This window comes from Ursus arctos, unplaced genomic scaffold (assembly GCF_023065955.2).
Source record: "Ursus arctos isolate Adak ecotype North America unplaced genomic scaffold, UrsArc2.0 scaffold_4, whole genome shotgun sequence".
Classification (NCBI taxonomy): Eukaryota; Metazoa; Chordata; class Mammalia; order Carnivora; family Ursidae; genus Ursus; species Ursus arctos.
Window position 1 is genome coordinate 21877521 of NW_026623056.1, and position 288358 is coordinate 22165878.

Sequence of the window (288358 nt, forward strand, 5' to 3'; positions counted from 1 at the left end):
CTATATCTGCTCAACAAAATACTAAGCAGTTGTTTAAAAAGGTGTGACAGGGGTATCTGGCTGGCTCAATCAGTACAGCATGCGACTCTTGGTCTCAGGGTTGTGAATTCAAGCCCCACATTGGATGTAGAACTTACTTAAAATACATAGACAGATATCTAGATAGATAGATGGATAGGTAGGTAGGTAGAGAGAGAGAGAGATGATAGAAAGAAAGGTGGGGCAGGTTGCAGATACTGACAAGAAAAGGCCTCTAAGAATTATCAAGTATAAGAAACAAATTGTGGGACACTGTATACATCCTGCTAGCTTTTATGTAATAATTAGGGAAATATAGCCATAGTGTCTTCCCTCTCTGTGAAACATACACACATATACTCATATACACATAGACTGTCTCTGCTTAAAACTATTAACAGTGAGTGTCTCTGTATAAGGGAAATGAGAGTCTGAAGAAACAAGAAGAGGAAGGAAATTTACTTTTCACAGTTTCCTGTATGTTTGGTTTTATTTTTAATTCTGTCGTCTGATCATTTTATACATACATACATTTCTAAGGGTCAATTTTGAAGCCAATCACCCAGAATCCAGGACAAGCATGTGGTATAGTTTAAGTCCCAGGAGAGTTCACCACATCCAATACGAAGGGTACTACGTGAATTAATTTACGACGGCATGCCTAGATTGCACGAGAATCAAAGCAGCAGTGCTCGTTATCTAAACTACCGCTCTGAACTGGCTAGTGAGGGATGTGGATTAGTTGAGCTGCTTCTGGACAGGCTAGGCGGGCCGCGTGGTGGCCTCAGTCTGTTTAGTATGCAGCCACAGACACAACCATGAATTACAAAGCAGAGGAAGGGCTTGGTGCCAGTGCCAACAGGAGATAAGTAAACCAAGCCCACAGTATTATTTGTCCCTAGGACACCCTCCATTCTAGTGTCTCTGAAGCCTGTAATTAAACGGAAGGAAAAATAGGCTCTTCACTTGTGAACTTATTTATGAGGCGGTCGGAAGCCTGACTTCTGTCAGTGGACTGAATGATCTTAAGAAATCCTGGGAAGGGAAAGGAAAGCCAGAGGACTAGAAAAGAGATGAAGTGGAAACAAGGACAACATGTTTGATTTAGCTTTGGAGACTGGAACTATGACCAGCCGGATACTAGATTAAATAATTCTTGTGAAAAAAAAAATGCATGATTCCGCAGCAGGTGGCTGGCTGGGAGTGTGGCAGCTGATTGGAGGTGTAATCTGTACTAACAATACTACTGCAAACACCACGACTCTATTTGGTGCTAAAATAAAAATTCATATTCATTGCCACCTCTCTTTTCCCGGATTGCTATTTATCGTTAGCTTCTGTGACTTTTTTACACCACTTCCAAAGGCCAGCATGGTAGATTCTGCCAAAGACAGCAGTTTCTCTTGTGCCTTCCCTTTGCAGCATTATGACAGTTTGAAGGTCTTAGAAAAAGAAGTCTGCCCATGAATGTCCTTTTACCTGTATACATTTTCAGTTTTTTATTTTGAGATAACTGTAGATTCACGTGCAGTTTTAAGAAGTAAAACAGAGGTCTTAAATACCCTTTACCCAGTTTTCTCCAATGGTAACGGCTTGCCCTATACAATATCACAACCAGAAAACTGATACCGATACTGATACAATCCACTGCCTCGTTTTTGTAATTCATGTTTTATCATTTAAAAGTTGTGACTAATCCAATACTTTTTTTTCCAAATGCATGCTTATGTATGTGAATGGTAGTGAGTTGACATCACAAGAAGTCAAGTTGAAGATGGATGTCTGCTACTAGTAACATGGTCTCTTAAGTCCTTAAAATTCTATGGACTTCTTATGTTTGAACGTAAGGGTGGAAGGAAAACTCTTGGAAAGAATCAGGAAAAAGGAGAAAGAGTATCTTGTATGAGATTATACTCACAATATTTACTGAGTACTTGGGTATTGAACTCTATAATCATTATCTTTGTAACAAGAGAATGGACAGATGTATGTTCAATGGTACAGTGCTGGTCATTTACCCAGCCTTTCTCCCGTGCTGGAGGTAGAAGAAAGTAAGTCCTGCAGAAAAGGATGGTCATGAGGTGATGTGAAACTACTATCTGGATTTGCAGCCTGGCAGAAGTCCAAATTCCCTGAAGCTCTAAAGTTCTATTGATATTTGTCCTTAAAGGTCATGGCATGCAGGTGTTCAAAAACAAAAATCTAAGGACCCAAATTCAAGGGATTTAATAAGAAGAAACAGAAGTTACAAAAAGAAGCGGACAATGCATAAAGGAAGGTCCAAAGAAAAAGGAAGGAGGCATCAATCACTCTTTATAGAAATTAACGGAGCAGGATAAAGTTCTACAAGTCAGAAGGCCTGGACTGAAGTCACCACTTCGCACTAACCAGAAGTGTAACAATAAAACATTTATCTTCTCTTAAAACTGTATTTCCTGCAAAACAATGATAATAATATAAATGTGTCTCTTGCACATAATTTTTTTAAAAGATCAACTTGAAAATACCAAGATGAAATCAGACCAGGCATAGACATAAGGAATTGAGTATTGGAGCATCATAGAATAAAATAAATTACAAAGTCAATTCAGTTCATGGAAACTATGGGATCCAGGGTTATGTAAGGAGGACCTCAAAGGAGGCGGTATGTCTGGCTGTCCGATTGCATCATTTGCTTCTTCTCCCCACTGAGAAGAAATACTGATCAGATTGCTCAACCAATGGTCCATTTTCAGTCTTTATCTTACTTGACCTAATTGGCAGCATTTGACATAAGCAATCACTTCTTCCATAAACACTTTCTTCACCTGGCTTCCAGAACAATACGTTTCCTGATTTTCTTCCCATTTTATTAACTGTCTCTCTCCATCTCCTTTGCTGATTATCCCTCATCTATCCAGACTTGACATGTTTGAGATGCCCTAAGGCTAAGCCTCAGACCTCTTTTTTTTCTATTTACCTGCATTTTCAGGAATCTCATTGAGTTTCAGAGATTGTCCTCCACAAACTGAAGACTCCAAAACTCATCTCTCCAATCCAGATCTCTTCGCTGAACTTGTATAACCAACTGCCAATTCCATATCACCATTAGGATGTCTACTAGACTTCTGCAAGTAAACTTGCCCCAAATCTAGATTTTCCCCACCTCTCCTCTCCTCTTTCATTCCCACCCATCTTTCCTATATCAGTACATTACAAATGTTTCCTTTTGGTTGTTCAGACTAAAAAGACTTGAAAACACTTTTTAGTTCTCTCTTTCATACCATCTCCAGTCAATCACCAAATCCTGTAGTCTCTGCTTTCAAGGTATATACAGACCCCTACCACTTTCATTACCTCCTCCAGCAACTTTTCACCTGAATTTCTATCACCTGCCACCTGAATTACTTCAATGGCTTCCTAGTAGATTTTTGCTTCCTTCTGTTTTTACACTTGCCTGCCTACTGTCTACTCTTGATACAGCAACCACAGTGATGCTCTTAACTGTAAGTTGGATCCTGTCACTCTTCTGCACAAAACTCTTGAGTGGCTTCTTATTTCCCTCAAAGTGAAAAAAAGAAATCCTTGCAATTGTTTACAAAACCTCACAGGGCCTGTTCTCTCTTCTCTTTCTGGCCTCATATTCTACTGGTCTCCTCTTGACTCACTCTGTTCCCAGCACACCGGACTTCATGCTTTTCCTTGAACTCCCCAGGCATTCTCCTGCCTCAGGGCCTTTGCATTTGTCCTTCCCTCAATCTTGAAGGCACCTCTCTCATTTACCCATATGGTTTACTTCTTCACCTCCCTAAGCCCTTGGCTCAAATGCCACATTTTCACTGAGGCTTTCCCCTACCACTATATTTGATATTATGAGAACCTCGTCCCCAGCCAACACTCCCTATCTACTCTTTCTGTAATTTGTGTGTCCCAAAGAATTTTTGGAAAGGCCTACTTGTCATGCTGTTGTTTCTGTCCCCCCTCTGAAGTGAAACTGTCATGAGCAAATGTAAGGGAACTAACATGATGTGGCTTCTTGGTGAGTTACAGGTAGAGACTACACCAGGTGAGTTGTCACACAAAGGAAACTTGATTTGCAGCAAAAAAGGAGATCATGAGGATACTTTCAAAGCCACATCTTTATGAGTAGGGTGAGTGGGTTTCGTTGATTTAGGGTTAGGATAGATATTCAGAAAGTAGAGCTCTGTTATCACACGTAAAGTCAGGCATAAGATTGTGCAGGCTTGCTTAGAAAACATGCCTATACCTGCAACCTGGGTTATGTTAATGAAGTGTGTGCTCCTCCTCGGCCTGAGACTGTAACATTATAATGAAGCAGAGGTTAACTGTGGACAGAGGAAGGTCTATGGCTATGCTCCGAGAGCCAGTACAAACTGCATGGGGCCCTGGGCTCCTTATGTCTGGTAAGGAATACAGGGACTTGCTTGCTTTTCAAGCAGCCCTGGGAGTTTTTACCACTGATTTATTGTCTCTGTTTTGGTGAGGGTAGAGACTTGTTAGTTTGTGCATTTCCTTTGTTCCTTTAAAATCCTTAACTATGGACGTTTTTGCATTTCTTTGTAATTTGGACACTTCCTAAGAAGTTCTGCAGGAAGTGTGCTTGGGCAAGGAGAGCTGGTAGAGCCTGGATTACAGAGAATACTGGGGGTTGGGGTGGGGAGGAAAAAATAACATCCCTTGTGTCAAGAAAGCTATCTCGTGTCTTTCTTTTACTGGGGATCCAGAACTCTTTCTGCTTTCAGGAAGGAAATGTGCCTACTGCTGTTTTGTTCACTGTGTACCTCCAGTACCTGCAACAATGCCTTTCACATAGTAAGCACACAATAAATATGTATTGAATAAATGAGCTAAATAATCGATTAAGTAATGAGCGAATGAGCTAAATAATTGATTAAGTAATGAGTGAATGAGCTGACCTGAGAGCCAGCTGCTTGCAGGAGGAGAGGGCCAGACGTTCTTCTACTGTGAAGGCACCCTCCAGATTATATGAGGGGGGGGAAAATAAGCACTAATTAAAGGTCACTTTTGCTGGAATGTAACTGACCAACCTAATGTCACATGAATATGAAAAGGTATTAACCAGGAAAAAAATTCGGGGGGGAAAAAGAGACTCAGAATTTCCACAAATGCACCGTAGTCAGATGGACCTAAGCTCAGCTTGGGGAGATAGTGTCTCTACAGCTTTTTGGACGGAAAAAACTTGACATTGGTTTGTTCTACATTCATTATTAGATTGTACCAGCAACTAAGAGGCCATGTCTGAAATGGACCATTAAATATAGTCCTTTGCAGATTTAACACAAATTATATCACTCTGAAAAGGGCTTTTGACATAGCTTGGAGTTAAACATTTGCTGTAAGTGCCTCTGCTTATGGTAATAATTGACAAACCGTGCTTAGGTTAGAAGTGAGTAAGAGTTGTTTTATTAACTGGTAACATTACTGAATTCTTGAAAATTGCAAATTCTCGTCGTGTTTTAAAAACAATTGGATAAACATTGCAGTTGCTAAATAGCTGAGTTTATTGCTTTGTAAATGTAACGCGACAGATATTAAACTCTACTTCGCAGTTTCTTTCACCAACTTCAGTGGAATTTTTTTTCCTTGTCAGATATTAAAAGTTTAGGATTCTAACTTCCAAATTTGATTTTTAAAAGACATTGCTCAAAACTTGGTGAACGCATGAGGGAGAGTCTTCGTTTTCCTTTCATATTGTAACCGAACCGTCAGTTTGCTCCTTGGTGAGTCACGGATCCCAGGTGGAGTCGTCACACAAAATAAACTTTATTTGCATAAAATAAGGAATAGCTTCCAAAGCTGGGACTCCCGAAGAGGGTGAACGGGCACCTTTTGTTTAGGGTTTTGAATATTTAGATAGGGTAGCCTTGTCATCCTCTGCAGAGGCGAGCATAAGGTCACGCATGCGCCTTAGGGAGCGTGCCGGCACTACATTGTATGTTATATAAATGAGGCAACCGCTCCTCCATGGGTGGAGATTTTGTTTTAGTATTATAATGAGGTAGAGGCAATTGCTGGTTCTTCCAGGGGGTCACCTTACGGCCTATGTGCAGATGGAAGTCAGGGGTTTAGCTCAGATGATCTGGGTGGTCTGGGCTGGCGGGATGTCTTGTCAGGGCAGTCATCATCAGCTGAGCCTGGTTGTGGGGTTTCGTTTGCCTGAGGTAAGAGGTAAGCCAGAAAGAAGAGCTTAAGAAAAAATGTAAGACAAAGGTTAGTGAGTACAAGCAGGTGGGCAGTAAAGGTCCCGTCTTGGGGTCCAACCCCGTAACAGTATCTCATATTACTTACGTCTCTACCTTTATTTTGGGGCGCTGGGTTTTCTCTCTTTTCACATAAAGATTAGAGTCAATATTTCTTTCAAAAGAATTATCAGAAAATACTTTCGAGCTGTTGTGTTATTTTAAATCCACAAAAGGTAATGGGAAAATTCAGAGTTTATCAGTTTTGCTGACTTTGTTGCCATGACAGTTGGTAAAGGGAAATTGGTCTTGCTAGCCCCATTTACCTATACGGAAATTGGCTTGATTTGGTTCATAGAAAGGAAACTTAACTTTATTTCCATACCCTGCACTGACCAAAATAGCCATAACTTTGTGATCCATGGAGGTTCCTAACTGTAGCTACTAATTACTAAGTCTCTGTCACTGGGCTAAGCAATTTACAAACATTAATTCACTTAAAAAATTAAGTATTTTCATGTAAAGTCGTTCCATCTTACACATGGAAAAAGTAAAGCTATGGAGCTTATGTAACTTGCCAAAGTTCACACAGCTAAGAAGTAGCACAGATAAAATTGGGAACAGACAACTGTAACCACCAGCAGAATTTATACACAAATACTCTTCTTTTAACCTCTAGTTATTGCCTTTCAAACATGGGGTACAGAGTCATCAATCTGTTATTGAGGAATACCAGCAATGGTCACTTAAATAAGATTTACTTCCAAAGAACTTTATTGGTACCCAATGTGTGCCAGATATTGGGATAAAGAGATGAAATTTCTAGTCTATTTCTCTTCTGTAACACAGGCTATTGAAATAGGTGTTCTTTGATAACTGTCTAAAGAAAATGCTATTAGAATTTATAGACATAGCAATTATTTTCACATTGGAAAGAGTTGAAAACAATGACTGTCTACCCAAAATCTTTGCCTCCCTTCTTATATCACTGGCTTTATTGAACTTTTCATTCTTCTCACATCCCCATGGATGGTTGGACCCTTTGCTATATCCATTCATTTACCTTATTAATGATTAGTATGTGACCCAGCTATAGACATTGAGACATGGAAAGGCAATATGCTGTAGGGGACATGGAGTATAGGAAATACTTCTCCACACATAAAATATTAATCAGAGGATGATAAAACCTTTCTGACTTGGATATTTTGTGTTTAAAAAATTATGTCTAATTCATAACAGATTTCATGGAAGAGACAATATTGGAGATGGATTGGGAAGGAATGTATAGTGATAAATAGTACAAGGGCATCTCAGTGGAAATAACAGAGTAAACAGAAGTACATATTCAAGATTGTGTAAGATACAGTTGGGGACTGGCAACCAGAGTCTCCAATGTGGCTAGAACCAGGGATATGAGGCCAGATCATAGAGGCCTTAAATATCAGAATAAAGAGACTGGTCAAATTTTTACCTACAGGAAACAAAACTACTTAGAAGACTTTTGAGCAAGACAACCCCATGCTCAGTATCTCATCTAGACTAACCATGGCTGGAGAAGATGTCAACTGAAGTGCTTGTGGTTATTAACATCTAGATCGATAAAATGACCACATGTATTTCAGCATATTATTAATAATTAATCATGTGTTTAATTAGCTTTTATTCAGAAGCTAGGCAGGCTAATAATTAATCAGATTCCTAACAGGATGAAAATAATTTAGACTATAAATGTACAAAATGTACCAAAATGTCAAAGAAGCAAAATATTCATTTTCCTATCATGTAATTTTGCCAGAAAATCTCTAGAATGAGGAATGTGAAAGAAAATGAAAGATTGACTACTGCATGCTCTAGGGAACAATTTATGCTCCATGGAGTCTGCATTCCACTGTGGCAGAGGAAAGGAGCACTTTGTCTTTATAATTTAGACTATAATTTGGGTTGTGATAGGGTGACACTAAGTGGCTGAAAAGGGAAAGGCTTAGTCAATAGAAATCAAAATAAGAACAAAAACTTGCACTTGTGGTGACATTTATGACTCCCAAGCAACAACCCGAGGAAATTATACTCGTAGTAACTTGGAATCATTAAAAAAAAAAAATCAACAACTAGCAATTTCTTTCCTTCTGAGTAGCTTAAAATCCTTACAAGTGGATGATAAAAGCCAACAGAAATTGAATCATATAAGCTGAATTGTTAAATAAGATATTTTCTTTCAAAATAAAAAAAAATTAATTCTCTATTAAATTTCTTGATTCAGAGGTATATTTTTGAATGCCTTTTTTTTTCTTTTCTGGTGTTATCAATAACAATAATAACAACAATAATAAAATAATTTTTTTGCTGTTCAGTCTATAAAATGGACTTTCAATGCAATATTTCTGAGTAAATTTACTCAAAATTGTTCAAATAAATACTTAACTAAAATACTGCTTTTGGAATCCTTTAGGAAATAGCTACATGATGGTGGAAGGAAATATATTTCCTTCTGGCACACTCTATAGTCAATTTGTGTTATTTCCAGGAAATACTTAGTGTTTTTAGAACTGATTTTTAAAAAGCATCTACATTTTTACTCACTGAAAATTAAAAGGACTCCCTAGTCCAATATTCATTCATTATTTATTTATTCAATAATTTTCATCCAGTAAATACTAGATTGAACCAAATAAAATTATAATCTTTATTGGTTAAAAATGACTAAACATTAGCAATTACATGTCATTCCACCCACTGTTTAGTAAGTACTTCTGGATAATGGTGATAGATATATGGTATCTTTCTACGTGGACCCCTGATCCTCTGACATGTGACCCATCAGTCTAGTACTAACAACCCCACCGGGGCAGCCCATTTTATGTTTGGATAATTCTAGCAAAATGACGAATTTTTTTTTTCCTAAATTGAGCTGAGTTCTTTGTTTCTGAACCTCTGCACATTGGCTCTAGTTCTGGCTTTTGAACCCCCTATGCACATAAAAAGCTACTCGGTTTCATGTATCGTTAGTCTGCAGATATCAGAAAACCGACTCTGCTTTTATTTCCGCTTCTGTCTTGTGGTTTTATCTTCTCTGGATGAAACATTTTAGTTGCTTCGCCTGAAATGTGGTGATCCCAAACTGGCATTGGAAAATGGCCAGGGCATCTTCCTGTTGTGTTTCTTCTCTGAGCTTCTGTAATATCCCTCTCTTCTGGCTTTCTTCTTGCCTCTCAGAATCTCTTTACTTTGCTCTGGATTCTTTTTTTCTTTTTAATACTAACCCCTTCAACGTCAGTGTTCCCAGGACCCCATCCTCAGCCTTTTCCCTTGTTCACTAAATGGACCCTGGATACAGTATCCTGTCTTTGGGCTTCAAGTATCATCTGCATGCTAAATGTTTCCAGCTCTAGCAGAAAACTTTCTGAACTGCAGACCTTTATATTCAACTGTCTCATAGGTATCTCTACCTATATCTATCCTTCCAGCCGGACATATCCACACTTACTATATCCACAATACACCATCTTCTACCAAGCTGTGATTTATTCTGTATTGTCTGTTTTTTCTCCACCCATTCTGCTACTAGAGGCAGAAACAGATGTCCTCAGATACCATAATTCTCATTCCTTGGTTATCTCCCTCTCTCCCCTCTCCCACACACAAGAGGTGACAAAGTTATAGTAAAACTATTCTTCTTACTCTCTTCGATGCATCTACTCTTGGATTTTTTGCTACACGAGAGCTGGAACCTATCCGCCAGACTCCTATGCTCCCACAAAGGTATTCTCATCTGTGGGTGGCTGTTAAAATTGGTGTTTCTGTGGGACTTTGAGGACTGGAATCTCCTGTTTTGCCAATTTGCTGATGTCACTCTGTTGTTTGATTTTTGAATGTTATATCAACCTTACTTTTCTAGGATAATCCCTAATTGGTCTTAACATATTATCTGTTTTGGTTTGGGTTTTGGTTTTGGTAGCAGCTTTATGGAGATATAACTCACATATCATATGTCATCATTTAAAGTGTAAAATTCAATAGTTTTTAATATATTAACAGAGCTGTGCAACTATCATCACGACCAATTTCAGGATATTTTTATTACTCCCAAAAGAAACCCTGTACTCTGTAGCTATCATTCCCTAACCCTCCAACTCCTCTATTCTGGGAAACCACAATCTGCTCTCTGTCCCCATAGATTTCTCTATTCTGAACATATAATATATATGGAATCATAGCATATGTAGTCCTTGTGATTGGCTTCTTTGACTTCACATAATGTTTTCAAGGTTTATGAATATGGTAGCAATATTATCACTTCACTCCTTTTTATGGCCACATAATACTCCATTGTAGAGTTATGCCTTATTGTGTTTATTCATTCATCAGTTGATGGACATTTGGATTGTTTCCACCTTTTGGCCCTTATGAATAATGCTGCAATGAACATTCATATACAGATTCTTCCGTGGACATATGTTTTAATTTCTGTTGGGTATATACATAGGATGGAATTCTTGGATCAAATGGTAACTCTATATTTAAGTTTTTGAGAAAATGTCACACTGTTTTCTAAAGCAGCTGTACTGTTTTACATTCTCATCAGTAGTGAACAAGGGTTTTGACTTTTTCGTATACTTGCCAACATTTATTATTAGCTTACTTTTTGATTCTAACCATTCTACTGGGTGTGAAGTGGTATTGCTTTGTGGTTTTGATTAACACTTTCCTAATGACCAATGACTTTTAACATCTTTTCTTGTGCTTATTGGTCATTTGTGTATCTTCTTGGGAAAAACATCTACTTGAATCCTTTGTCCATTTTTAAAATTTAGTTGCATTTTACTATATGAGCCCTTTATATATTCTGGCTACTTAGTCCCATATGAGATACACAATTTGCTAGCAAATTCCTCCACTGTGTTGGTTGCCTTTTCATTTTTTTGATAGTGTTTTTTAAAGTAGAAAAAAAATTTTATTGGGTGCCTGGCTGGCTCAGTCAGAGGAGCATGAGACTCTTGATCTCAGGGTTGTGTGTTTGAGCCCCATGTTGGGTGTAGAGACTACGTAAAAATAAAATCTTTAAAAAAATTAAGTACAAAATTTTTTAAATTTTAATGAAGCCCAATTTACCTTTTTTCCTACGGTTAGTTGTGTTTTAATTGTCATCCCTGAAAAAAAACAGTGCCTAATTCAAAGATACAAAGTTTACACATTTTTTTTTTTTTCTGAGAGTTTTATAGTTTTAGCTCCTGCACTTTGGTGCAATTCATTTTAAGTTAATTCATCCATATGGTACCAAGAAAGCTGCAGAAATTTAAATTGTTATCTTATATGTAATGTGTCATTTTTCTCCGCTTCCAAGATATTCTCACTATCTTTGCTTGTTAGTTTGATTATAATTTTTATTCACACGGGTTTCTTTGGGTTTGTCTTACGTGGGAGGTATGGACCTTTTTGAGTCCATAAATGAATATTCCTTATCCAAAATGTTAAGGGCTTTGGTCATTTTTTTTTAATCTTTTTTTTTTTCCTGTCCTTACTCCTCTTTTCCTTCTGGGCACCAATTATGCATATGTTAAGCCATTTTAGATTGTCCCAAAGGTCTCTGAGAACTTGTTCATTTGTTTCAATCTTATTTTTTCTTTTCTTCAGATTGGTAATTTATACTGATCTATGTTCAAGTTCACTGACATTTTCCTCTCTCACCTCCATTCTGCTGAAATTTCTTTGTTGTTTTCTGTTTCTTTACTGAGATTTCCTATTTTTTCTAATATATGATCTTTTCCCCATGAAGCACACTATAATAGCTACTTTAAAGTCCTAACAGGTCATTTCAACATCTGTGTCATTTTAGCTTGACATCTGTTGATTGCCTTTTTCTTAGAATAGCTCACAATTCCTATTCTGTGTATGTCAGTTAATTTCGGATCATGTCAGGAAAATTGTGAATGCTTTATTTTTATACTGTGGATTCTGCTATAATTCTTTGGAAAATATTTTTATTCTCCTCTTAGCAGTCAATCAATCCAATTATTTTTAGATTATAAATTCTGTCTCCTTTTCTGAGGATGGTGGCTCAAGTCTCAGATCAATTTCTTAAAACGTTACTCCATTGTTTGAGTCAGTCCTGTTCTTAGTTGGGCTGAGACTTATGAGAATTCATTCCCAGAATTAACAATTCTTTCCCTAGCTCTTTGCCATCTACGCACATCCCCAGCCCACCTATTTTCCTTTTTTTGTTTCCTGTGGCCAGAAAAAAGTTGGAACTTCCACACCATATCAACCTGAAGTTGTGGTTTACCTTCAAATACTTCTAAAAGAAAACAAATAAACAAACCTTGGAAACTCCCCCATAGTGTTGCTTCTCCATACCAACACTCCTTTCCATAGTCTAGAGTTGTTTTTCTTTGTTTGTTTGTTTGTTTTGCGTAGATGTTATAGCTCTTATCAACAGTAGGGTTGGGCTATTGGAAGTTCAAATAACTATACCAGAACTGAAACTCACGTTGTTTGGTTTTGTTTTTTGTTTTGTTTTTTTGTGGGTTTTTTTTTTTTTTTGTGTGTGTGTTTTTTTTTTGGTAAAGTATTCTGCCCCCATTTTTTTTTTTTTTGATCCTATATTCCAGAGAGAATTACATATAGTTCTGATTAGAAGGAAGGAGAAATGGTGTGACAAAAGAAACAGTATTCAATTACTAATCCTACACCTTTGGTATATGAAGAAGCTCATGGTATAGAGGAAAGAAAATCTGAGTTTTATTCTTATTTGTAATTTCAAAAAATAATTAATTACTAATTGTTTGTGCTTGGGAAAGTCATTTTGCTTTTCAGAGCATCAATTTTCCTAGGAATGTATTATCAGACCTTTTTGCAGAAATCCTTTATAAACTCCATATTTCCATAGAAAATAAGGGGTTATTATATTCAGAATCCTGACCTAGCTTTCTTAATAAATAATTTTGTTTGGTATGTTTGATTATCAAGAAGCATTTTAGCATTTTGCCAAAGTCAAAGAGAAACCTAAGAAGCATGCAGAGACTGGGTTTTGATCTGTGACTTAGTCTACATTGTTGCCGCCCCATTAGTTGAGGCTGAAATAATCACCGTCTGAGGATCCATCATGCCCTCTGAGCATATTTTTCTTTGCTTAGTTTTCAGGCGGGCCTGGAATTAGGGATCTAAATTAGAAATTATCCTATCTGCTTATTAACTTAGAGATCAGTTTCATTTTTTAGAGAAAGCAATTAGGAATATGATGAGCCTGCAGTAAGAGAGGCTGTCTGAAAGCTCTTTATGGTTCTCATCACTTAGAAGAATAGCTAAGCAATAAAACACATCTGAAATTTATGGATTTAAGACTTAAACCATGGTGACTATAATTTTTTATTTTAATAAGCTTTTTACTCCTCAGTAAATGAATAAGGAGTAATTTTTAAATTACATTTGCTCCGTCATGCAGTTACTTTATTTCTGCTTCCTTACAACATACCCATTTGTTTGTTAGAATTTGTATTCACATATTACTTGTAACTGGCATATAGGTAAAAAGCTATGACAAAAATAATTCATTTGGGATTTCAAGCCTTAAGTTTCACTTAATTTTAGGAAGGAAAGGAAAGAGAGGAAACAAATGACTTTTAAAAAGATAAAAGTATTTTTTATCCTATTATAAACTATTGATAGAGTTTTAGACTGGAATTTGAAATTACTTGATAATACCTGGCACTTTATATGAAGCGTTATCTGATCAATTTCTTTGGCAAAACCATTTAGCAATGAAAACTGAAATATATTCTGCTTTAAGGTATTTTATCAACGAATTCCTGCATATTGTATTTGAAATTTCATGTTTGGGTGGTACATATGAATGCAGCATGATAAATACCAAAAATTATTCTTATTGAGAACCTCAGAATTTCAATGGCTATGAATAATTTATTTTCCTTTTTATTTCAGAGTTTCAAAGAACCTGTCAATAACTCTAGCTTTAATATAATTTCACCATCTTTATGTTTTACTAGTAATTCTTTTCTTAGTAACATCTCTAGAACCACAGTGTGTGATTTGTTACATTATTATGACCCAGATATTCATCTTTGCTCTTTGAAATAGGAAGGTCCTAGAAGTGAAGTTAGAAGAAGTGTCTGGGTTTCTGTTGTAAGGTTAGCTGAATGCTTTTAATAAACCAAGTAACCTGCTTTCCTACCACTTGAAAATGGAGAAATCCTGTTGCCATTACCATCAACAGAAGTCTGAATTAAAAGCTCTTTGAAAACATTAGTGTACTTTCCTATGATGTCTTGTGCATAATGAGCATTCCTTATACAAATTATTAGAATTGATTTAGCCCTAAGAGAATTGAAACCTCAGTGAAAATGGTGGGCTAAAGTAGTATAAAAGTCCTCCCACTATGAACAACTAGAGATGCTGGATTTAATACAACAATATATGAAATGTGTGGCTGAACTAAGAAAATGGAATAAAAACCCCCAGGTGGTAGAAATGAAAAGTGGTCAGTTCATGGGCTGAATCTCTGGAAACCATAGGGCACAAAAAATAGAAGCATTGAGTATCAGACTCAGTGTATGTAGCACTTGGAATTTCATGACCAACTTTAGTTCATTTATATAAGAAGTTGGAAAAAAGATAGCTACATATAGCTGGAGCCCTAAGAGAATTGAAACCTCAGTGAAAAGGTAAACTAGAATAAAATCTATACACTGACACAGGAAACAGATAGACAGCAATGAAGCTTCTCCCTGGCTAAATTCTGGATGGGGAGAAAAAAAAAAAGAAAGAAAAAGAATTTGGAAACCTGAACTCAAGTCTTTGAATATTAGAGTCTAAGTTACTAACAACTACAAGATAGAGAAATTCACATCTCAATAATAAAGATAAAAATTCGTTCCAAATCTGTGAGTACCTAACAAAGCAAATATGAAAACATTTTAAAGAGACATTCCACCATCAGATCACAAGAAGATCCGACAGAAGGAGGTCTATTGAAATATCACAATAAAATAGGGGAAGATTATTAAGAACTGAAGAGTGAATCATAGAATTGAGAGATAAATTGGAGAAAATCTGCAGCAGACAGTGAGATAGAAACATGGAAAAGTTCAGAGACGGGGAGAATAGATTGAATGAATGCCCAACACACGTTTGATAGGAGTTCCAGGAGACAATATGGAAAGTAACAACATAGTTGTTAGAACACAACATAGTTGAGACTTTTCAGAATTAAAATTCTTCATTTTTTAAGAAGCATAAGCTCCAGAAAGAACACATAATTCCACACTTAGACATAATTGATTAAAACTTCAGAACGTTAAATCAAAGAGAATATGTAAAATACAACTGAAATAGAGAAGATGTTACATAAAAAGAACAGTTAATTAGACTGACTATAGATAGCTCAACAAAAACAATAGGGGTCAAGATTATGGAATAATATCTTTACAGTGTGGAAAGAGAGTAACTGTGAACCTATAATTCTCTGTCCAGCTAATCTCTCAAGAATGAGGGTTATATGAAGAAAATTTCAGATAAACAAAGGCTGAGAGAATTTTCCCCTGACAGTCTCTTCCTTTAGGAAGAAGGATTTAAGTCCTGGGAGAAATGGGATGCAAGAAAATTTTGGGAAATATGTGAGTAAATAATCTTATAAGCTTTGTATTGTTTGTGTGGAAAGCAAAGCTATTGATTAAACTTTAAGTAAACTTTAGAAGTTAAAATAACCACAGAAGACTATAAATGCTACTGTAAAACTGAAATCAGTAGGGACAAGAACAAGACATGAGTTGTATTACACTAAGATTAATCCAGTGGAAGAACAGGAAAGAGAAGAAGCGTAAAGAAGGCATAGTATGGAGAGAATAATACTACGTGTACAAATAAAGTCATCGAGTGAATATAGTAAAGTTAAGCAGCATTATAAGTGTATTAGATGTGTGGTCACATTTAATTCTTACAATGTCAGGCAACAAGCATCATAAACATGTCATTTTATAGATTATGAAACTGGCAATGCAAATGATTTAAATAATTTGCTCAAATTCACATAGCTAGAACTCAGAGGGTCTGGGTCTGGAGCCCATTCTGTTACCACCATAGTTTCTCTATATACAAAATTCAGCTGGTGAAATAAATCTAGTTATCACTAATTAATACGTAAATGGTTTAAGAGAGTAAAGTATAAATGATATAATATTGCCTATTAAAAGACTCTCAGAACAGATTAAAAGAACAAAAACATCAAAATATGTTATTTACAAAAGAAAAGCCTTACATAATAAATAATAAAATAATTAATAATGAAATTATGAAGGTGGGAAAAGATATCAAACAATGTCTAACTAAAGAAATGCTTACTTTATATTAATAACAAAATAGATAGTAAAGCAAAGAAAAGTCTTACAAGGAGTTAAGATGATCATTATATGATGAAACAGGAATAATTTATCAAGAAAATAGACAATACTATTAAATTGCATTTTCAAGATGAAAGCAAAAAACCTGCAAATCTAAAGAGTTACTTGGAGAATATACAAACAATCAGCTTCCTTCCTTTCTCTCTTCCAGCTATTTTGGCAGCTGCTCTTGGTTGGGGCCATCCTGCACCTAAGGCAGGATGATGGTGCCTGCAAAGAAGACAAAAAAGTTCCTGGTATCGATCAACTCTAGGCTCCACCTTGTTATGAAAAGTGGAAAGTATGTGCTGGGGTACAAGCCGACCCTGAAAATGATCAGATATGGCTAAGCCAAACTGGTCATCCTTGCCATCAACTGCCTAGCCTTGAGGAAATCTGAAATAGAATACCACGTCACATTGGCCCAAACTAGTGTCTATCACCACAGTGGCAGTAATATTGAATGGAGCACAGTATGTGGGAAATACTAGAGTATGAGATTGGCTACCATTGATCCGGGTGATTCTGATAACGTTAGAAGCCTGCCAGAACAGACTTGTAAAAAGTAAATCACGCAAAATTTTTCTTTAATAAAATTGACCACAGCTTGTTTTAAACACACATCCATACATAATCAGCTAAAGAATAGCGTTATCTCCTCGATATTTATATATCAGAAAATAGTCATAGCATAATCTTCCTCTAGTTTTATCAATACCCTTTGCTAACACTCATGCTCAAAATTAACAAATCAAACTTGTTCAGAGTGCAAGGGATGAACACTTTAGCCAAAATTTCAAACATGCCTTGGACATAGTTCTAATGATGTCTCAATGTAAACAACTTATTTATGAAAACTTTCCTGATTTTTCCAACTAGGTACATCTCTCCTTATTTTGAATCTCCAAAGTTCTTTGCTTATATTACTTTATTGAATATGTCTTACATTAACTTGGTGGTTCTCAACCAGGGGCATTTTTCTCCACCAGGGGACATTTGGCAATGCCTGGTGACATTTTTGGCTCTCATGATTGTGGGGAATCTTGTGGTGGGTAGAGGCCAGAAACAATGCTAAGCATTCTAAAATGCGCAAGGCAGTTCCCCACAATAAGAAATTCTTTGGCCCAAAATATCAACAGTGCTGAGGTTGAGAAGGAGAAACCCAGTTTTCGTTTGTAGCTTGCTAATTTTCTTTTTCATCTTCTTCACTTTCAGTTACATTGAAAGTATCATGGGCACACCTGGGTGGCTCAGTCGGTTGAGCGTCTGCCTTTGGCTCCGGTCATGATCCAGGGTCTGGGATGGAGCCCTGCATTGGGCTCCCTGCCCAGTGGGGAGTCTGCTTCTCCCTCTTCCTCTGCCCTTCCCCTTGCTTGTGCTTGCTCTCTTGCTTTCTCTCTCTCTCTTTAAAAAAAAAAAAGTCTTAAAAAAAAAGAGAAGGTGTCATGGACTGGGTCTCACCTGGGATTCCATAGAATATGCAGTGTCGTGCCTGCTACGAGGTACGTTAACATCTGTGAAACTGAATTTTCATTCAACGTCAGTCCTTAGTGTCCACTACATGTGGGGTGTTCTCTTCAGAATGTGTGTGAAAGTGTCTAAGCAAGTAGTCTTTGTCCTCTTGGAATTCCCAGATTAATAGTGAAAAAGAGGGTTAAATAGATACTTCATAATTCAATACACTGTACTTGAACAAGAATATGAGGGGAAAGTATGCAGTGTGACGCCAAAGTCAGAACTAAGGAGATTTCAATAGAGTAGATCGAAAACAAAGCAGAACCTATTTGGTCTACAATGATACTGAAAAGTTGCTTTACCTATTTCAGTGGTAAGCTAGGATTAGAAACCAGGGGCGCCTGGGTAGCGCAGTGGTTAAGCGTCTGCCTTCGGCTCAGGGAGTGATCCTCGAGACGCAGGATCGAGTCCCACATTGGGCTCCTCCCCTGGGAGCCTGCTTCTTCCTCTCCCACTCCCCCTGCTTGTGTTCCCTCTCTCGCTGGCTGTCTCTCTGCCACATAAATAAATAAAATCTTTAAAAAAAAAAAAAGCAAAATGCAAGATATAAAGATGTAACACCAACAAAATCCCTTCCTTCCAAAATAAAGAATGTTATTAGGTTTGCATAAAAAAGGGAGACTTCCTTGAAGTCACCTTTCAATGCTGTTCTTGAACTGGTTAACTGAACAGATATTTTAAATTCCAAGAACTCTTCCTTGTACTTATTTGTCCCTTTTCCGTGGCATTCTGTTTTTGTTTTATTTATGAAATATTTTTTCTAATCTCTCTAAGGCCTCTGATTAGTGTTGTTTTTATATGAAGTTTTCCTGGAATTATCTGTGTTAGTTCCAGTGATATCTTTTCTCTTTTATGCTTATTTTGTTCTACTCTTTCATTTTGAAAGATTTATTTTATGTTTGATCATTGTTTGTGTATTCACATTTAAGACTGCAACATTATAATTCAGTAAAAGTCCTATGCACAGAACTTATATAAAAATAACTATTCCTCTTATATTCAGACAAGATCTATGTGAAGATGAGTTTAAAATTATTGAGCAACTCAAATAAGACTTGAAATAATGAAAAAGAATTCCAGTTTCTTCAAGTGAACTATTACAAAATTTAAATCTATATAAATTAGAATAACAGAGAAATTAATTAACAACATGAATGGAACTCTCACTTTATAATTAGATTAGCTATTTCTAATATTCATGTGGAAAACTAGACAAGAAAAATATCCTGGATATTTTTGAAAAAGTAGAGAAATGAACATCATCATATATAATTTATATTATGACAATATAATAATTAAAAATGTATGATAGAAAATAAAATTAAAAGTGACTACCTGCCTCCACTACAGTAAATGACAGGTAATTCACAGACTGAAATGTGAAAATTAAGCTATAAAAGAAGCAAGGAGAAACTCTGAAAGTATTACACACACACACACACACACATAAACACACACCCATAAATAGAGTGAGGCTGTCCATTTGCGTATAAAAGACAATTCAAAAGCCAAGAGAAAAAAAAGATTATTGAATTTAATTATGTAAATATATTTTTAAGAATCTACATGGCAAAGTAATATAAACAGTGAAAAGAAGAGGGAAGACACATGAAATATATATGGCAGATAATTGATTTGATTTCCTTAATACAGTGCTTGCATAAATCAGTAAGCAAAAGATGAAGAATATAACTGAAAAAGTACAATAATTATGAACAGAAATATCAGTATGTATGTATTATTCAACATTCTTCAGATATAAAGAACCAGTAGGACACATAGGTAGGTAGATAGGTAAGTAGATAGGTAGGTAAGTAGATAGATAGATAGAAAGATAGAGAGATAGATCTAGATAAGAGGAGATTTATTATAGGAATTGGCTTACACAGTTTTAGAGGCCAAACAGTCCCATAATTTGCCATCTGCAAGCAGGAGAATCCAGAAAGCTGGTGGTGTAATTCAGTCTGAGTCTTCAGGCCAGAGAAGCAGTGGGCCAATGGTGTTAAGTACTGGTCTGAGCTTGAAAGCCTGAGAACCAGGAGCTTCAGTGTCTGAGGGCAGAAGATGGATGTCTCAGCTCAAGAGGAGAGGGAACTCACTCTTCTTCCATCTCTTTGTTCCATTCAGGCTGTCAGTGGATTGGATGATGCCTACCAGCGTTGGTGAGGGAGATCGTCTTTATTCAGTCTACCGATGCTAATTGAAGTCACTTCCAGAGACACCCTCACAGACACACCCAGTAAAGTCTGGCCAGCTACTTGGGTATTCCTTAGCTCAGTCAAGTTGACACATAAAATTAACCGTTACAATGCAGCATTTTTAAACACATGAAAGTAGGCCCAACTGCCATCAGAAGAGGAGCAAAGCAAACACACTGAAATACAATTTTTCTCATATCAGAATGGCAAGTGTTTTTTATAAGGATTATATGCAACATTGGTGAGAATTTGTGGAAATAGATAAGCTTATGAATTCTTGGTTAGTGAATATCAGATCAACCTTAGGGGAAGATATTTGACAAAATCTATCAACATAAAAATTCACATACATTTTTACTCACAATCGTAACTCTAGGAATTTATGCTTTGGTAAGTTCCTACATGCCTCAAAGAGAGACAACGTACTGTGGAGGTAAACAGCATAAATGCTGGAGTCACACCATTTGGGTTTGAATCCTGGTTCTGCATTTACTAAGTGTGGTATTGGGGAAAGTATTTGATATTCCTTACGTCAGGGGTTTCTAATTTGTATAATGGGGATAATAATAGCAAGTACCTCATGGGGCCGCCATGATTATAAAATTTAGTAACATATGTCAAATGCTTGCCCCATGGTAGGTGCTATGGAAGTGGAGAGATGATGTATCCAGTGTGACTGGGGTATAGTCCTGGCTTAGACTTGTTTTGTCCCAGCACAATCACAACCATCCCTACCCTTTCAGTCTCAAAGATGTCCTCATTGGATGATATATTATATACACATCTTATAGGTAAGCGTGAGAGTAATTGTTCGTAAGTATATTAATTGCGGATCTGTGAATAATAGTAAAGATTAGAAATAATGTCCATCGATTGATTACTTGTTAAATGTGTATGCTTATAATATGTGTTTCATCCTTTCAGAGGAATACTCCACAGCTATCAAAAAGAAAATTAACCACAGCAATTGTTTAGAACCGTGATTTTCAAGCCTTTTGGTCTCAGGATTTCTGAAATTATTAAGAATCATTTGAGAGGTGAAACATGTTTTACTTTTGTAGATGATATCTAGTGATATTTACCATATTAGAAATTAGAATGGAAAACATTTACATATGTATTTATAACTTATTTAAAAATAACAATAAAAATATTACATGGCAACAGAGTATTTTTAATGAAAAGCTACATTAAAATTAGCTTGGAAGTACATTGCTTTGCATTTTGGTTGGTGTTAAACACTCCTATTTGCTTCATCCTCCAGTAGGTTGTACTATCACATTACAGCTTCTGGAAACTTCACTGTACACTCAAGAGAGAATAGGAGAGAAAAAGGCAAATGATATTTTAGTGTTATTATAAAAATAGTTTTGACTTCACAGGCTCCCCAAAAGGATCTCTAGTTATTTCCAGTGGTCTTAGGTCAAAGTATACTTTGAGAACCATTGGTTTAGAACTTGGACCAAAAAAGAATGTTTTCAAGGAGAAGTATTTTATTACTGGCATTTTTTAGAAGTGCCTGCACATGATGATAATAAAAATCAAAGTGAATTATTGTCCATTTTATTATTGTTTATAAATCCTCTACCAATAATGCACTGTCTTACTGCCTGCACCTGGGGTAGACACTGTCACCCCACCATTTATCTACCACCGTGTGGCAGAAACCAAACTAGACCAAATCCATCTGATGCCAGAGAGTTTGGGATCTTAACTGTCCCAGTATGTTAAAAAATATTTTAATGCTTGGTTCTAAAAATGGATCCATTCACTGATGGTCATTTAAATTGAAAGAAGCATAAACAATAACAACAACAAAAAACTAGTTCTACAGAAGTGATTCCCATCATAGACCATCAGAGCAAGTGGGGAATGAGTGCAAAAATCCTGGGAAGGAAGAAAAAAACAAGTTTTCAATCATTCTCTAGAATCCAAGCAGAAAATCCAAACACACTCATACTAAAACAGATACAGTTAGAGCAAAGTGGGAGGCCTTTAAATCTCTGAAAACTTGAAGAAAATAGTTAATTATCATTCTGAGATAATTACGGCTGTAAATTCAGTCATTCGGCCTCTGTTTTTACAACTTGGCATTTTCCACTGAGGAGAGGAATCTGCCCTTCTCAAGAATTTTATTTTCCAGGCTCTTTCAAGGGTTCTGCCAGCACAGCCCTGACTCACCAGCTGGGGCTCCCTGAGGAGAGAGGCGGGAGGGGAGAGATTCCTAGTGTGTGTGCTCCAGCCAGCTTCTGGAGGTCCCTGTGCATTTTGTCGTGACAATTAGATTGTGTACTTACACAAAATATCCTAAACATCTTAATTAAGTTAGATTGAAGGAAACTAAACTAAAAAGGATCTGAGGTGTGGAGGATTTCTTCCAATGTAGCTTGAAATGGAAGATAATAGGGTCAGTTTGAAAGTCCCATTATAAACCTAAGAAAGGTGAAGAGAAAGTAGACTTCGACTAATGCACAGGTCATGAATTTGGAAGTCTCTGTTATATTTTTAGAGATGAGGAATAAGAAAAAGTGCAAAAAGTATTTTCATGGACGGGGAAATAAAGGGAGAAGAATGATGGGGAAGATCATTGATATTGATTGATACTGAATGATATAGGTAATGATACATGAAGCGCCTAAGATTATAGGATGTCAGAACTGAGAGGTATTTTAGAGACCATCTAGACCATCCAGACAATCCAGACAAACCCCTTTATTTTATAAATGGGAAAATAAGACCCAGAGTAGCTAAGTAATAAAGCTTGATTTTTACAATGTTAATTGACTTATCAAATAAACTATAAGACATATAATTGACTTATCAAATAAACTATAAGACATATAATACCTCTTTGAATCTCCATGTTTTTGAAGGAACATACATCACAGGCATTGTTTTTGTTACTCATTCTTTTCAAATAATATTATTAAAGTATTTATTAACATTATATATCTGAAACTATGACAGGACAGTGAATTTTAAGTCATAATCAAAGCCCAAAATAATGATTTGAACTTTATGATTTCGGATTAGCCACATTATTAAATAAAATTCAAAAACACTGTTTTGATGCTGAATGCTTATAAGCATTGAGCTTAACTCTGCAAAGGAACCATCAATGAATACAAGATACAAAGTTCCTGATCTCCAGAGGCTCACACTTATCCAATGAAATTAATTATAGGCAACATATATAGGCCTTAAGCCAAAAAAAAAAAAAAAAGCATTTTAGAGGGGTATAGGGAAAATAGATCATGAAGAGTTTAATTCTTCTTAGAGAGTTCGGGCAACCTCCATGAAATTAAATTGAGAAAGGACCTTGAAGAAATAGTAAGATTTCAGTAGATGACCATTGGAAAATTAGGTCATTTCAGATAGAAAGGATTATACACACAAAAACAGAGTCTCATGTGGTTTTTAGGAAAGACACTGTATGTATTTGGGGTAAGGAAGAGAGGGTGCAGCGCTTGACCATATGCAGCTTCTTCTTTGAGGCCGCCCATTATCCAGCCATCACTCAGGACTTTCTCTTAGGTAGCCGTGATCATGCCACCTTGTCTCCAAATGCCTCTCACTGAAGTGGAGGTAAGCTACTCCACAGGTTTGTTACAAACCTATATGTTGGCTTGGCCAAAAGATGAATGAGGCCTTCTATGATTATTTGAACTTAGAAACACAAAGTCTCGGTGGAAGATAAAGCTAGAAGAGAAGAAAGAGAAAAACTATAAGGTAGAATCAAGGTCATGGCAAATTAAAATTTTGAGGGGCTAGAAGCCTCATGAAGAGAAACCATGGGGTTCATGTAAGAGTCAGAGAGTGGTTTGTCCCTAGGCTAACTTCAGTTCTTAATGTGTCCTTCTTATAAACCTAACCTGGAAGGAGTCTCAGGTTCTCAAATCAAAAGAACCTGGTTAATCCAGAGCCTAAGAAAACTAGTGAGAAATTAGGCCACATTTTAGAGAACGTCTTGGGGTAAGCTGGGGATTTTACACTCTACTATATATGCTAATAGTTGATGGATTAAGAATTACCAACAGGGCTTGTTGGAAAGGTACACAGATTCTGACTCACTAGCTTGGGGAGGAGACTAGGAATCTACTTTGCTTGTAAACAATCCTTAATCAAAGAGTTCAAGGATCAACTCAAAAGGATCAACTCAAAAAAAAACCTTTGATGTAGATTTTTTTTAATAGGGAATTTCTAAGGTAAAATTTTATTTTATTTTATTTTGTGAAGGACTGAAACCAGGAAGCAAGCTATTAGAATATTGTAGGTGAGAGCTAAGTAATTATGGGGGAAAAAGTGATACATAAATAATCTTTCATAAAATTCTTTTATTATAATTTAGAACTATATATACCATCGTATATCCTCATCTGTGTTTCCTTTACCTAACTCTGTTATTTTCTATGTCTTGTCTATTCCAGGGAAATTGAGCACAGTTCTCTATAAATGGATGTAGGGATTAGTACATCTGATCCCTGGATCTAGTGATCTAACCAAAGTTAGTTCAGCAGATGACTAAGAAAACCCCTAGAAGACAATAGGTTTGGCCCGAATGAAGATCTGATATTATGAAGAATTACATCTTGGAGCGCCTGGGTGGTTCAGCTGGTTAAGAACCGAACTCTTTTTTTTTTTTTTAATGATTTTTTATTATATTGTGTTAGTCACCATACAGTACAAGAACCCAACTCTTGATTTTGGCTCAGGTCATGATCTCAGGGCCGTGAGAACGAGCCCCACATGGGGCTCTGCACTGAGTGCAGAGTCTGCTTGAGATTCTCTCTTTCTCCCTCTCCGTCCACCCCTCCCCCCACTCTCACATGTTCTCTCTATATAGAAATAAATAAAATCTTAAAAAAAAAAAAGAATTACATCTCACTGCTGAGAAATCATTTCAAAAACTAAGGGTTTCTTAAAAGCTTTTTAAGATAGAGAATAGAAAAGGAGGGGGAAAATGGAGGTGGTAATAAAATATTTTTTTTAAATATGAAAGGTAAAAACAAGGCACAAAGAGTTTACTCTGAGTAATAAATGTTTACTTAGAGTAGAGACTTCTTGGTTTTAGATCGTAGTGAACTCATACAAGATTTTGGTGATTGGCGAGAAATGGGAAGTTGAAAATAGTCATCTACAATGAGCAAAGCTCCGAGTCCAGTATTTCTGTTGTATTCCTACTTACATGGGTTTTTCCAGGTGGGGCCTTTAATACAGGAAAAGGATTTTACTGATGAAAGGATGACAGAAAGCCATCTTTGAATTATTATTATGCCTTACTTTGGGGTTTTAATTTTTAAGAACACAGTTTCCCTGTGCCTCTGTAGGTGTCCAAAGACATAAGCTTCCAGGTTGTGAATCAATACTGATCTGAAGAGAAGAAAGGGAACTAGAGAGGTAAGAAGACCTGATAAAGTTTGAGAAGATGTTAGTCCTTCAATTAAAACGTTAATGATAAAATAGAAGACACAGAGGAACCCCTCAAAGCATTTTTGGCTTGAATTAGCAATATAACCCCTGAGCTCCCCACTTTTCTTTATCTGTGTTGCAGATAAGAAGCTGAGAAACTGGGCTCAGATGTGCTTTGAAGGTTCCATATAACAATCAATCTGCACAGACTTCTAATTGCCTTAACTTGAAAAGAAAGTACATTATTTTATTTTTTTTAAAGAACGTAACTCCCTGCAAAACCAAACTGATAGCACTGCAGAATAATTACAGCTTCTTCTGGTTGCTATGACACCTCTTATACCTACATCTTCCTGTATCATAACTGTTCTGAATACTAGTAAAAGAAGATAGGATAGTGACATAGGATTAAAGGTATGAGGGGGAAAAGATCTACTCACTGAAGGTGACATTAAGAAATAACTTAATGTCGGGGCACCTGGGTGGCTCAGTCAGTTAAGCAGCATCCAACTCTTGATCTCAGGTCAGGTCTTGATCTCAGGGTTATGAGTTCAAGCCCTGTATTGGGCTCCATGCTGGGTGTGGAGCTTACTTAAAAAAAAAAAAAAGAAAGAAAGAAAAAGAAATAATTTAATGTCAGTATTTTAGTTAATGGAAACATAATTATCTTCCTAACAAATATTACCACATATGTCTTCTGATGCATTGACTGTAACAGCTTGTACTTGGCGGGACGGGTTGAGCAAGAGTTTTAGTTTAAAAGCTTCTTACAAATGTAAAAATAAAATAAATCCAGCCATGACAAAACCAGGAGAATATTTGAGCTTTTCTTAACTAACCCCTAAGTGGTCTCGAATAACTTAAGGATAACATAAAATGGCCCTGTTTTAGGGGGTGCCTAGATGGCTCAGTCCATTAGGCATCTGACTCTTGATCTCAGGGTTGTGAGTTCAAGTCCTGTGTTGGGCCCCATGTTGTGTGTGGAGCCCACTTACACTGGCCCTGTGTTAGGGGGAGGATGCATTAGTGGAGTTCTCAGCACTGAAGAGTCTTTTATCCACAGCCAAACCACCTTCCTAGTACAGGATGCCAGGGCAAGGCTTCACCCTCTTGGTGTGAAAAAGCAGACTGGCCCTTGTGGAGGGAGAGAGAAAGGAAGAGATTAGGAAGAGGAAGGCAGTGTGGACAGAATGAATGGTAATGAGTTCAGAGGAGACGCTTAATCATTTGCCTACCATGGGCTTCTATCTGGATGGGACCAAAAGGGCTTCATTTAATGAGAAGATTTATCTTTGGCGTCTATGAAGCGAGAGTTGATCTGACATTGTTTAAACAGACAACATGAGAATGCAAGCGTTTAAAGCTGGTGTATTACTGAAATGCTCAAGAAATCTCATCACAAATACATTCAAAATACACAATCTAAATCCTTTTTAAAGGGCACCTCACATTAATCCCTCAGCTGGGGTTCCTCATTTTTATAGCATCATTTATCACTTTAATGTAACGTTAGTTTAGCGGCTAAAAGCCATGGCAGAAACCTGCTCCGAATGTTGGAACATTAATGACTTACGCAAAAAGGAAACACTTGAAAGACCAGCCGGTGCTCTAGTTCTTTCCCCCAGGTTATAATCACAGATGCAGGAAGCAATTGCTGTTATATAAATAATACTGCAGTGTGGTTAATGTTGGCAAGACCAGACTTATTTGTGACACGAAAGGGTAAATAACAAAAGGTTTGACAAACTGACTCAAGGGAGAAATGTGTGTTTAAGTGTGTAGAGAGGGAGTGGTAAGAGGGAGAGAGATGAGCTCGAACACTTCTTTGCTTCCAGTGCGTATTTTTCTAGACAGAAAATCTAGGGGTGGAGATGAGATGCAGGGGGCGGAGGGTGGAAATACCAGGGCATCCTAGCAGCACAGCTGGCATGGGGACTCATGCCTCCCACTACACCTGAGGCTGTGGAGGCTGGAGAATGCGCGGGCATGTGGGTGTGGGGAGGGCTGGGGGAGGCACTCCATTTAGGCGGGGAGAATCCCAGTATTTGTGAAACCAAATTCCCCACATTGCTTCAGCAACTCCTTTTTTTGCTTACCTAAAACATACATCTGACATATATCTGATTCTCTCCCTAGTGAAGCATGATCTTGGAAAAGACACGTACCTTTTCTTGAATCACATTGTCCACATTTGTGAGATGGGGATGGTGAGGGTGGGGCTGTCTAGATGGACACATGGAGTCCTTCCAGCACCAACCTCTTATGGATTTACTTTGCTATTATTAATATAGCCGAGGACTCTTTTTTATGGTATCTTTGGTGCTCTGATTATATCATATCAAAGGACTAAATGTGAGCATATTTTCCAGGCTTCAGAATTTCCCAAAGGCGGAGCCATTTAGGAACTTCCCAGAACCTTCAATGTCACAGTATTTAGTGACAAAGATTTTCTCCTGACCAGAATCTAGCCAGGCTCCTCTGAGCCTTCCTCTTAACTAGGCCTCAACCTTGGCCTACAAAGACTCGAACAAAATGCTATCATAGTTTCTAACAGCTTAAGGCTCTATCCCTAGGATGACCATAGGTCCTCTTAAAATACCTGCTTAGGGAAACTCAAGGCTGCCAAAAGAATTTACTGCTTGTTCCAGGCCCAACCTGAAATAGGGCCCCTGTCTCCCAGCCTGTATTGGAAACCAAGAACCAAGTCTGATGAACACCAGTTAAGACAATTATCATACAGTTTCTCTCATCTACGGAACATAAGAACTAGGAAGATCGGTAGGAGGAGAAAGGGATAAAGAAAGGGGGGGTAATCAGAAGGGGGAATGAAGCATGAGAGACTATGGACTCTGAGAAACAAACTGCGGGCTTCAGAGGGGAGGGGGATGGGGGAATGGGATAGACCGGTGATGGGTAGTAAGGAGGGCACGTATTGCATGGTGCACTGGGTGTTATACGCAACTAATGAATCATCGAACTTTACATCAAAAACCAGGGACATACTGTATGATGACTAACATAATATAATAAAAAAATATTAAAAAAAAAAAGAAAGAAATCCAGATGGGTTTCCCAGGGACCAGTCCCCCATTCCTGCTTTTTGTCATTTTTACTTTCCTGACTCTGCTGAGCCCCTGCTCACTTCTTTCCTTATTCCCTCATTCTCCTTTCAAATGTCCAGTCACTTCTGTGCACAGCAAAGTTGAATTCAGTTCACGCTGGACTTTCCCCCCTCATTGCAATAGTATATTGCGGATTAAAATCTGTCCTTGCCACTTTAACTATTATCTAACTTCATTTTTGACATTGGACGGCTGGCCACCTCATCTCAAGGTGAATACTTCCCTAACACCCTTTTGGTTCAAAGGGTAAAATACAGGTTTCTTATCATGCATTTTATATAGTCCATGGTAGGCATTTCCTATCCATCCACCTCTTCTGTCTTTGGGGCCCATCTGGCTTTTGTTTCAATCTCAAACACAGCAGATGACATTCTCTGCCAGTGAATCCTATTTTCAGCTCTCTTGGGGTAGCAACAGAAGCTGAGCTATGCTCCCAAATTTACTGCCAGGGTTAAAACAATAAAAATCTCATACTTATTATTTCCCCCTGACCTAGGGCAGGATGTAAAATGACTGACTCCAGTTCCTCTGCAAAGATATGAAAGCCTGTTTAGAAAGTATTTATATACCAAATGACTACTTCGGAATGGCCCTGCATGGCTGGGGGTGGGGGTTCTCACAGGAGCGCTTTCCTGATGAATTGAGACTCTTCCCCACCACAATTGTCAGCAAACAGCCTGAGGAGGTGGGTCAGGCTTAGCCTTGTGTTGAGCTCTTTCATTCTACATAGCAGAGGCTGAGTGATCCCCACATACTAGTTTGGACTTTGGAGTTTTCAGGAGGGATCCTCACCTAAGACAGCTCTAGGGCCCTTGGCAGCTAATCTGTCCTGACTCTGTTTTGCTTTAGAGCTTTGCCACTCAACAGAGAACCGTCATCATGCACAATACGTGAGAGCTTGTTAGAGATGCAGGATCTCAGGTCCTACCCCAGACCTATTTAATCAGAATCAGCATTTTTGAAAAGACCTCCAGGTGATTTGAATGCACCTGAAAGTTTGAGAGGCATTGCCATTTGTAACACTCTGACTCCCACTTTGTCCCAGAGTCTTTATTACAACTCTGAACCCTTGTCTTCCTAATATGCCCAAGGGGCTGTAGATATAGAATTTCCCTTACTCTTTGTAGATGCTTCCTACATAGACTACAGGTCTGCTCAGGAGCCTGCCCCACCCTATGGAGTTGCCTCTGTACTTGCCCAATGGGACTCTGGAGCATCTCCCATTGATGTCCCATTTCCCTCCTAAAATACTGGGCTTGCACCTGCAGGCTGATCACTTCCTAGCCCCACTGCCATGCTCAAACTCTGCCTCGTTCTTGGTTAACACACCTGGTTCTAGCTCAGCCTGTCCTCATGAGCCCCATACTTTTTGTGCCCAGAGCTGCCCAGAGCTGCCCAGAACACCAAGATCAGATGAACCACAGTGCTAATTGGGAATTCTAGAACATGGACCTAGAGACACAAAACACGGGATTTAGCTCCATCGACTTGAACGATAATGTGTGCAGAAGCACTTGGTAAAGCCAAGCACTAAAACACTATTTGACCAAGAGGTAATTGTGGGATCGAACTGCAATGTTCCACATTGCATCCCTCTGACAGATAAATTTTAGAAAATATTTAGGGACTATAATAAATGATGGACAAGAACTTAAGGGAAAAAATTCTCGTTTAAGATGGGATTTTGATTGAATATTGTTTCTTTAATTTTATTTTTTGTTCAGGTTGTTATATGACTTTAACACATTTTGAAACTTCTTCTCAAAAAGGAACAAGGAGGGGAAAAGAGCTTAGTAGACACTCTCTATTTTGGCATTCCAGAGCCTCTATGATGTGACCACAACATACCTACCTTTCCTCATTTCTCACTTCATTTCTCCCTTTACCTTCACCTATCCCACCCCACATAATTATTCCTTTACCTATTTACTTTCCTTGAACACACTTTGAGTTGTTGCCTTTTCTCTCAACCTAGAATTCTTCCTTCTACTTCCATCTATACTTGTGAAAAGATAGGGTTTTTGTTTGTTTGTATGCCAAAAAACCTCACATTTCTTTCAGAAAAACTGAAAGGCAATGTTATCTCAGTCACTGTTTTTAGATGGGCAGCTGGGTCACCTCCTTCTTTCAGGATCATGCAGGAATCTGGGGGGGGGGGGCGGTTATGGAGTCCAGAAAACTTGGACAATAATTTCTATACCTTAATCATGCATATCTGTTTCTACCACAGTTGGGGAGACAGAAAATGCCATGTTTACTTTTATGCAAAATTTCTGGATTTTTAAAGGTTGGCAAAATTTTAAGTGTCTAAAAACCCTTTATGGACCAGTTAAAAGATATTAAAAGATATCTGTGACCAAATTTTGCCCACAGGCTGGAGGTTGGTGACCTCAGTCTTAGACCTTAGGATACAAAGTCTTACCTATCCACCTAGAATGGTGAAAAGAGAGAAATTTTCAACTGACTTTTCATTTTTGTAAATTTCTGACAACTCTGAGAATAAGACAGAATTTGAAGTTGATCCCATTGCACATATTGAAACTCTATGAAGTCTTCTTCCAAGCTTAGCTCAGATGCCTTCCATGACTTTCCAGGGACAAGGTGTACTTTATGTGTTGGAATCAATTAACATCTCTTCTGTACTGGATAGCATTTGTATCTTTCCCTTGATCCCTTCTTCTCTTCCTCCCTCCATTCTTCCTTCTTGCCTTCCTCTGACTAGGTTGGTATCTGGGATTCGAACCCAGTGGGCAGTGTAATTCAAAGACTGGGCTCTTAGTGATAGAACTTATAATATAGTGAATACACTGGTTAATTATCCAAGCCAATCCTCTTCTAAAGAAATTTCTTGTGGACTGAAACATGGCTGCCTTGTATTAAAATAGTTTATAGTTGTATACTTTCCCTCTACTATACCTTATATAATTCTTTTGAAGGGAAGATTTATATCTGATCGATTTTTTGATCTCCTGTAGCCCCTGGCAGAGTAACTGTCCCACAGTAAACATAAAAATATCTATTGAACTACTTATCCATATCTGAACATTACCAACTCCTTAGGCTCTGATTTAAATTCATTAAACAATTGCCTCTCTTCCCTTGCTCCCACCTTTGTCCTATCCTACTCTGCATATAGGCAGATTCAGAAAAACATTCTGTAGCATCAAGGAGAATCTGATGTCCCTTATGAGCTTTGTGTGATGGAAAATGTAACAGACAAGGAGTCAGGAGACATAGACTCGAGTTCTGATTCTGTGAGTCCATGTCATACACATCATTTTTACTCTCAGAAATATTTCTCCCACAAAATGAGGTGTGGAACCAAGGATCTCCAGGCTCCCTTCAACCCTGCAGTGCAGAAAAGTGGCTTTAGAGTCAGGCACAGTAAGGTGCAAATCCAACATCTGTATGTTACTTAATCTCTAAGACAAGTAGAGTGCTTACCATAATACTTGGAAAATAGAGTGCTGTCAGTAATTATTAGCTATTTTAATTATTATACTATACTCTATTATTATAAACCCTTTAGGATGACTTTATCTAAGGCGCATATATATGGTAGCTCATTTTTGGTTATGGGCTAATGTCTTCTCATAGCTTCCATTAATACACCTTAAATTGTCTGTGGTTACATATACTGCACGAGACACTAATATGGACATGGAAACTGAAAACCTGAATCATGCAAGGAGGTGTTTTATAACTGACATCTCCTTGATTTATTTCCCACTCATTTCACTTGCTTTTCTTTTCAACCTGAATTGACCAGATTTATGGTTTTGTGTAGGCACAACCCACGTCTGGTCCGTAGGAACTGATAAAAGAAAAGAAGATCAAGACAGTGAATTCTTTATATTTATGAATCTTTCTGAAAATTCATCAAAGGTTCCACTTTTGCCAAGAGCAATCAGCAGAGACAGGCAATACCCATGATTTCTTATTGAGAAAATAGTAAAATCCCTCTCCTTTGGGGAGAGTCATAAAATTTTAGGAACTTGTCTTAAACTATGAATCTACCGAAGACCCAGCTTTCATTTAGCATATTGTTAGTGCGTTTAGCCTCAACTCCACACAGATCCAAATTTGTGGTTCTTTGTTCTCTCCCTGTACATCTATTGTTCCTCATAGGATCTGTTATTTCCAAGTTTAACAAATCTTCCCTCTTCGTTTTTAATCCAGTAGCAGAAACATTGAACCAAATTGGATACAAGATGGATTTCTGTGTCATTCCACCAGAATCTTCTCTCCAGTTGAGATAATTTACAAGTTCCTAAAAGATAGAAATAACAAGATAGAAACTTCCCAAGGATGATAAGAAGTCAACTTTACTCTCAATTGTATTAAAACTTCTTGCCCTTCTTTTTCATTACAAAATGGTTTCACAAATTTAAAAGTAGGGAGAGAAGGGACAGATTTTTGGAACCAAATTGAATATGCATTTTTCAATGACCCAAGTTGCTCCTCAGACTTTCCTTAGGGTTGGTTGCTAGACCTGTCTTTGACAATCTTCTCTCTTTACTCTATTCATTCCATTCGTATGAGCCTGAGATCAGTATTTATTGAAAGTTATCTTTCACTAAACTGATATGCTCCAAGATGCTATATTTTTTTAAAATAATTTAGAGCTTCATCATCTCTCCAATAAATACAATCCTCTGCCAAAATGTATCACAACTTTAATTCCACTGGTGTAGCAGTCTGGGTCCAGTCAAGAGATAAATAGAAACCACTTAGATTCAACAGGGGAAGTTGAATACAAAAAATAATCACTATAAGGGAGTAACTGCAAGATATAAGGAAACTCTATATGGTACCCTGGGGCTGATGGGGTGCCAAGAAAGCACATACTTGGAAGAATTTCAGACCTCACTAAAGAAGGTATGGTTCAGCTACGGGATAACAGAGATAGCCGGAACTGGGCTGGAGATGCAGGGCAAACAATGGATAATCCTCTGATTACAGGTGAGCTGCAGAAGGTCAGCAGTCTGTGGTGTAGGCGCGCAGTGGGACTGCTGGCACCGCCAGAGCAGAAGGGCTTCAGAGCCAGGCCATGCTAAGGAGGGGAAGGGCCTTACAGATGAAACCACTGCTAGGTGTGTGACCTTCTGAGACTCAGGAGGTTAGCACTCACCCGGAGGCTGGGCAGGTGGCTACGAGAGGGTTATCATCAGACAGAGGCTGCAGGATCCTAGAGAGACTGTCTTCTGGGCCCATGGCTCAGGGAGGCTCCACCAGATGTTTTCACACTTGCTTGGCAGACCTCCAGTCTGCAGAGGAAACCACTTCCTTCTCCAATGTCCCACTAGCGCCCTCTACTGAGGAATCTTGGTGCTTGCTTTTAAGGAGAACCGATTACAAACATTCCAGTATTGGGGCACCTGAGTGGCTCAGTTGGTTAAGTGCCTGCCTTTGGCTTAGGTCATGATCTCAGAGTCCTGGGAGTGAGTCCCATGTCGGATTCCCTGCTCAGTGGGAAGCCTGCTTCTCCCGCTCCCTCTGCTGCTCTCCCCTGCTTGTGCTTTCTCTCTCCCTCTCTCTGTTAAAAAAAAAAATCTTAAAAAAAAAAAAATTACAGAGTTGATCAGAGTTTTAAAGGATACATCTGGAGCAGAAAGACAATAAATTCCTAACTTAGTTTTCTAATTTTACTGTAACTTAGCGGTAATATGGGAGTAAGTTCTCTATACTTAAGAATCAAACAATCGGGATTAAAATATTAGTTTTACTTATAGATATTAGGTGTGTATAGTTTAAGGCTATACATTTTGCTTTCCCAAGTTTTCTTGTCTGTAAATTATGCATTCTACCTTCCTCAAAAGATTGTTGGGATAATTAAATGAGATTAGGTGAGAGTGCCTGGTACTGAAAATGTAGATATATTTTATATATTCTATGTCTCTTGAAATCATTACTTTTTTTTTTTTAAATAAATTGCATGCTAATAGTTGCTTCTGGAAGCTAGGTTGTTAACAAAAATAAGATTAATTCCATCACTTACTTTTAGGCGTCAAAGAGCCTTTGGCGTCCCTGAATCACCTCCCTTGACAGTTGAGGAAAATGGGTCTCAGAGTGACTTACCCAAGTTTATACGGAGATGAAGTGGCAGGAATAAAATTGAGACTTGGATATACCAGCTGCCTGATTAGAATTAATAATCAAACCCAAAGCAAAAGCCCCAAATAAGCAAAGCTCAGTTTTTAATTTGGTTTTAACTTTATCTCCATGGTCGGTGGGTGTGTGGGAATGAGAGCAATGAATCAAGTTAAACAGAAGGGTAAGGGAAGATTTGTGTGCCATGGTCCTATTGTGGTTTACGTGAAGAACCTTTTGTAATCTGACCCGAGTGTATTCCCTAATTTAGATGATGCAAAGGTTTACTGTAAAAAGGGGTCTTTTCATCATTGGCATGTCAGGTTCATGTTTTTTCTGGAGCAACTGTTTCGGAACCTTTTCTCAAAAGCACTCTTCCCTAATTGTTTAATATACTTACTAGTTGCTAAATCCCCTCGCTGTTTTAGCCCTAGCATTACTCTGCCTTCCTCGAAGAGAGAGCTCAGTATGAAATGCTGGTTGCTAAGCAGTGCCTATTTTTACTCCACTTGAGCAGAATAGAGAGGCCCACTCAATGAGATCCTATCACTGACGCTAGCTGCAAAGTGGCTTCTGCAGGTTAAGCATTCATGGGTGTTTCTGTACCAAGTCTATGGACTCCACAGTGTGGCACCCAGGATGAAGGTGTAAAACTGAGGCCAAAAACCTGCCCAAGGAATGTGTTAATAAAATAATAGGAAAACCTCAAAATATATCAATTCATCAAATATATACTGAGCTCCTACTATGGCTTATGGCTATTTGGCATTTGGAATAAATTATTGGCCAGATCTCTGGCCCCCGATTATATAGTTTATAGATTAGATGGGAAAAGAGACAGACAAACAGAAGCACCAGAATGACAAATTGTGATAGGAAATAAACATGTAGCTTAGACAGAATAACACGGAGAGGGGGTGTGCGTTTTAAATAAGAACAAAGAGAAGACCTTTCTGAGGCCAAGGTACAACCACCAAGAAGGTGTCACTTGTGTGAAATGTATTCCAGGCAGGAGGAACTGCTGGTGCAAATGTTCTGGGGGATGCAGGGCAGGTGAGAAGTGGAGAACAGGGCAGGAGGGAGGGAAGGAAAGAGCTTGCCATGGAGGAGCTGAGAAAAGACCAATATGAACTGGCCTGTAGTGAGTTAAGGATGTGAGGTTGTAGTTACAGATAGAAATTTGGATTTAAGCTACAGAGAGTGAAAGGAAATCACTTGGACGGCAGTGAGACATTGGATCCATTTACATTTTTATTTTTCATACTTTTTAAAAAGATTTATTTATTTATTTATTCGATTGAGAGCGAGCAGTGCGGGGAGGGGCAGACAGAGAGGGAAAAAGAGACTCTCTAGCAGACACCCGCTGAGCAGGGAGCCCGGGGTGCTTGGGGCTCTATCTCAAGCCCCCAGAGGTTGTGACCTGAGCCAAAATCAAGAGTTGGAAGCTTAACTGACTGAGGCACGTAAGTGCCCCGATCCATTTACATTTTTAAAAGATCATATTCATTTCCAGGAAGGAAACTGGTAGGAAGAGGATAAGAATGAAGCAGGAACTCCAGTTAGGGGGCCATGGCAAAGGTCCAGGAGAAAAAGCAATGGGTATTTGATAAGGCAGGTGGCAGTGGAGACAGCAGAAAGGCAAATCTGAAATATATTTAGGAGGTAGAAGAAAAGACATTTGCTGATGAACTTCTGGTCTTCCACCACCAGCCTGCTCCTTTTACAGTCTTTCCCTTTGAGGTAAGGGCCAGCCATCCTTGTTCCACATTGTCTTTCGCTCACACCCTTCTTTCCAACAGTTAGCACTCTATTGGCTTTACATAAAAAATGTATCTAGAATCAACCACCTCTCACCACCTCTTCCTCTAAATCCCTAGCTGAAACCGCTGTCATTTCTTATCTAGATCATTGCAATAGCCTTGCCTGCTTCTGCTGTTTTCCCTGCAGTCTGTGATCAGGGCGACACTCAGAAATGTCCCATCCCCTTGAAAAATAGGTGAGATCATGCCGATCCTCTGCTCAGAATCCACCAGCAGCTTGAGGATCTTGAGAGTTTTCAAGCATATATTGTAGGAGGACACAAAATATCCTCTTCGGGAAATTTTCTGATGTTATTCTCATGATTAGACTGTTGTTATGAATTTTGGAGAGGGTCACAGAAGTAAAGTGCCATTTTCATCTCACTCTGAATGACAGATGAATACCTTATACTGTGTTACGTGATATGGTGCGGCCAACCATTGTATGTCTAACTTCCACTGTATTACAGCCACACCGGTGTCCTTGCTACTCCTCACACATGACAAGCTTGCTCCTACCTCAGAGCCTTTGCCCTTTCTAGTCCATCTTCTTGGAATCTCTTTCTCCAGTTATCTATGCTATCCCTGCCTCACCCTTTAAGTCCTTGTCCAAATGTTACCTTCTCCAGCAGACCTTCTCTGACGACTCTGGATAAAATTATACTACTCCCAGCATTCTCTACTCCTTTCCTTCTTTCTTCTTTTCTCAGAATTTTTTTCATCTGACATACTGTATATTTTACATTTTATTTTGTGTAAGTTATTATAAGCTCCATTAAGTGGTGAAAATTTTTAAATATACTTTGATTTTTAGAACAACTTTGTATTTTCAAAAAAATTGAGAAGACAGCGGAGAATTCCCATATGCCTGGCACCCAGTTTATCTTATTATTAACATGTCCCTTTACTATGGTGCATTTGTCATAATTAATGAACCAATTTTGAAACATTATTAACTAAAGCCTGTAGTGTAGTCAGATTTCCTTAATTTTTCTGTAATGCCCCTTTTCTTTTTTTTTTTTAAGATTTTATTTATTTATTTGACAGAGAGAGAGCACAAGTAGTGGGAGCAGCAGGCAAAGGGAGAGGGAGAAGCAGGCTCCTTGCTGAGCAGAGAGCCTGATGAGGGGCTTGATCTCAGGACCCATGATCCCCAGATCATGGCCTGAGCCAATGGCAGCCACTTAACTGCCTGAGCTACCCAGGGGCCCCTGTAATGCCCTTTTTCTAATCCAGGATCCCACCCAGGACATGATGTTGTTACATTGAATTACCATGTGTCTTTCGGCTCCCCTTGCCTTGGACAGTTTCTAGGACTTTCCTTGTTTTTGAGGATCTTGAGAGTTTTAAAGCATACTGTTCACATATATTGTAGGAGGACACAAAATATCCTCTTCGAGAAGTTTTCTGATGTTATTCTCATGATTAGACTGTTGTTATGAATTTTGGAGAGGAAGGTCACAGAAGTAAAGTGCCGTTTTCATTACATATAGAGTGCATGCTATCACCATGATTTATGACTGATGGTGTTGACCTTCATCACCTGGCTCATGTAGTGTTTGTCAGGCTTCTCCAGTGTCCTGTTACTTCCCTCCTACCCAGTCTTCCATATTGTAATCTTTGGAAGGAAGTCACTGTATTCAGTCCACGTTTAAGGACGGGCAGTTATGTTCCAACTCCTAGGAGGCAAAGTGTCTTCTAAATTATTTGGAATTCTTCTGCAGGGGAGATTTGTCTCTTTTCACCAATGTAATAGATTATTTAATCATTTATTTTTATTAGTATAAACTTGAGGGTATTCTATTTTATACTTTAGGTTATATTCCAATACTACTTTATTTTGTTGTTCAAATTGTCCCAGCTTTGACCAGCGAGAAATCTTTCAGTCACTCCTGTGCCCATTTGACATACTACCACCATTTTTTTATTTTAGCGCTTTCTTACTTTCTGGCATTAAGAGATGCTCCAGGCTCGTCTTGAATACTTCCTGCCCCAGTCCTAGAATCAGCCATTTCTCCAAGGAGCAGTGGTGAATCTTTGTCAGTTCAATTATTTCTATAGCCCTAACACCCAGACAGTGCCTGGCACAGAGGAGTTCCTTCATAAAAATTTTTTGAATGAATGAATGAATAAATCAAGGAATGAATTGAAAGCATGACTGATGGATAGGGCTGTTTGGGTCACAATCCCCTCCGCATATCTAATTTGTTTCTCATCAGGGCAGGTGGGATCTAGCAGTTGGCAGAAAACCTTCCATGAGCAGGACTGCAGCCTGCATTCACATCATTCTCAAATAGTATTATTTTTTAAGCAAACAGTTCTGTTGAGCAGGGTGTATGGAAATTTACAATTCATTTATTTTTAATTACTAAGCATTGCTTCCTTTAGTCAGAATTAATCACTCTCCCCTCAAAACTCCCTACCTTCTCATGCCCTAATTAGAGAACTTATTTATTCTCCCTCACTTGTCTTGTCTCTCTTTCTGTCTCTCGGCTGGCAACAGGGACCATGTCTTATTTTGTGCAGTGCCCATAGCACCGAGGCAGCTGACGTACAGGAAGCTCCCAGCAAGCAGTCAAAGAGGATAGGTTGCCTAAAGAGAGACTGTGAGAATAAGATTAACTGTCATTGTTTGAAGCAATAATTCAAATTACAAAGCAAGTATAATCAAAGATCTACATTTGTAGCTATGGAGAGTTGGCTGAAAAATTTAACACTTGTGAGACAGAGGAAATAAAAAAAAAAAGGGAATCCATTCCCTGATGAGGTCAAGTAACTCTCCTTTTCCCCCCACTTCTATTTCTGTCATTTTTTATGAATTCAAATAAACAAGAATCTTTTTCTGCATGCACAATCACCAAACTCAGGATAACCCTGAGATACGGTGTAACTACCCCATTTTAAAGATAGAGGGATTGTGGCCCAGAGGATGGAGAAATGATTTGTCCATGGTCACAGTCCCTGCAGTCTTGCCCTCACTCTCCTAACTGCCTTGACATGTCGTTAGTGCCTAACCCGGAGGGCTCCCAAGATTAGCATACTTGGGTAAAAGTGGACGTGTCACAGTTACCTTTTCCACTGGGAGATACATGCTTGCTGCATAACATAATGGACAGTATAACTGATTATGCAGAACATAATGGATACTATAACTAATTCAAAGGTCTAATATTTTTAAGCATTTAATTTTCTTCTAAGTGGGAGAGGGAGTGCACTTTTAAATGCCAGGGAAGACAAAGCTCTTACTTCCAAATATTGCAGAGCTGGATCTTAGAAGAGGAGAAAGCATGTGACAAGTAGCAGGTTCTTAGCAGGTACAAGTCACCTGTACATGTTATTTAGTTTGCTGTCTCATGCTTCAACAGGCAAGTGCTATTATGAGATGTTAAATAAATCGTCCTCGGTCACACAGCTCTTTAGTAGCAGAGCTGAGACGCACACCCAGACTCTGTGACTTCCGTGTCCGGATATGCCCTCTTTACTGCATCGTAATACTTCCACACCCCAGGACTTGAACTATCCTGATTATAGTTTTAAGCCAAGTCTCATTGGGCCTGTGTGACCCATCATATCAGAGTTGCATTGTTTGATTCATTAGTTGTGTTTTTCACCATTCAATGCAGTTTAGTTCAGACAATATTTACTAACCGCTGACTGTGTTTTGGGACACCATATACCATGTGTGGGGTAGAAATAAAGATATGGATTCACCTGATCTTAAATCGGAAACACATGTGCACATTTAACTCTATTGAAGGGAATGTATGGCAACTTCTTAAACAGATGGACAAAGTGTTATATAGACCATTGTACATGTGTGTTTGTATGTACACATACATATATATAGTAAGAGTACTGCCTGGGGTGTGTAGGCTGTGTGTGTGGGCACTGGTGTATATATGCAGAGGAAAAAACAGCACTATAAATTTATAGTTGCCCTATATGCATATCATGTATATGTAAATAGATACATATAAATACTATTATTTAACTTTAGTAGGTTCCGTAAACACCCCCCCCCAGGCTTAAAGCTTAAAATGGAAGTTATTGTTTATGTGCTAGCTTGTACACAACTCAGAAAAAATGCACGCCCACTTTTAATGTATTTTTTCCATGATGATGACAGTGGTGATGATCTGATTATGGCTTAAGACTTCAGAGACACAATAAAAACAAGAATAACAACAACAACAACAACAACAACAACAACAACAACTGAAGGGGGAAACCAGAGTGGGAAATGAACCGTGAGAGACTATGGACTCCAGGAAACAATCAGAGGATTACAGAGCGGAGGGGGTGAGGGATGGGGTAGCCTGGTGATGGGTATTAAGGAGGGCTGGTGTTGCAATGAGCACTGGGTGTTATAGGCAAACAATGAATCATGGAACACTACATCAAAAACTAAGGATTTACTGTACGGTGACTAACATAACATAATAAAAAAGAATAACAACAAAAAGATAAAAGAAAAAAATAGAGAAAGGACTGACTGGCAAAAAAAAATTTTAAGAAAAGAGACTTCTTCACAAGGATTTGGGATTCTCTCATAAGTTCATTTTTTATTTCAGTCTTGGCACATTGTATAAGCATGCCTTATTTGTCAAATTCCAAATTTATAACTCTCCTTCCTATTCTCTAGTCTCAAATTAATTTCCTCTGTCATACCTCAAAGAAATTCAGGAAAAAAAATGCTCTTAGGCTGCTGCATTTGTCCTGACATACATAAATGGTGAGTTTATAATAGTCATTTTATCCAGCTAATCTCTTCAGAACATTTGTTCTTTAGTCACTGTGAAATTCACATATAAGAGCAGGTCACTCGCAGTCTGACCTTTAGAATTTTCAGTAGTAGGATGCACGTCCTGCTGTCATATGTTGTCTCTCCCTCACTGTCCTTCGTAAGAGATGGTCCCAAGTCGGAAGTCATGTGCTTGAGTCCAGACAACTGCACGACCCCTCTTTCCTATCTCCTTTGAAATTTTAGCTATATGGATGCCAAGACTTCTACTACCAGAAAATAAAACATAATATTTAAAACCACTTAATGAGCAGAACTAATCTGTTTCTTGCTAAAACCAAGAGTAGGCATAGCAAGGGCAAAAAGAGACCTTAATTTTTTGGATGGCGATTAATCTTAGAAAGAACCAACATAGGGTACAAAGTGAGAGTGTGGGATCTTAGGTTTTAACAAAATTGTTTAAAACCAAGGGATATACATGGAGAAGACAATTTGCCAGATGGAAGCAATTGGGATGACTGCTTTAATTTTTATTTTTTCTGAACTCCTTTGCACCCTGTAACTGTCTATAGCTCCCATCTTTTTTCTGTGATATCGACTTTTTTTTAAAAGATTTTAATTATTTATTTGTTAGAGAGAGAGCAAGTGGGAGTAAAGCAGGGGGAGCAGCAGGCAGAGGGAGAAGCAGGAGTCCAATGCAGGACTCGATCCCGGAACCCTGATCATGACACTTCACCGACTGAACCACTCAAGTGTCCCTGTTTGTCTACTCTTACCTCCTCCGAGATTCTAAAATTTTGTTGAGAGCAGAGAATGGGTCAGATTTAGAATATTCTTCCCCATAACCCTTGCACAGTACTTTGTACGTAATAGGGGCACGGTAAACAATGATTGGTTGGCTGCAGTCATGAGAAGGCATGCAAGTCTAATATGAAGGACACATATATTACAGCATGTGGTTTCTGTATTCCTGAATTGGGCTGTCAATCAGCTCCAATTTTTGTCCCATGTCTTAGATTAAGACATGCCAATGCGATTATAAAGGCAGCCACATGATTTAATGTTCCCTAATACACCACAGTTTCTTAAGTGACAAGATATCAGGTTGTTATATCAGCAAGACTGGCTTGTGAAGCCAAATCACATGGCACTCGTGCTCATGACAGACAGCTGCCATCAACAGTGCCTGGAAAGGATGCTGGCCGTCTCCCTCCCGAGATACTAACTTCACTTAATTAGTTTGCAGGCTAGACAGTTTTACCCTCTCATTTTACGCTAAGATTCTATTCAAAGCCTTAGCTCTGAGTTGTGGGTCTTCAAAGGTAAGGTAAAAAATTTCCAAAGTGATGATTACTGAATATGAATAGAGTATGAAAAGCATTGGTGCAGAGCCCATATGAAATAATGATGATTACAGTAATTTTAATAAAAATCATCTTTTTGTGTGTGTTTCTCCAGGGGCAGTCAACTTGTCTCAATAAACCACAATACAATATTAGGTGTGGACTCAGAGCTAAACACTCTGAAGCCAGGTCATGAAGAAACTGAGTAGTTCTGTGTCACATGGAGATAGACAAATTATAACGTCAGGTCTGCAAGGCTGCATGAGGGCTTGTGTTGTCTTGTTCTGTGTAAACCAAAGCAGGATTGTAACGAGAGCATAGTGTGGCAGACCTGGATTCAGGTCCCTTTGCTGACATTTACTATATATTTGCAAGTCACATCACCCAATTTGAGCCTCATGCTAAAATGGGAATAATAATTACTGCTTCTTAACTTTCTTACATATTATTTTGAGGATCAGGTTATAGAGAATAATGCCTTGTAAGGTATATTGAAGGGCATAAACATAAAGAATTGTAAATATTACAGCAATTCTAGTAAGGATCTTTCCCTCTTCTTAAATAATAAGGTAGAAGCTGGCTCCCCAGTTACTCTTTGTTTGGTACTTTGGACTTCTCATAATAAATCAGGAAAGCATTTTTAAACCATATATTTCCTGCTGTAATGTTGATCAAGCAAAAAGTGTTTATTGAGTGTTTGTGTTAATCAATAAATGTATATCAAGTACCTATCACATGTAAAGAATTGTGTTGGACTTTGGGGAGAATAAGAATTAGTATCAGCCATGGTTCCCTTATGGTACCTGTGGTTCCTTGGGAACAAAAGACAAATTAGAAATTCATTTTAAGTCAAGGAGTGGGGGCAGGAATTTCCATTTTCTGTTCACATGTAATGTGCTAGGCACTCTGGTAGGCAATTTAAATGCATTCTCCCTTTTCATCCTCACCAGTAACTTACCTTTTGAGTTAAAGGTTTTTTAATCTCCAGGCATAGGGAAGTCAGATATCATGCAAGAATCCATCACCAAACAGTCAGAAATCCACCCACCAAACAAGATGGGTCTTGGGCAAATAGGAAGGGCCGGTCAAGTATGGTAGGGCCTGTTGTGAGTGTCCCTTACCCTCTTGTTTTCGGTGGTCCCACTTTCATTTGCACACAGAATCACATTTTGGGGACATGTAGCTCTGTGCTATCTCTCTTTCTATCTCTTTTTCTCTAGGGGTCTGCTTCATAACGAACTCTTCATTTAAATCTTAATTGTTTTGTGTATGGTGGTTTCATAGGATTTCACTTATGCTCACATAATATTTGATTACCACAAAGGGGATGAGGGAGCTTACTTAGTTTTTTCAGTTAGAAAAAAAAAATGTGGCATGTTAAATAACATCTAGAAACATCTGACATGTTTGTGAATTTTAAATATCAGTTATAAATTATTTTGTGAAGGAAAAATATATATTTATTGAGTGAACAAATACTTAAAGCTAACATTGGCATCCTTTAAAAACTACTTATTATAAAGAATATTTACCAAATCATATTTTTCTGTCGATGTGCGTTACAAAATTGAAGATATAGTTCATTAGCAAATTGGTTTTGCAGCATTAGACGTGAACAAATACAAAGTAAGCTTACTAATCTCATAATACCATACATCGAAAAAGAAAAAAATTCAATAAAACAATAATAATAATATTAAAAATGAATCACAAATTAGATCTGCTAAAACATAAAATGCTCAGTAATACTCTCAGTTTCTTTGTACCCTTGTGATTTTCTGTAGTTCATGGTTCAAATTCCAGTTTATTTCCTTGCTCTTATCTCAAACTGAATACATCCTTTGATTTCTCTTCTAAAAGGGCTTCTCTATGTACGAGTTACTTATGTGTGCACTTTTCCATGGGGAGGAAGAACATTTGTTTCTATAGGTGAAGGGAATTAAGAGTACACTTATCATTTTTTTGAAAAGATTTTCTTTATGTATTTGAGAGAGAGAGAGAGGCACTGAAGGAGAGACAGAAGAGGAAGAAGCAGACTCCCTGCTGAGCAGGGAGCCCAATGCAGGACTCAGTCGCAAGACCCCAGGATCACGACCTGAACCGAAGGCAGCCGCTTAACCAACTGAGCCACCCAGACACCCCGAGAGTACACTTATCGTGATGAGCACTGAGTGATGTATAGAATCATTGAATCACTGTATCCTACACCTGTATGCTAACTACATTGCAATTAAAATTTAAAAAACTTAATAAAGAAAAGAACATTTATTTCTGATTCTTTCCCATAAAAGATATTAAAACCCTCTTTTTGTAGAAGAGTAGTACCAATTTTGTTTCTTTCACAAATATTGTAGAATAATATAAATAAAACATCACAAAATTTATACATATACAGTGCTACACATCTTAACGCTTCACTTATTTTTTTATATTTGATTGCATGTCTATAAGTATGAGTTTTGAATTGTTTTAAAATTTAAATATCATAAGATTTCTTATAGTATGTGTAATTATAATCTAATGGTTGTTTCATACTCTACCACATGACCTGTCAATATTGACTGTAATTTTTCTACTTCTTAAATATCAGATTGCCATTTTTTTAAACTTGTGCTAAAATACACATAGCATTGAATTTACCATTTTATCCATTTTTAAATATACAGTTTAGTAGTGGTAAGTACATTCATGTTCTTACGCAACCAACATCCAGAAACCTTTTCTTTCTATTGCGAGACCAAAAATCTATACTCATTTAATAATAACTCCCCATTCCCCATGCCCTTAACCCTTGGTAACCACCATTCTACTTTCTATCTCTATGAATTTGACAATTCCGGGTACCTCATATAAGTGGGATCATACAGCCTTTGTCTTTTTGTGAATGGCTTATTTCACTTAGCATAATGTCTTCAAGATTCATTCACATTGTAGCACACGTCAGAATGTCCTTCTATTTTCAGGGTGAATAATATTTGATTGAATCTATATACCACCTTTAGTTTATCCATTTGTCAGTCGATGAACACTTGGGTTGCTTCCACATTTTGACTATTGTGAATAATGCTTCTGTGAACAGAGGTTTACAAATATCGCTCCAAGAACTTGCTTTCAATCTTTTGGGGTATATACCCAGAAATGGAATTGTGGGATCATATAGTAATTCTATTTTTTTTTTAATTTTGGGGGGGAATTTTACTGTTTTCCATAGAAGCTGCACCATTTTACATTCCAAGAGTGCGCAAGGGCTCCAATTTTTCCACATCCTCGCTAACATGTTATTTTCTTTTTCCCCCCATTTTTGTTTTATTTTGTTTTTGTATGAGGCGGTATTTCATTGTGGCTTTGATTTGTATTTACCTACTGATGAGTGATGTTGAGCATATTCTCATGTGATTGCTGGCCATTTATATATCTTCTTCGAAGAAAAGTCTATTCGAGTCCTTTACCCATTTTTTAGTTGGGCTATTTGTTTTTTGTTATTGAGTTGCAGAGATCCTTTGTCTATTCGGGGTATTAACCTTAGCTTATTATTGCATTTTGTAATCAATGTCTATGTGGATACAGTTTCCTCTTTGAATTATTTCTTTAGGTTAATTTCCAGCATTGAAATTTCTGGTTTGAAGAACATAACATTTTTAAGATCTTGATTTTAGTTGCCAAATTATTTCTTCGAAAAGTTGTGTCTATGAACTTTAGCATCATGAAAAGTAGCAGTGTACCGGTAATCCCAGAATTTCATTAGCAAAATTAGCTTTAAGCCTTTTTCAATAGTAAGTGTGAAGATGTTCTTTATTGTTTACATTAGCATTCCTCTGAAAACTAGTGAAGTTCAATACTGTTCCAAATATTTTTGGAACTACGTTTCCTTGTTTATTAATAATTTGATCACATATTTGCCTATTTAACCATTAGAGTGTGATGTTTGTCACCTAACTTTTCAATATTCTGCAATATTTTCTCTATACATATATTTCAATCTTAGTTGTGCTCTAGTTTTCATTGTAAAAAGTTATGTATGTGTATGCATAATAATTAAACCTCCTTGATTTCTAAAATGTGATACTAGATTCTACTTTCTGGTGTATTTTCTACAATTGTATATTTTCTATGATTTTTTTTTAAAGCAAGGTCAACCTGTACAAAATTTTTTCAAGGTACCTCACAATTGACATGCAGAGCTGCGAAATTTACACAATCTGCTGCTCTCCTGAGTGGTGACCAAAATGTCAGCCTATGCTATTACGTGGCCAGCTGAACATATTGGTGGAAGGAAATGCATCTTTTAGAAACATAGCACCAATAAATAAAATGGCCTTCAGGGGCAATGAAAGTGTCTTGGTGTCAGCAGCCGCAATCAAAGCCATATTGGAAGCACTGTGGCCAAGAAAAGAAAGTAAAGAGTCCTGGTTTGGGGGTGGGAGGAAGGGGGAGAAATGTTATCCCATGAATTTTACAGGAACAATAAAATTAAGGTCTCTGACCACAGAGGGTCTTTACAAGGACCCAGGATGAGTGGTGATATTAAATCCCGAGACCTTGGCCAAATTCCAACTTGGGTAATTGCATTCGGTCAATTTTAAATTCCCTCTTCAGTTTCTAATGCAATGCCCTTCTGTGCTTCCTGATGCCAACAAGCATGTTGCTTCCTGATGCCAACAAGCTACTGATCTGCATTGATAAGTAACTGGTGCCCTCTACCCTGGAGAAGGCCTTGAAGGTAGCAGGGGAAAAGTCGTAAATGTCATTTTGTCTTTCACTTTCGTGGAACCTACTTCCTAACACTTACACTGTTATAGAAAAGTCTTCGGGTCTTTAAGTGCGGTGTATTTGGCCTGAGTATTCTCCCACGACCCTACCAACCCCTCTCCAGTAGTTGGAGACAATGAGAATGATCTTCTGACTTCAGCTCAGACAATCTGAATTCCAGTTGGCCCCTCTAACTCCTATCACCTGTGTGACCTGAAGCCACTCACTCCCTTACTCATCAACTTTGAAGGGCTTCCCATGGTTTCTGAAGACAATGCTTTAATACAGCCAAGCCTGCCATGACTAGTTTCCAACTAGTCTTTCTTACCTTCTCTTTACCTATTCCCAGGGATAGAGACTACAGTCAAGAAACGTCCACCATTTCTTTTCTCCTTGCTGTTCATGTCTGTGCCACCATGCGTCTGTCCCTGCTTGTGTCTACTGCCTAAGTAGCCCCGCCTCCCTCCCTTCTTGAAAATCCAATCCATCTTTTAAGACTGATCTCAAATATCCTCTCCATAAAACTTTCCTGAGTTCCCAGCTGGAAGTCATCTTGTATTCTATAGAATCAGTGAGAGTGTATGTGGTTGCTCAGCTTTCATACTTGAAATCTATCTTTTTAAGTTTACTGTGCATTTTCTGTGGAATGCAATACGGGATTTTACATTTACTAATTGTTTTAATCTTTGAATTGTTTTCATCTTTATTTTCACATGATAACCTTTCTAAATATCAAACCAGATCTTAAACAAACAATATGATAGTTCATTTGAGATTAAGAAGCATACGCAAAAACAATAAAATGATCTCTTAATTGTTCTTCCTTCCTGTGGACTTTATGTGATATTCAACGATGACAAATGTGCAAATTTTACTAAATGTATTTTACATTTAATTATCTCTTGTGATAAAAACCCTAGGGCCATTCTCTCAGATAAATACATTTTAAATATACAGCCTTTGGAGTCAGATTAAGTGACTATTTGTGAACTTTTTCAAATTTATGTTCAAACTAATATATGATCTAATATATGAACTAATATATGACCAGCAAGTCCAGTCATTCTCTAATCAAATTTCAATTATTAGAATCACTTCTGAGTGAGGTGATTAATCTCACGCTATGCCCACAACCCACTGGTCAGCATAAGGACTGGGCGTCTCTAATTATTCAACACAAAATGAACGGTCCAAAAAACCCTAAAACAAAATTAAAAAGCCACAGGTGATTTAGCTGCTTCGTAAGGGCTGATGACCACTGTTCTAGTACAATGTTGCAAGTTCATGACCATTTTAAAGGTGAAGAACCAGAAGGTCAGAGAGCAGACATGACTGTGTCAGGTGGCACAGAGAAGTAGTCACACCCAGACCTCAACCCAGGTCACCTTGCCCCAGTTAAGTGTACCATTATGTCTCTTTCTTCTTGAAACATCCACTCTTCCTTTTCTTTTGCAGGATTTCTCCATATCTGACCTAACTTTCTGACAGCTATAACTTTCATGGGTTATAATTGTAGGAACACAACAAACCAGCATGCTAATTATAAATAATTTTTCAATAAATTAGATAGAGAAGTCTCATTGCTGCTTCCCTTTTTGCCACTTGGCATTTAGACGTGGTCAGATTTGCCCCAGGCCCAGTGATCTCAAGGCATGCCGGTGGTGCTGTGCCTAATAAAGGCAACCTCTGACTTTAGGGAACACACATGCTCCCTAAAAAGGAGCTACAGTTTACGGACTAACTCCTTTTCCAGTCAGGTTATCGCTCAATAACTCAGGAGTTCCCATGAGTGGTATGTGCATGAGTAAAGACTTACAGGGGGAGAATTTTACTGCAACAGAAATGAAGACACTGACTATCATATAAAGTCACCTGTGGTAATGGGATTTTCTTGATCTGGATACGAGTTACGTGGGTGGGTTTACTTCATGAAAATGCATCATGCTCTACACATATGATTAGCATACATTTACATATTCATGTGACACTTCCATAAAATGTTTACTGACAATAATAACAAAAGCGCTAACAAGACAGCACTGCCTCAGCCTGGCATTTTGAGCAGTACAGAGAGAGAGAAAATGACAAGTTCTAGAGTCAAAGTTTAAATCTCAGCTTTATATCTTCTTAGCTCTGTGATGTCGAGCAAGCCATATTACGTCACTGAGCCTCAGAATTCTTCATGTGTCTCGAATGGAAAAAAATAAATACCTATCTCACGGAGATGGTGTGGTGATGACATAAGGTTTGTAAGAAGCGGCAGGAGTAGAGAGCACCTGGCCCTCAGCAGGCATCAGTAACTCATGCATTTGTTCAAACATTTTTCATGTCAAGCGCCGTTCTGGGATATAAAGGCCAGTAAGTTACAGTTCCTGCTCTCTGATGGGTCATTTCAATAGGATTTCCCCCTTTCTTCCAATATCAAATTAAAGTACAGCTTTCCAGCCCTTTCTCCCACTACTTCACACATGTTCTCCAGCCAGTGAGTGGATTCACCCCACTCTCCTTTCCCACCTCTCGGAGCCATGTGCAAACCCCTCCCCTCTGGGCTTACAGGAGCATGGTGCTGTCTCTTTCCAGAAGCACTTGCCACCTCACGTTGCAGGTTTTTTATTTATGTATGGAATAGTGGTTGGATGGATGAATAAATGCATGCTGCTCTCTGTCCTGTAGCTGCTCAGTCCTTACGTCTTTGTCATCACAAACCTTAATTCTACCTGTCTTTCCAGTCCCCCTACTGGCACCTTCCCAGTTTCTTTCCTTGATCCCCCCCAAACAGAAGCAATTTTCCTTCCTCCATACTCCAAAGGTACTTATTTGAACTTTCTCATGGACCTTAGTGTAGCATGGAGAAGTCTGGTCTTCAGAAGGTGTTAAATCTGGGGTTTGCCACTGGGTTCAGCTCTAACTAGCCGTGTGGCCTTAGGCAAGTAAGCTTCTATGACTTTATTTTCTCAACACTAAAAGTAGGGAAAACTAGGTCTACCTTTCAAAACTGTTGTAAGTTTTAGAAATAATGCATGTTTGAGGGGCATGCCATGTAATAGTTGTTCACTGAAAAAGAGATACTATCTCAGCCCCGCTTTGTAGAATCTAAGTAGACACTGTATCTTCTTCTATGATGTAAGATCCATGTCTACCCTACCACAGCATCACCCACAGTACCTGTATAGAGCAAATGTTCAACACATGCTTCAAGAAAGGAATGAATAAAAGATAAAACAAATTTCTTAATGCTGGTGGCAGAGAAAAAAAAAATCCCATACAAAGTCTCTGAATCCCAGATGACTATTTGAAAACCCTTCTCTGGAGATGAATAATATACGTGCCTGCCTGCTAGGAGATCATTCATTTTTCCTTCTGCTGCACAGAAAAAAAAAAAAAAAAGGAGGCTAAATGGCACAGCCCTCTTATAGTGCTGTAGGAACAAGCAAATATTAGCATGATTTTACCTGGCACTGATTGGTTGTTATTCACCAGATGGTGAACGACTGAGATTGAGTCTGCTCTAAAGAATATTGCCGTGGTTTGGCTTATGGGATAATATAGGTGATGATATCTCTATAAAGAGCATGCCTTCAATTTGGATTAGATTTTAGAGGCTGGAAGCTGGTAAATGTGTTGTTAACTACTTACAAGGCCAAGTGAGAACCATAAAGGTAAGTTTCTCCTTTCTGCATGCAAAGTTCCTGTCTCTACATTTCCTGCTGTAGTGAAGTGTCAACATTGCATAATAACCATCCTCCAAGACTTTATTAAAATCCTGACCTTTACTTCAAAGCTTCTGTTTGGAAGGAGAAAAGCAGGGAGAGAAAATTAGGCCTTTTCTAACAGTCTCCAGGAGCTTTAGGCCATAGGCCAAGAAGACTCAGGCTGTCTTTCGGAAAACATGTCTTTGCCCGTCACCCTGTCACTCACCTAGATACGCTCCTGTGACGTTGCAGGAGGAGCCTGACAGTGCACACAAGCACTTCAAGGGAGGTGAAGCCAGTTTTAAAGGAGAAGCAACTGGGAGAATGGGGTTTCTGATTCTCCGACGACGTATGGTATCTAGTAAAAGAATCTAGTGGCCTCTGAACACTACGGAATTCTTAGCACATAGCAACTTCATTCAAACCCCTGTGCTAAGAGACTAGGCCAAACTCTAGAGTGGTTTTTAGCAGCATAAGTCTGTGCTCCTGTGATGACCCCAGCCTCCATTAAAATGCCTGCTTGAGAAAGCTCAACGCTGCCAGGAAAATTTGCTATCTGTTCAAGCCAACATTTGATGATAGGCCTCTGACCTTCTTTTCTTTTCTTAGAGCATTTACTAAAAAGGGCTCGCGATTGTGACTATGTATCTCAACACAGAAGGATCTTTCTCAAGGACCTGAGAGCTACTCCTTTGAACTGGAATCGTCAGGAAGGCCAGTGGCTGTGGGAGGATAGGATCTTAACTTCAATAATGCCAACCAGCAGATACAGCTGGCCTAATCATATTTACATTGACCAATCTCTTGTAATTTTTGTTCTTGACTCTCCTGAACCCCTCTCCTCCCCACTCCTTCATTCTCTTTTGAAATACCCGAATTTCCTCTGCACAAATCAGAATGAATCTTAGTGGGGGTTTTTTGTTTGTTTTTCTTTTTGTTTTTTGTTTTTTACCTACATTTGAAGCATTTCTGGGTTTCAAGCTGTCAGTAGTCACAGAATAAAATCCCATTTTCATTGGATTTAACTAATGTCCAGCTGTGTTGAACTTTGACACCTCCATGCAGAACCACCTATTCCTGGGGCTCACCTCCACCCCTATGCAAAGAGAATTCTGGAAGGGATCCAAGAGTTCCCCCTTTCACCTCTCTTCTTCCAGGGCTGCACATCAAACAGCCTGCTAGGTTGAGGGATAGGAATGAAGAAAGTCTGTCTCTGCACAGCCAAATTTCCTCTTCCAAACCACTTGACTTTCAATAGTGTTTGGGCACCTGAGCACATAACACTGGTGAGATAGGGCTGAGCTCTTAGCAGTCTCCATCTTAACACGACTATGTTCAACCTGCTTGTTTACCTACACCTAGGCGAACCAAACTGAGGGGAGAGAGGCTTTTATCAGGGACAGAGACTCTAAGGAGCAAGAAGGAAAACTGACTTGGAAAACAGGGCACTGCGGGGGCAATGGGAAAAGGCATGGTTGAGCCCAGCAAAGGGACAGCCAGAGAGCAGCTACCAGGCTCGGGTGGGGATGGAAGGGGAAAAGGGCTAAGAAATATAAAAAGGGAGAACATAAAAGGACAGGGAGGGTGACATCATTACTTGTTTCCTTGTTCACATTTTTTGTTTTGGCTCAGTCCTGCTCTTCACCTTCCATCCAAAAACTTAAAGTAAAATGTCTCTGTACTGTACTTTCTTTCCTCTGCTCCCAGCCAAGAAAAGCTACTTATTGTTTTATTTCTTCTCTTCCAATTATTCTGCCCTTGCAAAAAATGTAAAGCTTCCAGTCTTGGTCTGGGCAAAGAATTGGTCACTTAATATCTTTGGGTCTCAGTTGAATCATGAGAATTTTGGATTGGATTCACAGTTCAGCAAGTGTTTATTAAATGAGTACTATGTCCAGACTACTGTCTGTTCGCTAGGGAAACATCAGACCTCCCTCCTGGAGCTTACATTGCAGTGAAGGCAATATTCAAAAGGCAAATAACAAAATTAAGATAGAGAATAAAAGAAGTAGTATTTGATATGGTGGTCAGGAAAGGGTTTCATGAGAAGGTAACGATTGAGCAAGGACATGAATGAAGTAAGGGAACAAGCCAGGGGGAAGAGAATTCCAGGCAGAGAGAACAGCAGGTGCAAAGGGCCCACCATGAGAACGTGTTAACATGGGCAGGTGGCAGTAAGGAGCACACAGTGAAAGATGTGGAGAAGTAATTCAGTGCCGAATCATGTAGGACCTTGTAGGCTACTGTAAGCACTCTGGAAATTTCTCTAATCATGATGAGAATTCACTGAATATTTGAGAGCAGAGGATGACAGTTTATTAGTAGTAAAAATAATAACTAATATGTATATAGGGCTTTCTGTGTGTCAGTCTTGTCTCCAATGAACTCATTTAATTTTACAACAACCTTCTGATGTAGACATTATATTATTGATTAATTAATTTTGCAGAGGATGAAGCTGAGGCACAAAGAAGTTAAGTAACTTGACCTGTTGTATTAATATGTTACAGAATTTGACCTTGAACCCAGGTGGTCTGGCTTCAAGGTCTTTGCCCTCAACCCCTAACCTGTATTTATTCTGATTTCCACCGATAACTCCCTTGGAAGTATGAGAAAAGATCCTGGAGGCAAGAGCTTAAGTAGAGGGCCAATGAAGGGAGAGAGGACAGTGAATGTGGGCTGTGGTGGTTGTGGTGGAGAAGAGAAGTAATGGTCAGATTTGAGATGCATTTTGAATGTAGAGGAAATAGAAAATCTGCTGTTGGATTGCAGATGAGCTATGAGAAAAAACCAGAGATCAATGGTGAATCCAACTTTTTGGCCTAAGCAACTGGGTAGAGGATGGTGTTGCTTACAAAACTGGAAAAACTGGGAGCTGGGGTGGTTTGGTGAGGGGTGGAAATAGTTTTGTTTTTTTTTTTATACGTAAAATTTGAAATATATATGAAACACCTAAGAAGATTTATAAAGGAAGCAATAGGGTAAATAGAGTCTGGGTTTCAGACTGTTGATTTAAATTTGCTGGTCATTGTCACACAAATGTTTGAGAATGCTATGTGCCTGGTTGTGATCTCCTAGGGACGGAACATAAGCACACCAAGGATAAGGTCTGGGCCATTCTAACCTTCAGAGATGATGAAGAGGTGCAGGATCCAACAAAAAAAATCTGGAAAGGAGCAGCAGATGAATCAATGGAAAATGAGAAGTCGGGTAAGAAGGAGTTTGAAGGAGAAACTGATCAACTGTAGCTAACGCTGCTGATAGGTCACGTAAGGTGAAGACTGAGAATTAACCATTGAATTTGGCTAAAAGGAGGTCATTTGATACCTTGACTCTGAAGTGTTAGGGTCAAGACTCTGATTGGATTGGTTTCAAGGGACTAGCAATATTCTGAGGCATATGAGTAAAGATAATCTGAAAAAAGAGGTGGGGGATAGTAGCAGAGGAAAGGAGAGGGTAATGCATTTCCAAATACTTCAATCAACTTCGCAATATTTTATCAAGCATCTTCTACGCACCCAGCACTCTTAGGCGCTGACACCAGCGAGTTCGTAGCCTCAGTCATTCATTCATTTAGGGAACAACTGTTCATTGAATGCCCAGTACATGAGTTCTAGAACATTTTTTCTTAATTGTTACAATAACATTTTGACATTAAAGCAAATTTAAAAATTATGCCTATACTCTCATAATCCCAACACATTAACACCTGTCCACATTTCTTTCAATTACTGGATGTATGTTTCCATACATACAAACTTTTACACACAAAGTTATTAATTATATCGTCAGCCTTTTTCCTTTGTAAACATATTTTCATAATATGTTAATTTGACAGCAGATATTCTATTTATATGAATATACAGCTTTAGTTATTTCCTTATTTTCATTCCCAACCATTTGTGTTATCTTCAAACTACAATATATAATACAATGATTATTTTTCTATAAGTCTGTCATCCTCATTAAGCTATGAGTAGTCCCTCAAAGTCCAGGACTACATGTGGTTCAATTTTGAATCACCAGCATGTGCCTGGCACACAGTCTTGACTTCTAAGAAGCACATGAGACTGTATAGTGGAATGGCTAATAACAGGAAGACTCATTGCCTTGGTTCTCATCTTGCATTCTCCACTTGCGGCCTTGTAGCCATGGGTTAGATAGAACTTCTCTGTATCTCATTGATAAATTACAGATAATAATCGTACCCTATTGGTCATGAGAATTAAATGAGCTGATATATGCAACCTGCCCACTACACTGTAAGCACTTATAAAGTGCTTGATAAGTATATTATAGAAGAACAAAAGTCCATGCCCTGAATATGTTCAATGAATGAATAATAAATCAAAGGACAGTTTTATTTTTGTTTCATACAGGTAATTTTAAAAGTTCTTTTGGGTTATTTGCTTTTGGGTTCAGTAACAATGTTGTGAGCATGTGCTACGTGTCAGGTAGCCAGAGACAAATAATCATTTCTCGGGTCGAATTTTCACAAGTGATAGCAGTAAGTGCAAGAACATGAACTTTGCATAAGGTCTGGGCCATTCTAACCTTCAGAGATGATGAAGAGGTGCAGGATCCAACAAAAAAATCTGGAAAGGAGCAGCAGATGAATCAATGGAAAATGAGAAGTCGGGTAAGAAGGAGTTTGAAGGAGAAACTGATCAACTGTAGCTTGATCAAGAAGCTTGAAAAGAATATGAACTTTTCTACAGCTTGGATTATCCTGTTATTTTGCCTTGGGGAGTTAAGCTCCTTGAAGGCAGGGGCACTGTCTGAGTTTAGCTGTGCTGGCCATCTTTGGTAGAGACTGCCACCTGCCAGTTCCACCTGCTAGTTCGTTCAGCGCCTATTCTTCTCTCATGTCTTTTGTTCTCCTTTGCCTTAATTGCTTTCTCTGGATCTCGCTTTCTTGGATAAATTCATAAGATTCAATTAGGTAACTCTAAGAAAAAAAATCAAGGAGGCCGTGGTGGGCAAGGTATGTGTGAAGAGACAAGCTAACGTGGTAAACGGCCTTTGTCAGGAAGTGTCAAAAATGGGGACAGATGACGAAGGGGCCCTGCCAGTCAGGAAGAAATCACGAGGGACTACCAACAGAAGGTTCTTGAACAAAGAACAATGAAAGTCATTATAAATCTTGTTTAGGGTGATTATACAGACGACCATCTAGAATGGGAGAGAGCACTTGAGGTCTCTGGCAGAAATCTAGAGAAATGGGAATGAATAAAAGGGAAGTAATATATTTTGAGATTATTTCCTTCTATAACGATTATTTCTTTCATTCATTCATTCATTCATTCATTCATTCAATACACATGTATTGGGGCCTACTTTGTGCCAGGCACTGTGCCAGGCTCTGTGCTAGGCACTCATATCTACCCGTGGAAAATACAGATTCAGTCCTGCTGTCATGACCATTTGTTTGTCCCACGACTGTCACTTGTGGCGGAGCAAGAGCTCCGGAACACCGAAATTAAGTCTGTTTCTTCCTGTGGCACTCTGTGCTTGGCACATGGTGGGCGCGCGCACATCCTGTAGTCTGAATTGATTCACGGCTTTGGTGCAGCAGGGCAGTTAAGTACACAGAGCCGGGGAGAAAAGGCAGGGTGGCATCGATCTCGCCTGTAAGACCAGGATCTTGCAATGGACGCATGTGTGCATCTCTGTGTCTAGTGGGGGCGTATCTTCCCAGCGCGCCTGGCAGCGGGCCAATCTCCGCGACCCACCCTCTCCTCTGCGGGCGCGCTCGAGCCAGCACAGGCCGTGGCGGGGCGAAGCCGGGGCCAGGCGCAGCCTCGCCGCCGTCCGCACGCCGGCCCGGCGCGGCTCCTCCTCGCCGCGGGCGGGGCTGCCCTCGGTGCCGCCCCGCGGCCGCGGCTCCGCGAAGCTAGGAGCGCCGGGGGCTGGCGAGCCAGGGCGGCGGGTGGAGCCGGAGCAGTCAGGCGGCGGCCAATCGCGCCGCGCCGGGGGAGGAGCCCCAAAGGGGGAAAAAGAAAGTGCGGCGGAAAGTAAGAGGCTCATTGGGGGAAGACTGGCCGGATCAGGGTCCCCCGGCTCCGCTTTGGCCAGACTCACCGAAAGAAGCAGTGCTGAGCGACCCTGCACCCATTCCCACCGGTTCGCTGCGCCCGCTCTGCTTCCCCAGAAAGGTGAGTCTCTCGCTGTCTTGAAGGCTCGGAGGAATCACCTCCCCACAGAAATCTCAGGGTGGAAGGACTCCTGAAAATCGTCTCGCTCAACCCTCTTATTTTCCAGAAGGACAAACTGAGGCACAGAGCACGGCAGCGACTGGGATAGATCACACAGCTAGTTAGTGCTGTGGTCGGGACTCGAACCCAACTGTCCAGAGCCCCATCTTTGCTTTGTGGAGATTTAGGTACCGCAGTTTGGGGACGACTGCGCGTTGCTGCACCCCACTTCCACCCCTCTGAGGGATCTACCCTGGTGTACCCCTGCCTGGGTTTCTCCAGGGCGCTGCTGTGGGCGGTGAGGATAGAAGAGGGCAGTGTGTCCCAGCGTGTTTCGTGCCGCTCCCAGCCAGGAGCTGTGACAGCCTGGGGAAAGGCTGCTTGCAGCTTCGCTCCGTCCTCCCCTGACCTGCTTTCTCAGAAAGATGCCCCTGCCGAGGGTGTCTGGCTGGTTCCTGGGGAGGCAGTGGCGAGGGGAGGGACGTCGGGGCGCCGCTGACTTGGGTTGGTACTCACATCTGTCTCCCAGCGCGGGGAGGAGGCTGGTGGTCCTGGAGGGGATGGGATGCCCCTGGGTCAGAAATAGCTGGCTTCACGGAGCCATGGCCCCTGGCACTTCTGAGTGCTGGCAGGGAACGAGGAAGCTGAGTTGAAGAGAAAAATCACCAACAGAAAAGCAAACTTCTGCCGTTTCCTTTAAGAACCAGTACCCAGTCTGTCTTCCCTCCACCTCCGGTGGGGAAATTGAGATCCACCGCGCCTCTGGAAGCGCTTTTGCGGCTCTGTTCACCGATCTGGGTTAGCCACCGGCTGAGAAAGAGGATTTACCTGGTTTTGATTCCAGCTCTGCCGAGTATTAACTGTGTGAACTTGGTCGGGCAAGTTATCCAATCTTTCTGGTACTCAGTTTCCCTCCCGGGCGCAACATGGAGATTCTAAAGATCACAATGAGCCCTGAGGGTAGTTGGGAGGATGAGATGGGATAATTCAAACAGTATAGTGTGTTAGTGCAGTGCCTGGCCTGGCATCCGGTGAATTGGAGATTGATGGCCACTGTTGTAAATATTGTTATACACAGTGGATTTTCAGAAAGGTGATTTCATACTACCTTAAAGTGACCTTTTTTTTTTTTTTTAAATCTGGAATGCTGTGGAGTTTTCTTGTTTGGAGTTTGAACATCTTTTATAGGAAGTGTTTTCTGAGTGCTTTCTGCATGTGACTTTGATCATGGATGCTTGAGTTGGAATATAAAACGAATGTTTCTCAGTGATGCCAAGCCCCCTAGGTTTTAGGTCTATGAAGCTCTGGTCTGAGGCATCCTTTATTGGCAAAGAGGGTCTTGAATTTGATGAAAAGTAGGAAGACAACAGAATTTGGAAGTTCCTTCTATGTTACAGACTGTGCTAAACCTTGTATTCCTGCTGTCTTAGGTCAGACAAGCAATTTATGTTTTCTTTAGTAGAGGAAAACAGCAACACAATTCTCATGTATTTCTTTGGGATTATGCCGTGATGTTGCTAAATTCAGTCCCTCCGGACACAGACTTACCTCATTTAAACACAAATGCTACACATGTCTACTCTACTCTTCCTTAATTATTGTTATTTTTAAATGAAATAGCTCCCCGCATATGTCCCCACCAGGCTCATGAAAATTGATTTTATTCTGATTGACTTCATGCAGTTATTTACTACTGTCTCCTGCCTATGCCGTAAGTCCCCGAATTGAGTGTTCAGCATTTATAGTTGGCTGCCTGCTTCCCAGTCCCTCCCATTTGCGTGGGGAATTGATGAGTGCATGGGGGGGGGGGATGTGATACATCTTGAGGGAAGGGAAGAACTTCGTGGTGCCTCTGTAGGTACCTCCCGCACCCAGTGTTTGCAGGGGAGGGGATCACTTGCTTCGGTCAGCCTGTTCCGTGTGCATGCATTGTGGTGAGCTGGCCAGGATACATCTGAACGTGTGCCTGAGAAATAGGGGACTTGTGGGCAAAAAGAAAATGTTAACAATAAGGTCAGAACAAGGGGATGGAAGGGAGATTGGAAGGTAATTTTTTTTGGTTCTGGTTCTTTAAAGAAAGAATACCCAGTTACACCTTTCCTCCTTATCCGGATTATTTGTTACAAAATTCATACATACATAATATAGAAACTTCAAAATTTCCAAAACATATTCCATGTATATTATCTTTTTTGCTACTTGTGATAACCCTGAGAGAAGGACATGGCAGGCATATTAGTGGTGGAAGGAGCTTAGGTTTTGTGGTCAAATTCAAATTTCAGCCCTAATTCCTCTGCAGCTAGGTCATACTGAGCGATTTATTTCACCATTTAGAGCTTTTGTTTTATCCAATTCTAAAATGGAAAAGAAAACGCTTACCCCAAGGGTTTGCGTGAGGATTAAATTCAGTGGAATAATGTAAAGTATATGTAGTGAGTAGGTGCTCATTAAATGATACCTCTTCTTAGCTGGTCTCAATTTATGGAGAAAGAGACTGAGTGAGACTCAGAGAAAGGAGAGGTTGCTAAGAGTCACATGGTTATTATGTTTCGGCCCTGGAAGTACAGTTCACACCTTGTAACTTGTAGTTAAGGGCTTTGCCCCGTCACACCCTGTCACCTCTCCAGTGAGTTCTTTAACAATTTACCTCAGTTAAGTTGACTTTATTGGGCTGGTGATTGCAGGGTATCCTTTCTGTCCCAAAGAGGAAATTTTCTTGCTGAGGGAACAATCTGGAAACATGCAGCTCTGGGGAGAGGAAGTTCAAAAGCCCTGGTCTCTAAGGCAACCTTCCTACTTTCCTGTGTTCTTTGTAATGCACCTTCCATTCCTAAGAGGAGGAGGACTGTGAAGACATAAAGTTCAGACTTATATTACGTATTTCTTCCTGTTGTGAGTGGTTTCTTCTGTCTTTCACCCTTGTGCTAAATCATAGGGTAGTAAGAAGATGGAGGAACAAGTGTCATGAGCGACCATAGTGTTCTTCACTTCTTTCACTACCGCTGTGGGTACAGGATGGAATGGAGAGCAGTAGGCAGAGGCAGCATTTGCAGAAAAGACCACTCGCTGCTTGCTGGCGGTGCTGATCACTGGTCTGGAGCCTCAATGCTCCCTGTGGAAACTGATGGCTGCAGGCTTATGTAGGAAAACGAACAGATCTGTTTCTGGCCCAGGCAATGGGGCCATTTATCCGTTGAGACTCCCCACAGGCCATCAGGTTTCTCTGCTTTGCAGCAAGCAGACAGGCTTGCAAATGTAGTTCTAGGAGAAACGTTTTGCTTCTTGGTTTTGGCATTTGGAAGCATATGTTTGCTTTTGCCAAAAGGTATCCAGTGAGCGTCCTCTTACCTGGCACTGTTAGAAAAGCAGAATGTGGCTGGAGGAAATCAGAGGAGGAGGCAGAAGAGGAAAAAAAAATAATAAAGGTTATCTCCAGCACACACACAGTTTCATTTGTTGCTCAACTTTGTCAGGGCTTCTGCTGGTGACACAGATGTAGGATCTGGTGAGTCACTGTCGCCTTGCCCGTGAAATATTAAAGAGAGCCACCTACTGTGCTCTTTGCCCATTTTGGAAATTGTTCTGTGGGAGAAATAAAAACCCCAAAGGATGCAAAAGTTACAGAACATTTGGCATCTGATATTTTGGAAGATTAATTCAGGTTAGCTACTCATTGGCTCAGGTTTGGATTTTTTTCTTTTTTCTTTTTTCTTTTTTCTTTTTTTCTGTTTTAGAAAGTGAGAATGCACTGAGGGGGTCGTGGCACTGATGGGAAGACCTCCTGGTAGCCTGACTTGATTCTGCCCAGCTCTGGCACCTGGGGCAGTGTGGAGTTGTAGAAGCCGACAGGGGCCTGAGGCAAGTCAGTGTACAGCAGTCAGCCTCCTGTCTCCTCAGCCAGGAAACAAGACCGCTCATGCCTGCCCGGAAACCGGAGTCCCTATCCCAGCACCTTATTCATGGGAGGCGTTTGATAAACGTGAATTCTTTCTTCTGCTACTAGTTCTTTCAATTTATTAGTCTGTTAAATTGTGAAAATCAAAATTTAATAGCTATTCTCTACTGAACTCCATTGTGGATTGTAGGGAGTGCTTTACAAGTATCACCTCATTTAATCCTTGCAGTGACTCTGTGTATTTTTGGAGACAACTGAGGCTCAGAGAGGTTAAGTAGGCGAGAAAGACCTGAGATTGCATGGCCTCTGGACTAGAACTGAGGGCCTGGGCTAGGACTGATGATGGCCCACCCATCCTCATCCTGCCATTCTGAGCCTGGTTTTATCTTGTCTGTGACTGAGAAGTCTCTAGCTCTGGGCCTCAAATGGGAGGTTCTTCTGCTACAATACATTGTTATTTTTCTTTAAGATTCTCTTCAACTCTGAAATCCTGTCCCCATATCTCTTTGTAAAAGTTGAGGCTAGAAGGAGAAAGGGGAATAAAGAGAAAATACCCTTATGTTTTATACCAAGAGATCTATTTTCCGGGCAAACAGAGGAGGGCAAAGGAAATCAGCATTCATTGGTGCGTGCACTTCTGTCATTTCACTTAAGCATAAAAATAACTCTCAGATATATATTATTGTCTGCCTTTTACAGATGAAAGAACGAAGGCTCAGGGAGACTTACAGACTTACTCAAGGTTAGTCAATTAGTAAGAACTAGAACTGGCGTGTGCCTGAGTGCAAAAGGCATCTGGTCTACTATGCCGTGTTTGCTAGACACCACACCATCAAACTGGAAGACTTGTAGAGCTAGATTCAGGAATGTCCCCTCTCTGTGTCCTCACACCATACTGCCGCAGCAGCCATGTCCTCTCCTCCTCTCCCTTCCTACGCCTGCTGCTGGAATCCTTTCCTGAGCCTGCCCATGCTTATACCATCATCTTTCTATCTCTACTGTGATTTTCAAAACTTACTTGTTTGTTTTCACTCTGGGCCAGTAATTTGTCCTGTTGTGTTCTTGTCCAAGTCCCTGATTAGCGCCTAAGCAGCTGAAGCACTTATATGTAAAAAGTGCAGAGTGAAGGGAACGATGACTTCATACTGTGTCAGGTTGGCCCAGTGTTGGCTTTCTCGTTGTCTCACACTTTTTTATATTATTAATTATCTCAAAGGCTGTCTCTACAGACTTGGAAGGTAACTTTCATTTCCTCTGATGTTATATTTACAAAATCAGAAAAATGCTAACGAGTCACAGACTCTAAGAAGGTTGGACATCACTGGCTCAATGATGGAAAAAAAGACATTTTTATCCTAATAAAAAAGGGTGTTTTGCAGCAAACACAGGGAAGGAAGGGCTTGCTTGCATATATTGACAGCAAGGCCAGTGTCAAGTGTCATAAATTAATTACCTGAAAGAAAGTAGGAAGTTTCCAGGGAGGTGGGAAGCTGCAATGAACTTCGATCTCAAGGTTGCTAAAAGCAATGAAGAATGAGCGTCCATCCATCTATTATTTGATATAATTGGAATAAAGACAGGTGACCTTTTATATCTAGCTTCTACCCAGGAGAAGCGTGTGGTTTCTACCTGTCTGGCACATAAGTCCTTATGATTACACTGGCTTCTTTGTTTGCCAATCAATGCTAAAGGCAACAGAAAAGAGAACCAGTCATTTTATAAACTCTGATATCTGAAAGTGTTCTTTTCATAGATAACAGTTCCTTAAGCCAGTTATGGTTAGATGCTATGGTAACCTACAACTGTGGCTATATAACATTCGTGAGCTTTAGCATGAGACCAACTTCCCTGCATGTGACTTTTCACAAGTTGTCCGTCTCTGCTTTCTTTTTCTTTTCTTTTCTTTTTTTCCCTTTCTTTTCCTTTCCTTTCCTTTCTTTTTTTTTAAAAAAAGATTTTATTTATTTATTTGAGAGAGAGAGAGATAATAAGAGAGAGAGAGCACCAGCAGTGGGGAGGGGGAAAGTCAGCTCCCCGCTGAACAGGGAGCCTAGACACATGGGGCTTGATCCCAGGACCCTGGGATCATGACCTGAGCCGAAGGCAGATGCTTAACTAAGCCACCCAGGTGCCCTCTGTTTTATTTTCATCATCTGTGAAGGGGATAGTGAAACCCATTTCATCAGGCTTTTGATAGGTGTCAGTCACATGCCATAACATTTGATAAGGGTCTGGTGCCTGGGAATTTTAACCTTTATTATGATTAACAGCTGCAATGATATTCAATTGCATGCCCAGACTGATATTGGAATAGGAAGTGCAAGACTTAGGTTCAAATAATAAGTTTTAGTTTATGTAGTACTTTAACCACTCAAAATGACTGTTATTATATACATACGCACACACATTTTTTTTTAAATAATCGGAGGTAATTAAGGCACGTGTTGCTAACATTTATATCCTGAGTCTGAGAGGCTAAATATTGCTGAGACTACACAGCTAGCAAATAGTGGAGCTGGGACTTGGGTCCCAGCTTTCTAACTCCAAGTTAAGTGTTTTTTCCCCCTTAATGATTCAGTCCAAAAGCCCCACTACTGGTTAATTGCTTTTCCTTCTCAGAGTCCTTTTTCTCACTTCTAAAATGAGAAATTTGGACAAGGTGCTCTCTGAGGTATGGTGTTCTATGAATTTGTGCCTGTAGAGTAATGACGTGGGAGATATCATGAAAAGCTAAGAGAAGAACTGCTTTTTTCTTTCCACAGAGGTACCCATACAGAATGGCATGTGGGGTGTCCTAAGTCCCAGACTTAGGCTCCTTGTCCTCAGTGAGACTCACAACTGAGCACTGCACTGGGAGTTAGATCCGTAAAGACACCTTCCATGTCCTTCAGGATGTGATTCTGCCACATTCCTATGACCTGTAAACTGTTTTCCCCCTCGGTATCTAGGTTTGGGGGTGGGAAGAGAAAATAGATGGCTGGGTTATGCACACTGACATTTATTGTTTGGGAAATGAAAAGAGAGCCTTTTTATATAAAGCAAGCTCTGTATCACCATTAATCACCATAATCTTCTACAAAGAAATAAAGAGATAAAATATTTGGCTTTCATTTGAATTTTAGCATTATGAGTGCATATTTTCTGCTTTCTTCTTTTGAGCTAATTTAGTGCCCATGGAAGAGGCTTGGCTCTCATTGAATAAATATAGGAGTTCTTTCCACTTACAGAAATGATGGATGCTGGAGAGTGGAAATACACACGAAATAGCACTTTTCTGGAAGATTAGACTTCGGTTTCCAATTACAGAATGAAACAATGGCAGGGGTTGGGGATTGAATGGTTAGAGTGGGTAGTGAAAAGTTGGCTGGCTTTAAAGTCATTGAATCCTAGATATCTGCTTGCTTAGCCTGTGCAGACTTAGTTTCCTCATCTGAGAAATGGTAATTAGCGTACTCTAGCTCTAACCTAGACAGACACACATCTACCTGTATCTATATACTTATGTACATTGCCAAGGTTAAAGTCATAAAATGTTTTAAGTCCCTAGCACTTATTACCTGGCACCCAAAGGGCCCTCAATAAATATTCATTCCTCTTCTCATTCAGCACTGTTGTTTACCCCAAAGCCTCAGCCAGATGATGAAATTCACATGAAACACAGATGGAGAGGGGGTGTGTATTGAGTAGATGCTTCCACTGGTCTAAGGACATTTTTCCCATTTTGACAAACAATGGGGATGGTAAGGATAGGAAGTGAGTGTGATATTTACCTTAAAATATCTGGAAAGTTTTCATGTGGAGGAGGAATTAGACTGGTGAAAAATTGTGGTGCGTGGACCATCTGCATCTGAATCGTCTGGACAGCTTGTTAAGGAAGCAGGTAGTTAGGGCCTCTGCACTGAAGCCTCAGAATCACTGGATCAGAATTTTCTAGACCAAGAGGCAGTATATTGGAGGGGACTGGAGTCTTGTTACATAGATTCATATTCTGGCTCCATTTGTATAATTCTGGGCAAGTTACTTAAGTTCTTCATGTGAAACGAGGTAAACACAATATGTAATTCATTTGATCGTTAGTGATGACTAAGTCAGTTAATACAAATGAAGTTTCCAGAACAGTGACTGGTACAAGGAACCACACGTTATTTCGCTCAGTGTGTGAGCCGGTCTTTAAAATACCTTGTAAGGCTGTGTATGGTTTGCATTCTGTTTCCTCTCTGCCCGTCTCTCAGATAACCAAGAAGCTAACTCCTTCACCTCTTTGGAAGCTTTTGCTCCAATATCTTCTCAGCAAAGGCTATTCGGCTGCTTTATATAAAATTACCCCCTTCCTGCTTCCCATCTCCACCTATGCCCGTGCTCATCTCACTGACCCACTCTGCTTTTCCTTTTTCTATAGCAATTGTCACCTTTATCAGCTTCCACATATTTAGTCTGTTCATTGTTTATTGTCTAGTTCAGCCCCCACTAGAACGTAACACCCACAGGGCCAAAGACCCCACTCCCTGCTATATCCCCTGAACAGGGCCTAGCCAATAGCAGCTGCTTAATCATGAGGAAAGGATGAATAAATAAATGGATAGCTAGGTGGTAGTATAATTATTTGTCCTCAAGAGGTAGAAAGAAAGGATGGAACTGGACAAGAAAATAAATTACATATGTAATATTGAAATTAAAAAAAAAAACTTGTTTTATGCACGTACGTACACACACATATATTATGCTAATACACATATATATGCATATTGCCTTGAGAAGATGACATTTGAATTAAGGGAAGAGCCTGTGAAGGAGCCAGGCTGGTCTGAGATCATGGTTGAGATGGCAGGGACCAGGTGAGAGGGGAAAAAGGACTGGGAATAAGGTCCTAAGATAAACTGGGGCCACATCAGGTTTTCTTTTTTACATATATATATTACTATGTTATGTTAGTCACCATACAGTATATCCTTAGTTTTTGATGTAGTGTTCCATGCTTCATTGTTTGCAAATAACACCCAGTGCTCCGTGCAATACGTGCCCTCCTTAGTACCCATCACTGGGCTAACCCGTCCCCCTACCCTCCTCCCCTCTAAAACCCTCAGTTTGTTTCCCGGAGTCCATAGTCTCTTGTGGTTCATCTCCCCCCTTAAGTTCCCCCCCTTCATTTTTCCCTTCCTTCTCCTAATGTCTTCCCTACTATTCCTTATGTTCCACAAATAACTGAAACCATACGATAGTTGTCTTTCTCCGCTTCACTTATTTCACTTTGCATAATCTCCTCCAGTTCCATCTATGTTAATGTAAATGGTGGGTATTCATCCTTTCTGATGGCTGAGTAATATTCCATTGCATGTATGAACCACATCTTCTTTATGCATTCATCTGTTGAAGGGCATCTCGGCTCCTTCCACAGTTTGGCTCTTGTGGACATTGCACATCAGGCTTTCTTGTAGACTGTGGGAAGGAGTTGGGATTTTATGCAAAATGCAGCAGGAGGTCACCGAAAGGATTGAAGTAGGGTGGTGACCAGGTTTGATGTATTTGGAGCCTCAAACAGTGAAAGGAAACAGAAGAATTTATGTATAAGATGAAGAGTTAAACTGCTTTGATGTCATATAAGGTCCTATGAACAGAGGAGAAAGACAGTTCAGTTTCACTGATGTGTCATTCATAGACTTTCCCATTAGCATGTCTCAAAACACACACACACACACACACACACACACACACACACACAAATAGGCAAAATAGGCAAAACCAGATTCCTTTGCTTTTTCTGAAATATCATTCTTGTTTCCACATGTACTAAGTAATGGATGAAAATGTATGCACCGTGGCTCAATTCAATTCAGCTGGAAATTTTACAGTTCTTGTGTAGGTGTTTTATGTAATCAGTCCCCCAAAACACTGGACCCAGAGCTATTCCCTTATAAGATTTTCAGTACCAGTTTCTGAAATCCGATGTATTGAGGACTAAGCATATGAAAGGCAAATTTAATTCCATGTAAGATCAGTTTCTTCTTTCTGGCTCTACAAAGCTAAATGGTGCCTAACTCTTCAAGAAATAGAACTGCGCCATGAAGTCTTTATTGAGATATGCATATGTAATCTCATATATGCCTTTACTGATACAAGCGAAAAACAGCTTGATAACATGTGCCAGGCATCTTTCAAGTGCTTTACAAATATCCGCTTGTTGAAACCAAAGAATAACTTTATCCTGTTATTTCTCTTTGTAGAACAGAAAAGTGAGGCTCAAAGTCACACAGTCAGTTAGTGGTAGAGCCAGTATTTGAACTTGGGGCAAGTGTAACCACTTTACCATTCTGCCTTCTGATTGTAAGTGACCCTGAATATTTTATTCATCTCTATTTGCCCCACTTCATGGTGACTCATATGAAGGAATAGTTCAATAAATGTCTTGAATCAGTGAATGAATACGTGACCTATTCTTTCAAGTCTTATCATTTCATTAGCAAGTAGTGGTAAAAACATGGGTTTTAGACTGAGACAATCTGTGTAAGGTAGTGCGACTCACTACCTCTGGGATGTGGTAAATTTACTTAACATCTTTAAACCTGTGTCCTCATGGCACAAGAATAGAAGCGTTGTTAGGATTAAGTGTGTATATAAAGTGCTTAGCACAGTGCCTGGAACATAATTAGTGCTCAGTCCATTTGAGCTATTTTTATTATTTTTTGTACTAAAATAACCTCCTCAAACATGCATATACTTACATACTCAGGCAGTTTTTCAGTTGTGCTTATTTTATTAACTTCCCTTAAAACTCAGAGCCAAAGATCTAATCACATAATCAGTGATACTAATTTTGGGGGCGCCTGGGTGGCACAGCGGTTAAGCGTCTGCCTTCAGCTCAGGGCGTGATCCCGGCGTTCTGGGATCGAGCCCCACATCAGGCTCCTCCGCTATGAGCCTGCTTCTTCCTCTCCTGCTTGTGTTCCCTCTCTCGCTGGCCGTCTCTATCTCTGTCAAATAAATAAATAAAATCTTTAAAAAAAAAAAGTGATACTAATTTTGTTCCAGGACTGATTCTGATCCCTTAACCTCAGCAGAGAACTCCTGCGGGTAGAAGGGCCAGTCCTGGGGAGCGATGTGGGAGCAACAATGCTGTAGGACTGCCCTGTCTGTTTCTCTTCCAGATATCTGACATACCTGCAGACAGTACTTCTCACCCTGCCCATTCTTCTCCCCAGCCAGACCTGGCTTTTGGGAAAGTTATTTTGTATTCCAGTGATGGCTCCAGAACATTCTGGGTGGCAAAGGGAAAACAGAAGAAGACTCAGATTTTACCCTAGATATCACTGAATGAGGTTCATTTATAGAATGTGCTGAAAGTTTCAGACCTCTTGCTAATTCATAATCACTCATACTGATCCAGGGCTTCTTGTGTGCCAAGAGCTGTGCTGAAGGCTTTATTTTTATTATCTTATTCAATCCTATTGTATCCTTACCTAAAGTTTAAATTTTAGTTTTAAACCTTGGGGGGGGGGAATTAGAGTGTTATATTTGCCTCCATACGTGTATCGGGGAGGCTGTGATGATAAAACCAAATATTTCTTGCCTCTGTTTTGCCCCAGTTCTCTTCCAAAGCAAACTGTGCAGGGTTGCAGCACCATTGGAGTCTCCGGGGACCTTCCCTGCAGTGAAGAGATGTTTGGCAGAGAAATGAGGCAAAGGTTGTGTGGGGAAGGCAAGAAGCTTCATTCTAGTTGACAGTTTATTTTGCCCTGGAAGAAACTAGTAACAATGAACTCAGTCCTCTTTTGTTGATTGCATTTGTTCGCTTCTTTGTAAGAAACCAATATGGTGCTGACTTTACCATGACCTTTTTTGTTTTTTCTTTGTGAGATACTTAAAAGGTGTAACTTTCATCGTCCCACCTCTCCCAAGTTTGATGATTTCCTTGGAGGAAAGGTCTACACACACAGCACACATACACACACACACACACACAAACATGAGGACAGTGCCCGAGTCATAGCTGACACTCTATATATTTGCTGAATGAATGCGTGACAAAATTAAAAACAAACAAACAAACAACTCCCCCCCCCCGAGAATGGGAGGGGCTATGGAATTTTTTAAAAAATGGTGAGAATTCGGTATGTAAGTTTCTTTCAAAATTTTTGTTTTAAAAATAATTTCAGAAGGAGATTATTCTAAGATATGTGGTGTTACTTAATCTTGGTGATTCAGGACAGCTTATTGGAGTGGACTGTAATTCCTTTAAAATTTATTGAGATGAGATCATTTACCTGTGTACTAAGTGGCCCTAGACCGATATACTTTTAAATTTGTGTAATCTGATTTTCATAAATTTTCTGGCCTCTCTCTCTTTCATTGTCTGCTATTTTTTTCTTGCTTTCAGCATGTCTTGCTGTAGCAGCTTTCTCTCCATTCCCCATATAATTAGCTGTTTCCGCTTTACTATAGACTAGGGAGCGGACTGATCAGTTTTGTTAGAACTGTGTGTATGATAAAAATAAACCGAGTTGGATTCGTATTAGACAGGCTCTTCTTTAAGGCAAGGGAATGGAAAGGTAACGTGGCTACTTGAACAGTCTCCATACAAGTGAGGCCATGCCATATACAGTAGCACTGCATTTTCGTTACCTGTGATATTAAAAAGGGACTGGTAGCATCGATAATTCATTTACTCTTTTCAGCCATAAGCATTTGCTGAGAACCTTTTGTAGGCAAGACGCTAGTGAGATAGGGAGGTTAACCTATAGTCACACAAGCCCTGAAGAATTAGAATTTATAGATCATTTTGAAAGATAAGATATTCACAGGGGTTTGCAATCAACTTGTATAATAGTTGGGAGAGTGTAAGAGTAGATAACATAACTTTAAAAGATATATGGAAAAACATGTTTGCATTTTAAAAGAGACACCTCTGTCACTCTGGAAGGGGTTTCTAAGGAACTGATGACTGAAGTGAGTCTTGAATTGATGGACAGGTTTTGGACATAGGCTAGAGGGGAAGAGCAGTGTATGAGTTAGGGTCCAGCCAAGGAGCATGAATGAAATGGGTAGATGACATGGAATATGGGATTTATCATAGGGATTGGACCTATAGTTAGGGGAAAAGCTGGACCATTAAAGCCCCAAAAGGGGAAAATGGGAGATGAGAAAAAGTCACTAACTCAGGACCCTGAGGAGGAGGTGGTCAAGAAGTCTGTGGAAGACTCCCTCTACCTATGGTAGTCAGGCAGTTAGGAAGAAAAGCCAGATGTGAAGGGGAAGAAAGCAACCTGGAAACCATGAAGACGAACTGCAGCCCTTAACTATCTCTCACCGTACCTAACCTCGATGATGTGGGTGGCCTGCAGAAGGAGCTGGTGGGCTTAGCTTCAGAGCTCCACACCTGCCTGGCCTCAGACTTGGAGAGGTTGAAGGGAGAGATCTGTGAGGCCCTGAAGGCATAAAGGGCATGGCTGCGGCCCCCTCTTAGGAGGTCAGCCACCAGATCAGCAATTATGTATGTGAGAGGAGTAAGTAGTACCCAGGGGCCTAGACAGGCCCTCAAAAAGCAATGGATGCTGCTACACTTCTCCCATCCGAATTTCATGTACGATTCCCTGTGGTTACCCCTAAGAACCATACAGAGAATGGGATTCTGGAAAACATAGTTCCGGTTGAACTAAACTGACACAGTTAAAAACCACGAGTGATACTCCAGATACAGGGAAAAGGATGAAAACATAAAGTGAAGAAAGGAAACTGATGACTTGCTTCCAGTTTGACTGGAAGATGGTATTCAAGCACCAGGGTCATTGAAGATCGTACTTAAAAAAGCTGAGCCAAAGCCATATTGTTGAGGACCTTAAATACTCTCTTAAGAAATTTGCACCTAAACCTGTAAGGCAAAGAGAAGCACTGAATATTCTTGAGCAAGGAGGCGGGGCATTATCAGATCTGTGTATTAGACAGATCTGATATTTGGTGTCATAGCATTGGAGCTTAGGAAAGGAATAAGGGGTGCAATTAATGAGCTTCTATATAATAATCCAGGCAAGAAAATTTGCATTCTTCCATTTTCACCTGGGAAAGTGACTCAGAATCATCATAAGTGATTGTTCAGGGCCATCCTAGGAATTAAAAATATTAGCGTACAATTGCAAGCCAAGGTGATCTGACCTATGGCTAATATGTTTCCTGTAAGATCCTTATGGCATACCTTGATAACTGTTCCTTAAAATTCCCTGATGATTCTGAGTCCAGTATGTGAAAAGCAAGAAAAAGTGTATGTGTAATTGGAACATTGACCAAAATGAAATTGGCTTATGCAACCATGTCAATATCATTTTGAGAGGAAGAACCTATAAAAATAAACATCACTTATTTAATTTAGTAAAATCATGCTTTTTGGCTTCACCGAGTATTAATAAGAGTATTCCATTCTGTTTGTCCAAGTGCTTAACGATTTGCTAGTCACTTACATGTCCCTTATCTCGTTTGATTTGACAACGAATCTGCAAGGTCAGTTTGGTCTGAATTGGCCTAAGTGGCAAAACTGAAGCTAGAGATTGTGATAACCACCAAGTGACCACTTAGCCCTTGATTCAAGAGCACTTACTGCACTCGTATAGATTCAGTGGACACCTCGCTATGGCTCTTCCCTCCATTTCACACTATGCACCACTGCCTGATAATCTTCCTGGGGCACATTCCTGGATCTTCCGTGTCCCTGTTCTAAATCTGCCCGTAGTTTTTGGACTTCATTACCTCTAAGGTCTTTTTCCCCCCAGAGCACAGGCTCTTTGTAACCCCAGTGTTACAGTTCCAGCTGTCTAATTCCCTAACCCCTTGCAGGATTTTTACTTCTTCCCACCAAAGCACAGAACACCAAACACAGGATGAAGAAAAAGGACTTCTTTACCAAAGCATACCTGAATGGGTGCCTTAACACCCGCAGGAGATCCACACATCTTTGAATTAGGTCCTTCTGTAGGTCTTTCCTATCAACGTTTCCAAGCACATACTCCCAAATGTTTATAAAACATATCTCCTGGCTTCCTACTTGTTGAAACACACCAGGGCTCATTCATTTGTCTTGACTTATTTAAAATACACACACCTACTGCTCTATCTGCTGAGATTGCAAACGGCCAACAGCAAGTGAATACAAAACCTATAACCTCTATTCACTGCACCCCTGAAGAGTTTTGTCCTCTTAGAGAGGTCCTTAAGGCATATCAAATTGGGGTGACAACTTCAGGCTGTGGGCTTTGGGCTGTGTAGGATTTTTGCAGCTACCGATATAGAGACATGGTTCAGGGGAGGAAGAGGAGGTATATAGAAATCAAGGCTTCCTAGCTGTCTTTACACAGAGTACTTGTAATGGTTCTCTGAGAATACTAGAAAGTTCGGATCAAAAGTCTCAGCCCCTGGCTCTGCCAATACAACAGAGAGGGATGTGTCTTGTTTAGTTAGCCAAAACTCTGTAATTGGTCTTCTAATTTCTGGTACAGTGTACTTTCCACTGTAACATGCTGCTTCTCCTGCTTTTGTTCTCCCACGTGAGAGCTGACCTCATTTCACCCTGCCAGATATATGGGTTTTCTGCTTCCTGCATTGCTATGCTATGTAGGGAAAAGTTCCGGAGAATTGAAGGCTGGACTTCCGCTTATAATAATAAAAAATAATAGCTGAGAAATCTGAGTATTTACTGTGTGCCAAGTTCTTTATAATATTATCCCACATAACCCTCATACCTGATTCCGTGAGATGCTTTACTGACCCATCCACCAATAAGGCAACGGAGAGTCCATGTGGTTAGGAAGCTTACATAGCTCCAGGGGATTTGAGTCCTGGCTGTGTGAGTCCGAAGCCCATGCTGAACTTTGCTGTCTGCTTCACTGTGCTGAGGTGCGCCCTTTGTCCCGTGGCCCCATCCAGTTTGCCCACGGGTATGTGGGCATCTGTGACAGATGGTCGGTTACTGGTACACTGATCAGTCTGACCATTCCCTAGAAACCCTGCTTGGGTGAGCTAACCCACTAGGCAAATTGCTTCCTCAGCTCCTGTTTCAACTTCCTTTTAAGCCAAGACAGCATAGGAAGTTCCTTAATCAATTGACACCAGTTCTTCCTGTTTTAATGATCTTTTCATTGTCTTAGTATCCTTTTCTTACTTTTGAGGTTTAGAGAAGCAAGGAAGGGGACAAGTGCTTTGCCAAAGCCCTAGGCTCCCATTTTGGAAAGTGGGGTCTATGGAGATATGGCAATGCTGCTTTCAAACACCAGAACCCCTGGGTTGAATGCCCTTTGGTGTCTGTGAAAGAGAAAAGAAGGCTTCTGAGATGGCGCCAGAGACCTGAACCAGGACAAGTAGGTACAAATTCCAGGGGATTGGAGTCCAGCTCAACGTAAGGAGACGGAACTGTTACAGTTCAGGCCATGTGAAAACTAACTGGGTAATGATTTCGCCATCATTGGAGATATTTAAAGAAGGACTACACATCCACTTGGCAAGGATGTTACAGGGATATTTGAATTTTGGAAAATGTTTGAATCAAAATGATATTTGAGGGCCTTTCCGGCCTTGAGCTTCTGTGGTGAATTCACTTAGAAACTTCATATTGGGAATAAAGGTTTCCCCTTGTTATAATTAACACCAACTAGTGATGTCGCCTCCTCCCTCCCCCCTGTGCTTTCCCCTTGGAACAACTGCTCGATTTAAGAAGGGGCCTTCGGATGAGGAAGGATGTGGTTCTTCCCCGCTTGGCAGCACTCCGTGTCAGAATGGAGGACTTGTGTCTGGGCCTGGCACTGATCCGTCGGGGCCTCTCACCAGCCCAGTGGTGCCTGTGACTGGAGCACGTGGGAGGGGCACATCCGCGGAGGAAAACCTCCCACTGGCTGCCAGCTCGGGAGTTTAAAATTTTTTTGAATTACTAATGAATGCAGTCTTGCCCAGGGCAGGCCTCTTGGAGGAATGGAGACACACCCCGAAACAAGTCCTAGTCAGCCCAGACAAGCATCCCCTGAGAACTAACCCCTCCGCAGCTGGCAGCATATGAGAAAGTGTCTTTGAGAGCAGTTCCTTCTTGCCGTTTCAAAGGAGAGCCGCTTGCAGGCCGGGATATCAGGAGGGCAAAGCTCCTTTTTTTCCCGATTTTCTTTTTTTTTTTCTTTTTTTCTTTTTTAATTGGCTTACTACTAATCTGAAAGCTGGGCTGTTCAAAAATGATAATCCTTTGATTGAATGTCAGAATTGAGACTCTGCCTCGGTTCTCGAAGGAAGGAGTGGTACAATGATAGAAAGTGTCCAGAAGTTGATTAACAGCTTTAATTTAAAAGAATAAAAAGAGGCAAAACTAACAGCAGGTCATACCAACCAGTGCTGTGTGTAAGAATAGACTGTGCTTTTCCACTAAATCCAGTGATCTTTCCCCACAGGATTTACAAAGACTTTACCAATCTCCAACCTACGTCAACTTTTTTTTTTTTTAAGTGAAACATTATAGCTAAGTCTGTTTTGCTCAAATCTTTCATGTGTGGATTATCTCAAAGCGTGAAGTGTTTATTCCGTACAGGGAAGCTTCAGGAACTCACAGCTGTCTCGTCCCCAGCAGATAAACATGTTAAAAACTTCATAGCTGCAAGGACTCCTTTAGGGATCTGGTCCAACACTGCCTGGAGGTAGTTTGGCCAAGATTCCCCATGTACACCATAAATCTTCACAGAGTCGTGGGAAGAGAACAGCGGCGTTAGCTTGGCTAGCAGCTGACTCGCTGCTCCTGGGCCCGGGTAGCTGTCTTCTTTTGACACAGGATCATTGCTGGTTTAGACACGACTCTTCCCTGGGATATAAGTGGTGTGTTATTTTTAGGGGACGGTTATATTTCCTAGTAGTTTTTCAGAGTTGGAAGGCAGCATGGCTTTATCAGAAGTCTGAACTGGGAATCAAAAACAATCCCACATTTTTACAAGCAAGCTCTTGACCTCATGAAAGTCACTGATCCTTCCTGGGTTCCTGTTTCCTAAATAGTGTCCAAATAACATTATTTGACTTCTAAGGCCCTTTCTGATTTTCTAGAGGTCATCTTGATAAGAAGATGAAAAGAGAGGGAGAGGATTAAAAAACAACCAAGTAGAATACAGGGCTTAGGAAAAGAAGTTCTCTCTTTTAAATAAGGCTCCGAAAGCCTTTGTTGCAACAAGTCTTTGTTGCAAATATGTGAAACTTTGTCTGTATTGCAAAGTACACGGTATTAGGTATTCGGATTTCCCCTATTTGTCTCACTTCTATTTGCTAAGACCTAACTAGAAACATGAATCATAGCCCTGAAGAAACGTCGAGATCTTCAGATTCAGTTCACTCACTTTACCCGTAACAATCCCAAGACCCTTGTCTAGAGTTATACAGAGCCTTAAATGGACATCTCCTTCCTCCTTGGGCAATTCTCCTTCAAATACATCGCCTGTTCAGTTTATTTAGCAATGGTGAGTATTTAGAGAAAGAATCAGGCTAGATTCTCAAAGTTGAATGATCCTCAACAATACTTTGGTGACCAGAAATACATGCTAGCAAGGACACACACACACACACGCGCGTGCGCACGCGTGCGCCTTGTTTTTCCCATGCTAAATGTGTTGGACATAAGTTCCCTTTTGTGCAGCCCTCTTCCTTGCCAATAAACACTGCCTTGCTTTCTCCTGGGTTTAGAACATCTACTTCTCCAAGGAAAACTATGCCTTATCGCTCTCTGTTCTCTAGCTGGACCACTCACTTTCACATCTCTGATCACAGGATTGCTTGAAGGTAAAACCTCAGCTCTCTGAAAAGACTCCCTGATGGCTAGTTTCTGGTTTGTAGAATGTTATGAAAAGTCAAGGCTGCAATTCCTCATTGACAATTCTGTAATCGTGAGGTAGCCACAAACAGGGTGGCAGGAAAGTCACCTCTCCTGGATCATAGCTCTGATTATTTCCAACAACCAACTGACCTTGGATCAATCATGTTATCTTTGTGCTTTTGTTTTTCTGTCAAGTGAGGTGGTTAGCTCAAGGCCTTCCCCAAGTCTTCTATGATCAAGGATCTTCTTGTAACTGGTTTAATAGCATGTCTTTCTAAAGTGTATTCCATACCACACAGCTGTCTTACAGCGAGTATCCTGAGAAATTATACCTTTAATTAATAATTCAGGGCCATGATTTTGAACATCAGTTATTTTATACTGTGCATAATGATGTCCTCAGGGCCTGTTGAAATATGTAAGACTCTACCACTAAATGGCCCCAGACTCCATATCACCTGTTTATTATTGTTTTGGTTGGTTTTTTAGTTTTCTTTAAATAGCTCAACTTTCTCACTGACATCAACATGCCTACTTATAAAAGCCTTTTGCCTTCCATCCAAATTTGCTTTTCTTGTGTGCGCTGGCATAAGGACTCAGATAAGCAAGTTACTAGAATGAGGATCTGAGGGTACTCAAAGTGAAGTTAGTCAATTTTTTTAAGTTGGTGCAGAACTCATTCTGGTGAGTATTCAGAGCACTAGTTTGCTTAGGTGTTAGCTACTTGGTATTTGCTTGATAACTGACACTGCCTACTAACTGAGTTACCCACTATTGAGGTATAACCATAAGCCTTTGATTCTGTGTATTTTACTTTCATCCCCTTTTAGCTGTTATGCTTCTTAGCCACTAGAAACACTCCAGATTTGTACTGTGGTCTTCTGGGTAGATGCCAGGGACCTATGGATTTTTGTCTATTAATACTAGAACTACCACAAGCCTAAATGTAGTTTGAAAAGAGCAAATTTCTAAAAATAGTCAAAATGCCATCAATAGGAAAATGGTTAAATACACTATGGGACAGCTGGATAATGGAATCATATTTAGCCATTAAAAGGAGTGAAATATAATTATATGGATCTGGATACACGTGAATGATATATATTATATAAGAGAAGCAACTGGTAGATCCATACATGATTCAATTTTTTAAAAAAGAAAAATAAGGAAAAAATTATATGCAAACATGTAAAAATCTAAATCTAGCAGTTACATGGGATTACGTTGGGCGTGAGATTAAGGAATGCTGAAAAGAGCAGAGAGGGGGACATGATGTTTTCACTTCCTACCTACTATAATTTTTATAAGGGGGATAATAGGATTGATACTAGGATTATTGGTAACTTTCCTCTAACATTTTATTATGTAAATTTAAAAGCATGCAGCAGAGTTGAAAATCTGTTACAGTGAGCACCCGTATAACCAATACCTTGATTCTACTATTAGTGTTATTTAATACCTGCTTTATCACATCCCTATTCATTTATGTATCTATGGGTAATTTTTATTTTTATTTTTTATTTTTTAAAGATTTTATTTATTTATTTGACAGAGAGAGACAGCCAGCGAGAGAAGGAACACAAGCAGGGGGAGTGGGAGAAGAAGTAGACTCTCAGCAGAGGAGCCTGATGGGCTTGATCCCGGAACTCCAGGATCACGCCCTGAGCCAAAGGCAGACGCTTAATGACTGTGCCACCCAGGTGCCCTTATGGGTGATTTTTAATGTTTTTATGTTTTGACTACTTCCAGACTTATTTAAGGAATCAACATGGAGTCTCTTTCTAAGTGAGACACATATCATGTCCCAAAGAGCCATAATGACATTTACATATTCTACCGATTTGGACAGACACAGAAACAAATACCGATAGAGGATTTATTGGACATCTTTACCTTAGGTACCTTAGATATCTTTTCATTTTTTTATTATTGATGATGTTGGCAGAGGAGGCAATGAACTTGTCCCTGAGGGGTTAGGCAGCTTACTTGAACTTCATAGGCATCCTGTGAGCTCCCCTGTCCTGTGCTACCATGCACTGACTGTGCTATGCCTTTCCGTGTTGGCTGCTCTGCAAATCCTATATACTCTTTTTTTAATTTAAATTCAATGATATAATAAAAAATATTATTATAAAAATAAATAAATAAAAAATACCAATTTTCACCTAGCCTTTAAGACAAAAAAAATTTAAATTCAATGAATTAATATATAGTGTATTATTAGTTTCAGAGGTAGAGTTCAGTGATTCATCAGTCTTATGTAGTACCCAGTATAAGCCTCATTTAGCTTCCTTTTCCAGGATATTACATTATGAAATGTTTCTGGATATTATCAGGTCTTGAGAATAAGTACAAATGCTTTATGATTCCACTGAGCCACTGCTTGAGGTTAGGGTTGCCAATGGCAGACGCTGTAAAAGCTTGGAACAGACCATATTTGGTTTCAGCCATGTATAGTCTTGTTTGAAGATAGGTTATTTGGCTGAGGGTAGGCTATTATTGGCAGAAAGGCAATTATATTGAAGAACAATGATGGTTTTGGGTACTTAGGTAAAAGGTCCAAATGTGGAATATGAATAACTTTAGACCAGATCGACGTCCTAGGAGGTTTTATTCTGCTTTATTTATTTTAACAGCTGGACTTTGCTTCCCTTTTTGGTGATCAGACGTTCTGTCCTCTCCCCAGAAAAAGTCATATCCATATGATCCCCATCATTTCTTCCTTACTGATCATTCCAGACCTATTTCCCATAAGTTCTTGTAGCCCCCCTTTGCAGATTACACTCTAGTCTTACCAGGTATCTTGCTTTTTTTCTTAATAGTTTATGCATTTTTCTGCTTTCAGAACTTTGCTCAACTTATTTTCTCTTTTTTCAATTCTTTCTCCTCTTTCCTTGCCTCCTCTCCTCTACCCCCCCCCCCCCCCGGTGTGGTCTTTCCGCTCTTCACCTACCTTTGCAGACACACAACATCTCTTATGTCACCATCTCTGCCTCTTTACATGCAGAATCTACTCTGCGGGGGCGCCTGGGTGGCACAGCGGTTAAGCGTCTGCCTTCGGCTCAGGGCGTGATCCCGGCGTTACGGGATCGAGCCCCACATCAGGCTCCTCTGCTATGAGCCTGCTTCTTCCTCTCCCACTCCCCCTGCTTGTGTTCCCTCTCTCGCTGGCTGTCTCTATCTCTGTCAAATGAATAAATAAAATCTTTAAAAAAAAAAAAAAAAGAATCTTCTCTGTGGAACCTATCTGAACCTATCAGCCAGAAGGAATCACTTCTAGCTTAGCATTTCCTTAGCTCTTGGCTTGTACCTTAGCGTTTAGACTGTTGCTTCTCAGTCTGTGGTTTGTGATGCAACAGTCACAGCCTCGGGGGGGTGAGTAGAAATGCAGAATCTTGAGTCTTGTCCTACACGTAGTGAATCAGAATCTTCGTTTTATCAAGATCTCCAGGTCATCCTTACGCACATTACTATTGAAGAAGCGCTGTCTTAGAACGGATATCTAACTTTCTTTCATTTGATTGCTTTTGTGTCAGTGGATTCTTTTTTTTTTTTTTTTGAAGATTTTTACTTATTTATTTGACAGAGAGAGAGACAGCCAGAGAGAGAGAAGGAACACACGCAGGGGGAGTGGGAGAGGAAGAAGCAGGCTCCCAGCGGAGAAGCCTGATGTGGGGCTTGATCCCAGAGCACCGGGGTCACGCCCTGAGCCGAAGGCAGACGCCCAATGACTGTGCCACCCAGGCGCCCCTGTGTCAGTGGATTCTGATAGTGTCTTGTGATCAGAGACTGTGTCTCCCTCACCTTTCATCTGCAGGGCAGGGTGGACAGCTTTGCACATAGTAGAAGCTCTTCAGTGTGTGTTGTGGAATGAAAGCCTCTGCTTTCAATGAGCTTGGATATGTGAGGGAAATCTATGAATAAAAGGCATTTTCATGATTCTTGTCAGCAAGATCTCTTTCAAATGGTCTCACTCCTGCCATTGCTGTGGTCAGGTTTTACCCCGATATCAAATCTGTTTTCTCCTCTCACTTCTTTGAAAAGTACCTCAATGATGTGGAGTATTTGAGCTTTCAGGAGCTCATGGGAACTCTCTGTCCAAAGGATTATATATAAGGCACAGAAAAACATTTCGTATCGATATCTTATTAGTAGGGTTATAAAAATCTGTACAACTGGCATGGTTGTATATTTGTTTTAAGACACAAGGTCAGAGTAAGGCCCAGAGTCAGATTTTGGTGCATATGATCTCAGGAAAATAACATTGTTTTAGTTGATTATATTTGCTTTTTGAAAACTTGGAAAGGGAGGAGCTTCATAATTTCAAAAAGACTTCCTTTATCTCCCCTTAGAGATTCCCTTCAGATTCTTTCCCCCAACATCTCCGTCTTGACTACTGTCTCTGGCATTATTGTTTTTCTTATTGTTTGGCACTTCTGTCTTCTAGTCTCTACATCTTTGTTTCATAGTTTTCTTATTCATTTCACTCATTTTTCCCATAAGCAAACTTCTGTTTTGTGTAATTCTGATGATGGTCCTCACCCTTCATAAAACTGCTGAGTGTAATTAGTAAAATTACAATAAATATAAATAAAAATAAATATAATAAATAAACATATAAGATAAAACAAATGATTAAACAAAATAAAAATATCAGCAAACATGCTAACAAATCAAGTAAAAAAAATAAATATAATCATATAAATCATATAATTATAACACAATAAAATAAAATAAAATAAAAATAGAGTAAAAAAATAACCAAGCAGGTGATTATTTGGCCTATATAAATAACAAACCCAGTGAACACCTGCTATTTTTTCCTGTTATTAAAAACAAATCTTGACTATGTAATGCCTGTTTCATCCATTTGGGGGGATTATTAAGATTATGAAAATTGTTTGACTATTTCTTTCTACTTATATTCATTAATTTATTTAGGAGATAGTTTCTAGTGTTGTGCTCTCCATGTGACATTGTAATGGATGTAAATGAGAATTATAAAAAAAGTACAATTTGTTTTGCCTTCAAGCCCTTAAGGTGTTCACAATGGAATAGAAGAGAGGAGACATATGCAGGAATGGCTACAGTACAAGGTAGAAAAGGATAAATACTAACAACAATGTGTAAAGTTGTCAGAGTTTTTGTTTAGAGAAATCCAGGATGTGCAGAGGAGGAAGGAAGTTCATCAGAAACTGAAAGAGAAGTTTCTACGAACTCTGATTACTGTATTTACATCCATATTTTCTCTCTTTCTCTCTCCCTCTGTTCCTCCCTCCTTCTCAAGTTTTGTTTGCCTTTCTTCCCTTTTGTCTTTCCATTTTTTGTCTTTGCTGAAGGCATAGAATTCTCTTTTGGGGAGTAATTTTACAAAACTTTTTCATGAGCCTGTCTGTAGGGAAATTTCTTCCTGTCCTGGATGTACCACTCACCATTCATTGGCTTTCATAACTCTCAATACTCATTATTTTAAAATTCGTTTTTCCTTTTCTTCCACAAGCTCGGTTGCCCCTTCCTTTCCGTTTTCCTGCCAGTTTGTAAAAACGAGAGTTAACCTTTTCTCTCACATGTGTCTGTGTTTTAGTTTTTTTCTCACTAAAATTAATTTTGGTGAAAATTATAGGTTTCATAGTATAGGTGTTATCGTTTTATATAGAGTTGGGGAAATATAATTAAGAATGAAATCTCTCAGCCCAGAAATCCTCCCCAAAAACGTAAGAGAGAAAGAAAACACTTTTATTATTAAGTAAGCATTAATCCAGAGTAAGAAGCACATCACAGGTAACCCACTAAGAGATGGCAAAAACAGAAATCTTACCAAGCAGCTCGTTTTCAAGATAAACTAACAACTTGTATTCAAGTAGGAAGACTTGGTATCATCATGTGTCATGCATAGTTCATCCTTTACTTGGTAATTGTTAGTTCATTGGCTTTATCCAAATGAAAAACTTCTCATGTCTTTAGTTTTTTTAAATTGTGTTTTATTGTGGTAAGAATACTTAACATAAGATCTACACTTTTAACCAATTTGTGTGTGTACAACACATTATTGTTGACTATGGGTACAATGTGATACAGCAGATCTCTAGAATTCATCTTTCTTAACTGAAACCTTATGCCCATTGATTAGTAGCTCACATGTTCCTCTCCCTGCAGCCCCTGGCAACCGCTATTCCACTCTGATTCTATGAAGTTGAATATTATAGAAACCTCTTTTAAGTAGAATCATGCTGTACTTGTCTTCCTGTGATTTGGGTTATTTCACTTAGCATAATGTCCTCAAAGTTCATCCATGTTGTCCCATATTTCTTTCTTTTCTGTGATCCCAGAATTTCCTCCTTTTAAAGGCTGAGTAGTATTACATTGTGTTTATATACCACATTTTCTTTATCCATTCATTTGTGGTTGGGCATTTAGGTTTTCTCCATGTCTTGGCTATGGTGAACAGTGCTGCAACGAATATGGGAGTAAAGATACCTCTTTGAGATTCTGATTTTAGTTGGTTTTGGATAAACACCCAGGAGTGGGATTGCTGGATCTGACAGGAAGTAGTTTTGCAATTTAGAACAAGGCGCCCCATCAAAGTTAAGCATCTGTTCTCCAACAGAAGCTAGAGGCGCCTCTATTTTGATGTTTATGTTTCCAAGAGATGGCCCCCATGTCTTTGAGAAAGACATTTCTGTGTCAAAAAGGTGACAAGAGTCCTGTCCAGTCTTCAAAAGGATTTATATACGTAAAGAGAGGGGAAAGTACCTAATAATTGCTAGTTTTCTAAAGTAAATGCTGTGACAAAAAGCGATAATGGGGGTAGGCGGGGGTGGGAATCTCTTCCCTTATTTTCAAGGAGAATTAAGCCTCTTTTTAAAATTTGTATTTGTTTTTACAGAGGCTAGGACACATTTTACTATGTTTAACTAATGCAGTTCAGAAGTAAAGTCATTTTTTTCTAAGTTCGTGATCAACCAGAGATTCAACTGAAGTTTGCCTTAGAGCTTGCATAACAAATTCTCTACCTTCATGATGGAATCTGATTTGAGAATTCGTTAGCATTTTTTAATTTTTATTTTTTATCGTGTTCAAGTATATATAAAATTTACCATCTTAACCATTTTTAAGTGCACATTTCTGTGGCAGTAAGTACATTCACGCTGTGGTGCAACCGTTACCACCATCCATCTCCAGAACTTTCTCATCATTCCAAGTTTCAACAGAAAGAGTACCCTGTAAACACTAACTTCCTACAACCCCCGCCCTCCAGCCCTTGGCAACCACCATCATTAGCATTTTAACCTACCTATTAAAAACTGCCCGTGAAATTTCAATATACTGCTTATAGCAGTAAGTAGCGCTCTGTTTGCCCAGGATTTGAAACACAAAGGTGTTTTCTTGGGAAACTGACTAGGGAAAAACGACTCTAAAACCTTTGAATGTGGTGCCCCCATTTACCCAAGTGATGCTACACTAATTACAAATAATCTAAGTCTGTGCAGTTCCCAGAAACACCTCATTTGTGCCACTCCATTACTTGCAAAGTAATAAAAAACGCTTTCCGAGTGAAATATTTTTTGCTTAAAATTCAGGGATTTTACCAATGTCGTCTGGCATTTTCCGTGACCTTTGCTCCAGTGCATCTTTATTGTTTTTAATTGATCTTTTGGGTGGTTCTGTGAAACACAGCAGGCTAAATATTGAACACTTCCTTCACATGCATAGCTCATAGGCTACCATGGGCGTTGGAGAGAATGATGTAGAAGAATCGGTCAGCAATCTGCTGCAGTCAGAACCTGATTTCAAACCAACTCTGCTATTCGATTGCCGTGAGAGCTTGAGTAGGACACTTCACCTTTTTGCCCCGAATCTCTTCATCTGTAAAACAGGAAAATTATTTTTCTTTCTGAATCAGTGCCATGAATATCAAATAAAATAAGACATAAAAAGAAACACCATGCATATGGTGAAAGCATGACATGTTGCAGTTGACTAAGGTACCTGGTATGTAGTAGGGGTCTGGAAAGTAGTCATTGAATGAACAGATAATTGTCCTCAAAGTTAAATTTCCTGGGGTTCTCTCCTCTCTGCACCTAGTCCTGGCTTGTCTTATTACCTCTTTACTCTCTGTTTCCCTCTGGTTCCTGCTCATACCCCTCTCCCCTGACCCAAATCATGCTTCAGGTAAAAACTCCAGAGTTCAGGGTTTGGGGAGTGATAAGAAGGGGCCAAAAGAATGTCTGTCATTCCTCCTCTCAGTTCTTCCTTCCTAACCTAGATGCCTCCTCAGAGCTTCTGAGATGGCCGTTAGAAATATAGTCATCCACTGGACCGTGTATAGTTAGGAGGAAGGGAATTTCTTTTTGCCCAGCAGCAGGCTCGGGGGATTTCACCCTGTCCAAAAAAATAATGAGCTGCACTAATGTCGAATCAGACATTGCGAATCCAAATTAAATAATATTCCGGGGCTGGTTTCCTGTGTGGACACTCAGGCAGGAGCTCACTGGGGTCTCACTTGTTCGGCGCCATCATGCACAGGATAAATGCAAATGTGTGTAGTAGAAGGTTAAGCAGATGACAGTTGCAGGGCTTTCTGTATGACAGATTTTAGTGAGAAAACAACTCCCTAAAGATGACCTAGAGAAAGAAATGAGTGTTGAGAGACTGAGGTGTAGAAAACAAGAGACAGAGTTATAGTATTTTCCTAGACTGAAAAACAGCACGTAGAATCCCAGTGTTCAGGAGACCACAGTCATTCAGTCCCAGGGCAGTGAGCACATTCTGTGTGCGAGGCCCTGCAAGACACGCATTCATCAGAGGTAGACCCTGTTCTCAAGGATCTCAGGAGCGAAAACACACACGCTTAATAGTCGTACAAAGTAGAGAATTCCATTACGGGGACCATAAGGCAAAGTTGTAGGGAGAAGGGAATAAATCGTATAGGGCTAAGAGAGGCAGGGACATTTCATGAAGGAAATGCTTTTGCAAATAGATCGTGAAGGATGGGCAGCGTTTGTGCATGTGAAGAGGAGAATGCAGGTCATTCCAGACAGAAGGAATGATTAAAAGGGAAGGGAGGCACAGCAGTGATTTGTAGCACCATCTGTGTGAGCCTGTGGCTGCAGTCTGGGTTCTGTGAGGAGGGTTTTGAGGAGGGTTGGGTGAGAAGTTGTGGCACCAGATCCTGGAGGATCCAGAATGTCATCTGAAGGACATCAGGGAAATAGAATTTAGTTGTGCTGTGTGGGAAAATTGATTTGGTCCTTGTCATCAGTCAGCCGTTAGAGGTATCCTCATGGCACTCAAAACTTACCTAAGGCTTCTGTTCTACTGCCTTCTTGTCTGTGATGTGGTAAGTTTTGTGTCTTTTGCCTTCGGAAAGCAAGATTTTGGTCTGTTTTTCAAGGATCAGGGGCTAGAAAGAAGTATTTACATGAAACAACAACAACAACAACAACAACAACAAAATACTGGTTTTTAGGTCAGTCTAATGAATACATGCATTTTTCTCATCTTTCTCTTTTTCGGAGAAAGGCAGACCAATTAAAAATAATAACACTTTTAATTTGTCTAGCATATATGAAGGTTACAGAGGTGAAAGGGTTATTTGCCAGGTCCTTTTATGTGTTGACCCTTTTCTAATTGGAGAAATAAGAGCTCCCCGCTGTCTTCTGACTCTTTATCTGTGGTGTCTTATGTTCTGATTTGACAACGGTCTTTAAGCAACCAAAATGCTAGAAGAAGTGAAATCATAATCAACTCCAATTAGCTATACTGGCCGAGCATAGCATTGCCGTACTTATATTCACCAGCATGCCTTATGTCTCATTATAGCTAGTCATTATGCTATTGCTTCTCCATCAAATTGCCATGGGGATGGCTTAGTAAATTAGGAAATTGATTTGAATTTCCCACTTTCTTCCCCAATTAAGAATTCATGACCCATACCTCACTAGGAGTTCTTAATAATATGTCCTATGAGAGAATTTACAGGAATTTCTCAAAGCTTGGTCTGTTGCCGGGTGCCTTATACAGATGAAATCCCTTTTTTTCTGAAAGAACTTCAGTCTGCATTTCTAAACTGTGCCAAGAGTACTATCCTAATACTTGGAGATATTCTAAACAAAAAAATTTTTTTAAAGATTTTATTTATTTATTGGAGAGAGAGAGAGAGAGAGAGAGAGAGAGAGAACGAACGCAAGCAGGGGGAGCTTCAGGCAGGGGCAGAGGGAGAAGCAGACTCTCCACTGAACAGGGAGCCCAATGCAGGGCTTAATCCCAGGACCCTGGGATCATGACCTGAGCTGGAGACAGATGCTTCACTGACTGAGCCACCCAGGCGCCCCTTAAACAAAAATTTTTAAAGTCACTTAAGGTAGAGGAGCACAGTAAATGATTCCTAAGTAATTTAGTTCGGTGTGCTTTATTAGCATTCTAAAGGCTCTGAGAAGTCCTGTTTAAAAAAAAAAAAAAGATAACTTCGTAACTTAACTTTTCATCAAATATTAATCAACTAATATTTCTCTAAAATGAGGACATAGTACCAAAATGTGATTTCTTGAAATCATTCTCTAGAAGCCCTAGCTGGACAATATGGATCAATATGTGGCCTTTGGAGGGTCTGGCTGAATCCTAGAATAAAATAAAAATATCAAGAGCCTTGACTTTAGGAGGTGTATTAGGACTATGTATTGAATTCATTCTCTACCTACCAGGATTTATGTGAGGATTTTTTTGTAACTTGGTGATCCTTTAAAACCTTGTCTGTGTCAACAGAGCTACTCCATCTGATATTATTTTCCTGAATCTGAAGAAACACCGAAGGGGACTGAAATAATAGGACATTAATTTCTGCTGCAGAATGCCAATCTTGTTGACCCTGCGGGGTTATTGCAGAGTGAGATTAATTAGGCGGATGTGCCACCCTAGGCTCTGGAGTTGAAGTACCCTGTTGTAATTCACTGCAGGATCATTCACGTAGCCGGCATATCGATATGATTATTATTCCACCAAGGTTTTATCCGCCCCTAGACAATTACAGAACCATTTACCAGCATCTCTCATTGACTTCTTATTTAAAATTCCCAGGGCCGCAGCAGGCATTCAGGTCCTTTTGTTGGAGACAGCTACGGATCAATGGCATGAAGCAACATGGGGTTTCCTCTAGGACGTGACAAATGCTGAGATTGTTTGCTAAGCAGAAGATAGACATGGAGACCCCAGTAGAAAATAGTATTTCTCGCCCCATGTCTCTGACACAAACATTTAAAATAATGGCAGCAAGAGAAGGAGTGTATAGCAGAAAGATCATGAGATTGGGGGTCAAGGTATCTGACTTTGAATGCTGGTGTCGCCATTTATTATCTGTCGACCTTTGGGGAAATCACTACTTTTTCTGTAAAATGGAATTGATATTAAATATCAAACTCCTGGCAGTCTTCACAGGTTTAAGTGAATATATATATATATATATATATATATATTTAATAAGTGAATAGTGTATATATATAATAGTATATATATATAATAGTAAATATTTATAAATTAAATATTATTTTCTAGATTTAATTTAATATAATTAATAAAATATAATTTAATATATTAAATATTAAATATATGTATGTAAGTGAATATATATATTTATATATCAATAAATAAGCTTTGTGGATGGCAAAGTGTTTTAGAAATATTTGTGTGTGTGCTAATGAGAACACCTTCCGTTCTTGAACTGGCAGTGTTGGCATAATCGAACATGCATTTACGGCTCCATTGCTTGGGTAATGTCCTATTAACTCCTATAATCACCAGTACTGCTACCTAGGGTAGAATGCGGTAACCATGCGTTGATATGATTAGCAGCTCCAAGGAGTGTATGCCCTTGAAATGATGTACAGAACAAAGGTTTTCTTTCTTTCCCTTTCTTTCTTTTTTTTTTTTTAAAGATTTTATTTATTTATTCGACAGAGAGAGAGAGAGCCAGCGAGAGAGGGAACACAAGCAGCGGGAGTGGGAGAGAAAGAAGCAGGCTCATAGCGGAGGAGCCTGATGTGGGGCTCGATCCCATAACGCTGGGATCATGCCCTGAGCCGAAGGCAGACGCTTAACCGCTCTGCCACCCAGGCGCCCCCTTTCTTTCTTTTTTTAAGATTTTATCTATTTATTTGCCAGAGAGAGAGAGAGAGTGAGAGCACAAGCAGAGGGAGCAGCAGAGGGAGAGGGAGAAGCAGGCTCCCCACTGAGCAGAGGGCCCAATGCAGGGATCCATTCCAGGACTCTGGGATCATGACCTGAGCTGAAGGCAGATGCTTAACCAGCTGAGCCACCAAGGCGCCCCAAAGTTTTTATTTCTAATAGTTGTTCTTAGCCTGTGGTTCTAGGGACTTCATGACTATAAGATGATATTCATCTAATTAGAATTTTCAACAAGTTTTCCTTCCTGTTCTCTGCTCAGTGGTCAAAAGTAAGGCTCGTTTCATTTTAATTTTGCCCTAAATGCCTTTATTCCTTTGCATGGATGTATTTCAGAGTGTTACCTGTCTCCAGGGTCCAGCTGTAATACCATCTCATTCAAGGAGTCTCTCACTCCACCCAATCCCTCTCTCCCCCTCCCCAATTAAAATGCAAGGAATTCCTTCTTCAGAGCATGTTGCTTGGACTGATTTATATACTTGATAATAGTATGAGCAAACACAGCTAAACTGCTTTGTACAGTTAAAGAAATAATAATAGCAAATATTTCTTTAGGTATTTTGTATATGTTAACTCATATAATTCTGTCATAAAACACATGAAGTTATGTACTGTTATTTTCCCCCATTTTACAGTTGAGGAAACTAAGGCACAGATGGATTAAGTAAACTGTACCAATATTCTACCAATATTAAGAGGCAAAACCAGGGACTGGAACATTTAACTAAAAAAACAGACTTATCTATGGGGTTTTAATTAGCACCATGCATGTGAGAGATCCCTATTAGGTTGTGAGTTCTTGGACGTTCAAATCCATTTCATCCTTTAGCATTTAATATAGCCTAGTAGGTGCTCAGTTATCATTTATTAGCTTTGCACTGGAAAAGCTAGTGGTGCAGCCACAAAATCCCTGCTTGTATCTGTATATAGAATGTGTATGCATATACATATATACAGGTATATGTTCTGCCCTCCTGCTCAATTTTCTTGTCAAGCATTTTAAAACCTCATATTAAGCACTGCTTGAGCACCTCTCTGTGAGGGCACTGTTTTTTTCTAAGTAGCATATTTGTTGAAAATAGGGTCACTTGAGTTTTTAGTGGTTTATGGATCAGTAGATAATAGCACTATAAAACTCCAGCTCGTTCTCATTCCGATGAAAGGGGGATTGCACGTTCTTACTTTATTTGCAGTAAAGTCACTAAATGTCAAATGCATATGGTAAGAACTGTGGCCAGAGCCCCCCACCCCTTCTCTCCATTCAGAGTGATCTGGTAGACTGAGGTCACATCCCAGACTATGGGACTGGTGGGTGTACATTGCCATCTGTCAGGATGATCCTGGTGTCCAAAAATCCGTGAAAGAAGCCATAGAATTTTCTCAACAGGGATACAGACCCACACAGACTCACACAGTGTTAGTTCATGAGGGGATTTTCTTTAACACTTTAGATCCAGAGAGATGATATTTTCTTTAAGACTCTCTAATTTTGGCTTATGTGGGTTCCCAGAAAGACTTGGAATATTATCTTGGCATTTCAGCGACAAGACTGGGGGTAGGGATGGAGAGGATGCCTAATGGTTTGTGTTCTCCAACAGGCAGAATGGCTGAAAGCAGAGGCTGCCTTGAAGGCCCTGTGCTTTCTCACAATTAGCAGTATCAGCCTGGAACGTGGTAAGTCTTCTGTGAAAGTTCTAAATTTACTGGTGACTTTAACTCTTCTTAATAAAACTAATTGTGGAAACTAAGTCACCTGGAGAATAAAGTTTTTAGGCAAAGTCACACTGCTCATTAATGCAAGAGTTAAGACCAGGACCCAGGACCCATCCCTCTTGTTTCTCTGCGTAATTGACAATGAGGAGCCCCTAGGTGCTACAGGGTCTGTTTGAGTCACTTAAGCTACTGAAGCTTCTAGGTCCCTAAACATGAGAGCAGGCGAAGCTCTGGTCTGATGGATGGTGGCCAGCCAGTCATTTTTTCTGACGGAAGTAGAGATGACACGGGAAAGTGGTCTTGTGAAAGGACAGCTGACTGTGTTGTGAGACCAAGGGTGGCTGAGACCCATTCAAGTCTAATTTCTGAAGACAGATTCACTTTTTAGGCAGGGGATCTTGAGGAGAGCCATAAGACTCACAGTGACATCTGTTTAGACCCAGCCCCAGATGAGAGAGCATCCTCTGAGTAGCCTTGAGCCTTGCTGAAGAATGGAGTTTCCACGTGAATACGTGTGTAAAATAAAAGCATCAACATCTCCTATTTGCATCCCATGTCCCTGTTATGAAGCTCTTCCATAAATAGTATCTAATTTGATCCTTACAGCAGCCTATGAAGTAAATATCTGTAATCCTATCTTATCGATAAGGATACCAGAGTCGATAGTAAATTAGCCAAGGGGCACACAGTTAAAGAGTGACCAACAGCAAACTAGAACAGAGGCTGCCTGTGTCCTAGGGGGATGTTCTTTCTACTTCCCAGCAGTTGTGCTATGCATATATGTGTTTATTTTGTAACAGCATTGGACTGTGGACATGAGCTTGGAGTCCTGGTCCAAACGGGAGACAAAAAGAAAAAAACCTAAATAAAACAGATTGGGACAGAAATTTCTCAGGGCTCTGCAGGAGGTATGGATACCTGCTTAGAGTTATTAGAACAGGCATAGTTTTAGCCATAGTTTTACTTTTAGCCAGTGACAAGATGAGAGATTACCAGGAAAGTCTGCAGAGTGGGAGTGAAGATGCGAGAAAGTTTGGATTCACTTCCTTTCCCTGGTAGCCAGTTTAGTCCCAAGTTGGGTGACTTTGAGAAGCATCTGGATCTTATGGATTAAGGATTGATCTGCCAATTAGGGTTTGGGCTCTCCCTCCCCTGATTAGATTTTTTTCTATCTATAGAGGTATTTCCGATGAAATCCTAAGAGGTATAATGCATAAAAAAAGGGGTTTATGCTCAAATAACTTCAGTTAATGCTGCATTGAAACAAGTCAACCAAAATATTTACTTGGCAGATGACCAGAGTCTTTAAAATGCTAATGTGTATTGTGAATCTCCAAGAAAGAGCTTTGTGACATGTCACTTTTCAAAATCATTTGGCCACATGGTCCTTTGGCAGAATGCTCACTATGGGATATGATAGTTTGATAGTTTTCATCATGTGCTTTGGTGTGATTGTACTATACATGACCATATCCTCTGGGTTTTTTTGTCTTTTTATTTTGTGCTTGTAAGTCTGACTTTGCTCCCAAACTGTGAGATCCATGATTATTAGAACTGTATGTTTGTTTCTCTATACTGCACAGTTTCTATTGAAGTCTATGAAATAGGAGCTCAATAAATCTTGATTTGAACAAAATTTAATTCTGTCAATGCAGAAGCTAGAACATACAGTCTTTATGGAGAAATCAATGGAAACTTGGCCATGGTTTCATTACCTGTGGCCTAACAGTGTGTAGATGGTGTCTTTGTCTTGACAGCCTCACAGGCAGCGTCCTGATCTTCAGACCATCCCTCTGAATTACAGGTTATTGGTGGCAGAGTTCTTATATGAAATTTAAGGGGAGAGAACCTCAGATAGCAAAGTTGTTTTATGCTGGGAAAAGTGATGAATTCCCTAACCTGGAGGTTACTGCATCTGAACCTATAAGGTGATATGACTGTTTTGTGTCTGTGATATTTATAATTTCACCTAATTCCCTACTTGAACTTCAAAAGAGAGGCATTTTTTTTTAAAGATTTTATTTATTTATTCGACAGAGATAGAGACAGCCAGGGAGAGAGGGAACACAAGCAGGGGGAGTGGGAGAGGAAGAAGCAGGCTCATAGCGGAAGAGCCTGATGTGGGGCTCGATCCCAGAACACCGGGATCACGCCCGGAGCCGAAGGCAGACGCTTAACCGCTGTGCCACCCAGGCGCCCCCCTACTTGAACTTCAGATGGCATCATATTTCCCCAGGGAGCTGCTCCTTCCTCTCTCACATGTTGTGAAATGTCTCCCGTTGTAGCACTGTTCTCTAGGTTCTGGCGGTTTCTATGTTTCAGGACTGTAAGCTCCAGGAGGACGGGGCATTTTCCTTTCCTCTTCTGCCTTCAGACTATGTCCAGAGCTTGATAAATATCTGTTGAGTGAATTAGAAGGAATCTTAAGTACATTCCTCATAAATATTCTTACCCTCCAGCCTTAAAACTCCCTGAAATGATTCTCCATCATAGTCTGTGTTGGATTTTAAGCCACTTTCTTGATTTAAAACTTTATTGTGTTACCCTGTACTTTTCTCTAACCTCTCCCTGTTGTTTATTTTTTTATTTTATCTTTTTAAAGATTTATTTATTTATTTGAAGGAGAAATAGAGAGAGAGAGAAGCGGGGAGGGGCAGAGAGAATCTTAAGCAGACTCTGAGCTGAGCACAGAGCCCAACACGGAACTCAATCTGACTACCCTGAGATCACAACCATGAGCTGACCTGAGATTATGACCTGAGGTCACAACCTGAGCTTAAACCAAGAGTCAGATGCTTAACCGGCTGCACCACCCAGGTGCCCCTCTCTCCCTGTTGTTTAAACCACTCTTGAGGGGCGCCTGGGTGGCACAGCGGTTAAGCGTCTGCCTTCGGCTCAGGGCGTGATCCCGGCATTACAGGATCGAGCCCCACGTCAGGCTCCTCCGGTATGAGCCTGCTTCTTCCTCTCCCACTCCCCCTGCTTGTGTTCCCTCTCTCGCTGGCTGTCTCTATCTCTGTCAAATAAATAAATAAAATCTTTAAAAAAAAAAAAAATAAACCACTCTTTAACTTCAGTCAAGGAAAATTTTTTTCTGTAATATTTTAAAGAAGCATAAATATTCACAGTAAAATAGATAAATTCTCAGTGTACAGATTGGTGACTTGTTATAAATGCATCATCATGTAACTATCACCTGACTAAAAAATAGAATATTATCAGATCTTAGAAGACTTATTCTTGCCCCTCTCTGTCAGTATTGCCCAAGGCAATCGAGGTTCTGATTTGAATTAAGCAATAATTAATTGCTGTAAGTTCATAACAAAACCCAACATCATAACATGTTATATTAGTATAGCCCCATATAATTACAAAACCTCTGTCTGTGTGTCGCATCGTTTGGTCCTCTGCGACCATCTCATGAGGTAGTCATGGCAGAGGCTTTTACTTATATTGAATAAAAGGGGGCATTGAAAGACTAGAGAAGGAAAACCTCCTGGACCATAATTTCTCCAAGTCAAATTTAATTGTAGAGTATATCATAACAATCTTGGCTTTTCCTTGAGTTACAGAGGCTGGATTTACAACCGCTTTCAGTCAGAAGACTGTCTTCTCTGAAATAGGGAATAGGGCAATAAATTTGGACCTGGTACATGGAAAGGGTAGGACATGGCAAGTTTTGCCCAATGGTCAATGGTCAACTTGAACCAAGTAACCTGGGCTCTTCTTTTTTTTTTTTTTTTTAAAGATTTTATTTATTTATGTGACAGAGAGACAGCCAGCGAGAGAGGGAACACAGCAGGGGGAGTGGGAGAGGAAGAAGCAGGATCATAGCGGAAGAGCCTGATGTGGGACTCGATCCCAGATCACCAGGATCACGCCCTGAGCCAAAGGCAGACGCTTTAACGACTGCGCTACCCAGGCGCCCCCTGGGCTCTTCTTTGTACATAACATTAATGGTAGCTCACCTTGGTCTGTTGCTCCACAGTTTCTCAAGTTTTTCACATTTATTATCTGATTTCATAAGAGCTAATATATTTAATAAGAGCATTTGCTGAGAGCTTCTTTTGTGCCTGGACAGTACTAATTACCAAGTATACTCATCCCAAAAAACTGATAAGGTGGGCGTTAGTTTCTGTCACCCCTACCATGCAAAACCCCTACCTCAGTCTCTGTAAGTACAGAATACTTAACCATCAGATTGTCCACCCACTAGGAAAAGGGTACAATGGAACACTCTTCCTGTCCCCATTAAGAAGTATCCACGAACACCTAGCATGTCAGTCTTAAATTAGTGATCAAGGCAGTGACCAGCTTATAGCTCTTAAGTGGTTGTTGTGAGTCTTTCCCCCCTCCCCTCTCAGGCTGTTCAAGATCAAACAGTCAAACATGAACTCCAAGTGAAGTCCTCTCCTTAAGGTTTCTTTCACCTTCATCTTACTGAAAACCTAGTTCTAGTTCTCTCTTATGAAGGATGAGACTTGAGCATATTTCTTCCCTCACCCCACAGAGCGTGTTGCTATTCAAAATATTAAAGAACAAAAGGAAATCAATCTGCTCACATTCTATTCCAAGCTTCTAAAGATGGCAGGTGGTATATTATATATGTTCTCTCAGAGTTCCAAACATTTTGAAGCTATTTAGTAACGAACGGTAAGGCAATATCTAAGAGGAGTGCGCTAACGTTTTCTGGAGCGAACTTTGACTCTGCTGTTGTATCAAGGTTAACGACACTGGCTTCATATGCTGAAAGTTGGGACATTTCATTGATCTTTCTGTGTGCCTCTACTGCTGGACTTTTCTGGAACATTTAGTACGTAACAACAGGGCAGTGTTATTTTCAAAGTATATGTTGAAAATAGAAACCATATTTAGGTTAAAACAGCTTTCATTTATTTAAACTGTCTGAAAGGTTCACAAATCATTTTTGGAGCTTTTAAAAAGGAAGACTCATGCCACTTAAAAAAATAAATTTTTAATTAACATACAATAAAATTGACTTTTTAAAAAAGTACAGCTCTATGAATAATAACTCATGTATAGACTCATTTAATCACTGACCCAGTCAGAATATGGAACTCTTCTATCCCTCAAAGGATACTTTTGTGCTATCCCTTTCCAGTTAACACCTGCCCACTCACTACCTCTAGCCCCTGATCTGTTCTCTGTCACTCTGGTTTTGTCTTTCTGGGAATGCCACTTAAATGGAATTAGATAGTTGGTAATCCATTGAGACTGGCCTTTTTCACTTAACATAATGCCTTTGAGATTCATCCAAGCTGTTGTTATGGACAACTCATTGCTTTGTATGGCTGAACACCAGTCTGTTTTTCAGATGTACCAGAGTTTGTTCATCCATTTGCCTGTTGAAGGACATTTGAGTTGTTTCTAGTTTTTGACAATTAATAACAGAGCTGCGGTAAATATCCCTATAGGATTTTGTGTGAACCTAAGTTTCCAGTTCTCTTGGGTAAATGCCAGGAGTGGGAATGCTAGATCCTATGGCAAGTGCATGTTTAACTTTATAAGAAGCTGCCAGGTTGTTTCCAGAGAGGATGTGCCATTTTGTAGTCCCAGCAGTAGGATGGTTTCAGCAGCTCTGTATTCTCTTTAGCACTCCGCATTGCCAGTATTTCTTATTTTAGTGATTCTGAAAGGTGTGTAGTGGTATCTAATTTTGTTCTTCTAAATTTTCATTTCCCTTTTGGCTGATGATGTTGAACATCTTTCCTGTGTTAATTTACCTTCTGAATATCCTTTTCAGTAAAATGTCTCTTTAAGACTTTTGACATTTTAGGGGCACCTGGGTGGCTCAGTCGGTTAAGTGTCTGACTTTCGCTCAGGTCATGATCTCAGGGTCCTGGGGTCTAGCCCCATCTTAGGCTCCCTGCTGAGGAGGGAGCCTGCTTCTCCCTCTCCCTCTGCCTGCCCCTCCCCCTGCCTGTGCTCTCTCTCTGTCAAATAAATAAATAAAAAATCTTAAAAAAAAAAAAGACTTTTGACATTTTAAAATTGGGTTGTTTAGATGGATAAAGAAGAGGTAGAATTTATTCACACAACCATACATGGAATGAAGTTTAGCATTCATGACAACATGGATGGACCTAGAGGTATTATGCTAAGTGATATAAGTCAGACAAAAAAAGGCAGATACCATATGACTTCACTTATATTTGGAATCTAAAAAACAAACAAAAAACAAAAATAGATTTATAAATACAGAGAACAAACTGATGGTTATTAGAGGGGTTGGGGGAGTGGGTGAGGGTGATTAAGAGGCACAAACTTCCAGTTATAAAATAAATAAGTCACAGGGCTGAAAAGTACAATATAAGGAATATAGTCAATATTGTAATAATTTTGTATGGTGACAGATGGGAACTACACTTATCAGGGCAAACATTTGGCAGTGTATATAATTGTCAAATCACCATGTTGTGTACCTGACACTAATAATAGTATTCTGTCAACTATACTTCAATTTAAAAAAAAAAAGTTGGGTTGTTTATAGTGTGATTCATACAACTTTATTATTCTTTTTCCCAAAATGTTTTTCAATATTTAAGGTATTTCTCTTTCCATATAAGTTTTAAAATCAGCTTGTCTATATCTATAAACAAATCTTGCTAAGATTTTTTATTGGAATTTTATTAAGTCTGTCAATTAGTTTGGGGGGAGAATTGACATCTTTTCTACGTGGAGTCCTTCAGTCCATGAATATTGTATGTCTTCTGAATTATTTTCTATTACCACTATAATAAATTACTAGAAACTTAGTGACTTAAAGCAACATTCATTTATTATATCACAGTTTCTGTGAGCCAGAAGTTCAGGTACAATGTTTTCTGCCTGGGGTCTTACAAGGTTAAAATTAAAGCGTTCAGCCAGTCTATGTTACTTTCTGGAGGCTCTGGGGAAGAATACAGTTCCAAAGTTAGGCAGAATTTTTTTGAAAAATTTTTTAAAAATTCCAGTTAGTTAACATACAGTGTAATATTAGTTTCAGGTGTGTAATATAGTGATTCAACAATTCCATACATCACTGGGTGCTCATCACGACAAGTGTACTCCTTAATCCCTATAACCTACTTAACTCATTTCCCCACCCACCTCTCTTCTGGTAACCACCAGTCTGTTCTCTATCGTTGAGTCTCTTTCTTGGTCTGCCTCTCTCTCTCTCTTTTCCTTTTCTTCGCTCATTTATTTTGTTTCTTAAACTCCACATGTGAGTGAAATCATATGGTATTTGCCTTTCTCTGACTGAATTATTTCACTTAGCATAATACTGTCTAGCTCCATCCATGTTGTTGCAAGTGGCAAGATTTCATTCTTTTTTATGGCTGAATAATATTGATATATATACATACATATATATACACACATATATAATATAAATATAAATATGTATGTGTGTATATATATATATATACACACACACATATATCTGTGTGTGTGTGTGTGTGTGTGTATACACACACATATCCCCCACATCTTCTTTATCCATTCATCACATTCACCAATTGATGGACACTTGGGCCATTTCCATAATTTGGCTATTGTAAATAATGCTGCTGTAAACATTGGGGTGCATGTATCCCTTTGAATAGTATTGCTGTACTTTTTGGATAAATACCTTGTAGTGAGACTGCAGGATCATAGGATAGGTTGATTTTTAACTCTCTGAGGAATCTCAATACTATTTTCCGCAGTGGCTGCACCAGTTTGCATTCCCACTGACAGTGTGAGAGGGTTCCTCTTTCACCCCATCCTCCAGTTGTTGGCAGCATTTTATTTCCTATGTCGTAGGCCATAGGTACCTGTTCTCTTACTGGCTATCAGGTTGTCAGCTGAAGGTCTCTCTCAGCTCCTGAAGGTCACCTGCATTCCTTGACAGTTTGCTACATTTATCTTTAACATCAAAGTCCTATCAGGTGCTTTTCCTGTTTCACATTTCTTTGATTTATCTGTCTGATGCATCTCTGTGACTTTAACCAGAGAAACTTCTTTGCTTTTAAGGGTTGATGTGATTAGATTGAGCCCATGTGGATAATCTAGTATGATCTTCATATTTTGAGGTCCATAACCTTGATTATATTTGCACAGTTCTTTTGGCTAAGTAAGGTAACAAAACAGGTTCCAGGGATTTAGGGCATGGGGCTGTTTTGCCAACCACATATATCTATTTATTTAGGTCATCTTTGATTTCTTTAACTAACATTTTGTATATTTCAGCATACAAACCTTCTACATGTTGGTTAGACTTTAGCTAAGCATTTTTTTTTTTTTAGTTATTGTAATGAGTCTTTTAAAAAAGTTTTGTTTTCCGTTGTTATTGCTAGTATATAGTAATATATTTAATTTTTGTGTGTTAACTATGTAATGTTGTGACTTTACTTATTTAGTTCTATTTTTATAATAGATTCTTTAGGATTTTCTATCTTGGAAATTGCATCATCTGTGAATAGCCTTATTGTACTAGTTCAGACTTCCAGTGTGATGTTGAATAGTAATACGAATGAACATCCTTGCTTTGTTCCTGATCTGAGTGGAAAAGTATTCAGTTTTCAACATTAGATGTGATGTTAGATGTAGGTTTTTTATAGATTCTCTTTATTGGTTTGAGGAGGATCCCTTCTATTCTTAGTTTGCTAAAGCTTATATCATCAATGGATACTGAATTTTGTCAAATGTTCTTCTTGCATCAAATGATATAATCTTGTGGTTTTGCTTCTTTAGATTTTTCAAATACTGAATCCAGACTTGCATATCTGGGATAAACTCTGGTTTTGAGATATCTATACATTTCTTTTCTTGCACTATCTGTGTCAGAGTTTGGAATCAGAGTAATGTTGTATCATAAAATGAATTGGTAACTTTTTAATCTTTTATTTTCTGAAAGAGATTATGTAGAATTGATGTTATTTATTCTTTAAATGTTTGCTAGAATTCACAACTGAGATCATTTGGAGCTTGGGAATTTCTTTTTTGTAAGGTTTCTAACTGCAAATTTAATTTTTAAAAATAATTATAGGATCAATAAGATTGTCCATTTCATTTTGAATGAGCTTTGGTAGTTTGTGGGTTTTGAGATATTGGTACATTTCATCTAAATTGTGTAGTTTATGTGCCTAAAGAATTTAGTACTCCCTTATTACCATCTTAATGCCCGTGCGATCAGTAGCGATGTACCACCTTTCATTTCTGATATTAGTGATATGTCTCTCTCTCTTTTTTTTTCTTCTTGGTTCACCTGGCTAGAGGTTTAGCAATTTTTTTGTTGTTGTTGTTCTTTTCAAGAACTAACTTTTGTCTTCATTTTTTTTCTCTTTTAGAATTTATGATATCTATTCTTTATTTCCTTCATTTTGCTTGTTTGTTTTATTTTTCTCTTCTTATTCTAGGTTCTTAAAGTAGAAGATTAGATTATTGACTTGAAACTTTTCTTCTTTTCTAATATAAACCATGTAATACTACAAATTATCCTCTAAGCACTATTTTAACTGCATCCCACACATTCTGGTATGTTGTATTTTCATTTTTGTTCAGTTTAAAATATTTTCTAATAGTCATCTGTTTTGACCCATGAATTAGAGAAGTAAGTTAGGAACAGTTACTAATTTTATCAATAAGTTAGGGCCTAGATAAGTCAGGACTCAAGGAAGTGATTTGGCTTCAGGGCTGACCTGACATGGAGATGACCATCTAGGGTTTGTGGCTTGGTGTTAATGGCCAGGTTTTCAGTGGACAGGTCATAGCAAAGGACATCTGTCAACTAGGAATGAAGCAGGTGATAACAGCTTTGTGGTTGCAGGAGGCTTATCCAGCTTGGAGCAAGACCTTATAAAATTCAGGGGACAAAATTCAGTCTTCTGGAAGAGTGCTGAAAAGCACCAGGTTGAAGGTCGAAGCCCTAGCTAGGTTGGTGGGCTTCAGAGAGTGGCTGGGATCTGGGTACAGGCTATATGTGGAATCAGGAAACTGAGGGAGAAATCCAGCCCTGTGGCCTGGTGAAATGTGCAGAAGGAAGGCAAATGTGATTCACAGATAACACCAGCCTTGGGGCAGCAGACCTAGTTTCAGCCTGTGACCTGTTGGACCAGTGAGAGAATCATTGATCAGAACTGACGCAGAGGTAAGGAGATCCTGAAGCTTATTAAACCTAGAGAATGCAGGCAATGGAATGATTCTTACGCAGGGGTTGCTGTTGAACTAGTGACCACATGTTAACAATCATCATTAATGTTGTTGTGGATTACATAGAAATGAGTGTGTATTTGAAACTCTTTGCCAAGTAGTATAGACATCCAAGTTGATATACCAGGAAAAGATGGAATTAAATATGAGAGAAGTACTCAGACCTAAGAGGAGACGTATGAAAATGATTATACAGTAGGTGAGGTGGATAGTGCGGAAAAGGCTGACTCGGAATTTATTTTTGTAAGTTGTAGTCATCTGAAGCAAGGGCAGAGTCTGTTAAACACCATTGCAGTAATCTAAAGCTAGGTTGTAATTCAGACCCTGAGAAACCATGTGTTATTAGGCAGGTCCCTTTGCTTTCTGACAGCTTCTCCATCTCTGAAACTATCCAGCACCCTCTCTCCCCAAGAAGCAAGAACCAAAAATGTATGACTAGTCACAATAATAAAATTCTGAGGGAGAATGCAAGACGATGTTAAATGAACCAGCCAACCTCCTCCCACTAACCTTGGTACCTTTAGTCTGTCAAAATCAGCCTGCACAATCACATTTCCTTTTCAGTCTCCTTTATTCTAATCCATCACAGGACAGGACTGACCCTGGATTTGGGTTTGCACACAGGTTATCTTAGGTTGGCTTTACCTTGATGACCTGACTCCTTGCTGCCTGTGGCATAATCCAGTTACTCAGAGGAATATCAATTAAGGCCCTCAATCACACTAATTAGAATGTCTTCTAAGTGTTGCCCTAGCAATTCAGCAGCTTATACACAGGCAAATTGGGAAAATCTAGAGGTGTGAGTTTTGTTTTGTTTTCATAGCCAAAAGCAATTTGGGAGGTAGAGTGCTTTAGCATAACTGAGTATTGGAGCTGAAGTTACTGTGCCCTGAATCTGCAATGAAATATCTAGTTGTTCTCCACTGACAATGATTAATGCAGAATTATTAATTACTTTTATTAATGAGTTGGATGAGGACATAGGTGGCATGCTGATCAAGTTTATAGATGACACAAAGCTAGGAGTTAAACAATTATTTTGATGACAAGCTCAGGAGACAAAATGATTTCAAGACAGAATCTAGTGGCAGTCTATCCGATACATGCCCAGAAGAAACGATCTCCAGAAGGCACAATTCGATGATCACATCAGTCTTCTGATCAGAAACCTTCAGTGGTTCCCTATTTTCTGTTTAAATTAAATCCGAAGTCCTTTGCTATTCGGGGCCTTACCATATTCTGATCCTAATACTCCCTGCCTTCCAACAAAGTCTTCTGTAGTTCTTTTACTAATACCCTGTGCTTGAGCCAAACTGAATTATTTACAGACTATTTCCTTTTTATGTTCCACGCTTTGCCTATCTCTGAACATTATTCCCCACGGAGTTTCTTTTCCCCACTTTCCTTCTGCTTCAATTCAGTTCTTGCTCAGTCAGAAGCTACCTCTTGTAGTCTTCTTTGATTGCCTTGGCTGGAATAATCTGTTTCTTTTGCTAATCTTCGATAACACTTATCTGTTCCTCTTCCTCTCTGTATTTGTCATTGTTGACTTTGTATCGTCATTATTTTTGTACCCATTTTAAGTCTCTGCTAGACCTGCTTAGTGCTAGAACTTCTGTCTGAGAAATCTTTGCATATCTTATGTTGCCTCTGCATGTGTCTTGTTCATAGTTGACGAAGATGAAGTGGTTTATCTCCTCTCCTGGGGAGAATTGCCTTTAGAGGACGCACGACCTCTTGCTCACCAGAGGCCCCTGCAGTTGTATCAAAGAGACTTGGAAACAGAAAGTGCTTCACACATGTTTCATTGAATAAATGAATGACTGATAGAAGAGTTCCTTAAGTTAATGGTGTAAGAATTGGAAGAGAGTGGTGCTGGTAAGAAAGAAACCTTTCATCTCTGAGATAAAAATTGTTGTTTAGGGTATAATAAACTCACTTGTAACTTTTGAATAGTCATGCTAAAGAAGGAAGCACAATATGAACTAGAGATTTGTGGTGATGTGTGGTCAAGAGGGATGACTGCTGTTGGAAATTTGCACTGTCCTTTAAAGTGACCACACCCTCTGGATGGCTTAGGTGGTACCAGTTTATACTTTTTGTCTCAGTGTCATCCTCTTACAGGTGTCTAATTTTAAGTGCTATTATCTGGCCACCCTATTTATCAAATACCTCTTTGACATTTTCAAGATGGTGGGTCCCTTTGGTGGTGAAACTTGTGCCATAGGCTCCTGTTGGCCAGAGGTGGGTATAAATCCCATCTCTGGCACTTACTAGAAACGTGATCTGGACAAGTGACCAAGAACCCCATAAGCACTCTTATGTGGCTACTGTGTTCAAAACAGTGACAGTCTTGAATATGGAATTTTTCAGTAATATCCAGGTTTCAGTATTTATAACCCGATCAAGATTTTATCGGGGGAAGATATGTCTAGGGTAGTAGGGAAATAAGTATTTCCCAGAGTTGTTAAATCTCTAGGTCTTTCGCATTAGAGATCACACAGCCAAATATTAAGGGCACAGTTCTTCTAGTCTCCCTAGTTGGCTGCTTCTCCTGGTTATCAATAGAAAGGCTAAAGGTCACAAAAATTGGACTCCAACTTCATCATTTGTCTCTTCCAGGGAGAAGAGGAGAGCAGGCACAGCAGAGTACGAGATTTAGATATTTCCCTTCCTAAATTCAGAGTGTGATGGACTATAGACCAAGTCTGCATCCAGGATTTCTAGACTTCTATTAATCATTAAGAAGGAGAAGTGTCTGGATTATAAAATATTTCCAATTGGGAACAGACCACAAGAATGCTAAAGAGGGGAAGAAGATCAAATTTATCTGCCAGAAATGTGATTCCTGGTGAAAAAAAATTAAAAGGGATATTTTTCTTAAGTAGGCAGTTGTCGTTGAATGATTAAGAGTGAGTTCTGGAGCCAGACTGTTGGAGCTTCCTCATTATTCTCCCAGTTTCTAAGCAAAAGATATTGGTTACATTATTTAAACTTGTCTCACTTTCCTTATCTGTAATATGGGTTTAAAAAAAAAATATCTTATTGGTTGGTTCCTGCAATTAAGTTTGTTAATATTATAAACATGTTAGAACGGTTTCTTATCCATCGTTAGCTTGGGTATGAGTAATTATTACTGAGGCTCTTGAGCGTGTTAAGTACTCTCCCTTAATTTTGTATTTATGTTGACAGGATGGGACTTCTGTGGTGTGTGATGAGTCTCTACTTCTATGGGATCCTGCAGAGTGATGCCTCAGGTAAGCGAATAGCTTTTAACAATCTATTAAAATACGAATTATCTATAGGGTAATGTGTCAACTCTTTCTGAAAAATGAGTTAAAACTACATAATGTTTATATCCATTGTCTTCTGTGGTACCATAGAATCATAGATGTGACAGAATCATAGAATTTTGGTGATGATATGTCTAGTCTTCAGGGGACACAGGGTACTTGGGGGCAGTGGTCTAATATGTATAAATATAGGAATTTTCCATCACGTTCTCACCCAAACCAACTAGAATCCTGCTTCTCTCCCTTTACCTCAGGTCTAATGAGAAAAGAAATGACAGTGATGGTAGCATGACTCTGTTTTCCAGACTTTGGCTACTGGTGGAGGAGGCATTGAGGCTAACAGTCCATTAAGACCTTTTAAGAACAAATGAATAATGATGGGTTTCTGTCATACTGCTTCTGTCTAGGAAAGAAAGGACCTACCATTAGGCTCATTTTTTTCTTTGGATGTTGCTTCTTAAAAGAAACCAGCCAAAGCTTGAGTTTGAATAACCAACCTCAGTCATCATGGATCTGGATCATATGAAATCAGAGTCATGAGGGATTTGAAAATCCATCTTTTCAGGGCTCCTCTCATCTCCAGAATTACTGCTTAGGACCAGTCTGTGGTAACTCTAACTAGTGATCATCTCATTGCAGTCCATGTCTTTGGGCTGACCAAGTTCTTAGAAAGTTCTTAGTATATATAATTGAAATTTATTTCTGTCATTTCCACATTTCTGTGGTTCAACTGCTTGATTTTAGTAGAAAATACTCAGTCCAGTGGTTCTCTAATTTTAATTCAGGGAACCTAGATATCTTCATTTGAAAAAGCTTCTCATGTATAATTCCCCTGAAGACCACAGATACTATGACTTTCATTACTTTAATTCCTCTTCTGTGTGAGAGGTCTTCAGAAATGTTAAAATAGTGATCATATAGCCATGACGGTGTTTTCCAATATATACCTTCAATTGTTCTTCACATGGCATGGATTGGAGCCCTTCTCATCCTGATTATCTTTTCTGGGTATGTTTCAGTTTTTCTATACCACTTAAAGCATTTTATTGGAAACCAAAAATAGCACTAAAGGAGGACAAGAGTACAGCTCACAGCTGAGAGAAGTGGAGATAACTTCCATCTTTGTTGGCCCTTTTCACGAGGAAAGTGTATCTCCTAACCTGGGTGGGTATTCAGTGGGGGAGGCACTAGTACGCAGGTCTGCTGGCTGTTTAGACCAGCGTCTGTCCTGCTTGATTGAGTGTCCCATTTGCCTGGTCAGTGATGGTGATGTCCTGATTTTAAATATGTTAAATATAACCCCTGCTTATTATCAGTTCTTATTTGATTTAGTTCAATGCTTGAATAATATCTGCTTACAGAGGTCTTACTTAACCACCTCAGCTAAAATAGCCCTCCCAATCACACATCTCTGTATCTATCTCTGGTTTCCTTCCTGACACGCATCATTTCTTGACATTATATTAACTTTCTCTTGTCTCTCCCTCCCTCACTTTTCCTTCTTTCTCTTCTTTTTCCTTCCTGTCCTCCTCCTCTCCTTTCTTTCTCTCTTTCCCTCCTTCCCTCCCTGTTTCACTGCTTGTGAACTTAGCCTCTTTGTTACCCAAATACTTGGAATATTTATTGGCACGTAGACACATAGTAAGTGTGCGTGCGTGCTCTCTCTCTCTGTCTGTGTGTATGTATGTGTGTGTGTATATATATGTATATACATACATATATATATACATATATATATATATACACACACACATAGATATATATATATATATATAATGGATGGAAAAAAAAGTCCCTTCACTTCCCTTTTTGCCAAAACTGGCCAATTTTATAATGGGAATTGTTTGGATTCATACCAGTAGTCCATCAATGTAGTTTTATGTCCTGCCTTACCTTGAAGGAAAAAGGAGAGGTGACCATGTTATTTTTGTTGAGTGACATCCCAGAAGGTTCTGGGTGCTGGTGTCTCCCCAGCAGTCCTGGCAGTGTTGCTTTTCTGAATGACCTTTACTGTAATCCATCCAAGGAGGTGCCCTACCCCCACCCCAAGCTATTGGAAAGTAAGCTTTCTACCCAGGAACTGTGACTCATAATTCTGCCAGGGAAGCTGACTTCTTGAATAAGATAAGTTCTCATACCAGCCCATTGAGTCACCATGGGAGCAGGAAACATGTTGTAATCCCCTCAGCCCATCTGGCACATACTCATTTGCCTTCCTTATGAAAAGGTATATTGTGTCTGTGTCAGTGATGCACTTCCTAGTTGGAGGAAGAGGAACAAAAAGGAAGTGTTGACAAAAATAAAAGGGACGACTAACTCTGGGCTACTGAGGGACAAAAGGGACCATTGCACATTTTGAGGGAATCAATGAACCTCTCGTGCATCAAGGTATCACTTCTTACAATGATGTAGATGCTGGCAGACTTGTTGGCCTTTCGTGAGGTTCTCCCTGTGTTTCAGATGCCCATCTTAATGGAATCACAGATTGATGTGAAGAACAAAGGACAAATAGTCAGAAAACCCTAAAGTAATGTACATGCATATGATATTAGTAGGAGTTTTGTCTGGTTGTTCTGGACCTTTCTACGTGGACCCTTCTCTTAAGGGAAGCCCCACACACAAAAAAAAGAAGTCATATGAACATAAGAGCTTTAATTCCATGCAGTTTTTTTTAATTTAATTTTTTTTTTTTTTTTGAGAGAGAGGGAGGGAGAAGGCACATGTGCATGAGTGAGGGGTGGGGAGGGGGTTGGGGGGGGCAAGGATAGAGGGAGAGGGAGAGAGAGAGAATCAAGCAGACTCACAATGGAGTGCAGAGCCCAATGCGGGGCTCCATCTCCTGACCCTGAGATCATGACCTGAGCCAAAATCAAGTCAGCCACTCAACCAACTGAGCCACCCAGGCACCCCTCATGCAGTGTGTTTTAAGCGCAGTGAACTGGACTTTAAGGCCCAGAATTCTGATTCTGATTGTAGCAGTACTGTGATCTCCTTATTCATTCAGGAAAGTGGGAGCACCATTTTCATCTCAGGTGGCCATAAAAGCAAATGCTTAAAAACAAGCATTTACTTTTAGGGAATTAAAGCTTGGATAATTATAATGGTGGTAATGTAATTATAATGTGGTAGTTATAATGGTAATAATAAAGCTTCTTTCGCTGAAAAAGTGCTTTGCATTTTGCATTTTTTATGTCATTTGCTTCTCACACCCAAACTGTGGAGTAATCAGGTTCTTGTAACCCCATTTTTGGGAAAAGAAAATTAGGATCAGAGTGGTTAAGTGAATTACCCAAAGTCACACAGCGAATATGTAACATAACTGTGACTTCAACTAGTTCCTCTGTTCTCAAGATGCATGTTATTTTAGCTAAATATACTCCCCTTGGACTCCACTAAAATATACACAATTTTTTTAAAAAAAGATTAAGGTCCAAGGGGTCACAGGTTTTGCTAACTGTTAAAGAACCATTCAGTAATAGATTTCTGTGCTTTTTAGGTAAGAAGTATCTTTCCTCCCAACTCCCCTCCTTAGGTGATTTCTTCAGGAGGAAAATCACTGTAATGTAAGCTCAAAATTCAATATTCCCATTTTTGCTTGTTACAATATTGAACATTTCCAATACTAAACTCAAAGAAGTTCTGCTTTGCAAGAATTCTGAAAGCAAACTTAACTTGTCACACATTTCTCCTGTGGTGTGTTCCATTGGCAGCATGCTAGAAAGTTGAACTGTTAAAACTGCCTTTAGCATAGAAAGAAATATTTGCAACTTGTGATTCCAAGTTGGAGAGAGGCTGAGAATGGCACCCCATATAATATGGTGAATTAAAAAAATATTACCATATCAAAATTATTTGTTACAGAGACCACGTTAAAAAAGAGCAATGCATTTTCTTTCCCAAGTGCACACACACGCGCGCACTCACACCGATCTTTGAATATAGCTTTTTATTTCAAAGTCAACAAACAGTTGACAGTGTGCCAGGTGCAGGGCTAGATTTCACACACATTATCATTAATGTCACAGAAGATGCTGGGGGTTGGGGGCACAGGAGGGGTGTAGAGAGAGTCTTACACACATTTTATAGTTCAGGAAAAGAAGAGCCAGGGAAGTGACCTAAGTCAACAGTGTTCATGGTGGCATGTCTGATAGAGCTAGGTTTTGAAGGCTGCCTCAACTCTAAAAGCAGAGCTCTTTCCTTGAAACTACATTGCCTTCTTTTAGGACTTTGTTCTGCTATAATAGTGGTAAGATCCCACGATTTCATTTTCATTAATTTTGAGGAATTTGCAGAGGGTGGAAATAATCTTTTGGCTTATTAGGGTGAATGACACTATGCAAAACAAATAAATAAGTAAAAACACTGGCTTACCAAGAATCAAGAGTCATTGCTGGAAGTTCTGACTGTTTCACTTTATGGGTGTTTAATGACATTAAAGAAGTCATTTAATCACTCGTTGGTCACTGTAACCTTACCTATAAACCCAACCAACCAACAACAGCAAAGCTCTGGCCAATTCTGCTTTCTTGCTTCTTTATTAAAGAGCATTATGGTCATTACGATATATCGTGGACATACACGGCATACACTCTTCCTGTTATTTGAATAAGTGATTTCTAATGGCAAGTGTTTGTCTTACATTGATTTTACTTTAGTCTAGAGATCGTGTCTTTGACAGTTTTGTATTACAGAATCCAGGGTAAATAAGGGAAGGCTCCTATGAAAGCATCTTCCAGTCAAGTCTGACAGAAAGAAGAGAAAATAAATACCAAACAATGACATGATAGAGCAGAGAACGTCACTGGCTTTGTAGGGAGGTATTGGAGGACACATGTCAATCAAAGAACAATTGCTCTTTTCTAGGAGAAAATGCATCTCTTGTTTGGGAATGGAACAGTACAGTGTGACTAAGGGATAGCGTGAGGGTATTTAGAACCAAGCTGGGAGGGTAGGTTGGGGACAGTTTGTGGAAGATAGGAATCCCTCCAGGTGAAGAGGATATTTGTGTTTAATATATTTTAGATATAGTTGGCTAGTTCTTTTTTTCTTTTTTTCTTTTGTCTTAACTTTTGTTAAGGGCTTATAATATTTCTGATGCTATGTTTTGGTTCTTTGGTTAGGATTCAATTTGTTGCCAGCCCTAGTGGCCTCATATTATTTGAATATACATTTTGAAAAACTCCATACTGGGATGTACTTGTGACATTCAGTCCTGTCTCTGTTGCCCATGGCTGGTCATCCTGAACACGCTTCGTTTCTATGCAATTTAGTCCAAACATTTTGAGAATGTCTGAGGAATACAGTTTCATTTTATTCTTAGACCTTAAAGGTCATTGAAGTTACAACATTTCACCCTAGTGTCCTTTAAATCTGCCTCTTGGGAGCAGATATCTTCACTCTCTTTTTTTTTTCTTTGTATTTTAAAACACACTGTGGGTTATTTTTTAAATCATTTATGCTTCCCAAGAGTGGATATTCTGTAGCCTGATTGAAAAGAGGTTTGAGTACCACGATTTGTTGGCCTGATGCTGACTTTGCAAATATAAACTTTCCTGAACAGCTTCTTGTATCACAGTGATACTTCTATGTTTAGAAAAATGACCTGATTCTTCCTTCACATTGCTACGTTAGTTAAGAGAAACCAGGATGTGTGCAGGGGATTCATTTCGTGTATAGGGTTATAGGTGACAATGTCTGGTTTTTGAGAATTCGTTCAGGTTTAAATCACCTTTGTTTCTGCGTTCTCTCCACCCCAGAACATTTGTTTCTGCCTTATTGAGATGAGCTTTATAAAATCAGATCACTGTCTTGATGATCAGTGACTTATTTCTGGGCCAATTCTCACCCATTTTTATTCCACTTAAAATGTCTTTTCTCCTTAGCTGGTTAACTTCTTTAGAAAATACTATATATATCCCTCCTCAAGATAAAAATACGATTGCTTTATTTTTAAATCCACTAAGGGCTAGTGTCACTCATTATTTATTTTTGAGAGACAAAGAGAAAATGGATCCATTTTACAAATAATCTGGGAACTTCAGTCAATAACTTCAAGTACCTGGTACTGGAACCTATAAAAGCCGATATATAGAGAATTGCCTCCTTTTGTCTTTCTCTCTTTAGAGGCAGTATGAACAATGATAATACAAGATGGCTGAGAAGATGAGAAAAAACAGATCAAACAATCACACCCTCAATAATCTAGACTTGGCTGAGCTGTGTTGTTTTCATGAATTTTGTTTCTCTTTCTGCCATCAAAATCAAAATTTTTGGTATAGCTGTACATTATTGAGAAAGAAATAGCACTTTCCTACAGTGTTGGTAGCGTCTGGACTAATAATACTTTAAGGCTCTTTGTTCAGCAGCCCATTGTTTTGTTTTGTTTTGTTTTCTTTCGAGATACTTTCATTTTTCTAAACTGCTCCTTGAAGTCGGCAGGAGTGTGCACTTTGAAATGTGTATCAAGGTACCGATGTTTGCATTTTTGCCTAACTTATATAACAGAATGTTGTGGTCCCTTTAAAGTTTGGGCTTGCCATTGCCGCAAGAGGAATACCTGAGAAGTATTTGCCAACTATGCATCCCAATGGAACTTGTGGGGCCTGCACCATAAATGTAGATACTCTAAAGAAAGGAATGGAAAGAGAGTGCATCCTTCGGTCCCTGATGGCTTTTTTATGTAAATATAATTCTTTTTTAATATTATATTGTGAGTTTTGATTTTCTAATTACTTAAGCTTACATACAAGTACAACCATAGTTGAAATATAGGACTATATTATTGTTAAAGCAAACACAGATACACAAATTGGTGTTCCCAAGTGGATCTCAACCATTATTAACCATTATTTACTATAGCTTTGTTTGTCCTTTTTTACTTTGGGGAGAAACCTTTAATCGTTCGCCATGGACTTGTTTGCTGTTTAAACACATTATTCCTAATAGCTTAAATTGAAGTGCCTGAGTTAACTTTGTTCTCTAGATCCTTTGGGAGTTCAGACTGCCCCCAAAAGTTGCTTGATGAACTAATTTTTGCTTTTCAGAGAGAAAGCATTAATTTTATCCTCATATTTTCTAATTTGCTTTGGACTTTTTGATCTGTCTGGTCCCCTAGGGAAAATTGAATTTCTCTCATGCAAGACTTTTTGACATCTATGGTTTGATTCTAAACGCCTCTTCAGCACTTTTACTGTCCACTCAAGGTAAAGGATGATGAAGAGAAGGAGCAGGGAGGGGAGAGAAAAGGAAGGGAAGGAGAGAGAGAGAATAGATACAGATAGAGATACAGATAGAGACAGAAAGACTGAGAGAAAGGAGAGAGAGGGAAGGGGAGAGAGGGAGAGAGGGGGAGAGGGAGGAGAAAGAGAAAGAGTTAGAGATACAAAGAGAGAGAGATAAAGAGTTAGGCTTCCCACAGAGGGGCTCGCTGGATTTGATACAAACCTAGGTATATATACATATATATTTTTTCAGATTATTAAAAAAAAACAACATTTCTTTAGTACCACACTTAAGTACTCCCTCTCCCTGACCCAAGCTTAATATTGGACAGTATTCTTTTTGAATGTTTCATTTTTTTTCTAGATTTTCACATTTTAAAAATTATTTCACATTCTAACTCTTTCTCTCCTTCCTAGTGTGTTAAAATGATGAGAGCAAATAGAAGCCTTAAATGTTATAGAGATGTCCTTAAATCTAGTCCCCTCAGCCATGAGAGCCATCAACATGTCCAGGGATAATGTTTTGTCAACCAAATATTTTGCACGATACTTTAATTCTGAAGGAAGTATACAGCAGACATGGTGGAAGCAAAGAGCTGTACATGGCCTTCACAGTAATGAAGAGGAGACAGCAGGCAAGAATGTCCCAGCCTGTATCCCCCTTTGCAGTCTGCATTCATAAAGTCGGAGGCAGAAACAATCTGCTGTTGTCTGCAATCGACACTGAGCTGTAACACGTCTTTCTCATAGCAGCATATTGCTTGAGGCTCGGTAGCAACCCAGTTTGTATTCAGGTTTAGGAGGAAGAGGTAGCTTTGGAGAATAATGAAATCATGTAAATTGTGAATAGAACAGTTAGTAAGTGAAAGCGTTGGAGGAGTCGCTCCCACTGCGTGCAGTGTTCTTAGTGAGATGCTTAGTGAGGGGTATTTCAGGAAGAACATGAAGCAGGATCTTTGCTCCTGTTTGCTTTATTAGAGCAAACTCTTAGATATCTCACCTTTATTACTCTAAATATCCTGTTATTAAAAGGGTTCTTTCTCTCATCTACAATGCAGTGATAATTGATGACTGTAATAATAGTCATGAAGCATTACACACTATTGAATTTTTTTAATCACTGAAGGAAGATCATGTTAAGCTAAGCATGGTTTTAAACTCTTTTATTCTAATTCTCTGTAAATTGGTAATAACTATATAGTAGAGAGTGTGTCTGTAATAGAAGAGAAGGAAGGTGAGGGAAATAACATTAATTGAACCAGGGAATGAGTATATATATATATATATATATCATAAATCTTTGAATAGCCCCATTAGATAGAGATAGGCATTTTCATTTATTTACCAGCAAGGAACTCCAGATCCAGAAAAGTGAATTTAAAAAGTTAAATTAACTTAATAACTTACTATAACTATGAAGTGGGACAACTTGTATACCTGTTTGACTTTAAAATGCACGCATGCTATTTGCGCTATACCATATTGCCACTGAATTCTTTACAGTTAAAACTCTTGGCTTTCGAAATATGCCAACCACAGCTGTCTGTCACTAATTGATGATATGGAACACACACATTTGAAAAGACACATTCAACCAACTAAAAAAATAAATAAATAAATGAACATAGGATGTGATTTTTCATGTTGCAGGAACTATTTTAAATTGATTTGCTCCAAGCTTCCTGAAACACACACAGTGTACTTCCATTGCATATGTTCAGATTATATAGATGTTCCCAAAACTACAAAAATTTTTCTAAAGGAAAGAGCAGTTCTAAGCAAGATTACGGATGGACAAAGGAATGGTGGTTCAGTGCAGGTGCAGTGGGTTTGAGTGGAGAGGGAAGCCATTACCTTTAGTATGCTGCAAGATTGCTTTGGCATTATTCATTTGGCTTCCCATGTGGCTAACTCAGAGATACTAACTGCAGCTCCCTATCTTTTCCTTCTTGCCCAACTACAGTAGGCTCTGTCCTTACTCCTAAGGGACTTAGTAAATGATGTTTGCACGTGGCTCCAAGAGTTTTTTGGTACCCAGCTGCATAAAGCTCTAGAAAGTTCTTTTCAGTCTAAAAATACTGGATTTTTTTTTCTGCTAGACTTTGGCAGTGATTGGGTGTGAATTTTGAAATTTGATGATGGTTTCACTCCAAGTTCCATTTTATTCCTGATGGAGCTGGAATGTTTTATCTTTTTCAGAAACTGTCACTTTTGTGTGTGTGTGTATGTTTGTATGCATGTGTGTGGGGGGGGGCAACAAAACAGCGACAGTAATTGCCACCTGGATTCAGCAAATGCACAGAAGATTGGACTGGGGGAATTATTACCAGTCCATACAGAGATATGTTATTTCACTTACTGTAAACTCTCCAGAATTGAATGCCTGAATTTTTTTTTCAGGTTTAATGCACAAATACTTTTCAGTTTCAGGGAAATCAATATTTTTCATAGCTTAGTTATCCATATGAAAAAATGCAATACTTGAATCACAGAAGGATGGCAAGCTATTCCCCTCTTATTTTGAGAATGTGCCTTTGTGATTTAAAAGGAGCAAGTAACAGGTCTATATAACCCCCCTATTTAGGAAAGCTGGTTTTTCATGATTAGATGTGAAACCCAGCACAGTAGATATTTCCTGGGCACTTGTTATGTGCAGAGCTTTGTACCACAGGGAATGTAAAGATGAGTAAGACACTTCACATTCATTCATTCATAGTGTATGGATATGTGCTTGCCTATATTTATTTGTAAATAAAACAGAAATGATCTCTGCTCTCATGGAGTTTATAGTCTTGGGGAGAGTGGGGGGGCAAAAGAAAATAAGTAAATAAACACATTTAAAGAACACTTCTGTGAAGATTATCTGTAGGGCATTACATTGAAGGAAAGTAATAGGATGGTGCTCCCTTTGTTAGGTGGTGAGGGAATATCCACTTGAGCGGAAGATGTTCTCTTGAGAATTGAAGGATGAGAAAGAACCACTTTGCAAAGCAAAGAGAAGGCAGTGCGATGGCAGGTGTGAAGACCCTGAGCTCTGAGGATCATGACACCAGTTGTTGCTGCAGTGGCAAGAACTAGGGAGAAATGTACATAAGCTGAAGAGGAAAGGGTAGGCAGGATCCAGTGCATATTAAGGGTGCTGTTACATTTTCCTTGGCTGCAACAAAAAGTTGAAAGGAGTTCAGCTGGTTCCTGATAATATCTAGTTTTTACATGTTCATGCTAGCTGCTTTGTGGGAAATAAATTGGAGATTTCAGTTTCTCGCAGTATGGTGGACAAGGTCTCCTAAACAACCCTTATGCTGTAAAGCAACTAGAAATGCTGCATTTAAAAATAAATGTCTTTTAAATTGAATTGCTGAGTTGGTAAGAAATCCTCAGAGGACAAAATTGAAGTGAAACCGGGAATCCAGAAAAGAAAGGAAGCCAGCTCTGCAGCTGGCAGCTGCCCAAGGTAGCATCCAGAGTTACTGGGAAAAGATATATTTAAATGCTAGAACATTTGGATAATTTCTTTAAAAATAAAGTTACATTCTTATCTTTTGCCTGACCCCCAAACAAATCTCAGTTGAATGAAATATTTAAATGTGAAAAATAAATTAAATCCTAAAAGTACTAGAAGAAAATATATGCAAACTTTTTCATAATGTTGAAGTAGAGAATGACTTTCCAGGTATATCATCAAAGGTAGGGGCCGTTAAAGAAAGTTTGATATATTTGACTACATAAAGATTGACACAATTAGTGTAGCATTAAAATATTATAAGTTAAAGAACGAATGAAGAATTGGAAAATATGGGATATGGCAAAGGGTTAATGTCATTATGGAGCTTTTGCACACACACCAAAAAAATCCTTCCAATATAAAGTAGACTATGAAAAATGAGCAAAGATTGTTAATTTGCAGTTCAGGCAGTTCAAAAAAGGTAAAAGCAAATTGATCATAGTAAAAAGAAGCTCAAGATCATGAGTAAGAAGACAGATGTAAATTAAATTAACAATTAGATATCGTTTTTCACCCGTTACCTTGGCAACAATTGAAGAGAACAAATCCCACCTAGCACTGGTCAGGACATGGTTTTATAATGACCAGATGTGGTATTTATATACCCTGTGGACGAGAGTGTACTCGGAACAGGCATTGTGGAGGGCACCGTGGTTATTTGTTCCAAAGACACCAAAGTGCTTCCCTTTGACTTTGTAATAAGCCTTCCACACATATATCCTAAGGAAATAATCAGAGAACTGCATCAAGATGTATTCACAACTCTGTTTTTCATACAGTTATTAAAGGGGGTCATATTGGAAACACTGTAAAAATATCCATTCGTAGAGGATGCTTAAATAATTTGTTCTGTCAGTAACATGGGAAAACGATTGAAACATTAAAAGTATAATTTTATATTTATTGATATGGAAGTTAGTTTATAATAGATATTTTCTGCTTAAAAACAGGTACCATACAGCGGGACTCATCTGCAAACTTTAAAAACTGTGGCACTTGTTTCTTGGAGCAGGACCTCACCAGTCGGCTCATGAGAGCCACCTGTTCAGTTATCAGAAATTTTGTGAGCCTGTTGGTAAATTGTTGGTAGTTTGAAATTGAGCACGGTGAGAGTATTTGCCCCATGGAAGTTGATAAAGAGACTGTACAAAGCAGGTCCCTCCCACACTCCAGCTGTTTTATCACTCACCACCATGGGCGTGTGTGTATGTATGTGTGTGCATATGTGTAGAAAACCTTCAGTAGAATATACCCAAATCTTAACAGTGATTACCTTTAAAAAGTGGACTTATGTTTGAATTTATTAACACCCTTTCAAAATAATTTTATGTATTACCTGAATATATTACAATCTGATTATATTTATAATTAGGAATAAAAAGTAACTTAATTTTGGGAAGAAAGCATGAAGACCTAAACCATTGGAGTTCTCGGGATGGTAACTAAGGAACAATTGCAAGGTACTGTTGGTTAATTAGCTCTTTGTTTCTATCTGTACATTGGGTTGTTAATAACTTTACTAACACAGTAATGATTTCAATATTCATGAAATGACCTTGGTAGACTACTAAGTTTGGAAGATTGGTAAGGGGAAAGAGATAATACTATTGAATTTCTACATTATAACCATGGCTGATATTTGTGCTAGGTATGTAATTTCAAGAAAGTAAACATTTAGCCACCCAAATTGTTGGAAATTGAAATCAGTTGAGTCCCCATGTCTTTGCTTCAAAGTTTGCTTATGCTAGATACTCAGCCCCCCAAAATACCTATGTACATTACTTCTTGTTGAGTTCATCAGCTCATTTAAACATTTCTGTTGATTACAGGCAGTTGTCTGTTTTTGTTTTTTTAAGATATTGGTGCTATAGAGTGTACTCAGCCAGGTGTTAATATTTCAGCATCTGTGGGCATGATTGTACATGTGTAAAACAAATGAGTGTGTCTTCCTTCACCGTTCAGCTGTCCTTCATTTCTCCATGCACTAAACATATGTAGTTTTAGGCTTACAGTATGTGCCAGGTACTGTTCACATTGTATCAACTAAGTGTGATAGTGGTGAATGCAATTATATAGTGTTTTATAGTTTTAAAGTGCTTGCATTATTGATCATCAGAATAGCAATAAAGTGTATCATATTTCCATTTCACAGATAAGGAAGCAGAGACTTGGAGAAGTTAGGAGACTTAGCCATAGCTATGCAGACGGTAGACAGAAGAACCAGGACTCCAGCTCTTGGCTTCTAGTCCCAAACCTATTATTCTTTTCCCTGGCAGACATAGGAAATCCCAAACCTTTCACTGCTAAGGACATCATTTATTTCATATTTTTCCTAAAGACTCCACATTTTGAAAGCAATAGAAACCAGTGCTGTTAGCCTTGCCATCACTACATCTTAAGCCTAAATTAAGAACATATCCATCACCCAAGAAAGAAACTCTGTATCCATTAGCTGCCAATCCCCATCCTTTCTCCCCATTTCCCCTCAGCCTCAGGCAACCACTAGTCTCCTTTCTGTCTCTGTAGATCTGCCTACTCTGGGCATTTCATAGAAATGGAATTATATTATATGTGGTTTTTTGCAACTGGCTTAGCATAATGTTTTCACTTAAGTTTTCAAAATACATCCATGTTGCAGCCTGTATCAGTGCTCCTTACTTTTCACTGATTAGTAATATTCCATTGTTTATCTATTTGTCATTGATGGGCATTTAGATAGTTTTCGTTTTTTGTCTATTATAAATAATGCTGTGAGCATTTGTGCACAAGCTTTTGTATGAGTATGTGTTTTCATTTCTCTTGAGTATATACCTAGAAGGGGAATTGCTGAGTCATATGGTAATTCTATGTTTAACATTTTGAAATACTGCCAAACTATCTTCCATTGTAAAAGCTTTTTTGTTTTGTTTTGTTTTGTTTTTTTAATTAAAAAATACTTTATTGCTAAAAATGCTAACCATCATCCGAGATTTCAGTGAGTCACAATCACTGATCACCAATCATCATAACAGATATAATAATAATGAAAAAGTTTGAAATATTGTGAGAATTACCAAAATGTAACACAGAGACACAAAATGAGCAAATGCTATTAGAAAAGTAGCTCCTATGGACTTGCTTGACACAGGATTGCCACAAACCTTCAATTTATAATAAAAAATCACTATAGCTGTGGCTCCCAATAATGTGAACTGTAGTATAATGAGGTATGTCTGTATATAGCAAGCAGTAATCGAGACACGTCATACGCATACTTTCATTTTGTCTCACATAAATCCTGGTGTTCCCATTCCCATTGCTCAGTGAGGAAAAGACTCATAGAGATTAATTATCAATGGTCGCACCTCTACAGAGGGTTTACAAAGTTGGAATTCAAGTAGATGTGTCTGATTTTAAACGCTTTCCACTTACCACATTATCCCTATCCCTTATGAAGTATGGCTCATTGTCACACAGGCTTGAAGGCTATGGTCAAATCATATTCCTTGATATAGATAATTATATATAATAAAAACATGTCCAAAAAATGTGAAGTGGCTAATCTATGAAATGAGCATTCATACTGTCCCATCTCAATGGCATTTTGAAGAAGTTATAATGTGTTTAGCAAACTGCATCAAATCCAAGAAATAAGGTATAATTATGAGTTTTCACACCGACTAAAAGATAATTCAGGTCACTCACATTTGGAAAGATGAAAAACCACTGATTGTGAAAAAGAGAAAGAATATATATCGATTATGCTATCTTTACTAATACAATGGAGTCTTATACTACTTGGGACCCCGTATCATGGGAACCCTTATAGGTAAATACCTTATAATGAAGTTGTCTTGAACCTCTAATTTCTAAACTCTTTTTTTATTATTTTTTTTAATAATGATTTTTTATTATATTATGTTAGTCACCATACAGTACATCCCCGGTTTTCGATGTAAGGCTCGGTGATTCATTAGTTGTGTATAACACCCAGTGCACCATGCAATACGTGCCCTCCTTACTACCCATCACCGGTCTATCCCATTCCCCCACCCCCCTCCCCTCTGTAGCCCTCAGTTTGTTTCTCATAGTCCATAGTCTCTCATGTTTCATTCCCCCTTCTGATTACCCCCCCTTTCTTTATCCCTTTCTTCCCCTACTGATCATTCTAGTTCTTATGTTCCATAGATGAGAGAAATCATATGATAGTTGTCTTTCTCTGCTTGACTTATTTCACTAAGCATTATCTCCTCCAGTGCCGTCCATGTTGTAGCAAATGTTGAGAACTCATTCTTTCTGATTGCTGAGTAAGCTTTTTTGAAGTTTTGAATAGCAGATGAGTCTCAGGTTAGGTGCAATACTTCAGCCACTTTTAGAATGGCTCCTTAAGATAAAACACATTACATCAAAAAAGAGCATAGTGAATTCAGAGGTCTTCCCAATGCTCAGCCCATTACTCTCTGATCCAGGAGAGGAGCATCTGAGTATTTTCTTTTTTGTCAGTATAATGAACTTAAATTTCATTGCTATGGGATTTCAGAAAATGTCCTGGGTCAGAAAATGCCCTGAATAATTCACAATATATGATGCAGAGAAAAAAAAAATTCTGGACTCAAGTAAAATCTTGGCTTCATGTAATTCTCTGTCCTTATCTATAAAATGAATATGATAATATCACAAAGTTATTATGGAGATACAGTGAGATAACATATTTCAAAGCTTTTTTTGTAATCAGCAAAAGTAAGTAAGTAAGCAGAAAGTCAGTTGATGAGCTTTAAAACTGACAACGCTTGGCATATGGGTAAGCACCAATTGCTTCTCTGTATTAAGAGATTAGGACTGAGATTTTTACATTCAAAGGTGGGTGTTTGCCCACAAGAATATGCATTTCCAAATGCAATTAAACCCTTGCCCAGAAGGGTTTTCATTTTCTCCAGATGTTATTTACTTATCAATCTTCTAAGAATGCAAAGGCAAGTAGTAGCATATCCTTCAAAACCAATTGCTTGAAAATTAGTCTGTGGTCCCATGATTCTCTGCCACTTATTTTGGCTTTGATGACTCTAGATCAGTTGAGATTTGTATTGTTTTTCTAGATTGTATTGTATTTTTCAATATAATTGCAAAAGAAAATGTATTCATTTATTGAGCAGGGATTTATTGAGATACTTTGATGAGCCAGGCATTTGCTAAGCATTAGGATACAATGGTGAACAAAGTAGGTCCTGTTCCTATCTTTATGCTATTTACAATCCCCTGTGTCTTAGTCTAAATGTCTTAGGGTCTCTGTTATTGACCATGACCTGTGGATGGCACCATCACTGTGCTTGCTTTTAAAAATGAAGAATAATATACTCTGGTTTCTCTTCAGAATAAAGCAGAGGTTGAATTTGAACTTTAAAAAGTGTAAATAAGAAATAACACAAGGGACATAATATAACTTGATATTGTGGTTTAGCTCTGTTGCTACTTTGCTGGGTGACCTTGGATAAGTTAACCTTTCTGAATCTGTGTTTCCTCATCTGTAAAATTGTCTAGCTCCTTCTGAGCCTAACCTTCTAGGATTCCATAATTGATATTGTGAATTTGAGGTTCAAGAGCTTATGAACCAAGTTGCTTTTTTCTTTCTTTCTTTCTTTCTTTCTTTCTTTCTTTCTTTCTTTCTTTTTTTTTTTTTTTTTTTTGCACTTCTCATCAATCTGTCTTAGGTCTTCTTTCCTGTGGCTTTGTCCACTTCTCTCTAACTATCATCCTAGTCCAAGCCTTGGCTTTTCTGCAGTAGCTTCATAACTGGCTGTTCATCCTCTACTCTTGCTCCGTATAACTCATTCTTCTCACGGCAGCCAGTGTGATCTATTTAAAATGTTAAATTGAATAATCTGTCTCCTCTGATGGAAATCTTGGAAGTGTTTCTCATTATTCTGAGAATAAAATTTCCATTCCTTATGGTGGCCTGTAGCTCTATATGTTTGGGTCTGTACCTATTGATTCAACCTCCTTGTGTTCCATTTTCTTGATCCTGGCAATGAAGCTTTCTGAAATACTTTCAGACATTCACATAGAGCATTCCCTTTCTACTCTAAGGCTATCACACTCTCCCCTCAACTTTGTCTCTCACATTCTACAGCACTCAGTGCAAAAGTCAGTTCTTCAAATATCTATCTATCTATCTATCTATCATCTATCTATCTATCTATCTATCTATCTATCTATCTATCTATATCCCTGTTGTATATTTCATATTACCCTGTACTTCTTTTTCATTGTACCTGTTATGATAGCATCTAAGTTACTGTGTAATTATTTACTTAATTACTTAGTTAATTAGTTACTTAATTTTTGTCATCTTCCCTGAAACGAAAGCTCCATGGGGACAGGCACAATTTTATTCACCTCTGTATCTTTAGTGCCTGGACGAAGGCTTTGCACTTACTAGGTGCTCAGTAAATACTCAGTGAATGAATGAATAGATGTAATAATTGGCTAAAATTTTAGTCTTTACATCAGCTATGAGATTATTTGTATGAGAGATCATAAGGTGTATATCAGGAAGTTCTGAGGAAGTGTAGACTTTAATCTCTATGCAGTTATTGATCTCTGCTTTTACAGTGATATTCCTCATTGCACCCAATTTGAAAGAACTAGCCACCAAACTGTGAGTGCTGGACACTGTGTTGGGTAGTCAGGATCCAAGCCCTGTCTTTGAGCTCACAATCTAGCAGGAGATCGGCTGTAACTCCAGATAACAACTATACAAGGTAGGAAGTAGTTAGAGTCACTAGAGAGAGTCAGCCATATCTAGAGGGGTAGTGACCAAGTGGGTCTTGGAGGGTCTGTGTGATTTAACTTCTTGGAAAGGGTTGGGAAAAGGCAGTGTAGAATGAGTCCATAAGCAAATGCTTGCCTCCCACCAGTCCTTGCAAGTAAAGCCAAATCTCTAATCAAGAGGCTTGAATTATTTAGATCCATTTTTATTCTACACAACTCTTGACTTTTTAGAATTTATTTTTTAAAATTTACTCTTTTATTTACATACAGTAATTCAGTTTTTGGTGTATGGAGTCTCTGAATTTGGGCAAATGCATATAGCAGCATAAAAGATGCTGTACTTAAGATAGAAATTTCCGCTATGCCCCAAATTTCTCTCATGCTTTTACCATACAGTCAAACTTCCCTGACCTCAAGCCCTAGCAATCACTAATCTGTTTTATGTTCCTGTAATTATGCTTTATCCAGAATGTCATTTATTTTATTTTTTTAAGATTTTATTTGTTTATTAGAGAGAGAAAGTGTGCGCACATGAGTGGGGGGAGTGGAAGGGGCAGAGGGAGAGGGAGAGTTGGAGAAGCAGACTCCCCTTTAATCAAGGAGCCCAATGCCGGGCTCAACTCCAGGCCCTGAGATCATGACCTGAGTCAAAGGCAGATGCTTAACGGACTGAGCCACCCAGCTGATCCCAGAATGTCATTTAAATGGAATTGTATGGTACTAGACTTTTTTTTTCTACTTAGCATAATGTTTTTGAGATGAGTTCGTATTATCAAGTTTATCAGAAGTTCATTTCTGGTCACTAAGTAGTATTCCGAAATTCCACAGTTTGTTTATTCATTCACTAGCTGAAGTTCATTTGGCTGCTTCAAGGTTTTGACAATTATGATTAAGTCTGCTATAAACATCTGTGTATGGGCTTTTGTCTGGACATGAGTTTTCATTTCTCTTGGGTAAATATCTAGAGCTAATATTGGTAGGTCGTACTATAAGTGCATGTTAAATGTTAAGCTGGTTTTCAAAGTGACTTTACTTCATTGTGCCTTCATTGCCCATCAGCAATGAGTGAAAGTTTCAGCTGCTACATGTCCTCACCAAAACTTGGCGTTTTCCGTTTTTAAAATAGTAGCCATTCTAGTAAGTATGAAGTAGTATTTTGTTTGATTTTTATTTGCAACCGATGACTAATGATTTGGGGTATGTTTTTATAGGCTTACTTGCTATCTGTATATCCTTCCTTGATAAAATATCTATTGAAATCTTTTGTCCCTTTTTAAATTGTTTTCTTATTGAATTTTGAGAGTTCTTTATTTAACCTGGATATAAGTCCCTTATCAGATATGTAATTACAAAATATTTTCTTCTTCTCTGTGGCTTATCTTTGCTAACCTTTAATTTTTCAAGTAACTTAAAAAACCAGTTTCCAATCCCATCATCGGATCTACCACGATTCTCTTCTCTGCTTAGAATGTTTACAGAGCTTTTTGGCCTTTTCAGGCACATTGGGGCTATGATGATGAAATGGAGAATTGTCTTGTTAACAAGGAGCCCTTCGGTTGTTGGAAGGAGAATCTAGGCATCGAAACATCTATAACCATGGAATGGTGTTCCACGTGCCATAAGGGATGTGTAGATAGTGTGCCTCACTACAGAGCACTGCCATTCATTCATTCATTCATTCATTTCTGACTATTAAGATACTTTGAGGACAGGCTCAAGAGAGAAACAAAGGTTCTGGATAATTAAATTTTAGGAACTCTAATAAAGTAGCTGCCCCCTCCTAGCCCCATGTGTTATCAGTGGTGGTGATGGGGGTTGGGAGATGGAGAGGGCACAGCAATGCCTTTCTCACCTTGATAAATAACAGTCCTCCACTCCAGCAACTGCAGAGCTAAAGGACCACCTTGGAAGCGATTAGCTTCACTGCCTTCCCACTCCCTCCTGCCCAGGTTTTTTAATGGTCTCTTTTGTCTTCATTTGTGATTTGTACAAGGAAAGGCGGAGATAACAAGTAGATAGAGAAATTCTATTCTTGACTGATGTGGAATTGCACACATGTCTGACCCATCAGACAACCTCAGGGCACAAATATATTTTCCAATGGAAATATCCCTGCCATAGTTGTAATTAATATGTGTCACTTCATTCTTCCAGGACGACCAGTGACTCCCAGTTGCTACCAAGATAAAGTAGGAACTCCTTCCCCAGTATAATCCTAGTCTCTCATTCGCAGGCTCTGCTCCAATGCCGCACACCCTGTAACCCAGGCCCAGCTGACTGACCTGCCCCTCACAGCTCCTGCGCCCTCTTTGCTTTGCTTATGATGTTCCATCAGCTTGGACTCCTCCCATTGCACTTGTCAGCACATATTCTATTCATTTTTCAGGCTTAAGTCAGATGTCATTTTTTCTATGAAGGTTTCATTGAACTTCCCACCTCTCATAGTCAGAAATAAGAACTCCTTCTGCCTTCTTATGACATGCTACATCTTTTTCTTTATAGCATTTACTTCATTTTCTTTGCATTGTGATTGTCTGTGCACCCTCCCCAGATAGTGAGATCTCTGAGATGAGAGACCATGCCTTCCTGTGTCTTTAGGTCCCCAGCGGAAACTGCAGTATAAGCTCTTGCATGTAGTAGGTTCTCACTGAGGGCTTATTGATTGAAGGACATGCCATAACCCACAGTTCACCTTTCTTTGTGACCCAGACAGAAGAGGTGCCTGAGTGGCTGATAGTTGTAACTGGAGGTGACAGGGCGATCTTATGTGCTCTAATCGAATGCAGTTTTGTTTCCCTATTGGCTGTGATTATGCTCTCCCGTCTAGGATATGAAAAGGATGATTTGATTTTGAGTAATAAGCAATGCAGCTCTAATTGTGTACCTTAAATGCCTTCCATATTTCTGCTTAAGGTGATTTTCTACCAGCGTGAAATGTTCTCCTTCGCAGACAGTTGATGGAAGAGCTGAGTCATGCCTGACTATACTTAATAAGACAGAGGCAGCTAATGCCAGAGGGAGCTGCCTTCGAGGACAAGCTGACATTTCTGACTTCTCTGCTTTTTAAAAGTGGGTGTTGTGAGAGAAAGTTGAGCATTGAAGATAGCTTCGGAGTCTCCATTGGAAACATGACTAGATAATGACACTTTAATTCAGACAGATATGATCTGCCCCATGGCCTCTTGGCTGTGACGTGTGCCTTCTGATGCTGGGAACTGCTAATCGAGGATTTTCTGCTTCTCATTAAAGAGACCTGGTTTGTTCTACTTTTTATTAACTAGTGCCTGGCCACCCACCCCAACCCCACGCTTTTCCCTGAAAAACTGGCTAGATTTTACAATTTTAAGATTCAGGCTAGGAAACACTCTTGAAGTTCACATTGATTCTACACCCATCATACTCTAGAGATGGAAACGGTTAGAGATCATCTGGTTTTACCTTCTTACATATCACTCATGAAAAAGCTGAATGCAAGAAAAGGAAATTACTCGGCCACAGCCAGGGTTCAATTTTAGACTCGGGAATGACGCAGATCGGTGTTAGAATCCTCTCTCCCATACTTCCTATGGTTAAGAGATAAACTGAGGCATATTAAAAATTTTAAGAGTTTATTTGAGCAAATATCAGTTCGAAGTAGGAAGCACCAAACTGGAAGTGCTTGGAAGCACTCCACCAATGGGAGCTAGGGGCAAGACTTTTTTTTTTTTTTTTAAGATTTTATTTATTTATTTGACAGAGAGCAGTAGAGAGACAGAACAAGCACAAGTTGGGGGGCAAAGGGAGAGGGAGAAGCAGGCTCCCTGCTGAGCAGAGTGCCTGATGCAGGGCTCGATCCTAGGACCCTGAGATCATGACTTGAGCCCAAGGCAGGCACTTAACTGACTGAGCCCCCCCAGGTACCCCTGGGGGCAAGACTTGTATAGAGAAGAGTCAGAAGCAGTGTAAGAAAATTGTTTGACTACAGCTTAAAGTCTGGTTGGCTGTTTGTGTTCAGTTTCCTGGCGTTTTGATTTGTTGACCTTGAGGCATTACAGTCTTAGGCTTTGGTTTGCTTAGGTAGGCTGCTAAAGCATTAGAATCACCTCAGTCTAATGGCCTCCTTGTTTAATTAATTTAACTCTGTGCAATTGTGTGGATATTCTTTCCCTTACCTAAGACGCATGCTCCTCACTTATTAAATGGGGGCAATGATTAAACTATCTGAAAGAGTGGTTATGGGAATTGAAAGAGATCATAAAAGTACATCACTTAATACCCGACATATGGGAAGCATTCACTATTAGGTGGTGGTGGTGGTACTTAAAATAATAATAATGGTGGTCACAGTGACAGGATTAGGACAAGAAATCAGGTCTCCTGACCCTATTCTCAAAGTGTACCCCAGGAACTGTATTTAGTGTCAAGGAATTTTAAAGATATCTGTCTGAAATTGCATCCCTCTATTCGAAGAAAGACTCAGTAGCTAGTTTGGTATAAGACAGAAGGAAAGAACATGGTTTGAGATGTTTGTTAACACAAAGAATCAATGTGAGTGGGAAGAATTGAGGGAAGAGATTATATATAAAGTCTCTAAACTGGAAACCAAAGGACTGAGAATGATACCAGAGAGCCTGAGAGGGTTAATGGAGAAAGGACTGGCTCTGGGAAGGTTACCGGTTCTGGATTCAGAAAGCTCTACAGCCCACTAGCACCATAACTTTCCCAGATCATTCCTGAGCCTCTCTTTCCAAACTCCAAAATGGGGCAACAATGGCTCCTTCTGTGATCAAAGAACATTATGTGTCTGAAACTGCCAGGTAAAATATAAATTATTATGGATCCTGTTAACAGTTATGGATTTATAATCTTGGATGGGATATGGTGGGGGTAAGAAGGCAGTGATTCTTAAATGATTAGTTTGGAACATTTTCCTGCCTCTAGGAGTATGGAAGCAACAAGCTGTGTTTCTAATCAATGACCTTCATTATTGGTCCCTCCACGAGGCAGGGAACTATAGCATTGGGAGGCTGAATATACCAGGGCTGAGCATTCCGGACTGAACAGTTTTGCCTGAGGATTTATACCTGGATAGACACATTCCCCCAGAGACGGAGACCTAGACAGCTTCACTTGTACCATGAAGCTCCTAACAGCCCTCGTGTCAATGACAGCAGACCCTTTTCCTGATCTTGCACCAATTTCTCTTATTGTCATTTTTCTACTTTATAGTAATTATTTTGCTTTTTTTCAATGGAAGACCATTGGTGAATAGCCCCTGGCGAGTGTGTATGGAGAGGGAACATGTGTGCCATGAGAAAGAGGGCTCACAATTGGAAGGATAGTATAGAAGACACTCTACATTTTTATTTTCTTAGAGTGAAACTGCTTTTACTTCATGTATGAAAATTTCCTCCTCCTGTTTTGCCTCCTAAGTTGTAAGAGCTCTGGAGTTCAGAAAAGTTGATCTGTAGTTTCCCCTTTCTCTTCAGCACTACACACAGTAGAGGCAAATGTCCTCAACTGTAAGACTGTAGTGAGTCAAGAAGCTGAATGTAGGGGCGCCTGGGTGGCTCAGTTGGTTAAGTGTTTACTTTTGGCTCAGGTCATGATTCCAGGATCCTGGGATCGAGCCCCACATCCATCTCTCTGCTCAGTGGGGAGCCTGCTTCTCCCTCTGCCTGCTGCTCCCCCTGCTTGCGTGAGCTCTCTCCCTCTCTCTCTCTCTCTCTGCCAAACAAAATAAATAAAATCTTAAAAAAAAAAAAAAGAAGAAGCTGAGTGTATTATCATAGCATTGGATGGGGGACAGATGGTGGTTACACTTGTGGTGAGCAGAGCGTAATGATTGAATCACTGTTGTACACCTGAAACTAATGTAACATTGTGTATCAACTATACTTAAAAACAAACAAACAGAATGTAAATATAGGTAAAAAAAAATTCAACCTCTGACACACTGGGGAAAAATAAAAGCAAAGACTGACTGATGTCAGTGTAGTGAAACTCTTTCATAGTTGGTTTTACAGGCAAAAGTTACATGTGATACAGGGCAAATAACTAGGAATCTGGAAGGTTTCATTCTGCCTCTGCTACTAACCAGTCTTTCCCTCAGGCACTCTGTCACCCCTCTGGGCTCAGAGACTAATCTGTATAATGTATCATGTTGCTGGGTGATTCAGAAGGCCTCCTTCCAGTTCCAACATGTAGCAGTTTTCTAAGATGAAAAGGGGATTATAGGTGACTTAAATATTTAGAAATGTGGACCATGATGGTATCTTGGCATTTGTCTTCCCAAGATCTGTTCCTCCCCTTGGGAGCTGACACTGTTCTTAAGCTGTGGGGCCCCTGAAAACCCAGCCACTCAGAACTCCTCCCTTGTGAATTCTTCCAAAAACTCCCTCATCATTCACAGCCAGACGTCTCCTCAAACCCCATTGCTTATGCTCTCAGCTTCTGATGTTTGCTTCCCCTGATTTTCTCTCAAATTCTTTTGTCTTCTGCTTGTCACTACCAGCCTTCTAGAAAAATCTACATGCTTGACACATTATTAAAATTGAATGAGACTGCACTGGCATTTCACAGGTGATGCCTCTCTTAAATGCAGTGGCAGGATTGTGGCCTGTGTCTCTTCCTGGCAGGTGATGAAGATCTCAAACGCCCTTTTACACCAAGCAATTTACTGAGAATTTCTGGGGAGGTTGCTGGCAAGGCTCACAAGATGCTCCTTCCTTTGGCTTTGTAGTTGTCTGTAGAACATGGCTGCAAGTCTTGAGGCGGAGGACTCGTATAGCTCCTAATTGAATGCATCCCTGATGTGTTTTCACTGAGCAAGCCTCCCTGAACCTCCAGTTGAGAAGTCAGACATGGGGATGGAGGGCACAAAGACCCGTTGAGTCTTTACATTTCCATCACGCCGTTGAGTGGAAAAGTGATTGCTTGAGCTATCTTCGCTAATTACGAAGTCAGTCCATGTTTTGCCTGCCTTCTACATTTTAGGACTCAAATCTTAATTTTGTGTTTTCTGTCCCTGGCTCTGGCAAAATGCAATAAAAACTCACAGACAAATACACACAATAATTCATTTCCCCTGCGATCTCTCTAGGTCTTAATTCCCTTATTGGCAAAAATCAACATAATAGTTGTAGCTAAAATTTATTAAGTTCATACGGTGTACCCGAGCATGTGGTATTTTTGTTTATGATCTTTTTTACCCCTGTCAACAATCCTATGTGTTAGGTACTTTTATTGGCTTTGGGTTTTGCTTCCTGCACTATTACATACGAGGAAACAAGATCCTTCTTTCCAGGTGCCACAATATGGTCCACACTACACCTACTTTGCTCTCAGCCTTAAAGACAAGATCCACATATTAGTGTCTTCACCTGTAGAATGAGAGGAAGGAAGAGAGTAATCGTGTGGCTTAATCATACAGAATCATACAGAATGCATGCAAAGTTATCTTCTATGGCCCACTATTAATGTTATTTGTTCCAATATCCTGAGGTTTGGGGTTTTGTTTTCGTTTTTCCCATTTCATCCTCTGTTTCGAAGAGGAATATAATATTGTACTATTTACATTCCTGATACCAACTGGGAAAGTTTCTGCAGATATGTATTTGGAATATATATTTTACCCAGATGATGTAATAGAAAGGACTTGACATTTGGATCAAAAAGAAGTGATTCTGTGCTTGCCACGCGTGAGCTCAACGTCATTTATCAAGTTAGCTCTCTGGGCTTAGTTGCCCCATTTGTAAAATGAAAGAGTTGTTCTAAATGTTTTTAAAATTGCCTCGTAGTCAAATGCCCTCAAACACTTTGTTAGAGGTAAGCCCCCATAGGCTAAATGTTAACAATATTTATTGGGCCACTTTCAGTTTGAAATTGGCCATACTCAGTTTGGAATTAAGAGAGGAATGTAATATTAACAACAGTAAGGACCACTGAAGAGCTCTTGCTAAATACTTTAAAAGCACTGTCTCATTTAATCTTCAAATCAGGCTTCTTTGACACATGGGAACTTTAATTTACTTGCATGTACTCACGTGGCTAGGAAGTGACAGGACAAGGGCTTAAATTGAGTTTGTCAGACGCCAGAGACTAGCTACTGTGTACGCCATCAGGGAAGTCATTTCGGGATATAAGAGACTTGGTTTGGTTCCTCCTCATCTCTATCCTAGATGGTTGGCCCATGTCTCAGACCTGTTTTATTCTCTTAGCTTCCTTCACTCCTCTGTGGTATGGGGTATTACACCTATTCTACTGCCACTGGGGGCTACGACCCGATCTAAGACCCGTGTGTTCTGGGATTCTATGATAAAGTGTGAAATACCTTTACTTCCAATGCTGACGATCTGTTTCTTGAGTGGAAATCCGAAGGCAGAGAGCATGTTTTTCCCTACATTTTGTTTACAGCCGCCAGCACTCATAGGACCCTGAATAAATATTATGTAATAATGAAAATAGAGAGCAAAAGGCTGCTTGATTATTACATGAGAATAGTAATTGGATCTTTACATCTTAATCATGGATTAGAAAAGATTACTTGGGGGGGGGGGGCGGGTCATAAAAACCAGCCAATGACTGCTTCGAGTTTCCCCGTGTACTGTGCCACACTTGACATTAGCCAGTTTATTTATTGTCACAACAGCCCTGCAAAGAAAATCATTCCCTTCAGCTGCATCAGGATGCTCATTACAGTGATTTTTTTTTTAAGAACATAGTGGCACCATGGTACAGAGACAGCACACCCAGAATCCATTCTTTAGCCTGCTAACCCCTGCTGCAACTTTGATGAGAGAAACAGAGCCGTTTGTAGGTGGCTATTGGATGATGCTATTCCATGTTCTTCCTCATCGTGTACAACAGCAGGAAGGGGGGCTGCTGGACCCTCCTTGGACATGAACACATGATCATTAAGGGGTCCTTTTGTTGGAGCTCCGAAAACCCGTTGTGGACTGACTTCATGGAGACTAGAAAAAGCCTGCAGACCTTCCGCAGCTCCTCTAGACCTAGGGCCTGGAAAACTCTCTGGAGACCTCAGGGTTTTTCCTCACATCCTCTGCCGTGAGGGAAACTTTGCAGGACATGACACTTATGTTCATGAATGCCACCTGAGAGATCAACTGAAAATCAAACTGTTCAGAGCTCCTGGTGTACTGGTCCTGAAATGATAATTCGGTTCTGAAATACCCCAACCCTCAGACATCCTTTAGATAATTTGATTTTGTACCTTTAAGTATCACCTACAATGGTATATATTCTGAATTTAAACTTCATAGATTTGGTTGTTTTCATCTGTGAGGGTTCATTTTCCTTTTTTACCTCTTCCTTTTTATTATTTTCTTTGTTTTCACATTTGCCTGGTAATTATTTTCTCCACATTTTTTTTTAAAACTGGCCAGACTCACCTTTTTTTCTTTTTTAAGATTTTATTTATGTATTTGAGAGAAAGCGTGAGAGAGAGAGCAAGAGCAGGGGGCAGTGGCAGGCAGAGGGAGAGAGAGAAGCAGGCTCCCCACTGAGCAAGGAGCCCGATGCAGGACTCGATCCCAGGACTCTGAGATCATGACCTGAGCCAAAAGCAGACGCTCAAACAACTGAGCCACCCAGGTGCTTCCAGACTCACCCCTTCTAACTGGTATAAAATCGCAGTCTTTAGGTCAGTGTAAAGATGAATGGCACACAGTCGGGAATAAAACTTGTTCTAGGAACAAACTCTAATGACACCAGCAAAATTGAAGCAGTCGCCCGTGGATCCCCCACCCCGGCCCCTGTCAACCAGCTTTCTGAATTTGGCGTTCTTTCCTTATCTGGCAAATCTTATCATCTGCTCAGGGCTATTTCTTATTTTCTTCAAATTACTCAATCAAGAAAACTCCCTTTTTTTGGTGGGAGTAAGGTATGTCTAATTATCTGGTCCAGGAAAACCATCTGCCGAGTTATTAGCACAGTGGTGTTGAACAGCACAAGCGACATGAGGACGTCTGATGGATGCTCACAGGCGCTCCGTTTCTTCCGCCCCCACCCCTAACTTCTCTCTCTTCTTTTGATAGTTTAGTCGATAACCACAGAACTTGAGAAACATATTCTAGACCTTTACTTGAGTGGCTCTCCCCTGAATAAAAAATATCAATTTTAATGGTATTTTTTCTACTTACATCTTACTCTAGGAAATGTAGTTTGTAGTTTTTTGTTTTTTGGGGTTTTTTGAAAACTGGTTGTTTACTATAAAACATTGCTAGAAAAATATCCTGGAATTTTTAAGGATTTTTTCCATTGAGGGACAAAAAAAGTATATATATGTTTTAAATGTAATTGATCAAAGAGACAGACTTAGAGGGTAGAGATAATCTCACAAATTGTGCAACCACCTGCCGACTTGAGCAGATGAAATAAGACATTATTATCCTTTAGTATGATGACTAGCTGTGAAGAAGGAGACACAAAATAAAAGTGGTTTCAGCTAATACACGGCCAGTGTTAATGGGTTTAGGAATAATCTGAGGATCTTGTTAAACTGCAGATTCTGATTCAGTTAGTCTGGGTGGGGCAGAAGATCTGCAGTTCTGACAGTCTCTCAAGACGCGGATGATGCTGGTTGGGGTTGTGGGCCACACTTGGAGTAGCAAGGATATACAGAAGTTTATTTGTCATGTAAACTCTAGAGCTAGAAAGCTCAGGACTGGTAAGGCAGCGCCTTATGTTACTCCTTTCACTTTCCCATTCCACCATTTTTTGGGTGTGGCCTTCATTCTCATGGTCCATGATGTAGCATCCATGTTCCAAGCAGCAGGATGGGAGAAATGGGATGGTAGCAGGAGCACAGGAAACATAGGGAGATGCCAGCACCTCTCAAGAATGGTGTTTAGAATCTACCACATGAAATTTCAAACATATTCCATTGGTCAGAACTTTGTCACCCGAGCACTTCTCCATGAGAGGAAAGCTTGGGAAATGTAACCTTGATTCTGAATAGCTATGTGCCCAGATGAAAATTCCCATACTTTCGAAGAAGGGGAGTATGCGGACATGGTAAATGGGACATGTCTGGCAGTCTCTTTCATAGACTGGAGTGAGGAAAGTGTTTTCCATAGAAAATGGCAGTCCACAGGCTAATTGTAGGTAATATGACTATAGAACTTCGCAGTGGCCATGTGTAGTACTTTATGTCTTAGGCTCATTCAGTTTTCATAACTACTCTACAGAGTAGAGTACATTCAAGTAAATTCAAGTCTGAGCTTGAGTTTCTGGTTTGGGAAGCCGAGGTTCATAATGGCTGAGGGACTTACCATGACTACCCTCTTTAAGGTTGCACGCTCCTCCTTCTTCCCTTTTCCCCCTCCCTCATTCCCGATCCCTCTTACCAGATTTTATGTGTTTCTTTGTTCCATTGACTTACCTTCCAGCATGCTCTGTACATTTCTTATGTAGTGTGCTAACTGTTTATTGTCAGCCTCCCTGTGTTAGAAGGTGAGCTCCGTGCTCCCTTTGTTTTGTCCCCAGTGCATCCTGAGCACCTGCTTTAGCATTTGCCCCAGGACAGGATGCCACAGGATCAGTATGTAGTTTTTAAATGAATTAAGAAAGCCAGAAGGTGTCAAAGCCTGCTTTTGAATCGTGTCTGTTACCCTCCATAGTAATGCTCTGCGCTCTGTGCCACACGCCTCTTCTGTCAGGGCTCCTGCTAGTGTTTCAGTGTCTGGCACCCCTAGGTCTTGCCTTGGAAACTCACCCACACTTAACTCGTTGACTGACTCTTTGTCATCATGCCACTCCTGCTACATCGATCACACCTTGGATTCTCCCCGGATCACAGTCCCAGGCTCAGATTTCCCGAGAAGCCACGCATACCACTAGAAAAAGAAAATTTAGCAAAACTATGAGAATGGATTGTGAAACCAGCCTTTCCATTATACTTAGTCTCTGCCCTCAGGCCTAGATAAGATTCCTAGAATGTACCGACGGGACAGTTTTTTAAGCACACTGAGTTCCGGTTGAGGATGCAAAAAGGGACCGTTTCTGATCACAATCTAATCTCAGAACTACCATTGCCACCCCCGGCCTAACGTAATATAATATAATCATATAATAGCTGTTCTCCTATTTAGAAGCCTGTTATAATAGTTGGTTCATTCCACCAGGTATTTTCATTTAGTCTTTCTTTTTTCCAAGATTGGGTAAGGACCTATTCAGATTTTTTATGCGAACTTAGCCTAATACGTACTGAGCTCCTCCCTTCATTCTACCAGGCGCTTTAGTCCTCTTTCAACACCATAAGGCGGGCATGGGACACATGCAGAAACTGAGTCTGAGAGGGGAAGCATTTTGTCCAAGGCGATACGCCAAATAAGGGCAAATAATTACATATGGAATGTAATTCCACCGTAGGTCTTCCAATATTAAAATCTTTTCCTCTTTCTTTCCTATATCTAAGCTTCCTGGGTTTTTAAGTCTACACATCTCTCTACCCCAGCACCCAGCACAGTGCCTTGCTCCCAGCAGGTTCTGAATGAATATTTAATAAATACAAATATATGACTAGCTTTCCTGTGGGAAATATCTTGCTTTGAATGTGTGAGCACAGATTTGGGACAAGCATCCGAGATCTACGTTCAGGCAGCTTTTATTTGTGCTACCACTCAGGCAAAAGTAAGTCAATTAATCTCTCTGTCTCCGTTTCCTGGCATGTAATGTGGGAATGGGCATGAAAGCCCAAGAGGGTGTTGTGAGATTAATTAGTTAAAATGTATACCCTGCTATATAAATGCTAATTGCTGTCAGGAGCGTGGGTTGGATTTTCCAGTGACTTGGCTTTGGGAGGCTTTGCACATTCCATTAGTCCTCTGTGCCACCAAGCCTCAGCCTTAAGAAATCCTTTGGCTGAAGGAAATGATGACTTTGTGGCTCCCCATGTTAAGGGCCGATTTAGAGGGGACTTCCACTGTGGAGTCCACTGGGTAAGAAGGGACATGCTCAACAAAAAGGTAATTCTCTGTGCCAATAATTTGCTAAATTCCCTTTGCTGTTATTAGAGACAAATCTATTTGCACAACAGCCTTTTCCCCAGTCTTTTCTTCTGCTGGTGCCTGCAGTGAATCATATAATTAATTTGGTATTACATGACACTCCAGCCTGCTGCCATAGATTGTATTTTTATTTGTTCATTGAATAATTTAAAAAGCTCTGACAAAATACCGTCAGGTGGCTGGCAAGGGAAACTTAAAAACTCACAGAACATATTTCAAATGGGCAAATACCCCAAAGAAAACCTCCATAATAATACTTTTTTTTGGCTAACATTTAGGAATACCGGCATGTGTGTTTTCAGTCCCTATAGTAAAGGAGGCTGATTCACTTTATGGGTATGTTCGTTTGGCTCAGGGAACATTCTGTAAGGGAGATACCTAGCAGGTGTAATGATCTCTTTTCCACTTTAAGATGAATCGCATTTAAATTGATTGAAAAGATATTAAGTGTCAGGAATCAGCCCAAAATCTTGGTGATTGATCTGTATTTGAATTTTTAATATGTAAGGGCCTTTAACAAATGCTATTTAAAAATGTGTCTGTGCTTGACTTATTGAGTTATGGTATAAAAGGAAAATTCTGCCTTCTTTTAGTAGTCAAGATAGGAAAAGCTAGTCACTGTGACAACAAGCCCCCCAAATCTCAGTGATTTAACACAATAGAAGTTGATTTTTCACTCAGCCACAGCCCCTTGAAAGAGCAATGGCATCTCCGTGGAGCTCTGCTACAAGCATAGGCAGGGATCCAGGCTCCTTCCATCTTGTGAGGCTACCCTATTCAAACTTTTCCGACCCTCAGGGTCTCCACGTGAGGGCAGGAAAAAGTGTCAGAGATTATGCTGGGAGTTTCAAGTTACACCATTTCTGGCCTCATTCATTGGCCAGAACCAAATCAAATGGCCCCAATTCAGCTGCGAAGGGTATCTGTGTAGTCTCCATAGGGGCCAAGGGAAACCAGGGTTCATGAACACTTAGCCAGTCTCTGCCACATCTGTGTGGTCACCAGAATTCCATTTTGTACTTCCTAAGTTGGTGAGATGTCACACTAGCTTGTGGTTGAGATGTCACACCAGCTCTCTGTTCGTCTCCCTTTCCACAGTGTGCATTCTCCTACTTTTACAAAAGAAAAATTGACCTGTCACTTATCATCTATCTTACTATTAATCATTCCCAGGACTGTAAAGACCTCCAGGGACCAAACAAAGTGACAATTTGTAATATTGGTGTCAGGAAGTCTCCTTTAATCAAAGTACCATTAACCCTCGGAAGGGCTTCCTCTTTCTCCCCAGTTTGCCAGCGCTCCTGTTAAGAGAGTCATTGGCGTGAGACTGCTGTCTACTGGCCCAAGTTGGGGCAATCTGAATTGAGATGTATTAGAGAGTGGGGTTTCAGGAAAGAGAATCATTTTCATTTAACCGCCTTGCTTCTACCATCATCCAGATTTGGACAAATAGTGCAGAGCTCTTGGGAGAGGTGCCTTTAGGAACAGCTTAAAGAATATTTTTATGCAATACAGAAAGTGGCAGCATCTTTGTCATTCAGATAACAAACAATATGGTGAAGTTCCAGACACCGTCAGCTGCCCAACTGCCTGCCTCGTTCTCTTTTTCTTTTAAACTATCACCTTATAATTCAAAAGTGAAATGACTGTCGTGCCAAAGCATATTGATAAAAATTTTGGAGTTAAAAAATGAAATTAAGCCTTTTTTCTTTTTTCCGAACAGAGTAAATACGATTAGGATGGTTAAACACTGAGAATGGCTTTGCCATTTGTGTTGTATAATGGATATGCTCTCCCTCCCTTCCTACCTTCCTTTTTTTTTCTTTTCGTAATTATTATTTTAATGATGTTCAAAGCAAATCATTCATGGAGATTTTTTTTAAGGTCAATATATTAAAAGGCTTATACAAAAAAAATTGTACTCTTTTTGCCTTAACTTCCCTCACATCTGTTAGCTCTCTTCTTTAGAAGCCACCACTTTTAAGTATTTTATTTATTTCTTCTGACATTTCCTATCTATATTTTGCTAATCAATTTGTGTATATTGTTATTTTTCGTTTAGTCAACCCGGGGCATTATTTTGTTCACTTTTTAATTATGGTAAATGAGATTATTTTTCTCTCTTAAATGGCCATCCCCTCTCCTTTCCTTACCCATTGCTCTCTATATACTAATATTACAATATTTGGTTAAATCAATAATCATTTAATTAATATGCCTTTATATATTAATGAACTATGATTATGTTTACTTCCTTATTTTTGGAAGTTATTAATTGCCTTGCCTTCATATGCTTACTTTATTATTTTTTTTTAATAATGATTTTTTATTATATTATGTTAGTCACCATACAGTACATCCCCGGTTTTCGATGTAAGGCTCGATGATTCATTAGTTGTGTATAACACCCAGTGCACCATGCAATATGTGCCCTCCTTACTACCCATCTCATATGCTTACTTTAATTTGCACCTTTTGGGTAACTGTTTTCATACTTTACAATTGCCTTTTAGCATAATTTTCCACAGTGTTAATTTCATCAAATAATTTATTAGTTACAATTATTTTTTTTTTATTTGGAGATTTCCATTACCTTCTACTTACACTGCTTCATGCCCAACCCTGCTGCATAGCTGTTAACCTGGGGTCTCCTTCATTGTTATTCTGGGGATTCCCTACCCCTCTCTGTTGAATTGGATCCCCTCTTCCTGGATCCCATAATTTGCTCTTTTTCCCCCCTCTCATTTTGGTAACAACAAATCCCTCAGAAGCCTCCTGATAAAGAGCATATGGGAAGGAAAATTACTGAGTCTTGATGTGTCTGAAAATGCCACCTTCGCAGTTGATTGTTTCCCTGGGTTTAGATTCAAGATTGGAAATAATTTCCCTTCACCTATATTGCTTCATTATCTTCTAGTTTCTAGTCTTGTTTTTGAAATTTCCACAGCCATTCCAATTTCTACCTTTTGTATAGAATCAATTTTTGTCTCCTTTCTTACTCTCTGGTAGTTTTTAGAATCTTCTCTTTTTCCACAATTTTAGAAGATATTTTTGTGGGGTAAGTCTATTTTCATCAACTTATTTAATTGATGGTTCTCTTCTGTTTTGTTTTGTTTTCTTCTTTTGCTGTATGTCACCTACATCAAGGGACCCAAGTTAAAGGAGGTTTAGTCTCTTTGCGTTTATATTTGCCAGGGCAGAAGAAAAGGAGCATGTTAAAATATGCTCTAACCCTTAAAATAATCAACACAACTGACACTCACTACATCATATTGGCCGAAGTGAGTCACATGGCCTCTCCAGAGGGGCAGAAAACTAGATTCTTACATATGCCTAGGAAGAGAACCCAGAGATTGCCATTGGGCGAATGGCAATAGTGGTTCCTTATCTTGGGGCTGGCAGTTCCTTCTGGGTCTTCCCAGTATTCTGAATTACACATTGGTGTGCTCCCCTGCTTTCCCCTCCTGGTTTAGGCTTTATCTATTTAAATGGGCTGAACTGGGTACAGCTTGTCAATTTCGATGTCATTGCTTTTTTTTCTCTTGTTCTTGCTGTTACTTGAGGTTATGTCTTGAAAAATTATTTTAGTTGTAGTGGAGTTTCAGAAAGGAGTGAAAATTGTTGCATATATTCAATCTGACATATGTATCTGAAAATCTGTGGTTGTAATTTCCTATAAACCAAATGAGCTGATTCTGCAACTTTGTAGCTTTAATGAAAATGTATTTGAAGAACCTGGTAAGATAGATGTTTTATTAAAAAAATTACTATCGCACTTGTATTGGTGTGAACAACATTTTGATTTTTCCAATTCTTTCTTTGTATATTGGATTTTAAAACATGTCTCTAAATAAAAGCATAGCAATTATAAATAATAGTAATTTGTTGAGTCTTGGAAAAGCCAGTTTGTTAAATTCTCAGAGGTCTATTGCTTACTTAGGGATTTATTGCTTACAAATCCCTCTGCAAGTCATAAAGCTTCAAATACTTTGCTTTTATCAAAATTAAAGTAGCCACAAATCTAGTTGTTCTCTCATTTATCTGCTGTCACAAAAACGTTGCCTTAACAAACAACCATAAACGTTAGTAACAAACCTCATTTTATTTATTACACATATAGTTTTGTTCCTGAGTCCATGATGTAGATATCTTTGCCTGGGCACATCTAGCTCCCAAATCAGGAGACCTGGGAAGAACTGAGAGTCTTGGAGGGTTGTCTTTTCAGTTACAATTTTCTCCTTAGAATCTCCTCTGTCTCCGGAGGGTGATAGAGCACGTGACTTCTTTTTTAGGTGAAATTCTACCCTATATCTTATAGGGTAGGACAGGATCAAGTTATCTGATCAAATCATCCAAGAGGTAATGAAAAGATGATAGAGGAAGGTGGAAAAATCATTTCTGCCTACCACAGGTTCCTATTCCATGCAATTATTATAGAGAGGCTACTGAACATCACCAGACAAGGGGGTTCCTAGAGAAGATTGGGTGTCCTGAGAAGGTGTGTTCTCTCCAGGCTTTTAACATGAGATGACTCACTGGCCTTTTCTTTCTTTTCGATCGTTCCAGAACGCTGTGATGACTGGGGACTAGATACCATGAGGCAGATCCAAGTGTTTGAAGATGAGCCAGCTCGCATCAAGTGCCCACTCTTTGAACACTTCTTGAAATACAACTACAGCACAGCCCATTCATCTGGCCTCACTCTGATCTGGTATTGGACGAGGCAGGACCGGGACCTAGAGGAGCCCATTAACTTCCGCCTCCCTGACAACCGCATTAGTAAAGAGAAAGACGTGCTGTGGTTCCGACCCACACTCCTCAATGACACAGGCAACTACACCTGCATGTTAAGGTAGCCTGATTCTTGGTGGCGACTTTCTCTTTTCGCTTTAGTTCCTGGGCTTTGTGCATCTGCTATGAAGCTGGGGAAGAGTTACACCTGGAAAGAGTTACACTCACCTCGGTGGATTAGCAGAGGTTGCCTAAGAGGTGTGCAGAGACAATGGTTGTACTCCCGAGAACTTTCTCCATGAGGGGTTCCTTTTCAAACTCTGACATATATCAAGATTATCGAATGGTGGAGCCTTGTTTATTGGTTCCTTTTCCCTGATATTAAAATCTGCCTGCATTTCTGCCCCACCTGGAAGCATCTATTTCCTAGACAATGAGCAGGGTGGAGAGCAAAAGCCATTCATTTCTGTTATTCTTGGCATCTTTCAATGTCCCTGACACAAAAGAAAGCCTTATGATGCCTTATGGAAGAAAGAATATTTGGGAGGTATCAAATGTATTTAGAAAAATGCCTTTCAAACTTTTTGATCAAAATTTCCCTATAAAGCAAATAAACACCATGTCACTGGGAATGTAAGAATATAATCCAAAGTACCCCACCGATACTGCAAAATTTCTTTCAAATCCATTTTGTTTAATCTTGAAAATTCATGTAGATTTTGCATTTTACTCTGTAAGATACCTATTCTTCCATTACCACAGATTAATACTATTTTTATTCAGAAAAATAAAGCTTTAAAAAACTAAAGCTCGTCTGAAGAATAATCATTTTAAGGCTTAGGTCTTTGGCTATTTTTTCCCCAAGGTCCCCTTTTAGCTTCCAGGCCTTACTTTGCTTATGGATTATGGTTTTGTTTTTGTTTTTGTTTTTCACACAGTTTCCTACTGTTTAATAGGTGCAATGGTTTGCTAGGGTTACCAAAACAAAATACCGCAGACTGGTGGCTTAAATACCAGAAACGTGTGTTCTCACAGTTCTGAAGTCTAGAATTCCAAAATCAAGGTGTCAGTAGGGTTGGTCTCATTTCTCTTTCCTTGGTTTGTGGATGGCCATCTTCTTCCCATGTCTTCACATGGTCTCCCCCCTGCGTCATCTCTGTCCTAATCTCCTCTTCTTATAAGCACATCGGTCATATTGGATTACAGCCCACCATACTCATTTTACCTTAATTACCTCTTTCAAGGCTTGTCTCCAAATATGGTCACGTTCTGAATGACTGGATGTAATTAGTAACATAACATTCAGCAAACATAACAATAGGGCTGAATGATACAACAATGCAACAACATAGAATAACATAACAATAGATAATTCCACACCATCTTCTGAATGCCCCTTGTCTTTTCATGGATATTAACTGGTCTCTGATGGAGAAATGTGACTACGTTTTGATATATTTAAGCTGTGTTACGATTAAGTGAAAAAGGACCTCTTTTCTCACAGAAAACATTTTCATCACTGTGGCCTTGAGAGTCCCTTCGAACCTCTGAAGGCCCTTTTGAGGTTTTCATCCAACTCTTTAGTTTTATTGGAGTGGACTCTAGACTGATATGTAGGCTTCCAAAGAACCTTGTTCACTGTTTATGTCCCAAGACATGTTTGTAGGAGAGGTTAGGACAGATTATACTGGAAAGAGTATGGAATGAAAAGACACAGAAACCAGGCCATCATCCCAGCCCTGATGCTACTCACAGGTGACTCTCGGCACATCAGAGTGTATCTGAGAGCTTTGGCATCTGTATCCACCCAATGAGAAAATCAGCCTCAATGCTCCGGGGGCTCCTTTCCATCTTTAGTAATTGTTAATCCGTTAACATCCCACCGTGGACATCAGGAAATAGCTGGGAAGGCACCCTCAGTAGCTTTCTGGATGACCTTGCTCTCTACTCTGCATTTTAGTGTTTCACTATCTCTGTTTCTGTTTCCTACTTGTCTAGAGCTCTTCCTCACACTTTTCTAACCTTCTTTTATATTAGAGGAGCAGCATAGCTGTTAAGGCCTGAGTATTCCTTTAATGTGATTTATCAATCTCCAGATGGCCATCTCTTCAGTTTACCTGTCTGCTCATCTTCTGTGTCCCTAAAGAAAATCTAGAAGTGAACTTGTCTGGTGGGGACACCAGAAGCTCCCCGCAGCCCTGAGGCAATTCCTAAGTGGAAAATGACCTTAAACTGAACCATGTAAAATCAAAGGCCCGATGTCCTTAAGGCCATAAATTAAGATTCATCCTCCAAGACTGTACCACTTGTATTCTTGCTTCAATACCCCTCTGAGGATAACATCCAGATTTTATTTTTGAAGCCAGAAAAATTAGTCCCGCCACTGTTCATTATTTTTTTAAGTCAGAGAATATATCTTATGAAGCTGAAAATTACCCTCTATAATTTCCACCTGTAGAATACTTCTACCTGGTAGACCTTTTGCTATTTTTAGGTGGTGATTATAGCTGCCACTCTCCCTTCTCACCTTATTACCATTGTCATAAGTCATCTTTAAACATCCCCTCTTCCTATCTTTGGGAGGAAAATGCATCCCCCCATTTCATTGCATATAGTCTCAATTAATTAGTTAATGAGTATCTAATATGTATTTGGCACCTTAAATAGAAATCACAAAAATGGGTAGACAGTGAATGACCCATTTACCCATCATCCTAAGAAGTCAGTTTTGTTTTGTTTTTATTATTTGTGTTTCCTTTATTGTTTTCCTATGTGTAGACACACGCTTTATATCCATTCCATTCATTTAAGAAACATTTATTCAGTGCCTACTGGAAGTTTAGGCACTGTACTACAAGCAAGGACCAAAAAAAGACACATGGTCATGCTCTTGTTTAAACTATGATAAATTCAATCAAGGAAATGTCTGAGGTGCTCAGAGAATAAAAGGCCTAATTTAGAAATGGGGTGTGTGGAGGATGACATGGGAAGCCTCCATGTGAAAGGTGGGCTAATGGGAGGAGAAGAGCCCCAGGCAGACTACATGACCTGTGTGGATACTCAAACGTAAATGCAATTCCCCAGTCATCTTAAAATGTAAATATTTTAGTGTATCAACAGTAGTTAATTTTGTCTCTTTTTATTTTGTGACGTCAAATTGGTAGAGGAAATACCTCCATAACACATTTAATTCCTATGTGAACTGACACGTAAATTAAGTCTCAATATGCAGCATATTTCACTTAGCTCATTTTAATGTGATTGTTGCATCAAATCAAATGCAAAGGAGATTGCCCATTTATTGCCTATTTCTCTTTTCAGGAACACCACATACTGCAGCAAAGTTGCATTTCCTCTGGAAGTGGTTCAAAAAGACAGCTGCTTCAATTCCTCCATGAAACTCCCGCTGCATAAACTGTATATAGAGTATGGTGTTCAGAAGATCACGTGTCCAAATGTAGATGGGTTCTTTCCTTCCACTGTCAAACCAACCATCACTTGGTACATGGTAAGCAAACTCGAGAGCATCTTACCCTCTCTAAAATGGCTGTCCCTGATGGTAAAGTTAATGTTGAAACTGAGATTTTTCTCCTCAGATTTTTGATTTCTTCCTTAATAACTTTATACAGATCTTTCACCATTTTTTCGCTTTGTGCCATTTTTTAAATTTATTTGTTTAGTTATTTACTTATTTATTTATTTCACGTGCCATTTTAAGGAAGTGGTAGAGAATGCTTTTCCTCAACTCACCATTTCCTAAATTACATTCACCGGACAACTAGAACTACCATATTTCTATTAACTTTATATGAGATACCATTTGAGAAATGCTTGCACGCTTCTATTCACTGCTGAGTAAGGACAGAAGCTGCTAGCTCATAGGGTAAATGTCAGCTTCTTGATTAGTCAAATTATTCTATTATTTGTATGTGTTCTCATGTTTATCCTCATTTGTGGCCACAGTCTATCTGTGGTCTCTTCCACATCGGAGAGACTTGGAAAGTGTTTCATCAAAAATGAAAGTGTTGGAAGGTGGCACCTGTGATCGCAACCTTATTTTTTTCATCTCCTCAAATACCCACATATGCCAAAGCTAAAAAGTACTGGACAACATTTAGAACAAACTCAGTGAAGAGTTATCCACAAGAATCACTTTCAATGACGTGAGTGAAACAAACTACATATAGAATCAGTGTCTAGGGAAGGGGGCAGGTGGAAGTAATGTGGTATCTGGCAGACTTGAAAACGAGGAACCAGTGGTACTCACTATAAAGTATGGTGGGCCAATCTTGAGAACAGCAGATGAAGTTGGGAAGAGCTTTGCTCTCTCACAGAGGCTGAGTCCAAGAGACCCATAGTAAGAAATTCTGAAGGGACTGAAATTGTTCTAGTGCCTCAGAACTCTGAAAAACTGCCACCCACACTGAGGACAAGCAGCTGGGAGTGTAATAAAATGTAAACAGGCTCAGGACAATATAGAGGAAGGAAAGAGAAGGACCAGCTAAAAACAGAGAAGCAGCAGGCTCAGGAAATCTCAAGATCATAGTTTGGAAGAAGGATCTCTGTGAAGTTAGAAAATCCAGCCAAATTCAAAAGCTCAGGAAAAAAAAAAAGTTCTACAAAGAAATGAACAACAAAAAGAGCCACATTGGGGGCACCTGCGTGGCTCAGTCAGTTAAGCATCTGACCCTTGATTGTGGCTCAGGTCATGATCTCAGGGTTCTGAGATCGAGCCCCACATCGAGCTCCACGCTCAGTGTAGAATCTGCTTGGAATTCTCTCTCTCTGCTTCTCCCCCTCCCCCCTGCTCACATGTGCTCTCTCTAAATAAATAAATAAAATAACCCCCCCCCCAAAAAAAAAGAACCATGGTAAAATCCCATTCAAACTTATAAGAAAAAGAAGAAGCAGAATAACATTTCTACCAAAAAAGAGAGAGCATGCTAGAAGAACATAATGTGACTTACTATTTAAAAAATGAGCTAAAAGACATTAAGAAATGAGATGAGAAAAAATAACATAGATCAATAAGAATTAGAAAAGTCCAGAAATGAGAAAGTTAGGAAGAAGGAAATAAGTCATTTCAGAAAGGAAGCTAAAACCTAAGAGGAATGTAACAGCAAATGAACATGATAGATAATGCCTTAAGATGAACAGAAAGTGGAAGGGAGAAAGAATTTAAAATTGAAAATAAATGGTGAATAAAAATAAGAAGGTTAAAATGGATATACCAGTAACACATAAAGTAGAGTGGAGACAATGAGTATTGCCAGAGATAAAGAGGACTTTTCAGAATAATAAAAGGGTCAATTCATCAGGAAGTCGTAAAAATAGTACAAGTATATGTGCCTCACAGCAGTGTGTCTGAATGCATGAAGCAAGGTTGACAGATTTAAAAGAAGAAATAGGCAATTTATAATCATAGTTTAAAATGTTAGCATCTAACGGTTTAAGTCATTAATGAAATGATTTAGGAGCCAACTTTAAGAGTTTTCTACTGGCCAATAATGGAACAATTTGAACTTCAGTGAGGTTATTAATCACAATGGGTTGAATCTTATGAATTAAATTTAAATCCATAAGTTCATAATGATATCTCAAAATAATTGGTCACATTTAGTGGATGATAGGAAATCAATCCGTTATCTTGAAAATTGGTAAAAGGGAAAAAAATCAGGTATTTATTCTGCCTTTCCTATAAGAAATGTGCACTGAGTAATGAAATAGTGCAGAGAAGTGTGTTTTTATAAAAGTATATAATCGTTTTGCAGTCCCTAATGAATTAATAAATCTAAGCATGAAGCATCAATGACTGATACCATCATAAGAAAGGAAACAGCTAGACATATTCCTTCTCACGAAAGAATAAAATATCACTTATAATTGTGCCAAATGGATTAAACCTGAGTCTGGAAAAAAAACCCTTTGGATCCTGCTGCCATTTTGCCGGATACATAGAGAACAGAGGAATGTATTGATCTACACCATGAGTTTGTGGTCAGCAAAATCCAGACTGGAAAATTCTATAGGCCAAACGTCCTGGCTTATTCAACAAATAAATTGCAAGAAAAAGAAAGGCACGATATGGGAATGTGTAGGTTAAGAGAAACATGTAAGACACGTTTAACAATGGATGAGACTGTAGTGTCAAAGGATGTACATGTAGGTGATAAGATTATAAATGAAAATAAGAAATTGATTTTACCATGAAAGTGTAGATAGTGGCTACTTTGGGGGGGGGTAGTAATAGAGCTGAGATTGACATGGGGCATGTGGAAGGCCTTCAGGGGTGACTAGTAACATTCTATTCCAGACCTGAGCAGTGCTTATGAAGGTATTTGCTTTATAATATTGACTTTATATAATATAATATTGACTTTATATAAAAATATATATATATTGACTATATAAAGTCAATATATATATTGACTTTATATAATATAATATTGACTTTATATAATATAATAATATTGACTTTATATATATATATATAAAATATAAATACATAATATAATTATATAATATATAAATATATAATATATATAATATATGAATATATAATATATAAATATATAATATACATATTAACTTTATAAAATACAATAACATTATTATTTACAATAATACGATAACTCATACATACTTTGTTTTTTGTATATGTTTTATGCCATAATAAAGTGATTAAGAGAAAGGGAGGGAAGGAGGTGAGAAAGAAAATGAGAGAGAGAGAGAGAAAGACTGATTTAAGATATATAACAACTAATTGCAATGTATGGACCTTAATTAGATTGTGTTGTATTCAGACAAACTATAAAACAAGTTATGAGAAATTCTGAACACAGACTATTAATAACACAATGAGCTATTAGTTTTTAAATTGTGATAATAGTACTATAGTTATGCTTGCAGAAGATAAGGGTCTTGTCATTTGGAGATACACGTAGAAATCTTTACAAGTAAAATTATATAATGTCTGTGATTTGCTTCACAATAATCTTGGGGTGCAGTGAGTGGGTGTAGATGAAATAAGACATATCCTGAATTTACACTTTTGAGGCTAGGTACAGGTGATCATTGTATATTCTATGATCATGGCGTTCCATAGTAGACAGCATAAAAAATGATTAAAGGAATAATATTAACAATTTTACATCAATAAGTGTAATGCATTTTCCAATTTAAAAAATGTATTCTTCTATTTACCTGCAATTGAGTTCTCTCATCTCTAATCCTGCTCACTTTTTCTATACTTTGAATCCTCCGTGGTCTGAAAAAAAATTAATTTTATTTCTTTATATATTCTATGGTTTTTTTTCCTTTTTCTTGATGCATTACCTACTGGAATGTCCCCCTTTCTTTCTTTAGAACAGTTCAAATTCTACCACCTTCATGAAATGTTCTCTCTTCTCTCCAGCTAGAAATATTTTTTACCTAATATAATCCCACAGCTACTTATTTATGCCTATCTCCATGTCACTTTTCACATCCTTTATTGTTTTACTATCTTCCATATATACATTCAACAGCTGTTGAAGATCAATTGTATTTAATGCAATATGTCAGGGGTATGGGAGAACACAGTGATGAATGAGATATATGTTCTACCCTACATAGTTTCAAAAAGATCCCATAGTTTAATTCAGACAAGTTTATAAATAAGAATTCTTATTCTTATCAAAAAGCAGAATTCTAAGTTCCACAAGAGTGCCGAAGAGAATTAATTGTTGGTTCTAAGAAGAAGGAAAAATGTACACGCCTGTACCCTATGAGACTGACTATTTCTTGAGGATAACGTTATGGCATACCCATCTATGTATCCTCAAAGACTTCCAGATTTTTGGTTTTCCTGGTTGGATGAATGTTGGTGCTATTAACCAAGATATGAAACAGCAGGGAAGGAGCAGGTTTGGGGGCAAGTAATGGGTTTTGATAATGTCATATGGAGTTAGAGATGTCTGTGAGATATCTAGGTAGCAGTGACCTGTAGGTCATGGCTACATGTGTTTGGGTGTGGGGTTCAGAAGAAAAGTCAAAACTGGAGATCAGAGAATTGGATGCATCTGTATAATAGTTGAATCCCTTTAGAAGAAGACAAAGTACAAAATAAAATGATAAAGAAGGAGAGCTAAAGTCAAAATCTGGAGAGAATATTCATGGACTGAATGAAAGCAAGAAACATAGAAAGAAGATCAAGAAAAAAAGTCATAGCAGTGAAACCCAACAATGTGCAGGTGACTATGGCAGATACTCAACAACGTGCGTGTGACTAAAAGGACAGCCAGTAACCAGACATCCTTTCTATTCTGTGATTCTGAAAAGGTTGCTATAGATGTGTGTTATGCTGCCTTTTATTTCTCCATCTTTGAGTAGTTGACTGACACCTTTAATCCTGAGTTCTGCAATCTTGGAAACAAAATCAGAGTTCTTGGCAGGGGGATTCTCCCATCACTGTATAGCAATGTTGACATTGCTTTCTATTTCCTACGTTCTGCAGTCACCCCCTGCATCTGCCTGGGTATATTGGCCCTCCTACAGTAGTTGTCTTTCCACTGTTATCAGCTGAATTCCGTACCTTGACATTGGAGAAATAGTTTCTTTTAGTAATAACTGCGAGAGTGAAGACACATTAATCAGTTCCAGCAAATTTGTTTTCCTCTTGGCAGAAGGTGAATATGGATGAATTGAAAGAGGGAAGAGGAAACTAATATTCCTTGCATTTTTCTAGTAAAATACCTTGTACTGGGTACTTTATATGTTATATGTAATACTCACCACATCCTTCGGTGTCAATATCATTAGGAACCAGAGGCTGAGAGAGGTTAGCAATAATAGCTGATGTTTACTGAGCACAGGAATTTTTCTAAATATTTTGATTATTTTAATTCTCTCAACATGAAATAGGGTCTATCATTTTCTCCATTTTATCGTTAAGAAAACCCAAGTACAGAGTGGCTGAGAGATTTTGCCTGAGTCCCAGAGCTGGGGGCCAAGATTTAACCCTATACAATCTATGTCAAGAGCCCATAGTTTTACATTATTTTATATAATTTACTGGAAACAATCCAGCCAGTAACGGGAGAATCTGGGATTTCAAGCCACTTTCATTGGACTCCAAAGCTTATATTCTTCAGAAATGACACAGCGAGGGTGCTCCAGTCTTTATTTCTGGAGCATGAGGCCCTTTGAAGGGCAGAGCCATCTTTGGACACAGATTAGGTCACAAGGGAGACTGTGAGCCACAAGGAGACCAGTGGATAGCTCACCCTGGGAAGTCAGAAGGGGCTCAGAAAACTGAGATTGGTGGGAACAGAAAATCAGAAGTTTCTCTTTCAGAATTGCAGGAGAAATAGGGCAGGCTTGAATTTTTCGTCTGCATGTCTTCTCTCCTGCTCTCTTCTGGATGGCAGAGTGTTCTTCAATCTGGGCCCAGAATTCATAGTTCTCTAATTCAACAATCCTGTGAATTAAATTGATGTTCAGTAAATGTTTGTCAAATGAGCCAGGTTTTGTTACTAGCCTGGAAAGCAAACCATGGTTCGGAAGTGATTTACTGAATTTCAAATAGCCAGCTTATAAAAGAACTTCTGGAACACAACACGTGTATAAATTGGAGGCTGCCTGTTTTTTCACATAGGGACTTCTGAGTGCATAGGTGTAAAGACACAGGTTAAGTGTGATCTCGTTGTTATTGTTACCATCATTATTGGATTTACTCAGAGACCGAAGCTTTACAATATGGCGAGCCATCTAACTTTCATACTACTCGATCGTTCCTTGTTCTTATTGTTGTAACTGGGTATTTGAATATTTTTCTCCGGAGGCACTTGTAAAAACAAAGGCAATTTTTCCCTTCTTACTGAGGATCAGAGGAACCACTTTAGTGGGTGTTTTGGATATTACCTTTATAGCAGCTGCTGAAATGCTCTGAGCTGCTATTTAGCAGGATAGATATCATTCCGGATCTCAATTTGCAAAATGCTGGTTTTCCTTGTACTCAGTGTGATCATTAAAATTGGAATATTACCTCCACCTCTAATTTTCAGCGTGACGTTAATCAGAATTGGCCAGGTATTGTTTATAAATCTCTCAGGAAATTGAAAACCTTTGCTTTTCCTGACAGAATGTCATCAGGAAATCATTTCTGAAAGAAGGCCAGGCTTGGCCTTCTTTTTGGCATGGCACGTGTTGTTAAGTTAGTCCAAGGTCTATGTAATGGACTTTATTTTAAGGTGCTTGTTTCAATCTGAGCTGACATCTTAGTTTGGTTATCTCTTTCCTTTCTCTATAGTCCCAATGTAGTGATTTTTAACCTTCGGTATAAAGGAAGTATGTATCATATTTTATTTCCAAGCCATATACATTGAATTCTATATATGTGTATATACACACAGCATTTTACATATAGTTTCAGGGCTTCTGAGGAGTTAAGGTACGTCCTTTAAACTTAAACCCCATTCAAGTATCTGTGAAGCCTTGAAGCTGGCTTAGGCTGAATGAATCACCCACTCTGTATTTTGATAGCACTTAAATTATACCTCGTTACTGTAATGTTTGCATTTCTCTCTCCTGTACTGGGTAGTGACCACTCTCTTTCTAACCTTGAATAACAAGCACACAGCACAAAACGGAGCCAATATACTTTGTATTTAGGAATTGATTCAATAATTGAATGAATTGGACTGGACTGATAAATTCCATGGGAATAAGGGCCATTTCTGTTTTTATTGTCTACTGTATGCCCAGCTCCTAACACAGTACCTGTCACATGGGAGGGATTTTGTAAGTATTTGTTGCGTAAACATTGGATGATGTAGTTCTGAAGTTCATTGGAAGTGACTGGTGCATAGAACTCTTATAAGACTTTGTAAACAAGTGAGATGCATTTCATAGCAACTTAATCTTAGATGCAAAAATGTCGATAGATATTCGTAACTATTCTAATGTTATATCTCAAACTCTTTGTATCCTCACTCAGTTTCCCTGCTCATCCTATAATTCCCCCATTCCAGGTGTTACCATTCTTGTATTCATCTTCTTGTTATCATGTGCAATGTGCATACCACTTGAACTTTCAACTCCATGTCTTGTGTCTTTCCTTCTCTCATTCATATTTCTGACCTACAACACAAAGTGTTGAGCATTTCCCATGTGCCAATTATTGGGCAAGTTGCTGCCCATGTGGATAACAGTACTCATTTGCCCCTCGCTTGCCCCTGGCAGTAAGTTTTCTAGAGAAGAAAGAAGCATGAAAAGAGATCACTATAATAAAGTTGGTTAAGGACTAACACAGAGGGCAAAAAGCTATAACAGCGTAGAGAATTTTTTTTTTAAGATTTTATTTATTTGTTTATTTTATTTATTTTTTTATTTACTTATTTACCTATTTATTTATTTACTTGTCAGAGAGTGAGAGAGCACAAGCAGGGGGAGCTACAGGCAGAGGGAGAAGCAGGCTCCCCACTGAGTGAGGAGCCCAAAGCAGGATTCGATCCCAAGACCCTGGGTTCATGACCTGAGCCGAAGGCAGACGCTTAAGCAACTGAGCCACCCAGGTGTCCCACGTAGGGGATTTTTTTCACATTTTTCCCTGTGCCGAGAGTGCCAGTCTCCCACATCTCCCTTCCTCCCACATAGTTGGTAATATTCTACTTGCCCTTTAACAATCTAGCCCACATCTTTCTTCTCCAGGAAGTTTTTCTAAATGTTTTCTGTTTAATCTTTTCCCCCACTCCCCTCTCCCCAATATGCTTCTCATAGTATTTGTTGCAGTTCTCCACTAGACAGCATACCTCTAGGTCAAGAACTATACCATTTCCATTCTTGTGCCCTCATACAGTTCTTTAAAAGTTGTAGGTTTATCAAATGGAAATATTTGTCCTTTTTCAGTCACAACATCTCCCCACTCACACCCCACACTTCAGCACATGATTTATTTCCTCCCAGAGATCTCAAAATCATTTCTTGGGCTGTTCTTTACCTATATATTGTGGTAGGTTGCCATGGCTACCACTATGTGTTAGAAAATGTTCTCCTGTCGAACTTCTCTCTTTTGAATTCAAAATGAGGAACTGATTGGTCAACGAAGTGGATGACTCGTTTTCTAGTCAGACAAGTGTTTACTTCACAGCGGAAATCAACTTACCATTAACCATTTCTCATATTTGGACACATTTTTTTTCCTTTGGCTATCTAGATTTTTATTCATATCTTTTTTTTTTCTGGATTCCAAAGAAATAATTTTGAGATCTCCAGTATTTATTTTTAAGAATACTTCATTGCGTTTAAAAAACATACTGTGTGTCTCAGGCACATGTGCCAAAGGGTCTAGAGATGCACCTGCTTTTAAGAAAAAGAGTTTATCACACATGGTAGGCTAAAGTCAATGGTTATTTAGAATTCACCAACGCCCCGGAGCCACCCCTACCCTGCACATGCACACTTAGAATGTCAAGTATTTCTTTCATATCCTTTTCCAATATGCTATAGGTCTAATAACTTTGAAATGGCTTTTTATTCCTTTTCTTATTACTTCTTTTAGTTAAAACTAGTTAATTTAAATTTTTTGAAGGGTCAGCTTTTTCTGAATAGTCGATTAGAGCGGAAACTTTCCCATTGATTTTTGTGGAATATTCCTTAATTTGAAATATTTTTTTCTAGACAAAGCAGCTCCAAGAAAAACCTGTCCCTGGCCTACATTTTTGTCCTTTATGGAAAGAAGAGAAAATCTCACAAGAAAGCATACTTATACCATTGACGCACAGGACCACTGAATACCCTTAAGCATATCCAGCCCAAATTTCAAGTTAATGCTCATGGGTTTGGTTAAAACGAAGAAAAAGGGGCGCCTGGGTGGCACAGCGGTTAAGCGTCTGCCTTCGGCTCAGGGCGTGATCCCGGCGTTCTGGGATCGAGCCCCACATCAGGCTCCTCTGCTATGAGCCTGCTTCTTCCTCTCCCACTCCCCCTGCTTGTGTTCCCTCTCTTGCTGGCTGACTCTATCTCTGTTGAATAAATAAATAAAATCTTTTAAAAATAAATAAATAAATAAATAAAACGAAGAAAAAGAGAGAGCTAGCAAGAGATCAACACACACCTATTTTGTACCATTTTCCTTGCTATTTAGACGTGTCTGATTCTATTTCTCTGTTCATGATAAGTCCATAAGAGTTAACCCTTCGTTTTATTCAATGCTATATTCTCAGAACCTCAAACAATGGCTGACACGTGGTTTATGATTAATACTCAAGGGTGAACGAACTAATGAGTGAATGAATGCAAAGGTTTGAGTTACTTCATATTTGTAGCACATACTCTGAATCCTAAAACAAATGTGTTTTAAATAATTTTTTACATAAATGATACTTGATAAATCAAAACAATAACTTTCCTTTAGTACCTTCTTGAGAAGTGCTCTTGACAAGTGCAGTACTAATTGTTAACTTCTTATCCTGAACAGTATGCTTTTCCAGTTTATCACTAATTGTGGGAATCCACCTCATAGAAGCGATAGAGCCATAGCACACTATTAACACTGGGACTGGCCCAGGTGTGCCATATGACAGGACCACAGGACAGGGTAGGGAGACAGTGTCAGGTGGGATTAAAAGTAAAGGCCTCAAAGCAGGTAGATCTAGATTTAATTTTAGCTCCGACACTACCTAGCTCCATGACGTTGGCAATCACTTAATCTTTTTAGGCCTTTATATCTTCATCTATAAAATGGGCATAAAAACATTCCAAACTTAGTAAGTTTGGAATAAGGGTCAGATGGGATAATGGAGTACATGTAAATACGTGTGTCCATGCAATTTTTCCAGTCCAACCAACTCCCAAGGAGAGGTGTTCATTCTTAGTTAAGAAGCTAATGAAAAACCTTTGTTCATCGGTCTGGAAAACTGAGTTTTAGCTTTGCTCTGTGTTATCTACAATACCTCTTTATCTGTCTGTCTCATTATTATTTTTTTTCCACCTATAAAACTAGAGCATATTTAGTCCGATCTGTCTACTTCATGGGGATTTAAGAACAGCTAAGCTAACAAATGAGAGAAGAAAATAGCTTTGAACTGTTTAAATGAAAGGTGCCACAAAAATCAAATAGAGTTCTATAGATAGTCTAAACTCAATTTAAACCAAATCTGACATAAATTCATTATAAGAGTACAGGTCTCTGTGGCCTTATACTTTGTGATAACCTAAGAGCATTGGAATATTTTGCTGATGTGACAAGTGTCTAGAAACACTGCTTACCAGAACAGGATAAATTGCATTCAGAAAGTAACTGAGCATATAACAGCTTCCTCTTGGTGCTCATTTCCATGAATCAAAAGCGTAGTAATATTCTTAAAAGACATAGTTCCTATGACAAAGAATTGCAAAATACGCCACTCAGTGTAACTGTCATATTTCAAAACACATGCTCCAGGAATTGAAGTAAGAAAAACTTACGTATTCAAGAATCAAAGTTAAATATGTAAATACAGGAAATCTAAAGTACAAGCCAATAATCATCTCCCTGAATTTTCAAGATCTAAAAGACCTTAGACATAACCCAGTCCGTTTTTGTCGCAGATTAATTATTTAATTTTTTTAAAGAAAAACAGAAGTTTTTCTAAAAGTAAATGTTCCACATACAATTTTGTCAGAGTTGATGTATTTTTTTCTTTGAGAGAAAAAATAAATAAAACAACATAAGCCCATTAGTGGGGCTCAGAGAGCCAGAAGAGGATTGCAGCTATGTTGAATGAGATACTTCAATCTCCAAATTTTACAAAGCAGCAGAAGTATATAAAAATATAATTTGGAGTAGAAAGAAATGTAACTCTTGGTAAGATTCATAAAATATCTTTTAGTTTTAGAGTCTGAAGTCTGTAATATTTGATTATTAAAAAAAAATGGGATAAGTAGAAGGAAAACCCAAAAATGTTCGGGAGTGACAGAATGATTCAACAGAGCCAAGGAGAACGCTGAAACCAGGGGCTCCTCGGTGGCTCAACCAGTTAAGTGTCTGCCTTCGGCTCAGGTCAGGATCCCAGGGTCCTGGGATTGAGCCCTTTGGCTCCCTGTTCAGTGGGGAGCCTGCTTCTCCTTCTGACCCTCCCCCACCCCCCTGCTCCATTGTGTGCTCTCTCTCAAATATGTAAATAAAATCTCAAAAAAAAAAAAAAAAAGAGGGGGAAAAAAAAACCCCCAAACATAACAACAACAGCACTGAAACCGGACACCTAACAGGAGACCTTAATTGTCAGAGTGGCTGGCTTCCCAAATTAATATAATCACTAAATAAATGTGGAAAAATGAAAAATAAGCATTTCTTAAATAGCACGTGAACTTTCTTAAATTGTCTTAGTTGTTTTTCAAAACTTTAACCTTGTTTAACTATTAACATGAGATTTCCAAAATTCAAATACGGGATCCTGAGACAGGAAGCCTGTGCTTTTGAATCTATATCGCATTCAGAAGTCCTATTTTCCTTTTGCAGAAAGTATAATGAAACTTCACATTCATTCTTTGCAGAAACATCGTCAAATATTTGACAAAAATAGTTTGTCAAAGGTACAGCCAGCATAGATATTTGTATGTTCTGTGCAAAATTAGATGTGTGTGTATATGCATTTGTATATTTTCTGTGCCTGTATCTAAATACTGAACACCTTTGCTTTTACTTCTTCTAGGGCTGTCAGAAAATACAGAACTTTAACAATGTGATACCCGAAGGCTTGAACTTGAGTTTTCTCATAGCCTTGGTTTCGAACAATGGAGATTACACTTGCGTTGTTACATATCCAGAAAATGGGCGTACCTTCCATCTCACTAGGACTCTGACTGTAAAGGTGGTAGGTAAGCATGATTTTTAAATGCACACAACAAAAATGCATTAACTCTGTTTTGGCTCTTGATAGTTTATTACAAACAAGTGTGTCCATTCTATGAGAAAAGAGGTTTAACTTTTTATGTTCATTGCACTATCCCGAGAGCCATAGCAGTTCCACATACAGAATAGGGATTCGATAACTATTGGTCTACTGAATGAATGCATGAATGAATGAATATGTGAATGAATGAAGGCAGTTTGGGGAGTGAAAAGAGTGCCAGAGGAATCTGTGTTCAGCTTGTACCCTTGCCATTTATTAGCAATATGACTTTGGTCAGCGTCTGAGTCTCCTTATCTGTACTCTGGGACTAAGAGTACCTAACATTCAGTATAGCTGAGAACATTAGAAGTAATACACATGCTAGTCAAGTTCCAGGCAAACAGAGAAACTCAATGAATTAAGTAGTTAATATTATTGTCAAAAAAAGCATATTTGAACTAAAAAGTGGAAAGGGCAATGTCCAGGCAGCGTCAAAAGACTTCTATCAAACCCAAAAATCAAGAGAACCAGTGTCAGCATTTAGGGGAGAGCCCTAAATACCACTGTGCCCATGATACTAAAAATGACAGCATATCAGAGTGAGAATTTTTCATGCCCCATCTTTTCACAGATGGAAACATCGAGACTCAATAACACAGAGTAACCTGTTTAGAGATGCTCTTTGAGTTAGTGTAAGAAGTGATTCCAAATCTCAGGTTTCTGATTCTTGGTTCAGGGCTTTCTCTCCTAGTCTGATACCAGATGCAGCATTTTTAAGGGCTCTAACATAACAGTGGAAATAAAATTCAAATTGAAAAATTTTGTAATTACCTCTCCTCTTCCTCTGCCTACTTTTGGAATAATGCTGAGCTGGGAACTAATTCAGAAGAAAAATCAGACTAAATTTAGAACTTAACATGAATGGACTTTAAAAGCCAAATGAATAATCTAACCTTAAATTCAACTTGGCAATTGTTTCTGATACAGATACTTAAATATACCCCTTTTTGGGAAGCTGAGAACAGACATGCTTGGTCACCTTAATTTACAGATAGAGAAGTTGATAGACACTGATGTGGGGTAGGGTTCTTATTCCAACTTTAAGCAACACAAGTTTGTTTTTAAAGCTGTGAAGTACTGAGTACTTATTATATACCAGTAGGATGCTTTAATATGCATTACTTCATTTAATATGCATGACTTAATTTAATCCTTCTAATGAACCTGTGTGGTGAGTTTAATTATTCTCATTTCAGAGGTGAGGAAAATTAGCTTTCCAAAGATTAAGCAAAAAACCAGAGTCATATGGTTAGTATATGACCAGGTAAGGATAAGAGCCTGGTTGTTAAATCTTTGAAGCTTCTACTCTTGAACGCTACCCTATAAAACCCCTTCAGGGTATTTTTCTTTCAATTTAGAAATACAGAATGTTATAAAGAGCAGCAATCCTATGAACGAGCGGTCAACTGCCACAGGCATCGGATAGACTGATGTCCTGGCCTCACAATTGTGGTTTCGAATTTTCCATTCACTAATTCATTGATTTAATATTTACTTCTTTAACCAGGTCCCATAGTAGACACCCTGGGCATGTTCTCGAGAAATATGTAGAAAAGAAACAATTGAGGAAGACATGAAAACCATTTATTTTATCGTATGAGAAGGGTATTTCCTGTAAGCTTTGGGAAGCAAAAGCACTGGTTAAATCTCCTATCCTGAAATGTGGAGGGTACTTAGTACGTTATGTTTGTCTCTTTGCTTGTTTGAAAATGAATGAAACATTGTACATGACTCTACATTGAGCTGTGGGCCCTTGCGGGAAGAATTGACAAACTATGCCAGGAAGTTGGGCAAAACTTTACAAAAGAGCAGCTCTTAGAAATGGGTTATGAGAGATGAGGGCTACAGGATTTAACATCATCTCCCTTTTGTTTCTTCCTCTCTAAAACAGGCTCTCCAAAAGACGCATTGCCTCCTCAAATCTATTCACCCAATGATCTTGTGGTCTACGAGAAAGAACCGGGTAATTATAGCTGTGCCTCTTCATTTCAGTTCAATTCTCTTAATGACAAGGAATAAAATGTCATTTAAGTTAATGCACGCAAATAGAGGGCTTTTGTAAGGAAACACATGAATCGAAACTGAAATATCCTCAGAAACCAAGGCAGCTCTGGGGGTTAGCTAGTCTGTCATGGATCTCTATGCATCTCTGGGATTCTCGGCTTCTCTCTCCACAGCTGCTCCCTTCTTCCCCTGCAGTGGCTCCCCTCTCCTGATTAGTGATTTCTGTCTGATGTACACGTTAGCTTGCACGCAGTTTGGGTTTGCCAAGGCTGTGATATGAGCACAAGACATCCTTTAAGCTTCTGCTCCTCTGCGGAGGGACAGGGGTTGGAGCTCGGAGGCGAGACTGAATTTAATGGGTTAACTGGTAGAACTAGTACACCCTGATCAGAACACTATGGAATGTTTCCTATGGCTGTCTGGGTCTCCTTTTAGTTTTTTTTAGTTTTCATAATTTTCCATTCTGTACAAAATTCATTTGCGACTGACCGAATAAGGCATCGTTTGCTATTCTTCTTGCTCAAAACCTCCCACAGTTAAACTGAAAACAGAGAAAATCTTACCATTTTCTGTATTGTCTCCTTTACAATAAGCTCTCTCCAAACCCAATGAAAGGTGTAAAAGAACATATTTTTAAAATGTACTGCAGATAACAGAGGTCGTGATCAAATGTAGGGAGAGCACAGTGATGCCCTCCCCAAACTAAGATAAGGTTTGAAATAGCAAGCTGCCTGAGAAGACAAAGAACACACAAACGGGTCTAATGGACCAAATATCCTGGAATTCGTAGTGGCTTTGTATAGTAATATGAACATTTGTCTGGCTATCGGGGTAAACCCTTACTAATGCTCTAGTATGTTTCATCTCCCTATCCTATGGTTACAGAATCTACGTACAGGTTACCTTGCTGTGTATTAATATAGAAACTGAAAGGGAAATTGCAGGAATCATGCATTAGAAGAGGGGATGGGGTAGGACCACTCAGTGAGACAAACTTGCTTTCACATTTGGATGACAGTATAATTTGTCATCTCAACCCGCACACTTTTTGAGAGTGAAAGCAGTTGATATCAATAACTAACTAAGGAAAGCAAGCTTAGAACAGAGCTGTCCTGGGCAAACTGGAATGAAAGTCAGTCTGGGTCAACTTCTGGTCTGCCGCTTATTAACAATTTCATCTAGGAATGGCATTTAACATCTTTAAGCCTTAGTTTTCACATCTAGAAAACATGAATTTAAAAAATACCTCATAGTATTTTGTTAAAATTAAGTAAACTCACTAGTAAGTATGAAACCTTAGCACAATGAATTATATAAATTTCTTAGTGAGGGTGTTGTTCTTCTCCTTGTTATTACCATTTTCCGCCTGGAGATCCTCCTGACCTCATGTTCCATCTCAGGAAGATAACATAGATTTGTTATTCATAAATATTAGTATTTATAAACATATAAATATTTCCATTATATGTATATAGGTAAATTGTCTTTAAACTTATTGATTATACCCTAATAACCTGAGCATTTCAAGATCTAGCCTGTCCCTCAGTCTCAGCACTGCCCCATCTTTTCTAGGCCAAGCACCAAAGGTCTAGAGAAACTCTCCTTAGTCACTGTTCGTGAGGGAAATAACAAAGGGTAAGAGTAGTAAGAGTAGTCCATGGAAGTTTAGGGCTAAAAAGGACATTTTCAGAGCCTCTTTGAACAAGGACTGCCATGGAACAGCATATATGGATTGTATAAAAAGATGGTCATTCTGGAAATTTTGTATAAAACTGCTGTACTTCTTTTCTTGGTTTGTTTCTTTTGCAGTGAAGTATGGTACATTACTATGGTCAGCCACTTAAAAATTACGCAGAAGTAGAGTTTGAAGTACTTTTGTAGCTTCTGATTAGTCACAGGGTGAAACCAGTGTAGCCATGTGAAGGTTGCACACTGATGGGCTAACTTGTTTTTTTAGGAGAGGAGCTACTCATCCCCTGTACAGTCTATTTTACTTTCCTGAAGGACGCTCGCAATGAAGTTTGGTGGACCATTGATGGAAAAAAGCCAGACGACACCAATATTGATGTAACTGTTAATGAAAGGTACCATTGGCTCAGACAAGGGGTGATCAATGCTTGTCCCTCAGTTGAATGCCCGCTGGTGTATACTAATCATTGAAAGTAAAAACTCTGACTTTGGCCCATCAGTACCAAAATTCTGCAAGATTTTCAAGTCTTTAGTGGCTGCATCCCAAAGCAGGATTACTGGACTTGCTATTCAAGACCCAGATACCTTCTGATGATCACACGTTCATGATTCCCACTTGAAAGTAGATGGGATGCATACCCCACATGAATGAGAGGCCATAGTATAGGGCTCTGAATCCATGAAAGCTGGTCAGTGTGGCCCTGTTCTTTTCTTTCTCAAGTCTGAATTCTAGACCTCCGTATATTTCCTATCTTCCTCCTCATTCTTAACTCACATAGCATGCATGTCACATTTATAACTGATAATTATTATTTTTTAAAATATTGACTAAATACATTCACATTCTTTAAATTTTATTTTTAACGTGGATGAGGTGGTAATATAGCCCACTCTTAAAATAACAAGCTGGGTCATTTTATTTCTAAATAAATATAACTTTTTGTGAAGGGGGGTTGGGTTGATAAGGAAGAAAATATGGGTCTTTGAAGACAAAAGATCCTTTTGTAAATGAAGCACACAAGTGCAAGACAACAATTGGTTCACGGAAACAATAGATAAAAATTAGCAGCTGACCAACTACATGACAAAGTGGTTCTAAGACCGTAAGCCTTAGCGTGATGTGCAAATAGATCTCTGGCTACATGAACTTCTAGGATTCAAAAGATATATCATTCCTCATGGTAAACTCAGACTTTGTGCAGAAGTTATAAGATGTCTACTTTACATCAAGTGCTATGCAAGGTACTGTGTCCCTAACTGAGTAGATTTTATCGGAGTAAGAGTGATAGAGCAGAAATTTCAGTATATTGTGATAAATGCAGTGACTGGAGAGTATTGGATGTTATCGGAAGCTTTGGTTGAGAATTCCAGTCAGTTTTAGGGGATTAGGCAGTGCTTCTCAGATGGCACAGTACCTAAATAAAGATTTGAAGGATGAGTAGAAATAAACTAGGTGAAGAAATAGAAAGAATGTTCCTGGTAAAAGGAACACCATGTGCAATGGCTGAAATTTAGAGAAGCAGCAAATATTTAAACGTACAGAAGGAGCCTCCTGAAATTGGAGCAGTGTTTACAGAAGGTATAGATTAAAGATGTGGCTGGAGGCACAAAGGGGGAGTTATTGATCACTTCAGGAACTCTGAACAGCGTGGTTCCTATCCTCATAAGAGTATCGAATGAATGATAATGAAAGTCACGCTGTCTGTCCTCACTGCTCCTCCAGAGTGGAGCCGTGCAGTTCAGTTCAGGCTAAACCCATCCCAACCCTTGACCAACTTCTCATGACTGACAGTCAGCCTCATTAGAAGGAGAGCCTGGATGTCAGCTATAGGAGAGAGATTTTGTTTTCTCTTTGGAGCAAGTAGTTCCAAGGGATTTTAAATCTTGGTCTTGGACCCAAAACACTTGATGTCTGACATGCTGAGATTTGGATGTATTTATTTTCATAAAGATGACTTGCTTTGAGACGTCTCTTCTTTTTATATGTTAGGATTTAACCTAGGGAGTTTCGGGCTTTTTATTGAAATTTTCTACTTGTGTTCAAAATCCAAGCTTTGGGAATCCCTGAAATGCATGGACTATTGCTGAGGATGGTAATAATAGCCCATGTGAATATTTATTAAGCATTGTTCTAAGACTTACCCATTGACATTCACAATGCTCAGAGTTCTTGAATAAGTCAATACATGTAATGCACTGTGTAGGCATTGCTACTTACGTCTCTTTCAAAGGAGGAACTTGAGATTTGGAAAGATTAGATATTGTGCCCAAAGTATCTAGCCAGTAAGTGGCAAAGCTTGGATCAAAACCCAGATGGATCTGGCCTCAGAAACTTATCTCTACACTGATACAGAATACTGTCTCAGAAGTTTGTGGGAAGGAGAACTTTTGCCCTGAAAAGAGATCTGCTGTACGTTGCCAGCAATGGGATTTGATCTAGAACTGGGATTGTGTGTGGTATAGAAGGTAAAGAATGGCGCTGACATCTGGAAGCTATCCTCCCTTTGTAACCATTGGATCTCAGGCAACACACCTCATGCACCTTCTGGCCGCCCACACCTGGGGGCTCTGTGGTTGTCTCCTTGTCTGATTCACACGCAGCACATGACCCTGCGGTCTCACTCACGCTTTGATTTTCTTTCCCCTCTTTCAGTGTAAGTTTGACTGCAACCGAAGATGAAACGAGAACTCAGATTTTGAACATCAAAAAAGTTACTGCTGACGATCTCAAGCGCAACTATGTCTGTCATGCTAGAAATGCCAAAGGGGAGGTTGACAAAGCGGCCAAGGTGAAACAGAAAGGTAATGGATGCGCTCAGCAGATGAGTCCGTGAACTCCAATTGTAACAATGTGGTGAATAAGGAAAATGAGGAGACAGTGCTCCAGCACCTAGCACATCTGGCACATAGTAATGAATCAAAGGTGAATTGAAAAATCTTGAGGGAAAGTTTCCATCTATGTGAAGACACTTGAAATACTGTTTCTTATACTTTTAGTAACTTAGTGCCCAAATGTGGCCCCAAAATCCATATGATTATAAAAATGAGGCATAATTTTATATCAGTATAGTCATGGAAAATGAAAAATAAAGAAAATATTTAAAGCTTCCAAAGATATAATAAAACTGGTGGAGTCACATATAATTGGTGGATTGTAAAGACCCTGTTAGAAATCATTGATGGCAGAGTTCAAGGGACATAAAAATGACCATACCATATGACTTAATACTTTTGGAATTTTTCCTGAACAAATAACAGAAAGAGAATTATGTACCCATCACTATTCTTAGAAGCATTATCTATAGTAATGAAACATTATAAATAGCAACCATTTAATTATATTCAAGTAGTTAAGTAAAATATAAAATATTTCTTCTCGAAAATGTAATTTTAAAATGATCATTTTAAATACTATGTATCAGTATTCAAACAGATTTATAACATACCGCTAGCCACAATTGCTAAAATGGAAATTATTTAAACTATGACTTAAAGTAATGTAAGAGGATTTCTATGTTGATATTACTAATTTTTTCCACAATAAATAAAAGTGATAAAGCTCTCTTGTGTGAGCTGTTGCTACTGAAACAGACTGTGTCTAAAATTATCTTTGGGTCTCTCACCTAACACAGAACCCCAGACAATTAATCCCTTCAAGAGTGTGTTTCAGTGACCTAGAGAAAGATAATGATGATTTATCACACGTGCAGTCACGTCATTCAGAATCATCATGGATCCTTGTGTCAGATAGAGCCTATAATATTTATGCCAAAAGTTAAAAAGAAGAAATCAATTCATAGCTATTACATTTTGCAGTGGGATTTAAACCCTTTTTTCAATGTGGATGCAAAAACAGCCTTCACCTTAACATTTCATTATAATTTAGAAAGTAAACAGCAAGTCCTGAAGTCTATATGCCACTTAAGTCTTAGTGGATTGGTTCTCATCGCTTCTGCTCCTCAGAAGCCAGTGTAAAGCAGCAAGACTGAACCAAATAATATAAGGCAGTTTCCCAAAGTTGGTTCCTCAGAACACTACTAGGACTCTTTATAGTACTGCAATTCATTATTTGTGCTCTAGACTCAGATGAACTGTGTCGGAATCCTGGTTTCTGTGCATCCTAACTCTGTGATCTTGAAAAAATCACTTAACCTCTCTGAGCTTCAATTTCTTTATATTTAAGGTAGGCAAATGCTACCACTGTCTCATAAGATTCTTTTACAGTACTCAGCACAATTACTGGCCTATATACATATATACTAAGTGCTCAACAAATATTAAGTCTGCTCATTATTTCCACAAAATTTTCACAGGCGTTATTCGACAAAGGCTTTTGCAGGAAATAAAGTATCATTAAAGGCTAGGTTAAACAAAATCAATCAAGTTATTTTAGTCAAGGGCCCCTTAGAGTCTTTCACATCATTAACACTTGGTATGAATATCTGAGGGGAATTGGAATATAGGAGGCAGGGTTTTTTTCAAATGTATTTGATTCCTGAAGTATGGAGCATTTTCTGGGGCTCATTTTTTGAAGCCTGTGTTTTGGGAAACAGTTATGGAGGATGACATAAATTAATTACCTACTGTCAGATAGGTACTATTAAACAATCAATTAAAATCATGTTTAGGGGCGCCTGGGTGGCGCAGTCGTTTAGCATCTGCCTTAGGCTCAGGGCGTGATCCCGGCGGTTGGGGATCGAGCCCCACATCAGGCTCCTCTGCTGGGAGCCTGCTTCTTCCTCTCCCACTCCCCCTGCTTGTATTCCCCCTCTCGCTGGCTGTCTCTCTCTGTCAAATAAATAAATAAAATCTTAAAAAAAAAATCATGTTTAGTCTAGGAGAGATGCGGAAGTCGGCCTGCCCAGGCTACGCAAGTAGCTCCCTTTCACAGAAGGCCATGCTCTGAATGGTTGGGTATGAATGGCATCTGGAATGTGAAATGACAGATGATCTATGCTGAAATTCCATCAGTATTACATAGAATCCAGTCTGGGCTGTGTAAAACGTTCTGTGGTACCAGAGGTGCTATGGGTTTGTTACTTGGCTTGTATTCTGGGCCAGGTAATGCTGAGATTCAGAGGTGATATCTCTGTTCACATTCATAAATTATATGTGTGAGTCCTTCTCTGGGTTCATTGACAACGCATTTTATGTCTTCCTTAAAAAGATGACAGGATGGGCTCAAAATAAGAATTCACTGACAGCGCAATTTCATCTAGTCGGTTAAAGCAAAGTATTAAAGGAGAGGCAGCTAATGTAAGTGTATTAAACACACAGTTGTTTTATAATAGGAGAGAGGTAGGGACTGAGGCAAGGCGTGTGGTGAACTTTATGCGAATCTGTCAAACCTATTTCCGAAGAGGTTGTACCATTTTATACTTCCTCTAGTAATGTATATAAATTCCAGGTGCTCTATTTCCTTACCAACTTTTGGAGTTGTCCTACTTTTCAATTTTAGCCATTGTAGTAAGTGGGTACTAGTATCACACTATATTTTTTTAATTTGCATTTTCAGATACTAATGATGTTGAGTGCTTTTTTATGGACTTACTGACCATTAATTAATTGTTCTTCCTTTGTGAAGTATCCATTAAAATCTTCAGCCCATTTTGTTCTTGGGCTATTTGTTAATGAGCTATAGATATAGATATAGATATAGATATAGATATAGATATAGATATAGATATAGATATATCTGATATATGACTTTGTGAATATTTTCAGCATTATGCATTCATTTTATTTTTGATGAGCAGAATCTTAGCTTTTTCTTTTACACTTAAGCCTATGATTCATTTCAAAAATTTTTTTATACTGTGAGGTATGGATTAAGGCTTAGTGTTTTGTTTTATTTTGTTTTCCATATAGAAATCCGTTGTTCTAGCCTCATATTGAAATATCTCTCCCTTTTTTATTGGATTGTTTTGCCAACTTAGACTATAAAAAGAACTCCATGAGTGTGAGTCTATTTCTCCATTCCCTATTCTCTTCAATCAGTCTGTTTGCCTGTCTTTAGTCCAATACTACTTTGTCTTGACCCATAGCTTTAAAGTAAGTCATGAAGTCAGAAACTATTGTCTTCCTCCTTTTTTCTCTTCAAAGATTAATCTGACTATTCTGAAGACCATATTATTTTTTCATAAATATTTTAGTATTGGCTTGTCAATTTCTACATAAAAGTCTGCTGGGATTAGATTGGGATAATATTAAATTTATAAACCAATTCGGGGAGAATTGAAATCTTAACGGTATTGAATCTTCCAATCCATGAACATGATATATCTCTCAATTTATCTAGTTCTCATAGATTTTTCTCAGCTTTTTTTTTTTTAGTTTTATATACACAGGTCTTGCACATGTTAAATTTATCCCTTAGTATTTTGTTTTTGTTGCTATTATAATGGTATTTTAAAAATTCACTACTTTTCATTGATCGAAAATAGAAATGAATTAGTTGATTTTTATGTTTTGATCTTGGTCTTTCCAAATTCACTGTTTAAATAGGGTTTCTGCTTGTTTTGTTTGTTAGGTTCCTTAGCATTTTCTATACACTTGATTGTGTCACCCATATATAAACATACTTTCCTCCTTCCTTTCCAAACGTTACGCCTTTGATTTCTTTTTTCTGCCTCTTTTGGACCGCCCAGTACCATGATCAGTAGAAATCAGAGCAGCTGTCCTTGCATTGTTCCCTGTCTTAGAGGATATACATTCAGTATTTATATATTAAATATGATGTTAATTATAGGGTTTTTTTTAGCTGAATTTTATCTATGTGAGAGATTAATCTATTTTTGGTTTGCTGAATTATATTTCTCATGTGCGTGTGTATATATGTATATAAATGATGAGTATATATATATATACATATATATATATGTGTATATATATATATATATATACACATATATGATGAGTGTTGAAATTTACCAAATTCTTGGTGTAGTTTTATTTGACTATATCTTACTTAGGGTTCTTTAAACTTCTTGGTTCCATGAGTTGATTATATTTTTCATTTGATTTGAAAAAAGAGAGAGAATTATATATAATTCTCGTGTGTATATATATGTATATAAATGATGAGTGTGTGTATGTATGTATATACATACATACATAAATGATGAGTGTCTTAAAATTTACCAAATTCTTGGTGTAGTTTTATTTGGCTATATCTTACCTAGGGTTCTTTAAGCTTCTTGGTTCCATGAGTTTATTATATTTTTCATTTAATTTGAAAAAAATTTCAGCCATTACTTTTTCAGATATGTTTTGCTCATTCATTTATTCGTTCTTTCCTTTTCTTCTAGTAGTCCCATTAAATTTAGTATAGATCACTCGAGGTTTTTCCACATGCCACTGAAGTTCTCATTTTTATTTCATCCTTTCTTTGTTCCTGTGTTTCGATTTGAGTAGTTTCTAGTTTCCACTAATCATTTCTTTTTTGATGTTTAGTCTGCAGCAATTTTAATTTCAGAATTGTATTTTTCAGTTTTTGTATTACCATGTCTCCATAAAAATATCCCTATTGATATTTCCTATTTGCTCTTAATGAGGTTCATAATTTTTTAAAAAATTCAACAGGAATATTTATAATACTCATTTTAAAGTGCTTATTTGCTAAGTCCATCATTTTTGTTGGTTTTGTTTTGTTTTTTTTTAAGATTTATTTATTTATTTGAGAGAGGGAGCATGCAAGCAGGGTGAGGGGCAGAGAGAGAGAGAGAGAGAATCTCAAGCAGACTCCCTGCTGAGCACAGAGCCCGAGATGGGGATCAGTCTTAGGACCCTGAGATCATGACCTGAGTCGAAGCCAAGAGTCAGACACTTAGCCGATAGAACCGTCCAGGCGCCCCTCTGATTCTGTTTGTGTGGGTTGATTTATCTTCTGATTATGGGTCTTTTTTTTTTCCTTTGCTTTTTCTTGTCTTTTTTTTTTTTTAAACATATACTGGGCATTATGTATGTTGCATTATTGAGTGTCTGATTTTTGAAAGTGAGTATTGCTTTGTTCTCAGTGGTAGTTAATTTACTTGCCTAACAGCTTGCTTTTTTGAAGCGTTCTGCTTACCTTTGCTAGAGTACATTTAAAAAACAGCCTTTTCTCCAAGGCCAGATTGGACATAACTAAACTATCTGGGGTCTCTACTTAACACACAGGGAGCTACCCAAAGTGTCTTTATTCTGGTCTTAGCTCAAGTGTCCCCCAGCCCTTCGTGTGCACCTAGAGTTGTTCAGTTCCCAGTCTCCTGGCAGCTGTTCCTTCCCTGGTAGTTTTTCTTTCACTAGTACCCGTTCTTTGTCTAATCTTGTCAAGTGTCATCTCATCTGTGCAGAGCTTTATATTTTTCCAAAGACTTGAGGTCACCCCTTGCAGATTTATAGAGCGCTTCCTCCACACAATGTCCTTCCCTCTTTCCCCAGGCCTGTAAAGTCAACCCAACTCAGTAGTTTTGAACTGTGACTTCTGTGTCCTTAGCTGATCGTGATGGCTGTACTTGTGGTTTTCTCTATTCTCTGCCACGGTCTGAAAGTGCCTTCAGGCAAAAAACCAGGGTGATGGTGGGGCTTAACTGTTTGGTGTCCTTTCTCACACGGATCACACATAGATCAACTACCAGTGGTTATGTCTTAGGAAAACTGTCATTATAAACACTACAGAGAGAAAGCCTCTCCAATACCCATTACCTCTCAAAGGCCAGAAGCTGAAGGGCAAAATGCATACATTTTAGAACACTATGAGAGTCAAACAAAGCAGGTCTGCAGGTTAATTCAGTGAGAGGTCTCTGGTTTTCTATCATCTAAATAAAGCATTCTGGTTGTTTGTAATTCAGAGAAATGGTCATTACGTGGTTCCCCAAATTATCAAGAAGTCTCAGCAATTTCGTGTAGAACAGACACAGGTTCTGTGGGAGGAAATACCTGCAAGCCCATTATCAAGCAGCTGGAGTCAGGCTCGGAGCCCCGGTGGAAAGCAAGGTCCCAACTAATGAAGACAAAGAGAATAAGTTAAGTTCCCAAGGAGAAACAAGATTGTAGACCAATAACTTGAAACAGGGAAGAAGACTGGAGCTAAAGTACTGGATTGGTTTAACTCAGGGCAGTTAACTGGAAACGTGGACCTTGGAACCCGTTATTACTTTGAACTGCAAAAGGAGTGGAGGGAATTCTGACTCAGGGAACAACAGCAGAGCACGTGGCTAAAATTGGCTATATCCTAAATCAATTATAAGTGAGATCAAAGAGAGAAGCGGTTTAGGAGTGCAATTTGGTCAAATTGCATCACCCCTTCCTGATTGGAAACTCTTTGGTCTGGGATTGCATCAGAGTTAAATCTTTATGCCAAAACAACAGAGGTTCCAGCTGGGGCAGACAGAAAATGTGGGCTGAGGGTCATCCTTTCCCTGCAAGCCAGCAAAGCTTTATGTGAAAGCTTTTTAGAACATTTTCTGCATGTGATTCAAGCCATTTAGAAATTCAGGCTTGTGGATTATTTATCTTAAGAGTTCAATTAGTTAAATAGTATTAGGAACTTCTTGATCTCATCAAGATGGCCCCCACAAAATGCAATCTGTAAATATGACACATGTCATTAAACGACCCAAAACCAAAGTAAAAATCCGCACTAAAATAAAATAAGTAGTAGTAAAATGAATGTGACAGAGGGAAATTTATGAGGGTAATTGATCTCTTGATCATTAGGCAGGATATCTATCGATATTTTTTCTTAAATCCATTTCAGGTAAGTGCATCAGCTGACCGTTTTTTTCTCCCCCTCCCTGTTACAAAATGTCCCGCCAGAAGGGCCAAAATAACTGAGCAAATAATGAAGATGACAGTGGGAATTACCCCAGTGTACTGTTAACATAACATGTGCTCAGAAATACCAAGGACACAGCAATTTTCATGCCAGCTACCCAAACTGATCTTAGTAAACTCTCAACAATTGCACTGACATAGCTTTTGACATTCGATGATGGAGTTTTCTTATTTTAAACACCATTATTCATAGACCGAGCTCGAGAATACCTGGTAATCATTCTGCATTGCGGAGTTCCAAGCTCTCTCTGAGACAGGATTAGCATCCCGAATTTAGGATAATGAACTTGAAACTCTAAGATCTGCTCTTTAATTAGAGAACTTCAGGCTCAGCTCCAGGCTGCTTACCATTTTCCCCTTAGGATAGATACCTGTTTTAAAAGGGATTTTTCCACTCGTATATGATCAATAATTAAACTTCATGGCAGAGCTCTGTAAAGATCTCTGGACTTTGGAGTCAGAGAGCCTGCATAACAATCTCAGCTTTGAACAAAATTCCTCTGTGCCTCACCTTGGCAAGCACTTAACCCCAATGTTCAGGTGATCAAAAAGCCTTTCTCGCTACCCGACCTGAAATACCTCTTCTGCCCCAGCCCAGCCTCTTAGTCCCTGCCATCACATTACCTTGCTTTATTTCCTTTATGGCACCGCTCACTACCTAGCATTAGTTGTCCTATTGTTTATTTCCTTGCATTAGAATATTAACCCTAAGAGGACAGAAACCTTTTGGTCTGATCTACCGTTGTATCCCCACCAGCTTCTGGCAAATAATAGATGTTGATGAGTAATTTTCAAATCAACAATTATGTAATTTAAGCCACTCCCACTTCGGATCCAAATATTCTATTCCTTCTTCAAACACCGAGGCTTCATTATCACAAGCTAATAAAGCAACCAAATGAAGTTATTGATACATAGTAGTACTAAATTTCTTTTATATTTCAGAAGTAGATGGTGTTATACCTGGAAATGTTCATTGAGGTCCTACGTATTCTAGGAGTAGGATGGATGAAGAAGACATAGGCTTACCTAGAAGACTATAGATGTATAGTTTACTGGGGAGTGAGAGAGAGTGGAGCAGCAGGCTTGTAGACGAATTACAATATAATGCAAATGTTATAATAGAAGTATAAACAATAAGAAGAGTAGGAATTGCTTCCAGGCTGATGTCAGGTTGCAAGAAGAGTTTTATTCTAGGAAAGCTTATACAAAATAATGACATTTGAGCATGGACTTGAAAACTAAAGAAAGAGAACTATTTTTGCCAGAAGTCACAGCATGAACCAAAACATGAAGCAAAATCTCCCTGACGTTTTTGAGGGAAAGGTACTGGTAAATGAGACAGTAGGGTCTTTGTTTGGTTTGGTCATGACAGACCTTGTTTACAGGGCTGAGTTAATATATATCTAGTTTTTAGGAAGTCAGGAATTACCTCATTCTATTTTTGATAGTTCCAAAGAAACTGCTAAATTGCCTCTCATACGAAAGTAAGCAGAGAATGTGCGAATCTGTCCATACCTGGATATTGCAAGTTAATTTTCAGAATGTGTATCCTAGAACTGTAAGCCTGAGAGATACTTTTCAACCCAGACATACTCAGCATTTGGCGGATATCTTCTGCTTCTGTCCAATGAAAATAAGATTTTTGAGGTTTTTTTTTCAAATGTATAGGAAAGGTAATTAAATTTTTTTTCCCTATGGCACTGACGACAGGATGGAATTAAGACTAATGGAAACACACTAAGATTTTCACTCAACCCAAATGCTCTAATTAAATTTCTATCAGTATCATGGTCTGGTCTGGGTAGTAGTAAGGATTCCATCCCAAGAGATGGACAAACGGAAGATGGAATTACACTTTCAAAAATATTTTTGAGGAGATTCATATATCAGATCATGAGTTGAATGAGATGACTTTACAAATCCTTTCCTATGCTAACATGTATATACAACGAATATACCATTTATGCCCCATTAATATGTATTTATATAATATGAAAACCTATTCCAGTCATCTAGTAGTTAAAAGCACTTACGTCAGGTGCCAGAAACAAAAAGATAAATATGACACAGTGTGGCATTCAAACATAGTGCTTAAACCCTATCATGTTATCTCTACTTGTTCACACATACGAGTCAGGTGCATGGCTTAGCTGGCTGGCTTACCCGGCTCTTTGCAGGATGATGGATCACTGTGATCACCACGCAGAAATCAATTGTCTCTTTGTTGTTCGCTCCATCGATAGCTCCGAGATACACAGTGGAATTAGCATGTGGTTTTGGAGCCACGGTCCTGCTGGTAGTGATTCTCATTGTTGTTTACCACGTTTACTGGCTGGAGATGGTCTTATTTTACCGGGCTCATTTTGGAACAGATGAAACCATTTTAGGTGAGTAATAAAAGTTTGATGCAAATACCTTCTTCTACTGTCATTTTCAGAAAACATGTTGGCTTGATGAAAGCTAGAATACCTGGGAGATTTAATCAAACTAGCTTTGGTTTTGACCCTCACTGTTGAAAACTCTTCTAACATATATAACTTTGCTTTCTTGATTCAGTATGTGTTTCGTCTAGATTAGCCTGTCCAAATAGAATGCAAGCCACACGTGTAACTTAAAATTTTCTAGTGGTCACAGTAGGAAAAGTAAAAAGTGAAAATTACTTTAATAATATATCTTATTTAACCCAATGTATTCAAAATATTATTATCTTAGTATATCATGCATATTTAAAAGCTAATGGTGATATTTCGGTCTTATTTTTTGGTATTCAGAATCTCATAATTCAGCATGTGTTATATTTTAAACTGAAAGCACATCTCCGTTCAGACCGGCTGCATTGCAAGCGTTGGAGAGCTATGTGTAGTTGTGTCCACTGTAACTGGACAGTGCAAGCCCACACTCTTTGTGCTTAAGGGTAGTCCAGGCCCCAGCAGCATCAGCAGCACACAGGAGCTTGTTAAAAGGAGAATCTTAAGCCTAACCCCTATTCTCAGTCAAGATCTACGTTTTAACAATATTCCCAAATTCAAGGGCACATTAAAAGTTTAGAAGCACCAAACTAGTGCAAATTTGCCTGGTGACAAGAAAGGAACAATGAAACATACTGATTCTTAGACTCATCCCATAAAGATTTTCATTCCATAGTTTCGTGGAAGAGACAAAGAACCTGTATTTTTACTGAGAGGTGATGTTTATAATTAGGCAACTTTGGGAAAGATGGGTTTATGGAATCTAAGCGTATTTTTAATTGCAGTTATTTTCAGGTATAAATAATTTAGACACTTTCTAAAAGTTTTGCTCCATTTATAATTCTAATATATTAGTAGTGACAAACTAGGACAGGAACTATAAATTCTCTGTATGGTATTAATTGCCAGCACCTATGATTGGCTATTTGCATCCTGATTGTGTTAAATCTTAGTTGAATGAGCCAAACCTCATTTATTTTCCACTATAAAAACTAAACTTAGTGATATGAGAGTAGAAGACATATCAGATAAAATTTGCAATTACACCTTAAAATAGTCATTTTGCCTGGAGACCTGTCACAAGTGGGAAATCACACCGAAATCTGTCACATAATTCATACATGTAAAAAAGTAAAAATGTTTAATATGCAAAAATTCGATTTAAGAAAAAATGCAGTATGATTGTGAAAGTTTTCTAATTTATATGGGATCTCTCTTCCTTTTGCTAGATGGGAAGGAATATGATATTTATGTATCTTATGCAAGGAATGCTGAGGAAGAAGAGTTTGTGTTACTGACCCTCCGTGGAGTTTTGGAGAATGAATTTGGATACAAGCTGTGCATCTTTGACCGTGACAGTCTACCTGGGGGAAGTAGGTATTTCACATGAGTACGAGTAACGCCACCCTGAAGGGCAAAGGGAATCCTTAGTTTGGGGTCATGGGTGAAAGTCATGGCAGAGTTCTGTGCTGGCATCTTTGGAGATGGAACGTCCAATTGTTCGATATAATGGAGACTTCTTTAGGAATAAAATTACCTTGTGAGCTGTAGATTATTGAGGTGCCATTTATGGTACTAAAATAGTTCCCCTTGTAAGCTTTAAGAACTCCAAGTCAGAAAAGTGTGGATGCAAAGTGGATTAGGACTCTATTAAATGCTTCAGTTTTAAATGTTCTGCTTACACACATTTAGATTTTTAGAAGGTTTAAGCTAATCTGCATTAATTTCCCTAGAATTTTTTTTTTTTTGCAAACATTGAGTTTAAACAACACTTTTATGAAGACTGAGGTTTACTTGATTTTACTAAGAATGAGTTTGTGACGAGAGTCCATGGAATCTTTCTTTATAGTACTCACTGGTAATAATTAGAATATTTCCTTGTATTATTTGCTGATTTCCTTTTCCTCACTTTTGTTTTCTAGCAAGCCAATGCTATTTAAATCCCCCCTTTTCATGGGTCTGTTTCTTTCTTTCTACCAGCTCATACATTTGAGATGTTGTTTAAAATTTTTAAAAGGCCAGTATATTCTAGTAGGTTTAAAAAAAAAAAAGAAACTTGAATTGCTGAATGTTTTCAAATAAAAACATATCTCAAATTTTCAAGTCTACCCAGTAACACACAAAGTGATGGTCCATTTGAGTCTGTTTTAATAAATAGATAATAGCATTCCTAAACCCACTGTTAAACTTTGTACTGTTGAGATGCAACAAACAAACTAATTTTCCTCCCCTCCAATCTTGTTTATGTTAGTCATTTCAGATGTTCTAAAATGTTATATGGATAGTGGAGATACAAAATAGACTTAAATGTTTATTCTCATTTGGAATTAGCTGGACCACTTATTTTATCTCCTCAGCCATTACCTAGAAATCCATCATGCTAGTGTTCTACAGTGGCTGTCTCTCTCAGTAGCATTTTGCCAGGAAATGATGACTTGATTATACAGTTAAGGGACAAATTCCACTCATTTTAAGACTTAAAATCCTAAGTCACTTTTTCATCCATTTATTCATTCATTCTGCCATTCAACAAATATTTATTACGGTATGAAAAGTTATATAAAGACATACAGTATAACAGCAATGACCCTCCGATAGGGGTTGGTAATTCTTTGAAGAATTCGAGTTCTACATAATTACTCTTGCATCTTGCTTCTGATGGTCGATCCTTGTGATCTGCATTCTCCTAGCTGCTCTTCGTCCTCTTTGCCTCTGGGTCTCTTTCCATGCTTACACACGGTCTGCCTCCAGCCGTACCGCATGGAGTAGATAATTACTGATTCCTGGATTCTCCTCGAGGCTGCACATGGAATTTTAATTGCAAGTCTTTCCCCTTTGCTTCTGTACCTGTGAAGATGAAGGGGCAGAATGACTGCTCAGGGGACTATTGTAAGCTTTCCACAGCACTAGTGCATTCCCTGGAGTTGGCTCCTATTGGAACCCCAAGTAAAGGATTCTACGGCCCTAGATAAGCAGCCTTGAGGAGACGGATTATTCCCAAGAATTTGGTGACGGGAACTAACCAGAGCCCTTGACAATAGAATAAAATTATACTGAATTTCCATTTCCCTTGTTTCTTCTTCTTCTTTTCTGACCTGAAGGAAGCATTTGGCTGTTAGTGAAGGCAGACACATCAGCTAGCAGCCTACCGAAACACGTGTCTTCATAGTAATGATAGGAGTTTAAGGAGAAAGATCTAGGGACTGATTTAGGCTCTAGAGCAGAGAGCAGAATAGAAAGCTGAGCTGAGAATGTGATGCCAGCCAAAATGCCATTCCGTTGGCTAGACTTTTTTAAGTTCCTATTCTAAGGACATAGTGATACCAGTCTGAGTCGGGTAGGAGTCTGGCAGTAGAGTGGGATTTTCAGAAAAATGAATGTTCTTATTCTTTCTTTCCTGTGTTACTGAGAAATGGATTTCCATGATTTTGCCTCTATAATGATTACCTTTTTGAATAGCCACTGGCATTAGAGAGTAAATACATGGGTATTGTTGGGGAGAAAGGACTCAGGAGCTGATTTGGCAGGGCTGCAGCATGCCACGTGGTTTGAAGAAATTGATATCTGTACAACCCATCTACTTCTCGTAAGGCTTTTGAAGCCCAGGGTTATAGAGGTATACTTGGCTTCCTGCCTGTTTGGAATTTTTGGGGGGTGGAATATGTGCATATAGTTTTCAGTACCTTGGAGGAGCATGGCATTTATTGGACAGAGTGAGTGGGTCTAAGGATTAAGTTGTTGTGAATGTTTTTGGTAAAATTTCATCTCAATTCTCAGGCTGTTACTCTAAGTTCCCTACACTTCCCTACACTACACTGAAGCCCCAGGCTTTTGGGGAGTTCCTGGCCAACACTAATCCCCATGGTGTTTTCTTTCTCAGTTGTCACGGATGAGACCTTGAGCTTCATTCAGAAAAGCAGACGCCTCCTGGTTGTCCTAAGCCCCAACTACGTGCTCCAGGGAACCCAAGCCCTCCTGGAGCTCAAGGCTGGCCTAGAAAACATGGCCTCTCGGGGCAACATCAACGTCATTTTAGTACAGTACAAGGCGGTGAAGGAGACGAAGGTGAAAGAGCTGAAGAGGGCTAAGACGGTGCTCACAGTCATTAAATGGAAAGGGGAGAAATCCAAGTATCCACAGGGCAGGTTCTGGAAGCAGCTGCAGGTGGCCATGCCAGTGAAGAAAAGTTCCAGGTGGTCTAGAAGTGGCGAGCAGGGTCTCTCCTATTCATCCTTGAAAAATGTATGAAAGGGACAACGAAAGGGGTAAAAAGAACCAAGGGAACGCCAGGAAGGAAGAGTCCCCTTTCTTTATTCCCAGTTTATTGTTTCACAGACAGAAAAAAATTCTGTCGAAGCCTCCCCATAGGGATACATTCAGGGTGACTGTATGACTGGTCGTTCTGCTTCCTCAGGCAATACTATGGTTTAGAATGGTCGTGCCACCAGTCTGTCACCAGGGTCTGATGTCACTATGTTCTTTGCAGGCAAAGACTTGGTTGATGCGAATTTCCCCTTTCTGCATCCTCTGTCCCGGTCCCCACATCTCTATTCCCTCTTTCTCTCTCATTGTTTATAATCTTAACATTGTGGGGCAGCCTTTTGCTGTGAATTTCAAGAGTCCTTAAAGATAACTCATCTGTTAACAAGGTCATTATGAGTTTCCAAGTCATTTTCTTTGCATTTTTACTCATCAGTTAAAAAGATAATCAGTGCCCAAATTCGTTTGAGCTGATGACAATGAGCTCTTCTGCTCATTCTGCTGCGCCAGACTGACACCCACATAGGACTCCACGAGGCAGTATAACTGAAAGTGTTCCTTATGATGGTTTGAAAGGGCTTGCCTGCATTTTCTTCTACTAAATCCCTCGTGCCCTCCATTTCAGTCATTGATGTCCTATCTGTCAACTTGAACAACATACCGTATTTTTCTTTATTGCAGTAAACTCCTGGATATCTGTAGGTCGACCTGTATTTGTCACTTCACCTCCCCTATCTACTGTACCTCGTATCAACCATTTAGAGTTTGCAGATGGCTCCGCACTTGGTTCAGTCTGACAGGAAGCTTCTAATGGTGCTAAGAGAGAGTGAAATAACAGCAAAATGCTTTTAGGGCATTTTCTGGCTTGTGAGAAAAGCACAGAACAGGGTGTTCAGCAATTTGTCTTTTCATCTCAGCCTTGCTAATGTGAATATTAGGAAAGTGATTTCTCCTCACTTGTTCTGTCTCTCCACTGTAAAATGTGGAAGTTAGACTCAGTGACCTTGCAAGTTGTTTTGGCATTAATATTCTAAGAGAATTAACTGGACCACCTAGTAGTTTCCATATTTTATTCACTGGTACAGTTAATACGCTCACTCCAAACAAGTCAGTCTGGAAAGGCTCTACCATGAAACTTGTTTTACTTTGTTTTAAATAAAATTGTATTGTTCTTAAGATGTGGAAAAGTGAAAACTGAGTCCAGAGTTTACAGAGTGGTGAATACCTGTGGTGTACGTATATACATACATATATATACACACACGCACATATACGTATATGCACACACACACGAATTATATATGTATATATATCTACATTGTATATATATACACATAGATTATATATGTGTATATGTGTGTATATATGTATGAATGTATATGTGTATATATATATATATGCACACACACTTATGCACACATGCATGTGACTTTAAATAGCTATTGGCACAATATTACAAACCACTGGAACTCTTATCGAGTTTTTAAATTATGTTTTTACTGCACTGCTTTTGTGTCCGTGTTTTCTGTACATTATTTGTGAATTCACAGCTCACGGAGCAGTAGTTGTTAGTTCTTGTCTTCCCTAAATTAGTGTAAAGAATTTACTGCTGCTACATTTGGTCTGGGTGCAGTGGAATCTGTTGGACACAGAACTTTCTGTGGTCACTGCTGAGCAGTACCAGTCCTCTGGCATTAATTGACCATCTACTATGTCGCAAGCACACACCCTTAGAAACTAAACTATAGTAATCTCGGTGTTCAACTACTAGGGAGATAAAGCTCTATTTCGACTGTTGAGTAATAGAGAAAAGGAAAAGAAAATAGCTGTAAATAAGCCCGAGTCCTATGAAACACCGTAATTCATAATTTAAGGGAGCCCTTATCCCAGCATTGTGACTGTTGATAACCAATTCTAAAACTATCTCCTGCATTTGAGTGTCCTTCAGCAGTGGTAAAGTCCATAATAAATCACTTCTCTATAGTGAAGTTATTACTTTAAATTGAAGAAAAGAGAAGCTTCATGAATTCTTGACTGTAAAACTATGGTTTGGAGTCATTCTTGGATTTTTTTTTTTTTTTTTTTTGGTCTTACTAATGCTTTTCTTTATTACAAACCACAGTTACTCCTCCTGTTAACCCTTCATCCTCAAGACCAGAGGAGAGCTGACTCCAGATAAGCTTTGAATATCAATTGCATGAGCTTTAGGTAATGGGGAACAGTCCCATCACAAGGGGCCATTCTCTTGCCGATGCTGCATTCTTTTGCACTTTTGGATTCGATATTTATCCCAGATGCTTTGGGTACCCCTAGAAACTTCTTGATATTCTTTTTCCTATTTATCTACTGGTCTTTGATATTGAACTTTTCCAAATGCTAAAATCTAAAACATCTCAAATCTAAATGATATGTCTCATTCTCAGAGAATTTTGTTTCAAGGTTTTCTTGTTTATTTTATGTCCCAGAAGATACCCGATACAAAATTTTTGAGGAAGATGAGGAAATATGATCTTAAGAGCAAGGAGAAATCACTCTATAATATTAAAAAACTATGTATCTAATGTTTAAAAAAACCTTAATGGTCTTACATATATGATATGAAGATCTTCTGCACCCAAGTTAACAAAGAACCATGACATATAAAGTGCCTAATTACACAATCATATAAAATTTGTTTAATTATCTTCTATATTGTAACTTAGGTGATTCCCTAGGATTCTAATAAACAAACACTCCATTGTATTGGGAAACAAAAACATCACTCCACTTGCTAATTATCCATTTCTTTCCATAGGTTTTAGTATTTTAAGATTATCTTATTATCTTTTTTATTTTATTCATAAACTTTTGTATTTTCCATTTTCCATTTGATTTGTAAATTTGTTTACTTTAAAAATAAACCATTTATTTTCAGATTTGAATTTTATTTTGTGCATGTGTTTTATGTCTTTGTTTTCATGTTTGGGCATAAGAAATGAGAATAAGAAGAATTAATGATACACATAAAAAGAAATGTTAGAAGTTACAGTAGAAATCTGTAGATTTCTAGATTTGAGAGAAATCTGAGAAAAATGGGAACTTTATATCAAGAACATCTTTACATGTGAATAAAAGAGTTATTTAAAATGAATTGTTCTAGTATGTCAGGTGTGTGTGTGCGTGCACGCACATGTGCCTCTGTGTGTGTGTGTGTGTGTGTGTGTGTGTGTGTGTGTGTGTGTAGACAGAGGAAGGATAACAGAGCAGCAGAGAGACAGCAATGGGCTAGGAGATTAAATGTTGCAGTAGTATTTTTTATTCACATTTATTTTAAAGTAAATAGACAATTTTTTAAATTTATTATTCACTTATAAATCCACATATTAAGGTGATTCTCTAAAGTTACCATAAGAATTGATTCAAATTCAATTAACATTAGCCCTACATTAGTTTAATATTGTGTTCACTGGATTTACCCAAAGTGATTAATTCAAATGTCTACTATGTGTAGACACTCACATATAGATATTTTTAATTTTTAACAATCCTGTTGTTTACTCTTACTATATGCATTTTATGGATGGATGAACTCAGACTTAAAGATATTAAGATAAAAACAGAGATAAATGGAGAAACTAATATTTGAATTTAGATTCATCTTCCAAATTAGGTACCTCCCCGCCCTTTTCTTTACTACAGTTCATGTTTTAAGAAAGAGAGAGGTTTGTCATCCTTGCATACACCAATAACCTACCTAGAGAACAAAATAACAGTCCTGGTTTTCTTCTAGGTGAATTCCAGGGAGATTATGACTTTTGAAGGCAGGAGTATCCTAGAGCATTGATGAATTCTAGATCAGAAAACATGACTTCAAAATTAACTTAGTACCACACAAGAAATATGGTCTCATCAGTCTATAGCCACACCTAACTTTTTTGAGCCCAACAGAATAAATGACCTAATTTATGACTCCTCCGAATAATCTTCAGTACTAAAAAATAACAATTCACATCCTCAACTGCCATTTTTACAATATGAAAAACATTAAAATATGCCATAAAGGAGGCAGGTTCCTTCAAAGTACTGTGTGAAGATCCCCAGGTATAGCCCATCCCCCATCTAATAAGCATCTTCTCCATCCATTCCTCAATGTCATTGAATTCCACCACTCATATCTGTTTCTTTAGCATTGCCCTATTTCAAATGCAAATTTTACATATTCAGGATGAGGTAGCAATTTTATATATATATATATATATATATATATATATATATATATATTTAAAAAAAAGACACAGAGTCTTTCTTTAGAGGATCTAAGACAGCATTTTATTTTCAGCAGTGATATCCCTATTGGACAGAACATACATTTTCTTAACATGACTACTTCAAAGTAAAACACACAATACACACACATGCACGCACACACAATTTGAGCACAGAAATTTCCTTTTGTTGAAATCCATCCATGTTCCCTTAAGGTTGTATCGTATTTCTCATGAGACAGGAGAAGCAGGAGATTTTCTACTTTTACTTTCTCAGGTTTAAGAAAGGCAGCTACACAAATTCTCAGTAGAACTTGGATAAAGGAGTTTCCAAAACAAGCACACACGCATGCACACACACGGGCTTTGAAGATAAGTGAAAATTTAGATTTATCTTTTAAGATCAAAATTAAAATTCTCTAAAACTACTTCACACTCTTGACATAATAGTTCAAAGGTCTTAAAATTCGAGCACATGTCTCTTCCAATTACCCTTCAAATTCATGTTAAATTTACTAATTGGAAAGAACTAATCCAGTAAAGAGCACAGTTCTTTTATTCTCTGTCAAATTCATAATGATCAAATTTGCTGCAAACTTTCAGCTCGTCTTCACAGGCTAGAAAGTCTCTCCATCACTGCTTCATCTTTGGCCCCAAAAGAGTAGGAACTCAACCTCATGGTCTGTCTGCAGCCCCTGCTTTCAGCATTGTCAATGGCTGTGATTTATATATTTGGAAATCCTTCCCTTCAGAAAATCACATTGTTTAATCCCTTAAATCTCATGATGGGCTAAGAACTACATGTATCTCAGGAACTTTCCATTGGAATCTCTAGCCAAACCCACCTCAGGAACTATTAAAAGTTAATGCTTTGTCAGAAGTATTTAACTAATTGATTCCTGCCCATTGCTATGTTTTTACCCCTTTAATTGATTTTTAGTCCAATTCTTCACACATGTACATGAAAAAAAAGGAAAGAGATTTTAGCTGATAACAAGATCAATACTATGAACTGTCTGATGCTGTGTCCCAAAATTTTAAGAATCAAGAGCTACAACTGTGTGGTTCTCAGGAGATGGTAATTCCCTATTGCTCTTTGCTGATCAGACTATGTCTGGAGCACTGTGTTCAGTCCAGTTCAAGACACTACTCTCAGGAGTTTCATATATAAACTGAATATTATTCAGAGGAGATGATAAAAGTAGGGAAGAGACTTGATACCATGTCTTATGAGGAATAAGAAAAAAATTCTAAGGTTGATCAAAATCTAAAGATGAGAAGAATATACAGTGAGGTCAAAATAGTTGTGGAATATTTTAAACATTTGAACATATCAGATCTAAGACCACCAGATAAAAATGGCAGGGAAGGATATTTCAAAAAAAAAAAAATAACTTGCAAACAGCTGAAATTAACTGCTTTTAGAGGTGGGAAATTCCTCATCCTTGAAGGTAGCGGAGTCTAGGCAATCATTTATGGGAGTGGCGTAAATGAGATTCATTAACTGGGTAGATTATCTAACACTGAGATCCTATAATCTTAAGTGTTTATTTATTATCTCTCCGTTGTACGATGGACAATGATGAACTACAGTTTATGTAAGTTTTCACTAGGCATTGTCCTATCTTTCCATTTTCCTATAGATACAGTGGAAGCAGTTTTTGACTTCATTCAGAGAAGCCGAAGGATGATTGTTGTCCTGAGCCCAGACTATGTGACAGAAAAAAGCATCAGCATGCTGGAGTTTAAACTGGGTGTCATGTGCCAAAACTCCATTTCCACCAAGCTCATTGTGGTTGAGTACCGCCCCCTTGAGCATCCACACCCAAGTATCCTGCAGCTGAAGGAATCTGTGTCTTTTGTGAGCTGGAAGGGAGAAAAGTCCAAACATTCTGGCTCTAAATTCTGGAAGGCCTTGAGGTTGGCTCTTCCCCTGAGAAGTCTGAGTGCCAGCTCTGGCTGGAACGAAAGCTGTTCTTCCCAGTCTGACATCAGTCTGGACCATGTTCAAAGGAGGAGAAGTCGTTTGAAAGAGCCCCCAGAACTCCAGGGCTCAGGGAGAGCTGCAGGCACCTCTCCCGCCCCAGACACGATGTCCAAGCACAGAGGGAAGCCCTCCGCAGCCTGTCGCTGCTGTGTCACCTACTGTGAAGGAGAGAGTCACCTTAGGAGCAAGAGCCGGGCAGAGATACATACCCAGCCCCAGTGGGAGACACACCTCTGTAAGCCTGTTCCCCAAGATTCAGAAACTCAATGGATACAAAATGGCACCAGATTGGAACCCCCTGCTTCCCAGATCTCAGCCCTTGCTCTTCACCATTTCACGGATTTATCCAATAACAATGACTTCTATATCCTATAATTACCGTGTGGTGGGTGGTGGCTGCTATCTATACACCAGCCCTCTTTGTGTCAGGAACCTATGGGAGAAATTGACACTTTTATCATCTGATGGACTGCCAGACTGTGTCCCCTTTATTGATTTTTAAAAACTATTTATTTCTAGGAGACAAAAGACCTGAGGACCTGAATCCAGAATTATTCCCTCTAATGGCCTCAGAAGAGCACACTCTTCTCCGGCCCTAGAAGGTCAGTATGTGAAAGTCGCCTAAAGTCTGATCCTCTATCTTGCCCAATGGTTTCAAGCTGAGCAAAGAATTTAAGTGTGTTTCCTCTGAGTTTGTTGATCAACCTCATATTATGAGTCAGTCAGGTGTACTTGGGCTATGACACTTACAGGGTATGTGTATCCAAGAGAGCATTGTGGAAATGAGTTGATTCTGGTGGAAGCTATAGGACTAAGCTCTACCAAAAACCTACAGTGCATTTTCCCTGGAAGAATCAAACACACTCACACAGGGATACATGGTGTTCTGTCTCACTGTAAAGTGGTGTTCTATAAACTGCCTAAAGTTGTTAGCATCAATAAAGTTATATTTTTATGTGATTTCATTTGTACTAACAAATTTTTACCTGTCTCTCCCCTCTTCTTTTCATGGCTTTTGAATTCATATCAGAAGAGTATTCCATTTCAGGAAATCAAGACTTGGTTTAGGTACTAGGAAAGTCTGAGGTATCTCCTTAGTTTCTTTCTAACATGTATGGAGGGGAGATCTGGAAAGGACAGAAAGAAAGTGAGAAAATATTTCAAATGAAATGGAAGCTTACACAAAAATCTCCTAATTTTAGAACTAACGGCTGAAAAATTCTGTATTGTTAGGGATTCAGTGTAGCATTTGGTGTATGTATCCCTTCTTTGCATTCAAGATTCTGAGAAGGGATAGTCAGTCCAAGTGCCTACAAGAATCAGAAAGTAAGAAAAAAGAGGAAAAGGGGCTAGATATAAGCATAATACACATGCTGTCCATCTAAGACCCATGTGTATAGGGACATAGGTATAGATACATATTTCTTTACTTGAAACATTTTAACACAATCATAAAAGACACATAGCATTTGATCTTCCAATGAGGGAGATAATAGAGAAGATTGGGCCTATGGATAACTGAAAAATATTTCTTAAAAAGGGAGCAACCTCTACTCAGTTCCATCAAGATACTTGTCACTCAGCCACACTGTTGGCAGATTGTCCAGTTTTTCAAAGAATCTAAAAATTAAAATTTGTATGTAGTCTCTCAATTATGGGATGTCTTAAGCTTAAAAGAAAAAACAAAACAAAACAAAACAATAACAACCAAAACACATGAACACATAGTCAGCCTGAGGGCCGCTAGTTTGTAGTTTCAGAACTAAAGTATTCACCCCAAGAGTATATATCTGAGTGGGGATTCAAGTGTCCCTGGCAATACTGAGCCTAGAGAACACAGGCTGGACCTAAGGACATAATGGGAGACTTCCATTCCCTCCCCAAATCAAAAACATCTGAACCCTCAAAAATAAGGCTGACCTGACCTACCACTTCAGCAGAGGAGAAAAAAACTGGAATATAGTGTGCCTTCCATCTGTGCTGGTGGAAGAGTATGGGCTTCCTGTCTGGTGAGGTTACTCTAAGAAAATTAGAAGCACAATCTGCTAGCCCTGAACAGGAGCAGCACGAAAAGAGCAAAAGACCATACCAGACATGAGCTGTCACCTTCAATACATTAGAGCTGGCTGCTAGTTAGCTATGACCCAATGAGTATCAGCCATTCCCAGTTACTAATAGTAAAGGATGGGTGGAGAAAGAAGCCAGACATTTCATCCCACTACTCCACTTGGAGAGAAAAGCAGAAAATCCCTTCTCTGTTGAAACAAACTATTATATCCATTTCCTGTTGAAAGAAAAAGATGTGGGAATAAGACACCCCAGAGTAAATGTGACTCATCATGGAACTTGTAATTAGGAAATGACAGGCCATCCTACCTGAATATCTAGCAGAAAACAGTTGAGCACAATCCATATTTTATATTATATTTCTTCTTGAAGAGATTAATCCATCCTTGATGTATGTTCAAGGATCTTCACTTGGAAGACAAACAGCAGTTTCTCTTCCAATCTATTAAAAGGGAGTAACGTTTCTTTCTCCAAATCCTAAAAAGGGAGATAAATATTTTTACCTGTTATCAGTTAATCAGTCTTATTCCTTATGAGCTCAGTGTCCCAACTATAACATATCTTTGGAAAAATTGAGAAATTACTTTTTCATTTATGAATTATTTTTTGTGTGTGAAAAAAATAAAGGATAAGTGGCAAAGGCATGGAAATTAAACATGAGTTCTTATGAATGAGTAGCTAGACAACTGTGTTCTCAAAAGCTAAGTTAGTTTTGGTCAGTATCAATTTCCATTAACAATATAAGGACAGTGTAAGCAGTATGAAGTCATAGCTTTTGGCATTAGCTACACAGGGGTCAGAAAGATAATGGACCATACTTCTGCTGTGTGAAGAAAGGCTAGGAGGTTATGTTATTAGTCTCTGACCCAACATTCCATACTTGAGTGTAATATTCATTGCCATATATTTCAATGAGGCAAATGATAAGAAAATTTCCTCATGGGTCATGCATATTCATAACTGATATGATATGATTGCAGGTTAAATGGATATCATTTACATAGGAATATTGCCTATTTAGGAGCAGGAGTTTTAAGTCAAGTAGAGATGAATGTGAGTATTGCTTCTAAGTATCTGTTTGACCATGGGCTCTCCGGGCCTCAATCTCCTACTAGCTAAAATGGAAGTAATATTATTAACCTCACCGGGTTTTGTGGGCATTAAATGATATAATGCATGTAAGTGCATAGCACAGTGCCTGACATATTATAAATGCTTGATACGTGTTGGCCAGTACTATCCCCATAGTGAAGTCATGCTCATGACTGCATAAACTTACATTTGCATAATGATTTATGACTCACAAATTGATTTCATATGTATCACTTTTCTTCCCTTATCTTTCTTTTTTTTTTTTTTTAACTCTCACAAAATGCACAAAAGCAGTACATAGCAAGAATGTATTATCCGGGCTAAGTGACTTTCCTCATGACTCTCAGCCAATTAGCAATATGGTTGGGCCTCTAATCTAGGCTTCTGACACCTGAGCCAGTGCCAATTCTGGAGCTACTCCTATAAGATTCATGTGGAAGTATTTCTAATTGTAACTATTTAATTTGGACCATTATATATTCAAATCAGTAAGTCAGTTAATGTAAACCCACAAGCAGCTAATTAAATGTCATATCAAATGTCTGATGGGTCATCCGGCCTTGTCATATTATGATTTTATATAATTTCATTTTTTAATATTATATTATAACATTTGTTTAAGAATTTAAAAAGTAGAACCATTTTTTTGTGTCTTCCAGACTTTATGATCAGGTTATAAATTTTCTTTCAAAATAAATATTTGTATTTGTCTTAATGGAAAATAAAAATGTATCCACCATTTACCTTGAGAAACAAATTTAATCTTTCAGCAGTTATGATTTACACTTTGAGTTCTAGTCACCATCTCTTATAACTACTAAAAATTCGAATAATGTATTCACTTCCAGTTTGAAAAGTTGCAGTAGTTGGTCAAACTAATGTACATGAAAATGCCATCAATAATAAATTGGCCTAGTTATAAAGATATAAGGACGCAGAAGGACAATCAATCCCTCCAGTAATGGTTTCAAAATTTTTGTGTCTAAAAATTGTTTGGGGAGCATCTTACAGCACAGATCCTGGGACAAGTTCCTCCCCCAGGGGAACTGATTTATTAGGTACTGGGCATCGTCTAGGAGTCTGCTTTTTGATATTGTGACCTTGATAATTCAGGTAATGTATTCCATGGGTCAACTACTCTTATAAGAATTCTTTCAAACCCTTCCCATATTTTTTATATTATTATTCAGGTTTAGGAAGAGAAAACTTTATTAGAGTCTGGTCCAGGGCTTCTCAAAGTGTGTTCCTTGATGCATCCATATTGGAACCAGTTTTGGGTTCGTGTTAAAATGCATATTTCTTGACCCATCTAAGAATAACTAAATGAAGATCTCTAAAATGGGGCAGATTTGCACTTGGAATAAACTTTCCGGGTGATTCTGATGCACAAAATAGTTTAAGAACCATTAATTTTATCTCTTTTTAACTCCTCTTTTACCCTTGTAGGCTCTGATTTTCTACAGTCAAGAAGGACTACAAATCATCCTTTTAACAAGGTGTTTGCAGGCAATAGATGAAATTATAGGGCATGTTTAGCCCTTGAGTTGCCTCTTAAATAGAGGAGTGGTTGGTACAGTGTATTTCTCATATACAAAGCATCAAACACTGACATTCGGAATCTGGTAGGATTGCTGTAGTCATCACATGTATTAACCAGATTCAGATAAGCTATGCTCTGCTGACAAATAACCCCTACATTTCAGTAGCTTTATAACAAGATTTATTTCTTGTTTATGATGTATGTCCAGATAGGGGCTTACATTTTTGTAGTTTTGCCATCTGAATTGTGTGGCTTCCTGCTATTCTCAACTCCAGCCTAAATATGACACTTATCACTCGCATTTACAATCCGTTGGTCAAAACTAGCTATGGCACTGATCTAGTCATAGAGAAGCTGGAAAATGCATTCTTCCTGTGCTCCTGGGAACAGAAAAATGAAATGGGACTTGGTGAGCACATAGCGTTGTCTTTGCCTAGGAATGAGATATTGAGATTGCCTGAACAGGCAAGAGGCAGAACTACAACCGGAGTTACGTTACATACTTTGATAATGAAGAAATGGGATGATTTTCCTGCCAACACCCCACCTCTGCTTGCCAAGGTGTCAAGTCAGGTACTTATGAAAAAACAGTGTACAGAAATGAATAGGGCTTGTCCCTAATTTCCTAAAGGAAAGTTGTTGAAGGCATTCATAATAATTACAGCTCCTGGTTAAGGAAAAGCATTCTTAAAAATTGGTAAGTTTCTGTATTTGGTTCATTTCCATTCAGCGACTTCAGGTAGTTCTCTCAGAATGTGATGCTCAAACCATCTGTCAACGAGCCATTTCATTTTTGAATATCCAGGGAGCCTCAGAAGGATTGAAGACATTTAGAACACAGCAGAGCATGTAACACGGTCATTAGAAAGACTCCCTTGATCTAGTTATCTGAAGAGCTAAATGGGGGATTCAAACTGAACATGCTAGAGCCCAGATGAAGCAAGAGAAAAATGCTGCGGTGGGTATTATGAAGTCGGCTGCTAGGTATGCATCTGCTCTCTCTACAATTTGGATTCTCTGTATTAAAGACTTGAGTTTTTATGACTTGTCTAATGTTGTGCAGTATCATTTGGTCATGAAGAAACCTCTCTTCGGGTTGGTGAAGATCAGTGCTTAAAGAGCCTCGATCCATACTAACAAGTTACGATGCTGAACAGAGAAAAAGTTGGATTGCTTAGTATAGTGAGGAGATTACGGACATATTCAAAATTCTTCAGAGAGTAATTTATGAAGTTTTTCTCTTGGATAATACAAAACACTTATAAATATTTAAATGGAAAAAAATTGGCTCTTTGAAAATGGGCTCATAGAAAAAGCAGAAAGATTCCAAATCTGAACTCAGATCATGAACTATTTTTATCCTACTTCAGGTGATGGGAATTTTAATACTCTATTGCTTTATTGAAAAAAACAAAGTAAGATCAAAGCTGACACGTGTTTATCTTTCATTTAAGACACAAAGCCATACATAACAACTTACTACTTTTCTATTGTCAAAAGCTATGCTATATGCTTGCGGTCGGTTTATAATTCAATACCATGTTTCAAAACACCTGAGGTAAGTGGTTCTTTTAAAAAATTGCACATATTTGGGGCCTACCTCAGACTACTAAATCTCCCAAAATGATTTAGATGTATACTCTTCTAAAGAATAACTGACTTAAGTACCTTTATAATATCTGCAAATGTTTCTGTGAAAAATCGGTGATAACATATTATAAATTTGGAGGGAAAAAAAGGCGAAAGCAAATCCTGATCTTTTAGACAATATTTTTTTCTTAAAGAGCAAACCTTAAAACTCACTGACAAATACTGGAATTTGAGTCCTTTATTTTCATATCTTGCTTTGAAATTGCATAAAATAGGAGAAAAACAAAATGCACATAATAAAATTATAGCAATAATCAATATAGCAATAATCAAGCGGAGAGCCAAAGAAGGCTGAAACGTTAGTATTTATTACACCCATGTCATCAGTCATCTACAATAGGACAAAATGCTCAAGGGATAACAACTTGGCTATTGGCAAAGACAATTAAATGACTTCTAAGAAGAACCAAAGGAAAAAGGGGAGAATAAGTGAACCCACTCACTCACTTACAAACCTTAGTACTATAACATAAAAGAGAAAAGACGCCCGGAACAATTCCCACAGCTAAAATGTGGAGTAAGAGTCAGAGTTTGGGCAATAAAGCTGAATGGTCATTTCTATAAATAAAGGCTTTTGATAGAGTGGAATCAGGAGACCTGAACCGAAGTGCCAGTTCTCTTTACTGTGTGACTTTCAGACACTTTTGCTCTCAAGTTCTGAATTTCCCCACATATTATATGGGAATAGTATAATATCTACCTCATTAGACTGTTGCAAGGGTAAAATCATATAATAAAGGTGAACTTCTAGCATCTGTAAATTACATGCTTGGTAGTGATATTGTTACTATTATTATTATATTATAAAAGAAAGCTGCGGAAAAGAAAGGGGCTCAAGAGAAGTTCCTTATCTGGCTGACTACTGGGGTACTTTCCAGAGCACATAGTCTAACTGTAACCCTTCATAACATAAAAATTAAAGAATAAACAATACAATTTCACATGGCTCTAAATGTTGAAGATACCAAAAAAAAAAAAAAAAAACAAAACAAAACACCACACACACAGACTCTGGGGAAAAAAAAACCACAGACTCTGAAAAAGTAATTTTTTTAAAAAACTACTTGTTTTGGACTACCATATCACCAACTACCTAATAGCAGCTTAAAACAAGGAATATTGATTATCTCACATTTTCCATGGTTCTGGGTCAGGAATCAGAGAGAGGCTTAGCTGGGTGTTTCTGGCTCAGAGCTACTCATGAGGTTGCTGTCAAACTATTGACCGGGGCAAGGTCCCTCCGAACACCACCGGGGCTGAAAGACCCACCTCCTAATGCAGGCACATAAGTGTTGGTAGGAAGCCTAAGTGCCTATTCACATGACCTTCCTAGGCTGGTTGAGCGTCCTAGTGACACATAGCTGGCTCAGCCCAGAGCCAGCGATCCCAAAGAGAGAGAGCAAGGAGGAAACCACAGTGCTTCCAAGACCTAGTCTCCAAAGTGACATATCATCACTTCTGCAATATTCTATTGGCTAGAAACGAGTCCCTAAGTCCCTTCCAAATTCAAGAGGAAGGAAATTCAGCTCTATCTCTTAAAGGAAGGAGTAACCAAAAATTGGGGGACATCTTTTAGAGCCAGCACTATAACATAGACAACCATCTATTTTTCCGTTGACTGAATCCAGAAAAGGAAAGTGACTGGTCCTCAGGCTTCCTAACTTTGTCCATAACATAGTAAGCTGACCAGCTGTAGAGGTGGCACAACTCAAGGGAGAGCTGTCTTGTTCTGGCTAGGACATTTCTTTTTCCTCGTGGAAGATGAAGAGTGGGGAAGAATTCAGTCATCCGTAGTCCTCATTACCTCTGTCTCTGTTTTCTCCCCGTATGTCTGCCTCACTTACTTTACCCTTTCTTTCTCTCTTCTCTGTCTCTCTCTGTCTCTCTCTCTCTCCAACTCCTCCTCCCTCCTTCCCTCCCCCCTTCCCTTCCTCCCCTTTCCCTCATTCTGTTCAAGTCCACAAAGAGACAGCAGGCTCTGAAAGTTTCAGGAGGATGAAATGAACAAAGTTGGTTAGTCACATTCTTGTTCTGGGGTTTGAGTATTGAAACAACTTTTATTTTAACCTCTAAAGAGATTGAAAGTGATTGTTTATTCCAAAAAAGAGCCATTGCAAGAGGAAAAAATGAGGAGGTAATTATTTTCTCTGAAGTAACCCAGCTTCTCATCTTAGCTCTGACTGAAATGGTTATATGTAAATAATCAAAGCATTTCCCCTCTGTATCTCAGACTTCTGAGGCCCCAGAATGGATGGAATTAGACTAGCATATCTGTAGGATGTTATCATTCTATGCTCTTTTGATTCACTGAGTAAAGCTTAGATAACCCCCTCTCCTCCTTCTGTATCACACACATCAGCATCCAAGGTCTCGTGAGATTTGGAAGACTATTTAAAAGGAGCAAGAGCTCTTCGCAAAGAGTCATAAAGAATGCTTCTGTCTGTCTAGACCTAGTTCCTGTAATGCATTTCTCCCTTGTAAAGCTAAACAGCTAACTTCTGTTCTCCCTTATCTACTGTCCTTATCTACTGTCTGGGGCTTATGACTATGAGAAGATACATCAAGTTTACTAGGAGCCTACCCATAGTTCAACTCTGGTGCCTCCAATTTCTTGAAACCAATTTTAATCTTAAGTCTCAAGGTCACTACTTTCTAAATGAGACTGAAGAAATAGTACCTTTTGTCTTCCTAACAGCCTTATGCCATTATTTTTTACCCATGCAAACCTCAAGCAACCTTCCTATTGTGATATATATCTATATATTGCATGATGCCAAAAAACACAAAGGGAACCTAATTTTGAAATTATACAGAGTAGAAACAGCAACAGAAATGAGATCTGAGTTCTAATCCAAACTATAATTCTTCTTCTTCTTTTTTCTTTTTTTCGCTTTTGCTATGAGATCTTGAGCAAAGCACTGAACTGTGCAATGTTCTCCCCATCATTACAATTCAAGGATCACTATGTCTTTCCATCTCTGATATTCTAGGAGTTAGTGGAATAGTAACAAAGCGAGATTTTCCTATGAATTTCAGGGTATAACCATGGTTCTCTCCAAGTAATCTGAAGTCGGATATCTAAGAAATTTGATTCTCCGTAAGTGCATTAAATGCTAGTTAAGTTGCACAGAGTGAAACCAAATCTCAGAGATCTCTCCTCTCTACTCATCCTGAGTCAATTGCTTTCCAAATGTTGTTGATTCTACTTCCAAAAAGCTTTTCAAAATTCTTCTCTCCTCTTCTCCCCAAGAATTCTATGAATTTAAACTACATATACTCCAAACCCTATTTCCTGAATACCCTGTATACTTTTATGCTCCAAGTGCCTTTGCTAATATTACTTCTGCATGGAATGCCCACCCTCCTCCCCCTCCCTGTAAGTGCTCTTTCAGTGTTTTCAAACCTATGAAACCTTCCCAGGTAGTGTTGAGTGCTCCTTCCTTTACAGTTGTGTTGCTCATAACACTTCCGTTATTGAATTAAAAATTTCTATATCTCTCTCACCTGCTATGCTGTAAGTTCCCACAGGCTAATGCTATATTTTGAATCCCTAATTCGAGCACTTAACATGATGACAAGCACATAACAGTTTTTCCATTCATGTTAATTATCATGAACACTATCATTGGAAACAAAGTAATAGAGCTTTTCTTCTTTCTTTCTTCTATTTCCCCTCCATTACAGATGCAGTGTTATATCCAAGGCACCATTTTAGGCTTTTGTTCATCATTGTATAAAATGAATTCCAATATCGGAATCCTGGCGCTCCCAACACCACATCCAGCATCACTAAATTTGGCCCTTGGCATTGCTTGAGGACAGATGATCCATGACCTGGTAGGGGTGGAAAGAGCCCCAGCTGCGCCATGCCTGGCCTGGTCGCCACCCTCACATTAAGGACTCCCACCCCTGCCACACTCGATCTGCAATAACAGCTGAGGCTGGAATCAGTACCACGCTCGTCGGCAGATGTTCAGTTTGTGATGTTGTCATTAAATAGGCTCAAAATGACAGCGCACTAAGCCAGGATACACGCTCTCTGCCTACAGTGCGCCACAGGGTGCGGGGTAAGGAATTCAAGCAGAAAAACATTAAACATATTTATTGTTTTAAAATCTACACGATATTAGAAAAATGAAATAAAGGGCTGTGTTGATTCAGGGTCAGTTGGTAATTATGTCATCAGTTTGTCTAAGCGCCCTGCATAATATATTCTTTTCCTCTGTGGGTCAATATACTCTCCACAATCTATGTGACAGCCTTCCTCTCCTCACTACTTCTGTGGTTTAGGATTCATCACTTCTTCTAGTGGCTTTTTAGTTTATCTGAATGTCATCGGTCTCCCTCAAAACTTGGGTACACTATCACCAAATCAATATTTCTAGTACACAACTCTGATGTGACATTTCAAGTCTCAAAGACTCTGTGGCATCTAATTTCCTACAAGATAAAATTTGTTTCGGTTTGTTTTACCCTGAATTTGGGGCACTCTATTCTCTGGCCTCAGCCTATCTTCAGCAGCTTACTTTTTCTGATTCCATATGCACACAACACACAACCCAACTAAAAGACTTACTGTTTCTTGAATAATTTTTCCATCAGGGTGACCTTGTTCAGGTTGTTACTGTCTGGGGAAATTATTAAATCTCCCATAACATTTCTTTTGGTTTTTTGTTTGTTTGTTCATTCATTCACACAGCAATATTAATTAAGCATCTACTCTGTGCCCAGAGCCACTGTAAAACTCAAAACGTATCAATGAATAAAACAGACCAAATTGCTTCCCCTTCAAGCTTATGTTCTAGTGACAGGAGACAGAAAATAAATAAGTAAAATCCAGAGCATGTTATATGGTGATAAATTCCACAGATTTAGATTAAGCAGAGACATGGGATAGGAAGTGTTGAGAGGGGATTTTCAATTTTAAATACTATTCACTGAAAACCCCAAGGAGAAGACAGCTTTTGAGTAAAGGCCTAAGTACTGTGGAAGAGTGAACAGACTTAATAGCAACCATAAAAGGCATAAGATGTTGAAAAGAAAAGAAAGGAAAAGAAAAGAAAAGAAAAAAAGAAAAGAAAAGAGAAAAGAAAAGAAAAGAAAAAAAAGAAAAAGGAAAAGGGAAAAGAAAAGAGGAGTCCTGTGGTTGGAATATAAGAAGTGTGTGAGAGAATAGAAAATGAAATCACTGTAGTGAGGTGACAATAATGTGTATACTTGCTGATCATTGTAAGAACCTTTCAGTTTACTCTGAGTGTAATGGCAAATGTATCATCCACAGTCCCAGCAGGAACAGATGGCATACATAAATTGGGAAATTTAGTCATAGTTTAATTAACTCTACTTACAAATGTATGGACAAGATTTAAGAAGACTAATATGGAATCTTATAGGATCCAGTACAAGTAGCAGTGAGCAGCATAACTATCATTGGACTAAAGTGGCAAGGGGAGGAGTGGTTATGAGGAACCAAGGGTGTCTGAATGGAGTGAGCTACCAGGCGGCACCCGTGGCTTTTAATAGAGGGCAATAGTCAATGCTTGTTGACCATATAGAAGCAGAGGAAAACCTAGGCCTCACTCTCCTCCTGCTCACCAATCTCTGGCTAGTGCCTTTCATTGCTCAACCCAACAAGAGCCCAAATATCAAGGAATCTTTTACACACTATCTAAAAGATTCAGTTTCTTTGGGCATAAAACAAGGTAGGGAAAGACAGAAAGGATCTAGGGAGCATACAGAAGATATTCAGATCTGGGTTCTTTTGGAGGGTTCTGAGCAGAGGGGAACATGATATACTGTTAATCTTATCAAGACATTGATTCTTTTGTGAACAATAAACTCTAGGGGAACACGATCACAGGTGAGAGGCTGCTGCAGTAAACAGTGTGACATTATGGGGATCTGGATTAGCATGGCACAAAGGAGTGAGGAGAAGTGGTTGCAAAAGATGCTTTTTAAAAATGCTAAGCTTACAGGGGGTGCCTGGGTGGCTCAGTTGGTTGAGGCTCCAACTCTTGGTTTTGGCTCAGGTCATGATTTCATAGGTTGTGAGATGGAGCCCCGAGTCAGGATCTGTGCTCAGCAGGAATCTACTTGAGATTCTCTCTCTCTCTCTCTCTCTCTCTCTCTCTCTCCCTCTCTCCCCTCCCCCCACATGCACACATGCACTGTCTTTCTCTTCCTCTTTCTAAAATAAATAAATATATATATATATATATATATATATATATATATATATATTTTAAAAGTTAAGCTTATAGGAACTTCTGACATATTAGATAAAGGATTTGAAAGTGTAAGATAAAGATAAATTCATTGTCTGGGCCCAAGCAACTGTAAGGGAGGAGTGGCAGTGTTGACCAAGGGGGTATATTAGAGTTTCTTTTTTAGTTCAAGATGCTTTAGACTTCAAAGTAATCATATTTAGGAGACAACCTAGGAAGCTGTCATTCAAGAGAAAGGACTGATCAGGATATACTCATTTTGAAACCATCAGAAGTGATTAGGAAAAAAGTGGATGTCTCAAGGAAAGAAAAGCTCCAAGGAGTATCCCTGAATACCTCAGTAATGGGAGGTCAAGATGATGAGAAGGAAGCAATGAAGAGTTTGAAAAAAAGAAAGCCAGGAAGGATGTAGAACTCTGGAAGTCAAGTGAAGAAAATGTTTGAAAGAAATGGTCAATATGGCAAGTGAGATGAGCACTGAGAACTGACTACAGCATATAGCAACAAGAGAGGTCATTGGTGAGCTTGACAAGAAGAACTTTGTGGAATGGTGGGAGCAGATGCTGCTTGAAGCAGGTTCAAGACAGAGGGGAAAGAGAACTGGGCACGGGAAGTAAAATAATTTTAAAAGATTTTGGCTGTAAGGGGGAACAGAATGAGAGGGCTTTTTGAGGTGTACATGGCATCAAGAAGTATTTTGTTTTTGTTTCTCCTATGCTTATGACAATAATAACAATAGGGTTCACTTCAGGATTGTAGTCTTGAGTATGATATGAGACCATTCAACATAATTTTGTGTTATTGTCACCCATATTTAGCTGCACATGGACATATAGGTAGAGAGGGAAAATGAAAAATGCAGGATAGGGAGGAGAAAATTACTGGAAGAATGACCCTGTGTGAATTGAATCTAGTGCACAACTAGAAAGATTTCTTTAAAAGGCACAGAGTTCAGAGCAACAGGAGTGATGCTAGTAGGGGAGGAGATGTAGTGCTGGGAATTTGAGAACTCTCTCTTCTGGTTCTCTTCTATTGCTTTCTAAATGGGAAAAAAGATAATCAGCTTAGAGTGAGAATGGGAGAGTAGGTGTTGGGTGTTGGATATTTGAGACAAAGGATCAGATATGAAATAGTCATCTAGGAAAGTGAGAAAGTGAGTGGTCCTGAGCAATGCAGAATTATTTCTGAGGAGCAATAAGGGTCTACTTGAGGATGATGGTCATGAAATTGATAGGAGAGTAGTCAACATTGTTGTATGCTTTTCTCCACCACATTTGGCTACACATGTGAAGATAGACAGATTTACCTAGGATAGGATTGAAAATACCTGCAAAATCACCATTATGTTGATTATGGGATTTAAACCACACGAGAAGTGAATTGAGGACACGAGGAAGAAAGAATAGTGAAAAGTGGTAAAATCAATAGTTTGGAGTTCTTGGTAAGGTCAAATGATTGTTAGAATAAGGGCAATAGATCAGGCAAGCTAGAAAGATAGGAAATGACAGGGAGATGGTACTTAAATCTGAGATTGTGGATAAATTAAAATTATTTAGCCTCATAGCATTGAAAGTCAGATAGTGGCAATGAGGTAGACTGAAGACAGGACAACTAGAGAAGAGAAGCTCAAAGAATTGGGAAGCTAAAGTATTGCGACTATAACTAATGGGAATATTTTAATCACCAAGAATTAAGGCAGTACTATTGAGAGAGTGACAGTGTCACAAAGTAAGGGGGAGGGATCACAATTTGGTATATGACTGCATTCAAGAGAGAATCTGGGTGGTATACTGGAATTTAAAGCTGGAGAATTTTATAAAGGAGGGAGGGAAAAGGATCCAGAAGCAAAACAAAAAGAAAGGAGGACAGATATTTCACGGCCAGACTGGTTGTATCAGAAGTGTGGGAAGAACACAACCACTACTTGAGCAGGTTAAAGAACAAACAGTATTCTCAAGGCAAACAGCTTCTACTAGAATAAGAAGAATGGGTAATTTACAGAGAAGAGATAGAGGATATCAGAAATTCTGCTGATGATTGACCATCACTTCCAGAGAACTTGGTAAAAGTGGTCTAGTGCTTGGAGAGGGGAAGGAGAACAGGTCAGAAATGGGGAAAAACAGAAACCCATGTGAGTTATAGTGGAGGAAATGAAGGTATTCTCTGGGACCTTTGGGTTCATGGGTCACCTATGATGCAAGTAATCAGATGGATCCAAGCAGACAGATGGGTGGGAGATTAAATCAAATTGGGGAGGGGTACATAAAGAGACCTATGAGGAGGAGAGTTTAATGGCTTAGAGATGACAAGAGAGTCTTAAGTGTTTGTGGCCATAGCTGATGCAAGCCAGGACAGAGCATGATAGGATTGGTCCCAATATTCTCTAGGGAGAAAAAGTCATGAAGCTGGGAGTGCTGGACTTAGAGATTCACTGGTTTCTCCAGGAGCACAAACAGTCCTGGGGCTCTCTCTTAACCCAAATTAATGGAAGTGTGAAGGATAAAAAATAGGCTCTCCTGTATATAGTGATTTGTTTATATATCTTACAGTATCCAATTAACAGTTCCTTGAAAGCATGATTATTGCTGTTTCCTTAGTTTCTCTATACTCTCCAAGATCTTACACATGGAAGCTGTTTCAGAAGCCGTCTTGAAGTAATGATCTAGCCACCCTCAGTTCCTGTTGATCATTCACTTTCTATTCCACCCTAAATTTGGTCAGTAAAACTTTTACATGCTTTGTCCTTGGAATGCCTAGTGTCTCAAATGACCTTCCCCTACCAGAAGTGATACTGTATGATGTGATTGCTATGACATTTAGCCACAGCAACAACCTAATCCCATTTCTCCAAACTATTACCCTCTTTGACCATCCTTATGTCTATGCTGTCCTCTTTGACCCAAATGCCCACTACTCTCCCTTCCACAATAACTTGTTCACTTTATGAACTTTTGTTCATTATTTGAGCCGCAACACAAATATTACTAACAAATACATGACCAAGACTTTTTTTCTTTGCAACCCAGTATCCACTTTCCCTTTTCAGAGTAACGACATTCTGATTTTAATTAATTAATTTATTTTTAGCACATTCAGCTCTCTTTTCTCTTGATTCTTGATTTCTGGGTAGGATTAGATCCAGAAGAAGGTTTATAATTTAAGCCCACCCAATCAGTAGCATTTTTTTCTAGCTCCAACAATTAGTTTATAAAAAGCATATGGTCCAAATTACTCCAAAGAAATTGAACTGGGACTACTAATGGAACTTTCAAAAAGGAAAATGATCTTTTGATGAGGTTATTGGGAGAACAGAAGCTGCTAAGCTGTCATCTGCTGGATGACACCAACAGAGGGAAAAAGAGGAGCCATTCAATGAAGAGAGAATAACTTCCTGAAGATCTTGAGTTCCTGGATCCAGCAGTATCTACAGCATTTTCTCTCTGGACTTTATAACCATATGATCCAGTATTTTTTTTTCCTGAAAGATGGTTAGAATATCTTTCATTTATAAATAAAAGAACCATGACTAAGACAATCATTTAATATGATGAAGCATCAGAAGTCCTGTGCCCATTAATCAAAACCCAAGCTCCTGAGAATTACTGGGCCTTCAGGGACCCCTAATACGAACAGTCTCCTTAACGTGGGGAAATGTCTAGGACTCTCCCCTCAGCTCTAATCCTTTATTTATAGTTCAAGTATGATGAATAACAGCAGTCAGGCCATTAATGCAGAGATAATTAGCTAAAGATAATTAAGAGGAAATTCTTCTTCCTTTTGAAAGCCACCCAAAGTCTACAATTAAAAGTTCACTCAATTATGACAGTGCCTATATTCAACACAAGTCACATAGTCTGAAGATAAAACCTGTCCTTGAGAGAAACAAAGAAAAGTTTAAAATCAAACTGTCTCAAAGGAAGTCTGCTTCCTATTACATTTTATTAAACTGCTTACCCTTAGGAAGAGTTTCAATATATTTTATTCGTGAATTTCAAATTTTTATTCAGAGCTATAAATCAATTAATTAATCAACTATTGTTAATTCAGCAACCCAGAACAGAGAAAGGTTACACACAAAAAAGGCAGAGAGAACTTTTCCAAATACACTGCATAATTCCTTGCCAGTTTTGAAAAGCAGATCAAACACATAGCATGTTAGTTATTTTTGTGAAACACGTTATCTTTGGAAGAATTAAAAAATAACGCAACCTTTTCCTCTGGAGTATAACAGAATCACAGTCACATTCTTAACACACTACATTGTTTTGTTACATACGCTTTCATCTGAAAAATCCTAGCCAAATATCTACATCAAAAACTGTTCAGGGAATTACATTAATTGCATAAAACAAGCCGTCATGATTGGCCATCAAGTTCAATTAACCATAGACAGTGACTGTGTCCTGAACCATATTTCCGATGGCTTACATTGATTAAACTATAGAGGAAAAAAAGTCACAGTTGTATACCTTATCAATAGCTGCATTTATAGAGAGCATTTTCCTTAAAAAACTAAAATATTTCTTCCAACTATATAGTCCTTTTCAATCTTGCTGACCTTGAAATTTGCTATAAAAAATCATGTTGGAAGGCAGCAGGGAACTGACTGGAGAGACAGGGAGATGAAGGGTAGTAGGATTTACCTACCTTCACTCACATCATGATATTCAATCATTCTAAGGACAGCAAGAAGCCGGTATAATTATCCCCATTTAAAAATTAGATAACCAAGATTCAGAAAAATTAGCTTGCTCAAGATCAAGCAGCTATGAAGTGGCAGAATGAATATTTGGAAACCAGATAAACCCGGCTCCAAAGACTAAGCTTTCCTAACAAATCAGGCTGCTTCATAACATTTCAAAGCAACATAATTCTTAAATTATTGTTTATATTTTTGGCACCATTGACATATTATAATAATGAAATATGACCAAGAATGACTTGATGATTAATAAGCTTTATTATTTTGTCATTACAGATCACAGATTATAATAAGACTACATAAATGGTCTTGTGAATCAAAATATAACTGTTATGATGACTGCAATAATAAAAAGTCATATTTTTATAATGGTTTACAGTTTAAAAATATTTGCACATACACTACCTCCTGTGATCCTGATCTTGTAACAATCTATGAAGTAGGCAGAGCTAATTTTATCCTCACTATTTTAAAGTTGAGGAAATTGAGAGACAAAGAAGGGTTTGCTAAGGTGAAATGGATGCAGAAGTAAATGAAAGCACAGGCCATTCATTCATTGATGGAGTCACTCTTCCAGCAAATAATTTTGCATATCTATTATGTAATACTTTTATTTCTTAAGTGATATCCAATCTGTTATTCATTTCATAAACCTGTACTTTACATTACAGAGTATATGAAATATGTTAATAACAGTGACTACCAAGGCCTAACTAACATCTTTTCAAGTTCCATCCCTACTAAAAGAAGGTGTCTAAGGTTATTCTTGTAGTGAGTGCACTCAGACTGGCTTAAGAACAGCAAATCCATAAACTGGCTGCTAACATATGGCCTAGAATAAAATATCTGCTCACAGAGACAATGGCTATTGAATAGGAAGACACTCAAAAAGAGACCAACTGAGGAAGTAGAGGAGCCATACTTCGAGTGCAAAGGAAGGTTAAATACAGCATGAGCTCTTGATCTTACTCTGAACACATAGTAATGCAGGCTAACATATTTTAAATAAATTAAAAACAATTAGACAGGCTATAAAACAAAAAAGGGAAATATCTAGATGCCATAAATGAAAAATAATCCCAGAGCCATAGCAATAATCAAGAGGTGAGGCCATGTTGTTTCTGGGAAAGTAAAAATATATGTGTTAGTGACTTGAATTTTTAATGCTGCATGCAAAAATTAATCAATGCAGTCAGAACTGTAGCTGGGCTCTTAGTGTAAGCCAGAAGCCAATTTAGAACTACTCTGTGTATGCATAGAGTCCTAAAACCTCTGAAATCTCTGCTTACTAAGCAACGGCTTCTGAAGTCATAGGCATAAACCGAGTCACCAGTAAGAGAGTCCCATACTCCTATGCAGCACAAATGTACACCACTTGAAATATTTGGAAGAAACTCAAGTGAAAAAACAATATAAAAATTGGAACTAGCCTACCCAAAGGCTTAGGCCCAGTCAATGATAAAACTGCCCCATAGAGGAACTTCTAGCACTACAAGTTTGCAAAAGTCTCCCTGGGAAGGTGACCACTGAAGATATTCTTATAGATATGAAAAGTAGAAAGGCAGACCACACATGTACAGCTGGGAAGATGTATATGTATGGCATCACAGGAAAAAGAAATGTAAGAAATATACTTTAAAATTAATGTATTTATGTGTGGACAGTGCTCAAAGTGATTAAAAAAACCTGATAAAAAGAAAAAAGTATAGAAAATTATGATATAAAAATAAGTAGTTGTGACTGCCAATGAACTTCTTATCAGCAAAAATTGAGGCTACCTGACTTTTGGAATATATTTTCAAGCCTCTGAGGAAAAAATAAAACTGTCACCCTAAAATTATATACCAGCTAAACCATAATTCAAACCTGTGGATGAAAGAAACACATTTTCAAAAAGAAATAAATGCTAAGTGAAAGTACTCTCCATGGAATTTATAAATAGAAAATATACTTAAGCAGGAAAGAAAGTAAACCCAGAGGAAGTAGCATGCAAGAAGCAAATGCGAGCAGAGCATTAAATAAATATATTAATAAATAAACACAAGGATTAAATATTAATTTTAAATAACAATTTTTGCATATGTAAAAAAGGGAGAGGGAATGAAAATGCTAAACAACATGGGAGATTGGAGGGGAGTAATTAAGATGCTTGTTAAGGTAGATGCATCTTTTTCTTGTTTAGGAGAAATAAGTGTTAAGTTTAAAGTTTTAGAAACACTAAACAATATTTTAGACATATCAAAATATATAGAAGCCACTAAAATAGTATGTTATAACTTTAAAGTGATAGATCAGTACAGAAGGAAAAGTGTTGGTAGTTCAGAGAAAAGACAGTGCTATCAGTCCAACAGAAGATAAGAAAGGGAGATAGCAAAAAAGCATGATAAAGAGATAACACAAATTAAAAAGGTAAAAATAGTTCAAAAATACTAGTAATTGATAAAGCATAATCTCTTCAAAAAACTTCAAACTAAAGGAAATACATATTGATTATGAGTATACTTATTCATATCAGAAGATCCTGCTCTCTAAATTCACATTAGCAGTTACTTCTGTAGAGTAGGAAGATAAATGCGAATGAGATTGGTTGAAGGGGGGTTCAATTTACCTGTAGCTTTTTGTTTCTTTTAGGAAAAAAGAGACTTGAAGCAAATATCATAATGTTATCAATTGCCAAGTCTGAGGGGTGAGTATATGGGTATTTTTAAATACCAGGTCAGGGCTTTAATTTTTAAATGTCTTCATTTTTCATCAGAAGTCATAAATCATATTAATAGGTCACTGAAGTTAAGGTCATAAACCCCTGCTTCTGCTGGGTATCAATAGATCATTCCATACCTAGGGTTTCCAAGAAACAGTAACAAATATTCAAGTCCCTCTGAGCACTTTCATCGTTTACTGACACATTAAAATAAACTCACTTTGGTTAAAGTAACTTAGGAGATTCTCTATTGCTTTCAATTTAAAAATTTTGCCTGGAGCTAAGATGGTGGCTTAATAGGAGGGCCCTAGGCTCCTTCTGTCCCTCCAACACAACTAGGTAACTGTCAAATCATTCTGAATATCCAGGAAATCGACCTGAGGACTGAAAGAACAAACTATACAACTAGAGGGAGAAAAGAGGCCACATCGAGGAAGGTAAGAAGTGTGGAGACATGGTTTGGGGCAGAAACATATTGTGGGGGTTGTGGAAGGGAGCCCTGGTCATGGAGAGTGGAGAAACAGAGAGGAGCACACAGGGGAATGCACAAGGAGGACACTTCCTCAAAATCATTGACTGGGAAAATGAGGGGCAGATTTTCATAAATTTTTGCAGCTTGTGGTGCTTGAAGCCTGGAGTTTTAAAGGTTGGGGGGCTTGGCTGGGATAGAGCCCTGAAGGCACTGCTCCCCTCCTGGAGAGAAGGCAGGCAAACAACCCAAGGGCAGATGGCATAGCGGCAGAGATCTGAAGAACATCGGGGGCACACAACAGGGAGATTGTTGTCTTCTCTTGGAGTTTGACACTGAGACTTGGCATTCACAGAGATACCTCTCTGGGGAAAAAGGAGATGGTGAGTGCCATTTCCCTCCCCCACCCCTCAGCATAGGCTCAGAGACAACTGTTGAGGGCGGCTCCCTGGACACTGGCTACCAACCTGTTTGCTGCAGGTCCCATGCCTCCACACTCTGGCATGACTGCCCTTCTCAGTCAAAACTGCATCTGTCCCAATGCAGTGAGACCTTCCAGCCCCTGCCAGTGCAGGCCCCTGCCAACACCTTGTCCCTAAAGCCTGGAGTTTTAAAAGTCAGCAGGCTTGGCTGGGATAGAGCTCAGAGAGCACTGTGCTGCTCCTGGAGAGAAGGTAGCAGGCAACCCTGAGTCAGACAGTGTGAAAGCAGTGGTCTGAAAAATGCCTAGGACACACAGGGGGAGGTTGTTGGCTCTTCTCAGAGTGCTTCCCTAGGAGCCTCTGCAGACAACTGGCCAGAAAGATAGAGCAGCCAAAACATAGCAGCAGGGTGCACTCAGTACACACCAGAAACACTGGCTGAAGCACCAGGTACTGTGCACTATATGACTGCTTCTTCATAAAGCCATTATTCTCATGAGCAGAAAACATAATAGCCTTTTCTAACACAGAGAAAAAGACAGAGACTTCTTAGATAAAATGCCAAGACGGGGGAATTCATCCCAAATGAAACAAGATAAGGTCATGGCCAGAGATTGAATTAAAACAGATAAAAGTAATATGCCTGGTGGAGAATTTAAAGTAACAATCATAAGGATGCTTGCTAGGCTTGAGGATAGAATGGATGACTTCAGGGAGGCCCTTACCACAGAGATAAAAGAGTTAAAAAACAGTCAGAAATTAAAAATACAATAAGTGAGATATGAAACAGACTGGATGCAATGAACATGTGGTTGGAAGAATCAGAGGAATGAATAAGTGACACAGAAAATAAATGATGGCGAATAATGAAGATGAGCAAAGGAGAGAAAAAAGAATTATGTAACACGAGAATAGACTTAGGGAACTCACTATCAGACATAATAACATTTGTATTATAGGAGTTCCAGAAGACAAAGAAAGAAAAAGGTGTAGAAAATACATTTGAGGAAATTCCTAATCTGGGGAAAGAAACAATCATCCAGATCCAGGAGGCACAGGGAATTCCATTAAAATCAACAAATGCAAGCCAACACCAAGACATATTGCAATCAAATTTGCAAAATATAGTGATAAATAAAAATCCTAAAAGCAGCAAGATGAAAGAAGTCCCTAACTTACCAGGGAAGACCCGTAAGTCTAGCTGCAGATCTTTCAACAAAAATTTGTCAAGCCAGAAGGGAGTGGAATGATATATTTAAGATGCTGAATAGGAAAAATCTGCAGCCAAGAATACTATCCAGCAAAGCTGTCATTCAGAACAAAAGGACAGATAAAGAGTCTCCCAGACAAACAAAATCTTCAAGAGTCATGACCACTAAACCAGAAATATTAAAGGAAACCCTTTGCATAGAAAGGAAAGACCAAAAGTGACAAAGATAAGAAAGGAACAGAGTAAATCTCCAGAAACAATGACAAAACAAATAATAAAATGGCAGTTAATACATATCTATCAATAATCACTCTGGATGTAAATGGACTAAATGCTCCAGTCAACAACATAGGGTGCGAGTGCCTGGGTGGCTGGGTGGGTTGGTTAAGCATCATGATCCCAGGGTCCTGGGATTGAGCCCCACATCAGGCTCCCTGTTCAATGGAAAGTCTGCTTCTCCCTCTCACTCTGCTACTCCCCCTGTTTGTGCTTGCTTTCACTCTCTCTCTCTCTCTCTGTCAAATAAAAAAATTAAATCTTTATTAAAAAACCAAGACCCATCCATATGCTTCATATAAGAGACTCATTTTATCTATTTACTTTTTATTTATTTATTTATTTATTTATTTATTTATTTATTTATTTACTTATTTACTTATTTATTTACTTTTAGAGAGAGAGAACAGGGAAGAGGGCAAAGGGAGAGGGAGAGAACATTTTTTATGATTTATTTATGTATTTGAGAAAGAGAGAGAGAGTTGGGTGGGGGGAGCAGAAAGAGAGGGAGAGAGAAACCCAAGCAGATCCCATGATAAGCATGGAGCCCAACACAGGGCTTGATTTCACAACCCATGAGATCATGACCTAAGTTGAAACAAAGAATCAGATGCCTAACCAACTATGCCACCCAGGTGCCCTGAGAGAGACTCTTAAGCAGACACCATACCCAGTGCAGAGCTCAAAGCTGGATTCCATCTCATGACCGTGAGCCAAAATCAAGAGTCAGGTGCTTATCCAACTGAGCCACCCAGTTGCCCCAAGAGACTCATTTTAGACCTAAAGTCACCTGCAGATTGTAAGTGAGGGGATGGAGAAATATTTTCATGCAAATGGGCCTCAGAAGAAAGATAGCGTAGCAATATTTACATCAGACAAACAAGATTTTAAATCAAAGACTGTAACAAGAGATGAAGAAGGGAATTATATCATAATAAAGGGGTCTACCCAACAAGAAGATCTAACAATTATAAATATTTATATCCCTAACATGGGAGCACCCAAATTTCAATGAAACCAGGAGCTGTTTTTTAAAAAAACAATTAATAACAAACAAAGAAACTAATTGACAATAATAAAATAATAGTAGGGGACTTTAACACCCCACTTGCAAAAATGGAGAGATCATCTAAACAGAATATCACCAAGGAAATGATGGCTTTGAAATACACACTGGACCAAATGGACTTAACAGATATATTGAGGACATTCCATCCTAAAGCAGCAGAATACATTCTTTTCAAGCACACAAAAGGGTACATTCTCCAGAACAGATCACATACTGGGTCCCAAACCAGGCCTCAATAAATAGAAAAAGATTGAGATCGTACCATTCATATTTTCTGACCACAATGTTGTGAAACTTGAAGTTGACCACAAGAAAAAATCTGGAAAGACCACAAATACATGGAAGTTTAAAAACATGCTACTAGGGGCGCCTGGGTGGCTCAGTCATTAAGCGTCTGCCTTTGGATCAGGGCGTGATCCCGGTGTTCTGGGATCGAGCCCCACATCAGGCTCCTCTTCTGGAAGCCTGCTTCTTCCTCTCCCACTCCCCCTGCTTGTGTTCCCTCTCTCACTGGCTGTCTCTCTCTGTCAAATAAAGAAATAAAATCTTTAAAAAAAAAAATAAAAAATAAAAAAATAAAAAACTCTTAATAAACAAAAGTCCAGGACCGGATGTCTTCAAAGGCAATTTCTACCAAACATTTAAAGAGGAGTTAATACGTATTCTTCTCAAACTGTTCTAAAACATAGAAATGGAAGGAAAACTTCCAAATTCATTTTATGAGGCCAGCATTACCCTGATACCAAAACCAGACAAAGACTCCACTAAAAAATAGAGCTACAGGCTAATATCCCTGATGAACATGGAAGAAAAAATTTCAATAAAATACTAGCAAATCAAATCCAACAGTACATTAAAAAAATCGTTCACCACAATGAAGTGGGATTTATTCCTGGGCTGCAAGAGTGATTCAATATTTGAAAATCAATCAGTGTGATATACCACGTTAATAAAAGAAAGTATAAGAACCATACGTTCCTTTCAATAGATGCAGACAAAGCATTGACAAATACAACATCCATTCATGATAAAAGCCCTCAACAAAGAAGGGATTGAGAGAATATACCTCAACATAATAAAGGCCATACACAAAAAACCCCACAACTAATATCATCCTCAATGGGGAAAAATTGAAAGCTTTTCCTCTATTGTCAGGAACAAGACAGGGACGTCCACTCTCACCACCATTATTCAACACAGTACTGGAGGTTCTACTCTCACCAATCAGACGACACAAAGAAATAAAACACATCCAAATCAGCAAGAAAGAAGTCAAACTTTCACTATTCGCAGATGGCATGATACTCTATAAGGAAAACTAAAAAACCTTCACCAAAAAGTTGTTAGAACTTGATACATGAATTCAGTGAAGTCACAGGATACAAAATCAACATACGGAAATCTGTTGCATTTCTATACACCAACGATGAAACAACAGAAACAGAAATCAAAGAATAAATCCCATTTACAATTGTACCGCTTCCCAAAAAAAGACACCTAGAAATAAACCAAACCAAAGAAGTAAAAGATTTATACTCTGAAAACTATAAACACTGTTGTAAGAAATTAAAGATGACACAAAGAAATGGAAAAACATTCCATGCTCATGGATTGGAAGAACAAAGATTGTTAAAATGTCTATATTACCCAAAGCAATCTAAATATTTAACATAATCCTTATCAAAAAACCAACAGCATCTTTCCTAGAGGTAGAACAAACAATCCTAAAATTTGTATGGAACCGTAAAAGACCCTGAATAGCCAAAACAATCTTGACAAAGAAAAGCAAAGCTGGAGGCATCACAATTCCAGACTTCAAGTTATATTACCAAGCTGTAATGATCAAGACAGTGTGATACTAGCACAAAAATACACACACAGATCAATAGAACAGAAAACCCAGAAATGAACCTGCAACTATATGGTCAATTAATCTTCGACAAAGCAGGAAAGAATATGCAATGTAAAAAAGACAATCTCTTCAACAAATGGCGTTGGGAAAATTGGACAGTCACATGCAAACGAATGAAACTTGACCATTTTTTAAAATCATACACAAAAATAAACTCAAAATGAATGAAAGACCTAAATGTGAGACAGGAAACCATTAAAATCCTAGAGGAGAACACAGGCAACGACCTCTTTGACCTCAGCCACAGCTAGACACATCTTCAAAGGCAAGGGAAACAAGAGCAAAAATGAACTATTGGGACTTCATAAAAATAAAAATCTTCTTTATACAGAGAAGGAAACAATCAACAAAACTAAAAGACAACCTATGAATGGGAGAAGATATTTGCATATGACATATTTGATAAGGGGTTAGTATCCAAAATATATAAAGATCTTACCAAATTAAATATAAAAAAATAATAATAATCCATTTAAAAATGGTCAGAAGACATGAATAGAGTTTTTTTTTTTCCAAAGAAGACATACAGATGGCTAGCAAACACATGAAAAGATGCTCAACATCATTCATCATTAGGGAAATACAAATCAAAACAACAATGAGGTATCACCTCACACCAGTCAGAATGGCTGAAATCAACAACACTGGAAACAACAGGTATTGGCGAGGATGCAGAGAAAGGAGAACCCTCCTGCACTGTTGGTGGGAATGCAAGCTGGTGCAGCCACTTTGGAAAACAGGTTGGAGGTTCCACCAAAGTTTAAAAGTAGAACCACCCTACGATCCAGCAATTGTACTAGTAGGTATTTATCAAGAGGATACAAAAATACTAATTTGAAGGAATACATGCACCCTGGTGTTCATTAGAAGCATTACTAGCAATAGCCAAATTATGGAAAGACTCCAAATGTCCATTGATGAATAGATAAAGAAGAGGTGACTTATATATATATACACACACACTGTAATATTACTCAGCCATAAAACAGAATGAAATCTTGCCATTTGCAACAATGTGGTTGGAACTAGAGTATAATGCTAAGTGAAATAAGTCAGTCAGAGAGAGATTAATACCATATGATTTCACTTATATGTGGAATTTTAAAAAACAAAACAAACGAACATGAGTGGGGAAGAGAAGAAAACCAAGAAACAGACTCTTAACAACAGAGAACAAACTGTTGGTTACCTAAGGGGAGGTGGGTGAGGGAATGGGTTAAATAGGTGATGGGGATTAAGGAGGGCACTTGTTTTTTTTTTTTGTTTTTTTTTGTTTTTTTTGTTTTTTGTTTTTTGTTTTTTTTTTAAAGATTTTATTTATTTATTCAACAGAGATAGAGATAGCCAGCGAGAGAGGGAACACAAGCAGGGGGAGTGGGAGAGGAAGAAGCAGGCTCATAGCGGAGGAGCCTGATGTGGGGCTCGATCCCGTAACACCGGGATCACGCCCTGAGCCGAAGGCAGATGCTTAACCACTGTGCCACCCAGGCGCCCCTAAGGAGGGCACTTGTGGTGAGCACCTGGTGTTCTATATAAGTGTTGAATCACTAAATTTTACCTCTGAAACTAATATATTGTATGCTAACTAACTGGAATTTAAATAAAAACTTGAAAAAATTAAAAATAAAAATTTTAACTATACACATATACGTGTTAGGTCTAAGAAATCCTAATAGTAGATTTGAAAAAAGAGCAATATTGGTACAAATATATATAAATTTGATTTGATTTGATTTCATCTCATTTGATTCAATTTGTTTCAATAAATGTTCATTCCAGCAGACACCATACCAGATATGGTGAATTTGAAGATGTATAAAGCATGAACCTTACCTTCAACTTGCATATTAATTGGTTGAGTTGATAAGTGAAAAAAAAAGGAATTACAATACAGAGTAACAGATACAAGGATAGAAGATGAAGCAGGTGCATGGGAAAAAGAGTTAATTCCTACTGGAGAGGGTAAGAGAGGTTTATTCAGAGCAAAGATATCAGAGTGGTGATTGAAGAACAAACAGGGGCTTAATAATGTGTCTCTGTTTCAAGATACATCTGTGACTGGTTTAGTTACAACTAAAATATTCAAAAGGAAGATTCTAAAATGACATCTTTGATCATCATAAAATCCATATTCTTCCCAGCAGATCTACTACCCTGAGGGTCCTATAAAACTCTAAATGCTTCCCAGTATCAATTTTGCTCCAGTAGGTGACCCTGAGAATCTTAGATTCCTCAGCATCTGCTTATGGGAACTGATTTTCTTTTTTCTTCTTAAAGATTTTATTTATTTATTTGACAGAGAGTGACAGTGTGAGCACAAGCAGGGAGAGCTGCAGGCAGAGAGGAAGAAGCAGACTCCCCACAGAGCAGGGAGCCTGATGTAGGATGTAGGGCTGGATCCCAAGACCCTGGGAGCATGACCTGAGCCAAAGGCAGACACTTAACTGGCTGAGCCACCCAGACACCCTGGGAACAGATTTTCTAATTCATTTGCAGGATAATGTTTATTTTCTTTATTTAATTTAGCAATTGTATATTCATGTTTCACTGTTTCACATAGGACATCTTCAACTACACATACCAAAAACTTGCCAAAAATTGACTGAAACAATAACAAATGCATTGATTAACTTGTAACTGGAAGTTTAGTGGTAAGACAGGACCCAGGGAGATAAGACTAAAGGTTTAATAGTGTAAACAAGGGTGTAGATGCATAATACTTATTTTCTCTTCACTCTGCTGCCCTAAGTCTTGGCTTCAATCTAAGACCAAAGTCTTTCATGATTAATATATTGCTATAGAATTTTACAACCTGGCCTCAAGTTATGTTGACATCTAGAGGAAGTAAGGGTTCTGTCTCTTTCCTATAATGTGCATACATATCTGGGATTATCATCTTCTTAACTAATTTTTCTTCTTATTACAAAATGTTCCTCTTTATATACAGCAACACTTTACATTTTAAGTCTACTTCATCTGGTATAAACACAGCCACACCAGCTTTCTCATGATTACTGTTGCATGATGTATTTTATGTACTCTATTATTTTCAACCAGCCCATGCTCTGTGTTCAGTGTATTTCTTGTAAATAGCATATGGTCGTTGTTGTGGTTTTTTTTTAATTCAGTTTGACAATCTTTGCCTTTTAATTGAAGTGTTCAGTTCATTTTTATTTAATGTAACTATTGATAAGATTTAAATTTCCACTTAATTCTATTTACTCATTATTCCTGTAGTCTTTCTTTACCACCTGTTTTTTGTAGGTGGGGGTGGATAAATCATTGTCTTTAGTATATGTTTTCATCCTCTGAACTGGCTTTTTAACTAAACTAGTTTATGTTGCTTTTTAATTGTTGCTCTAGAGATTATAATAAACATCTTTAAGTATTCACAGTTTACCTTCAAATAATATTATAGAGTTTTACTTCATGGGATCTGAAACAATATGATGCCATTTTCAGCCCTTCCGCCTGCTATACTCTAGTTGTTTCATATTTGACTTCTACATATTATATACATCATAATATATTATTATTTTGTTCTAAATACTTAACAGTATTTCAAATTTAAAACTACATGTGAAAATAAGATACTTTTTTAAAAAGTATTTTTATATTTGCCCAGATATTTATCTATTCTCATGTTCTTCATTTCCTCCTGCTGATACAGAGTTCCATCTGGTATTTATTTTTTTTAGCCTGAATAATTTCAGTTAGCATTTTGAAAAGTTTTTATAGTGCGGGTCAGCTGGAAACAAATTCTCTCCAATTTTGTCTGTCTGAAAATGTTTTTATTTTGAAAGATATTTTTACTGACTATAGAATCCAATGTAAATAGTTCTGTTTTGTTCAAGTGTAACACTTCTGTTGAGAAGTCAGCAGCCATTTATACTCCTGCTATTCTTTGTGCAATATGTCTTTCTCCTTGTACGTATTAAAAATAAGTTTATTTTGATACAATTTACATAAATTAAAATTCACACATGTTATGAGGATACATTGATGACATACACACACACACACACACACACATGTTTTTTTAAAGATTTTATTTATTTACTTGAGAGAGAGAGTGGGAGTGAGGGAAGGAGCAGAATGGGAGGGAGAGGGACAAGTAGACTCTGCACTGAGTGTAGAGCTTGATGTGGGGCTCAATCCCAGGACCCCAAGATTGCGACCCGAGCCAAAATTATGAGTCTGATGCCTAACTGACTGAGCCACATAGGTGCCCCTTATATTTATATACCTGTATAATCACTCCCATTATCACAATATAGAATGTCTCCATCATTCCAGAAAGTTTTCTCTTCCAATTTCCTACGTTTTTGCTAAGAAGTCAGCTATATTGGTTTTGTTCTGTTATATGCAGTGGGTTGCTTTGCTTTGTCTACATTCAAAGTCCCCCCTTTACCTTTGATTTACAGTAAGTTTGACTATGAGATAACTATGTGTGCTTTCCTTGTTTCTATCATCATTGAGGTTTGCTAACTTCTTTTGAGTTCATTGGATGATTTATCTTGGATTTATAAGTTATATTTTTCAGCAAATTTAGGAATTTTCAGCCATGATTATTTCAAAATATTTTCTATTCAATTCTCCTTTACTTAATTTTATGAGATTCCAGTTGCATATATGTTATACTATTTGTTATGGGCTTACAGATCACTGAAATTCTGTTCCTTTTTTTTTTTCTATTATTTTTTTTTCTCTTTGTTCTTCAGACTACGAATTTTCTATTGATTTATCTTCAAGTTTACTTACACATTATTTTGCCACCTCCAATCTGCTCTTGGTTCAAAAATTCAAGAGTGAATTTTTCATTTCAGATACTGTAAATGTTAGGTCTAGAATTTCCACTTAGTTTTTCTTTTAAGTTTCCATTTCTTTGCCAGTATTCACCATTTGTTCATTCATTGCAGCTGTATTTTCCTTTAAATACTTGAACATATTTATAATATGATATCTGTTTGAAAGTTCTTGTCTGTTAATTCTAACATTGGATCATCTTGTAGTCTGTATTGTTTTTCCTGAACTATTGATCATGTTTTTGTTTCTTCATGTCTCATTACTTTTTATATTGTACTGGACATTTTCTTAATATGTTGTGGAGATACTAAATGCTCTTATCTTCCAATGAAACATGATTTTTTTTCTAGCAGTCAAAAGTACAAATTCTTGTGTCAAAATTCAAACTTATTTTTCCGTCTTTAGCAACAGGTGAAATCTCTGCTTAGTTCTTTCATCCTTCTGGCTCTTGCCTTCCTTTTGGCTGTCTTGATTCCATCCAGCATCTATGTAATTCAGGGGTCAGTCAAGGACTTGGGTGGAGTAATATGTGGATTTTGTAGTTCTCCCTCTCTGGATCCTTTCTCAGGATTCTCCAATTCCCTTTTCAGCCAGGACAGTGGCATTCAAACCCTTATCCCTTTCTCTTCAAATAGTGGCTTTGTGCCCAAATTCCAGGGGCAATATGGTGTGCAAACTGGAGCATTTCTTCAGACAAAAAGGGGCATGAATGCAAAGTTCACCCTTCTTTTAAGGATAGACTCCGTTCCAGTTTGTCTGTTTTTTGTCATTCCTCAGTGCTTTCTATTGTTTTTTTCTTATTTTGTTCCATGTTTATAATTGTAACCCATTAGAGGGCCAGATTGATACAATCTATTCTGTCATTACCAAAAGCAGATTTCCCTTCATTCTTATTTTGATTTATCATGACATCATATGAATATACTTGCTTCAATTCCTTCATAGAAGGAAATGCCTATTCTTATGAAATTAAATATCACTAGTGTAAGGACTCAGAGACCACTTCCCTAGTCTTGCTGAATTAACTTCCGGTGTGAATTACAATGAGTGACTTTGTAGAAGAGGCGTGGGAATGGAGTTGACCTGCCTTCCCAACAGGAAGAACAGCACATGCAGAAGCTTTGATGGGAAGGAATGTCATGTTCTCAAGGACACATGAGAAAGTGTCAGTGTGGCAGGAGCAGAAAAAGTGAGGAAAAACTTTGGCTGCAGGAATTAACAGTGGCCAGATCATGCACAGCCTTATAAACTGTGTTAGGTATTTTGGTTTTCAGATTGAGAGTAATGGAGAACTATGAGAGGATTTTTGAACAAATAAAAGAGATGATGAGGTTACTATTTTGTGAAGATTATTCTGGCCACAAGAAGAAGAGTGTTCAAGGAAAGGGATAAAAATAGAGGAAGGAGACCAGTCATGGGCTATTTTAGTAATGGTACAAATGAGAACTGATAGTAGCTTAGACTACCGAGTACTTACATTGAAACAAAAAGCACAGACTGAAGGAATGATTAGGCGGTAAAGGGTTAGAACCTGAAAGAAATGGGTGTAGAAAGGAGAAAAGTGTTTCCCTTCACACGGACAGGAATCTGTGTCTGTTTTATTTAATGATGTAATTCTAAACATATAAAACTATGTCTGGCACACAGGATGTCAAATGAGTTAATGTAAGGATAACCCTTATTTATTCTGCGTAACTGAAAGAGTGACATCGCCTTTCTTCAAGATAAGGAACACTACTAAACACTGATAAAACAGGGCTTGGGATTTTTGGGTTTCTTTGTTTGCTTTGAGTTATTGTGGTTTTGTTTTAACTGGTTGAAAGAATCATTAGCTCGACATGAGAGATGATGAGCTTGGGATAGCTTTGATATACCCAAGTAGAAATATCAAGTTCGGCAGCTAGATTAAGATTCTAGAGTACAGATGAAAGCTCTGGGTTAATGTACTATGAATCATCTTATTCAGTGGTAATTGAATCCATGAGTAAAAATTAGATCACTTAAAATGCAAGTGTGGAGTTGGAAAAAAAAAATGAAAGACTACTTCAGACTAAATCATATTTTAATCCACCTTTTACATGTTTAGTAAAAGAAGAAAGAATCGGGAAGAGTAAGAAGAAAGGGTCATAGAGGTAGGAAAATAAACAAAACAAAACAAAAAACCAAGAGAATGTGGTACTCCAAAGGCCAAATGACAATGTTTCTTCTAGAAATGTTGCTCCTTAGAAGCAAGTAGATTAAAGACTGCAAAATATCTACTAGGTTTTGTTACATGGAAGTTATTGTCAGTGAAAGTCACACCTGTGTGCATCTATTTCTTCAATTTTTCTGTACCTCATAGCAGTTTATTTTCCAAAAAAGGAAACATGGGTACAGATAAAATAAACACATATGATACCTTTTTTAAGACTTTATTTTTTGTGGGTAGTTTGAGGTTTATTTATTTATCCTCCTGCTCAGAGATTCTTTCCTTAGCCATGTCAAGTCCACTAATAACTCCATTGAAAGTGTTCATCATTTCTATTCACAGTACTGTTTCTTTATCTCTAGGATTTCTTTTTGGTTATTTCTTTGGGTTTCCATCTCTCTGCTTACATCTTAGATCTGTTTTTACATGTTGTCTATTTTGTCCATTAGAGTCCTTAGCATATTAAACAGTCATTAAAAATTCCTGGTCTAATAATTCCAGCATCCTTTCCATGTCTGCTTTTGATGTTTGCTTTGTCTCTTCAAATTGTTTCTTTTGCCTTTTGGTATGCCTTGCAAATTTTTCTTAATAGATTGACATGATATAACAAGTAAAAGGAACTGCTGTAAATAGGCTTTTAGTAAACTGGTGGTGAGGTGCAGAGGAGGGGAAGTGTTCTGCAGTCTTATGATGAGGTCTCATTCTTTTAGCTACCTGGTTGTAAGTGTTTCTCTACAAGTGTTTCTCGGTGCTTTCCTCCACCTTTAGTGGAACACAAGTGGAACACAAGCTAGAGTGGCTTGAGTTAGTCATTTCCCTTCCCCAGGTCAGTAGACTCTGATAATACTCCAGCAGGGTAAACTCTGGTTTACTAATTTCCCCTGAGGGCAGGCCATGTTAAGAAGGACAGAGTGCTCTGGCATATTGCAAAATGGTTCCTTTCCTCTTCCCCCTGCTAGAAGCCCCAGGGAATGTTTCTCCTATATTTACTATGAGAACCAGATCGAAATCCTGTAGGTAAATCTCACAATATTGTGTTGCCCCGCCTAACTGTACCCCTCCTGGAGTTTCCAACTCCAGCGTTGTCTGCACTGAGACAACTCAGGGCTGTCAGAGCCTTCAGCAGCTCATCAGTTACAGCTCAGGTCTCCCGCGCTGGCACTGGTTCTGCGGGCAGTCTGCATTTATGAGCCTCCGCTCTGCTGAGCTGCAACTCCCTGTATATATCTGTCAATCTCTCCATTCCTTGGGGCAGTAGGTTTCCCTGCGTCCTTGCCTCTTTTATGGACCTAAGAAGAGTTGTTGATTTTTCAATCCGTTCATCTTTTTACTTGTTATTGGGGCAGCGTGGTGACTTCCAAGATCTACTTAATGCCACTCAGATGGTAAGATTTAAGGCAAGATACTGATATATACTCCAGTTCCTGATGTAGTAGTGAGGCTGTAATTGACATTTGTCATCACTTCCCTCCTCTACAACTATTCATTCTAGGGTTTCCTTATTCTTGGCTAGCATGTTGGCTAGTCTGAGTTACCTGCCTGGTCAAAGCCCTTATTTGCCTTCTTCAGCTGTGTTTATCGCTGTCATCCAGTAATTATTACTGGGTATAAAATCAACAAGGCAATTCCAAATATACACCTTCCTGCTTGCATTAGGTGACAGGAAACATCAACTTCTGATAATCTTGGATTATTGCATCCTTACTACATCAATTTCTTACTTTACCTATTGATCCAATGACAAAAGGAGACAAAAGAAAGCAGTAGATGCAGTTTGAAGTTCATGAGAAATCTTACTGTGGCCCTGATAAAAGTGTTTACTCCTCTGGGAACCAGGGAGTCTAATTTAGCAATGCCTAAGAGTGCAGTGACAAGCAGGACCAATCATGCAGTTGGGGGACAGGGAGAAAGGGAGAGAGGGCTGGATCTTGTTTTTTCCACATATGTCTTGAGTCCCAGATAGAGCACTATACATCAAGTTTTCCTCTTAAAGAAAGAAAGAAAAAAGAGAGTACACTGTTTTAACTTCCAATTGCATGTACTTTTGTGGCTTCTTTCCTTTTCTTTTGCGTTGGAAATCCAAATAAATCTAGGGTGTATTTTTTCCACCCAAGAAGAGGGCAGGGAACACAGTGTAGTATAGTGTGTGTGTGTGTGTGTGTGTGTGTGTGTGTGTGCATGCACACTTACCTATCTAACTGTCTCAAAGTTAAGTCATGGGAAGAATCATATTCTCGAAATATTGGGTATCTAGTTATTCCTACTATCATATTCCAACTTAAAATGTCCTGTAATTCTGCTTTAATTTTCTTTCCCTCTCCACACCCCCATAGCACACAGTTGAGATACCATAGTCTAAACTTACAACCCACCCCTGCTATTTAAGGAATCCTCCCCACACATCTGTGCATTTAACTTAAGCTAGCTGAAGGGTTTTTTGTTGGTGTGTGCTGTGTGGGTTTCCCAACTGGAGTCCTAATTTGCAACACCTACAGCTTGCTCAGCTCATTCTGATGCTAGGGTGGTTTCCTTCTGTGAATAAATGTCAGTGAGGTGCTCTAGGCAAAGCTATTGCCCTCACGGAGCCTATGAGTTTAGTTTGTTCCAGGAATAGACTTCCTATTCCAATACGCAAGTGAATATTTAGAGCAGGTATATTAGCTAAGCCAGCTTTAGGAGATTAAAAGAAATGACTCTTGCTGCTGAAGGCTAAAGGACATGCTTTGCTGTACATCGTAATGCTTCATCCAAACCAATTATATGCAAACATTTTTTGAGTGCCTACTATAGGCCAAGCACATTTCATATTCTACAAATGTTCTTGAGGTCTACTGTGAGCAAGGAACTGTGCTAGGAATAAGCAGAAAATACATAAATTAAAGAAGGATGTAAAAACTAGTGAGAGTGATAGATAGGACAAGCCCAATAATGACAAAAAATAAGACCAAGGAAAATAACATAGTGGTGATGACAGTAAGACAGTGGAGTAGGTAATACCAACCTTTGTTTCCCCACAAGAAAAAGAAAAATTGGACACCTACGTACAAGTACAGATAGCCTTAGGAGGTCCAATTAAAAACCTGCAGAACATACTGAAGCAAACAAAACAAAACAAGAAGCAGAGAATAAAGAAAGCATTGCTGTGGAGATCAGCATAACTAAGACATTCAGAGATGGCTAGGAACAAAGAAGGCAGAAGATGGTACCATGACCCTTAGTGGTCTCCTCTGTGGGGATCACAGCTGTCTTTGCCATAAAGTACCTCAACAGCCCCTGTAACCGCCATGGACTCCTTGAAGCTTTCACAATGGAGGATCCAGTAGTGTTTATCCGCATAGAACCCAGCGGTCTGCTCCACAGAGGACACTAGCAGCTTTTGACACTGAAGTAAGCAATAGCCATCTCTGCCTCAGACCCTCTACTCTCACCCCAAGAAGGGGATGATGTCGTGGCCTTCAAGAAGAAGCCACTGTCGCCTACTATGGGACTGGGATGTCCTTAACCCCAACCCCAATACTTCCTGGACTTCAGAGCTACGGCCACTCCATGCATACCCATACTCCAGATCCTGGCTCTGGAATTACACTCACTCCGCACATACTCTGCTCCAGATGCTGGCTTCACAGCTGTTCTATGAGTGGCCACACCTGGAACACCAGAGCCACCACTAGAGCAGTAGTGTGGTGATAGAACACCATCCAGAAGGTGAAACACACACCAGAGGAATACCAGAAACAGAAGAAACAAATAGGGGTACAAAACTTATTTAAGAAACGATGGCTAAAAACTTTCCAAACTGAGGAGAGATATAGATATCCAGGTATAAGGAGACCAAGGGTCTCCTAACAGGTTCAACCCAAAGAAAATGTCACCAAGTCACATAATCAAGCTATCAAAAATCAAAGACAAAGGGAGAATTTTGAAAGGAGCAAAAGAAAAAAGAATTAGCATATACAAGGGAACCCCCATAAGACTATCAGCCAATTCATCAGCAGAAACCACACAGGCCAAAAGAGAGTAAATGATATATTCAGAGTGCTAAAAACAACAACAACAACAAAAACCTGACACTCAAGAATAGTATAACCAACAAAGCTGTCCTTTAGACGTGAAGGAGTGATAAAGGCATTCCAGGACAAACAAATCTAAGAGTTCATCACCAGTAGACTTGCCGTATAAAAAATGCTAAAGGGAGCTCTTCAAGTTGAAACAAAAAGAAACTGATTACTAACATGGAAATATGAAAGTAAAAAACTCACTGATAAAGGTTAGTATATAGTCAAATTCAGAACACTCTCCCTAATACTGTAATTGTGGTGTGTCAGTCATTTAACTCTGGTATAAAGAATAGTAACAATGTATTAAGAACAACTATAGCTACCAATAATTTGTTAATAGATACATAATATAAAAATATGTAAATCGTGACATCAAAAATATAAAATGGTGGAGAAAAGGGATAAATTTTTGAATGCAATTAAAGTTAAGTTGTTATCAGCTTAAAATAAACAGTTATAATTATAAAATATTTATGCCTCATGGTAACCACAAAGCAAAAAGTTATAATAAGTACACATAAGATAAAGAGAAAGCAATCAAAACATACCAGTAAAGAGATGATCAAATTACAAAAGAAGATAGCAAGAGAAGGAAACAAAAATACCACAAAACAACCAGAAAACAATAAAATAATAATAGTAAGTACTTACCTACCAATAATCTTTTTCTTTCTAAAGATCGTATTTATTCATTCATTCTAGAGAGAGAGAGAGACAGAGCGCGTGAGAGAGCACAGAGTTGAGGAGAGGGGCTGAAGGAGAGGGAGAAGGACACTCCCCATGGAGCAGGGAGCCCAATGTGGGGCTTGATCCTGGGACCCTGGGATCATGACCTGAGCCTAAGGCAGATGCTTAACTGACTGAGCCACCCAGGCACCAAAATGTAAATGGATTAAATTCTCTAATCAAAAGACAGAAAGTGGTTAAATGGATACCATCATAAGACCCGATTATATGCTGCTTACAGGAAACTCACTTCAACTTTAAGGACACACACAGGGATAGAAAAAGATGTTCCATGCAAATCCTAACCAAAAGAGAGCACGAGTGGATATAATTATACCAGACAAGACTTTAGTTTGAAAACTGTCATGAGAGACAAAGAAGATAAGACAAAGAAGGTAATTATATAATTATAAAGGGATCAATTCATTAAAAGAATATAACAACTGTAAATATATATGCACTGAACATCAGAGCACCTAAATATATAAACCAAATACTAACAGAACTGAAGGGAGAAATAGACAGCAGTACAATAATAGGGGAGTTCAATACCATACATACAATTTCAATAATGGATATATCATCCAGATAGAAAATTAATAAGGAAATACTGGATTTGATATTTTAGACTTACACTTTAGACCAAACAGACCTAAGTGACATATACAGGACATTCCATCCAAAGTAGCAGAACATATATTCTTCTCAAGTGCACGCAGAACATTCTCCAGGATAGATCATGTTAGACCACAAAACAAGGTTGGATATATTGAAGAAGATTGAAATCATATAAGCAACTTTTCTGACCACAGTGTTATGAACCTAGAAATCAACAATAGAAAGAAAACTGAAAATTGCACAAATATGTGGAAATTACCAACACTACTCCTGAACAACCAATTAGTCAAAGAAGAAATCAAAAGAGAAATCAAAATCTTGAAACAAATGAAAGTGGAAACACAACATACCAAAACTTATGAAATGCAGTAATAGCAGTGCTAAGAGTTCACAGCAATAAACTCCTACTTTAAGAAAAAAGTAAAAGCTCTAATAAACAACCTAAATTCACATCTTATGGAACTAGAAAAAGAGGAACAAACTAAGCCTAAAGTTAGCAGCAGAAAAAAAAATAACACAGACCAGATTCAAAATACATGAAATAGAGATGGAATAACAATAGAAAAGATGGATGAAACCAAGAATCAGTTTCTTGAAAAGATAAACAAAGTAGATGAACCATTAGTTAAACTAACCAAGAAAAAAAAATGAGAGACTCAAATAAATAAGAGACACTGCAGGTGATATTACAGAAATACAAAGATTCATAAGAGAATACTATAAATAATCACACATCAACAAATTAGCAACTTAGAAGAAATGGATAAATTCCTAGAAACATCCGCCTACCAGGAATGAATCATGAAAAAATATAAAATCTGAACAGACCAATAATGAGTAATGAGACTGAATTGGTAAATGTGACACACATGTATTAAAAATGAAGGTTAAAAATCATATGATTATTTCAATAGGGACAGTAGAAGTAGAATTCAATATGCTTTTATAGTAAACACTCCCAACAAATAAGGTATAGAAGGGGTGTATACAAGCCCAAAGCTAACATTGTATTCATTTGTGAAAAGCTAAAATATTTTTCTCTACGATTAAGAATAAGACAAAAGGTACCCACTCTGACCACTTCTATTCAACATAGTACTGGGAGTCCTAACCAGAGCAATGAGGAAAGGAAATAAAAGGCTTCCAAAGAGAAAGAAAGATGTGCAATTGCCTCTGTTTGTAAATAACATGACGCTGTATATAGAAAACCCTAAAGAATCCATCAATAAACTGTTAAGATTAATAAATTCAGAAAAATTGCAGGATATAAAATCATCATGCAAAAATCAGTTGCCTTTCTATACACTAAGAATGAACCATCCAAAAAAGAAATTTAAAAAACAATCTGATTTACAACAGCACCAAAATGAGTAAAATATTCAGGAATACATTTAACCAAGGAGGTGAAAGATCTGTACACTAAAAACTTTGAGACATTGATGGAAAAAAATCAAAGACAACACAAATAAATGGGAAAGTATTCCCAGAGCATGGACTGGAGGAGTTAATATTGTTAAAATGCGCATACCACCCAAAGCATTTTACAGATTTAATGCAATCCCTATCAAAATTCCAATGCCATTTTTCACAGAAATAAATTAAAAAATCCTAAAAATCATATGGGACCACAAAAGATTTCTAATAGAAAAAGCAATCTTAAGCAGGAAGAGTAAAGTTAACAGGCAGCACACTCTCTGATTTCAAATTATTTACGTAGCTAGAGTAATCAAAACAGTATGATACTGGTGTAAAAAAAAAGCAGACCTGTAGACCAAAAAAACATAATAGTCTACAGATAAATCCTTGCATATACAATCAACTAATATTCGATGAGGGAACCAAGAATACACAATGGGGGGAAGTCAGTCCCTTTGATAAATGGTTTTGTGAAAAACCCAAGCCCTAAAGAATGAAATTGGACCCTTATCTTATATCATACATAAATTAGATTCTAAATGGATTAAAGACTTAAGAGTAAGACCTGAAGTTATAAAACTCCTAGTAGGAAACAAAGTAGAAAACATGATAAAACATGATATTGGTCTTGGCAATTTTTTTGGGGGGGGGTGGGGATCTGATACCAAGAGCACAGGCAACAAAAGGAAAAAGAAAGAAGTGAGCCTGTATCAAACTACAAAGTTTCTGCACAGCAAAAGAAACAATCACTAAGTGAAAAGTTAAGCTATGGAATATTAGAAAATATTTCCAAACTGTGTATCTGAATTATACTGTATATCCAAATTACCAGTATATCTGAATCCAAATTATAAAAGGAACTCAGACAATTTAGTAACAAAAAATAAAAACAAACAAAACCCCCCAAATAACCTGATTTAAAAATGAGCAAATAACCTACATACACATTTTTCAGATGAATACATGCAAATGGCCAACAGATACATTAAAAAAAATCATAGCAAATGTTGGTCAAAGGGTACAAACTTTCGGTCATAAAATAAATTAGGGAGGACTGATATACAGCATGCTGACTATAATTAATAATACTGAACCTTATACTTGAAATTTGCTGAGAGAGTAAACCTCAAGTGTTCTCACCACACATACATGCAGAGTAACTATGTGATATGCTCATTTGTCTGATTATGCTGATCATTTCACATTATAAACACATATCAAAACATAGTGTACATCTTTACTATGTACAATTGTTATTTGCCAATCATACTTTAAAAAAACTTGAAAAAAAGAGGTAAATTAGGATGCATACCAACAAAGAGTTATGGGCTTTGGATAAGATAGTGAGTGTGAAATCTTTTTAAAACTCTAAAGTACTGGAACACCTGGGTGGCTTAGTCGGTTAAGCGTCTGCCTTCTTCTTTTTTTTAATAATAATTTTTTATTATGTTATGTTAGTCACCATACAGTACATCCTTAGTTTTTGATGTAGTGTTCTATGATTCATTATTGCATATAACACCCAGTGCACCATGCAATACGTGCCCTCCTTAATACCCATCACCGGCCTATCCCAATCCCCCAGCCCCGTCCCAGCTGAAGCCCTCAGTTTGTTTCCCAGAGTCTATAGCGTCTGCCTTCTGCTCAGGTCATGATTCCAGAGTCCTGGGATGGAGCCCGGGAAGACTGGGGTCTACTTCTCCCTCTCCCTCTGCCCCTCCGCCCACTTGCACACACGTACGCACGCTCTCTCTCTCTCTCTGTCAAATAAATAAATATTTTAAAGAACCTCCACAGTATTGTAAAAAATATAAATTGGTCATTAGCAATCTATCCTTGGTAAGAAGTGGGCAACACTAAAGTTTGGAACCATCATTTCTCCCTTCCTCTGGTCTTTTTCCCTCTGCAAACTCTTCTTTCAAGATATATATATATATCTTATATATATCTTATAAATAAAATAAAATATAAATATATATCTAAATATATATTTAATATATATCTAAATATAATATTTAATATATATCTAAATATATATCTAAATATAAAATAAAATAAAATATATATCTTATATATATCTTATAAATAAAATAAATATATAATAAAATAAATACATGTATAAATATATATTTTATATATATTATATGTAATATATAATAAATATTATATACACTTAATGCTTCTCCCCCAAAGGGAAATCTTTAATGGAAACATACTAAATTAAGCAAAAATCACCTTGGATTGAATTGGACAAAGTACCAGAGCCCCCATCACTCAATCCTCTGTCCACTACCTTTACCTCTTTAGCAAGCTGTGAAGTCATTATCTCATAGCCTATTGTGAAAGCACTGCATTGCCTAATTTCTAAGATCATTTACATTTTTGGTATTCATGAATGTGAGACTGATATGTACTTGACCCTATATTTTTTAGCTGATCAGGCTTGTAATCTGTGGAATAAGTAACCTAATTGCAAATTTCCCAGTCTCCCAGGATGCTGTTTGTGCAATGTCCTACCTACTCCACGTACTCTCCAGCTTCCCTCACGGCATATGGCCTACTTCAGCTTTCTTACATGGAAACTATATGAGGCATCGTGAACTTTATGTCCCAGAATTCTCGCAGGACGTGGGCTTAGACTTCCCCTTTGTTTCCTCTGGTCCTGGATACCAGCCTGGGCTAAAAAACCATGCTAGCTTTTCCCCACTCAAAACCACTCATTTGCGTGGGTAGTGAATGGACTGGGCTGGCCCTAACTTCCAGTAGAGAAAATTTAGACTAAAATCTTTGACAAAGTAGTTATCACTCCTTGAGTGTTTGTTTGTTTTGTTTTCTGTTCGTTTGTTTTATAACAGGAAAGAAAACCTTAGTTTAAATTACTGACATACACAGTTTCAAATTGTAACATTCCAGAGTTGTAGAAGGACTTGAGGAAAACCGAGAAAATTGAAGGAATCCCCCAAATCTGCCAGGTGACCACCTTTACTGAGATGAATCTACTGGAATTACCAAGGAACAGCCAAAATAAGAGATCCAGAAAAATCACATCACATCATTTTTCTGATATAAGTTTTGTGTGAAAAAGAGGAAAAAGTTTTATCTAGCTCCCCCTGGTGGTGGATGCCTGAAATGTAAGACTACTTAGTTCCTTCAGCAACTTCTTTTTCACATTGCTGTGGACCTACTTGCATGTCTAAATAAAAATTAACTCTGAAATTGAATTATAATTCTTTGCAACTTGATACCCCTAGAAAAATGCACCGGTGCTTAGTGTTACAGCAAAATACACTTTCAAAAATCAGTTCTCATGAACCCCCCCACCTAGGAATTACAAGAATTTTGGGTGTCCGAGGAGCAGAAATAATTTGAAACAATAAACATTATTAATTAATTAATATTTATTTAGTCCTGAAGCAAATTGTGAAAGTGTTATATAGCCTTTTTTTCAGTAATCAAAGATGATCTAACACAAATTTTGAAATGAAATGATGACATTTGTTTCTAATTGATAAATCTGGCTGAGGTATAGGAAATGAGGGGGAGGGGGGAACAGGGAGGATTAAGGGACTGGATGACAGAGGGAATTTGTGACCAAAGGCTTATAGGTGAAAGATGATAAGAAAAGAACTTCAACTAGGGCAGTAGCGGTAACGGTGGAAAGAGCCCAGATTCTGGTGACATTTCTGGAATACAGTTCACAGGGTTTGGTCATTGAGTCAATGTAACTGGCAGGGTGGGAGGAGTGGAGGATGCAAACTTCATGTCTGTGGGCCCATGGAATTTTCCACTGAACTTCAGACCATGTCACTACTTTCCTGAAGTTGTAACTACCCATATCTTTCTTCTTGAGGCCATAGTGAAATCCATATCTAATCTGGATCAGAGTGAGAGAGGGTGACATGTATGAATGAGTCTGCCTAACCATTTAACCTGAGAATCCAGAACATTTAGAATGACTTGTTTGAGGACAGGCTATAAAACCAAGGCTGGTACCTGGTGTGAAATTAGGGAAAGATAAGGAAGGTGGTGAAGGTGAGGGAAAATGGCCATGTCAACTCTACTTCGCTTACATGATACAGCAACTTTGTTCGTTTATAGCTTTATTGTTCATATCATAACATCTGTACCAGACATTTTGTTAGGCGCTTAGGATTTAAATGAAAAGAAAAGGAAATCCTGTCAATAATTTTTCTACCTGGTGGTTGAAATAGGTAAGTAAGCAGGCAATTCTAAGACAGTGTGATTAACTATACGTATTTTTAAATAAAATTAAAGGTTATCCAAGGAGTCAGGAGAGGACAAAGGAGGAGGCAAAGCCCAGACTTGGAAAGTTCAGGAAGCTTCCCTAAAAATGATAATATCTGAAGTAAAACATAGAGAATGAGTAAGCAATCCTGAGGGAAGGAGGAAATGACAGTCCTTCTGGGTAGCAGAGAGCCAGTGAAAAGTTCTAGAGAATTAGGAGTACAACAGTATGCCTGAAACATTACAAAAAGAGAGAGAGAAAAAGTACGTTGGGAGAAAGGGGCATAGTGAGGATGAATTTTCAGAAATAATCTGGGACTAGATCATGTACAGTAGGCATCTATTCAGAGTTTGGGCAGGAGAAAGAGTCTTCCTTCACTCCTAATCCCTATCTTACTGTTATGGAGTTAGACATGGGTCTTAGCATTTAAATAATGTCCCTTTTTTTGTTAGCATATGTGGGTCAATTTTTACCTTTTGGGGTTTCCCCAAACCCAAAGCCTCATCTCAGAAGGTTGCTCCTGCTAGAAGAAAATCTTTTTGTAACAACAGGACTATGCTATTCTTCAGCCATACATAAGGCCCCCCTGCACGCAATCTTATAGGAGGCATTGCAGGTCTAGTGTCTAGACAGGAAAGAGAATCAGAGGCTGGTATTTTGTGTTTGAGAAGTGACTCATCTACCATCTTCTCAATTCCAACTATCTTTTTTCTGTAAATTAATTCTAAATATTTTTCCACACCAGAGACTGCCCCTCAAAATGTGTAACGCCCCCCCCCCAACATAAGTTTGCCTGAAAAGATTCTGCAAAAACTTCCCTCAGACCTAAAAGAAGAAATAGATTGTGAAGTGATCTTTGGGCCGGAGTTCAAAGCCACAGAGAAACTGTGGAACAGATTCCTACCATCATAAGAGATAATGATACGCTGTAAAGGGACTGAGATGCCGAGATTATTTATATCACTTCGAGATAAGCTCAGGTAGGGGAATCATATACTTGTGTTCTCGCTCTCTTTTGGCTTTCTCTGAGGGATGAGAAGCATGAGAAGGATTAGAGATCCACTTCCTAGGCCAAGAACAGGTTTGTCAAACGTGATGAATGCTCGGGGCGATACCGGGAAGTGGGGTGAGTGTGTAGGTATGTCTGTAGCGAGCAGGCACTTGGACTACATCTTATGGCTGATGAAGAAGTCCAAAGTATGCTAACAAGTTCAGACTATGCATTCAGACGGCACCGAAGAAACATCACCATGTTTTAAGCAAAGAAATGGCATGATCATATTTATATTGTGTAAATACCAGTCAAGTTGTCATGCGTAGAATGAACTGGAGAAAAGCGTAGTGAAGGAAAGAAAGCCTGTTGGAAACGTGTGCCACAGTCTGGGCTAGAGATGGTGATGGATCTAGTGTGGTAGGAGAGTGCAGGTCAAGACATGGCCAGATTCAAGAGATTTTCCAGACACGGAAGCAACAAGACTTGGAAATAACTTGGACATACCAAATGGTGATGAGCAACAGTTTGGAGAAGGTTTTGCCTCAGGTTTACTGCCCATACATGCTACTGCTTGCCTGTGGATTTTTGTTCCTGACTGTGAGAGCATCCTGGATCTACACTCAGGGAAGAGTGGAAGGGCCATAGTTATTGTCCCAGAAACAGCTCTCAAACAATGACATACGGGCACCTGACATAATCCTCAGCTTCTTTTCTCTCCGAGACATACCCATGAGTTCCTTGTACCAGAGTTCTGGAGTTCCGTGGCATGTTCACTCCACTTGCCCAGTGGTAACTGGCTTTCCCATGTGCCCTTAGTTGACATCCTTTCACTTCCTACTGTACTGCCACACATCTCAGTGTTTCGTGGGATCACCTGAATATTAGGCTCAGTGTCTGTTTGGGGAGAAACACGAAGGGCAGTTTTCACTGGAAAGTGATTGATGATGAGACAGAAATGAAGAGGTAAAATTTGGGGGAAGTGAATCTAAGATACTCTACTCAGATTAAATTCTAGTTTAATTCAGCATCTTAAGGTCTTCTTAGGAATTATCCCACAAGCCTGCTTCCAAAAGCCCAGTTTCTGAAGATGTGGTCTAAGGCCTGATCATCTTTTCTTTGCTGATTACTCTTTTTAGAAATCTAATCTGCTCTCCCATTGAATGTTGGATTTTTATTCCCATTTATTCTGGATTATGTCATTTATGCTAGATAAAATTTAAATACATTGTCCAAATTGCATTAAATAATATTTTCTTTAATGAGTGGATGTTAACTGGCCTTACTGTGATGATCATTTTGCAATAATTATTGAATTATGTTGTATATCTGAAACTAATGCAATACTATATACTCAATTATAGGTCAATTTAAAAAACCCACTGGAACATACATAAGATTATTTTTGTCACTGTTTTATGTAAAAATATGACTATCTCATGTATACATCTCTTCTTGTTTATTTAACGTTAACCCTCACATCAGCTAGCTCTAATTCATCCTTCTTCATGGCTATTTAATATTCCATGGCATGGGCACACACATTTGTTCACTCACTGCCCCATTAAGGAGCATCTTCTTTGTTTTTCCGTTTTGATTTATTTCACCACTATAACAAATGCTACCATAAACATTCTTGTACATATCTCCCCAAAAGAATATTTTTTATATCCTTTTTAACTTTTTATATCATTTAAATAGGATAAAATATACTATGTGCTGAATTGTGTCCCCCAAAATTTATGTATTAAAGGCTTAATCCCCAGTGTAACTGTACTTAGCGATGGAGCCTTTCAGGGGTAATTAAGACTAAATGAGGCCATAGGGTAGGGCCCTAAACCCAGACAGCTGGTATTCTTGTATGAAGAGGAAGAAACACTCTTTTCTCCTGCCCACCCTCCCTCCCTCTCTTCCCCTTTCTCTTTCTCTCTTTCCACATGCCCACAGAAGAAAGGCCATGTGGCTACACAGCGTGAAAGTGTCGGTCTACAAACCAGGAAGAGAGCTCTCACCAGAAATGGAACCAGCCAGCACCTTGATCTGGGGCTGCCAACCTTCAAAACTGTGAGAAAATGAATTTCTGTTGATTAAGCCACCTGGTTTGTGGGATTATGTTATGGCAGCCCAAGCTGATTAACATATATGGGGGCATTCTTTTTTTTTTTAAATGTCCTTATTGCTTATTTCCAAACTCTATATTCTCTTTCTTATTTTATTTCATTTTTTCATAAGAGAATGGATTCTGGACCTAGACTCTCTTTTACTTTGGTCAAGTTCCTTAACTTCCTTTGATTCAATTTTTTTTTCAAATGTAAAAGGGGAACAATATTAATACTCATTTCCTCAGAGGCTTTGTTGTGAAGATAACACATTATTACATAGAAAGTCTTTTAAACATACATGCATTTTTTATTCCTGTTATGAAGTTTGTCTTATTCCTTTCTTTTAAATGAAATAATCATCGTTTTCAACAAATTAAATCGAACCTTTCTATTACTCTCTTATTCTCACATAGCCCTTTCCTGTCCTTGGAAAGACACTCCCCCTCTCAATTTCTTCTTGCCACAGACTCCTTTCCCCTGGTAGATAGAGCTTCACAAACTCATCGTTATTCTTCCTCATAAAGGGTAGTCAAACAGACCATCTATTGAGATTCCCACCAGATCAATTGACAATTGATTCCGTTTGGTCACTAGGCAACATATTTTAGGAAAAGAATGTTGTGAATCCTGTTTTTGCCTCAATTCTCCAGGAATAAAAATTTCTTCAAATAACCCTCTGCTTTGCTCTAGGATCTCTGGGAGCTTAAAATAGCATTCACACTGTCTGCCTTTACTTGCCTGTTACTCCGTAAATTCTTCCTAAGTATATCATCTGTACCGAGATCATGTGGATAGAAGAGACACATTTACATGTTTAGAAATAATACCAAGAAAGAAAGAGTGTTTGGAAAGAATACCCAGGAAGATAGACTGCCAAAATAAACAAAAAAGAAAGGAAAGAAAACTGGTTTGAGCTGAAACATGCTGGCAACAGTTCCTCGGTACCAGTTCGCGCTTCGAATTCTCACCATCCTTTGTAGAATTGGGCGTTCTTTGCAGACTCTTTTTCCACTGTGGCCACTGGAGGGCATTGCCCGTCAGCCGTGAGGGAGGTAAACAGCAAGTCCTTCACCTGGGGAAAGGTGAGACACGTCAGTAGGGTCAGACAGCTAAGATATATATAACCAACTGTCTCAAGGAAAGATTTTGCTGGAACCAAGAATGAAGTTTAAAAAAGAGTTCATAAAATGTGGTGGGTGTTCGCCCTAGATTTTATTCTCCTCCCACTCACTCTTAACATAGATGTTGTAATTGACTTGCAGCTTTATGGGTGCATGTGCCTTAAATTAGATCATCAGCGTGTTACCCAACATTTTGGTATGAATTGAGTTTCTGGAATTCAGAATCTATTTTAATGATGGTGGGTGGTTTCACTATTAAAAGATGGCGGAGGCAGGTCTTTTTCAAATGGGAAGAGTTCCCTTAGGAAAGCAAAATATTACTTCGTAGCATTTGAACATACCTGCAAAGTCCTTACTAAGTTGATTTCAGGTGTAACACATTGCTAAGCTCCTTGAGGCTTGATTCATTAGACCTACATACTACCCGATTAGACCACTGGCAAAGCATGAATTCAATTTCCAAATCCCTAAGCAGTCATTTAGCACATCCACCGATTCTGCTCAAGGGCTCCCGATGCTTCCTCCAGCGCCTCGAAGCTATACCTCTTGTGATCATCTGCACCTTGTTAAATTTCAGCTCTGCCCTCTCATTACCCTCCTCGGAATGCTCAGAGTTCAAGACTGCAGGGGGCGTTTTTTGAATGCATGTTAATGTGCATATGTGCGGATTGTCTATGTAAACAACTTTACGTTTTAACATCTATTCCTGGCAACTCAGTGGCAAGTACTGGTTTTACATTTGGTTTGGCTGAATGGGTATTGAGTTCATTTGCCTGAATTACAAAGGGCATCAAGCAGGTGTTCTAACCTAGCGTATCTGCAGAACTTTTCAGTTGACCCTCGGCCCTATGCTCTATTGCATTTTCTTTCACATCAAAGACTGTTCCTCCTCAGGGTCTTTTACTTTCCTTTTCTCCCTGATGTCAGAACTGCAACATGCCCAGGCGACAGACATGAGACCTATTTCCTTCTGTGTCTGCCTCATTTCCTTGGCGATCTCCTCCAACTTCAGATCTCCTCCAGCTTCATGACTTTTAAAACCACCTATAAGATTGATAAATTTATATCTCCAGGCAATTCCTCTCTCATATATTCCAAATACTTATATCCAAATGCCTACTTGACATGTCCACTTGAGTGGCTAATAAATACCTCGAACTTACGTCCAAAAACTAAACTGCTGATGTTTCCTCCAAAACTTCATTCCTGTCTAAGTTTAAAGCAACTTCCAGCACTTCAGGTGAAACAGTTTGGAGTCCCCATGCCCCTCTATCTCTCACCTTCTATCAAATCCATCAGTTATATTTATAAAGACTTTTATAGCTTACAAAATATTTTTAAGGATAATTGTTTCATTTGGGCCTCAAACTTCTGCACCTAGATAAGTAGAAAAAGGTAAGGAAACTGGGTCTCTAGTCATTAAGTAATTTTTTCATGGTCACAGAGTGTGGAGTTGAAACTTAAGTTCACATCTTCAGATTGAGTCCCAGGAAAGTCTTGCTAGTCTTAAAACTAGTGCTGAATGCTAGGTTTTCCACTGGTCCATTGCAAAATGAGAATAATAAGAGTACTGGAGTACTTTGTTGTTAAGCTTAAAGTATTGCATTTAAAGAAGTGTCTTTTCTTCTTAGATATACATTTTGTAATATCTGATGTCAAAATGTCCTCTTTTATAATAATAATGATAGCATTCATACATGCCTTAATAAGGCAAAATAAAAAATTAATTCCTATTTGAAAAAATATTATAATCTATAATATACAGAGTCTGGAAATCACCGAATATACTCTCATGTCTCAGGTCACAAGATGTGGGGAGCAGGTTGCATTCTTACTAACATATTTTTCTTCTAGTCTATACTTGGGTTTTAGAGTCTGCTTATTTTTATATTTACTTAATGCAAATTAATAACTCTAAAATAGGAAGGACTAAACAGACACGTTCTATATGTATGCCTCATGTATGAAGCTCCTTTCTGGCTCTCTGCTTCTATTCAGGAATTAAGATTATAATAATATGGGGAGTGTACAAAAGTCATATTACTTTAGGGTGAACAGTGGTGTTCATATCACTAAAAAGTTCAAAGGCAGTGATGATTACATTTAGGGAAACTTTCTCTGATTCCTATAAAATGCTGCTGAATATATGTATTTCTCTACCTCTCCCTCCCAAATCCTATTGAAATGATGTAACAGATATAAAAATACATGCACTGCATTATGAGTAACTGGAGAAAAGTACCACTAGTGATCAGAGCAATGAAGAATTTCTGAAAGAGCAGATTCATTCACTTATTAAACAACTATTTATTGAGGACGTATTAAATGCCAGGCACTCTCCTAGGTAATGGAAATACTGCAGTGAACATGATGTTAAATATCCTTGTTCTCATAAAGCTTACACTATTGAAAGGAAAATCAGGCATTTTTTAAAAGGAATTTATCAGATTGCAATAAGTGCAATGCAAATAATTAAGCTAATGTGATAGAAAAATTACTGAGTGGCTGCTCTCATTTGGGTAATTATGAAACAGCTCTTTGAAAAGCTGATATTTTAGTTGAGAGCTGAACAAGAAGGAACCAGCTGTTTAAAGACCAGGGGAAAACACTCCTGGGAGAGAGAAGAGCTCATGCAAAGGCCCCAAGACAGGAAAAATCCTACCATGTTTGAGGATCCAAAAGAAGGCAAGACGATCGAAGGTAAAAAAAGAAAAAAAAAAAGGTAGGTCATGAAGGAAAGAAGAGGTCAGATCATGTAAGGTTTTGTAGGCAGGTAGGAGTTTGGGTGTTATTCTGAAATGGATGAGAAGCCATTGGAGACACATAGGCAGCAAAGTAGCATGATGTGATATGTAATTTTAAAAGACTGCTCTGATTAATTTTTGGAAAATGGATTGTAGGAGGTGGTATATGGATTTGGATAATGTTGGCTGTAATTATAGAGCCCCTAACTCATAGTGGATATAAAAGTTTAAAGAATATATTAACTCATAATGTGAGAAGTCCGTAGGTAGGACATCTTCAGCATTGTTTATTCATTGCCTCAGCAATAACATCAAGGACTAGAGCCCTTTCATCTTTTCATTTTGACATCGTTGGTGTGTTGGCTTTGTCTCCGTGGCTTCTGCCATTGTTGGTTGGCAGCTAGCAGCAAGCGGCTCCAGATTGGAAGTGCAGACACGACAATGAAAGGAGCGAATGCCTCCCAGTAGACCTTCTCTCAGATGTGCCTTTACGTCCATGGCAATGAAGATTTCCAGTGGAGTGAAAAAAACCTTCATCTGCTCCCAAAATTTATCAAACAGACTTTCCAACATGTACATCAAAACATCAAATAAATAAACTCCAAGTTCTTAATTTAGGAACCAGAAGAGAGCTAGGTGTAATTAATGCCCTTAAAGAAATTTTTGAGGATACTACATTCAGGGAAATAAGCAGGTGTTTTTGAAAAGAACAATTCGATCTCAAAAATAAAAGCCCCATTGCAGAAGCAAGAAACAGATGGGGTAAAATCACAGAGTCAACACAGCTGACGACTGAACTTCTAAGCTAGAAGACAGAGTCAACAAAAAGAGTGCACTGTTTTTGTGACCCCCTGAAAGTATTTATAAAATTTCAATGAATTAAAAAAAAGTGAAAAATAAAGTTGACCGTAATGTGATAATAGTAAACATCAACAGCAAAAGGACAACCAAAGGCTGTCTACTTGGAAAGTATTTTTTTTAAAAAGACAACTAAAAAGCAAAAGTACGTTTAAAGAGCAATTGAGAACTAGTATTCAGCTAATTACATTGCACAACAGCCACGCTGGTGATCTCGCTGAGACCTGCTGATGATTTACTGAATGTATGATAGCACAATATATGGAAATAAGAAGGAAGAGGTCCAAACAGTAATTGGAGGATAAATATTTTGCCATAAAACATTAATTAGAAAATGAGAATCATTTGAGATAAATCAACTATGCTTCCAACTTTACAAGAGGAACAAATCACACTTAAAGAAAGACAAAATATTTCATTTAGAACTTGAACTTAGGGAAATTTGTCAAAAAATTGGCCAAAGAGAATCACAGATCATTGTGAAACAACACTTCATTATCTGTTTAACTAAAATTACAATAAAAGATTTTTAAGGGAAATACAAAAGATTTCATAGTTGCGAACAAAACTTAGCTCTTGTAATATGGAATTAAGATTCCATTTTTTAAAGTAATCAAGACCTGGTAAAAACAGCATGAGACACGGGAAATTACTTTGATAAAACACAATCTTCGTTTTCTAGGCAGATTACTTAAAATTAAACAGACAAAACAAAACCCTTTTATAATCTCTTAGCAGACGTGATCAATGGTCTAAGAAAACTTGTAACTAGCAGTTGGAAAATTTAGTTTCAGTTTCACACAAGTACACAACTGATATTAAAGAGTATTTTTTTAAAGGCTTAGCACAGATCCATCCACTTTTAGCCAGCTTCATTACGCAAGGTAAGAATTCTCTTTTCCCCCAACTTTCTGTATCCATAGACATCTATTTGATGCACTTGTTCTTAACAGTTATGTTTAGGGGCCCCTGGGTGGCTCAGTCGCTAAGCGTCTGCCTTCAGCTCAGGGTGTGATCCCGAAGTTCTGGGATCAAGCCCCGTGTTGGGCTCCCTGCTCTGCTGGGAGCCTGCTTCTTCCTCTCCCACTCCCTCTGCTTGTGTTCCCTCTCTCGCTGGCTGTCTCTCTGTCAAATAAATAAATAAAATCTTTAAAAAAAAAAATATGTTTAGATTACTCATGAAAATTTCATGAGACGTTAAAGAGGCAGCCATCAACTTAAATTATTTTTCTTGCTGACAAATTTTGTAACAGAGATAATGTGAATTTATTTGACTAGTAAACCCAGATAGAATAAAAGTTGTATGCCTGCATTAATTCTAACGCTGATAATTTGAAGACATATTTAGTGAAGCCAACAAACTTAAACTAGTTGACTTGAAAAGAATTTGTGTTACTTTCTATATTTCTGAGCGTTTTAGGAATACTTAACTTATATATGCACTTATTTTAAGCCAATTAAGTAGACTTCTTTTACAAATTTTGGCAATACCACGTGGAGATAGAATTACACATGTGTAACATACATCCATAGACACACATGAACATACAAACCAACACAGAGACCTTAGAGCTTCCATTCCAAAATTTTATTCATGGATCACATTCAGCAATACAAAACTCACTGGTTTCTAAATAACTGTTGAATCCAAATTATGTCCAAGTTAAGATTACCTGCTCCCATGGCGAAAACTTTTTATTAACTTTTGTGGAGAAGATTTTTAAGATTGTATTTGCCTTTGACAAGTAGTTTATGGAGACTATGGACTACTTTTTGGGCAAGGGAGCTTCTAAGCCCTCTGTATTCTAAAAGCCTCTTTCCCCCTTTTATTTTCCTTGGTCTCTGTGGGCAGTGTTTTAGTTCTCTCCTGGAGTATTTACATTTCAAAGATATGCTAAAATTTGCATTTTCAAGGGACAGTGAAAGAATGCAAGATTTTCTCCGAAGACCATTGACATATATTTCTCTATTATCAGAAGTCTTGGATAATTACTATTTAAAATTTTCCTTTGTATTGCAGGTCAGAGGGCATGGAAAGCTTTGTCTGTTTCACTGTCAATCACCACAATACACTCCTCGTGGCTCTCCTCACTTTCCCAGAGATTGCACTTTTTGGTGTCCCAATTAGGCTCTGTCACAAGCTCCTGGATCTTAATCCCAGGCCGTTCATGCACTGCTAGCTATGCAAATTGGCATGCTAAAGGCTGCAACATATTATCCTGCTCTTCTACCACCTTGTCTGCCAGCCTGGAAGCTAGCAGAGTGGTAGACACTCCCTTTCTAACCTCAGCTCATCTTCCAACTTTCTAACTCAAGCTTCCGCCTCTAACTGGACATTGGTAGCCAGCCAAGCTGCCTACGTTAGAGGCCATCCCACTGTGGCAGCCATGTGTTTCGCTTCTTTGCTGTGGATGGTATATGCTATGAATAATTCCTCAATCGAATACATTAGAGTGGCCAGCATTTTGAGGGTGTGCCGTACTCATACAGTAGTCCACAGGCAGCTGACATACGGGCCAAGCTTCCCCACATAGATGTTAATGTCCAACCTGGAGTTGCCCCTGTGGATGCCTCTTTCCCAAGACCCATTCCTAACATCTCCTGGCTGGCTCACCAGTTATTGGCTTGCAACTTTAGAAGTTCTCTGGATGAAATCTGAAGCAGACCGCCATCCACAGAGGGCAAGCAGAGACCAAAGGATAAGGAAGATCACTCTAGACTGGTAGGTGGCAGTTTTAATAAGCAAGGGAACTTACATATAAAGCTTGTCTTGGCTGGTCACAAGTCAAATAATTCTCGGAACCAACCTGCCAGAATCGTAACAAATTGTATAGAGGCTTAAACAGGGTTCAGTCACATATACAGTCCGGATAGTCTCCACAACACATTACTCCTTCGATGTTGCATCCTTGAAATGGCTCCAGTTATGGGAACAATGGGCAGGGTGTACATTCCAAGCACAGGGGAGGGGTAAGGAGGCTTTGAATGCCCAGGTTCAGCTGATGGGTCAGCCAGTGGTCATGTCCTCTTGATGACCCCCTCCAATAGTAATGGAAATATAAGTCAAAATAGAAAGAAATATGTCATCAACAAATGAATTTGATCAGAAGGAAATAAATGTCTATGCAAACTATATTGTGGGTTCATTTATGAAAGCTGTAGATTGGACATGTATATCTGACCAAAAATGAGAGCAGATATAGGTCATATCTAGTGTGAAAAGCACAAGATGATGATAAGAAGGTTCAGTTGACTATAATCAGGGCCATGATAGTCAGGGCCATTTCATGATACCCAAATATGGCTTATTTTATAATGCTTATTAATGACAACTTAAGTTTTGTAGTACTTTTTCACAGTCCTTCTTGTTTATGAAATATTATTATAGCCTTTAGACCAGGAATGAGTTCCTGTTGATAATAGTAACTGTGAAACAAGATTGTGTTCAAAGTAAAGAAATACTAAAGAAATTTTCTAAAAATTTATTACTATTAGGTGGTGAGACAATTTCCTTGAGAGGTGAGAATTTTCCTGTCCTTTGAAACATTAAATAGTGGCTAAAAGATTACTGATAGGTGATACTGTAAATGGAAAGTATTTGTTGTATGGGATGAGGGTTGGTTTGAACAGGTAGACCCTAAATTCTCATCCCATCATAATATTCCAGGATTTGTGCTTCTGGTATACAGCATTTCCTAGAATATATTGTATCAATGGACTCCTATTTGATGGCAAATAACTCTCAGTATATTTATCTTGATATTTTCTAGTCATTGCTAACCCTTTCAAGAATCCTATAGTTTTACTGAAAAAGGAGAAAATAAGTAATACATGCCTTTATTCAGATATGATTGTTCCATGAATTCTGGATTTTCTAGCAATGAATGGTGTTGCTCATTTTGAAGCTGGAACTTCTTAAAGATTCTGCTTAGGCTCTGGTAATGAAGTCAGTGTCATCCTGCACGTGTATTCTTCACCTCATCCCCAGTGCTCTTAAGAATACCAGGATACTAGTCATGTTGCTATGACTAGTGATGGCCAGTCTGGTATAATACGTTGCATTCAACATAGTGCCTCTTCAGGACTGTTTACATAAAAATTGCTAACATTTACTGAACGTTTCTTATGTACTAGGCACTATTCTCAGGGCTTTACGTGTGCTAACTCATATAATCTTCAAAACAGCCCTATGATATTGATGCTAATTTTATCCTGATTTTGAGGATGATGAAATTGAGGCACGGAGAAGTTAATTAATGTACTCAGTCCCACAGTGAGAGAGAGAGAAAGCTCAGATTTAAACTCAGAAGGTTTGGATTGCAATCTCTCGAATCTTTAAAATATGTTGCTTCTTGTTAAATTTCTACATGAAATGATGTATTCCATAGTAAAAAAAAAAAAAAGCAAACAAAAACAGTTTTTGTTTTTGAACAAAACTAACGAATGAGAGGCAGTGAGATGGAGTGGAAAGAATATTACAACTAGAAGTGTAGACTTTGGATTTCTGGTCCTGATACACCTCTATTTAATTCTGGGTGAATCGCTTAGCGGCTGTTCCTCATCTATATAATGCAAATTGATTTCATGCTCTTTATTTGTTTCATTCCAGACCTTTCACAAGTCACCTTCACATCCATGATCTCATCTACGCTTTACAGAATAGCAGTGATCCCCTGCCTCTGTCCCATCCACTCTGTTGCACAGATAATAAGGATCCTTGGACTCCTAAGACAGTGTCTTTTCCTACTACGCCTTGATGATCCATTTTATGTGCACAAAATCATTTTCTAAACTGCAACATAATATGCCGATATTAACTTTTATAATGAATGCAGCAAGCAAAGATGAATTGATAATGCTTTCAATGGAAGGAGGTAGCAAAGAAAAGGTAATTTTGGAATTGCTTTTAAGACACCGGACTAGTTTATGTGAAAGCCACATGCATTCTTAATTTATTTTGCTTAACTCCAAGACAAATGCTAAACTGTGGAAAACTATGCTGCTTCTCTGTGCTTCAGTAAATTCCTTATTTTGTAGCATGAAATGATAAATGTTTGAACAGCTGCAATTATGAAGTTAAGGAAGCATACAACACACAAACACACACACACGTTTTTGGGTTTTTTTCCTTCAGGGCTATTGATTGGATCTGTGCCACAGAAAAGCAATCCATGAGTGACATAAATATATTTTCATTCATTTTGCTGAATCCCTTGCTTGGTATAACTTTCTCCGTGGGAGGCTTACCTCAAGAATGAAAAGAAAAGAAAAAAATGTGAACAAACCAGCTCTCATGATTTATTGTCTAAGAATAGTTTCTGAGATATTGTTCTCCTTTACTTACAAGTGAAATACTTTTGCAACAATTGAGGACTAATGGGAAGGAGCTGGGGGTGGGACTCGGCTGTGGCCTTGGCCATTGAACAAATCTTTAGTCTCTATTTTATCTTTGTATACTTAAGAAGCATGAATAGAAGTATTTGTTATTTCTTATTTAATGTCTTTTTTAAGCACTTATGCTCTAAATATATACTATTATGTAGAGGTGAGTCTGTGTGTCTACTTAATCCATATGCAGTCACTGTAAATCCTTTTATTGGATATATATTCGAAATCCGAGAACTCAATACTCTGTTGGTGTTCTGGGAAGTCACATGCAATCAGCTTACAATGTGGCTTAACTTCCCTGTTGTCCGCTACAAATAGATGAAAGGACTTGAATCTGCCCCAACTGTTTACTGTGATATACATAGATCATATAATATCATACCGAGAATCCTAGAAAATCGTATTTAGAAGGGGCCATAGAACTCATTAACACATTTCTCAGGGAAACAGAGCCCCTATAAGTACCACTTGAAAGAGGGATTTATAGTAGGAATTAGACCTTACCCAAATGTGGGAGGAAGGGAAGAAGTGACAGTCTAGAGAGGAGTTGGAAAATCTATGAAAAGGTCACTGACCGGTCCACTTAAAACACTAATGTGAGTGGACAAACAGAAGCTTTCTTGGAAATTCAGGATCTCAAACACTTTTAGTCTGTGAATTAAGAACACAAGGTGGGATAAGCAAATCAGAGAAAGACAATTATCATATGGTTTCACTCATTTATGGAACATAAGAAATAGCAGGAAGATTGGTAGGAGAAGGAAGGGAAGAATGAAGGGGGGGTAAACAGAAGGGGGAATGAACCATGAGAGACTATGGAGTCTGGGAAACAAACTGAGGGCTTCAGAGGGGAGGGGGGTGAGGGATTGGGATAGACCGGTGATGGGTAGTAAGGAGGGCACGTATTGCATGGTGCACTGGGTGTTATACACAAATAATGAATCATGGAATATTACATCAAAAACTGGAGATGTACTGTATGGTGACTAATATAACAAAATAAAAATTATTAAAAAAAAAATAAGAACACAAGGTGGGAAGCTGCTGAGGTTGAATGGAAATCTCCACCTCCCAGGAAGTTAGGCCTCTGTAAGACTGCAGCCAAATCCTTACTATGAGCCTGGGCTGTGGGGCTGGCAGTGGGGAAGGTGAGCTGTAGGCAGAGTGGAAGGAAATACAGCTGTAAGCAGAGTGTAAGCTGAGGTCTACTGGGACTTCTGCATCTGCTCAGCACAGAACCACGCCAGAACACGTCAGAAACAGACAACCTTCTAAAAGTCATGAAACCTGCTTTATTCTGAGCTTCCAAATCTCAGGCAGGTCCCTCTTTTGTCAACTCTACCTCAAGACCATAAAGAGAAAGAGATTCTGGGAAATGTCATTCCCAGCCTTAGTCAAGTTGTCCAGGTACAATCCACAAGATGTCCCATGTTCTGATCTTGCAGACAAGAAATCTGCTGCCCTGGGGGAAGTGACCCTACCAGGCTTGATGACTTAGATGACACATTCAGAACAAGATTCAAGGTCTCTTGATTGCTTGGGTAGCTTTTTCACTACATCTTTTGTCTAGTTTTGTTTTTTGGTTTTTGTTTGTTAAGTATTTATTTATTTATTTTGAAAGAGAGAGAGCATGAGCAGAGGCAGAGGGAGAGAATCTCAAGCAGACTCCACACTGAGCATGCAGTCCGATGTCGGGCTCGATCTCACCACCCTGAGATCATGACCTGAGCCGAAACCTGTAGCTGTCTCCTGTGTTGGATCACCTGAGTCCTATATTGAAGTGGAAGACAATGTCAGAAGTTTTCTGAGAATAGTTCATGGGATTTTTTTGTGAACTAAAATGTTTCTATCTTATCTTCAGGTTTATTTTTTATTAAGCTGGATTAAAAATTTAGATTTTTCATTACTTAGCTAAGAATGGTAAAGACATTGCTCAGTTTTCTTCTTGCTGCCAGTGTTGTTTGTTGAGAAGTCCTAAGCCATTCTGAATCCCAGTCTTATGCATAGTATCTAGTTTCATTTTTCTCCTCTCTGGAAGCTTATAAAATTTTTCTTTTTGTATCCTGAGTTCTTATATTTCTTCAATTTGGATTTATTTTCTTCCATTTTATATAAATTCATAGTCCATATTTCTGGAAAAATTTCCCACATTTCTGGACAAATTTTATAAACACTGTCCTCTCCTCTCTCCTCCCTATTCCTATTTCTGGAACTCCTCTCACTTATATGTCAGACATCCTAAGCTCATTGTCTACTTTTTTAAATTGTTTCTTCTCCATTTTCCTAAATCTGTTTAACTTTTCTGTTGAGCTCCTCACTTCTGCTTTTTCATGTTTTAATTTCTGATAATTTTTTTCTTAAGGCTCTGAACATGAAAATTAAAATTTCTCCTAAACTTCTCTTCATAAAGGCTCTATTTCTTCCAAGTTTTTTGTTTTTTGTTTTTTCTGTTTATTCTTGTTTCTTTGTTAGATATTTCCCTCAGTTATATGCCCATCCCTGCTGGTTGTGCGTTCATGTTAAGAAGGGGAACCCTAAAGTGAATTGGATTCCCTGAGTGCTTGGATGGGGCTTATTACCTGCAAGGTGATTTACCTGGACTCTTGATGTAATGTTAGTCATTTTCCTTAGGCTGGTCAGTTTGGAAGAAAATAATTCTTTAACATTGTCATTGTGTGTTTAATGCCTTAAAACATCTTTTTCACGTATTTTAATTTTTTTTGGACGTGAGGAGGTAAGATCAAAATTTTTTTAAACAAGTATGTCTCATAATCTCAGGCAAACTAAGACGGGCGTAGGTAAGTGGAAAGTGTTAATCTTATTCCCCTGAAAGTGAAGTTACAGGGGTTTTGTGAGTTGTCCATGTTCTAACTTGAATGAATAAGTCAGAATTTAAACACAGGGAGACTGAGTTCATAGACACTATACTAAAGATGTATGGACCAGGTGCAAGCCTAGAAAACAACTTCTCTGCCAGTTTATGAGGATCTGACAGTTTTATATATATATATATATATATATGAATAAGAAGGAATCAATACAAAAGACATTTTAAAGTGAGAGACAGTATTACTTGATTACATAACTTTGGGCATTTTTTTTTTAAAGATTTTATTTATTTATTTGACAGAGATAGACAGCCAGCGAGAGAAGGAACACAAGCAGGGAGAGTTGGAGAGGAAGAAGCAGGCTCATAGTGGAGGAGCCTGACGTGGGGCTCGATCCCGTAACGCCGGGATCACGCCCTGAGCCGAAGGCAGACGCCTAACCACTGTGCCACCCAGGTGCCCCAACTTTGGGCATTTTTAATCCTTTTTTTTAAAAAAGATTTTATTTATTTATTTGAGAGAGAGAGAGCAGGGTGAGGGGCAGAGGGAGAAGCTGACTCCCTGCTGAGCAGGGAGCCCAATGTGGGACTTGATCCCATGACCCAGGATCATGACCTGAGCCAAAGGCAGATACTTAGCCAGCTGAGCCACCCAGGCGCCTGTGTTTAATTCTTTTAAACAGAGACATGCATTCTAAATCTGTTGGTTCTACATTCAAATTAAACTCCAAGTGTGTGCATTTCTCTCCAACGCCATTGTCATCTTTTTGTCACTAATCCCTTCATGTTTTCCTAGATTATCATAGTAGCTTTCTGCCTGATCACCTCACATGTATTCTTGTCCACTTTTTACACATAATGTATATTGAACCTAGAAGAGATAGTTCCTAAAACTTGCATCATGGCCTTTCCTGCTTAAAATGTTTTTAAAAATTTCCACAACAACAAAAAGGTAAAATACGAACCCTTAATGTGGTCTACAAGGCCTGCATTGGCTGATCTCTATTCATTTCTCCAAGCTTTGCTTTTATTTCACTCATCATGCTCTAGCTGTTATGGCTTCATTTCAAATCCTTGAACGTATCTAGAGACTTCCTGCTTCAAGGATTTTGCTTATGCTGTTCTCTGCTCTAAATGCTCTTCCCATTGCTGCCAACCTGTGGCTACCACACAATCCTCATTCAGCACTCATCTTAAATCGGGTCCTCAAGAGGTCTGGTATACACCCCATGTTAGTTACATCCTTTATGCTTCTTGTAATGTTTCAGGCTTTCTACATGTAATATCTAGGCAACCAGGAAAAGAATCTAGAGAATCTGAACAGCCACATCTTTCGTTGTGTGTATTTGCTTCTTATTCCAACTACAAAAGATAAGATCTAAATACTCTGACCTTTCAGCCTCAAAGAAAACTACAGATTAACACTTGAGGAGGAAAAAGGAAGAGAAATAACCAATAGAAAAATCTGCAGTGTTGGAACTTTTAAAAGAATGAATATATATGTATGAGACTAGGTAGGCAACGTGCATTTCTTACATGGATAGAAAACCACCTCAAATCAGAATTTATTTGTTCATTTATTTTACTTTCTGTGCACAGATGTATCTTAGTGTTTTTTGTTTGTTTGTCTACAGTGACCATCACCGCTAACTTTATAGTGTTCACCTCATGGTTTTATCTTTGCCTTTTAACACGTAAGGAAGGTATTTGAATCTTTCCTCAGTCCTCCGATGTCTTAAAAGAAGGGAAATTTGAATTGAGTCTTAGAAGATAAATGGGTTTGTAGGCCAGTTGTAGAGTTGGATAAAACGTACTTCAAAGTGAGAAAACCATGTGAAGAAATTCCTGAGGTGAGAAACTACTGAAGATACTTGGGGGAATGGGTTTGGCTGAGGCATGAAATACACGAAAAGGAGAGTTTGGGGGCCAGAGCGAGATTATGAAGCCCCTTAGTAGTTGAACAGAGCACTTCCTGCCATGAGCAGAAGGAAGCCTTGATGGTTATTTAGCAGAAGAGTGGCAGTGTGGGTCACTAAACGTGTTTTGTTTTTGTTTTTAACCAAAATGAGGGCATAGCTACATGTGTGCTTTAGTATGATCATTCCGGTAGTAATGAAAGATGAGCGCTGTGTGTGTTTGTGCATGCTGTGTGTGTGTGTGTGTGTGTGTGTATTGGAAAGGAGGACTGGAGTAAGAAGGGAGCAGGGTCACCATCGAAGAAAGACTCTTTCAATAGTAGTTTTAAATGGAAAGCATATCTATCACTTACTAGACAATCTAATGTAGGACAAGTTATTTCTTCTCCCCAAGCCTCGTTTTCCTCATCCTGTATCCTATAGGATTGTTGTTAAGATTAAGAGAAAGATTGTATACAATTAAAAGCATCATGCCACGTACATAATAGAGGCTCGATATGTGTTTATCGAAAATTTACTTTTTAGTTAAGGGACCTACTAACCCAACTAATACCAGAATAACTTCTCCCAGGATCTTTCTGGATTCATTAGGGAACTCTCCACTATGACTTCTGTAACTTTGACTATGGAATGAGCCAAGGGGGTCCCTCACGTAACACATTCCTTGAGTTTCTTAAAGAACTATTATAATTAGTCAGAGGTAAGCTACTTCTAAAGATTCTCCCCCTTCACTAAGACATAAATGGCTGAACTGATGGCTGGACAGTGAAGAGAACAAACCTCTTTGGGGAGTGATGCCAGCTTTCAAATGCTCAGCTCTTTGCTTTCTTAGGTGAGAAAGTGATGGTGTGACATGAAGGAATGAATGCTAATGAGTCCAAACTTCAATTCATATATTTCATGGTCCTCGAATTTTCTCTAAAAACCAGATGTAGTGTAGTGAAGAAAATATTATTCCTTTCTGGAGACACAAAATAATATTGAGAGAAACATAGAAAAAGGAAAGTAGACTTTTAAAGAAAATAAGATCCTATATGGATTGCTAAATTTATGACTAGTAAGACCTTAAGTGTTACATGAAATGAGGCTAAACTAGGAGTCTGCTGCCCAAGTTCAAGCCCTCACTTAAATCTTAGATTCAGTCTTACAGATAAAATATTGCTGTATGTAGTAGACTTTGTTTTTATTAAAGGAAGTGGCATGTTCTCACAGTCTTTCTCACTTTGGTTAACAGCAACCTCTTCCTTTTCTGAGCTCCTAGAGTTCATACCACGCATCTGGACTGCCATATTGTTATGATATCTTGTATTACCATTTACTACTATACATGGGGCTCTATATTATTATGTCACTTTATTTAGCACTAATGTAAGCTATTTAAGGATGAGGTCTACAAATTCTAACTCATCACAGTCCCTGTTCCAAACTTTTCACAGTGCCTTTTCCTTGCCAAATGTGGGAGTTCAGTAATTGTTAACGGATTGAGATTAGGTCGCCAAAGCTATTCTTTTAAAATTAATGCTTTCTAAACATATTAGTGGAATTCAAACTTAGTATTTACTGACTGATAATAATGACTGCATTAAACTAGAGACATAACTTCATGCAAATAGCTGCAACTAATTATAGAAATGTAAATATGATGATGGGTACAATTACTAAAACAATTGTCCGCTAACACAAGCTTATCATTTGCAAGATCACATGCAGTCCTTTCTCTTAAAGATGGCTTTTTAGCATTGGCATTTTCAATAAATGATGATTTGCACTAGTAATCATGTGGTGAAGAACTAGTATTTTTTGGATGACTTCTCATAAAAATAGAAGGTATAGATTCACTCTTCTAGACTCAATTGACCAAAAAGAATTGTAATTTCAATACTGTTTTTCCCGGGAGTGTTTATTTTCTCATCTTAGTTTGAACTGAGCAAGGACATTTTAAATCTAGCTCTTGGAGTTAGAAGGCTATCTATCAGTGTAATATGGAGATTGCAGTTATATACCAGGACAATGGAAAGAACACTATACTCAGCCTGGATATCTGATCAGAAGTCCTGGCACTCTTGACAGCTTTCTGTATGACCTTGAGTAACTAATATCTGTATTACAGTCTCCTGACAATAGCATACTCTGATTCCTGAAAAGAAAAGTTTTACATTTTTACTCCCACCTTTGGTCCCAAGTCTGCTATTTTTCTTTCATTCTAGTACATTACCTTGCTATCTAAGAGTTCCTCTCCCTGGAATGAAAATTTCAAGTTCATAAAGAAAACAATCAAAGGTTGAAATAGCCTTTTGTGTTGTAAAGAGCTTTAGAGTCTCAAGAGATACCTAGTTGACTGTGCAATAAATGGTCTTGGCAGCTTGAATGTCAGTTAACTAGGTCAAAGTTGGTGATTTGGATTGATGCTATTTACCTGATTTCCTGTTGTACAATTTTATTTGCTTTAGATAAGTTATTCTTAATAAATACACTCAAGTCAGAAATTGGGTGTCTTTCTCCCACCTCTACTGCTTAATACTGTGTTATAATGGGCAAGTGACATGTTATCTTCGAACTTTAGTTCTCCATGTGTAAAATAAGGATCATAATACCCATGTAACAGAATCTTCATAAATCTTAAATGAGCATTCATCTCAAATATTTATAACTTACTAAGTATTTTCAAATTCAAGGGATGATAATGATGACTCTTTGCGGAGAATGAACTAAAGATTTGAGGGAGATGCCGTAACTCCTTTAGATATTTGTCCTTAAATAGATATACAGTGTTCTAAGTAAAATACCAGCAGTTTTGAAATTAAGGTAGCTTTAAAACTGTGTGGGCTTAAACTTGAACCTTCAACCAAGATTTGCCTTAACAAGAAGGAATCATTCACCTGAATATAGCCTATTCACTTTGTAAAAAATTAATAATACTGTTACAACTGCTACCACTATCATTATAATGATAATAGTAATTTTGATAATGTTGATATCACATTTCCAGAATGATCAACCTTCAATTTTTTTTAAACTGATGAAATAATTTTTCTCTAAGAGTGTGCCTTATTACATGTGGGGGATATTTTTTACCTCTATCTTTTCTTGGGGATGTTGTGAAGCGGGGTGGAGCAGTTCCTTTTTCCACGCAAAGGACATTAAGAGTAACTTAGAACAAATACGTATTTATTGGGATGGGAGAAGAAATATAGGTATATACGGGAAGAGAGTTCCCTTTTTTGTTTGAATGGAAACTGTTTTTCCTTCAAAAGGAGAATCTAGCTCATGGCTTTTAACAGGAGCTTAGCTCAGAATCTGAAGTGTCATACTAGATGTTTCGACACCTGCTCAGAAATCCCATTATTTCAAGAATTAAAGTTGAGCCATAGAACTCCAGGACTGGTATTTTCATAGCCCAGCTTGTTCAAATCCCAATGCTTCTGAACCATGTACAGCCAGAGAGCATGAGTCCATTGCTTGCCTGGAAACCCCAGCAATCAGATCATCATCATATGGAGATTTGGCAGCCTGTCTTCATGAGCGACCTTCACAGCTGAAGTGCGTGACTTCATTTTCAAGTCCTTTGCAAAGTAAAGCATTCAAAAATATCTAGGGATATTGAAGATATTTATTAAGGAACTAATTCTTCTCAACTTTCTTTTGGAGATTAGCCTGGGAAGTAGCCGCTGGGTTGTGGATACTCCAGGGTTTGTGGTTAGAGCCAGTAGAGGTGCGTTAACAGGAGTAAGAACGCTGACAGGTACACACACTGGGGTCTGTGGTGTGTGTTTATGAGCTATTCAGCTCAAAAAATAGGGGCAGAGAAAAATTTACAGACAGCTTAAAGATATAAAAGAAAAAAAAATCCAGCTACTGACTAGTAAACAAAATGACCCCATTTTACCTCATTTTACTGAGGTAAAATTTAAAAAAAATAAAATAAAATGCTTTAATCTCATCATGTTCTTTGGAGTATTTTTCATATGAGCTAATTAAATGTTATAAAAATTATACATGGCATGATGAGGTAGGGAATTTGCCTTCATATGAAAAACTCTAAGTATGTGATTGCTTTTCTAAAGTGAACAAGGGGCAGAATCATCAGAATTTATTTTTTTTAAAGATTTTATTTATTTATTTGACAGAGAGAGACAGCCAGCGAGAGAGGGAACACAAGCAGGGGGAGTGGGAGAGGAAGAAGCAGGCTCCCAGTGGAAGAGCCTGATATGGGGCTCGATCCCAGAGCACCCGGATCACGCCCTGAGCCGAGGGCAGACGCTTAACGACTGCACCACCCAGGCACCCCAGAATCATCAGAATTTAAGGAGACATGTCCTAGATAATAACTGGCCAGGTAGGTAGATAGTAAATCTTATATTTGCCTTTTATTTGGTGGGTTTTAGCAAGTTATTACACTGAACGCTTGTTTTCAACTAGGTAACATATATCAGGATCACCTATCAAACAAAATAAATGGGGGCAAGGCTCTGCTCCCCCCAAAAAACTCTGACTCAAACATTGGAGAAAGCCATAGAGTTGTGCCCAGTTAAACCAACTCTTCATTTCACAGAAGATGTATCTATGTAAAAATACATTTCTTCTGAATTATTCTTGCCCACACATTAACTGTTACTATCCATATTCTTCCAAAACAATCAGTTTTCACTCCAAAGTTTCTCTATTAGACTATAAGAAGATTGAGATTAACACATACTCTGGACTGAAGTTTTGTGTACAACAAGCTTCTCTGTTAATCTATTTGCAAATAATTCCAATCAATATTATTGTCTGAATGTCACTTAGGGGCCAGACACTAGGCTAAGTTCAAAAATTTGAAGATGAATAACACCCAGTTCCTGACCTCAAGCTACTCACAGTTTAACTGCACAGACACAGGGTCATTTGCTTGTTCTTCACAGTCTTTACATCCAAACCCAAAAAGATTTGTACCAAAGAGCACAGAATCTTGAGTGATTATATTTTTACCTTCATTGATTTGCTTGGAAAAAAATGATCATTTAGGACTTCTGAAAAGAACATGACATTGAATTTTAGATACTTTTTCCCCACTCTGCCTTCTACTTTTCACCAAAGCTATCTTCCTAAAGAGCAGATTTGATCTCCTTTTCCTGTCCTTAAAAACCTCTTTTGACACCCCAATGCTTGCAAGAGAAAATCCAACACTTCAGCAAATGAGCCTCTTTCTTCTTTTCACCCCAACTTCTTTCTTCAGGTTCATCTGCAACCACTCTCCCCCACTGTACCTTAAGTATATCAGACATCTCTTCAACCAGCCTGAATCTTGCCACATGCAGTAATTTCTTCTGAGGGCTCCTTCCTCCTTGATATGCCTGATAAAATCCTAATCAGGCTGCAAATCAATCCTCAGTACCATATTTATAAAGCTTCCCTGAATTATCCTCCTAGGGTTAGTATTTTTCTGCTCTATATAGTGACGTTCAATTTCCAGGCTACTACTCAGAGTCCAGTTCTACAAACTTTGCTACTCCAGTCTTGCCACTGACTGTAATATCTGAGAATCTGTCAGTCCTTTGAAGTAAGGTCATTACATCTACAGGAATTCTTTCTAAAACACAGATAACTTTAGAAGAGCTAACACACTAACAATCCCTGGAATTTACCTAACACTTCACAGTTTACAATAAATTAACATATTCAATTTCAAACCATGAAGACAAATATTTCTACTCAATAATATTCAAACCAGAGAGCTAGTCTCTGTTTTTTTCTGCAGCTAAATGTTTTTCGAGTCCTTTTGAATTTGTCAGGTTTATGTAACTCAAGTCAAGGTTTCTCCTGATGATTTCTGCGATTCTGGCTAGTGAATAGACAGTCTCCCCAAGAGAAGCTCAGCTGAAGGTAGCAGAGGACCACATGGAATTCAATGCTGAGAACAGTTTTTCTCAGAAACACTCTGAGCTCTTTATTTTTTCAATGCGTGCACCCACACGCATACACACACACACACACACACACACACACACACACACATACACAATACTTTCAGAGCACTATAGTTTCAGAATAAATTTATAATATTCAGTTAATTTTTAAAGGAAGAAATAATATGGACATGACATAGTTTCCATTATCTAAGGTGAAACACTGTTCTGATTGTGTTGTTTATCTTTACTGAGTTTTTTTATTATTATACATATATATGCAGATGATGCTTGCAACCTGTGTTTGTCACTAATAGTCTATTTTGAATGTGTTCATATCTTTGATACTTCTTTGAAGCTGAAATTTATAAAATGTTCATTGAAGTTTGATTGAAAACTCAGAGAAGATTTACTACAGAGCTAAGGCCAATCAATGTTCAGCTGTTTAACCCATTAGAAGGGAAAGTGGAGGATAATGCCTGCCCAATGAAGTTTTGGGGAAGACAGCATGTCCTAGACAACTCTGTTATAATTCCCTAGGACAGCTATGCCACATGACATGACTAAGCCTTATTTTCCTACAGAAGGTGATGATTTACTTTCTCAATTCTTATTATTAACTCACAATTCTTGGTGATATATTTTGAAAATGAAATATAGATATACATACACTCTTTATAGATATACGTACACGCTTAGACAAATGTCTGTGGGGCCTCAGTTTATCCATGTATAAAACAAATGTGTCAGCCAGATATTTTTAAAAAGCTTTATCTAACACTAGTACTTCCAGTTTCTGAATCAATTTTCTAGGCTACCATTTAAATATAACCAACCTATTACCATTAGAATCAGAAGAGTCAGTCTATCTTTTTTTTTAAACTTTATGGTTTCATACAGTTAACTTCCCAGTAGTTTGCTAGGCCTATGATTTTGCAAACACAGTGGCTAGTTCATGACTTTTAAACAGAGCCTCAAATTCAATGCAAAGCCTCCAACTATGTTACTTATTAATACAGTCTGTTTCTTTCAACACTAAATTCTTAGACTCTGGTTTGTGGCCAAGTGATCTATTCTGATTTTCTCAGCTTCATTGCTAATGCAATTCAAATTGTAATCTGGCTTTGCCCAGTTCACTACTATAGAGTAACTTCCAAACTTTTCAAGGCTATAAGCTCAAACGAGGCCTGCATCTTAATTCACACTTTTGAAAGTATGAAAGGATCTAATGCACGATAAGGTATTACTGTCAGAGCTGTCAAGGCTCCCAGTTCCCACCTCGGTCCCCTTCCAACAGTATCATCCTGCCTTTATGATGTTAGTTTGTGAAAGTGTCTCTTTTGATAAGTACTCAAAAATTTTCCTTTAGTTAACGCTAAAGGAAATGGTGGTGGGTAATAGCGTTGCTACCTTCCATCCTCCTGACCTTTAGATTTTATGCTAAGTGATTTCCTGGAAGTGAATCCTACCACGTCAAATGCATTTTTTTTCCTTCCAAAAGTCATTAACTTGCTCTACCTTCTGAATTCATCATGACTCACAGGTGTAACGGCCCCTTGAGGAATTGCTAAATGTCTCAGACATTTCAGAGATGTTCTGGGTCAAATTACCATTTAGGAAGAGGACACTTAAATTAGAGGTGAGTAAAATAGTTGAAAATCAACCGATTTACTCCCTGAAGGAAGCAGGAATGTCTCAATTATATGCAGTATCAGGTCAGGCTTCCCTGGAGATTTTACAGTGATATATTCTTCCAGTGTCCCTGAAAAATCAAGCCTTTATGGATGACCTAATTTAGTTATAAAAATAATTGCTGTAAAGGGTAATATTCACCTTACAGTAGACTAAAACATATGCCTTTTAAAATTCATTAGTGCATTTGATTCACTTGGAAAGAAGATTGCTTATCTATTACTGGGCCTCAATTCCTCTTCCTCATTTGTTTTTCTTCATTCAAACTTGTTCAAATGAGCTCACAAAATCTTCCTTAATAAAAGCTGCTCATTCTCATGCAGGAAACTTTATGACACTTTATCTCTTTCTTGCACCACCTAGCTTTTTTGTTTTGAGTGATAATACATTATGCTTCTTTCTTTTCTCCATTACTTTGTAAGCAACCTTATGCAAGAAACTAGGCTTATTCTCTTTCCCTAGATAAAGAGGTTTATCCCTCTTTCCCAGCATAGGTCCTGGAGTCTAGTAGGAGTTCAACAGATGCCTGAATTTCACTGAGCAAAGCCATATGTGTTTTGTTTTACTCACTGTGCGACCCACGGAAATGCTTGGAAACATATGGGTTAATGGTAATTATAAAAATAAGTGTTTTCTTAAGACAGCTCTTCAACAAGCAGTGCTGGGAAAATTGGACAGCTACATAGAGGAGAATGAAACTGAACCATTCCCTTACACCATACACAAAGAGAAACTCAAAATGATTTTTAAAAAACCTCAATGTGAGACAGGAATCCATCAAAATCCTAGAGCAGAACATAGGCAGTAACCTCTTTGACATCAGTCACAGTAACTTCTTTCAAAACACGTCTCTAAAGCCAAGTAAAACAAAAGCAAAAAATAAACTTTTGGGACTTCATCAAGATAAAAACCTTCTGCACAGCAAAGGAAACAGTCAACAAAACTAAGAGGCAGTCCTTGAAATGGGAGAAGATATTTGCAAATGACATTACAAATAAAGGGCTGATATCCAAAATCTATAAAGAACTTCTCAAACTCAGCACTCAAAAAACTAACCCAGTCAAAAAATGGGCAGAAGACATGAACGGACACTTCTCCAAAAAAGACATACAAATGGCTAACAGACACATGAAAAAATGCTTAGCATCACTAGCCATCAGGGAAATACAAATCAAAATCACAATGAGATACCACCTTATACAAGTTAGAATGGCAAAAATTAACAAGACAGGAAACAACAAATGTTGGCAAAAATGTGGAGAAGGGAGTCCTTTTACACTGTTGGTGGGAATGCAAGCTGGTATAGCCACTCTGGAAAACAGTAGAGAGGTTCCTCAAGATGTTAAGAACAGAGCTACCCTATGACCCAGCAATTGCACTACTAGGTATTTACCCCAAAGATACAGATGTAGTGAAAAGAAGGGCCACAGGCACCTCAATGTTCATAGCAGCAATGTCCACAATAGCCAAACTGTGGAAGGAGTCAAGATGCCCTTCATAGACGAATGGATAAAGAAGACGTGGTGCATATATACAATGGAATATTACTCAGCCATTAGAAAGGATGATTACCCACCATTTACATCGACATGGATGGAATTGGAGGGGATTATGCTAAGTGAAATAAGTCAAGCAGAGAAAGACAATTATCATATGGTTTCACTTACATGTGGAACATAAGGTATAGCATGGAGGACACTAGGAGGAAGAAGGGAAAAATGAAGGGGGAGTGGGAATCAGAGGGGGAAATGAACCATGAGAGACTATGGACTCCAGGAAACAAACTGAGGGTTTCAGTGGGGAAGGGGTGGGGGATGGGTTAGCCCGGTGTTGGGTATTAAGGAGGGCACGTATTGCATGGAGCACTGGGTGTTATAAGCAAACAATGAATCATGGAACACTACATCAAAAACTAATGATGTACTGTATGGTGACTAATATAACATAATAAAAAAAAAATAAGCGTTTTCCTTAAATCTGTGGCAAGAGACTCAGAATTGTTCCATTTGTGTTCAGAAGAATAGTTTTGAGTTTTGAGTTGGAAGCCAAGAGAACAAGCTGATTTTTGTATGTGAAGAAAACAAAATTCATAAGCCATTTAAACCACCCAACCGAAACACAAACAGGAACGGGCTGTTAGGTATTTACATTAGATTTAACTTTCATTTTTTTAAAATGAGGAACTAGCGTTAGCTCAGTTTCCAAAAAGTGATAATTTACCAGCAAACGATCAGGTTTGTCTGCATGGCAACAGGATTGGCAGTACTTAGAAAAGGGACCAAACAAAGAGAAATGAACAAATTACCCAAAGTGTCAACCCCAACCTATTTATTTGATTTAATCAATCTCACAGCACTTTAGACTTCCTCAACAAATAAAGGCACAAAAGCTGAGTTAGGCCAGTCATCCTGCTTGAGGAATTTATCCTACTCACAAGCAAAAGAATGTAAAGTTGTCTTTTCCAACTTCTATTAAAGCATTTAACAATGTGAAGCAAATCCAAACATCAGCTGAAACCATTAGCTTTAAAATGAACCCTTTATTTAAATAAAGGCTGTGTTCTCAAAGGATATCCTACATTATAGTTGCAATTTTACATCTGCCAAAAAATAATGCCTATGAAACTAAGAACTGAAGCAATGCAGTCATGGGAATGATGATTTACCATATATTTTGAAGATCACAATAGTATTTATTCCACAGTCAAGATAATCAATATGAGGGTTTTGCCTACTTCTAAATATATTCATCTCAGTTATGCACTGGTATTAGGGAAATGACTAGAGTATGTGTCCAAAGACCTGTTGCACACATAGTGAGATGTATCTGGAGCATAATTCCATTTATCGCAGGGCTTCCTTAAGTCCTCATCCTAACAAGAAGTGGGGGGAGGGGCACAATTCATTTCAGAACCCATGGTTTAGATCACGTGGGCTTCCTTAACTGCTCTAGAAAGATCTAGATATTTCCTTTTCTCCAATGAATTGTTTTATTTTTATAAATGGCTGTTGGTTTCTTTGGAGAAGAATGAAGGAGGTATTTATTATAGATATATATATGTATATGGGATGGGATTGCAGACTTTTTTTCTCCATAGGACTTTGCCTCTTTTTCAATGGATAGATTCTGGGTCTAAGAATTATCTCATATAAAGAAATTGGATAAGGGATCACTATTTTTCTTTGCAGTTGCTGACATAAGCGTTCTGCTCACCATTTAACTTTTTCTGGTTTTACAGTTACAGCCCCTGTCTCATTCTTGGAATCACTATGGTCAGCTAGTTATCATCTCAGCTCCCTAATTGCCACTCCAACTTTATAGGTATTCCCAGGTCACCTCTGATGATTAAGTGCCAAATCTGGTCTTTCCTATTTTCCCACATCCAATCATCCCTATTGAAACTAAAGATCCCAGCTCCTCATCACCTCCTATAGTCAACCCTGGCTTAAAGAGAACAATCAGCACTAACATTCTCAGTAAAGCCAGTGGTCCCCTCACGTAGGCATCCCTTGCTGTCTTAGTGAAGAGACTGTCATCTGGGCCTTCTCAAGAAACACAGAGAAGTGTTTCGTTCTCTAGTCTCACAAATTAAATCCATTCTAACTTGCCCACCTCCCTATGCCTTCTGATTCCTTTCACAACATTCTGATAAAACAGTTCTTGTTCATGTACTATTTGCCATGTTTATTGTGTCCAAGACCTAAAGAACCATTCCAGCAATGTTTTAGAACCAACTCTAAATGCCCTTGTCGTAAGGTTAAATCTTGAGTCATAGAGAGTTCTTCTATATCAACAAATATTCTCTTATGCTGCCTTATATTCAACACTTCCACCCTGACCCACCACTCCTAGGTGTCTCATACATTCTCTTGGTTCTGTCTGATACAGATTAGCTAGAGCTTGAAACAATTTTGTAATAAAGCTCTCCACTGTCCGAACAGAGGTATATTTCCTGCTCAGTCTATGCTGAAATCTGACCCTAGTTATTGGTTTACAGGCAATCAGGAGAGTCAAGGACAGATTTTAAGAAGAAAAAGCATCATCTTGCAAGATCTCCACCTCAGATAAGATCTTCATATAGTCTTCAGGCAAACCTCAAGGCAAGTGTCTATAATCCCAGGAATCAGAAGTGAAGGAGTGGGAAAAGTGAGACAAAGGAGAGGGAAAAGTTAGCTATCACTATGGGGAATCAGGGCTTAATTCTGCTGGGCCCAATAAGAAACTATGCTGAATATACTTCAGAATTGCCCTTACAGTGGAAAAAAATAGGCAGTGATTTACCTATTCCTATTCTCTGTTTTTGAGGGTTTGCTCCTGCAGTATTAATTCCCCTACATTTAAAGGTTGTGTCTGAACATGACAGAGCAGCTTTCAAAGAAAGCCAGGCAGGGAGTCTTTGAGACATATTCTTGATGGGGAGCATAGGAAGTACATACAGTATTCTATCACAGTCATACTGAAATCAAATGAGCAGAGGGAGGGTATCTCGGCACATCACATGCATTCAGCTAAAATGATGATTATCAGGTCAATTCCACTTTGTAAGACTGTTCTTTGACTCTCAAATTCTGCAGGACAACTTCCATACTCTTAGCAAGTCATACAATACCCTCTTTAAATTGCCTTGTGCCTATTCTTCAAGACTCACATACATAGAAGTCTATTCTCTAATTACCTCACTATCTATTCATGTAGAGCTTCGTGTCTGCAAGTTTCTAAACATTCATAACTTCCTGACTTCGCACATGGTATCTAGTCTGCCTGACATCTCATTAAATCTCACCACCCTTTCTATACAGAATAAATTTAAAAGTCCTTAATGTGACATTCAAAGCTCTACAATGATTGTCAATTCTGCTTCATAATTGTGCTATTATTTTCCAAACACCTTAGAAAATCTTTTATTACTTGTTTTTTTAAAGTCTCAATGCAATGGTCACATGCATTATGAAGCATGGTGAGACTTATCCATACCACCCACCACTCAGTGAGTCGACCTCATCCTTCCTTGATGATTTTATGTGCTATTATGGTGCTCATCATATTACATCATGATTATCTGTTACCTGCATTAGCATGTAAGCTGCTAGAAATAAGATATATTGTCTAAACTTGCATAGTTATATCTCCAATACTAGCTTTTCAATATTGAATCAATAAGGCAAGTGAAGATGAGATTTTTATATCTTTTATATTTTATATAAAAAGTAAAACCAGCTCTTTGATGGCTACTCTGCTGACTCAACACTATTTAAAACTAAATAAACACAGATTTTAAATACAATATTTAATTTCCATTTATACCTTAAGTTAGAGTTAATAAACGTGATAGAGTTACACTTTTATAAAATATCTTAGTGAAAATAGAGATAAATTCAAATAGACATTTGGAGAGTAATATATATAACCGTATTATATATATAATTATATATTTTTAAAAAGAAAGGAAATTAATTTAGGTATTTAGATAAGGAAGCAGTAGACAGAAACTTAAAATAGCTTTAAGAAATGAAATGCATCCCATCAAAACTCATGTAGAAAATGTTATGAATAATTTAAACATATGATCAATTAGGGCTATTGATATTTTCATAATTCTCAAAAGACTCAGTCTCTGTCAAGTGCTAGTGTATTGTAGAAACAAAACATTCAGCTGGTGGAGGAATGAAAGCCTTTAAATCCTGAAAGTTAACAATTGTTGGCAGCTGAATTAGAAAAGAAAATTATAACAAATCATATCAACTTTTTGGTCTTTTTTCATATTTGTGAAATGGGGAGATGGAATTTCGTAAGCTGAATTTATCATTCAGGTAAATAAAAGTTATCATAATTTTTCTTTCTGCCACTAACCTCAACTCACCTTTTAATATTTTTTTCTTTTTTAAGAAAGCTACCACACTGGGGCGCCTGGATGGCACAGCGGTTAAGCGTCTGCCTTCGGCTCAGGGCGTGATCCCGGCGTTATGGAATCGAGCCCCACATCAGGCTCCTCCGCTATGAGCCTGCTTCTTCCTCTCCCACTCCCCCTGCTTGTGTTCCCTCTCTCGCTGGCTGTCTCTCTCTCTGTCGAATAAAAAAAAAAAAAAAATCTAAAAAAAAAAAAGAAAGAAAGAAAGCTACCACACTAAGCTCCCTCACCATTTTACTGTCCCTCCTTCTCCCATCAGGGTCCATGTGAAGTCTGCAATAGACTAAGATCTAGGTATAAATGATCTAGAAGGGGAAAACCCCACACCTACTTATATATTTACTTATTTATGATCTATTTCTCTTCGTTAGTCTTTAAGAGTCATGAAGTTTGGTACTTGTTTTTATTCATTTCTGAGTTGCTATTACCTTGAACAGTATGTGGTAGGATGTGAAACTTCAATAAATCTTTGTTGAATCAGTGAATAGTTTAACTTTCAGTCAATCTGGGGTTAGAACAATTTGTTCTTTTACTTAGGGCTTAATAGACATACACTTAATGATTCTCCCAACAAAATAAAATAAAATAAACAATGGTTTTTAAAACACAAATTTTAGGTAGTCTTACAATAAAGTAAAACATTATCAAAGGCTCAAACTAAAGTCAAGGCAGGAATCAAAAGAGGCAAGAAAGCTTGGAAGGCAATTTTCATCCAAAGATATTTCATCTGCCATTTTGAGGATTGCATGGACTGATGGAGACATGACATGAAGTCTAAGGCCTGCTGAGGTAGACACTCAACTAGGGGACACCAATAGGAGGTTAGGACTACACATGATCATAGCTTTAAAGAAAGAGCAGGTGAGAAAAAACGTCAACATTCAGAAAACGGTAGAAAAAACCCTGCTTTTTTATATCTTGAGTTTTGAGAAAGGGAAAAAAATCTCCTGAAAAACTCACAAACATAAATTGACTTTCATATGATTATTTGACTCAGGGTTACACACTTCTATGGACCAACAAAACTTAAGGTCAGATTTTTATTTTAAAAGATCCTAGGTTGAAAACGCCCCCAGTCACATGCAGAAGCAAACACAAATCCTTTTGGAAGAATACAAAATCAGAGCACGAGTTTCCAATCCAAGAGTGTCCTCTCCTTTCAATAGTTTGGAAGAGCTTGAGGTAGATCAGTATGCTTTTTTCAATGTTTGGTAGATTTCACAAGTGAAGCCATCTGGTCCTGGGCTTTTCTTTCCTGAGAGGTTTATGATTACTGATTCAATCTTCTTACTTGTTTTTCTTTTTCTTTCTTTCTTTCTTTTTTTTTTTAAGATTTGATTTATTTATTTTTTGAGAGAGAGAGAGAGAGCCCGTGAGTGAGGGGAGGGGCAAAGGGATAACACTGAACAAGGAGCCCAATGCAGGACTCAATTCCAGGACCCCGGGATTATGACCTGAACCAAAGGCATATGCTTAACTGACTGAGCCACCCAGGTGCCCTACAATCTTCTTACTTGTTATTGGTTGTTCAGATTTTCTTCAGTCTTGGTAGATTGTAGGTTTCTAGGAATTTATCCATTTCTTCTAGATTACCCAATTTGTGTGATTTGTAGGATTTGTATGATTATTCATAGTAGTTTACATAATTCTTTGAATTTCTGTGCTATCAGATGTAATGTCTCCTTTTTCATCAATAATTTTATTTGAGTTTTTCTCTCTTTTCCTCAGTTCAGCTAGCTAAAGAGTTTTCAATCTCCTTTACCTTAAAAAAAAAACTTAGTTATTTTTTATTATTTTTCTAGTCTTTATTTCATTTGTTTCTGCTCTCATTTTTATTAGTTCCTTCCTTCTGCTAACTTTGGGCTTAGTTTCTTCTTTTTGTTGTTCCTTGAGGTATGTAGGTAGGCTGTTTATTTGAGATCTTTTTTCTTAGTGTGGGCATTTTTCATTATAAACTTTCCTCTTTAAAAAATGCTCACTGCTCACCTTTTTTTTTTTTTCTTGATAGAGGCTGTTATTGACACTATTGCAATTTTTTATCTCATTCATTATATTCTTCAGTTCCACAATTTGTTTGGTTTTTTTTTTTATTATTTCTTTCTATTAAACTTCTTGGTTCATGTATTGTTTTGCTGATTTTGTTGTGTTGTTTATCTGTGTTCTTTGCAGCTTGCTGAGCTAACCTTAAACTATTATTTTGGTTCTTTATCAGGCAATTCATAGATCTCCAGTTCTTTGGGGTTGGTTACTGGTAACTTTTTGTGTTCTTTTGATAGTGTCATCTTTCCTGGTCTTTTTTTTTTTCCAAGTTCCTTGAAGTCATTGTTGACTTTGAAATACTGTTGTCTTTGAAGAAGTAGCGACCTTCACCAGTTTTATACTGACTGCCTTCAGGAGGGAAAGATTTTCACCAGTCAGCCCAGCTAGGGATTCTGTGGGTCTCAGATCTTTTCTATGAAGGTACCTATTCCACTCTTGTTCCCTTTGGAAAGGAAGTATTTTCTCAACACTGCCAAGCCAGACTGGTTCTGACAGCTTCCCATTTGTTTTCTCCAGGGCAGTGCCCTGAAATGTTCAGAATAATACAACTTCTCCCAATTCAGTAGAGTTGAGCTCAGTGTTTGTGCTCATGTATAATCTGCAGAGGCTTCTGTGTGCCATCAACAGGTGGCATGCAATAGCGGGAGGAGTGCTCAGAGTACTGGGGTTGCATGTGGACTAGTTCGGGGGTCCTCAGGTAATGCACCCTATGAGGTTTGTGGCAGGTATCTTGGTGGAGCCTGGCAGGCAGTTAGGAGAAACCACGTGCCTTTTTGAGTTTACCCTAGCTATTGTGAGTCCTTGACCCCTTTCTCTGCTCCTAACAACCCTCAGACTCTTCAGCTATGCTGATCCCCTTAGTGTTCTATAATACAGTCTCTCTATAATACAGTTCTATAAAACAGTCTCTCGAGCGGTGTCCCACATAGCTGGGGAAGCCAGGTACTCACTATATTCTCTACTTTTCCCATGAGAGAAATCATAGGACAAACTTTGGGGGAAGAAGGACACAGGTAAAGTGAAACTTGTCTTATTCTCTTCAATGCATCTATTTTTGGATATTATTGGTTTTAATAGAGTTCTGGGGCCTTTCCACTGGACTTCCAGGCTTCCACAAAATTATTCTCTTGGTGGTTGTTCAAATCAGTGTTTCTGTGTTAGGGGTGAGCGCTGACAACTTTTTCTGCCATCTTGCTCTATGTTCATTCTCTGATGCCATTTTCTGTGCTGGGTTCAGCCAAACACAGAAAGTATTCAACTTTCAGGTACCAAATAAGACTGATAATAGCAATAATTCAGAAAATGGTTCATTTCATTCTTGACATACAAAAAAAAAATCCATTTTTAAGAGTGAAAACAATGTATGTTAAGGATTTGAGCTTAGGTCAAGCATCAACCACTAAAAAAGTACAACTAATCTGAACTTTGCAGAGCCAGTTAGATTTTACACAGGAGCAATCCTGCTTCTCATTAAAACCCAAACATCGGCAATTATCCAAGTATCATCATCAGCTCAGGGAATCAAAGCTCCTTGCATTCAGGCTGAAGTCATGAGGAAAGTAAGCTCAGAATAAACAAAAATAGTTTTGGAGGTGTGATGCATATAATGCTAATTCCAACTCTGCTTTGGACAAGTTTCTTCCCCTGCCTTGGCCACAATTTATTTCTATGTAAAGTTAGTGGGTTAAAGTAAAGCTTAGGAATTGAAAATATGACCTAAAGGACAAATTTAATTTGCCTATCTCGGGGTAGGGAATCACCAGATATTTTTAGCATAACTTAAAAGTCTTAATCTGTTGGTATAGCTCACCTAATATGGGGCCTGAATTGATTAAGCATTTAAGTTTTAAATTGCTGCCTTTGGAAAGTGAGAGAAAGGAGAAAGAGCTGTTGAGTTTTTCCATAGGAATTATCATCTCTGCAATAGGAGGTATGTTTTCATCTCTACATGCCATGCCTGATGAGATTTCTCCCACAAAAAGAGGTTTAAAACACTTTTTTTTCTTTCACAGTGGAAGTAGAATGCTGATTTTGCAGGGAAGAGGCAGACAAGCAGTGGTCAGATGAGAGAAACAAAGAACCACACATCCTAAATGGTTCCGCTAAGATGACATTATACACTAGTTGAAGTATTTTACCATTTGCAACTTGGACATTAAATTATGGAAGTGAGTGAAAATATTTCATCAGTTAAAACAATCTCAGTTTTTTTTTAAATTACTTTCCTTCTTGTCATATAGCATAAACAAAAAAACACAAAAAACAAAACAAAAACAAACAAAAAAACAAGACACATTCTAAATAATTAATAGCTGAAGTTAAGAAGATGACTCATTTTGGACTCTTACAGAGCATCTTACATTTTAAAGTTTTAAAAAATTAAACTTATGGGTACTATTTTGTCCCCTTATAACTCAACTATTTCTGAGGGTCAAAGAAGTCAAAGACTTCAGGAACAACTTGCTCCTTGGGTTTACTTTTTGATGTTGCTTGTTTGGAATGCAAGCAAGGGCCGGGATTACTTTTGAACCAGCTCATACCAATTTCACAATCTCCTGCTCTGGCATGTCTAACGAAAGTGGTTTTATTAGATATAAAAAGCTACTCACCCAAATAATCATCTAAGACTTATTCCTGAAATGTGTTGGGGGATGTTGAGTGTGAACTTAAAAAGATTTTAAACTCCCATAACATTTTCAAATCAAAGGATATGTGCTGAAATGTTGCTCTCCTTAGAGATGCAGCATTTACGGGTGTCTTGAGGAAAAGCCTTATTTTCCCTCATTTCTTTTGAGTGCAGTTTGGAAAATATGTACTTTTAAAAAAACTTTTTGGAAAAAATTTCAAACTTACAAGAGTTTCAGAAATTAACACAGTACAAAGAATATCCATATAAATTTTACCCAGATTCATCATTTAGCATTTTATCCTATTTGCTTGGTGATTCGCTCTGTGTGTCTCTCTGTCTCTGTCTTTCTGTCTCTCTTGTCTTTTTCCTCATGAAATGTTGTTCAGGTTGACTATATTTAGTACTGTGGAGGCACAAAAAGAAGACATGGACGTTTTTGGTTTAAAAAACAAAAAACAAAACCCATGATCTTGTAAAGAAACTGCCCCTGGTGTCTTTGCAGAAACTCCGGGGGTTGAGACATCTTTTCTGTTTCAAGGGAAGGGAAATGTTTCTGCTGGGCCTGAGGACTCAGAAGAATTTGGAGGTTCAAGGTTCTCAGCTCATTCAATCAAATGTCCCCATTGTTGACCCCAGATTTCATTCATTTTCTAATAGTACCTTGTCTTTGGCATAAAAGATCTATCAGGTTTATAGTATTAGTTGTAACTGTGCTACCTTTATAATTAAATCTTGGGCCTCTGCCTTGTAGCTGTAGGAGAGGAGGGTCTTTTTAAATGTTGCCATGGAGGCTTTCTTATTTTCAAAGTATAATTACCTGAGTCTATCACTTTATTATTTAAAGATTTTGAAGCTGTAAATAAAAGCCAGCAAAGCGCCATCTTTAGAATTACTTTTGTCCTATATAATTTATTTTCTACTATTTATGTATTTGAGGTGGGGGGCATGGCAGAGGGAGAGGTAGAGCCCAATGGGGGCGGGGGGGGGGGTGGTCTGTATCCCAGGACCCTGAGATCATCACCAGAACTGAAGGCAGAAGCTTAACCAACTGAGCCACCCAGGTGCCCCTGCCCTATCTAATTTAAATGTCAACTCTTAAAACCACCTCAGAAGTTAAAGCTTCACTTTCTATGTGCACCCTATTCTAATCTATGGTTGGTGAAATCCTTAATGGCTGTAAGCAAGGGTTATCACCGGCTCACTTACCACCAGCAACACAATCTTGACAGCTATCTGATTGTTGAGTGTTCTAACAGTACAAACCTGTTCTGAAGGTGTGATTTCCAGGGTCTTTTCTGTTACCAACCAATTTAAGCCAGTTTGCCCAAAAAGCAAGTGTGAAATATGGGTCTCCATGCAGATAATTTAATTTTGAAAGTGATCCGGTGAGATAGGAAAGGGAGTGGGTGAGGTGTAAAAGGGAAGAAAGAAGGCCAGTCTAAGAGTAAATTATCCTACTAATCACCACAGAGGGAATCTAGAGAGCTGTCTTGCTGGATACCTTGGAGGAACCATGTGGAAAGTGTTTGTGTATTACCCCTGAATTTCAGAAAGTGGAAGTATTCACTGGCTCCCAACCCTCTTTGATGAAAAGTAGCCATGTAGGGTTTAACTCCCTAAAAATTTGAGATTTTCTCCATGTCAGAATGGCTCACAAATTTCTGGCCATTGTCCCACAGTGCAGTGATAGAGAAGCTCAGGGAGAAAAGTGAAGTTATTCCATACAGCTGATGTGAGGTGCTGTGGATAACACTTGCACACAGTAAGTTGGCACTGGAAAAAAGAATAAAAAGGAGGGCTGAAATAATGTGAAGTGAGCCACAAGGTAAGTCAGTTACACTTGTCATTTAAACAAGGGGGGAGGTATTATCTAAAAGAACATGTGTTAGAACAGGAATATTTTACTTTGGAGATAAGGCTCTGTATTAGTTTCCTATGGCTGCTGTAACAAATTTTCACAAAGTTAGTGGCTTAAAATAACACAAATGTATTCTTTTATAGTTCTGGTGACCAGAAGTACAAAATTAGATTCACTGTACTAAATTCAATGTGTCAACACAGCCAACTTCTGTTCCTTCCAGAAGTTGTAGAGAAGAATATATTTCCTTGTCTTTCCAGCTTCTGGAGGCCACCCGTATTTTTGGTTTATGTCCCTTTATTAAAGTTCTGCAGAGAAACAGATTCAGTGTGTATGTATATATCACATATATACATCATTGGTCCCCAACTAATGATGGTTTGGCTTAGGATTTTTCAATTTTACAGTGGTGTGTGATATGCATTCAGTAGAGACCATGCTTCAGATTTTGAATTTTGATTTTTTCCTGGGCTAGCGTATGAAGTACAACATTCTCTTGCATTGCTGGGCTACAACATCGAACTACAGTTCCCATTTAGCCTCTTGATCATAAACAACTGATACACTTATAACCATTTTGTATTTCACTTTCGATACAGTACTCAATAAATTACATGAGATATTCAACATTTTATTATTAAATAGGCTTTGCGTTAGATGATTTTGCCCAACTGTAGGCTCGTGTAAGTGTTCTGAGTACATTGAAAGTAGACTAGGCTAAGCTCTGTTATTTAGTAAGTTAGATGTATTAACTGCATTTTCAACTTACAATATTTTCAACTTACGATAGGTTTATTGGGCTATAACCCCATCATAAGTCAAAGAATATCTGGAGATCTATATATCTTTATCTATCTATCTTATCTATGTATATCACGGCGGGGGGAGAGATTTACTTTAAAGCATTGGCTCTTGGAATTCTGGAGGCTGGTGAGTTTGAAATTTTCAGAGCAGTCTGGAAGGCTGAAATCCCAGGCTGAAACCCCAAAGTAATGTTGATGTTATGTTACATTATGTTGTTATGTTGTGTTATGTTATGTTATGTTATGTTATGTATGTTATGTTATGTTGTGATGTGATGTTATGTTATGTTATGTTATGTTATGTTATGTTATGTTATGTTATGTCTGATGGCAGTCTAGAGGCAGAAATCCATCTCCCTTTCAGATCTCAGTCTTTTTTCCTACATCTTCAACTGATTGGATGAGGCCTACCTCAATTATGGAAGGTGATCTGCTTTATTCGAAGTCTAACTGATTTAAATTTAATCACATTTAAAGAATACCTTTCTAGTAATATCTGGACTGGTATTTGACCATTCATCTGGGCAAAATAGCCTGGCCAAGCTGACATATAAAATTTGCCATCACAGTTCCCTTCCCCCATCTTCAAAATGCATTGCTCCAATCTCTACTTCTATTAGCATATAATCTCCATTGTGGTTCTGATTCCTCCTGCATCTTTCTCATAAGGACCATTGTTATTATATTGGACCCATAAAGATAATCCAGGATATTCTCTTTATCTCAAGATCATTAATTACATTATATCTGGAAAGTCTCTTTTGCCATATAAAATAATATTCATGCATTCTGGTGATTAGAGTGAGGACTTGCTGGGACATTATTCAGGATATCACAGTCTACCCTGCGGCACCTAAAGATTCATGTACATTCCACACACAGAATATATTGTAAGTTGGGTATAGTTGAGATTCTGGGTATGATTTATTTATCCTGACAAAATTCCACTCCATTTGTAGACATGTGAACGTAGAAAACAAGTTATCTGCTCTCAAAATACATTACTGAGACAGGCATTGGACAACAGTCACAGACCTTCCCATTCTAAAAGGAAGAAAGGAATAACTAGTCCTAAGAAATTTTGAAAGCCAATCAGATCAACTCCATGAGATTTCAAGTCCTGGAAATAATCTTCTGTGGCTCTTGGCTTCACTTTCAGAGTCATCCTTCTTTTTCTTTATTTAAAAGTAAACTTTGTAAAAGGAGCAGTTTTAGTTTCACAGCAAAATTCAGTCGAAAGCACAGTGAGTGCCTATATATTTACCACCTTCAGTGCATTCACAGCCTTGCCACCATCAAACTGCTCTTCCTGGAGTCGTCCAATAATTACAATCAGTTAACCTACACTGACACAGTATTATCATTGAAAGTCTACATTTTACATTAGAGTTTACTGTTGGTATTGTGCATTCTGTGGGTTCCGACAAATATCTAATGACATGCACTCATCGTTATAGCATTATACGGGGTACTTCCACAGCCCTAAAAACCCTTCGTCCTCCACCTATCCATCTCTCCTTTCCTCCTCATCTCTGGCGGATCTTTCTGCTCTCTCCATAGTTTTTGCCTTTTTCAGAATGTCTTATAGTTGAAATCTACAGTAGGTTGCCTTTTCAGATTGGTTTCTTTGACATAGCAATATGCATTGAAATTTCCTCTATGTCTTTTCATGGCTTGCTAGCTCTCTCTTTTTTAAATACTGAATAACATTCCATTGTCTGGGTGGACCACAGTTTATTTATCCATTCACTTACTGAAGGACATCTTGGTTACTTGCAAGTTTTGGCAATTATGAACAAATCTACTATAAACATCAGTGTGTAGTTTTTTTGTGTGTGGACCTCTGTCTTCAACTAGTTTGAGTAAATACCAAAGAGCCCAACTGCTGGATTGTATGGTAAGAGTATGTTTAGTTTTGTAAGAAATTGCAAAGCTAGACTTCTGGTTTCTGGTTCCACATATGAGGACCTTACCTTCTATTATCACTCTATTACAGCAAATAAAAAGCTGAACAGACTTAAAAATCAATGACACTTCTTGAAACCATTAGAGAGGGCATACTGCTGCCCCCAGAATTGGAGATAGCCACAAGAGAATACACAGAATTATGGCTTACTGGAGCAGACTTTCCAGAGGAAAGCACTGTGGGAGCCAGTGTCGGGGTGGGGAAACCTGAACTGTAATTGCTAAATTGCTGGAAGCTCAGGAGAAACAACTCTGAAAGTTAAAAACTCCAGGGGGATCTATCATAGGGGAGTTCCCAAAATATTGTGAGATTTATCTTCAGGAGCTTGATCAGGTTTCCACAGTAAGTATAGGAGAAAAATCTCTTTGGGTTTCCAGCAGGGGAGTGGGAAAGGAACCTATTCACTTGTATGTAACACGTTGTTTTTCTCTTGGTTTTAAGATGCTCTCTTTGTCTTTAACTTTTGACAATTTAATTATAATGTGCCATGGTGTGGGTCTCTTTAGATTCACTTTGTTTGCAACTCTCTGGGTTTTCTGGATCTGGATGTCTGTTTCTTTCCCTAGGGTAGGGAAAATCTCAGATGTTATTCCTTTGAATAATCTTTCTACCCCTTACTTTTTCTCTTCTCCTTCTGGGACCCCTATAATGCAAATATTTGTCTACTTGGTAGTGTTCCATAGTCTCTTAAGATATTTTTATTCTTTTTCATTTCTTTTTCTTCTTGCTCCTCTGATTGGGTGAATTCCACTACCCTGTTTCTTTGTTTACTACAGCTTTGTGGGACCCATGAACACAAATTCTACTGGCCACCAGGGCCGGTAACCGACATCTGTATGCTCAGGGTAGCAGCTACATAAAGCCAGAGTGTAGCCATGTACACAAACTCCTTCCTGGGTGATACCAGTGACCAGGAGCAGGCCAAAGGGATAACAAGTAGTTGGTGCCTGCTGGCTTCCCTGGTTGCCAGAGAGGATCCAGACCATCCCCTAGAGGTGTGCCTGATCCTCAGGTGGCCGCTTTTAAAGTATGCAAATGAGGCCTCTTTCAGGAAAAGAATGGGAGCTGGAGTTTCTGTCTGTAGCTTCAGCGCTGAGCCCTGGGGAGATAGCCATAGTGAGTCCTCAGGAGCCTAAGAACCTGTTTTTTTGTTTGCTATAGTTCTGTGGGTCTTGTGGATACAAGTCCCATTGACTTTCAAAGCTAGGGTTTGGGGGCCCAACTCCCAGATGGAAGTCTTAAAATTTGGGGTACTTGCTGTTGGTTCCATCCTTTTGCCCTCAGAGAAGCTGGGAATGTGGAATTCTCTCCGGACGGATGTTGCTGTGGTGTGGGTGGGGTTTATAGACAGTGAGTCTCAGCCTCTCCTACGCATTTTTTTTGAGTAGTTTCTTGTTTGTCTGATGTGTAGAAGTCACTTAGCTAGTTTCTGGATTTCTTTCAAAGGGAATTGCTCCATTTGTAACTGTAGATTTCGTGTGTCCTGGGGAAGAGATGAGTTCGGGAGCTTCCTTTGTCTCCATTTTGGATTGGGTTTCTCCAAAACACCTAATACAAGTAATTACCTGTCTACTTATTTTCTCTTCTGTAATGTTTTATCTTAAGTTTTACTGGGTTCTTTTGCACGAAAAGCTTTTATAAAACTTATTCACTTTTTTTTTTAAGATTTTATTTATTTATTTGACAGAGAGAGACAGCCAGTGAGAGAGGGAACATAGGCAGGGGGAGTGGGAGTGGAAGAAGCAGGCTCCCAGCAGAGGAGCCTGATGTGGGGCTCGATCCCAGAACGCCGGGATCATGCCCTGAGCCGAAGGCAGATGCTTAATGATTGAGCCACCCAGGCACCCCCAAAATTATTCACTTTAAACAATCCTCATTTATAGAAACCCACATCATAATTATATATGAATAAATTGACAATAAAAAGAGATAATGTATTTCTTCTGTAATTATAATTTATCATTTCCTTTACAAAGGAATGTGACTACAGAGCATTTTAAAAAACTTAAGGATAGATTGAAAATACATTCTGCATTTTAGTGATACATAAAAGTTGAATAATAAATTGACAGAGAAATACATAAAGAGTCTTGTTTTAGCCTGGATTCTGCAGAAAGCAGAGCCTGAACTAAAGTGTTTATCTGAGACCATGTTACAAGGAAGTGCAATACCAGAGAGCAGGTGTGAGGGGAAAGGTGAATGAAGCAGAGAAAAGAAAAAGCCAGTTACCAGGACATGTTATTGATTTGGATGCTGCAAAATGCAATTGATTGATGACATCCCAGCCACCAATAAGCTGCATAAACTGCATCCCTAGACAGCCTATCTTAGGGATGGTGGGGGAGGAAAATTACTCACTAGTTCCTGTTTCCCATTCATCAATATTTCACCCAAGAAGGGGTAATTCTCAATTGTATTTCATGGATGCCTGGTTGGGCACCATTGCTTCCCAAGCCTTTCAGTCAGCAGGAGAATCATGGCACAGGTAACGAGGGATGCATGGCCCAGAGAGATGGAACAGTGCTATCATAATTCCTGCAAAGCTGGTACCCATAGCAGACAACACAAACAAAAGACAAATGAGGCCAAGAAACTTCAAAGCAGTACATGAAGAGTTATCTTATACAGGTCTCGAAAGCACAAATATTGGTGGTGGGATTTGTTTCTAATTCTACAAGAAAAATGTAAGCGGCTATTTCACACGTAGCACACTCAAAATATGTTCACTTAAATATTTACATCTCTTCACTATTGCCAAAAATCTGGAGACGTTTGGTTTGTCCAAAAATTGATCATTAATCTTTTTACTACTAGTTTTCCTGCTGAACAGAGATAATTAATATTTATGATAAATTATACAAAAATACTAGCTGAAAGATTTTGGAATTTATATCTTTTCCATTTAGATGTCTAGCACCAGACTGTCTTGACGTCTGCATAAAGATTTGAAGAAAAGTGGTCTGAGAACTTGTTTAACTGAAAGTAAGATGAGATTTAATCTGGGTGGGTGGGCAAATACATTGCCATGCAGCAGAGATTATCCATATACCTACCTGAAAAAGCAGTTGATATCTACATTAATGTCCATACTCTCCTCAATTTTTTCCCTGCATCACATACTTCTTGCTGAATATTCAAACAGAAAATACTTCATCTTTGAAAGCAAGATTTCTACTTAAAGCTTTTACTTCGTAAATCTTTCAAAGCAGCTTGTTTTCAAAAGTATCTAAACAGATCTGCAGATGGTAGAGATTTAACATTTTGGTAGATGACATATGTGGCTTTTTCAGTAGGAAAATCTTATGACGATATAACTCATTTTACATGTAGCATGTATGAATTTATTCTATAAAACTTGTGTGTGAGAATCACCACAATTACATTTTTTCCCCTAGATTAATTTAAACTTAGCATGAGACCCTATCTCCCAACCTAGGAGAATATCCAATATTATTCATTATGGTGCCTCCCAAACTTACTTGATGTCAAGATGATGGGAAACTATATAGTCCTTTTGCTATTGCAGGCACCATGGTGTGCTTCTTACCCTATAAAATGCTACTGTGAATACTCATTCTTTGCTTTTTTTTTTTTTTTCCCTCCTCCCTCCGAAGCTAATCCCAGAGGCACAATTACTGGTATTCTAAAGGAGTGGTATTGAAAAGCCATTCTGCAGGTGGGTTGGCCTGACCTTCCCCCAGTTATCCAGCCAGTTCTCTCTGTTGGAGTAGAGTGCAAGCTTCTGTCACCCATAAGGGCTCTGGCACTTCTGTAATTCTACAGACGGAGTACCCAACTCTTCCTCCAGGTCTGGCTGTCTCTCTCTCTCTCACTGCCCAAATACTTGTCTCTTTCCTCCCTTCCCCTTTAGTGAAACCAGCTGAATTTCTTCCTCAGAGAGCTGGATAGGGTTTTTCTTCCACAATTAAAAGCCAGAGGAAGTTATTAATTTTCCTGAAGCAATAAGAAAGAGTCAGACGTTATCATTTCAGTGGAAATCTTGACACAAATGTAATTCTGTGTCTTCCCCATAAAAATGTTTGTGAGCTCAATTTAATGCTTAACTATAGTAACTGTTGTTAATTTTTTTCAATAACTATTTTTCCTTAGTTTCAGCCCCTTCCCCGAAATTATTTTAATATTTAGCTTTACTGTGTCGTGTGTTCTTTATTTTAAGATACTTCTAAACTTTTCTGTAACAATATGGAGTACAGGGAGGAAGGAAAACTTTAAAATATTTTAAAAACAATAACACATCTTTTACATACATTAAGAAATTTCTCTTAAAGGTAGCCTTGTGTGAATGATAACCTCTTCCGTTATCTACTCAGTAATTTTTGACTTCCATTCTCAGTATGCACTCACACATGAGCTCTAAGACGTACATGAAAATGATTGCATGGAACCTCATTAAGACTAGTGGGACATGCTGCATTTGGGGTGGAGCCTCATGAGGTGAAGAGGAGATTTTTAATTTCAATTTATATTATATATTTATGTTTCTGTTCAACAGTTGTGCATTTTTCTTTTGATAAAATGTAAACTCCAAGTGAGACTTCTTTGAAGCAAAGAAGGATCATTCAGTATCAAAGTGGGCAGTCACTAAAAAGAATATAGACCACAGGCACAGACACAAAAAGCTCATGGTAGTACAATAAAGACTTTCACATCATCTTCATAGACACAACCCATCACTTAGACACAGCCATTAATGTCAGGGCTTATAGAAGAAAAATAAAGCCTCCCATAGAAATAATATTTCTCCTGCAGAATAAAATCTGAGATACTGGCGTTTAGGAGACAAATTCATTTATAAACTGACCTTTAACCATTAAACCATCTTTACCTTTAGTTCCTTTACTCACTGACATTAAAAGTCAGAGAGATTATAGAAATTGTCCAAAGTTACACAGCTCCACGACTGATGGAATAATGATTTGGCCTAGAATATTTCTACACTAAAAAATATGTCTTTTCCATTTGCAGAAGACATGGCATTTAGTTAATGCTGATATTAATATTGCATCCTTGGGAATATACAGTTTGGGTAGTAGGATAGGATAAGAGTGAACCTAACCCCTACAGCTAAGGTTAGGTTATAAATAGAAAATCTTATTTCTGTTGACATTTGGGTTTATTCCATTACTGAGAGGGAAGAAACCTTTGCTTTCTTATTAAATGATGAGTGCCTGGTGTATAAAATATGGTTAGGTGAAATAGGGATAAAAAACATGAGGAAAACACAAAGACCGAAGAGAAAAACCCATAAAAGTGTCTTGTCAAAGGAGTAAAATGTATTGCAAAAACACATTTATTTTTCTAGTTCTTCACTATGCTTTAGAAGGCTACATTTTGTAGTTAAGAGACAACATGAAAAAAATTCTAATCAATTATCTATCTCCTGATTTTAACTTTGTAAAAATTTAATTTAACTTAAAATTACAGAACTTGAATCAATCCTGCCTATTTGAGCTGTTCAGTTTGGTTTTGTTCACTTGTCATTTCCATCTGGGATTGAAATATATGCTGCCAAAGTAGGCCTAGGAAGGAGGCTTGTATGGATTTCCCATCTGGGATCTCTGATACGGGGCCAGCAATCTCCTGGGAGACTTTGCATTGGGTCACAGCCAGATATAGGGTTGTTATTTTGAGTATTTAATGCTAACATGGAACCAACAGGATAGTAAGTGAGGTGTAGAACATCCACAGGGAAGACAGGGCCTTCTCCAGTGGGAAGCAGTAGTGAGTAAGAGCAGAGTTTTGGGGACCAGGCATCTGATGCTGGATTTTGACATTTATTGTATGTTTGATCTTAGGCAAATGATTCAATTCCTCTAAACCTCAAGTTTATCATATGCAGTTATTGGAAGGATTATAGGAAGTATTTGTAAAGCATTTACCATGATACCTGTTACATAATAGAACTCAAAAAACGTAATGCCAATGGTTTGTATAATCGTTAGTCATCATTTATTTTTTCTAAATGTATTTCCTAAACAATATTGTAGAACTAACGCAAATAAAAAGTGAAAAAAAAAAAAAAACAACCAAAATTCTACTCACTACCTTAAAAGTAAGGCACTAGGTCTTTTTTTTTTTCCCCTTTTTAAAATTTTTAATTATTAGTATATACGCTAACAATGTTTGCATGGTGAACTCACACTATAGATATAGTTTCATAAGCCAATAAAATTTCAGCTCCCTAAGGGCAGGGATAATATCTGTCTTTTTCACTGCTATAGGCCCACTATGTAATACAGATTTATTGAGTTGAATTGAATATGAATTTTAAACATAGTCTCCATAGCCATTATTTCTAATAAGTAGACTATAATTTACCTAACTAAATTCATTGTTGCTATAACCATCGTTTCTAGTTTTCTAGAAATAGTCCTAACATATAACTGTTACAGATCAAAAAGTACTTATTTATTTTTAGTGCCGTCTTTCTCTCTAAATCATGTCCTGATTTGAATGAATTACATATTTGGTTACCAAATTTTTGACCTTATAAATAATGCTGTGATAGACATCTTTTAATATATAGCTTTTACTCCTGTAATGTTGTTCCTGTAGGAGGAATTAACAAGATTAGGATTTAGTCAAGTACAGATATTTAAAAATAAATTATAAATCCTTCCATTTTTTGTGTGTGATTGACTCTTTTAGAAAAGATACTCAATTAACTTTTTTATAATTTCTTATTATATAAAATTATGTGATTTCATCAGTGTTTTGATGGATTTAACCATATTGTTGCTATTATTTCTCTACCAATAGATTTCAGGATTAAAAAAAAACAATAAACAAAAAAACCCCAAACAAGACAAAATGTTGTCTGTTCTCTATAAACCTTTAAGTGTTTTATAAATGATTTCCAAATTGTGGTTTGATTAATTAATTCACTCATTATGTTGTATTAAATGTTCTACATTTAATAAATATTAAATGTATTAAATGTTCTACAGCATTTCCTTATTTTTCTAAATCAAATGATAATTTCCTATATACTCCTAACTTGCTAAGATTGGCAATAACTTGATTATCAATTTTTAATGGACTCCTTACCCACTTTGGAACTTACATGGTCCTAACAAGTGTGTTCATGTGGAGAAGTCTTAAGAGTCTGGTTATTTCCATCAGTATTGTTTTCCTTGGTTTCTCAGTCATTGTGTTATGGAAGAAGACCTTGATGGTTGATGTCTTCATAGAATAGCAAGATTCTCAACCTTCCCCAGTGCTGAAGTCCTTTGAGCGTAGCCTTTGAAGGAACCCACATGGATATTTTCCATCTATTTCCAAAGAAACTATACCTAGCCAGATTCCAGGGTTACCATATTCCTTGGTCAACTCCAACTGCTGTAACAAATCACCATGGACTGGGTAGTTTGAACAATAAACATTTATTTCTCACAGTTCTGGAAGCTGGGAAGTCCAAGATCAAGGTGCTGGCATATCCAGTGTCTGGTGAGGATATGCTTCCTGGTTTGCAGATGGCCATCTCCTCATTTGGTGCAGAGCAGAGAGAGAGGGAATGAACTCTGTTGTCTCTTCTTATAAAAACAATAATCACATTCATGAGGTCTCCTCTTTCATGACCTAACTACCTCCCAAAGACATCACATTGGGGGTTAGGACTTTAATGTATAAATTTTGGAAGGTTGACACAAACATTCAGTTCATGACATTCTCCTTTTTTACAGTCTAGGGTTTCCTGGTGGATAACTCAATCTAATTCCCTCAAAGGCCTAAGTCTTCCAAAACACTGCTTATGTATGTTGAAAATATCTTCAGAGCTACACCTCCAGTCTGAGGGCATGAATCACAAAATAGGTATTAATTACTCCCTGGGAGGAAGATAGCCTAGAACTAAAGAACTCCAATGCCTAGTTGGTCTCCATTCCTGGAGGGGAAAGGATAGAAGACATGGGAGATGTTTTAACTTTTCTTTGTTGAGATAATATTAGTTGAACACAGTAGTCCCTCTTTATCCACAGTTTTGCTTTCCACAGTGTTAGTCATCCATGTCAACTGTGGTCTGAAAGTATCATCAAAAGGTCAATAGTAGCCTCATGTTACATCACAGTGCCTATGTCACTCACCTCGCTTCATGTTATCGTGTAGACATTGTATCATTTCACATTATCACAAGGAGAAGGATAGGTACATTACAATAAGATATTTTGAGAGAGAGACCACATTCACATAACTTTTATTATAGTATATTGTTATATTGTTCTACTTTGCCATTAGTTATTGTTAATCTCTTACTGTGCCTAATTATAAATTAAACTTTATCACAGTATCTAGTAAGGAAAAAAAAACCATAGTATATATCGGGTTTGTACTATCTACGGTTTCAAAGCATCCATTGGGAGGGTCTTAGAACATACCCCCCCATGAATAAGGGGAGGCTACTATAAAAATAATAATGCTGTCTTCAAATGATACCAGTTGAAACTTTTTTTTTTTCTTTTTTACTTTCCATAGCTTAACTTATTTACTGGCTGTATGAAGCTCTGTTAGGTGCTATGAGGAATTGGATGTTTATGCAGAGAGGGGAATAGGATCAAGGTAGAAATTGGTGGACTGATGATAAGGCAATCAGTGCTCTCAAGTAACCCAGAATCTAGTAGCAAGACAGGTAGCTCACCACTAGTCCAGTGGTTAGAAGCAGGCACTCAAGTTCAAATCCCAGCTATGTCATTAGCTCTGGTCAAATTAGTTGATTTCTCTATACCTTAGATCTCTCGTATGTAGAATGGCAAATAATATTCTTCTTGGGTTGTTGTGAAGATTATGTGAGTTAATATATAATATTATAATAATATTAATGTAATAACAAAAAGAACTTAGAAGAATGCCTGATGCCTAGTGTTTAATAAATCTTAGCTGTAACTGTTAAAGTAATGTAGACTATAATACGGTGTGAAAGAAAAAAATGATGTGTTAAAAAGGAAATGAAAGAGAAAAATTAGATTCTCTTGGGAGGATCAGTGATGCCCTCACAGAGGAAAAGACTTTAAATTGAGCTTTGAAGAATGAATAGGAATCCAACAGGCAGAGAGATAAGGAGAAGATAATTTCATGATGAGGAAAGAGTGTGGGTATTTACAAATGCATGGGATGTTTTATTTGGGAAATGTCAATTGGCCTCATATGTGTTGCATGCAGGATGCAGGAGAAGGTTTTCAAGTGAGGTCGCATGCTATTACATTGGAAATATGAATTGAGGCAATACATTAAGAAGTCTTAGATACAAGCTAAAATATTAAGATTTTCTTCTCTTAGGCAATGAAGCATGATCAGCGGTTTTCTAAGCAAGTAATTAATATAACTAGACTTGATTTTTTTTTTAAAACAACTGACTGTAAGTTCAAGTTTGTGTTAGAAGAGGCAGAGACTGGGGACAGATATTTTTCTAGAAGGGTTCCTTAGGGCTGATGGAGCGGGTAGAGTTAAAGTTAATAGCATCTTTTTTCCTGAGTGAGAGACTATTTATGCTATTAACTGAGCTAAGAAAAATGCTGTACATGTTGGGAATAATCAGTAAGGGAAGTCTGGCCTTTAGGGCTGTCAATCCTGGATGTTTCTACCACTCTAAATTTGGCATGCAGATGGTACCCGTTATTATTGTTGTTGTTTAACATTTACTGAGTGTCGACAGTGAGCTAAGCCTGGAACATTGGCAACGCATGCATACCTCCACATTCCCACTCCCACCTCCGTCTGGTCCCCCACTTTGTTATTGTCGTATTTTCTGGGCACTTGTAAGTTGGTCACTAGTTATTCACTTAAGAATTATCAATTACATGAGAAGTAGTGAAAAGATCGGAAAGTTTTGGAAGTGCATTCATTTATCAAACAACACCTCATGGGAAATGGGTACATGATCTTGCCTAAAACTTTGATTAAATAAGGGTTGTATGTCTTACTAGTATTTAGTGCTTTGCAATTTTATGACAAGTTTTGCATTTACTGGATTATTTTGATCTTAAAACAACATAGAAAGTTCCTGTTTTATTTCAAGATATTAAAGTCCCAGAAAATGCTTAGAATGATATTATAAATATCAGTGTTTCGTGCACACACAAACATATACACATATTTTTTAATGAAAGAAAAAGATCAATTCAAAATCTCTTCTGTTTTCCAGCCCAGTTAAATTCAAAATCTCTTTTGTTCTCCAGCCCAGTATCGTTTACCTCTCTCCCTGTCTCTCCCAGAGTAACCACCATGATAAAATTTGATACATTTAAAATCCTTTGCAGCCAATGTTGTTGTACTTTTGTTACCTAAATGTGAATTTTTATAGAACATGATATTATAGTTTTATCGGTCTCATAGAATTAGCCACAAACATTCCCCTTTTCTGATTCTCTTAATAGTATAAGAAATATTACACAATTATAATTTATTAATTTATGCTTTTATCTTTACTATGTTTTCTCATCTATGTACTTTAGGCTTAATCTGTGTGTGTGTATGTGTGTGTGTGTGTGTGTGTGTGTGTGTTTCCCTAGGTTCTTGATTCAAATTTTCAGCCCTCTAAGTTTCAATTTTTCTTATTTTTGATCACTGATCACAGAAGGTATTTTGTCTGCTATCAAGGGTTTGAAAGTTTTTAAAAGAATTTCTTTGTGGCCTGGTAAAAATACAATTATAAGTACTCCATGTATATTTAAATGGATTTATATTATTCTTGGCATATGTATAATTATTATGTATAATTATATGAACATTATAAACTATATAAGTGTTAAATGAACAAAATAATGTAAATATTTATATAATTATATATAATTGTTGTATATATATTTTTATATCATTACTATTTATTCTTTTTAATCTGCCACAATGTGGTATTGGCGTAAAGATAGACCCATAAAATAATAAAGAGCCCAGGGGCGCCTGGGTGGCACAGCAGTTAAGCGTCTGCCTTCGGCTCAGGGCGTGGTCCCGGCGTTATGGGATTGAGCCCCACCTCAGGCTCCTGCGCTATGAGCCTGCTTCTTCCTCTCCCACTCCCCCTGCTTGTGTTCCCTCTCTCGCTGGCTGTCTCTATCTCTGTCAAATAAATAAATAAAATCTTTAAAAAAAAAAAAAAGAAACCTATTTCCTTAAAATATATATATATATATATATATATATATATATATATATAATAAAGAGCCCAGAGATAGACTTACACATATATGGTTAACTGAATTTCACTAGGAACATGAATACAGTTCAATGGGGAAAGGATAGTCATTTAAGCAAATAGGGCTGAAACTCTTGGCCATTCTTATGCAAAACCCCTCTCAATTCCACCTTGCACCACACAGAGTTTAATTAACTTGAAATGGGTGATAAACGTAAATATTGAATTTAAAATTATAAACTTTTAAAAAATTCTAGGTATTTAAAATGATAAGATTCTTAAAAAAATAGAAATAATTGAGAATACCAAATACTGGCAAGAATGTGAAGGAATTGGAATGTTTAGATATTAATAGTGGAACTGCAAAATGGTACAGACATTTTAGAAATCAATTTGGTAATTTCTTATGAAGTTAAATGCTTCTGATTGACCCACAAATCGCACCCCTGGATATTTACCCAAAAGAAATGAAATATATGCTTATAAAACAACAACAACAAAGATTTGCGCGGGAAAGTTTATTGCAGTGTTTTTACTAGTAAGTGCCCAAAACTAGAAACAACTCAGATGTCAATCAACTGTTAAATGGAAAAACTAACTACAGAACACCATGGAATGGGATTTTATTCAGCAATAAGATGGAAGGTATTACTAATGCATGCAACATCAGGGATAAATGCAAATACATGATGCTAAGTGGAAGAGGCCCATAAAAAAATTCACAAAGTATATTATTCCATTGATATCATATTCTGGAAAATCCAAAAGTATAAAGACATTAAAAACAAACAAACAAAAATGGTGATAGCCTGGGGCTGGATGTGGGGAAAGTAAATGGGCAATGAAGGAGCATGTGGGAATTTTTGGGGGTGATGTAAATGTTCTCTATCTGGGTTGCGTTAGTGGTTGCCCGACTGCATGAATTTGTTAAAAAATTATAGAACTGTACTCAGGAAAAAAGTGATCTTACTCTATATAAGTTAAATTATAATTTGAACTTTTTATATTTATTTTGCATGGAGTTCTTGTACATTTGGGGGGACATTAATCTTAAATGCTTTATAAGTTTGATACTATTTTAGATGGTATGTTCCTTCTTAAATTCAGTCTTGAACTGTTTATTAAAGCAGAGAATTAGGGTTAATTTTATTATTTTGGTCAAGTTCCAACACATCTGTTTAACAGTTTTATTAATTTTATTTTTTAAATGCTTTTGGATTTTTCTCTACACAAATATCTCATTAGTAGATTATAAACATTTAGTTTATTCCTTTAAAAAAGTTTACAGAGCTCATGTCATTTACTCAAGTCCACAGGGTTTGAAAGTGGCAGAACCATAGCTCCAACAATGCTCTTCTGAATATAAACTCCACAGCATTCTTTAATTCATTCTGTACTTTTATTATTTAATTGCTTTGATTATTTCATGTAAGGTACATATGGAGGGTATGTATTGTTTGCAAAGCTGCGATGGATATCTCAATTATACCAGCCCAGCACCTATTTCCTATTTTCTAGTAATAGAGTCTCAATTTCCATTAAGAAAAAAAATTGAATGCTTGCACACCCCTATAAATTTAGGTAGACATCCAATCAAAGACCACATATCCTATCTATGGTGAATGGACTATGGATCAATGATTGACTCACTCCAGGTTTACCATTCAATCCATGAAATGTAACTGGATTTATTGGAGGGAGGAGCACTCTTTCCATTAGGCTTACAGTCCTGTAGAATGTAAGTATGAGGTTTCCAGGGGCTGCCTTGTGGCGAGAGCCTCACAGGAGAGCAGAATGGAGGGGCAGAAATAGAATTCCGGTGTTATTTTTGATTCAATTTTCCTAAGACTCTAAGTTGGTCCCTGGACTTTTCAGTTATGTGAAACAATAAATTAACTTTTTTGTTTGTTTGCTTGCATGAACTGGTTTGAGTGTGAGAGTATGCCCGGATACTGATGCATAAAATAGAACATGAGTCTGGAAAAAGAGAGGTCTCACAGGTAAGGCAAGGACCCCACAGAACTTTAAAGAGGAAAAGGCGGGCGCCTGGGTGGCCCAGTCACTTGGGCGTCTGACTGTTGGTTTCGGCTCAGGTCATGATCTCAGGGTCCTGGGATCGAGCCCCACATTGGGCTCGTGCTCAGCATGGAGTCTGCTTGTTCTCTCCCTCTGCTCCTTCCCCACTCTGTCTCTCTGTCTCTCTCTCAAAAATAAATAAAATCTTTTTAAAAATAAAGAGGATAAGTAATGCACATAAATTTATTACAATAATAACTTTTCTATGTTGCTTCAATGTCTGATTACCTCATTTTAAGACCTATAAAAATAAATTGAATTAGATAAATGTGAGCCATTCCTTCATTTAAGCCAAGAAGCTGATTATAGTTTCAATTCCACCAAACACAGATACAGAGAGAAAAAAAAATTGAAGTAAATCCTTATTTGAGTAGAAAGATGTAGTCCTAAGAAAGTCACATTTAGATTTTATTTAATGCAATTGGCAGAGTTTTGGACTTCATTTCAAAAATCTAGATTCCTTAATCACTGTGAGTTTTGAAGATCAAAAGAGAATAATGTGATTCCAAACATTTAAAAATAAATGGTTTTACCATCCATGGAAAAAAAGCACATGAAGATGACCTCAAGATTTAATATCAGAAGCTGGGAATAAAACCAAAGACTTGCTCAGGGCTCACCACTCTCTCCCATCTTGTTAATTATACTATTGTTGAATAAAAAGCTGAATCTCATAATCTATGCATTAAAAATATTGTCAAATAACATTTTTTCAAATGCAGTAAGTATATTGGAAATCGGTCAAAATCTACAGGCTTCTTAGTCCCAAATGATGTTTCATTAACACTTTCAACCTAGCGAAAAGTTAATTAAGTAATTTTTAAGACATACCAATGGGGGAAAATTTAACGACATTAATAGAATTAAATCATGAAAGTTTATGTCTATAAATACATATAAAATGTCAATCTCTGTGTACAAGTACAGTATATAAAGTGCCTAATCATCGAGTATGTCTTCAACACACACACACACACACACACACACACACACACACACATTTTTTTTTTTACAGGATTGCATTAAACCTGTAAAAAATTTAGAGAGAACTGATATCTTTACAATGGTGAGTGTTGCAATCTATGAATGAAAATCGATGAATCATGAATCCAGGAAGTTTCCCCTTGATTCTTTCATCAACATTTTATAATTTTTAGGATACAGTCCTCTATGTGTTTTATCAGATTTATACCTAAGAATTTCATTTTCTTTGGATCAATGGTAATTGGTATTGTGTTTTAAAGTTCGATTTCCATGTGGGTTTTTTTAGTATATGTATATATTTTTGTAGCCTTTCAGATTTTCAAAGCATTCATATCGTATGCAAATAGGGTCAATTTTATTTCTTCCTTTCCAATCTGTTTGCCTTTTGTTTCTTTTCCTCACCCTACCGCACTGATTAGAACTTCCAGCTTAATAAGAGTAGTGAGAGCAGGCATCCCTACCTTATTCCCAATCTTTTTTTTTTTTTTTTTTTAAGATTTATTTATTTATTTGACAGAGAGAGAGTGAGAATGGTGGAAGGGGCAGAGGGAGAGAATATCCAAGCAGACTCCCTCTGAGCCAGTCGCTGGGCTCCATCTCAGGAGCCATGAGATCAGGACAGAGTGGGATGCTTAACCAACTGAGGCACCCAGGCACCCCTTAGTTCCAATCTTAAAGGTAAAATATTCAGTCTTTCACTCTTAAGTATGATAATAGCAGAAGTTTTGGTAGATGCTTTTTATCAGGTTAAGGCAACTCCATTCTAGTACAAACATGCTCATAGTTTTTATTATGAATTAATGCTGAATTTTGTAAAATGTTTTTTCTATGTCAATTAATATAGTCATCGGATTTTTTTTTCATTTTGTTGATATGGCGTATTAAATTGATTGGTTTTTCAAATGCTTCACCAATCTTCCATACCTGGAATAGATTCCAGTTGGTAATGATGGATGATTCTTTTTATACATTGCTTGATTCAATTTTCTAATATTTTGCTGACATTTTTATGACTAACCTCATGAGAGTTATTGGGGTGTACTTTGTTTTTGTCTTTTTTCTTCTTATTGGTTTTTTTGTTTTGTTTTGTTTTGTTTTGTTTTGTTTTGTAGTATCCTTGCCTGCTTTTGGTATCTTGTTAATACCAGCCTCATACAATGTGTTGAAAAATGTTCTCTCCTCTTTTATATTTTGAAGGAGAGTGTGTAAAATTGGTGTCAATTCTTTAAATATTTGGTAGAAATCTTCAGTGAAACATCTAGTTCTGATTTTCCAGCTGTCTTTCGGTTACTGATTTCTAGTGTGATTCCGTTATGTTCGGAGAACATACTCTTAAACTTCCCAGTATCTGAAATATGTTGGGGTACATTTTATGGCCTAGAATATGGTCTCTCCTGATGAATATTCCATGGAACTTGATAATTCTGCTATTGTTGAGTCAATTCATGTTGTTGAGTACTACTGAGTCTAAAAGATTTGAGGTAATTGTATGCATAGAACTTAGTCCCTATTCTCAAATAGATAATAAATTTGTCCAAGAAAATCAGTGTACAAGAATAATTATCAATTGATGAGAATCAGATATTTCTAATTGAGTTGAGAAATTTTTTAATAGAAAGAATGTCTCTGTCAGACATTAAAGGATGAGTAAACTTCCAACATATGATATTTGAAGGACAGATATCTTGGCTTTGTTTATGTAGTGACTAGAAGCTGAGAGAGGGAAAAAGGGAAGAAGTTAGTTTGACTACTATCTTTTTAAGACATAGAATTCCACAAATTGTGTGTTAAACAGCACCACAGCAAAACACTGGATGATATAAAAGTAAGATTTCAGATCTCATTCCACTGGAGCTTTATTTTTATTCCTTGGGTAGTTCTCTTCTAAGGCTATTAAAAATCAATGATTTACAGGATCTTAATATAATATTAGACTTTGGAGGATTTAGAAATCTAGGTCTGTGAATGTTTCACAACAATAAGTTGATTTCCATTCAAAACAAAAGAGAAAGACCTGTTACTAACTATACAAACTATAAGATACCAGAACAGGTAAGAACTAAAAATGCAAGGCTTTGGGTTAAAAAACCACAACATTATCTCCCAATAAATAAAAGAGAAAGTGAAATTCCTCTAGAAGTTAAACATGTATTGAGAAATTATAGAGCATATTAATCATATGACATTTCCTACTATTACAAATACACTTAAATATGATAAATCATAAGAATTATTCATTGTAGGTAAGGGAATTGAAAGGGATAGGTTATTTTATATCAAATGATAAAAATAAAATTCATTATTTGCACACATTTTACATATTTATTGTTTATATTTTGCAGATGTAAATGCAAGGTTAAAGACTTATAAATAACTTGAATCAGTCTCATATAGTTGATTAGAGGTGAATTTCTTCTATTTTAAACCAGGTCTTTGTCCTCCATAGTTCATGCCCTTTCTTGTAAAACATAAACCACAGCTTTCTGCTAATAATGAAAATCTTCATGAAATGGCAAGAGGGCATGTTAAGGTTCCCAAAGACAATGTTAACTATACATTCCCTGATAATGTTCATATCTCAGTATCTCACTTTTCCTCCTAGTTCATAGGTAATTCTTTCTCGATCTCATCACCTGATGCTTACACTTTTCCAAATTGACTAATGTGGAAGAAACCCAAGGCTCAGTCCTTGATCTTCTTCTCTATCTGCACTCACTCCCTTGATGATTTTATCTTGTCTCATGGATTTGAGTACTATCTTTATGCTGATGATCACCAAGTGTGTTTCCCAAGCTTGGACTTTGTACATACAACTGTTCTTAATATCTTCACTTGGGTAATGGTATCTCATTCTTGACATATGCAGACGAACTACTAATCCTATGCCCCAAATGTGCTCTACCTTCAGCTTTCTCCATCTCAATTGACAGCAACTCCATCTCTCCATTTGGTCAGGCAGAAAACATTGGAGACATTGCTGATTCTTATCTTTGTCTTATATCCTATATTCATTCTATAAGGAGATTCCCATCACCTCCACATTCAACATGTATTGGCAGCTGACCACTTTTTCCACTTGCTGTGCTATCAAGCTGATCCTAGTGAACATTATTTCTTGCCTAGATTATTGTGATAGCTGTTAACTATTTTCTCCACATCTAAGTTTGTTAAAATACAGTCCATTTTCAACATAGCAGCCAGAGTGAACATTTTAAAATGTTCTTGGGAATTATCACTTGCCTGCTCCCTGCACTGGGTCCCCTATTTCAATTTCACTTAAAATAAAGGCCAATATTCTTTTATTACCTAAATAACCATGCAAAATCTGAACCTTCCTCCATATTTTCCCTTTAATCTCATCTGTTACTACTCTTCATCCTTGCTCATTCTGTAGAACATCAAAAGCCTTCTGGCTGCTCCAATCTTAGGCCCTTTCATCTAGCTTTCTCCTTTCTTGAAACCCTGTTCTCCAAAATATATAAAGTTGTAACTTTCTCTTTTCCTTCAGGTCTTTGCTTAAATATCATCTTCTCAATGAGAAGTACCAGAAAGTGATAAAGCAGTGGAGCTCTAAAAGTTCTGATTTTGCTCAGGTGGTGAAGCAGGGCAGAATCCTAGGTGGAACAGTATGGTCCCAGGATCCCTTGGGTCATCAGATGACTGGGGGTGACTGAGTGGGACAGAGCTCCCAGACATCAGAGCAGGGAAACCAGCTGTAAACAGTGAGCCCAGGAGTGGGCTCTCAGCTTGAGTTTGCCATATACCATGACCTACAGCATGGTCAGGTGATTGCTTTCCAAGCAGGGGCCCAGCAAGTGGGGCAGAACCAGTGAGGGCCCCCTCTCTCCCCCAGGAGGAGTGTCATGGGTGGGTGCTACAACAGTCTGCAGGGTTTGGAGACTTGAAACGGGGTCACATGCCTGAGCTAGAAACACTAGTCACAGGCTGGGTGACCATGGAGTGTGGACGGAGACCAAGGAGACAAGAGTGATTGACTGCTTTTCCCTGATGGTGAACCGAGGAGTGCAGTGCCAAGCTCTCTGCTCTGGGGCTGGAGATTGGGAGGCCTCCATTTCCATTCTCATCCTCTAAAGTGGCCAAGAAAGCCTTCAGGAAACAAAAGCCATATAGAACAATCTGGAGCTGCTAACTTAGTCTGGCCCCCTGGGCAAAGACACCTGAGAAACATAATAGGTCTCTCCCCCAGAAGATCAGCAAGAACATCAGGCTAAGACCAAGTTTACTGATCATAGAGAACTGCAAAACTCCAGCTCTAGAGGAAAATATATAGAATTCATGTTTTTCCCCACAATTCTTGAGTCTTTCAATTTTAATTTATTTTCTCTTTCTTTTTTCAACCAATTTCTTATGTTATCAACTTTTTAAAAATATTTTTTAATGTTCATTTTTTATTTACATTTGAGCCTTTCATTGTATTTAATTTTATTTTTGTATATTTATAAGTTTTTCTTTCTTTACAATTTTGGGATGCAGTTTCTTCTAACAAACAAACCAAAATACACCCAAGATCTAGTGTATGGCACTGTTCTCCACCTGTCTCATCATATTCTCTCTCTCTCTTTTTTGTTAAAGTCTCTTTTAATTTTCATCTTTACACTTACATGCTATCCTTTCAATGTATTTAATCTTACTTTTGTATATGTATAAGTTTTTCTTTACAATTTTGAGATGTAGTTTCTTCTAACAAACAGACCAAAATACACTCAGAATATAGTGTATTGCTCTGTTCTGTTCACCTGTCTGTTTATAATCCTTCCTTTCTTTTCCTTTTTTTGTCTTTTAATTTTCATTTTTATAGCTACATTCTATCCTTTCATTGTATTTAATTTCATTTTTAATTATTTTTATTTTATATAAGTTTTCTTTCTTTATAATTTTGGTATCTGGTTTTCTAACACACAGACCAAAACACATACAGGATCTAGTGTATTGCTCTTTCTGTTCACCTGTCTCATTATATTCTCCTTTACTTTATTTTATTTAATTTTATTTTTTCAGTTTCGGGTCTCTTCTGATTTGCTTAGTGTATAATTCTCTGGGTCATTGTTGCCATTTTAGTATTTTGTTCTATCATTCATCTATTCTTATCTGGACAGAATGACAAGATGGAAAAACTCACCTCAAAAAAGAGAACAAGAGGCAGTACTGACTGCCAGGGACCTAATTGGTATGGATATAAGTAAGATGTTGGAACTAGAATTTAGAATAATGATTATAAAGATACTAGCTGGGCTTGAAAAAAGCATAGAAGATACTAGAGAATCTCTGGAGAAATAAAAGAACTAAAATCTAATCAAGTCAAAATCAAAAAGGCTATTAATGTGATGCAATAAGAAATGGAGGCTCTAACTGCTAGGATAAATGAGGAAGAAGATGGAATTAGGGATATAGAAGACAAAATGATGGAGAATAAAGAGGCTAAGAAAAAGATAACTACTGGATCACAAGTGGAGAATTTGAGAGGTAAATGATACCATAAAGTGAAATAATATTAGAATAATTGGGATCCCAGAAGAAGAGAAAAGAGAGAGGCAGAGGGCAGAAGGTATATTGGGGCAAATTATAGTGGAGAACTTCCCTCATCTGGGGAAGGAAACATGCATTCAAATTCAGGAGGCACAGAGAACCCCCCTAAAAGTCAATAAAAATAGGTCAACATATGATAGTATATATAATAGCAAAACTTGCAAATCTCAAAGACAAAGACAAAATCCTGAAAGCAGCTTGGGATGAGAGGTCTGTAACCTACAAGGGTGAAAACAGTAGACTGGCAGAAGACCTGGCAGGCCAGGTCTGTAACCTACAAAGGCGAAAACAGTAGACCACAGAGACCTGGCAGGCCAGAAAGGACTGGAATGATATCATCAGGGTGCTAAATGAGAAAAATATGCAATCTAGCTAGGATGTCATTCAAAATAGAAGGAGAGATAAAAAGCTTCCAGGACAAATAGAAACTAAAAGAATTTGTGATCATTAAACCAGCCCTGCAAGAAATATTAAAAGGTTCTTTAAGTGAGGAGAGAGCCCAAAAGTAACACAAACCAAAAAGGAACAGAGACAAAATACAGAAACAGTGACTTTACAGGTAATACAATAGCACTAAATTTGTATCTTTCAATAGTTACTCTCAATGTAAATGGGCTAAATGCCCCAGTCAAAAGACACAAGGTATCAAATAGATAAAAAAGCAAGACCCCTCAATATGCTGTCTGTAATAGACTCACTTTAGACCCAAAGATACCTCCTGATTTAAAGTGAGGGGGTAGAAAATCATTTATCATGCTAATGAACTTCAAAAGAAAGCTGGGGTGACAATCCTTATATCAGCAAATTAGATCGTAAACCAAAAACTATAATAAGAGATGAGGAAGGACACTACATAATAATTAAAAAGTCTATCCAACAAGAAGATCTAAAAATTATAAATATTTATGCCCCTGATATGGAAGCAATTATATAAACCAATTAATAACAAAATTAAAGAAGCACATTGATAATAATACAGAATAGGAGGGGACTTTAATACCCTACTTACTGCAAATCATTTAAGCAGAAGATCAACAAGGAAAAAAGGGCTTTGAATGACACACTGGACAAGATGGACTTCACAGATATATTCAGAGCATTCCATCCTAAAGCAACAGTACACATGGAACATTCTCCAGAATAGATTACATACTGGGTCAAAAATCAGGTCTCAACTGGTACCAAAAGATTGGGATCATTCCTTGCATATTTCAGACCACAATGTTTTGAAACTGGACCATAATCACAAGAGGAAATTTGGAAAGAGCTCAAATACATTGAGGCTAAAGAGCATCCTATTAAAGAGTGGTTGGGTTAACCAGGAAATTAAGGAAGAATTGAAAAAAACCATGGAAACAAATGAAAATGAAAACATGACTCCAATATGGAGCTGTTTCAAAAAATAGAAATAGAGGGAAAACATCCAAACTCTTTCTATGAGGCCAGGATTACCTTGATCCCCAAACCAGACAAAGACCCAATTAAAAAGAATTACAGACCAATATCGTTAATGAGCATGGATGCAAAAATTCTCACCAAGACACTAGCCAGTAGGACCCAACAGTACATTAAAAGAATTATTCACCACAACCAAGTGGGATTTATTCCTGGGCTGTAAGGGTGGCTCAAGATCTGCAAATCAATGTGACACACTACACTAATAAAAGAAAGGACAAGAATCATATGATCCTCTCGATAGATGCAGAGAAAGCATTTGACAAAGTACAGCATCCTTTCTTGATTAAAACCATTCACAGTGTAGGGATAGAGAGAACATACCTCAATATCACAAAAGCCATATATGAAAAGCCCACAGCAAATATCATTTTTGGTGGAGAAAAACTGGGAGCTTTCCCCCTAAGGTCAGGAACATAGCAGGGATGTCCACTATCACCACTGTTGTCCAATATAGTACTAGAAATCCTAGTCTCAGCAATCAGACAAAAGAAAAATAAAAATAAAAGGCATCTGAATTAGCAAAGAAGAAGTCAAACTCTCACTCTTTGCAAATAACATGATACTGTATATGGAACACCCAAAAGACTCCACCCTAAAATTGCTAGAACTCATACAGGAATGCAGCAAAGTGACAGGATATAAAATCAATGCATAGAAATCATTTGTGTTTCTATACACTAACAATGAGACGGAAGATAGAGATATTAAGGAGTCAATTCCATTTACAAGTGCACCCATAGCCATAAGATACCTAGGAAAAAACCTAACCAAAGAGGCAAAGGATCTGTACTCAGAAAACTCTAGAACACTCCTGAAACAAATTGAGGAAGACACAGAGAAATGGAAGACCATGGCATGCTCATGGATTGGAAGAACAAATATTGTTAAAATGTCTATACTCCCCAAAGCAATCTACATATTTAATGCAATCCCCATCAAAATAACACCAGCATTTTTCACAGGCCTGGAACAAAGAATCATAAAATTTGTATGGAACAGAAAAGATCTTGAATAGCCAAAGGGATGTTGAAAAGGAAAACCAAAGCTTGTGGCATCACAATTCCAGACTTCAAGCTATACTACAAAGCTGTAATCATCAAGACAGTATGGTACTGGCACAAAAACAGACACATAGATCAATGGAACAGAATAGAGAACCCAGAAAAATGGACCCTCAACTCTATGGTCAACTAATCCTCAATAAAGCAGGAAAGAATATCCAATGGAAAAATGACAGTCTCTTCAACAAATCATGTTGGGAAAATTGGACAGCCACATGTAGAAGAATGAAACTGGACCATTCTCTTACACCATACACAAAAATAGACTCGAAATAGATGAAAGACCTAACTGTGAGACAGGAAACCAACAAAATCCTAGAGGAGAACACAGGCATCAACCTCTTCAATCTCAGCCACAACACCTTCTTGCGAGACTCGTTTCTAAAGGCAAGGGAAACAAAGGCAAAAATTACCTATTGGGAATTCATCAAAATAAAAAAACTTTTGCCCAGCAAAGGAAATAGTTGACAAAACCAAAAGACAACCGACAGAATGGAAGAAGATATTTGCAAATGTCTTATCAGATAAAGGGCTAGTATCCAAAATCTATAAAGAACATATCAAACTCAACAACTGAAGAATAAATAATCCAATCAAGAAATGGTCAGAAGACATGAACAGACATTTCTCCAAAGAAGACATAAATATGACCAACAGACACACGAAAAAATGCTCAATATCACTCGGCATCAGGGAAATACAAATCAAAACCATAATGAGATACCACCTCACACCAGTCAGAATGGCTAAAATTAACAAGTCAGGAAACGACAGATATTGGTGAGGAGGCAGGGAAAGAGGAACCCTCTTACACTGTTGGTGGGAATGCAAACTGGTG

At 38.1% G+C, this 288358-nt stretch overlaps 1 protein-coding gene and 1 pseudogene across 3 annotated transcripts; both read left to right on the top strand.

Moving 5' to 3' along the window:
- The first annotated feature begins 16833 nt into the window (after positions 1-16833).
- LOC113253535 (60S ribosomal protein L30-like) lies at positions 16834-17178 on the top strand (annotated as a pseudogene).
- A 40008-nt stretch (positions 17179-57186) lies between these two features.
- IL1RAP (interleukin 1 receptor accessory protein) lies at positions 57187-177821 on the top strand. 3 transcript variants are annotated; one of them, XM_026496487.4, is made up of 11 exons: positions 57246-57422; positions 103439-103503; positions 138585-138870; positions 142071-142257; positions 154421-154586; positions 156552-156623; positions 158622-158748; positions 161007-161155; positions 170416-170559; positions 171870-172013; positions 174521-177821. In XM_026496487.4, exons 2-11 carry the CDS (start codon positions 103440-103442, stop codon positions 174886-174888), a joined length of 1707 nt encoding a protein of 568 aa, XP_026352272.2. In that variant the 5' UTR covers positions 57246-57422; position 103439; the 3' UTR covers positions 174889-177821. The 3 variants fall into 3 exon arrangements, with proteins under 3 accessions (XP_057162540.1, XP_026352272.2, XP_044239238.2); XM_044383303.3 differs by lacking the exon at positions 57246-57422 and adding an exon at positions 88929-90013; XM_057306557.1 differs by lacking the exons at positions 170416-170559; positions 171870-172013; positions 174521-177821 and having other exon boundaries at positions 57187-57422; positions 161007-161941.
- Positions 177822-288358: the final 110537 nt, after the last annotated feature.

Coding starts and splice junctions, on each gene's coding strand:
- IL1RAP (XM_026496487.4), top strand. CDS start 103,440: ATGGGACTTCTGTGGTGTGTGATGAGTCTCTACTTCTATGGGATCCTG. Junction 138,871..142,070: donor AACTACACCTGCATGTTAAG/GTAGCCTGATTC, acceptor TTCTCTTTTCAG/GAACACCACATACTGCAGCA. Junction 161,156..170,415: donor GGCCAAGGTGAAACAGAAAG/GTAATGGATGCG, acceptor CTCCATCGATAG/CTCCGAGATACACAGTGGAA.